Here is a 285331-nt window from a genome sequence, read left to right as displayed (position 1 = left end):
TGCTGAGAAGTGGACTCAGGCATGAATGGCTCAAGCCAGTCATTGTACTCAGTGACAAACACCTTGCAGGAGCTATCATTCACCCAGAAAGAAAGGGGAAGGCAGATCATTACATTTATTGGTCATAGTTTTTCAAGAGTCAATAAAGACCCACTAGAAAAGGCATGGTTAGTAGCAGGATTATATATATATTGTCTATCTCAAAAATACCTTTGGCTCAACAGCTATACATAACACCAGTAGAAGGTCTGTCTACTGCCTCATACGTCAGGATGAATCTTCCTCCTAGATGATGGTCCTGGTGTAGACGGTGCTCACACTGTACAGTTTTTAATGTCTTTAACCATCTTTAGCTTTGTATCCTGATAGCCCCTTCAGGCTATATGTCAATGCCATCTGGGAGGAAGAGAAGAGACTTCTGCTCAAGCAGTAACATAGATCTCTTGACTAAAATTGTGCTTCCTTCACTTGACAAACTGTCAGCACAGAACAATTATCTGCCTGCTTGTCCCTTCTTTTCCCTCCTCTCAGAAAAAAAACCAGATAAAGAAGTCTGCACATAATAAAACTCCGTGGACAGAATCCAGCTGATCTGATTGCTCCACCCAGAGATGCGCTTGCAGAGGTATCAAGATGTAAAACCGGGTCCCTTCTTTACCACCTCTTTTGCCACCTTCTCTTCCTACACTTGACTGATGACTGCTCTCGGGTCTTTTGGACAAATAACGCGTCTGGTTTTCTCTCTCTTAAGTCTTGTATAAATATGGTGGATATTAGAGAACTAGTGTATTTAGGCTGATGTGTTTAGCAGATCGAGATTATGAATTGCTCCTCAAAATAACATTTGCATTTGCTGACAAAGGTCTTTATTACAGAAGATGGGCAAGCAAAAAAGGATTATTTCAGCTAATTATTCATTGTTATTTAATATTTGCATGAAAGGTTTGCAGGACTGAGCCCTCAGGATTGCCTTGTTTGAGAAGATAATAGGGTTTCCAGGAAAGCAGCAGTGTCTGGTGGGCCATCAGAGCAGCCTCTTAGTGGATATGGAGGACAATTAGATTTGATGTAGTTAAGGGTGGTTGGCTAAAGGCTTATAATGACTTAGCCAGGACCTGATCCTGGGGTTTTCAAAGTTAGTGGTAAAACTTCCACTCAGAGCTGTGCTTTATGGGAAACCAACTGAAGCAGATCCAATTTTCAGACCACAGGCAGTTTCATGACCTGGGCAGCTCCTGGCTGAAATGGGTAGCTGTGAGCCAGCTCCATTTGCTCTCAAACACCTCTGTTGCATCAAAAGGGACTGGAGATTAAGCAGGGCTGAAACACACACTGTTGGGAGGGGTATTTGTAATTTTTTGGCCCACGCCTTAGGTTTGTCCCAATATATTAAGAGTCCCTAGAGAGTTCCCCTGAAGTCTACCAGCTACCTTTTGCTTGGTCCTCATACTTCCTTGCTTAGACCATAATAGGCTGTATTGTTACAGAAATTCCTTGCTAAGCAAATGGGATTTCTCATTCCATAAGGATATAATTAGGCAATAAGAATACAGGCATGGGTGCCTGAAGGTGGGGTCCACATTTAAACAGCTAAATACAAGGCCCAACTTTTGTGGCCCCCGTGTATTCATATTTTCTTTAGCTTCAAGAGAACTGGAAGCTTTCCTCCTTTTTGAGGCTCAGATGTATTTGGTGGTACCCAAATATGGACCACGCTTCTTTAAGGAGAAACCATTTTCATTTACATTCCATGGTTTTGTTCAGATTGCGATGCCTCCAGCTTCCCCATTTGACATTTTTAGTAACTTAATTATTATTACCAAGGAAAAATCTTTATAATGGTGTTGTTTACATTGGATGCAGCCCTGGGGAATGAGAAAGAATAACCCAGATTGCAGGAGCAGGAGGGAGGAGTGTGGTATTTTGGAAACCCGGGCCACAGCCTGCTGGAAGCATCTGTTCCTATTCAACCCTTTCCTCTAGAGTCCCGATATCATTCACAGCCCAGACTGCCAGCCATTAGGGACTTGTGCTGAGGATTCCCCTTCCCTTGTGCTTTCATCCCCATCCTTTCTTGTTTGTGAATCTTGGGACTGACAGAGACAGCGTTAAGGTGATGTTTGCTCAGCAACTGCTACTCACGCAGTCATTCCTGTCTCAGCGGATGCCTTCGCTTGATGCTTCCGAGATGGAAATTAGGAGGCGGGACTGGGTAGTGCTCGGAAACCAGCAAATGGCAAAGCAAATAATTGGCTGAGGAAGACAACGTGTCAAGATGTGACTTGCAGCTACAGAGGTGGTGGCCACTTGGCTGTTTTGCCAAGGGCAGAGCTGTGCTGTGTGGCTGCAGCTAGAAAGCCACGAGCGTCCTTATTACCCATGGCTGCAAACTGGCTCTGTGCTGATGTGGGGATTTGTTGGAGGTGCTCGTTCTCCTCTGTTTGCAGGAACAAATATTAGCAAATGCATATTGAAAAGGCTAGAGTCTCTTCTATTAGGTCAAAGCCCTTTTGGAGGCATTGTTGGGTGTTTGGAAAGATGTTCCATTTGGGAAAAATAAATAAATAAATAAAACTGTAATGTCTTTTCCAAGAAATCAGCTGGTGGCATGAAAGAAAGCATCTTTCTCCAAGAGTTCATCCATTGCTTCCCTTTTTTTCATTTTCAATAAAAATAAAGCAGGAAATATTTCTGGTCAGTTCTGATACAACCGCTTCTCCTTGCTGGTGTATTTACACTTCAGTACTGATGAACCGCAGAAAGGGAAGAAAATAACAGAACAACTCAGTACCTACATCTTCCCGGCAGCTCCCTGGAAACGTCTCTGTCATCACTGTTGTACAGATCTGGGCTCTAGCAAAAGGGGGTTTCACCACAGAAGATGGACTCGCTGTGTGGCAGCTATAGAGGCACTAGTCACATGTAGTGAAGTTTTGACGTCCTAGCAGTCTTTTCAGTATGAGAATTGATCACTGCATCCCGAAAGAGAGAGCTGGAGACCCGAGCTCTCAGCTCTGTGCGTGCTCTTCAGTCTGAACCTGTTCTCGGGCAGAAATACTGGGTACGTGCCTGATCTAATTGAAGTATGTGGAAAAAACCCACCCATACAAACTTCAGTAGGATTTCAGCATGGATGTTTAGGCACTGTTAAAATGCAGAAAAATGAACCAGCAGAAATGGGTAAGAACTGTTTTCCTTTTAGCTGAGGAATGTTGCTCCCGCAGTAACATTGCTCCTGATATCTTTGCCTTTTAAATACCCAGTGACATAAATATTAGATGCATGTTAAGCCTCAAATCCAGCAAATAGCTCCTAATCTTAAAGCACATGAATACTCCTGGCCCCAGTAAGAACATTTAAATGGTACCTAAAGGACCAGAGACGTGGAATCAAGTGAATCAAATTTCTGGTGTGTGAAAAGAGACAAATCTCTGCACTCTCTCATGCCTGGGGTTAACTTGGGCCAGGTGTTGTTAAGCAGTAAAGATATGAATAATCTCACATCAGACTTTTGCATCCAAATGGCTCATTATACCAGCAATATTCATAGCTTCTGATAGTCCTATAGATTTACGATGGTTAGGAAAGGATGACGCCCAGCTTACTTTCCCACCAATCATTATTACATGGGAAAGTGAGCGATTTTCTTTAAGTCCATTAGTATAACATTAGTGCTTATAAGGACCACACTGGGGTAGACACTTTACAAGTCTTTTAGGTCAAAGTCAAATGGGGGACCCTTTTTTAGGAGCATAGCTTTTATCTCCCAAACAAAAAAGCATTGTTGGCTAGCACACGCTGTGGATATTTGCAATTTGGGGCAATTAGGAAGCAGCTGGTATTCCCAACTCATTCCCACCTCTGGTAGCCCCATAACAACCCATTTCTTCACTAGAGCCTACTGAATGAGCGGCGCGTGGTACAAAACACAAGGAGAGAGCTTCAGATCAAAATCTTTATTCTTTGTTGCAGCAGATGAAACACTGAAGCAATGGGCTCCTGGGTGGGCAGGAGCAAATACATATGAAAATGGACAGCATTGCCACTTGAAATACACAGTCCTGAATTACAGCTGAGATCAATATAGGAGGACGATAGAGATTATCAATCTCGAGTGGTCTCCGTTAGGCAGAATTGACTGGCAACCACATAATGACTCAGGCTCAGCCCACCAGTTTAGAGCCCGAGTGATAGACCTGCAGATGCCAGTCATCAAAATTTCCTTATCGGCAGCATTCACATGGCCATTTGTCTTCTGCTACCTGAGTTGCCTTGGTCCGGTTCAAGTGTTTTATCCTCCAAGGTACATCTGAGAGATCAATGCACAGCTACAGCTGGTTGAAGGGGACCAAATCCATTGAACAGTTGATTTGGTTCCATTTTACCAGCTTTAGCAAAGCATTTGGCCTCATGGGCTCTGGCCAGCAAAGAGGGGAATTCCTCGGAGTTTTTTCTTTTCCAGCTGTCTGGACCTCTTCTGAACTTGCTGCCTGACATTGCACTAGTTCAAATAGCTTCACTTTCAGGCAGTCAGGATTTATTTAAGCTTCTTAGCAGCTACAGCTGAAGAGTGGGTCTGAATTAAGAGGCAGGTTTAATAGCAGTGGAATAGTCTGCAGCAGTGGCCACCAGCCTGGAGCATTTTCAAACCCGATATTTGCCTCCGTCTGTTTTGGGAGCCACGTTGTTATTACAGTGGGACACAAGTAAAGACTACTGTTTCAATTCAGATACCTTCATTGTCACCTCCTGCCTTCTTCCTTTCAGTGTTTTATGGTCTGACGTCCTCCTCCATGCCCTGTGTTTCAGTGCCTGAATTGCCATCTAGCACACAGCAGCAGGTAAAGCGAGAGATGTCCCTTGCTACGACCAGCCCAACCCGCAGCCAAGCAACCCAGGGCTGCAGAGCTCTTCTCCCCCTGGGGTTCTCCTTGGCAAATCAGAAGGAAAAGGCTGAAATATCTGAATTCTTTTTTAGAAGTTAACAGATTCTGCCTCCCTACCCTGCGGCTCCCCATCTTTTCTCACCTGGCATTAAAATCAGTGGTTTCAGCGGTGTTAAGATCTGCTTGAGACAAGCGATGATTGTATTTGCCGTCACCAGAAACCAAAGGGAAGAGGTGGAAAGGAAAAGAAAGAGGTGAAATGGGAAAAAAACATGGCTTTTCTTTCTTGCAATCTCATAATCAGGCAATTTGCCCCCTCCGAACGGTGAAAGCAGGCACCTGCCAGGCAGCCCTGCCACACCGCCACCGCCACCCAAGCCACTCGTGCAATGGTTCATGTTGCAGCACTGGGGAGCTGATTTCTCCTGGAGAGCCCTGCAGCATGACCACCCCACTGCCAAAAATAACTCGGTAAATCAAATTTTAAAATCACAGCAGCTCCGATCATTTCTGCAGTGGGAGCCAATAAAGTCAGGCCTTTCCTTCTTAACCTAGAGCCACACGCAGATATTGCACATTGCCATGTGCATAACCTATTTAAAGAATTTATATGCGTCATAAGGCAAAGGTGACTTTTCCCCCCTCTTCCTCACAGCCCACCACGCTGCAAAATGATACTAGGAAAAAGCACCTGTGCTTATAACTACAGCACGCAGAAATATTGCAAGTGGGCCAGCATTATAGCTCCCCAAGAAATACAGGCTTTGCATTGTAACGGTAAGTACTGCAGATCATTTAACTGCCCAAACCCATTACTCCCAGCTGCCTATAAATAAATGGAGAGAGAGACAGAGAGAGAGAAGGAGAGAGAGAATAGCTTTTTAAAAAGAGCTCTACAATTAATTTAATCGAGTTATCTCTAGGTACCTTTTCAAGAGACAATCAAGCCAAGGAACTAAATGGAAACTTAGACAGTGAAGACCTGGAAGTATTAAATTCATCCTTTGGTGAGTTACAGGAGGCAAAGGAAAGTAATTATTTACCGGTGACCGGGGGAGGTGGAAGTGCCATTGGTGACCGATGCTGCACTGAGCCTGCAAGCTAAACCCTGATGGGCACACAGATTTTGGATTAGTGTGCACCAAGCTGTCTGAGCATCACCACTACCATTAAAACACTCGCTGCTCCCCAGGTACGCTTGCTCTGTCCCAGTCCCGTTGGTCTGAGGAGAGTCCTGCCGATATGAGAGGTGCTGTAGGAGAGCGGGGTGGGGGCTATTCTGAGTGCCTTCTGCTGGGACAAGTGCTGCCCTTACTCCCCTCAGCTTTGCTTCGGGGAGTGCCCAGGAACACATTTGAAATCAATGCAAGCCGGCGTGGCTGCTCTATAACGTTTTGTTTAAATTTTCTACAGTGAGTTATGGGTGAGGTTTTCCTTTTTAGAAAATTAGTTTTTCTCTTCTGGATGCCATTAATCAAAAGTAATGATGTCTCTCTGGTGGTGAGGCTTTCCCAGCAGCCAAGAAAGAGCAGCCCACATTATCAGCTGGGTAGGGCTGCAACACACAGGGGCTTGTAGCCCCCCATCAGGGAGAGCACAGCTCTGCCAGCCCCCGCGGGTACCACCAGGCTGGGCTCTGAGGCTGTAAAAGCCAGCCAAGCAAGATAAGTTACAGAGGCTTTGCTCAGCCGTGCTCAAAGGTCTGAGCTCTGCTGAAGCTCCTGATCTCTCCTGTGAGGCAGCGCTCGTCCCCTGAACACCTGTGGCCCCCCACCCCTGTGAAACGTGGGGCTTTGGGGTTCACCTCTGCCTGCTCAGCACTGCCAGTTTCAGCAGGCAGGATCTGGCAGAAGAGCTTTGCCTAGTCCTAACAGCCAGGCAGAGGTTTGGTGTCACTCTCCCTTCCTGCCTATGCTGATGTTGCAAGTACAGTCTGCAACAGAACCACGTCCCAGGTTCAAAACCGCAATCACCCGGCACCACCAGATTTAGGTTTGCTGTCCAAAGTGGACCCAGGACCAGTCATTTCTTCATGAAATTGGGTCTCACACTGGAAAGGTCCTTTCTGGGTGCTTTCCTTTCTGTCCCCCAGGGCCAGGATCGGGTGCTGGTGCCACCCTTCGCAGGTCCCCGCTCCAAGCCCCGCCTGCCCATCACACTGACACATCCCCGTGCTGGGCAAAGTCCGCACATGCTGCAGGGTGGCATTGGAGAGCCACAGGCACACTGAGCAAGCAGCACTTCATAGAGACAAATCAACGCCAGAGTAACAAAATAAACGTGTGCATCGCTTTTCTCTCTCTGCCCATCGTTGCATAGTGCCTCTGTTTTGCTTTTGGCCTGGTTGTCAGCTCTGCTGTTAACAATTACAGGCATGAGAACAGACAAAACCCCTGCATTACCAAACCACTGCCATGGCATGTAGGATCAGTAGTAGGCAACGTAAAAGAACCTGATCTATTGAAGGCCTTTCCACTTTAGCCTCAATATTCTAATAAAGTCGTGTTATAGACAGTACAGAAAAGCCAAAGAATTTATCAGGATTTGTCGATATTCCTAATGAAGCAGAAGATTCAACATGCAATAGAATTAGCCTACAACAAACCCTTGCATAGGGCCCATCCTTCTGAGTCCAGAAATCTCCTGCCTATTCCAGTCCGATACCCTTTTGAGAAATGAGCATCCCTTGAAGCCATTATCATTATAAGCTAAAAGGCCAAACGAGACAAAGTACTGTTGCTCTTCATCTGAATAAACAAATCATTTTTAGATCAAATGCATTAACAATTTATCATCCCAAAATCCAATCAAAAGGAAAAAACAACAATACAGAACATTGATTTCCTACAGCTTTATCTTAATGAAGTGCACATTCCCTTCGTAATTAGCTTTGGAAGGTTTTTTTCCCCCTTTCCTCAAGCTAATGTGTTATTTGATTTCCATCCAAATGCTACTAAATTGGCGGAAATTTCCCCAAAATGAAGTGGCTTTTGATAATACAGGGAAGTGTCTGCTCTCTCACATTGCTATTTTTTTCCACCAAACAGCCATACTTGTACTGCAGATGATTCAACTTTATGGCATGGTGTCTCTGCGTGGATGCTTAAATCAATGCCACAGTTGCTGTATTCTGCACAATGTGCCATTTGTAAACCAGAAAATACAACCTCACCGCTTTTGTCCTTTTCCTTACAGATAGCAAATATTAATTTAACTTACATTATTACAGGCAAGAAGTGGACTGTGTTTTATTAACATTTCTAAAAGTATAGATATTCAATCCAAAATGTAGACTCCAGACAAGGCTCGGGAGTCTTCCGCTTGGATTTTATTTGACTTAATTAAAAAGCACTCAGTTCCTTTGTGCACTAAAGTAGTTGCTGACATTGCAGTAGCCACTCAGTCTTTCAAACCAAAACTATTACCTGAACTTAATAAAGTGTCTATTTAATTTATACACCCCCATGAACTCACCTGTCTCCCACAGACACAACGCGGTCCTTGCTAATGGCTAGCGAAGGCAGGACACTGATGGCAAACTCACCAGCAGCCCAGGGTAACTCAGCTGCCCCATAACATAATTTCCATCACCTTTTATCTGTGTCCTCTGCCGTTAATACCATTAGCCAACATCCCTGATCCAATGATCCACTGCGCATTGCTGGAAACGCTTTTTGCCAGGCCACCTCTCTGTTCCTTCCCTAAATCTCTCATTTAAACCTTTTCTCCTTTAAATGACGCTGAACCGAGGACTACTGCTTTCATCCGGCTTCACTGAGCGTTTGCTAAAATGCAATAACTAATTCGATAGTCCGGTTTTATTTGGATGTATCGCCGAGGTGCACAGCAATATCTGTGTCAAAGAATAAAGCCCCAAACCTTGCGATTATCACCTTGTTCCTCAGTTACACAAAAAGACAAAAGTGACCTTATCAAAACACTGGCTTTCAACATGAAAATCCCTGTCTTAATCCAAATTGTGGTCCTAGGTCTCTTGTAAAAATAAAGGTCCTAGTCCAAGCACAGGCCTGATCTGTTCTGGCAATGCAAAGCATCGATACCTGGAGGGAGCTGCAAATGCTCTGGCTCCACACGGTACCGAGACGGACCCTCCAAAGTTGTTTGCCTGAAACACAAGGCTCTGAGCAGGGCGCTGGGAGCTGCATCTCCTGAAACCGGCAGTGGAAATAGTTGCGGGGTTGGATTCTGTTTTTTCCAACTCACACACTCAAAAGAGAACAAAGCCATCCGCTAATACAGTTTGTGCATTTTATGGACCAAACAATTAAATAGGTTTTAAAACATCTGCTGACTGCATAATTCCATACAGGGGAGTGTACTCAGCGTTTTTAAACAGCAACTGATACAAGATACCACTTAATAGTACAAAACACCAGCAGTCCCGTTAAAATCAATAGAAAATTAGATGCAATGAAAATGCAATATGTCTCCAATTAGTTATAATTGGAGCAAATGGTGATGCAGATAAACTCCTGGAGAAAGATGTATTTGTCCAGACCGCTCCCTGCCTGCGTTCAGCATGGCACAGTATCGGCAGCGGCGGACTCTGCTGTATCCTATAGCATGAATGATGATCCATCTAATACACGTATGTTAACTGTTATCTAATTATGGAGTTGCTCAGAGCCTGCAGGACTGCTTTGGTGCACCACTGTGTGTGGTGAAAAATGATCCTCTGTCACACGGAAACCTCCCTGTTGGACTTGACAAATTATGCCAGCAAACCTGTTTAAGAACTAAAAAATCCTTGGACACGGTGACAGGCAGAGAAAGATGCTGTTTGGGAACAGTTATTTATTTATTTACCTGGCAGAGTTTAAGAATTGCAGCTCAGTCCTACAGATACTCACTTTTTTCCCTGCCTGTCTGTTGTTATATCTGTTCAAACTCCTTCTCACCGATTATTTTTCAGGCTTCTTTCAACTCCTAAAAACCTCAGCTGCACGGCGAAATGGGAACTGGGTTATGTGATTCTAACGCTTTATTTTTAACATCTTTGGTGCAACATATTGGCCTCCTCTTTGTTTCATCTTATGACTAAAGGAAAAGAGCAAAAATCCCATATCCCAGCGACACAAAAGGTACATTCTCCAAGCAAGCATTGCTCCAGCTTCTTCATGGCCTCGCAGCAGTTGGAAACACATCACTTGCGGTGCAACAAACATTAATCTGGGGGCATTTTTTCATATAAACACTATAAAGTATCAGTTATTTTACCAAAATTATTGGGCCAGAGCTAAGAAGCAATAACTTTCTCCATGGTTCATATTTTATTTCCATTTTAAGTTAATAATTCAAATTATTAAAGACCTATGGCCACACACACACACAAAAAAAGCTCATGTTTACCCACACTCAAAACGTTTTTGCACTATTGGACACTCTGTTACTTACACTGTTAAGGGAACTGTCTCTCGAGAAAGGGAAAAAAAAATGAAGTGGCAGCTTTTATTTGTTACGCTGACTCAGCCGAATGGTGGAACAAGAAACGTTAAAACCCAATCCATAACTTTTGTGGCCGCTCAAAGGACATATTCTTCCTCGACACTGATAAAAGTTTAATATGTAGTTGCCCAGGTTTTTAATAAACTTGTCAACAAAAGAGCAAGGCAAATTGATGGGGACCTTCCCAGGAATAAATTCAGCTTCAAATAGGCCAAATGAGCGTGGAGGACAGGGAGGGGACAGCACATGAGCAACTTCTGCTGGTCTTTGCAAAAATGGCACAATAGATTTTAGCGGGTGCGTGTGCGTCTTATTGTCTCAAAGACAAGGCTTTAGGACAAAGGTGGCTTAATTTAAAGAAGGCAAGGTGGTGCCCCTCCACGGACATCACAGCCCTGACACCGGTGAGGAGGGGAAGGGATGAAGCCCAGATATAAATACCCCTCTCGTCCTGCCTGCGTGCACATCCCAGTCCCCGTCCCACAGCAGACCTGCTCAGTGACAAGCTGCAGCGTCACTCCCTGCTCTTACCCCCAACCCCCTGTTGCACGTATTTCAGGACATCCCCTCCAGACATCGCCTGCACAGCCCTATACCCTGCTCGGCCAAACCATCCCTGTTGCCTGCTCCATTTTTTCCCTTCAAATACCTAAGGTTGAGCTTAATTCAAGCAAAGCGCAGTCCTTTTCCACTGCTGTTACAGGAGCTGAGTCAGGCTCTGCAGCCTTCAGCTACACATACCCCTCGTGTATAGGGACCAGTTATATTGCATGCACGTGGACAGGAGCTATGCACACTGTCCACCAAGGCAAGGTTAGGAGTGAAATTATTGCACGAGATTCATTGTTTTTCTACTACTCTCAATCAAGTTGGTGCCTTAAATTATTGAGACTTGGGGATTTTTTTGTTAATCTGTTTACCAGAAGTAAACACAAATATTAAATCAGAGCTCCCAATAATCTCACTGCCAGCAAATTAACCCAGGGTATCCCAAAAGGGGACACCAGTCTTCATCTCAGCAACTCCTTGCAATACTTTGCTTCCCGTGTCTCAGGCTCCCTCCTGATGCCTTCCTTTCCTTGCACCGAACAGCTTCAGCAGCCAAAGGCCAACTCCTGCCTCTGACACTACTGGGTCACTTCCCAGATTGGAAGTGCTTCCCCGGCCTTCATGGTGAACTTTATTCTTGATTGCTCTTAGGTCACTGGATTCTTGCTCCTGTAGCTTTATCCAATGCCCCAAATGCCAGGGTTGACTTGCCTATGTAAGGCCTTTGCAGGGATGGCTCCTGCCCTTACAGCTGCCGGGTGACTTCTGCGGTCGGTGGTCACGAGTCCACCGCCTCTTGGCTGCCCAGATGCCACCTAATCCGGTCCCACCAGAAGGGCAGCTGAGAATGAGCACTATTTATAGCAGCTGTTCCCGGGTCCCCCTGGGCTCATCAGTCTGCCCAGGGCTTTTTTAGATAGCGGCACAGGTCCCGGCGCAGGCCATATCTGGGCATGGCAAGGCGTTTACAGGCACGGCCCTGTGCATCATGAAAAAAAAAAAAGAAAAGAAAGAAAAGAAGAACAAAAAAAAGGAAAAGAAAAGGAAAACCCTGCCTCTGTTTCAGATGTCACTCACCCTGCTTTCTCTGAGCCCCAGTGCATAGCTTGCCTCCTGAGCACCACCAGCAACTGCTCCAACTGCTAAAACCTTTGGCTATTAAGTTCTGCCTTTTCCAAGACATATCTGTGTCTAAAAGCCTTCCACTTTTACACAAGGATATCTACCATCGGCCTCTGCTCCTCCATACAGACCGCCTGGCAAAAATACAAACTAAACCAGGGATGCCCGCTGATACTGGTTAAACTGTGTAAGCAGAAAAGCCTTCAGAGCATCACAGGGCACAGCAGTCGGTCAGGAGGAGGCAGCCCACGGGGACACTGCTCTGCCTGCACATGCAGGTACCCACCGATGCACTCACGGCCGGGCAAGCCTAGGGGCCGCGGTGGCATTGCACAACCTCCCCGGCACTGGCAGAGCCACCTGGCAGCGCGGCACTGTGCAGTATTGTGCCCAGGCCGGCCACCAGCACCCGCGAGGTGGTGAGCAGCCCTGCGGTGCCGGAGCATCTCATAGACTGCATCGCCCAGCTCCTCGGTGAGGTGGCGGGGCCCCTTCTCACTCCCACTCAGACACCCTGCAGGCAGCCGCAGCCCTGCGGGGTCCCTGTTGAGGTTTTGTGTCGGTACCTCACACCCTGCCACTGCTCAGAGATGTTGGGGAGTCCAGACAGGTCGTTGCATCTTGGCGTGAGGGCAGAGGGGTCACAGTCCAGCCAAGCTGTGCTGTATCCCCAAAACACATGCTGGGCATCACTGTGCAAGCCAACACCAGAGCGGGGAAGGCCTTACAAACCCAGAACAAGCTCATCCTTTGGCTTCTCCAGCCTGAGCCCCATGGTGCAAGCAACAGCTTCAACAACTCTGTGGTGAGCACTTACTCTGCCTCTGTGGGAAATTGAGGCAGGGGAGCTACACAACTTGTCTGCAAGCCCAGCGAGCTGGCAGCGGAGACCGTGCCCGTGGCTCCCATCCTTGAAGCGCTGGGATGCTCTCACCATGACCCCCCACATCCCAGCGGGAAAGTATCTCACGGCATTGCTGCCTGCTTGGCTGAGGTCAAGAGCAACTTCAGAGTCAAGCATCAAACATTAAGCCTAGCGTCTTCTCTGGGAGGGAATTGCAACTGCGGTACTTAAATCAGCCCTGGGCTTTCAGGGGAGGGATCCGAGCTGAGGAGCGAGGATATTTCTCTTGCGAGGAACACGCCACCCCCTCGCCCACAGTCACTGCTAAGTGCAAGATGTGGTGAAAGTCTTTAAAAATAGATATATTCCTAAGCAATTCATGCCGCTTGCATCTGGCAGGGCAAACCTAGTGTGGAAGCTCTTGCTTACTGACTAAAAAGGATCGTTAACAGCTTGAGGCTCGTGCAACCTTGACTCTCTTCTCCTCTCTTCAGGGCCTTCTCTTGTTCTTGGCCTAAACCAGTCCTGGGAAACACAAGGGAAGCCCTGCCCAGCTAGGCTGGTGTCAAAGGCAGGGAAAGATACTGCAGTGCAGTGCTGATCTCTTCTGCAATCGGACGTGCAGACTAGCCCGAATGCTGAGTCAGCACAATTTCTTTTTTGATTGGTTGATCTGAGTAACATACTTTCAATGTATGCTAAAGGGGCAGCAATTAATACATTTTCCCCCTTTCCCCACCTTTCCAAACCGCTTCGAATTGAGCGCACAAATCTCACCCCCAAAGTCACTCTCTGGTCCTAAATATTCTGAGGCTCTTTCATTTTTAATTTAGGGCATTAAAAAAAAAAATTTGCAATCTAAGCGATGCTCACTTTGATCGACTTGTGCTGCTGCAGCTAAAATATCTGTCCTGCAGGTCAATCTAATCATGCTTAATAGCAGTTTATTCTTCAACGCAACATTTTTCACGTTGGGTCGACAGTTTTAAATGAGATTGCTGATGCACCCCTTTACTAATGCTTTTACCAGGGCCAGCACATCCCTTGAAATACTTGTGCAATAAAATGCTTTATTGGTCTTGATGAATGCACTATTAAACTTGAATTGCAAACATGCCCCCCCTTTTCTTTTTTTTTTTTCCAAAAAGTGTGTTAGAATTTATGGGACCACCTGTTTTCCAATATTAAGTAATAGTAACAACGGTAATAATAGATCGTCGACATAACAAACACACAAAACCAAAAAGAAAAAAAACCCGCTGGGGAAGCCTGCATGGCACAAATTTGTCCCTGTGCTCTCGTGTGCATGTGCAAAATATCCATCTTATACCTGCCGGCAGTTCCGCTTATATGCGGAGAATTCATCTCAAGAACGTCTGGATTTTGTGAGGCATAGAATAGAAAAATTTAACTAATTTGGTCCACTGGATTTATGGCTTTTACAATCCTCAAAGCTGCTGTTTCCGCGCCCAGCACTGCACAGTCCTCGGTTTGCAGGATGGATGGGTGCACCTGAGCATCCCGGCGCTGCTGCACACAGCGGGTCCAGCAATGACGTTCCTCGCAGCGCGCCCGCAACGGCGCTCTAGGATGGGAGGTGCTCACCAGTTTATAAAGAACAAAAGAGAACTGGCTTAATTTTACCTACCAAATAGAGTAAACTTAGTGCAATGTAACAGTCACAGTTTTAATCCAATTAGGTAAAAAAGGGAAGAAGAACTGTCACAACGCAAAAGAACGGCGCAGACTGGTTGCTGAAGGCCTGCAACCATCATCTGCTTCCGTCGACACCAACAGCAAGGGGCTGCCGTGGCTCTGGGCGGGCCACACACAAACTCCCCATTTCATTTTTAACATCATGCAAGCCTGGGTGCCTCGGGACATGTGCCACAGAGAAGCTTCCCCTGCTACCTCCGCTCCCATGCTGCGAGACAGCGCTCAGAATTATAGCTTTGACAATATTTACATAAAAAATAAATCTGAGCACTTAGTGACTTCCTAAAGTTAGCAATTCCATGTGATTAACAAGCGTATTAATTCAGAGATGGGGGGAAGGAAATAAAAATTGCATTAGGAATGCTGGTATCAACTGTAAATCAGACCACAAGCACCTTCGCGAGACCAACGCATAGTAGCACAGGAGAAAAACCTGTGCTGAGGGAAGAAAGGGAAAAAAAAGAAAGAGAAAAGCAAGTAAAAGAAAATGAAAAGCAAGTAAGCGAGAAAAAGACAAAGGAAAGAAGGAAGGAGAAGGAAAGGGAAATGTGGTGCGGCAAAGGGTCATCAGGGGAAGGACAGAATTCTGCGTTATATCCAGAATGGTGACAACAGTCCTTATTTTTCATCCAGAGACCCAGGCTAGCGTCAGTGATTTACAAGGGAGCGAAACTGCAACCCCACTTGGGCACCAGAGCTTTCCCGCTTGGGCTCAGCCCATTTCCCAGCATCCAACAGCTTTTTATTTAAATCTCACCCCAAAATGAGGCTGGACCCCAGCAGCAGCCAGGGCCCATCTTCGTGAGGACCCAGGGGTTGGGGACCATCCCCACGCAGGGTGGCTGCTGGCGGGGCTGAGCCCAGGGGACGCTGCATCCCTGCAGCAAGGCCCCGAGAGATCCCTCCACAGCCAGCCAGGAAAGCCTCAACTTTCCAGGGCCTGGCATAACCAGAGTGTCCTAATATGCTAATGGGATGATGTGCAGATCAGCCATCCTCCAGCGCAAAGCAAGCCTTCCCAAAGCCATCTGGCACAGAAAAGGCTCCTTTTCTGCTAGGAAGAGGCTCAGTGCTTCCCATTCCTCCACCAGCCACTTTTAAAAAACCCAAAATTCTTAATAAAACTCACTGAATCCTATACATAGGAAATCTCCCTGATAGCCCAGCCTGCCTTTTCTGACCTGCTATTCATGAGCACCTGCTTATGGTTAAATCCCCCTTGGCATACGTGTAACAAGTGACAGTGGCGCTCACCATGAGTAGGGCTGGATAAAGACTCCGCAAAATCCAAATTCCGAGTCTCACCTGCTCCCCGTGCCTGTGAGAGGATGCTGCAAGGGGTAAGACTTGATGATCCTCTGTGCAGGGTGCTGAGGCACCACACCTACCAAGCGATGCTTTAGGAGCCCGTTAGCCAAGTGAAGAGGGGTGTTGCGATTGCAGGGAAATCACTCAAAAGAAACACGTTGCCAAGATCTCAGCTGCCCCACGGAGATGGGAACATAAGTTTGGGTAGCTGGGAAGTGGCTTTCCGAGGAGTTTGGCTTTGCCCATCATCAAAGGCATCGCAGAAGCATGAGGGTGTTTGGGGCTGAAAGTTTTACACCCCCAGATGCGACTCCCACCTAGGCAGAATGTTAAACTTGTATTTAAACCACGTTCCTTTCATCTTGCTCATTATTGTAGGATCCTGGAAAAACAGCCAACTATTTTACATTGGAAAAGGTTAAAAAGGAAAAGCAAAAGCCAGTGAAGGCTTCCAGAAATAAAGGAGCTAATTTTCTTATTTTCCTTTGGGAAAATAAGGCCCCTATATTCAGAGCACTGCTCTGGCTTTAGCTGAGATCTGCTGACTCGATGGCTCATCATGCCGACAAGGAAGATCTCCTTCTCTCCAATTTTAAGCACAAAAAAGTTTAAATGTGGGAAAAAGTCAAAAAAGTGGAGTTTGTCCATCAATTTAAAGCTAAAACACTGCACGCCCAGGTCACAAGTGCTGTGTCCTTTTTCCCTCTCTTCTCCCTGCCTCCACCTCCTTTTGTTTTTCCTAGATTTAAAGATCAGCCAGCTCTATTTGCCTTATTTTGGGGGAAAAAAGGGTTGATGGGGAAGCAGGAAAAAGGAGCACTTGGCCTGCATCCCCATTAAAACCCAGGAGTGGACAGCCAGCTTTCCTCCGGCATCGCCTTTCAAAGCCCATGCCGCAGTCAGCATATTGAATATTTAATGTCCTGATGAGCATTTCCACCTGCTGACACAGGCAAAGTGACAGAACAATACACGCGCTGGAACAAGATCATCAATTGACTCCCCAGTCGGTCTGCCAGGTCAGGCAGTTAAAAAAAATAATAATATAAAATAATCTGTCTGTCTTTCTCCCCTGCTTTGCCCGGGGTCACACACTGCTCCTCTGAGAAGGGTTCCCACCTGAAATACATACTTCTTTACATTCCATAGCTTGCCAGGTTCATATGGGCATATAAAGAAGTATGTCTCTCAAGCAGGTAGTTTCAATATGCGCATTTATATGGTCACAGGAGGAAAAATAACGCTGATTTACAATTTACATCGCGAGAATGAGTTACGGCTCAGTTTAAACCAGCAGACTTTCCTCCTGCCCAGCCCATGTGCAGAGACACACACACCCCCCTTGGCTCCCACTCCTGCCGGTAATCCCAGGCTTTGCCCTCAGCAGGTGATGGATTTTGGTCCCTGGGAAGAGGAACTGGGTAATTCACCAGGCACAAAGCAGCAGCGGTCCAGTGGCTGTCCTGACAGGGGCTCTTTGTCACGTAGACAGCACAGAGTAAAAGCCAACCTTCCACTCCACCTAAAAAGTAGGTGTTTCATTTGAAATCATAAACTTTCAGCAATTAAAAAGACCAAAATGTAGTCTGGTGGAAGGGATTTTCTTTATATGCGTATAAATATGATTTTAGACAAAGCCATGTGGGGGAAAGTTAAATATATATTATTTCCCAATTGCCTCCATCCTGCGTTTTGGAAACAAAAATCCAATTTGTTTTCAGAAAGCCAAAAATCAAATGGCCAGCTACTGATTTACACACCGACACAGGGAAGAACGGCTCCATTTGCCAGAGTAAGAAAACTCATCAGCTCCAGACAAGCAATTGCTTTCATCAGTAAGTAGAGATTAAAGCATAGGAAGAAGAAAGCATCTTACCTAGTGAATCCAAAGATTTTTCCTCTGCTGGTCACTGTGAGTGAGACACTACCTTGCAGATAAGCAAACCCCAAAAGATAGCACACGCCTTTTGGGGAGTTCAGAGTATTTTAAAATAAAAAATTAAAAATTAAAAATTCCTTCTAATAAGTCATCCAGTTGAGCTCCACATCAGCTAAAGGTTTTTGGGGAGACACCTGCAGATATGCAACATAAAAGGCAGCCAAAGCCAGGTGCCAGGAGCTCAGGCCAAAGTCTTTTTGAGTTATTCCTGCAGCCCCCATGGGATGCGTGCCCGTGCACGCCGCTGTGCGCTTGTGCACCCGTGGGGCTCGGTCCCGCGTGCCGCCGCTGGCTCTCTCCCTCGCCTCCTCGCAGCCGCGCTGAGCTTTAAAGCTCCCCGAACAATGTGGGCCGAGTGGCAGGGCTGCAAAAGCTGCCCGGGTTGAATAGGAGACTATTATAGGCAGGATTTAGGCAGGGAGCAACGGCGGAGGTCACACCAGGCGCTGCCTGCTTGCTGCCTGCACGCTCAGCAGGGCGGGCAGGGCACGCTCACCTGCGCCTGCTGCCCCTCGCCCCGCTGCTGCCGATCGATACCAATTTACAGGCAAATGCAGAATGGCTGCCTTCGTGTTAATGAATTTTACCGTTTCTCACAGTCTTCTAATGAACCCCTTAAAGAGGGTTTAAGTAAACTTAGCAAGTGGCAAACTAAGCACTTTGGACTACCTAATTGCATCGATGCTTTTCCACTGCTTTTTAAAATCTCACTGCCAGCCTGGGAGTAGATATTTCCCTGCTTCCCATCGACTTGTAGCACCACAGAAAAGCAAAGGCCACGCGGAGCCAGGGTGTAAATCTGCTGTGCTCAGCCCCAGCCCCCAAAATGCCTTTACACCCCTCATGAAACACCAGCAAATGCCTCGGTCCTGGCCCTGTGCAGCTCCCTTCCTTGCCCCCCTAGGTTTCTTGGTCCTTTTAACCATCGTTACTTGTCTCATTTCAAGGCAAATTTCAACCTTTAGTTTGGATTAAGGGGAAGAGAGATGGAGCTGTGGCACCATTGTAATGCATGACTGCAGTGAAATTAAAGCAAAGGGAGAGCCGAGGAGTGTGAGGAAAAGTCTGAGTGCTTAAGATGCAAAAAAAACCCCAACAAAAATCAAAGTGCTGGTGGGGGGTTTTGCACAGCCAAGACACTCCATGGTATTGAATTTCCTTCAGACTGACAGCAGTAGGACAGCTACTGGACTTCTTGGGCCGTTAAGCATCTACAACTCATACCCAATTTGCTTTCTTCAAATGCATTTGACATAGGCTGTCCTGAATGGTCCCCAACTTCTGCAGCTGAGTAGGACAACAGCAGCTGGCCACTAAAGAGAGCACTATGTCAGAGCTAAAAAAAAGACATTTTAAATCCTTAATAAAACTGAAGACAATGACACAACCACAGCGGCAAAGTTCATCCCGGAGATTTAAATTTGCTTTGAGGCTCTGTGGAAGTTCACTCTTCCCAGGGTTGTACTTTTTGGTGGAGGAGCAGATAAATGGCGTGACGGTGCTTTTAACGGTGACGCCAGAGGCACCCTGTGGTTCCCAACCTGCAGCTATCACCAAGAGTAAGTGGTGGAGGGTGAGCGTCATCCAACATCCTCGACCCACCCAGGCTTGCTGAGCTCCTGGGCTTGCTCTTAGCAGAAAAACATGTGCAATAAAATAGTGGCTGTTCTGGGGAGAAAAATGGATGGAAAGCTGGATGGTGCAGAGGCCAAGGGGCAAATAAAAGGGAGAAGGATGGTGGGAGGGATGGAAAGCAAGATGCTGTATATAACATCCCTGCTCTGCCCCAGGCTCAAGGTGCTGCTCAGGTCCAGGTGGCAAAGTCGAGCTGGAGCTGTGCAGCACAAAACTTTGGGGACTTTGGAGACAGCCCATATTTAGGGCTGGGTGCTGGAGAAAGGAGGCGCAAGCAGGGCCAAGGCAGACGCAAGCGCTCACCCCAGCGCAGCCCACAGCAGAGGGGCTGGGCTGGGCGCGGGGCTCAGTCCTTGGGAGACACAGACACAACCGTCCTCTCGAGAAAAACCCAGCAATTAAACTGACAGCACAAATCACAGATTTCTGCCTATACAATTACACCCGACTGCTGAGTGTACACTCTTTCCGGCACAGACATATACATATATCCATACTCTAAACACAGCCTGGAGATGCGTTGTGTTTGGATGATATGTTACACCTGCTTATATATAGCATTTATATAGATATATATAAAGATGTGTAAAATATACATATGCATGCTATAAAACGTGCCTAAATTTGTGCGCGCGTGTGTATGTAGCACAGCATCCATCTCACAATACTGATGTCTATATATTTATGAGACGAGGTATCACCACTATCGTATAAAATATAATGACCATAGTCAACTCTGAGCTGCAGAAGCAATAACAGTCAATTGATGTATGAAGTGTAACCTGAATTCCAAACCCTTGCAGAGAAAACCTAACTTCTCCTCCTCCGCCTCCTATTTCCTTCGTGATGGTCCACAAACCATGCGCCTGTAATTAATGCTCCCTTCTCGGCATTTTAACAGTTAATCACCGCAGCATTGAGATCATTGCAAGTTAGGCTAAGTTTAACCACATTTCACCCTTTTGCTCTGGCTGGTATTAGCTCACAGCACTAGTTTGTTGAAAATAAATAAATAAAGCCCCAATCCCCCCAGGTGTCATTAGCCAGCCTGTGTCTGAATTAGGCATTTAAAGGCCGGTTTAACCTTGCAGAACGGTTGCGTGTCAAAGTTCTAACATTTCAGTTCCGATTATTCTAGTGCACTGTTTGCTCTGCAGTTTGTTAGGGCTTTTTTTTTCAAATGCGGAGTATGCCACAGCAGAAGAAAAAATAAAAAAGAATGGGGGGGGTGGGAACTCTCTTAACCCATCCACAGATTAAACACACACCCAGCACATCCCTGCACAGACACACACACGAGGAACACACACACGCACACGTACATTTGCCGGATGCAAAAGCCCACATTTAAGTCCCTGGGTAAGTTGGATAGGCACTCAGTCCTGCATTGGCCAGAAAAAGTGTTTAAAAACAAGCTGAGCTGGTAGCGGTTAAAGGCAAGGCAGGGAGCAGAAAGGGGGGGGGGAGAAAAAAAAAAAGACATACCAGTTAGGAGCTTCTGTTGCAGCAGAGGACTCACCAGAGCACTAGCTGAAAGCTGAATCAGCTTTCGAGAGTTAGGGATGCATAGAGGAGGGTCATGGAATCACAAGGTAATAATGCGCTTCATGCTGCAGCCGTCAGCCTTCTCCTTATAGCCAATCTCTAATGCAGGAAGGGAAAAAGAGAGCAGGCCCAGGAATGGTATTAGTCCTCACTTGGAGGAAAAAAAAAAAAAAATTAAAAAAAAAAATCATCAGGCAAACCCTCCCTTCCCCAGCCACCCTTACCTCACCCCCTCCACCCAGCACCACTACAACTCCATCCCCGCTGCTGCATCGCGGCTCGGTGGGTGGGGGGAGGAAGGCGGGAGGCAGCGCGGAACAGCGGGGGCTGCGCGGCGGAGCCTGGGCGGGGGCAGCGGGGCTCCGGGCAGCGGGGCTCCGGGCAGCCCTGCCGCCGGCCGGCGGCGCAGGAGTTAAGGAGAAGCAACCTTGCCCGCCCGGATTGCAGCACACCTTGATGCGAAAGGGCTGCGCCTGCAGAAGTGCCCGCGCCCCCCCCCTTCCAACCCCCCCCCACCCCCCCCCACCCCGCTTCTCCTCCGCGCCCCCCCCTCCCGCCCCGGGGGTCAGCCCGGGCTGGGGGTCAGGCTGCCAGGAGGGATGCACACACGCACGCCCCGGGGGGGGGCCGGCGGAGGGGAGGGGGGGAGCGCTGGTCAGAAAGCCAGTCCACCTTTCCAGTGCTTATATACCCAGCGAAGCATCCGAAACACGCACTCCCGGGCAAGTGGCCTCTTCTCGTGCTCTTCCCTCCCTGACCATATTTAGTCAACCACGGCAAAAAATAGCCTGTCAGCTGGAGGCTGCTGAGCAGTATTTGGAGTTCAATCGCTCCTCGCAGCCCATTGACTACTGGTCCTGCAGGGTCCTGACTCTGCCTTTTTTTTCCCCTCCGCTATTTTTAGCTAGGCCAAATAAAGAGGGAGCTCATCTTACTACTCTCCGCTGGCCCCAGGTTTTGCGGGGCCCTGGCTATGTTTGGTAAGCGCCGGCACTGGGAGACGTGGAGCAGAGACCTTGTCCGTGCCGGAAGACCTTTTGCTCCCTCCCGTATTTACTCTTTTCCTCTCCTTTCTTTCATTTGTATTTCTTACTCCAAGGTAGAAAGGTATACAAGCGAGAAGGTGTGGAAGAAGCTCGAGGGATCCTGATTTTCACCTTACAGAGGGAAGAACTGGGATTCAAAGACCTCATGCTGGGGCCAAGTCCCTCACTGCGAGGTCCTGGGCACCTCGTTGACCAGCCACGTCTGTCCTCCTGTGTCTCCAAAGGTGATGAAGGCTGGGAAGGTGCTGAACATTCTGCCCTACGTGGGGAGCACTGGGGAGCCCCATCATCAGCCAGAGAAGCCCTCTCTGCCACGGTGGGTTAATGCGGGTCACCGACACAGCAGTGTCTCCTGGGCTTTGAGGTCATGGGAGCTTTCCAGCCTCCAAAGCCTCACCCAGCGGTACGCCAAGCAGGGGTGATTTTTACAGCACAGGCACTGCCCTTGGCTTGCACCTGGAGAAGAAGGTGAATGCCTCTAGAAACTCAAGTTAGACCCAGCTTCAAAGTAAAGCCGTCCAGGAGAGCAGAGCCCTCAGGAGGTCACCTTGGGAGAGTAGATAAATCATGGCAGATGTGGCACTGGCTGTATTCAGCCAATGTGTCCTGCTTGTTCATCCTGGAGCACCTCCTGAATCCAATGCCCCCCTGTCCTGCCCACACCAGGTCTCTACACCATGCCACCTCATCCACGCTCACCCAGAAGGATCATGACAGCTCATCACACCCCAAGGGCATCTCATGCTGCTGATGGATCACCGCCGTGGGCAGGCTTTGGGGGATCGGGGCTGGAGGGGCTGGTGTCTGCCAGTGCATGCTTGGGTGGTGGTAGCTGGATGTGGAACCGGGGTGGGAAGCTTGCATGAACCCCAGTTTGGTACCCAACACCCTCTGCTCCCATCAGCAATCAATGAACATGGAGTGACATGTGATGGAGATGCACGCCCATGGGGTCTGCGCACTGCTGTGCAGAGAACCGGCAGTGCCGATCCCAACGGATACCTCCACTTAGGACATCTGTGTGAGGCTGTCAGACAGCACTCGTCTGAGATTGTTGTACTTGTTGGGAGCTGATAGCAAGTCATCTAAGGATGGGAAATGCCTGCAGGAACCACCCCATAGTGCCATGAGGTGGGAAGGGCTCCCAGGAGGTCCCAGCGGTGCTTCCCCATGCCCTGATGTCTGAGGTCCCCAGCTCCGAGGACAATGCCAGAAATAGCTGCTACAGATGACGTGTTTGCTCTCTATCGTGGGCTGCTTTGGCTCTTCCTCTGTCTGCTGAGACAGATCTGAGATGCAACAGGTCTCCCGAACCTACGCTGGGAACCCATGCTGGGAACTGCCTCCCCGGTCCCAAGGACAGGCTGTTCCACACTCTCACTGTTTGGATAGCCAACATGGTCCTGTGACCTCCAATGTCCCCTTCACGCCTTCAGCTCATTTACCTGCAGAGCAGCTGGGAATTTCCTGCAGTGGCGTAAGCACCTTCCATTGGCTTTTGCTCCTCTCTTTTCCATCATTGCAAGGATGTCCAAGCTGCTCCCTCTCGGGCATCAGCCGGGACTTTCAATGCTTTCCCAGCCTGTGCCCTTTCAACAGCTGAAGCAGTGGAAGCCCTTCTCCACACTGGTTCACGCCAGGGCCACCCCAAATTCATCCAGGAAGGCCTTAACCCAAAATACCAGCCCAGCCAGCACATGGGAACTTCATTGCCTATTACTCGCTTGGGAGTATCCCGGGTTTTTTGAGAAGCCGAGGGCCAAAAGTGACAGGTTCTCACGCTATTTTCAGCCCCGTCTGAAATCACAAAGTCCCCGGGAGGAGCATCTCCCTGTGCCCCGGCGGGACCCTGCACCGGCGGCAGGGGAGCTGTTAAGAGCCACTTGCTATCGCAGGCGCAGTCGTGCCCTTCTTTGGATTGAGTGAGTTGTTATCACATCCGTGACAGGTTCCCCGGGGTTGAGAATCCATCCCAACACCAAGATATGTTGGGAACAGGAGCAAACTATAAACGGAGATGAACCAAAAGCAAATCTCTGAGATGTGAATTAAGAGATTGTTTAAAACCCGAACCTGCTTTTTGCACACAGTTTTCTTCCCTTCACTAATTGATTTACACCACACTCACCCTTGAGCTCGCAGAGACTAAAATATCTGCGTTCCTCTCCAAAATGCATGACATCTTTTTATCAGGACTTGGTCTGGAGCTTGCTCCATGCACCGATAACGCTGGAAGTTTGGCATGCAGAGTGCCAGGAGAGATGGGTCCTGAATGTGCAACCACTACAGCCTGCTAGACTTTATATATACATATATTTGCATACAGCCATAAATATACACATATATACATACATATGTGTGTATGTAATAATAATGTAAGTATGTGTGCATGTAATAATTTTGCATTAAAGCTCCTTTAACCGAAGAAACCTGGGAAGATGCACAGCAGACTGTAAAAGTGAACCAGTTCAAAATGTTATGTGAGAGATTGCAACACTCCAAACAAAATGCAAGATGTTACTTTAAAAGAAGCAGGCTTGGGCTCTTGAATTTATGTAACCTAAACTGATTTTGTCTGTTTGAAATTGTTGTTGCGTGTTGGGAATCTCAAAGAGGCGAGGAGCAAAGCTGCAGACATTTCCTTTGGAGTCCAAGATTACAAACCCCTTTACTTCTCCTCGCAGCTCCAAAGCTGTTAATGGTTTGCTTCATTTTATTAACAGCAGACAAGAAAAAAAAAAGTTCCTCTTCGAAGCATGTGTGAGGTGACAAGTTGGATAATAACAGCTCCTTTGGAAGCTTTTATAGTACATTAGGCAAACATAGTGGATGTTTATAGACTTTTAAAAATGCTGATTATATAAAAATGCATTTATTGCCTTCTAAAATACCAGGCTACTGTAATATAAATATTTCTAATAATAAAAAGCTACAAAAGCAGATTATTGACCCAATTGGAGCATTTTTGTATTGATTTCTGGTTTTCTTTGGGCCAAAATCTGATCTCAGACCAAAAGACAGGACATTGCCCCGTGACAGGAGTCAGGACACTCGGGTTTTTGCACCCTGCAGAGGATGCTGCACTTTCCTGGGATGAAACGAAACTGATGGAACCATCCACGCCATCCCCTCTCCCAGTGCCCCCAAACACCTCCAGCTGGAGAGAGCTCCTGGAAAAGCTGGGCATCTCCCAGCACCCTGCCAGCCCAGCCACCCTCCCACCTCGCTGGTGGTGAGGAAGCTCTTGGTCACCCAGTGGTCGGCCTTCCCCTGTTTGCCATAAGAACTTGTAAGAATAATTAATTTTTTTATTGGCACAGAAGCTTGACTGTGGCTCTGTCCTTTTCCTAGCTGATAAGGTTGCTGGGGATGGGTCTTCTCTCTTTTTTGCATCTTTTTCTTACTTTGACCCAAAATATTCCATCAGTAGGTGGAATTAACTTTTGCCAATGGCAGTTGTCTCAACACAGACAAGTTTTTTCCAAAAATTAAGGTCTTGACAAATTGGCACATCCCTACCAGAAAGCAAATACTATGAACACCTAGTAAAAAAATGAGTTATTCTTTATTTTATAAAAGCAAAGCTTTTCTTGGCTTTGTCTTTTATTAATGACTGGGAAGACCAACTCTGGGCTTTGAAGCTGCCTGCAAAGTCCCCTAAGTCAGCATGAGAACTGGCTCTTACATCAGGACTATAATACCTGATATGTATTTTGACCCAAAATAAGAGTGTTTATTTCAATTTCATCTTCCCGAAGCTAATTTTCTTCCTTTCGGTAATGTAAGTTCATTATTTTAATTAAAAACACCTCTTTTTTGGTGCAGGGTTCCACCTCACTATTCACTTAACCCATTGTAAAATTTCACATTACTTGAGCAAATCTCAGCCCCACCAGCGAAGACAGACCGAGGGAAGCAGCTGCCTGTGACTCTCCCACCAGATGAAAGCAGCGATTGCATCACCATTTTGCAACGTAATGGTGCTTAAAAACACATGTCTGCTAACTTCTCCCAGAGGCCAGCTCCAGCGTTTTTCAGTGTACATGGATATAACATGCCTGTGTGACATACAATTCATGTGGATAGGATGCAAAAGGTGCTTCCCCCCCTCCCCCAGGCTTTTTCCTTTTGTTTGGTGTTTCTGGCAAGACAAAGGAAAGAATGTTGTTTTCAAAACTAATGACAAACAGAAGCGGTGTTCGTTGATAAGCACACTGCTAACACCCTTCCCTCTGAAAATCCTAATGTGGGAGACAGCAGTGTGATGCTCTCCCTTTTTTAATGGGGAAACTGAGGCAGGAGAAGGGGTTGCTTTGCCTGGGGAGCAAGGGCACAGCTCGGCGAGTGCCGGGGCAGCCCAGGCTGCTTCCCCGCATCCTCCTGGTGAGCTCAGCCACCTCTGGGGCTTATCAGCACCACCCTGTTGCCAGATGAAACAGTGACATTAGAGATAATTTAGCCAATTACCCACCAGCTGACTTGAGTTCATTCACATGTTGTGGGCTTTTTCGTTCAGCAAGATGTAAGGGTTGGGTTTTTCTTCGACTTTTCAAAAGTTATGAAATACAGCCATCGGATGCTATCATAATGATGAAATACGGCTGTTTCACTGGCTGTCTGGGAGGTTTTCGGTATCTCTGTATGCACATATATGCAAAACCAGCACGTTGTTTCTGCAGTTTGCGTGTGTAATATAATACTTTTTGTTTTGGAAGATATTTCTCCAAAGACACTAACCACCACACCTCTGAACACAAATGTTTTTCAATTATTAGAGGGTTTTTTTTCCCTGCATTGTTGAAGCAATGTTAACAATGGGCAAAAATGCAGCAGAATAAAAGATTTTCATAGCGGTCTATCTGTTTAAGTATTTATGAAGCACCGATCTCTCAGGTAACTGGCTCTTACTGTGGTTTTAAAAGATTATTATGCTATCATACTGTAAAGGAAAGAACAAAGGACCACTCATAAATTTAACCAAAAACTTTGTATTTTCCAATCTGTGTGATCTCTCTGAAACCTGGGATCTTCTTTTGTGTCAGGGACATTTATGTCTTCTCCAATGTCCTTCCAACAGTAAGCATTCCAGAAACAGAGATCACATTATATACTGTGGTTTTGTTTGTGGCAGAACAAAATTAAATGAATACATAAATTACTCTGCTCCTGGAATAAAGAAACAAGCAAGAAAGCATTTTTTTAAAGTGGCTTTTTTTTTTTTTCCTGATAGGATGAGTTAGATTTCCTGAAACCATGTGCAAATTAAAAAGTTCACAGTTCAGGCTTATTGTGAAAGCTAAATCTCAGCCTCATTTTGAGAGGCGGCGTATTTAGGAAGACACATTTGGATTTCTATAAGAACTTGTAATTGGTTTCCCACATCTTCCTTGAGCGAGCACGCCTCCCGCTCCCTCCCAGATTAACACTGGTGCTGCTTAACAGCAAAAAGGATGCTCGTGGCTTGGTGCATGCTACAGAAATATCTCCTGATGTTAATGGAGCACTGCAGCATTCCTCCGCAAAGACCCGCTACCTCGAATAGCTCATACCCAAAATGCAGCGGTGCCCTTTGCACCCCCAAATGGAGCCTGCTGCAGGGTACCACCCTCAGCAAGGTTCTGAGGAGCAAGACGAGCACCTTTGGAGGGATGAGGGCTGGGGCAGGGACAACAGTGGAGGTGGTCCAAGTCCCCTTGAGCACTTCCCCACCACTCCACTGAGCATGAACCTGCTCTCAGATTTCTTATCAGGCTCCTCCATGGCAAATCTCAGGTCAGGAACGCCTGGGGTCACGCTGATGGCTGGCCAGAGCCAGGGTTGGACCAGACTAGTGTGGGAGCAGAGAAACGGGGGGAGGATGGGAGAGAAACGAGACCAGGAACTGCCACAAGAGAGGCACAGGCTGGTGGGACAACCAAAGTGCTGGAGGGGCCCCGCGGTTTTTTGCTCAAACACATCTTTTCCGTGCGTACAGGGTAAGGTAACAAGGTGCATGATTTATTTAGCACAGAGAAAGCAGCTGTTCGGAAGAAGTGTAGGAGTTTTTAGGCAATCATGTTCAGTTCCTGAGGAGTCCCATTTACAAACGATCACTGCTCCACTTTATTCCCTCCCTTACTCTCGTTTCCCTGCGGTTATCTCCCCTTCAGGCTGTGCTGCACAGACGCTTTAGGCTCTCACTCAGTCTTTCCTTCTGGCTTCACTTCAATTCCCTGAAGTCATCGGGACTGCCTGGCTTTGAGGGTCACCCCACCACCTTTATCTAATCTTTGAGACTGTTCCTGAGTTTCTGACAACCTCTAAGCCAAGGAAACCCTGCAGCACTGTGCTGAGGGTGTTAAAAATGAGCAACCCACTGCAGCCAGGGGGATCGGTGAGGCTCTGCTGCCTGCCCAGGATCAGGCAAGACATGCCCTGAATGACTGATGCTAGTGGCTTTGTGCCCAATGCTCTGCTGAGCCAAGCTCTGGATCAGATCAACCACCCTCTACAAGTTCACCTTTCCTATGGGGTCTGTGTTGCCCTCTCAAAATGCATTACACAGGACTTGGGCTACTGGATGGGATCAACCTCACCCGTAAGGTTAATACCTCCTCCTTTTCTGTCCAGGGCTGGGAATGAAACCACATCACTTCTAGATATGGTGTTGGTGATGCAGAGATCACTGGCTCACCAGGGCTCTAAGCTCAGGAGTCGCCCTGGGAAGCATGGCACGTACCCACAGTGCTTCTGCAGAATGTCTAAGCGGTCTGGAATTAACTGTTCTCCTGCAAGTAACTCACTAATAGATGTGATTAGCAATTAAGAAAAACATTATTATCTGTCACATGGGATTGAGGAAATATTCATTGCAAGCATGTGCGTGACAGCAGTAGGAAAAGGGTCCAGGAAGGCTAAGAAAATATCAGTAAGACAATGTCAAGGAGGTTATCATAGGCAAAGAAATAATGATGGGAGAGGAAGCCAACAAGATGATCCATGAAAGATGGTAATGAACATCAGTGCCAGCCAGCAGAGTATGCCCTGTGTTACATTTACAGGAGAAGGTAATTTATCATCAGATATGGGCAAAAGTTCTTCTGAAAGATCCAAGAATCCTTTGATAAGTCAGGAAAAAACCAACAAAAAATCATAGTCAAAGTTGTGAGCAAAAATAATTTAGTGAAACAATGTGCTCTGTGTCATCATGATAGGCAGTTCAAAAATTTGCTGTTATTCTTCATCTCTGCCTTGTGCAAAGCCTTCCACACTGGTCTAAAATGTCTGAGGAGCTTTTAATGCAGTCCCTGCCCCTGCCAGACCTTCAACGACAATTAGGCACCAAACCACGCAGACAGATAGGTGCTCGGTAACATTTCCAACAGCACAAGCAGGGAATTAGATGCTTACTTCTGGCAAAGCACTTCTGAAATCCAACTGAGCTTCCTCCCACCTCTTAAGAGACCCAAGTACCTTTGGAAATCCTTCCAGGCACACTGCTGTGCCTCCAGCTAAGCATGATGTACCTGAACTAGTTGTGGCCCAGCCAGTTCTGGAAGAGCCATGCCAGAGATGCCATGTTGAGAGATGGTCAGATGGCATCTGGGCCACTCCTAGCCCCTGGTCAGATACCTCCAACTGGAGCTTCCCCAGATTACTGGGACACAAGATCTTGATGGGAGCAATTTTGTGCTTGCTCCATTTCAGACTTATAGCTATAACCTTAGTTCCTTTTCCCTAAAAAATATGAGCCAATATAAGGGAAAGTAAATGGTATTTTTTTCCTCAAGCTGCAAAAGTTAGGCTAGTTTTTCATTCTCAGACTGCATCAGGATGCAATATAGTCAAGAATAACTAATTTCCTCTTGGGATTGTTGGAATAATTGGAGAAAAGGCTGCTCTTTAGGAAGGAATCCTTAACCGTGTTCCGAGTGAAAAGGATCATCCAATCTAAAATCACAAAGAAATTCCCTTCTGGAACACATCTGGAAATGAAGGCTTTAATGCAAATCTTGTTGAACCGACTGGTGTTGGAGCCAAACCTGAGTAGGCTGGTTTTTGTTAGGATGTACCCCTTGTGAATCACAAGCTTATGGTGACACCGACAGGCTTTTGCCCATTCCTTTCGGTCATGCTTCTCTATTTATTTAACATTAGCCAATTTATTCAAGTGTAAGTTAAGAACCAGTGGATTATAATAAATATTTATTGAAGTTTAACAAATCTGTAGGACCTGTATGTATATTAATCCTCATTATAAGTGCTGTCAGTTGCCACTTAACCTACAGTAGCTGTCTTCCAAATTTATTATATTAGATACATATTTGAGATGACTAATTTACAGCATTAGCAGAATACATTTATGTCACATCCCATATTCCCTGCCTTTGCAGGCTCCTTACGAAGGATCTCCCAGGAACCAGCCAGCATGCCCCAAACCTGACAGTGAGATGCCATTGTGAAAAGTCAACCAACCACCTTATAAACCAGGAGTCCCGAGAGAATCAAACAAAAAAGCTGTGGAGGACACTGCTAAAGCCAAAGGTCTCCCAGGGAGTTGAAGCAGGGAACAGATGTTGCAGCATTGCCTTCCATGGGACCATCAGTCCCATGGTTTTCCATCAGTCACATGTTTTGCTGCAGCCTCCTAGAAGTCAGTGACCTTCTGTCTGCTGCTCCTCCCATGAATGCGGATGAATTTGGCTTTCAGGTTCAAAACGTACTTAAATGCTCACAGATCGTGAATGCCTAATCTAACTTTCCTTAGGAATCCCTGTTAAGAAACCTGAGGGTCCTGATCCAAAAGTCACTGTAGTCAATAAAAGGCTCATTTTGATGCCATTGCCACAGACACAGATTTTTGAACAAGTCCAGCCACTAACAGCACCTGTGGTTTTTGCACACATCTGACTTGGGGATGTGATTTTCCAGGCAAGCACTGGATCTCTTCTTGTTTTTTGTTCTTGAATTGAGTGTGCCCCACAGTGCATGTGCAATGAGGTGTGTGCCCATTCGAAGGCAGAGGTGAGGTGTGTTGTTCTGCAGTAATGGCATGGTAAGTCCATTAGAAATAATGGTAATTATATTGTGACTCACCTTAACGCTACCACATTATATCCTAATGACTGTTCAGTTAATTCATTTTTACTGGCTGTGTCTTGGAATGGAGCTTTGGAGTGTGTTGTTAATGCATTGGAAATTAAGAGTGTACACGGGCCTGTGGGATGATCTGTACCCAGCTGCGTATGGGTGCTTCTGCCTACAGCAAAGAGAGTTTGCAATCAAAAGGGATTTATGCAAGGAATAGGAAATGCAGCCCTACCATGGCCCGTAATGTCACCCTTGTTGAGAGGCAGTGAGAAAAGCAAACAAGGCTGCTGCTGCAAAGAGCTCCCTGGAAAACTCGAGTAGGTGTCATTGGATGCAGGAAAAGTAGAGCAGCAAATGAATCGTTGCCTGTTCTCTAGGTGAAGGTGACTGTGGGAGATATGCTGGCAGCATGCACCAAGAGAAACTGCCTGGGTCTGCCCAAGTTGCAGCCCGGTCTGCCTGCTACAACCTTCTTCATTAACCTTTGCAGTAATAAAAGATAACGACCAGGCTCTTGGTTGAAGCTGGAGCTGGAGCCTTCCCTTCTGCTCCTTTGTTTACAAGGAAAGGGCCTTCGTGGTTCATTATGATCATAATTTATCTGGGGACAGTGTTTTTGCAAGGTGCAAATTACCTCTCTCCAGGGAGGACCTGGCTTCAGAGCGGAGTCTCCACTGTTCCGGTTTGCAGCTTTCCAGCCATGCAGACTGATCGCCACAGGTATTTTTAGAAGGTCATTCTGAAGCAGTAATTTCATCTACTGATTTTATCTTCTGCCTTTTAGCAAATATTGTTATTTTTCCCCCTGCTGGTTCAGATGGTAGCAGGTTTTAATGTCAACACCAAATTACCCCATATTTCTCAGCCCAGTTCCTGAGCCAGGACCTCTGCTGACACATGGAGTCACGCTGGTTGTCATTCTCAGCAGAGGGACCAAGACCGTATAAGCCTGGGCAAATAAATTTCTCTCTTCCCTGTAGAGGTGGTCCCTTGAGACCATTTTTTCAAGCAGAGGGATTTTCCACTCTGCAGGACAAACAGTGCCATTCATAGAAAAAATATGTTAATGGAAGGGAGCTTCACGCCAGAATATCTCTGCATGTGTATCAGCCTCAGCAGCAATGACAGTGCAGCTCCAGCTACCGGGTGCTTCAGCTAGCCAGGCTTGGAAGCAACGAAAGGACAAATGACTGTGTTTCTATAAACCCTAACAGAATAAAGAGCACTTTTCTTTCTCTTTTGATCTGGATCTTTTGTTTTCATTTTGATTTAATTGCAGGCATCAAATTTACAAGGGCAGAGCATCATTTTCCTCTTTAAAAAAAGAAAATAAAAAAAAGGAGAAGTGGATTTCAGATAACTATCCCATTTAATAACAGCTATTTTAAGGTAGGTCAAACTTGTGGCCCGAAAACCCTTGACAGTGCCCCTTTGATATATTCCATTAGCCAACAAAGGGTTTGATGTAAACTGACATACATCCTTTAAAAGAGCAAACTGGATTGTGACAGCTGATAATCTCATTTTGTTGAAGGACTTCTATCACGTTACCTTTAGCTCAAGGCTGAGGTCTTCGGCAGGAGTTGGAGATAGCGGAAGGTTGGCAAGGAGCCTTGCTCTGAGATGAGTCGGAACGTGGGGACCACGCCAAGCCCAGCAGCCACATCTCACAGGGCAGTAGCAAAGCGTAGCAATGCTTTTGAAATCCCTGAAAAGAGAGTCAACAAGTCACCCAGCTAGAAGCTCATTCAACCCAACATTGCTTAATTCTCCTCTTATTCTCATATTGGTGAGAACAGCACCTGGAGGCAGTCGTAGGTCATGCAAGAAAGACTGAGTTGGCTTTCAATGCAAGGTCAAAGAGAGCCAGGCAGGTGAGACACTGTTTCCCTATGCCACAGCTCCATCCAGGCAGCATGAGATGTGAACCAGGTCTGATGGGATGGTGCAGACACTGTAGGTGGCCAAGTGGTGATGAGCTTCTGATGGCAAGCTCAGCCACTCTTGCCCAACCCTGCCCAGCCCTGCCACCCATCCCTCTTCCTGGTACCGCTGTAAGCAATGTGTCTTGGTGTTGCTTTCCCTGTGCAGGAAGGTTCCCTGATGGAGGCAAGGGGGAGGAGGACATTGTTAGTCCTTCCAGAAGTCTTGAAGTCAACAGGTACCACTGTTGGCAGTGGCACCTCCTTAATCCATGAGGGGCCTTGTACCACCATCAAGTGGTTTTCCTGCCACTAATGAGACACGTACCTTGGTCCTGGAGGCTTTTTCCAGTCCTTGGAGCACTATTAACAAATAATTTTGTCCAACATGTCCTAAAGGTATTAGTTACATTTACTCTTCTGCCAAATAGCTGTTTCTTTCTGGTTTGGCACGCAGCATCTCATTCAAGAGAGAAGATAATTGTCTGGCTCAATAGCTGATCTATTTTCTACCCAATGATGGTCTCCCTTTTTGAAAATTGATGATCGATCAGTTACATTAAGGATCACCAGGTGTAATATGTTTACCACATATTATATTTATTCCAGTGTGGGAGGAATGCATTAGGCTTCATATCATTCAAAGGGGATATTTCTGATGCAAAATTGTGCTGTATTAATGAGACTACCCATCAAAATGGATGGGTCAAATTAAAATAGAACAAATTGCAGACTCCTGCTTAAAAGTTACACTGGAAAGTCCAGCCTACATTATCTCCGCAATTCAAACAGAGCTCATTTTTGGCTCAGACATGTTTACATTTTTTTATTGGAAAATATATTAAAGAGTATTTAATGATAGTAATGTAAAAGGTCGTATAATCTTTTTGCTTGATGTCACCCAAGACAACTGAACCTTGAGCTCAGAGCTTTAAGATACTACTGTAATGCAAATCCTATATTATCTCTGCAAGATAGGTCTGGGCATGGAAGCAAAGCCTTTCCTCTTTTCCAAAAGAATCACAGTGATTTAGGAATCATTTCACCTCCTTTTGTTACATTTGAAGTTTTACATTATATTTTAATAAGTCTGTCATACTGTACAGACAAAAGGATGTTCAGCTTCTGTTGTGATTAAAGAAAATCACTGCAATGGATAACACCAACTCAGCAGATTTCAATGATCTTTCACTGCTCCAAACTCCGCCACTCCTTGCATACTGAACTAAAACAAAGCCAGTCTCCAGGCTGTTGCTCTCAGGAGGATTCGTCTCCCCCAACTTCAGCTTCTAAAGACGGGCACTAACTCTATCTTTCAGAGTCTCACTGTGGGGTAATTTGTCCCGTGCTAGCTTAGACACCTGTGTTAAGCCTATTAATTTCTTCTGCACTTGCTCTGGGAGCAAACTGGGCAGAAGGCAGGCAACATGTCTCCGGCAATGGAAGAACTATCACTTTGATATATCCCAAGAAAACCCCACAGGAGAATTATGCTTTTGGTGCTCCCATTAGCATCCCTGGCCAGTATCCAGAATTTCTCCTGGAATTTTGAGCTGCAATCAGCTTGTTAGACCAGGCCACTCCTGTCTACAACCACCATCACTCGGTCAGAGCATCTCACTGCAGATGTGGAGGAAATCTTTCCAGGGCTATATTTCATAGATTGCAGATTTAAAGTGCTGGCAGAGCTCTCCTTTAAGATTTTATTTCTTCCTCTCCCTTAGATGAGTTAGCCATGGAAAAAATCACCTACAGTTAAAGTTAGTCCATTGCAAACCGTGAATATTATATTGTCCTTTGTGCAAGAAAGGAATTAAAGAAATGGATTTGGCCTTGATTTTTTCATTTGAACTTCTCTGCTTGAGCTGCACTTTTCTATTACCTCTGCAACTCTGCCTTAGTTATGTTATTAAAAGAAAAATAATTTATGATTGCCAGTCTCGCAGTCTCTAATTATTTCTGGCTGTGCATCACAATTATTAACTTGAGTATCCACCCTTTTTCTAACAGGATTAAAGACATTCAACCTCTTTTAGGTAAGCTGTTTGTAGGTAGCCATGCATCCATCTTTGCAAGCCAATGTGTCCAGTTAATAACAACACTTTCCCATTTTGATATGTTGTTTATACTTAGTGCAAGCGAAACATTGGATTTACAGTGAAGATGAGCCCCAGTCACTGGTTACTTGAGGCTTGGGTTTAGTACCTGGGTGTACTAAAGCAGCTTACACTGTTCATAGTCTCATTCAAGACCAGGCAATAAAGTATCACTCAGCAAGAACAAGAATATCAACATATCACTGCTGTTCTTTTTTTTTTCCCCTGGATTGCACTGGTTTTCCATTTACTTCTGGCGGGTAATGAAGACATCTGTTCTCATCCCAACAGCTCCCTGCAACTTTCTTTCTGAGAAATAGAATAGCACTGTTTCAGCAATTTTGGTCAACGGAAAAAATACTGCCCTGTATTTATGGAGGTCAGGACAGTCATTATATTCAGGACATTTCTATGAAAAGTCCCAAGGAAAGGAAAATGAATGGGAAAATCAGATTTCTGAAGCAAGTTCAGATAACCCAGAGATGTTTCACAGGTGGCTTTTGAGTAAGAACATCTCAAGCAGAAATGTCCTGGCCAGATGCAGTGCTTGTGAAAACCAGCAAAATTCAAAAAAGGCTGGGGAAACCCCCACCTTTCAGAGCAGAAGCCCCAGAGCCCCTGCGGAAACTCATTTTGCGTTGGTGAGTGTGCTTTCCCCAGCCCCTGTGGCCCCCCAGCCCCTCCTCTGACTCATACTGGAGAAAAAGCCTGGGATGTGCTCTGCTGAATTATAGATTTCATCTGTATCAATCATTTCCCCATGTACCAACACGGAAATATGCTACCTGGCCCAAATACAGCAATCAAAGTGCTCAATGCCAAAAAACACATCTCCGTGAGAGAAGCCAGGCTGGGCTGCTTTTTTGGGTCCAACCTCTCACTTTTCTGTAACAAGACAATTTGTCTATAAAGCACACCTCTTTCTTATCATCTTTAAGACAGCCTTTATGGGAGGTGTAACTACATGCAAAGGAAGGAAAGGGGGAAATCTTTAAGTATTTTGCATTTATAGTTACGTGTAGCTTTATTGCATAGTCAGTAAAAATCCCTGCTGATTATGTCATTGCTGAGGCAATCAGGTGCCAAAAATATTTTTTTTTATTTCATCTGAGCAATAATCATTTTCTGCCTGAACAGTAGACCCAGTTATTGTTTCTTCCCTTATGTTTTCATTAATTAGAAGGAAGTGGAGAGGTAACAAACGACTCCCTGGATGCTGAAGTGTACATTTTTCACTGTCAGGTTATAAGAGGCAATGGGCAAAGACAATATATCCTGTCAGATGTGAGAGTACTTATTGTCAGCATGGTTTGTAAAAATAGAAAGTGAGGTAGTTTTTCTGGATGGAGTTGAAGCTATCTATGGATGGAGTTTAATCTGACTAATTATAACTAAAGGCTTTGGCAAACAGCATCATGTAGCTGCGAGAATACTGGATAGTGCTTTTTTTCATATCAAGCCTGTGTGAATGTTAATGTGTGTAAGTGTAAAATCGACTTCTATTAAATCTTCTAAATTGCCGTGCACTTCTTCACCCGCAATGCCTCACTTCTTCATAAGTGCGCTGTGGAGTTACTGGTAAAAGTATTAAAACTCTTTGAAAGAGTCATATATCTTCTCGTTTACAGGAAGTGCTTCAAGTGAAGAAAAAAATAAAAAAGAATAATTTCCGAGGAACACTTCTCTCTTGCAGCAGAGCAGAGAGAAGGAGGGAGTTTCATCTATAGCTGAATGGCTGGCCAGGCTCCATTTTATTGAGCAGCTCCCTAAATCCCACTGCAATGAAGACAGCCTTTCTGGAAGAGATGTTTCCTACTGGAGAGGCACCAAGGAGGAAACCCTGGCACTGATGCTTTGGAGTGGAAATTCAGGGAACTCAAGGAGCTCTGACGCTCTCTCGCCAAGATGCAACCCCTAATACCAATACGGGGGGTGCAGGAGCCCAAGACAGCCAAGGGTCCCCAGCCTGACCCCAGCCATGGCAACCAGAGACTGATCAGGAGCTTTTGCTTCTGGTCCTGGGCACCTGGTGAGATGTGGAGATGGACACTGCCCTTTGCATGCTGAGCATTGCCCCAGCCCCTGCGCCAGCTGCGCCGCCTTCCCCAGGGTCCTCTCTAATAGCTGGCAAGCTAATGTGGAATATGAAAACAGACAAGAAAAACCAAGCTGAAGTTTTTCTGGCATGCGAATCATGAGTTGAGCTCTGCTTTTTTTCTGCACTGGCGAATCTTGTCTTAATTGCATCAGGCTGTTTGAGATTCCCAGATGCAGAGCACTCTGTAGCCCGGCGATCTCTGTAGCCATAACCATTCCCACCTTCCTTAGCCCGAATACTTTGTTACAGCCACCAGTCACCCCTTGCTTTGGCAAGGTCTGGGCAACCTGTATGAGCCAGGGACTTCTACCTGGTGTGAGCTGTCTCATGCACTTTTCAGAGCACGCTGACAATGTTCAACACCCTGCAGTGCAGCCTGCTTTCACAGAGGACTTCTTCTCTCGTGTACAGGCACAGTAGTGCAGGCATCTGGGAATCCAAGGAGCAGCGCATCGGCAATGCAAAGCACCATGCCACAAACCCAGCTCCAGGCCTGGGCGAAGGAGGCAAGAGAGGAAATCTGCCATGCGTGACAGATGTGAGCTGCACCACTCAGTGCACATCTGGTGCGGTGCGCTTTCGAGGGTAGTGAAAAAGAGGTGAGGCAAGGCGAGGCAAGGCGAGGCGAGGCAAGGCGAGGCGAGGCGAGGCGAGGCGAGGCGAGGCGAGGCGAGGCGAGGCGAGGCGAGGCGAGGCGAGGCGAGGAGAGGAAAGGAAAGGAAAGGAAAGGAAAGGAAAGGAAAGGAAAGGAAAGGAAAGGAAAGGAAAGGAAAGGAAAGGAAAGGAAAGGAAAGGAAAGGAAAGGAAAGGAAAGGAAAGGAAAGGAAAGGAAAGGAAAGGAAAGGAAAGGAAAGGAAAGGAAAGGAAAGGAAAGGAAAGGAAAGGAAAGGAAAGGAAAGGAAAGGAAAGGAAAGGAAAGGAAAGGAAAGGAAAGGAAAGGAAAGGAAAGGAAAGGAAAGGAAAGGAAAGGAAAGGAAAGGAAAGGAAAGGAAAGGAAAGGAAAGGAAAGGAAAGGAAAGGAAAGGAAAGGAAAGGAAAGGAAAGGAAAGGAAAGGAAAGGAAAGGAAAGGAAAGGAAAGGAAAGGAAAGGAAAGGGAAAATATGTTATTATATGTAGTTATTGTGTATCAATCTGTGCTTTGCAGGTTAACAGCTTTACAGATATGTCTCCCAGATATCCATTTTTAAGACATGCTACTTCTTGTTCTAAGAACTCCAGCCATGAAATGCATTCTGGATGTCCTGGGAAGAACATGATGTTCAGGCAACTGAAAAAAAGTTAGTTCATTTTATTCTGATGATTCACTTTGTCTGAGATGGGTCTGAGACATTTTCTTAGTTTCCTAATTAACAGATAGTTACTGACTTAGCAGCAATGTTACTGTGCACGAAACAGCAACCAACTTACAGCTCTGTTCCTCACTGGTTTAATTTGAGTTTTCTTCACTGGCTTCAGTCAGGTTAGAGATTAACCCAGCCAAAATCTGGCCCAGCTGTCTTGGCAGTGTCTCTCCATAAATGCTATGGTAATATTTCCAGTGTAAAGCTGTAGGTATTTCACAATTTCACATCCCAGAACAACTGTGATGACTGCTGAGAGCATTTGCTTGATGGCATTGTTGCTGCTTGGATGGCTTTTGGCGATATGTGTATTTTAAAAAAAAAAAAAAAAAGAAAAAGGAAAAGGAAGAAAAGAGAGAGGATGTAGTAAAATTAATATTAAAATTTATCTGAGTTGATTGAAGATTTTATCTTCCATTCTGCCCAATCCTAAATGTGAAAGGTCAGTAATGACAGCATGCTATAAAAAAGAAAAGGCTGTGGGGTTGATATAAGGGACACTACCAGTAAATTGCAGCAGTTTTACATAAGACTATGGCTCCAGCGTGGGGAATTAGATGACGCCAACCTGAGGGGCAGAGTCGCCACCCGCAATGTCTGGGGGAAGCCCCCGGAGCATCCTGCAGCTGGGGACAGAGGCCGTCCCGTGGGTCCTCCTGCGTGGGGCCCTGCTTCCCCCTTCGACCGTCTCTTTGCCGGCATGAGGGAAGCCCAGTATGATCAGAAATACCTCTTGATTCCCAATACTGTGCTAAAATTGGTGAAAGAGGCCTGTTCTTGTTGTTATATTGTAAAATACATCTATAAAATGAAGAAGGAAGAAGATAATTAAAAGAGGAAAGTGGCATTGTGTGCAATCAAGCCTTTTGCCCACTTGAGAAATAGTCTTTGGAGTTGCCTTTTCACCATATGTGATGGGTTTTGAAATGAAAGGTGAAGACTGAGCAAACCATGTGGCCATCAGAGCGCTCTTCGCCCAAGGACATCCCTCCTCAAACCCACACACGCCGCTGGCAGCTGCCAATCACTGAGGAGAAGATATTTTACGGTGACGAAAATATGAGTCCCTTGTGATGTTCTGTAGTTTTTATTTCCCCTCCCTGGTTCTTGGTGGCTGTTAAACACGGTGGATATTGGAGGCCTTTTTCCAGTGCATGCTCAGCATTATGGCTCCCAGAGCCAGAAGTACCTGCAGTAATAGAAGATGGTTGTTTCCAAAACTGAATATTCTCCTGGTTTGGGTCATTCTTTTAATTGACTTCATTAACAAAGGAAAGGTCCTATTTAAACATAACTTCATCTTTCTGGCAGAATATAAGCAGATGTCATAAAGAAAACAACATGCACTGTTTTTAACTCAAAACTTTAATACTAAATTGCATTAACTAATAACATAAAAACACCAACCATCTGGCTTTTTGGTGGGAGGACTCTAATTCCATTAGGACTTTAATAAATGTACTCCACTGTAGAGACATTTTACTTTGATAGCCTGGGCAAAAATGAGTAGCGTTTACAAGATTAGTATACGCAGCAGCCCCAGGATCTCTCCCTTGGAATGTCTCTAGCTGGAGCCAAGGGGACATCGCTGAAGGACAGAGATGATGTAAAAAGCACCGGCACAGGGCAATGTATCTGGTGCTTTCACACGCCCTTGGGTGTGATGTCCTGGCCTGCGGATGTGCTGCTGCCCAGGGAAGGGGAAGTAGCCGGTGGCTCTTGCGCTGGTGGAGAGGCCAGGCTTTCAGTGGAGTCAGCAGAAATGATGCAGGAAAGGAGTGGATTGCTCCAAACCCTGACATCTTTGTCTCCCTGCAGCGACCGTTGTTATTCCCAGCACGAGACCTCGGCCATGCTGTGGTGGCTTTCTTGTGCCTCGCTCTGCCTCCTGGCAGCCTTGAGTGCCTGCCCTCCTGAGACATCCCTTGAACCCGCCTGTCCTGAGTGGATCCCACCTTCTCATTTGAGGCAGTCTGTGCCAGCTGTCTGTCTGTCTGTCTGTCCAAGCCCTTCTGTTCACATTAGTCACTCCTTCACCTTCTGTCTTAGGAATGCACAGCATAAACATTGTGCCATTGACTGCTACATGCATATAAACGGCACATTGACAGCATGAAAGGTGGAGCCTGAAATGTACCCAGATGCAAGTAAACTGAATTTTTTAACTGATTAATCACTAGTAAGCATTAATTTCCCCAGTACCCTGGCAGGATGAAGGATGCAGAGCCCCATTTTGCTTTGAGGATGTTAAAGTGAATTAATCTGCATATGCTGTGAGACATAAGGGCAGTTCTGTGTCCTTCAGTAGGGTTGATCAACAAACTCTGACTAATGCAACGGGCTGATTTCTGGCATGCCAAGCTTCCCTGATGAGTAACAAATAGAAATCAGTGAGGGGAAAACCTGCTGGCATTATTTTTCACTGAGAATTAACATGCAACTCAGAATTGTAGGTCTCTCTTTACGTCAGTTTTGTTTTCCCTGGCTCTATTTTCTTGCGACACACTCGGAGCAGATCCCCACCTTCCTGTGCACCCTGGCTCATCCCACGGTGAGAAAGAGTAAGCGAACAAGGCAAAGAACATCCATTCGTCTTATCGTTAATATTTTTAACAGAATTTAATAATGATGGGCATGTTTAAGTTATTTTGAACAATATGCATTCCAAATGGGTCTTAATGCCTCGTCACCATAATTACTGGAGCTTCTTTAAAAGGCATCCTGTACCCAGAAATATTTGTGAGTGAAAGTGCATTTCCATGCAGGTATCTTTGGAACACAAAGTCGATTTACAAGGAGCTGCAGTGTCAGATGAAGCTTTTAAAAGGTTGGATGTCTTCCAGATTTTAATTTACATGATCATTAATACTGACTTACTCCAAATATATCAATCAGTTTAAAAAACACCATGTCTCATTCCCTGTTCAGGAAAGAATCCTTAACCAGGTGAATGCTTAAGCACTCGCTTAGCTTATTGAATGGCTCAGTGTTAAGCACATTTGCCACTGAGAGAGGGTTGGAATTAAGTTTTCAAAATGCAACATCCAGACCTGATTTGAGAACAGACTCCCTGGGAAACCCCTGCATGGGGCACAGGTGATGCTCTGCACCCCACAGCCCCCAAAATCTGAGCCTGAGCCACCCTGGCACCAACATGAGGATTTCCAACAGCCTGTTTGCGCTTGTGTCTAGACACACTGTTACAACTGAGCAGATGTAGCTCCTTTCATTAGTGCTCCTTATTATCAGCTGAAATAATATTTCCGTCTGCTGCCAGCATTCGCACAGCACGGTGTTACCGTCAGCCGGGAAACCCCGCAATCCCGTTAACCTGGCGAAGGATGAACCTGTTTTTTTTCAGTCATGGAAAGCTGTAATAAAGCCATCCAGAAAATGACAGGTTACAGGGCTCTGTGATTTGGAAACCGTTTCTATTAAGTTGCCTTCTTGTCTAGTGGCAGTGGGAGGGATGCTGATATGCTGGGACCCAGCCGAGCCCTCGAGCATGCTGCTGCGAGAGCGGCTAATGCCCAGTCTCTCGTGATCCTTGCACTCCTGGCTGTTAATGCTGTTTCTCTGTAATACATTGTAAAATAAACACCCTTTGGGTTTTCTACCTAAATCCACAACACAAAAGGGGAGTTGACTTGAATTGCCTGACTGAATCATTAGAAAATGAATGCTTTGGGGGAAAGAAAAAAAAGAATTACATTAGTGATCCCCCAGCTTGCCTTTGTGTCTCTTCTCTTTCAGAAATCTCTCGTGTTGCTGCTCTCTGCATTTTTCTCATAGTATTGATACATGAAATAAAGCATAAATAACCTCCCTTTCTATTCTTAAGCCTTCGATCCCAGATCACTCTGAGCCTTTTTCCGGTAAGACCATTTTCAGCGTCCGCTGGCCTGGAAGTAGCCAGCAATGGTCAATCAGCTTAGGAAAAGGTCTGAATATTTGCCCTGTCGCCCTCTGGGATGTGCTGTCATCCCATCAGGCACTTATTTGGTCTTCTTCCAGGTGGGCAGTGGGAATCTTTTTATCCATAGATGAGCAGTCATGGGATGTGCTCAACACTTTGTGGGGTTTCAGGGGCCATGCTGACATGCTGCCAATGGGGGCTGCCTTGCTATTGCTGCTTGTGCTCTGGTGATGGGCACGTTTTGGTGAACAGATGTAAATCAGTACATCCCAGAACTGCCCACATAAATAGCTAGTTTTACATTAATTGCGCTTTCTTCTGCTTTTACATACAAAGGTTTCCATTTGCAGTAAGGTTGCTGGTAAGGGTGTAAAACTGATGATATATAAAAGGGGAAAAGGGGGTTACTTGGTCCAAACCTATCCCAATTTTACTGCTGTCGACCCTTTCTGGTGTTTATGTGGAGCTCCCAGAGATGTTGTTAGCCCTTCCAATGAGGTGATTGCAGAATGATTGTTTTTCAAGGTCAACAGTTTAAGTTTTACCACTCTTTCTCCAAAAGGACAAAAGAGCAGCGGGCAGGTAGGCAGAGATGCATAGATTAAGCAACATGATCAGTTGTTAATTAAAGTCGTTTAGTAGGAGGAAGAAATTACTTAACCCTTCCCATCACCAGGTGAAGCCCCTTATTAGGGACAGAGTGAATTTTTCTTTCCTTTCCTCTTATTCCTGTGTATCAAAACCTTTTATTCCCATGCAGTCTTCATCAAAGTGTCTCATGTGCTCTGCTCCTCAGTTTTCATTAGAAGTTATCAGACAGAAACTTCATTTTTAGTCAACATTTCCTGACCAGTTCTGTGTCTAATTGGCTCTCCTCTTCCCTTTTGAGAGTTGAACAGCAAACATTACAGATTTTATGTGTGTGTATATATATATATATATAAAAAACCTGAATACAACTGGAGGAACAAAAAGACACAGGCCCACTCAGAATTCCTTCCAGCAACCCCCTTAATCAGATATAGCATTTCTGTCATATTTTTATCTCCCCACTGCTCCCAACATGACACTGGAGGCTGCTTTTCAGTCCCACTGAGACCTGGATTTTCAGCTCAGGAAGAAGAAATCCAGAGACCTGTAGCTGGGAGAAAACCTTACAGCTTGCTTGAGTGAAGTATTGCAGGCTTACAGCAGCTGCCCAGTTGCCCTGACTCTGGCAGACTGAATTCACTCCCTTCGGTCTGGATGGACCGGTCACAGCTTCATTTTTGCATGGCTCTTGGGGCTTTTTTCTGTTTTCCTTGCTGCTTTCTTTGGGTTGTTTTTTTGATTGGCAAAACAAGCCAGATCTCTTGCTGGGTGTTGGTGGTGGCCTGGAAACCAACCAAGAGGGAACAGTCCTAGACCCAATGGAGAGGACAGAGGAGGTTCAGGGTCTTGTTGGAATTAGGGCAGGTGAGTTATGGAGCACAGAAGAACAGGGAGAGGGCTGGGCTGCTTTTCTCCCACTCAAAGTCAATGAGAGAGATGCTGTGGCTGTTGGGAGCAGGTGGTTTTCCCTTCTCACTTCTGTTCTGCCTTTCATCCCCTGCACCTGGGGTCCTTCCATGAAAGGCACCTGTCCCTCTGCAAAAGGGCAGCTTTCACGTGACGGACCTGCAGGATCAAACAGCAGAGCAGGATGCGCTTTATTCTCTTTATAAATCCTGCAGGAAACTCATAGCATGGGCTGTGTACAATGGTGCTGAGAAATCATTTCAAACCACTGTGATTTATATTCTTGAGAAGACCACTGTGCTCTGGTTCAACTAGCATCAGGGCAGTAAATTAATTCTGCAAGGGTCCTGTCCAAACTTACATTGATTCTGATTTTGTTGAAAATCATCCATTAGCCAAGAATTACTACCAGTGTTAGTGGAAATGCTGTAGTGTCATTAATTGGAATTAATGGATGGGTAGTTTTTATAGGAGATTTGAATGAAGGCAATATTCCTTTCAAAAACCATTTTATTAGAAATTTGCTTGCCAGCTGTAAAAGGCAATGCCACAACAAGCCATTCCACAATGCTTTATCCATGGCTTGATGTGTTTTTAATTAAGGAAAAGCAAAGCACTTCGAAGTGTTTTTATTAAAAAAAAAAGCACCATATAACAGATAGCTATTTATTTACAGCATAATGGGGAACTCAGACCAAGAGAGGCTGGGAAGGGTCACAGCAACACCATCCCTGTTTATTTACCGGACTCTGAATATTCTCTTTCTTCTGGGTATTTGAAAGGACTGCAGGTTATTTTTGATGCCTTATAAAATGTTCCATTCCCACACTTCTCGGGTGAAAAAGAAGAGGATAATCTGCTTTAGCTCTTTTCTAAGGACAGGTTATAACCCTGGAGGTTTAACTGTGGAACTGCTGGAATAGCCCCAGCCCTGGCTGGACTGGTTCACTAGCTGAGAATGAGCCATTTCCTGCCCTTTCCAAGGGGGCATAAAACAAGAGGAGAGAAAAACTGATGATGCTCCACTGAAGTCAGAGGAGCTCTTCTGATCCATGATGTGTGAAGATCTTCTGTCCTGCCCTTCTCATCTCATGGGGGTACAAAATGCCGGTTTTTATACCTCTTCCATGGCATTTGGAGCACTTTACTAAGGCAGGTTAAGACTGGTGTTCTTCCTTTATGCTTGAGAAGGCAGAGGTAGAGGAGGTTAAAGGTCTTGCTCGAGACCACAGAGCAGGAGCTCACCAAGCTTACTGCAAAATATCACACACACCCCCACCAAGAGAATATGTGAAGGTTCCCTATAGCATTTACTTTAGCTTTTAAACAAAGCCAGATTTTTGTTTTAACTGTTCCAATGCTACCACAGCTACTTGCTGTCTTCCCTTGCCTCTCTTTTCATCTGGGGCTTATTGATCTGCTTGCATTTCCCATGAAAAATCCTCCACTTGCACAGCGTCAGCATCCTGTACCTGATGCTGGCTGCAGGAATGCACATGTGCTTTGTATGACCTGTGCAAGGATGCTTCTTCTGCATTTCTTTTAAATGTGGGGGATTGTGTGTTTGAAATAGCGAAGGCTGAAGTGAGTGCATCAGGGTCTTGCAGAAGTCATAGTAGCAGGGTTTAGATAGAGGTAAGGACAGCCTCTATTAAACCACGTGTATATAAATGGGGAAATTGCCCTTTAAAGCAACTAAAGATAGTAGTTTGCTCATCATTTAGGTGGATGGCTCACACAGACAGTGCTCACACCTCAGGTCCCTGACCTACCCACTCCCAGAGCTCACCTGGAGCAGCGGTCCCCCGGCACGTGCCTGCAGGGAGCGGCTGCCGCACATCAGCACGCTGTCAGGAACCCTTCGCAGTCACGGTCAAGGACACTCCACACAGCCGAGCCTACTTGGAAATCATCTCGTTCCCTTCCTCTTCCTACATCAGTCTAGTATTGCTCTCCAAACCATCTCATTTCCCCCTAAACCTATACACAAATGTACATTTTAGTAAACGGCAAGGAGCAAACAACAGCATGCCCCTTCAGCTGGGGGAAATCTCCCATTCAGTTGCTTGTTGTTAGAAAGAGGGGTTGGGGCCAGTTTCTGCAAACACAGAGCTGTGTATGGTCTTCACATGAAGAAGGGGTGCGAAGGACGCGCTGTCCGTCCTTGGGTGATGTGGTGGACGCAGGGTGTGCAGGGCTTGGGCAGGCACCCGTGGGCAGGGTGACCCTGCCTGCTCCTCCACTGTGCTGCCAGCCGTGTCCCTTTGCACAAGAGTTGGGCAGGTTTCAGAAAGCCAAGGGGAAGCACAACAGGAATGAAATGGGGTTGTATGATCAGAATTCTAATTAAGGAGAAAATATTGGAAATATGCCATATTAGAAACGCTATTACGATTAATAGTGACAATACCACTCTTGGGAAACAGGCAAATTTACACAGTAGCTATACATAAAATTTACTTTAGCATATTCCCCTCTCTACCTTGTTTGCACACTGTGATAACAAATTGCTTGTATACTGTATGATGGTATTCTTTTTGTATTTAAATATTTGAGCCAGCAATTCATTTTGTGAGGAGAGAAAGGCATGCAGGGGTCTTGGAGATACAGAGCAAAGTAAATGATATGCTGTGATATATTTAGCAAGTGATAATGTGAAAAACACAAAAAACAACCCAAGTATATGTGGACAGGAAGGTAATACAAAGCAAGGAAGAACTTAGTTTGGGATTTCCCTAGCAAGAAAGAAGAGTGATCCTGCATGTAAGATGAGAATATGTCAATCATGGTACCACATTTGAAAAGTTATTTTATCCTTCAATTCTTCAGTTTTCTTATGAAAAAAAAAAAAGTGGAGGAGGGTCAGTGAAGTCTTTGGATGGTGTTTCCACATCTAGCAATGAAAAGTATTTTTTGGTGGCAAAAATGACAATATTATTTACTGTTGCTAGTTCATTGTGCCGTTTGACTGGATTGTCATTAGTATGGGATAGGAGATCTCTCCTTCCGTGGGTAATTAAAAGCTGCTCTCTGCCCTGAGCTGTAGGAGGCAGCAGGGGCTCTCATTTGCACGCAGTCCTGCAGCACCCAGCAAGCCGGTGGGCGGTGGGGATCCCTGCTACATCCCACCCTGCGTGGGGCTGCCGGGGTCGCAGCAGGCTGAGCTGCCAGGCTGGACACGGTGCTGTGCTGCACCAGCAGGGAAGTGGGTGAGCATCCTCAGCTCCAAGGGTCCTGCTCCACACTGGTGCTGGGTAACCAAATTTCTTCCAATTAGCAATATTGATTGAAAAAAGAAAGAGAAAGCAAGCTTTCTCTCTGCATGGAGAACAGCTTTTTTTTAAAGCCCTTTAGAAAAAAAATTCAAAGGAGCAAACACACACTGGAAGTTACATCACGGTGCAGGCAACAAGCAAACGGACCGCCAGGGCTTGCCCTCAGGATTAGCCCCAGGATGAGGCTTTGTCCCATGTAACCAACACCATGGATGGAGCTGCTCTTACCTGGGAAGGAGACAAGATGGACTGTAGACCCTTTGAAAAGATGAAAAATTTACCTATTCCATCCCGAGCTCCTAGGGCAGAGGTGGCTCACTGCTGGCACATGCCGGGGCTATTGCCCACGAGCCCTTTCCCAGCCCCACATGAGGAGCAGCCCCAGCAGACACAGGGGTCATGATGCTGCACTCACACAGCAAGTAATTAGTCACACAAAAATTGATTTTCCCTCTCTCTTGGGTTGTTAGGGGACATCCCCTTACCAAAATACTGCCAAAACTGTAGCACCATATTAATCCTCGCTGGAAGTGCAGGACAGATCCCCAGCTGGTGTAAGCTGTCAGAGCTCCCTGAAGCCTACAAAGGTTTTATCATTTGAATCAAGTATAGATTGCCCCAAAGGCTTTAAAACCAACAATTCGCAACACCAGTACAATACATATAACTGATCATTCTCAAGACACCCACCTTCTTATTTAATAAGGCCTTTCAAGTCTCTTTGTATTTTATTCATAGGAGCTGTAAAAAATCCAAGAACCCAGTATAAAGAATCATTTATCCTCTTCTACATAGCACTATAAATTTACACTGCATTTGCAAACTAAGAGCCCATATCTTAGGGCAAACCAGAGCTCCAACGTGAGAGCAAGAATGGCTTTCAAAAGGCCAATATGTCCCAACTAGAGATCGTGTTGAGCGCTAAATTTACAGCCACAAACCCTGAAAATGAGGAGAAATTAGATATAGAGTTTAGTTTCACCGTTAGAGCTGGTCTGGCTTTTTTTTTTTTTTAAAAAAAAAGCACCTTTTACCAGTTTGCAAATGCAGAGCTGATTCTGCATTCATTCCTCTTATGCATAAATATACAGTGAGGGGAAAAGGGGCTGGAAATGCACTGTGTGGGAGAGAGACACTGAATGCCCAGGGCCATGGGGGTGAAGATCATTGCATGCTGCCTTGCATCCATGCATAACAGCAACGCATCGGTGTAGCCGGAGAAGTTATGCTCTCCATGCTGTAAATACATAGGGGTGGCTTAAAACACTATTCACCCCTCTTCCTCGTCTCCTCATCTTCCCTCTCTTTAAGTCACCAGAGATCATGACCCAGGAGCCACATGCACCAGCAGTGGGATCTCCAGAGAAAGGCACCTTCAGCACCCAGCCCTGCTCCACTCCCTGTCGTCTTCAGCTCCCTAATGGGCAACGGGGTTGTTTCCAGCTGACCTGACCGACAGAGCCACCAATTCCTCATGCAGGTCCTGGCTGACCTTTCTCTCCATTGACAGCCCCACTGTAGCCATGAAATTCTGCCAGTCTGCTGCTCCTGGCTCCCCCCTTCAGCTCATTCAAGTAAGCTGCAAAATGGCACAAATCCAATGTGATCAAATGCTTTCTTAGTGTCAGTCTTTTCTTTCAAAGGACAGAAAGGAAAGGGTACGTGGTGTGATATTTATGAGCCTGTCAAGCTTGCTGCTCTCACCAGAAAGTGCTCTCAGGTTTCCTTCCTCACTGGGGGAGGGACAGAGCAAGTGCCAGGGAAGGGCAGCTGCGTTCGTGGCAGCTGAGCTCTCGTCTGTGAGGTGTCTTCCCATTCGTAACGGGCATGGTGGTGTCACACAGAGTCACCTCCAGCTGCCAGCCTGACCCCAGCACTAGCAGGTTGCAAATGGGTGGGTTATTTGAGCAGAAAGAGATTGGGGATGCAGCAAATACCACTCCTACCCTGCATTCAACCATGGCATCCAAGCAGTTTTCTGCAGGGCAGGAGAAGGTGGGTACGAATTTTGTCCTGGCAGCTTCTTTTTCCCATTTCCCCAGAGGACAAATGCACCATGAAACATTTCCTATTTACTTTCTTTTTTAAGTAACATGCCACATATACTTGAGATAACATGAGCAGGGGACTGTGGTTCATGCTGCAGTGGGAAGGTGGTACAGTTTGTGTTGGGCTGTATCTCCTAACTTGGTAAGTATACGTGCCCTCGCTATAAGCCAACATGCTTAAATGTGTTCAGAAATGGGGAAAATACTGTTTGCTGCTTCTCATCTGCATGCTGGTAGTTTGCCATGTTGCTTCCCTGCAGGAAAATGATTGAAGCAAATTATAAGTGGTGCCTTTAAAACTGAAGGCCAGATCCTCATCGGCTGCACATCAGCGCGATTCCTTTGACTTAAATGTACATTTACAACATTGAGAAGCCTCCAAAATGAAAGGACCATAATTACTGCTGTGTTATAATGCCTCTTGCCACGTCAAACGGAGGGCTATTGACAGCGAGCAAAGACCTGAGAAACAGTGATAAGAATGAACTGCAAGTCCAGTCCTCTGGTGTGATTCCCCACAATCCATGATTTACGAGCACAAATCAGCTGCCTCATCTTCAGGAGCAATTGGCTTTTCTTGGAGCGCCATGCCAGGAAGGTGCCAATATCATATGTGTTTCTGAGTGCTATCTGACCTGCCATTGAGCTTTTGGGGTCACAGATGTCCTCTGAAAGATTTCCTTTAGGCTCAAGGAGAGTGGTGTAATTTGCTGTCATGATGGTTGTCCTGCTTGCTCCTCATTCAAGGGAAAACAGCCACTCCTTTAGGGCCAGGAGATGTCAGAGCCTTCCCCTGACTGTTCTGACCCATCATCTACTTTTCATATCCTCAGAGAAAGTGGAAGGAGTGGTTTTTTGAGCAGTTCTGTTAGGTTTTTTGCCAAATACCTTGTAAGTGTGCTGGGTCTCCTGGCTGGCTATGGTCTCAGGCACATTGATCTGACATTTCGCAAGGAGGAGGCCAGAAGACCACTCCTCTGGTCCATGATGGGAGCTCACAGTTCCTTCTCTCAGGTTGCCAGCAATGGTGAATATCCTCAGTCAATTATAGGCACAGATGAGATCTTCTGAGACAATCAAGTTAACAGTTCTCTAGTTTGAATGAAGAGGATGATGTCAAGAAAATTGTGATGAGTGGTGACCTTGGACACAGAAATTCTCTTTTCATTCAAAACCATCTGAAATACTTGGCTTTGGTTGGGGAAAAACCCCTCAAGGTTTTTCTTTTTCCACCCATTTTTAAGAAAAAGGGCAGCTAAGCCTTAGTTCTTACAGGCTGAGGAAGTAATAGCTTGTCATTTGGTAGAGGTTTATGAGCTAAGATTAGTACATATTAGTACTATATTGTACATGTGCTTAGGGGGAAAGGCAGGACTTCATGCAATGGCAGCAAAAACGTTCACATTCATTTCAACAGAGCTGGCACTGTGCTGTTAAGAGGGAAAACCCCAAAACAAGCAGAAAGACTCTAATCAGTTATTCAGCATGTGACCATGCTAAGACAGTCTCTCAGAAACACAAAGAGCAAAATTCCAAGATTTAGTAATGCTGTCGTGCTTTCCCTAAAAGGATAATCAATGTACCCAAAGTCTCTGTTTTGTCCTTCTCAAGCAGGGTATGGTAAAGAACTATTCCCGAAAGCACTCACTTCTGAGATTTTGTTTTGTCACATAACACTTCAGTCAACTGCAGAATGTCTCTGATAATGATGACAAGTATAAAGCCTACAGTGGTCTATCATATAGAGGAAGTAAAATAGATACCCGATGTGCTTGGTAAAAAAAGCTCAGCCCCAAGTAGACTTGACATCGTGATTTTTTAAATGTATGGCAAAGATTTTATCCACTAGATTTAGGTTAACAGCTTTGGGAATTTGCAGGTGTTAAATTAACCACAAAAGACAGTTCCCTAAATGTAGCAGAAACACACTAAGCATGATAAGAAATAATAATTAAAATTTGAATTAAAGGGCTGTAGAGTTTAAGGAAAAGTCTGTGGCTTTGCTCATATAAAAGTGGCACATACTCAGGAAATAGGTCCAATGTTTTGTGACACCCTGGGGCAGGGGTTCAGGTACAACTAATTCAGCCTCAGGAAAAAAACCTGGCCATGGCCCATCTGCCAAGGCAAAGACGTACTTCACCCAATGAGTATGAATTCTGGACACCTCATAAACCCCAGGGTCCCCCAGCCACTGCCCTGGCGGTGGGAAACTCCCTCGGGAAGAGGAGTGGGCTCTCTAAGCAATATGGGCTCCATCCCACAGTACAATTTTGCTGTGGTTCAGGCAGATCCAAAGCTTTATCTCCTGCCTCCTTCCTCAGAGTCCTCTTGCCGAGCAGGACCTATGCCCTGACACCTCTTAGCTATTTACTTGCTGACCCATTGACCTGGTTTCTAGGTTTCCTAAACATACAAGTAAGCAAATGCCGTTTCAGTCCAAGAACAAAACCTAAAGTATATGAAACACCCCAGATCATTACTCATTTCTTTTTCTTACCCACACAGCCTTCTCATTTTCCAGGTGTGCCACTTCTTGCAAGCATGCTCAGCATGAGAGATTAGACATTTATGCAAGTTTGGCCAAGATGTAGGCTTACAGATAGTGCCCAGTGCTATCAGCTGAGCTGTAGCTCTACATATGTAATTATTGCTTTAGCGGGGTGCTGAGTAAGGCTGGACAGAGGCTTCCTTGCTCTTGGCTCCCTGCTTAGTTCCTTCAAAGTCATCAGACTAAGGCACTCTCAGGAGGCTGAAGCCAGGGGCCAGGGTGGTTGTTAGCAACCTGTGCTGTTGAGGAGTATGGGCATAAATATGGCCAGGGCTACAGGGGTGACGTTCAGCATTTCTTACCTGATGGGCAGAACCACCTCCCAGGGTTGGTTATGGCAGCCATCCTCTGAGGTGCTTGAAACTACACTGGACAAAAGTAGAAAATGAGCTGGTGGGAATGTGGCTTGGAGCTGCCAGGTCAGTCTCCAGTGTCCATGTTTCACGTAGCCCCAGCACGTGACAGTCTCCTGTTCCTGGTAATCACTCGGTAACGATATTGGAAGTTGCCTGGTTATTGAAGCTATAATTACTACATAATTTGCAGCCATAAGATCTCATGATAACCCTCTCCTTTGTAGAGGGGAAAAAATAACCTGGTATTTTATTTACCCTGTCAACATATGGAACTTGCCTTACAGTGTAATTACATGGTCAGTAGTTACATGGCTCTCTGGTTGATGGTGTCCTGTCAATGAATAAAGACCCACAAATTCCACCCGTGGGGATTCAGGCGCTACATAAAACCAATAAGGTTTTTAAAACCTCCTCAGTGTGTACAGCACTGCACCCATGAAATGGCGTGGCCAATTCTTGCCCTTTGCTCCTAGATGTGCATGGAGCGTTTGTGCCATGCAAATAGCTTCTCCTTGCAACACCACCTAATCTACATGGTCTATACCTCAGGTATTCAGTTAGCATTGCAGCATCACCTTCAGGGTCCAAATTTAGCTCAGCATCCCTCTTTCTTACATATCTATACCTGTATTATAGAATCATAGAACCATTTAGGTTGGAAAAGACCCTTAATATCATCAGGCGCAAAATTTTGTGTGCATTACACAGATAATTCATTTGCAGCCTCTGCCCCAGCAAGCCAACAGCCTACCTAGTTTATCCAATTTACTGAGGGAGAACAGAGTAGCTCCCTCATAGCCCCCAGGAAGCTCATAGTAGAACCGGGATGAGGACTTGAGTTTTTAGCAGCCCAGCCTACCATCCTGACCCCCAAACCCAATCTTTTTCTCTGCTGGGATATTGCTTGTGGCAACTTTACTCCCTGCTTTTGAAAACTGCTTTGTTACACACCCTGGCAATGGGCAGCAGGTAGCAGGGGGAGGGCCTAGATAAACATGAAGAGCTTTCTTGCTTTGTTTATTTATATGACCTTAAAGATGATGTCCGTGCATAATGTTGAACATGACGGAGAGAAGCTGACAGGGCAGTAAGTTCTGGCTACCGCAGAGTAAAAACAAAATTACATAAAAATATCAATTGTAAAATTACTCAAATCCATTAGCTTAATTAGCATCGTTAATCAAGGCAAAATATTTGATACGTCATGTACTTTCACAAGAGATAAATGAGCCTTTGATGAAAACCCAGCAGGTTGTCCTGCTTTTGGATCTGCCCGTGGCTGCCTGGACATGGAGGTGAGGCTCAGCGGGGCCAGGGCATGCTGGCAGCTTCGTGTGAACGCCGTCCTCCAAGCAGCTTTCCAGCTTAGCAAGGGATTGGCACTGTATTTGGCTAATTCTGGATAGGGTTTAATATTGTCAGGTCCATCTGCAGGAGTGTAAAACTACCTAATGGGCTACACTCATGCAATATTACCCCCTGGTCTTGACTGGTTTTGAGACAAGGTTAGCAAGGATATAGTAAGGATATTAGTAATTCTTGTACTAATTACAATAATAAATTCAAAGACTGTGCTACATTGTCTTATTGAGGAAGGGAGGTTCACTGAGCTCTTGCTTTTGTTTCCTAGGGGAATCCCTGGGGAGAGCAATATTCCTCTACCTGTAAACCCTTCCAAGAAGAAACACTAGAGAGATGTTGATAGCATGCGGCGGCACATCCGCAGGCAACCCATTTGCAAGATCATGTCTGTCTTGGAGGGTACTCTAGGCTCTCATCTTTCTTTTTCTCTCTAGATTCCCATTGCTGCGGTCAATCAGGTCTCCAGTGTGCAGTTCAGGGAATCGGTGATTACTGCATGACTTTCTTCCCCTTACATCAGACTCAGTTGTTGCGCGTTCCCTCTCCCCGTGCCATGGCACATAATTGAATCTTCTCTTAGGCTTCTTGTAACAAGAGCCAGCTACAAAGGCTAAATGCTTTATTCCCAAGAAAAGCCTTAGAGATAAGATTCACCAGCTGTGGCAGCACAGTGTGGATCTTAGTAAGAGAAATAAATGTCCCTTCACCCCACGACTATCTTTCCAGCACTTTATCTGCAATGAGCCCAAACACAATCCTCAGCTATTTGTATTGCTAAATATAATAAAAGAGAAGTCAGCAGTTTCTGAGGGATACACTTCCATAAAAAACAGTTCGATGGCATTTTCTGCATTAAACACATTATTCAAGGGCTTTTCTCCCTTCTAATATCCAGTTTCTGCTGGGTATACATGTGGCTGCTGAATCTTCCTTCAACACATAAGACACCCAGGCTGTCAATGAACTGCAAAAAACTTATGCCAGTGGAAGAGCTGGAGTTGGATTTATTAATCCAATTTGAGGATATCCTGGACAGTAATTGTCTGCATAGCGATTGGGAAAGGAGGAACTGACTGAGAACATTTCTGGCTCGTTGCTTGTTTGCCTTTTTATTTTCCTGACCAGTAGATGGTTCAGATGGGCATGGCTGGAACCAGCAAGAAAAGCCAGACTGGAAAAAGCCAGGTGGATTAAAGAACTCTGCTTCAGCCTTGCAGGCAAAAAACCCACACGGAGCCTGTTCCTCCAAGAAGAGCTTTTCTGACCACCCTTTACTCTTTCCTAAGGCTCAAAGGCTATTCAGCTTTTCTCCCTTGCTTGTACCTGCGCTGCCCAGTTTAATGGTGAGTAACGTGGGAAAGACAGAGCTTTGGGAATGGTGAGGTTCAGTTCTGTTTTGGGTGCAGAGACGAGGTCTGGATCTCACCACGGAGATCCAAGAGTGCTCTGAGAGCTGGAGGCCGCAGGTACATGCACCTCTGCAAGGGGCTTCCCATCGCTGACATGTTTGAACCTGGATCTGCAAACCATTTCTGGCTTGCAGACTGCAGTACTCAGAGACAGGTCAGTTTTGGCCTGTGCTTTGCACATTGATGTAAACACTGCGATGATAAAGTAATCAAAAATGCGTATACTTGATTGTAAGCCTTAATTAACTATTAATTAAATTTTATTAACCCACTACTAAAACTGATTGTACCAAGCTATGAATAAAAGGGTTGCAATCAAAGCAGTTAATGTATCACTCATTTTTATGTGGAAAGAAGGCTCATCATTTTCTTGAGATGGCCAATATGTAAGGATTCCTCCTTGCTAAATCAGTCTGGCCATTTTCCTACATGCCACTGATACGGAAGTATTTACGAATTTATTCCTAAATTCAAAGTACACTTCGGGCCTTAATTTACTGTTGTAATTATACCACTGGCTCAATTAGTCCTCAATAAAAACGTTATGCTATTGTATCAAAAAATGTAGTACCTTTGAAGTAAATGGATTCACTTGCAGAGTAAGAAATCTTTCTTTTTATTGTGTTTTCTCATCTGCTACTTATAGCCACCCTTGTCTTAAATTGCCCTTTTTATTCTGTTCCTTGCAAGCGCAGTTTGTGCCTGAGCTCCGGATGCTACCGTAGAGTGAAATACTCTTCTCTAGCCTTGGGGCTGCATCAGGAAGCTTGGTGGTAACTTTATCTCATTAAAGCTTTGCCAGTCTCATTTGCATGGCTATTTACATGTGCTGCCTTCAATGTTTGCTCTGTCACACAAAGGCTGGTGGGTCTGTAGGCTTTTTTCTCAACTTCCCTGTTTTGTTTCCTTCTTCCAGCGATGGGATCATGTTATGAGCTTTCAGGAAATAGAGCTGTACCTCTTGTCCTATAGATTTTCTCCTATTGCACTTGACAAACACGGGCAATGCTCCCTGCCTCTCTCTACCTACCTCAAACCAGCTGAGACCAACACAGAAAAACAGTCCCCGGGGTCCCTGCAGAGAAATTGCTGCAGGACCTCAGGTTCACCCATCCACGCAGTGTTTGGGCTGGCCAAGGGGACAACGCGGAGCTGCAACGGATGCAAAGTCCTTGTCTTGGAGAGTTCATCCTCCAGACAGGGCAGGAAAAATGGTCAAATTGGACAAGCGTTGTGTTGGAGGGATGAGGTAATAGCACAGCAAGGAGAATTTGGCAGGAAATCTATGAGCTGGCTAGACAGCACAGGACAGAGACCCGTCTAAGAAATGGGAACGCGTTGCCGTGAGCAGGATTCTTGTGGACATGGAGCTCTTTCAGACATCATTTGGCATCACTGCCTGTCCTCACTTCAGCAAGCCTCCAGAGGCCTCTGGGTTTGATTTTCAGACTCAGAAACTAAAGAACCATCCAACTATTCATCCAAAAAGTTGTTTGATGTATCTTTGATTGACTTCTGAATGTGCAATACCAAGACCCCCTCCAGACCAGATTCAGGCTCAAAAAACAACACTAAAATTAGCACTTTCTGAGAAACCACTCCAAATCCAGAGCTCTGAGCTGGGTGACCTTGGAGGGACATGTGTCTGGGGCAGCCACTAGCCTGAGGTTTGCTACTTTCCACTTATAGCATAAAGAAGGAAGGTTTTGCATTGAGCCCATTAAAAGGTGATCCTCCCCCACAGAAATGCATCTTAATTCTGTCCAGTGCTGGCTGTCGAGCTGACTGATTGCACAGCTGCAAAATGCGACAAGTACCAAATAGTGTCTTATCTGCGTCTTCTTTCTAGCCAACGCATCTGCCTGTGGTTCAACACGTTGCAGCTGCTGGTTGAATGACCAATGTCAGTGTCACCTGTTTCCCCCAGCTCTCAGCAGGGAATGCAACAGGAATGCCAAGCCGTGCACCAAACCCAAATTCCTCATGCTCTCTGTAGAGTCAATCCAGTCATATTCCCAGGCTTGGCTGGGTTTCCATTTTATCTGTCTCTGGAGCTGACATGCCAATAGGCCTGTTCTCCCAGCCATATTAGTGGAGATCTTCAGCCAGCTTCTGCTGTTCAACAGAAAGTTACCCTGAACTCCTGCAGAAAACAATGCTCAAGCCCCAATTATCCCTGTTTATCCCTAAGAAAGTCCAGTAAAAATGGTCCACAGGTTCGTCCACTGGCAGTAGAGCTATAATAAGGGAATAGCTCCACGTGCAGGTGCACGGTACATGAGATTAATACTTCCTTTATTCTATTTATCAAAACCAACATATTTGACATTAAACATTAAAAACACTAAATATTTTAAACACAGAGAATAATCTTCATCTCCTTTCCATGTCTTTAAGGAAGACGAGATTATTGGAGCCTACTATTTATCCTCACCACACATAAAATTTTCTAAAATCCAAAGTCAAAAGAAAGTGAAGTTTCTCTGCATATACTCTATTCTTAATGTCTGACGTATTTATTTTAGCTAACAGTCTCTGTGCCCGGGTCCGTGGCTGCTCTCTGTGTGCAACCTGTATTTATCCAGGTGGCTTTGTGCCTATTAAAGACGGGAATGTATCAAAATTAATGTATATTTTACAGCAGGAGAGCTGAATTTATTGGTCTCACCACGGAAATTAATTTAGCACTCCCAGCTCTCCCTCGCTGGACAATAAAGACACGAAATGAAACTGCCACACAAAGTTTTGACAAAATTCACAGTCATATAAAAAATAAAAAAAAAGGCCACGGGTAATTTACCACCAAAACTGAATCAGCCTTTTATGCCAGTGATGCACCAGCGATACCATGGAGGGAATTTCCACCCAGTGACCAAAAAACCTACCCGGGTGAATAAATAGAAATGCAGGATGGAAAACAAACAAGCTCCTAAACATTTGTCTTCATTTTCTTGAGTTTGAAAAATAAATCTGGGTAATAAAGTAGACACTGGGACTTTTGCAAGGCAGCATCTTTTGGCCTCACGCACTTGCTGGCACGCAAACCGCGTGAGGGCAAAGGATGCTGCGTGGGAGGTCCAGCAGTGGGGGAAACCACATCTCAGAGGAAGCAGAGGTTCTTCTGCCTCTCATCTGGTCCCACACCAGGAAGAATTAAGCCAGCACATCCTCCAGATCGATACATAATTTACATGTCAGTCCTCACCTATCTGTCTGCACCCTTGTTTTAATGTTTCCTAAATATAAAAAATCAAATATCTACTGGAAAAAAAAAAAAAAAAACAACCAAAAAACAAGCAAACAACAAAAACTTTTTTGTATTGGGGTTGATTGGGCAGCAGGTGGTGAAAGATTTATCTTGGCAGTAAAGCTGGAAAAGGGCTATAAACCTTAGCGGAGTGCCTCTGCGCCTGGGTCCGAGGGAGGCTAATTGTTTGTTTGTTCTTCGTGTTTATGGTTTATCTGCAGCTCAGCTGACAGGAAACCTAAACCTGAAGGAAAAAGCACATCAATCGCCATTATCTGCCTTCTGTGCACGCACTAAAAATAAAGCCAGGCAAAGGGGCAACTTGCACACCCAAGCCGTCGCGATGCCAGCCCGAGCGTGCCTTGCTCTGGGATGCACAAGGGATGCAGGGGAAGGAGGGAGGGAAGAACACGGGCTCACCACCACTGAGTTCATCTCCCTGCTGAGCCCACCGCTGCGGTGAGGACACCAGTGCTGGCTGGACAAGAAAACAGGCAATGGGTTTCCCTGCAGTACTGCCCCCACAATAGAGAAGATTGATCTGAAAGCAGTGCACGAGTGTCACAAGCTTTGAAATTCCCTTGAGATTTTGCTCCAGTGGTTTCTTTCACCCAAAAGGTGCTTGGGTGGCTGAGTGAGATCCATAGATCAGTGTTTTTAGAGCACAGTAAGTATTAGTGCCGTCAGAGCAGCTCTGATTGCTGTCCTAGGCGCATCCCAGCCCGTCTCACCTTCCCTCCTTGCCCACTGATGGGATCTGTTGTCCACCTGTTGGGAGGTTTTGTACCAACAAAAAACCATCTCGATGAATCCAACCCGAACTACTGCTGTGGGGCTTTGACCTCACCAAGGAAGAGGCATCCTGCGAGAAGGACCGGGATGCCCCACCTGCCTTTCCTCACCCTGCGGGTGCTCCCAGGCTGCGGATGAGTGCAGAAAGCAGGGAAGGGGGCTCCTGGGGAGGGGAATGCCCTGGCAGGGGAACCAAACCTGGGGGCATGGCACAAAAACTTGCCCTGAAATCGTCCGGGGTACAGTCCCATCATCTGAGTAAGTTTATATCACTGCCAGAAACGCCCCCCAAAACATCAGCCCTGTGGTGCTTTGCAGAGGCCTCTGCCTCTTTCTCTGCTCTCGAGATGCTCCTGTTGGGCTGGGACACCCTCGTTCCCTGACACAGGACTTGGGCGGTGAGGATGGAGGTTTTTTGCTGTGCCATAAAATTTCTTTAGAAATAGTTCTCTGCCTCAGTTTCCCTGTTGCTTCCTTTCCTTTCCATGCCACATCGCTGCTGGCATAGCTGTAAATGCTCTGAGCAGGGGACAGACCCTGGAGTGGGGATGTACAGTGCCCCTCACACCGGAGACCTGGAGACACTGTAATAGTAATAATAATAATTATTGATTTTCCAGTTTACTTTATGTTTCGTAGGGTGTTTTGCTGGAAATGATATAAATAGCTGTCTCTGTCCCTATCCCAGGGCAGGATACAGCAATGTATTTTTTCACAGTCCAAGGAAATAAAATGCAAAGTTCATTTCATAATGATTTAAAAGTTATATTAAGGCCCAGCATTGGATGAAGCAGGAGCAACGTGCTTGTAACTGGATAACTCTAAAGCTGAAGTGACCGTTTGGATAAGTCACAGCTGTTACATTTGATTTATTCAAGCTCATGGGCTCGAACGCTGCACCCCGGGTTTCAGTTTACAGTAATTCCGTGCCCACCATGAGCATCCTGCAGCAGGAGCAACCCCAATAACACACCCAGGGCCATCAAACGGCTCTGCAACCTCTGCCGGCAGCCCACTGTCGAGACGCTCAAAAAGTGATCTTTGGGGAGAGCTGTTTCCATATAGGAATGCATTTACTGTATCTGTGCTAAATATAGTAACAGAGCACGCGGGGAGTGTGGTCTCTCGCCCCTGCAAATTGCAGGAGAGATTATTCATTTGCAATTTGTTGTACCTTCACGCTGACAGGAATTACTTTAGCCAAACAGGATTTAATAAATGATCTGTGCATAAACAACTGATCATTTATCTGGCCCCAGTGCCGCTCACATTCTGAATTTCTAGAGGAAAAGGGCATGAAAGCCCACTTGCTAGCAGGAGGGGCAAGAAGTGCCTACAAGCCCGGAGAGCCAAGGTTGGCACAACCTTGCTCATTATACTTCCAAAGTATTAAAAAGTCCGGGTGTGATAAGGAAAGGGAAGCTGTAAAACTTCATCCTTATCTTCCAGATAGTGGACCTGATCTTGCTTTTATTTATGCTGGTGTAAAGCAAAAGTAATTCCATCAGTGCTGCTGGTGCAAAACGCGAGCGGGTGATCACAGAAGCGTGCCTGGACTCTCGGCTGGTGTTTTCTGCTTTTAAATCTATTAATTTGACAAAGATTTTCTTGAGCTGCTGGAACTGCAGATCCAGCCTGCAGGGCTTGGAGTGAAGGGAGGTGAAAACGAAGCCACGTGTGCATCTTTTCTGCATCTTTCATCATCTCCACCTGCATTGTTCTGCTTGGTACGATTTTAAAGACAGATGACCGGGTTTCATGGGGATGAAATGCAGAAGGAGTGGACATGCACGGCCCCCAGCGTCCTGTGTGGAAACCTGAGTGTGTGCCAGGGGCCACCTCTGCCAGCCAGCAGTAGGCAAGGGTCTGGGGTGTAACTAGAGCCTCTGCATATGCACAGGCATGTGCGTTTTGCCTGGTTCTGGACTTATTCTCCTCTCATACTTTTTTCCCCCCAGTGGCAGGAGGAAAATGAGTCCAGATTTGCATGTGCGCAAAGGAAAACAAAATTATGTCCTTAACTTAATGCAGGTAATTCTGATTATTAGTCATTGTTGTTATGTTAATTATTATTACCCTTGCACAAAAGGATTGTAAATAGATAACATCATCTCTTCTTTTGCACTGTGTAGTGTGTTTTCCCCAGCATTTCTTTGATGGCACCAATTAAGAAACCGCAAGACAAATATTCAGGAATCAGATTGCGGGTGGTAATTTTCTTGACAATGAAGAAGGCAGAGCAGAGCCCGCAGCCTGCTGCTCTGCAGGTACCGCCACGCTGCAGTGCTGACAGCAGTAAAAACTTGTCTCTGACAGTAAACTAAGCATGTATGACCCGGAAGACACAGAGAGCAGATAAGGGCAGTAACAGAGACTCCATTTAGTGCTATTAAAATGGTTAAGCAGACTTACAATCAGAGATGCCCGGCTGAAATTTGAGAAGCTCTGAAAGTGAGGAGTGGGAGATGGATGGCCTGTGAGCCAGGCTGGTACTCGGGTTCCTGCAGCACAGCTGACTTGTCCCATGTTTCCAGGCTGGGACATCTTTAAAATTAAGAATATTTCACTATGAGAAACATGGTTTTTTGCAAAGCAGCATTTCTGAGTATATTACACAGAAGAGAGAAGTGGCTTCAGCATCACTTTGTGGGACTCTGCCAGATATTGCAGTGAGAAAAAAGGCTTTTTCTTGTTAAAATACACAGGGACACCCACAGGTACTGACCCACACCTTACATACCATTGCTTAGGGCAGGACACCCCAGTATTTCAAATATTTCAGTATGGATCTGGGTTGTTTGTCAGCTGACACAGGGCTCAGTCCTCACCCCTGGTGCCAGGACGTGGCTGTGGCCCTTGTGACACCAGTGATGCTTGGGAGAGTCCTTGACTCTTCCCCCCTTACCCTCCGGTGCCACCCAGCCGTGCTGCCCTCCTGGGACCCTCAGGGCAGGGGCCACCAAGTCTGATGCCCGAACATGGCTATAACGATGCTGCAAAAGCCACTTGGATGTGGTGTTTAAGAGAACAAACACCTCTTGTTTTATTACCATCTATGTGACAAATTGATTTATGGTAGATAGTGACAGAAGGCACCTGACACAGAAAAAATATTTTTTTTAATCAAGGAATGATCACCATAAAGAATGTACTATATCAGTGAAATATATCCAGCTTCAAATACCCTATATGGTAGCATTAAGAAGATGTAAACTCTCAGATCTATTATAAACAACTTTTTAAGGTAGCTGAGGCTTGGAGGAGTTTGACATAGGAAAGGATGAGGAGTATCATAATTCCATATGTGTCCAGGCATTGTGGACTTCTTAATGAAATTTCCAGCGTTTGTAGGAGCTTTTGATATACGCCTGTTACAGCTGTCATGAGTAGTACAGGTCCTGAAATATTTATTGTTGCTTTTTTTTGCCCATCTCCCTATTACTTCCCCTGTGCTCCATAACACTGAGGTTCCCTGATGCCTGTCATCCTGTGCACAACCGCTGTGTCCCCATCTGATGTCTTCTGTCCCTTCTCCCATTCTCAGCCTTCCTTCTCCCCAGGAAACTCCAAGGTGCTTTCAGAAGAAACCTCCTGTTCCACAACTCAGCAGCCTCCTCTCCTTGCTCCTTGGGTCTTCAGTCCCATTTTCCCATCCCTTCCCTCCGTTACTTTCCATCCCACTCTGTGGATGCTGAGAACCTCAGCTACTCCAGCAAATGAGACAGGAAAAAATGAAGGAATAACATTCTCCAAAGGGTAACCCAGCGGGTGGATCTTCATGTCTCCACCAGCATCTCCCTCCTACTACTTCCAGCCACGGGACCCTGTCTCCCTGCCCACCATCCTTCACCCTCCATCCTATTACAAACACAGCAGTTGATCATTTGTTTCTTGTCCTTGAGGCATTGCCAGTGTGCGACCCGCCGAGATGGCTCCGATTCTTCATACTATTCCTTGCCGCTGGTTGTCTCCCCAGCTCGCTGCAGTAGAAAACATACATCGTCCACGACTTCACTTCTTGTTTTTTATCTTCCTCTCCATCTTCTGAAGGTGTGTTCATCTTTTAAATTCCTGTTTATGCAGGTTTTGAAGATGTTCTGTAGACAAAAGCTGGGGCTAGTTTATGTCAGAGAGGTTTGCTCAGTAAAAGTATAGGAATAAATGAAGCCACCAGGTATCAGCAAGAATCAAGACTAAGGTAAGGAAAGGGGAGAAGGAAAACCAGCTTCTTGCATGGAAATTTTGATCCAATAAGTTCTTTTTGACCTTTCACCCCTTCTAATTTTGGGGAATTTGTCCAAAACAAAAATATCCTAAATCGTGGGAACAATTCACATGCATAAAGGAGACAGTAAGGCTGCTGTGCCCCCACTTACAATGGCCTGTGTCTCTTTTTTATCCTCTGTTTTATATTGAAAACAGTGGGAGTGATAAATAAGCAAGACAAGAGAGAAAGAAAACTGCTTTACGCCTTGTTTTGCACTTTTCCAAAGTTTTTTTAAGAGTTTTGGATCAGTGTGTTCCTAGCGGTGCATTTCCCTGTGCCCAGCTGAATTAGTGCTATCTCCCTAAAAAGCAAAGCAGGAATGGCCCCAGGAGGGAGGAGAGGTGACTCTCCCCAGACATTACCTGGCAAAAGCAATAGATGTTTTGGGGATAAACAATGACGAATTGGCCCCAGCTTCTTGCCAAAGCATTAGGTAAGCAATGTAGGAGAGTGCAAATCAGTCCTGCCTGTTCCTGGTTGGATTCGTGCCCCTGCACCTCCTAAACGTGATGGTGCCCGAGGTGCCCTTTGCTGGATGCTTGCTTATGGATGGCGCGGGCTTAAAATGGACGCAGCCAAAGGGAGACAGGCAGAATAGTGAAAGCAGCGCTGGGCTGGGCTCAGATCCTCCCCTCCAGCCTCCGGACCTGGTTCTGCAGTGTCTGTATGTCCTTCATTTTCTGCAACCTGCACTCAGCCCTGCATTGCAGCAGCAGAGGAGTCCCCTCGGCTGCTTGGCTCCTGGAGCTCAGCGTGGGGATGCACCAACCTGCAGATTGCTCAGAGGCAGAGGAAAGGCCCTGGGGACCCCCACAGCCCCCTCCCACTGGTGGAGGTTTCCCCAATCCAGCTCCAAAGGCTACCCAAGGGGGTTGGGAATCCCCCCCATACCACAGCAACCTCCTCAAGCAAAGCAACCTGTATTTTCTACTAGCCCTAGAGTGAAACAGCCTCTGTTAATGCTTTAGGATAGATCGTCTGTATTCCTGAATGCTGCAAAATTCCCCTGGACAGACAGACAGACAGTCATTTGTCAGAGTCATGCCAGCAATGCGATCCTGGGCTGACATGATTAAAATCTGTCATCCCAGATTTTGGGGGGGGGTGTTCTTTCTGATGTCTTTCTTCCATGCATGCATTCACCCCCCAGATGGAAGAGGGAAACGAGCACAGTCAAACCTTTGGCACAGCCTCTCCATTGTGGCTCAAAGTAGAAAATATTGGGTGCCAAATTTTTTACTGCAGTGTAAATTAAAATGCCTGGACTAAGATGATAGACACATCGCATGGAGATTGGCGCAGCCTTCTGCCTGTTAAGAGACATATTAGAATAAAGAGCAAATGAATCCTGAGAGCAGGGTTTGCTTGAGAGAGAAAAAAATAAAATAAAGCACAACCAAGGGGGAATCAGCAGACTTGTGCCAAGGTCTCTCAAAGCCTTCGGATGGCTCAAAGGGGATGGAGGAGGCTGGTGGCTCTCGGGCATGAATCTGGCCCATGCAGACACGCTGCAGATATTTGTCTCTCCAAGTGTGATTACACTCTGAAAAGTGACTTGCCATTACTACCCTTGTGGGATTCTGGGCTTATAGGCTCCAGTTCATTTTCCAGGTTAAAAGAAAAATAAAAACAACCCAGAAAAGAAGGGGGTTAGTGTTTTTCTTTTTGTTTGCTTGGGATTTTTTTTCCTTTGCTTGCTTGCTTTCTGGCTGGCAGCTCAGCAAGCTCACCCTGGGCTCTGGGGGTGAAGAGGAGCCGTAGCTCATCCTGTCAGTGGGGCACAGTGATAAAGAAGGGAGTCAAATCCTGCCCTGAAATCACTGCTGTGGTGGCACTGCTGTGCTAACAGGGGCAAAACAGAGTAAGGGACATATTTTATCCCCGAAGTCAGCAGATCTGAGGATGAACATGCAGATCTGTGGGGTAGGAAGCTGTTGGGTTTTGCAGGCACATCTGATGTGTGACCACGCATTAACCTGATGGGATTTAATAGCGGGACCACCTCGCCTCGTGGTCCAGGGGATGGTAATGGCACACACAGGCAGCATGGGCTTGCTCCTGAGCCTTGCAGCTGTTAAACCTACATTAACACTTAACCAGATCAAACATGTACCTGCTCAGCAGGGAAAGGGCCTTTTCTTCAGACAGGAGAGGAATTAAGTGGAGCCTCCAGGGTTTTTGCATAAGTGTATTGTGGAGTTTGTGCCATTTGGGTCATTTCTTTGATTTGGCAGTTAGGTTGCTCATGGATGGTGCTTAACTCCTCTGGGCTTTCCATGGCCTCGGCTCAGGTCCTTGAACTCTGACTGGTCCCTGCAGCGTCCAGCATCCCCCTGAGCCCCCGAGCTGGTCTGAGAGCAGGTGCTGCCCCCACCAGCAATGAGGACCAGCCTCCCCGCTGCACTCCAGCACAGCAGCTCAGCATCTCTTAATCACTGGGCATGGTTTCTGCCTGGCACTCTTGGAAGTCCCATCTTGCAGCACTGCATGCAAGTGAAATACAGGCAATGGGAGCAAAGAATTTAGCAGGAGTAATTTTCGGCAACAAAGTTGCATGCACTTGTGTATTTTTTCATGATTGCATACAGCATGGTCTTTGCTCACAGTATATATGTATTTATTAACTCACACCTGACTTGGTCCCTGCTCCTTGCTGCCAGACCCAGTCATGGGGGTCAGCAGCAGAGACCGGTTTCTGCCATTATTTCCTCCGGTCGTGTGCAAGCGGCACTTGCTATTGAGGCTGCAGCCTCACACTTCCAGTGAACTGTAAAACCAATTTAAAAATGACATTTCACAAATTAATGCAATGCCCATTGCAATCACACATTTTTGGGCTGCTGAGGAGGCATATTCCAGCCTGGAATTTGTTACCTGGCCAGGCCATTCGTCACTGCACAAACTTCCTTGCCTTGTAGTCCCGCTGTGCAAGGACAAGTTAGAAATACAGACAGCCAAAAGGCAGCTCCTGCCATCCTTTGCTGGGATGTGTTTTTAACCCTGCTCCCAATTCTTTGGAGTCGGCACCGTGTTGTGCTCTAAGTTTGCAGGTAAAGTGTTGGGGTTTTTTTTATCAATAACTGCAATAATCAGCCCTTCGGTACCACCTCTCTCTCAGTCACGGCTCGTCGGTGGGAGATCACAAAGGACTTCCCAAAGGCATGTGAATAATGCAGGAAACTGAGGCAGGGAGAAGCCTGCCGGGCACCAGGGTGCAGGAGCGGGGCTGAGGGCCACAGTGTCCCACGGGAGCTGTGCCGCGGTGCAGCCGGCTTGGCACAACGCTCGGCGCCAGGGTGCCGCTGGCAGAAGCGGCCCTGCTCCCAGGAGCCGGGTTTCAGAGGCAATTAGGTGCCTAATGATGCAGGCAGACACCTGGTGGCATTTGCACTGGGAATGAGGTGCTTTACATGCCTAGGCACTTCTGAAAATCTCACTAGGCATCCACCTGCAGCTGTAAGTGCCTGCAAAAGCCGGAATATTTTCAAACTGCTGCCTGGAAGCCTGCTCTGGGCTGTATAAAAGGTTGTTTCAGCTGCAGATATGGGCCTTCAGCACGTGGAAGAAGGGCTGGAGGGCACTGCTTACTCAACCAGCCCCTTATGAGAAACACCCTTCTCCCTGGGCTTCCTCCTGGCCACCATCCATGGGGTCCCAAACCTCTGCCACTGCACACGAGGTCTGTCACTGTGTCTAACCTGCTCTTCCAGCATTGCCTTTAGGTGAGTTTATATAGTTTTTACAGAGGGGTTTAGCACAGTCTCTGTGCCTTTTGCACAGCCACTCCATACCTACACCCTGATGCGCTTACACCTGCAGGCACCAGATCCACTTCACTTTGCAGGGCAGAAGCAGGCAATAATGCCTGCTGATGTGAGGGTGCAGGGGTGAGTTGGCTGGGTGCCATGTCTGTACATCCTTCACGTGTTTATAAGCACCTCATTGCGTTTATAAACATTGTGACCAGCAGTTTTGCCATAAGCTCTCAGGAGACTTCGGCTGGAGTTTGGTTTGGATAATGAATGCTTGTAGCTTGGGGAATCAAATGGCTCAGGAAGGTCATACATGGGGGTGTTTAATAAATGCTCTGGTGCTTCTCCACTTCCCATTTGCTCCCATATTCAAGCAACACCTGGACCCCCCACCCAGGCTTTGCAAAGGCTCTTACAGCTTTGTACCAACACCCTGCCCCTGCTCTGAGCCCCCCATCAGACCTCAGCCAAAACCTGCCTTGCTAGAGCTTCCCCCAGCCCCAGAGAGTGCTGCTTGCACCGTCAGGCTGGAAAGCCAATAATCCAGTAATTTATTATTAAACCCAATATTTCTAGGTGACTCCCTTAATAGGGAATTTATTTCAATGCTGTTTGGCAAAAAATAGAAGTCACGCCTCCTGGTATATGGTTTATTTTCCACGTTTGTGAAAAGCAGGCAGAGAAAACAAATGGCTTCAGTAACTGTAAAATAATCTATAAGGCAGAGTGCGTCTCCTCATCTTCTTTCAGAAGGTTTTATTCAGCTCAGGCTTTCTATATGATACTGTGATGAATGAAATACCTGGGAACAGTACAAAGTAATGTTATTTATGGAGAATAGTAAAAGAGCATCCTGTTTCTTAGCATGCAATTTTGGTTACAGCAGAATTTTGAGAATAAAATGAGATTCCCCTCAGATCATTTCAGTTCATCCCAAACATAAAAAAAGGTCTTGTGCAGAAGCGGTGTTGACTTGGTCTTCCCAATGTTCCTTGTGTCTTTCTAACATGCATCCCTTAGTAAAGTCAAGGACTGGAAGACCATGAACACAGACTGAGCACCCCAGTCTTCCTCTCCACTACATAAATTTTCTCATCAATGAGCATTAATCATCCATAAAGTCATACTCCACCATCACCTGGGACATTTAAAACTAAACTGAACAAAGAACTGGCCTTTATCACAGCTCAGTAATTTGGCGAGCAGAGGTACCTTGATCTCTGCAAATGAATGCCATAGTTTCAAATATAATTTGACCCATCGCTGCAAGGATGTTGTGCCTTTCAAAACTGCTCCTCCTGGCTCCAAACTCAATAACCCCACTCAAACATGCTAAAAGTTTGAGCTGGGTGGTGCCAACTGACTTTGGTAGCGCCTGCCTTGGTATCTCGCTGAATCGGGCCCCCACTTGGCAGGGCTTTATTTCGAAAACGCCTGATATTTGCTAAGCTTGGGATGAAAAACTTTTTTTTTCTTTTTTTTGTTTAAAATGGTTTGTTTGCTAGTAAATTCACAGTATGGCTGAGATAGCACATTTGTGTTGTTAGGTACAAAGATAATGGAGGATTAAAACGCTGACAAGTGTGCAGAGAGGAAAATGATTTGGTTACCTCTTAGCAGTGCAGCAGCAGCTGGAATGAGCCCTGCATCTGTGGCTGCTTCCAGGCAATTACTGCTTCCCTCCCAGCGCTTCTGACAAATGCTTCTGCTCTCCTGCTTTGAATTGTCAGATGCAAAAGTTGCCATGAGAAGTGGTTTCCCTCCTTTGGCCTTTCTTTTAGCTTTCCTGTGATCACTCTGGAGTGTTTCTACAAGGAAAAATCCAAGTATTTTTGTGTTGCGAAATCCCCCTGTTGTCCAGGCAGGAGGGTGAGATGAGTGTCTGCACTCGGTGCATTTGTGCGCTTTACAATTTTTCTCATAAAATACCCCGAATGACTTTAACAATATCTTTAATTCAAGAGTTTCACACATTTGGGGTCAGGTCTGGTTTAGTGTGGTTTTACCGGTATTCCCCCCGGCTGTGCCAAGAGCCCATTACGCGGGGTGAATGAGCTCCCCTTTGGGCCGACCACCGCCTTCCTTCTGCCACCTCCAGCTCTTGTAAAAACAAACACGGACTCCCTAAGTGCAATTAGCATCTGAGGAATGCCGAGAGAGGGAGATTAATCATTCATAAACTAAACAAATACTGTTCTGATCCCATTAGCCAACAGACAGCGTCTCCCGTTAATTTACTTCTGTTTGAGGTGTATCTATTAACCCCTTTTAATCAGCTATTATTCTAGTTAAACTCTTAGCTGGGCTTGGTTATCAGAGCAAGGTACCCTTTTGACATGAGATCAAATTAAGATTATGGAAAACTTGTCAGGAATGAAGAGCCTTGCATTCGTAATTGAGTTATAACCTAAGTATGCTTCTGAGGAGGGCCCCGCCAGCACTGCTTCTTCCGAGCATCCTCTTCCCCACACTGAGGTCTCTCTGCTGAATTTTGTCAGCCTAAACTCAACCAGACAGGTGTCATCATCGTCTGCCTTAATGTGCTCACCCCCTGACACACACAACTTTTCTCTATGTCTTCCTTTGTACCCACGACAGAGTTGGAAATCTAATTTTTTAAAAAATGTCAGAGAGGCACATAAAGTTAATATACTTACCAGTTTGCAGCCCTCCACTTAAAGTCAATTACTGGCGGTGGATATGTATGCCCCAGCAGTGTGGCTGCCTGCTGCGGGACGGGCTCGCCTTGCCTCCTCATTTAGGGAGCATGCTGTCTAGGGAAAATTTAATATTTTAGACTACTGGTAGCAGTGTATTAGATCTCCAGGTTTCTGAGGTCATCTTCAGTGAGTAGCTCGTTTCTGCCCACATCCATGAGCAGGAGGCAGCTGGGGAGCTGGGAGGAGAAGTGCGCGCCCTAAAGATGCTACCAGCATCCAGCATCATGCCACCTGATCATAGCACTGATATCGGGTCAGATGGAGCAAGCCAGGCTGAGCAGGGCAGGAGAAGATGCTCTCCTGCCTTGTGATCACTGCTCTGTATTTAATGCTGTAAGGGAATGCCAGCGGAGCAAGGGTCCCTCCCTGGGAGCAGGCAGCGGCCGGCTGCTGAGAGGACCCTGGGCGTGCTGCCTTTGCTCCAGAGTTTGCATCAGTTATTCAGCCTAAAAGCAAGAGGTGAGGGGAAAAGGCCGTCCCCTGTGTCACTGCAGGCATTGCACACCCAGCACCCGAATTTTCAACTTTTCTCTCTATAGCTACTGCCAAAGCAGTCGGCTTTGCCTCTGCTGACAGGGCCAGACCCTGACCCAGGGGCACCCCCAAAAGGGGCTTCGTGCTGGGGCTGAGCCCCCTTGGAGAGGGCAGCCCTGCACCAGTGAGGGCAGGAGACCTGCTGTGGAAATAAGCATTTTGACAAAAGTGCTCACTTCCTATCTTAAAAACCAGAACAGCTCAAATGGGTTTCGTTTACCTCCAATTCAGACCAGATTTTTAAGAAAAGTTTGTAATTTAAGCCTGAAAACCTTGGTGCCAATCATACCCATTTGCATCTCAGTTTTTCCACACCAGGGATTGTTTCCATGATGGCTCCACGCAATAATGAAAATAAAGGAAAAGGAGGAAAGTCTCACCTGAGCTGCCCAGCTCCCAGCTAGCAATAGGTAAATAACTCTTATTTTCTCACTCTTGTTTCTTGGGCTGTGACGGCTGATGAGACTTGTGAGATGTGAACCCTCCCTTCTTGCTTCGGTGCATAAATACTGCATCTTCAGGGATTTGCTTTGGTTAATTTAGGAGCTGCTTGAATTTTGCTTAAAGGCGCCTGCGTGTTGCTATCCCTTGGAGTCGCCCAATGTATTTGTCATAGCTGAACCTGCAGTTCATTAGAGGTACAGAGTCAGCTAATTATTCCCAGAAAATGTAGTATAATTTTATGAATTATGCATAAAATATTAACTAATTGTGAAGTTCCCAGATATATATGTAGGCTGCAGGGCAAATGCTTTCCCACTTGAGGGCTATATACAAACATGAAACAAGTAGTACATATATTTAATCTAGCGTTGCAGGCAGGGTGGCTGCACACTGAGGACACGAGCATCTGTGGGAGAGTGTCATGGAGATGTGGGGTCCCCTTTCGGTGCTCAGCCCATGAGGGGGGCTGCCAGGCATAGCACTGCCACAGGCTGGAGTTTGCAATGAAGACCCTTTTGATGGAGCCTTGATCTCTAAGCCAAGCTAGTTTGAGAAGGTCCATGCTGAATTTCATGGCTATTGGCCAAAACACTGCCTTTTTCCAGCAGAGAGGTTGCAGAGCAGCCCTCCCCGTCAGATCTGTAGGTAGGTACATCCTTCTCTCAGCCCAGGTGCAGAGCCAGAAGCAGGGCACAGGGAGGACAAACCTCCACCACCCTCTTAGCCCCCAGCCCCCGCAGATCCCCTGGGGAGGTGCTGGGGAAGCCCTCCCCTCCCAGAGACACGGTAGCGATGGCGCTCCAGGACTTGATCCATGGACATTCACTTCAAGGATGCAGATCAGCAGCAGCGGTCCTCCTACTCTGACAGATATTCATTTCAGAGTTCGCCAGCATGCTTTGGAGACATAAAAATCAATAGAACAGAGGGAACAATAAAGTTTCATTGTTCGGTAATGAGGTAGACAGCATCTATCACAAACTCCCAAAGTGCTGCTCACTGCAGGATTCTTCTCCGCTGTCTCCTCACGGCTGGAGATAAAGAGCCTCCGGTGCTGGAGCTGGACCTCAGCTAAATAAGAGATGGGTTTAGCTGGGATAAATCTGAATTCTGGAAGATGAGTGTCCCTCCATGGCCAGACTTCATTGCTTCTTCCTCTGTGTGCAATATCATAGCAGCATCCCAATACTTTCAGCTCAGGCTCTTAAGATGGTAGCTGAGTCCCAGTTCTTGACCTTCAAAGGCTCCAGGAGTTCATGCAATCATTTAGTCTATTCACACCACACGGATGTCCCCATTGTCGGTGCAGCGGGTGGCACAGCAGCATGGCAGTCAGCCTCTGCGCACGCCTGGTCCCAAGGAACCGGCAGTGGTGGGAAGCTGTGGCTCTCTGGAGAGGCAGGAGGACACCAGAGGAGCTACCTCAAACCCTTCAGCTCCAAGGATGCTGATGCAAGTTATTACACTTTTTTGAACTTTTAAGAAACGAGAGATGGGAGAAAGGGGATGGCTGGAGATGGGGAGGCTCGGAAAGGAAGGAAAGACTCAGAGAGGTCAGCAGCAGGGCCAGACCAGCTGCCTGCAAAGGGACGGTGGAGGGAACGCAGAGGTAATGAAGAGACCCAAGACTGACAGCAGGAAATTAGATTGTCCAGAGGTGCAAAACCCTGGGTGCTGATACAGAGGACTCCACTATATAGTATTTGGGGACCCGTGAGATGCCTGGGTGGTTTTTCAGAGCACAGTGGTGGGCTGGGGACAGCAGTGCAGGCTTGGGCTCTCAGCACCAACCCCTGTGGGTCCCCACCTGCCCTCCCATCTTCACCAGAACCATCACCCCGACAAGCATTTCTTCCCTACATCTGCAGCAGCTTTAAAAAAGACAAGTTGTTCTTCATTTAGTATTATTTTAACATAACTTTAAATCACCTGCTTTTTTCTTTTTTCTATCCTACTTTTTCTGCTGAAGAAGGGGAAACGAGCTGCTGGCTGCATGGAATCATTTATGCTTTATCCAGAAAAGCCTTTAAAACCTGAGACAAGGCACATGCTGCAGTGTCCGGGGAGCACAGGCTTGTCTCTTCCTGGTGCCCAACTCCCTTGTACTGTCACGCTAGCAGGAAGAAATATGCAGTCACCCTTGCTGCATATTCTGGCAGGGTTATTGTCAACTTATTATTTTTTGACTCAAAGCCAGAAATGAAGGGCATTTGCATCTTGCAATTTTGCTGTTTGCTTGTCTTGCTTATGTTGCTTGAAATGACCTACAAGGAGTCAAAAGCAGGCAGCTAGGACAATACAGGAGTGGAAAAGAAATGAAGCTGGGAAGTTCACATCTCACCCTAAAACATCCCACAATATTTAGTTAGTGGGAAGGGAGCAATTAAAAAACACATGGATGCTTCATCTATAGATTTTTTCCACATTTGCAGGGGTTTGTGTCATAAGAAAGCACAAATGGGATTTGGATTTCTCCCTGGGAAAAAAAAATCTACAATTAAAATAAATATAGCAACCAGATGCTAGACCTGTACACGGAGATGACTTTCATTAACATCCATGCAGTCAATGCAGAGAAAGGAACCACCTTGCTTGCCTTTCCTTTATCTTACACCCTATCTTAACAACATCATTTTGCATCTTAAAGTCTAAGGATTCTTTACTGGAGGGCAGCAGACTTTACATAGATGTGATAATGAAACTGCACAAATATAATTTACTGTAAGTGACACCGAATTATATAACAAAGAAAAGGTGAGGATCTTTGTGAAATACTGCCTCTCGCAAATAAAAAAAAAAAGTCCTGAGAATAATATCTTCTTAAAGACAGTTTTGCATAATTGCTCTGTACATCTGACAGGGCTGGAATATACTTTTTCTTTTAGGTGTCAAAGACTCAGCATTGACTGAAAGAGTGGTGCACTCTGCAGTCTGGTGCAATGCCTGGTGCATTACGCTCACGTTGCGAGACACCTCCTCTGTGCTTATGAAATGGTTAATTTTCAAAGATAAGAAGAGTTGCTGTACAGCAATCAAATGGAAGCTAATGCACACCTAAGACTGCAGGCAGCAGCTCTCTGAGCTGCAGGCGTTGCATGAAGAGTGGGGAAAAAAAAAACCATCCTCAATTTTACCTATATGAAGAAAATATTCTCCATCCACACACCCCTCTGCTCTGATGACAATAAAACTTTAAAAACACCTCTGTGCTGGGACGCGCTCTTCCAGCCTTATCATTGGCACTGGAGCACCTACAAAGTAAGAGGGGAAAAAGCACTGGCTTTGCAAGAGGGGGGTCCCATCTTACCTGCCTCCTTCACAGGAATAATCTTAAAAGTCCCTGGAGTTATTTTCCTGCATGCAGGCAGCGGGACTTGATGGAGGAGACAAGCAATAGGGACAGGCAGTCTGCAAATAATGTGGGTGCAGGACATATCAAGACCCAGCCTGGGTTCACTGCACAATTTGGATGCAACGAGCCACCGATACAGATGCAGAACACCTATAACTTCGTTTACTTCATTGGCTTTAGGTGCTGTGGTGAAAGTAAAAACAGAATCCAAGTGTTGCAAACACCCAAACTGCCTGTTACCAGCAAACCGCTCTTTGAAATATCTTATCTCATCAAAGGTTCATTTCCAAGTCGCTATGGTTGTCCCCTCATGCCATGACCCTATAGCCAAAGCCAGTGATGTCTTGGTGACCTCTGCCTCAAGGTCACAGTTATGAACTGTGTTTCTTATTCCTCTTCTTTAAAACACGTTTCTAGGTGAAAGCCCTGGAAGAAAGCCTTACACTGCAGCTGTCTTTTGGGCTTATTCTGGAGGATTTTTGAGGCTGGATCACTTTTCTCAGGGTACAGTGTGCTTGCTGGGTGGCATCTGACTGGGTCGCATCATTTCAAGGCAGGTCCCATCCTCTGTTCCAGGTACAAAACAACTGGGAGCAGCATGGAGTAAGAGGCTGCTAAGCAAAGCTCTCACATTTAATTATCATCAGGCAAAATAAAATAAGAGAGAAATGTCCACGTAGTTAGTAATTACTAAGCATAACTTTCAGAGAGCTGCTTGGGCAGATCCCTCAAGCCAACGTGGAGGTTCCGTGGGACACACAAAGTGCTCTTAGTTCCCTTCTTCTGCAAACGTCTCTCTGTATCCTCCGCTTCGTGATTATTTATTTCTGAGGTGAGTAATTGTCAACCGTAGAGAGAAAGCTGCTGCAGTGTGAAGCGCAGCGAAGCTCTGATGGGCGGGAGGGGTGCCTTTCACCGGCTGCATGCATGATCGTACCCTGCCAATGTCAACCAATGCCACCTGCAGCTAAAATGGTTCTTCGAAAGACAGACGAGCCCCAAAAAGGGACAACAGTGAGGGAGCACAGTGTGTTTCTCTCTTTTAGAGTCAACGGGAGGCTAAAATGGCTGCTCCAGTCAAGGGGCAGGGAAAGTCCTTTGGGATGCTGAAGCCCCTTGAGTGGAGCAGGAAAGCTGAAGCTGGTTTACACTCGGTGCACACAGCCACAACTACCCCCAAAGGGTGTCCCACCCCCTGGCTGATGGCAGTGTGGTGACACAGGTCATTTTAAAACACAGCCTCTGTGAGTGCCCATCCAAAAATAGCAAACCGGAGGAACAGTGCAAGGTGCCTTATCCACCGGCCGTTCTGCACGGGAGAGAAGTCCCTGGGTGGCTCCTTGGGGAAGTGGGACCGGGACCGGCTTTGCAGGCAGCCCCCAGACACCCATCACTGACTCAGCAACTTCAGGCAGCAGAAAAAATTATACCAGTAGGTCAAATTGATTGCCAAGGAGGTCCTACAAACTTGACAGCCGCCAAGCAGCTCAACTTCATTTAAGTTATTTCAAGGCAATTCCAGGAGGGCAAAGAGGAAAGCAGCGCAGGGAGCCACCGACCGCCAGGCTGCTCTTAAAGAGCACAGTTGCATTTTCCCATGTTGTTTTCACTTCTACTTCTTCTTCAAGGGATAAAATTTCTTGCAGACAAAAAAACTTTCCTCTTTTCTTTTCTTTTTTAATGCACATGTGGATGTAGAGCAGCGCAGAGGCTGGCCCACAGTCTGAGCTCTGGTCTGGCGAAGCAGGAGCATCACTGGATGACTGTGTTTCAGGACGCTACAGCAGAGCCCCACACGCTCTACACCAGCACTACAATTAACTATTGCACTGTTGGATACCAAACAAATTACCTGAGTGGCTGCTCTGAGGCACTTGGGCTATGGAGGAAGCAGATGATGTACTATTTGCCAGATATTTTCATAAGTAGGAGATAAGAGGGGCTGGAGGAGAGTGAATCAATGCCTTTTTTAGATCTATGGTACTTGAAGCATCTGTCAATGCTGGAGAGTAAATATTTACTTTTCAACATAAAGTCCATATAATCACTTTTCTATCAGTCACTTACTGCTTCTGAATGTTTCTTACTACAGTGTTGATATTTGCATTAGCTACTTACATTGGCTATAAGATTCATACAGTTGACAACTGCATTTAGGCTTCAGCTGAAAATCCCTGGGTCCTACACCACAGCTGCTGCAATTGCTAATGGCAATTGAAAAGAGAAAGCTGAGATATTTCCCACAGCAAATAGCAGACAGAGATAAAGACGGAGCTACGGCATGAAGGTTATAATAATAGCCTCTCTTATGCTCATTAAATTAATATTCCCATCGGATCCACAGTGTGCAGATGTGGGCAAGAGACAGAAAACTAGAGATACTGAGGAAAATTTAAATTTGGAGAAAGAAAGTGTTATAAGCCCATTTTGTTGCTGGAGGAACTGAGGCATAGAGGTAGAAAGTGACCTTGATCAAGGTCAGATGAGGAATTTTCTTAGAGGATGAGGAGCTGAACCCGGATCTAGAAACTGGGGGCTCAGTAAAATGCCGCAGGATCACTTCTGCTCCTTGTGCACTCAAAACTGGCAGTGCATCACTCGTGCAAATGCATTCGAGGATGGAGAGAAGAAACAATATTGTTTGACTTGAGCTCAGTGCAGCTCTGGTATGGATGGAGAGGAGGGAGCCGTAGCCATCATCAGGCACAGCTGATCGCTGGGAGCGGACACTGCCTCAGCCCCATGTCCCTACGCAAAGATACCAGATGAGGCAAATTAAAACTTTCAAAAATGTCCCCAAATATCATGCAAAAAGTCTTTAACAGCAGCTACCATCTCAACCATCAGAAATGATTCTCAAGTCTTTGCAAGCGGAGGGCGGCCCAAGAACCAGAGGGGCAGCTGGGGGCAGCTGGAGCGGTGCGATGGCACGAGTGCCCAGGTAGGCACCCTGTCTGTGTGACGCCGACTTTGCACTCCTGAGGGGTTTATTCCCAGCATTTGGAATAAACCAAGTGAACTGCAGAGTCTGTTGTTTTTTCAGGACAGTGTTGCTCTGGCAGAGCGACGGCGTTTGTGCCAGCTGTGTAAGTCTCTGGCGCAAGATGCATGAGGCCTCGGTGCCACAAGGCTTTTCTTCTCACTTTTTACAGCGCAGAGGGGAGGTGGAGGCTGGTGCTGAAGGGTGGGTGCCGGTGGGGAAGCCCCGGCACAGCTCTGCCTTGCCCATTGCCACCCTGCAGTGCTCGGCGCCCAGGGAGCTCCCCCAGCACTGCCCAAACAGTGGTGCTGGGACCCGGGAGAGGCAAACCCTGCCCATGCTAACGGGCAAGATTAATTCTCAAACTTGTGAAAAAAAGACCCCAAAAATCCAGCCAAATAAACAAACCTCATTTACGGCTTAAGGAGGCCCCAACAATAAGCTTTGCCGGGACATCAACCTCAGCTTGCATCTTTCCTGGCCGTGCTCCTGAGTACGAAACTCTATGGGCCAGATTCTGGCAGAGTTATTCCTGCTCGCCCCCTCCTTGCTTTGCAAGCACTAATTCAAATTGATGGAGCTCTTCCTACAAAAAGCTGCTGCTCGGTGTGCGGGTGGCAGGACATCGCCAGCAGATCAGCGTTTCGTGCCTGCCTGCTGCTTTCCCCCCTTCTCTTCCCTCTCTCCCCCCATCCTTCCCACAGCGAGTGGTCAGTGTTCTCAGCGCCCCGGCGTGTTGACATGCCTGAAATATCTCTGCTTCGCTGCCTGTGCTCTTGGAAGTATTTTGCTGCTCTCTCACCTCTCCATGAGAGAGACACATTCATCTGTCAGCTTATCGGAGGAATTTCCAACAATCTGTGGCAACGCTACAAGTCTCAATCTTGCTGTAAGTACCTAAAGCCAATTAGCATACAAGATGTTTCCCTCTCACATAGTGCACCAGTGGCCTAAGGGCTTTTTTTCCCTGTACATCATCTCTTTTTTTCCCTTTTTTTCTTTCTTTCTTTTTCTTCTTCTTTTTTTTTTTTTTCTTTTTTTTTTAGGACTGCTGGCAAATAGAATCACACAGCAGCATCCGCCCGGCATAGACGGGGCATGAGAGAGGATCCATATGGATCCGCGAGGATTCATCTTCTCCTAATGAATTCCTCAGTCGCAGCCGGCCCCGCACAGCCGGTGGCAGGGGGATGCGGGGCCGGGCGGGGGGGAGGGGGAGGGGGAGAAAGCTGCTGGAGCTGCTGTTTCCCACGAGTGCCCTCTCCTGGAAACGGCCTCCTCTCCACGCGTGTCCCCCTGCCTTTTGCCGGACGAGGATATTAACCACCCGGTTTTAATAGCAATGATGTTTCACCCATCGCCCCCCTCCCCTGTTTCTTCCGACCCATGAGCACACAGCTCGGTGCCAGAAATCCTCCCGGTGGTACTTTTCTCCAGCCGTACCCTTACATTTATTTTGGGCATAATTAATCCTTTTGGCATGCCGGCTTTCTCGTGCCAACAGAGCCCAAGCACTGCTTTGGCAGAGTTGCGATTTGCCCGCGTCCCTGTCTGTGTGCTGTCAGCTGCGTGATGGCTGCGGGCTCCACCGACAGCCCTGTCCTCGCTATCACACATCCTAGCGTGCTCTATCCTAAAGGAGAAGGGACGCTTACCTTCTACATTCCTGCGCATTTTATCTGGGGTAGATCCCTGTATTTTCCAAAGGTTGGATTTAAAGGCTCAAAGCTGCTGCAGTGAAGCTGGCCTGCAGCCCTGCCGGGGCGTCTCTCACCCCCCTCAGGATGTTTCTCATTCTCATCTGAAAATTAAGCTCTGACAGCCAGCGTTGCTCCTAGAGTTGGTTTCATATGGATGGGGATTACTCTAACCACAGATTTACAGGGGCAGATTGGGATACACCTCTGCACCTCTTCCCTGCAGGAACCTCTCCCTTCCTACCTGCGCCACTGGTCAGAGCACTCCAAGACAATGAATCCTTAAAAAACAACCACTTTTCTTTGAAACTGGGGCATAAGCAGCTTTACCATCTTTCCAGCAATAGTTGTTCTTACAAGCAATTAAAACACCCAGCAAACTGATGGCTGGTCGGTAGTCAAAGGTCCTTCCCATCGCAAGATCCCGGCAGATGAACCAATTACGAGGAATTCAGGCCAATTTATTTCTTGATAGATAATGATGGGAGTTCTCACCAGGGATCTGTAATTTTCTATTGATGAAAACCTGCCTTTTCTGATTTGCAGGGTTATCTGTCTTTCTCAACTTCAGGGCTCCTGCCAAATTCGCAGGCAGCCCTGTGGACGTGCCGTGTCCCACAAGAGCCATGTATTTTAATATGAAGTAGTTTTCTTTGCCCTGGAATCAGGAGTGGTTCTCCATGCTGACAATCCATAAAGACCTAATGACCCATCTGAGGAACGTTAACTGGCACGGTGGCCCTTCCAGGCGGAGTATTTGTTTGGGTTTTTGCCCCCTCCTGCTTGGGAGCCTAATTTCTGGAGAGGATCTTTGGGGGCAAGTTGGACCTTCAAAGATCTTTTAGCATTGAATAATTAAAAGTAAGGTTGAAGGGTGGCTTAGCCTTTAAATTTAAAAGCTCAATTTGTCAAGCCAAGGTTTTTTAAAGAATTGCTGTGTGCTCTGGCAGGGCCATCAGCCTGTGACAGACTCCCTGTACCCCCAAAAGTGGATTTTTCAGGCAAAACCCATTATTGTTTTTTAAAAACAACATTATTGCTTGCAAAAGTGACTGCTAATTTGAAGGAACTTTTGCCTTCTAACTTAATTGGCTCTGCTTATAATTTAGTGCCGTATAAAAGAAAACTATTTACGCCCCGCTGTATTTTCATGATCTATAGTTAACATTTGTGTTTAGCTGGGAATTATGATCTGGCTTCATTCAATCCCTGGGAAACGGTTGAAAATATTTAAATGCAAATATAATCTTTTGAGGTCAGAGCCTTTCTGTGCTGCTGGGGATGCAAACGGTACAGGAAGGGTCTTTACCACCATCACCACTGCAGGGGCAGGATAGGATTTGCACATGGAGGTCTGATCCTGGCCACCCCACACACAGCCAGGGTTGTTTCTGGGCACATATTTCCTCCCAAACCATCTCTCCTGGCTGCCAAGGGGGTTTGCCATCAAAACGATTTCCCACCAGCAGCCAAAAGCAAACAGGCCGGTGGCGGTCAGGGTGCTGAAGCGCCGGCTGTCCCAGCTGAGAACCGAGGAGGTCGCCTCATGTGTGACCAGCATCCCAGAGCTCTCAGCGTTTGGCAGCCAGCACCAAGATAAAAGGTTTTCAGTCCCCAAGATCTTCCTTCCCTGCATCTGAAATGGACTTAAAATGTGTTTGTTCAGGGGCTTGTGAGTTCTCCAGCCTTCAAGAGTCCTGCTATATGTTGAAGATCTTATCTTTTTTTTTTTTCCTTTTTGTTCCTTCTCTTTTTTCCCCCTTCTTTTTTTTTTTACCTTTTTTTTTTTTTTTACCCTTGGAGTGCCCTAATTATACAGAGCATTGATTTTACAATGCATTCATGGATTGATTGTACTGCCACGCTCCTCCCACAGGAAACAGCTTGCACATGAGCACTTTTTGATCTCTCCAAAGTATTCCCTAAGGTGAATCAATGGCTCTTGCATCTTGTCTCTTGCTTTAGTCTAAGGGAAGCTGAAGATGTCTCGCTACTGAAATGAGCTTCAAGAAAAATATCTGAACAGAGGAAGAGAGAAAATGATTCAGTTCTTTGCCCCCAAAAAAGATTGTCTCAGGTACAGCAAAATATGTTCTTGTTAACATAATGTCCTCAGCCAATTGCAATCTTGGAGAAAGCACGTGAACTTCCATATAATTATCTTTAATAAACTGGCCAAGGTAAAAGTAATGATATCTTAAGAAACAGAGTGCATAATAAAATATATCTATATAAAAGCAAGAAATGACATGCTAAAATGAGGAGAAAGAGGCAATTTATGTATTTTATGGCTTTGGCACCTCTGTAAGAGGAGTCTTGAATACAGCGCTGTTAACCAGACCAAACTGTTTAAAACAGACCATCTCTTTTAGTCTAAATGGAGGGTATTAGCTCCAGTTCCTAGCGATACCCTGTGAAGGGGGTAATGGATTAGACTCAGATTCAGGCTGAAGGCTCTAATCCCTGTGTCTTAATGACTGTACATGCCGCCAGCCCCAGCCGCAGCCCTGCTCCGCAAGGGCCTGAGCCAGACCCCCCTCCCCCGATGCCACGGAGACCCCCAGTAACGTCCAGCCTTTGTTGCATCGAATGCAACCAGATTTAGCAAAAAAGCCTTTGACCTTAAGGAAATCTTCCCAAATTATGGATTAATTCAGAGTTAGCACCGAGACCCTTGCTGGGTATTAAAGGGGTGATTCCTGCTGCCAAAAGCTTTCTATAAAGGGTTTGATTTCCTCTTAGGTTAATACTGGCAAGTGCACTTCTGCCCATTAGGTTGCTCGGTATTAATTTCGATCTGAACAGGGTTCATTTCAGCGTGCTCTGCTGAGAGCTCTGCTGATTGCAGTGGTTAATTACCAGCCAAGCATCACCTCTTTAGAATGTGGTAGCAGCGTGCCAGCCTCCAAGGGGTCCCGAGCCCTCGGGGGTCTGCACGCTGCCCGCTGGCCCAGCACTACGGTCCCTGCCAAAGCCGAGCAGAAGTTTTGCGCATCCCTTTACTCAGCCGTTTCCAGAGGAAAAGCTGGTAGGATGGAGCGGGGAAGGCGGAACTCTCTCGTTCAGCAGCTCACCGGGACTCAGCCCGGAGTCGAGGGCTGCCAAATAGCAATTTTTAATCTGAGTCTGCCCAAGGTTACGATGCTCCATCCTCCCCTCCCTGCCATGCTGCCTCTAAACTCTGCATTGCAGCACGATGTTGGGTTTCTCTATCAGTTTTCAGGCGCACGAACACCCACCCTTGGAGCACTGCTGTGCAGGTGTGTAGGTGCATGCAGAATGTGCTGTTATTTGTAATATATATATGCATATGAAATTTTAAAATAGCTTATTTCTTACCTGGTGAGCTGAAGGCTCTGATTGCTGGTTTATATGAAATATTTAGATCATGCACAAGAGATAACTCATAAGATATAATGTCAATGTACGATGGGAAGCTAGTCCTTATTATCACAGGTGTAAATTTTCACACCTCTGTTATCAATTTTGCAATTATAACTGGGTTTCCTGGTAAAGTAATTTACTACTCACTACCATATAGGATGAAGAAAATGATCATTTATCCGCCTTCAACTCAATTAAATATTCATCGTTCCCAAAAAAAGGGGGAGAGAGGATTTAAATCACTCCCAAACTGTTCTCCAGCATTTTTTTAAAGAGGAAGAAGTCTACCTTGTAAAAAGCATAGATTTGATGAAAAAAAAAAAAGACAATAGGAACAGAATACATTCAGGGATGCGGCACAGATTTAGCTCATCAGTCATTTGTGTTGTGGGAGTCCAAACCAGTAATAAAATCAACACAAATCCAGCTTTAGCACAAGAAGAGAGGGCTGATTCTCAAGTCAGATGAAAGCAGCATCATTCCAGCTTTGATTAAAGCAAGCAGGTTGTGCCTGGAGAGAGGGGAGCATAACAAAGTTCGTTCTGGTTCATGGTTTTCAACACGGATGCAGCTATTTTGCTGAGCAAGCGCTGACCTTTCCTCGTTTTCGCCTCCTTTTGGAATTTAATATTTTGTGCAAGAAATTTGGGATTTCATTTTTGCAAGCAGGGAATTTTGGTGTTTGTTTGGGTTTGGGGGTGTTTCACTTATTTTTCTTAATGTGAGCCCATGCTGGACCTGGGGAGAGCTGCCTCCTCCTTCCCATGGGAGCTGGATCTGTCCATGGGAGCTTGAAGCTGAACTGCAAGCACGGTGGCATCTCATCTCCACTCCAGCACTGGCAGACAACTCATTTTTAAGGCTAAAGATAAATACCAGATATTTTCCCAGGGCTGAAGCTGAATTCTATGGAAGAAGTGAAGTTCACAATTGCAAAATACCCCTCATCATCCCAATCAGCATTAATTACTCTGGACCTTAACTCTCAGCACCTTTCTTTTTCTCTCCCGTTTTTCTCCTGTCCTGCCTCTGCTCTGTCAAACCCTCCATCATTAAATCTGCGATGTCTCGTGGCTCTGAGCACACTCTGGTTGTTGGCTAACTCTCAGCGAGACTTTTATTCCAAAGGCTTCTCCAACAGCCTGATTATATAATAACAGCTTGCTCATTACCCCGAATATAAATAGTTGAAGTATCCCTCGAGAATGGACACAGCTGGTGGAACTTCCCATATTAGCACCACATTAATATTTATGGCAGCACTGCGTAAGTATGCAAAATATTGGCATCCCTCCATGCAAAAGTTTACACATCTGTCATTACTGACTCTGCCCCAACATCACAGGCAGGTTAGGGAGAGAGAGAGGGGAGCCTGCATCCCAGCTGAAATCGCAACGGGATAGCTCCAGAGCTCATCCAGCACCATTTTCTCCATAGCTGAGTCACCCGTTAGTATCAGTGAGGGATGGCAGTCCCCTCGCCCCGCCGGTGCCCCCACGCGCCGTAAGGCTGCCGGCATCCAGCTGATTTATGGGGGTTTGTTTTGGCTTATGAAGGGAAATATTAAAGGGCGTGATGAGAACCAGCTAATTGTACATATAACCTTTAAGATGTCTCGGACAGGATTCCAGCCTTCACCTCAGGTTATAAAGAGAAAGTAATGGGGCCATAAAAACACATTTAAGTATGTCTTTAAAGTTTAAGGAGAGTTTAATTGCGGGCACTGGGGTGCTGGGAGGAGAGCCTCTCACAGGTAGCATTTCCCCAGGAGAGGTGCAGCAAGGGCCAGGCTCAGCATCGAGGTCCCGGGCTTTGCCTGCCCCGGGGGGAATTGGTTTGTGCTAATAAATGTGCCAGCTGTAGGTCAGATTGTAAATGAAAGTGATATTTAATGGCCCAGATCTTCCGCCGGTGTAAACCAGCCCCCTCCGCTGCTCATGCTGGGCTCTGGCTTGGTTTAAATCCAGGTGTTACTGACCTGTGTACATGACTTTGGGAAGGTTTTGCTGCCTTACAAGCCTGACACCAGTTTATAATGCTCCCAAGGATGGAGCAGCTGCAATGAGACAGCCCCTGGCAGGTTTGCAGCAGCCTGAGCAGATGCACAAGAGCCCCCTGGCATCAATGTGCTCCCACCAAGGCAGGACTCGCTGCCCTGCAGCACCCAGCACCCTGCGCCGCTGGGAAAAGGAAAATAGAAGATGGGGAAGGGGAGGGTTGGGTTTTTTTAACTCACGGTGTGACTTTTAGTCCTGCAGGTCAAGATGCACATTAATCTGTGGCTGCCTGCAGAGCCGGTTCAGTGCCCCAGGAGGGCCGTGCCGGGCAGCCGGGGGCCACTGCCGGGATGCAGGAGGCAGCACCGTGCCCAGAACAGGCAGGAGAGCTGGCCCCAGCCCCCTTAAAGGCAGGGCAAGATTCAGCAAAGCATCGGGAGGCAGGAGCTGGGAAGGCTCAGTGATAGCTGCACACATGTGAAGGTGCAGAGAAGAGGTCAGACAAGCTGCTGATTTAATATATATTTTTTTTATCTAGAAAAAAATCTTTTATTGAGGGGAGGTAGAGGTAGGAAATCCAGAGCATTTCTAACGACTACACATCCGTGGACACCTTCAGGCTCCAGTATAACTTTCACAGCCTGCGTTTGCAGGCTTGTGCACAAGAAACTCCCACGTGACAACTGTCCAATGGACCTCAAGGGACTGATAACTCTGAACGATGCCTAAATGGGGACACGCAGACCTTAACAACATGCCTAATAGAGCTGCTGCAGGGACACCACTGTCTGAATTACCCTCTCAGAGGCAGTGGTGCGGTTGCAGAATGGCAGTGCTCCAGGGGTTGTCCCTCCGAGCTGCTACGACACCAGGGGTGCAGCTTCAAGCTCAGCATTGTTGTGCTGCTATTGCTTGGGTGCTGCTGGGCAGTTGCTCTGCAGCAGAAAGCACCAAAGTCTTCGGTATTTGTACTTTTCAGAAGAATTGGTATCAACTACATGGCAAGCGAAGGCCAACCTGCAGTCAGCTCCTCGCAGGTCTGCCCGCTGGCCTGGGTCTGCCAAGTGTCAAGGGAAGAGACGTGCAACCGCTGCTTTGCTTCTCCATCAATCATCCCCCTTGGAGCCAACATTGACTGGGCAGTATAAAGTCTGCTGGCAATGGTGTAGATAGCGCAGGGGTTCTCCACCTCGGAAATGTGGCTGGTGAGACACTGCTTGAACAGCAAATAGTTTGGGAGGACCACTTGCAGGGAAGCAGAGGTTTAGTCTGTGTATGCACAAACTTTCCCAAGGTGCTTCAAAGCTGGGATTTATGCAGAAATGCAGGAAAAAGAGCAGCGATGTGACCTGCTGCCTGCTCCCGGGCAGCCCCTGTGTGCGCCGGGGAGGGGAAGGTCAGCAGGCACCCAGCTTCATGAACCTCTGTCCTCTCCAGTGCTTTGGGTAAAATTGATTGATAAAACATAATTGCTGTATCAATGCCTTTTTAGAAAAGATAAAGTACGTTTCAAAGCTAATTTAGGCCTGCAGACAAATGGCTTAAAGAAGAGCTACTGTACTGAAAAATGTCCATGTCATTTTTTCCCCAAATCATAGTTTCAATGCACACAGCCTCAGCCTGACATTCTGAATTATGGCTTTTATTAAACATTAGTAATAGAGTGCACTTAAATCATGGTTTCCCTGTAAAAGAGAGATGTGTTCAACTCAGATCTGCACATTTTAATGCCATATTTCTTCCTTTTACTCTCCCCGCAAGATAAATTTACCTACTCCACAAAAATGTTTTGCTGAAAAGAATAATTCATCCTTCAGTGTCCATCTAATGTACCTTGTGACTAATGTGAAACGATGCAAAAATTACAATGCACCAGCCATGTCTGGAATGCTTAGATGCCTCCAAGTTAGAGGTTATGCACACACAGTATTGAAATTAGATTTAACAACTATCATCTTTTACAATGTTGCCTTGATGATTTTTTTTTTCCCCTTTTATAGCTTTGATCAGATGCCTCCTGAATACATTGCCGGTTGCAAACCTCAGAATCTGCTGCTCTGCAAGCCCCTCTCAGCTATGAGCCAGGTTGCCAATAGCTGCCTTTTTTCTAAGTGGGAATATTTGTAGCCACAATTTGCTCTAGCATGCAAAATTCACATCTTCTGGTTTTTTTTATTCCTCCGCAAGTAGATCAAAAAATATGTTGTGGGGTAACCAGGCAGCTATGGAAATAGCATCCTCTAGGTACCAGCTTCTGCTCTGCTGAGCCCCCAGGTTCTTGGAGAGTGAGGGCATACCTGTGCTCTATGGTTGGTTACCCTGGGAGAGCTCTGCATCCTCAGCACGGGGTGAACAGACCAAGGGCTCCATCCCACTGCGCATCCCCACCCCTGGCACTAACATGGGGCACAGCAGCTCGCTCTTACCCAAACTCCCGGTCCAGCCTTCCCCTCCAGGTACACGCACGCGAGCAGAGCCAGCCCCTGCAACGTGACCTTTATTTAAAGGACGGCAACCGTACCATTGAATCAATGTCCCTCTGCCGGGAGCTCTGCATCGGAGCTGCATTGCAGTGTCAGCACTGGGACTGATCCAGCTACAGCTCTTACCTGAATCCGCCACGACCTACTGACCCGCGGGTGAGCGTGGTGCCAGCAAACCTGCACTGCTCCTTGGGAGGGATGATGGGTTTTGAGATTATAAAGCACCTATAGATTTTGGGGCTGGTGGATTTGCTGAAAGTCCTGATGCTGTTAACTCAGCATGGAGTTTGATTTACAAGGAAAAGAACGGTATTTAGTAAGCACTGCAATCTTTTGCTTTCTCTGTTGGTAGCATGGTATGGACATTAACTAATTGGTCCCCCAAGACTGCTCCAATGCTGATAAAAGAAGCGGCATCCCTCTCTTTTGCCAGCTCCAGGTCCCTGCGGGGTAGGAGCAAACACTGTCAGCAGTGCTCCTCTGGGACTCCCCCAGCCCTGGAACTCACACTAAAGCACCACAGGAATATTTATGATTTATAAGAGTTTTTTGCACTGGCACCTGGGATTCCCAGCAGGGTTATGATCCCATTACACGAAGCCTATAGGAAAACCAGTCTTGTAGATTGTTTGCAAGAGAGCTATAAAAATGTGACTAAGAAAAGCAACTTCATATACACCACACAGCGGTTTAGCAATGTAAAATTTCTAATGGTGTTTCTATCAGCTCTGGTAACAATTCAGAGTCTCACAGAAAAAGGTTGTCTGAGTTAGCTGCCGTACAAAGTGTCCCCAAAGAGCATGTAAAAGGCTCCTCGATTTGACCTGCTGAACTGAAGTCTGGTGGGTTGTTATTAAGACCTAAAATTATTGCTGTGCTATTGCTGCTTGGTGGCTGACAACAGGAAAATCACTGGACAATGGACGCTGGCAGTGACTTTATCAATAACGTGGTGGCTTTGGCTGTCTTCACTACGGTCCGTTCCAGTGAACTTCAGTTCCATTCAAATGTCCTCTCGAAGAGCATAAATGCTTCCAAAATGAGGTGGAAAAACCTTCAGCACATTAGCTAATAGCACATCGCAGGAAGTGCCTGGCTGTGACTGTAACCTCAGTAGGCATCTTTACATGGGAGGACGTAAACTCTCTCTGAATTATTTATTGAACCAAAGACATCAAATTGGACAATTAACCTTGAAAACTTAATTGAAGCACCATAAAAGAAACATCTCCTGAAAAATGTGTCCTTAATAAAAGTCAGAAGAACAAACTGTAGCAGGTTCTGCCATGGTCGGTTGCAGGAACTGGGAACTTCTGCAGGTTTGTCCCTGTGGAGAGATTAGCACTGGAGGTGATCTGGCAGTAACGCAGTGATTTGGAGAGCAGGGCAGAAGCATCCCTGGAGCCCTCTGCGTGCCCCTCCGAAGGACGCTCCTTCGCCCCGGCTGCAGAGGGAGCCTGGACAGCCTCAGGCTCTGTCTGCCCTGCACAGCCCCAAACCCCACTGCTGTTTCCAGGTGCCTCAGTTTCCCTGTAGGGGTGGAAGGAGATGACACAGGCATGCTGGAAAGGTAACAGAGCTGGAGGCTGTGAGATATCTTCACACCCTTTTAGAGAAAAAACATCGAGTCAATGGAGTTGTTCAGAAGGGTTTTACCAACACAGGATTTGACTCAGCCTGGAAACTCCTCGTGTTTCAGTTTGGCAGCAAAAGGCAGATTTTTCCCTCACTTCGCTCCGCTGTGGATGAGCTCCCGCTCCCCCTTGGTGTCTGCCACGCTGCGCTTTTCCGACGCCACTAAATGATGGAAGCTGTAGAAGGCTTCAGCAATTTATTCTACTTAATTCCCTCCACAAAGGTGTTTTATCCTCACTAATAAAAAGAGTGGAACTTGATCATTTCTAAAATATTGTCCCTTCTAAATCTTTATGGCTCAAAGTGGACTGAGATCATTAGAAGTTACTTTATGTGCAGCTCAATCAGCTCCAAAGGGCTATCTCAGTCACTCCATGCTTGCTGAGAGCAGATCCCATTTCCCAGAGGCAAAAGGACAATACTTAATCACTTCCTCGCTTGTTAGGTGTTTTAACAAGTTGTATTAAGCTTCATCAGTTGGAGCTTTCATGCCAGATTAAAAATGATAGTTCACTTCTCCGTTATTATAGGACATCATTTGTTTTCTTTTATTTTGCTGGGCACTTGCATGCCACTGTAATTTCGCATGAAAATATATGACTGATGTCACCCAGAAGTAATTAGGTTTTAAAAGCCTTGATTGCAATAGACACGAACGTTACGGCTTTATGGTGCCAGTGCATTGCCATCCATTTTATAGCTGTTGATTCTGCAAGTATTTCATAGATCTGTCAATAGGAATAAGTTAGCTGATGTTGACTGGAACTATTAATCAGAAGGAAGGAGAATATACATTCTTATTTCTGTGCTCAGACTTGATAGCGCAGTAAAAGCCTCTCTACCCAACTTTGCAACATTCCAGGGTTGTTTCACGTCTGAAACCAAAGATCTGTGGGGAAACCCCAGGCTCTTTCACGGTTATAAACAAATTGCTTTAACGCACTGTATTAAAGGGATCTGTTCCTTGCCACTTGTTTGAATATCTGCCATTGTATATGGATATTGTATATCAATGCATGGGGAAGAACACATTAGATTGTTTCAGCCTTCAAATAATATGTTTACAGGGATCCACCAGATTCCAATAAGGAAGGGGTGTAGCTGTTGACTTCCCAGCGTGCTCTTTAGGCAGAAAACAGCTCAGAGTACAAGCTCACAGGTTTGCAGCTATTCATTATAACTGTGCTGCATTTACATCTCAAATCTCAATTCTAGTTGCGTGGAAAAGAGACCACTCATGTCAAAAGGCATTTCTGCAGTTGTGAGAACTAAGGAAACCTTCTGAGGTGGTGACCAGCAAGGAAACAGAAACACAGGGAGATGAGATCCTGGTCCCGCTGCAGGTGAGTGCAAAGCATCCATTGATCTCCGTGGGACCGGGAATTTGCCCAGCCAGCTAAATGCTGATTTAGGTCTCAGAAAGACTGCAGAGCTTGGGAAACAAGGTAGGATTATTTAGGAGAGTTTGTGTGCAGCCCAGCAGTCTGAACCATTTCATAGAGTGATCAAATCCCCTTAGGCTTTGTCACAAGAACTGCAATAAAGAGAAGTTCAGGTGCTTGTTTCTCTTGTGACTTCAAGTTCCTCATTTTAAAAAAGTTGGTCCCTTTCCACAAAAGCAGAAATGCTAGATATTTGCTTTTAAAGAGCATTTCTCCTACCTCACCCTTTCTTCTGATGTCACCTCAACTGTTAAGGTGCTCCCCTCACCCCAGCGAAGGTGCCCCTGGATGAGGCAGACGCAGACGGTTGCCATTGCTTGCTCTGCAAGCCACCCCCGTGAAATGGATGTGCTGGGACCTATCCCAGTACATAAGAACCCCATTTCTCCCTGGTTACAACAACCTTTTAATCAAATCTTGGGCGAATGTCCCAGGTAGCAAGAGTGGACTTTGCTGTGCCAAGAACAGAGAGTCCGTTCCAGAGCTGGGGTCCTCCTCCCACCCAGTTCACTCCAAAACACATTGGCTACAGCTACAAAAACCTTTGAGTCCAGCAAATTGTGGAAGAGTGGAGCTCTCCTCTGGAGCACTGCGCTGTCATTGCCTTCCCAACGCAGAAGTTGTACCCAGAGGGCTCTCACCATGCCATTCTCGGGAGGTCCAGCCATCCAGGAGGCACCAGGAAAAAATTCACAGGCTCAGGTGTCAACTTCTGTGCATTAAAGAAAGTAGCGAGGAGACATCTGGCTCATTATTTAGTGGGAAAAGGACTTTTTCTGCACTATTGCTTTCATGAAGGGAGCTCTGACTTTCCTGTAATTTGGTGGTCCCAAGGGTTTCATCATGCAATGAAGGCATCCCCTGGCTTTTCCACCCAAAGTGCTGTGTCTGTCTTTCATCCGCCAATAGCCCCTGGAGAACCTTTCACTTGACTCCTGATTAAAATAGAGCTGGTTTACACTTTCCTTTTTCTTTTTTTTTTTTTTTTCCCTCTCCCAGAAGAACATTCTAGACAGCAAACACAGGAAGAAAAAAAGTTGAATTGCTAGCAGATAAGCACAATTTCACTTGACCCCTGAGCTCTATCGGTCATTCCTAACAATGGGATGTACTCTTATCTCAGCACACCACTTAACACCCATTAATGCTTTGGGGAGTTAGTTCAGCTCTTTAAAATATCCATGTAAGGATTTATTTCAAACACTGAGATGAGGGGGATGACTGGCTCTAGCAGCTGCAATCTGAAGTGCTGGACTGTCCTGCTCTGCACTCTGTTCACTGTAAAGCTTTAACTCAGTGGATTAAGGACCTGTAAAAAAAAAATCACTTTAGAGCAGATTTGCAGCTGATTTGAGTTGGTAAAGCTCCTGCAGTACACACAGGTGCCCACTGGTACCAGTTGCCTTACCGGGGGGCATCAACGTTGCTTCCCAAAGGTAGAGAGGTGAAGGTTTCAGCTCCTCAGTGAACAGTAACTAATCCAGGTTCATTGGCTGATGGTTACACTGACTTGCGTGAGAGGAGGGTCTGGCTCCTTGCTGAGCCTGGAGGCAGATCCTGACTTTGGATGCAAATTCTGGAAGTTTTATTGGGAATTTGGAGCTTCTCTGAATTGTCTCTGTTTGTTTCATTCTGCTGGGATGGCGTCAAAATACAGGATACACTAAAAAGAAAAACTTCTAAAATATAATTATCCTGGAATATCTTAAAATTGGATGAAATTAAATGTTGCTTCAAAAGTCCTCTATTCAAGAAGCTCCAGGGAAAAACTCTGGGATAGCTGAGATGGATGTACAGATTTTTCAAGCCCTTATCAATTTTTTTGTCACCACCAAGCAGAATTTCAGAATTTCAGTGCAAGTTTGAAATTTTGAATTTGTAATAAAATAAATACTTAAATAAAAAGATAAAATGGAGTAGCCTTCCCATAACCCTGGCTACAGTGATTCCCACCACCATTGGGGCCAACACAACTACCTTCAACAGACCTTTCTCAGGGAAGACTGGCATCAGGTGAGAGCTCCAGCACTGTCAGAGAAGTGTTCCCAGACTGACAGCAAAATTTACTGCATTCTTGTGTACTTAGAGGAATGACAGAAAAGTTGGCTTATACCACTGAAAAGGAAAAACTAAACAGTGAAAATAAAAAGAATCATTTTTCTTATTGATTCTGCCAGAGTAGAAGAGGCTGAAAACTGCAGAAATGAGCTCAGCTCTGCTCCATCTCCCTCTGTCCCAGGTGACTTTCTCCCAGTCACTGGTCCCCGCCAAAATTTGGAACAACCAGCATGCCAGCGCTGTGAACACTGACCCCCGTCGTATGTTCAACCAGTCTTTTCTCATGGATTTTGACTGAATGCAACATCTGACTTCAGCAAAGTGTGTTTTCTTTCTAAAACACTTTTTGCCCTGATTCATAACTGGTAGGAAAAAATAATCTATGGAATGAAATATGCCGAATGTTTTAAGCAAATATTTAGGCAAAAAGCAGCTGGTAAATCTCTAATGAATTGCTGTATGTAAAGCTAACACATAACTCACTGCATGCCAGCCAGAAGGGTCTAATCCGCCTCCTCTGCTCCTAACTCCTCGTGACACCCAGGAGCTGGGACTGCACCGTGTACATCAGAGGCAGGCAGCAGGACAGGAGATGCATCTGTTGGCCTTCCCCTGTCTGTCCTGGGCTCTGGAACAAGATGATTGATTCTTGTGATTATTTTCTCTGGTTCAGCTTCTCCTGCCCTGGTTTTAAGGACAGGCTGTTTCACAGGGGGACTCAGGTGACATAGGTTTGAAAGGACAAACTGATCATCCTTAGCAGATGTCATCGCTTCTAGATACACCCATGCACTCCTATTCCTCTCCACACACAAGAGCTTAATAAAATCCCACACATCCTATAAAGAATCCCATTTTCCCCTTTACTTCAGTAACACTTTAAAATAATGGGACATTGATACGGCATTACAAAGCAATTCCCTTGGATGGATCCATGGCATAGCTGTTATTAATACCAAGTGAGTTCACAGTGATTTGTTATCATGGTGATTTTGCATCTTGTTTATTACCTTCCAGAGATCACTTTGCAGTGATTTTTAAGGTGGCACGGAAATTACCATGTGAACTGTGTCTTCTAAATCAATGCAGTCTTTTCCTGCCTAATAATAAAGCTCTCTTATGGTTTTCAATGAGCAGATATTAGCTAATGCTTAATTACTGTGGAGGGGCATGTACTAAACACAAGAGAGTCAGCAGCGTTAATAAAACTCTTTGAGTAAAAATAAATCAGGAGGTACAATAAGGGAGATGTTAAGGAATGAAATGTTCACCTCTGGCTTTGCCTGGAGGGGGTCACTGCAAGGTTTTAGGTGTGAGTACTCTGGAGACATCAATAGCTCCTGGCTCTGCTCTCATGGTGCAAAAGCCTCTGCTGAAGGAACCCCGTGCTGCTCTCTGGCAATGCTTGTGCTTCACACTTCAGTGTTTCACAGCCACCTCTCTCCTGTGAAGCTGTTGTTGATCCGGCCCATTGCTGCCTAAAATCCCTCACAGCTCGGAGTGCCTCCCGCACCGCAGGGCTGCTGGCTGGGATTATTTTCATTGATTCCTGACACAGTTTCCCATTGATTTGCAAGGATCGAGCTGCAGTTGGCACTAGAAGTTTTGTATCAGTGCATCAGTGGTGACAAGCGGGGCAGGTTTTGCTCTGGCGACATGGCAGCAGCTGATGCTGATGTCTGTGAGGCTTGTGAGCACCTCTGTTACAGGTCAGGTCTCGACCATCCTGAGCACGCAGCTCCCACGGCCTCGCCGGCAGCAGGAGGAGGATGTTGGGCGAGAGCCGTGCCGCTCCCTCCATCCCCTGCCCGTGCAATGACCCTTCAGCCTCCAAACCTTCTCCCCATCGTGGAGACAAGCCACCTTCTCCTCTGCTTCACTGCAGACTAGCAAATTATAGCTGCAATGACCAGCATTCAACAAGTCATAAGCTGGTCCTTTCAGGAGACTCCCACCTGCTTTGAAACCAAGACTGGCTGCTCTCATCTTTCTCCCTGCTTTCTCATGAGGAGGTTTTAAACCAGCACATTTTCCAGATTTTCCCTGCTAATGTGCTGGCTAAAAAATGCACTTTAATCTGAGAATAGGGACTTGGCTTCTTCTGCCATCATGGGACATGCAAATGGTGTTCAGTGATGGTTTGGGCACAATCAATGCTAGTGATGGTTGTGTGCAAAAAGATGCTTAGGTGTGGGAGGGCAAAACCTGCCTGCAGCTGGGTCCATCCCAGAGTCCAAACGCAGGAGCAGAAGTACAGGCTGGTTGTCTCAGAGTCAACAGCTACTTTCAGTCAGCAGAGCCAAGCCCATGTGCTGCCACCAGCCTGAGCATCCTTTTGCATATCATGCTTTGCAGTGATGCTTAACCAAAGCTGAATTGCAACAGAAGCTTTGAGAATGATTTACCAAATCATGCTGAACTCACAAAAATCCAGCACTAGCAATAAATACTCAGTGTAATCTTAAAAATGGGATGCTTAAACGTGACCAATACTCAACAGAAAGCATGCTTTAACTCTTGCCTGACACCCGTGGTACTTCCATTTCTGAGCAGGTTCATTTTCATTCCCTAGAGGAGTTGCATATAAAATAGATCATTTCAGTGTTACTTCATAATACATTCTTATAACTGATACATTGTGTAAATAAAATGAAACATTAATAAAAATGGCTGGTGTCTACCTCCAGCTCTAATTTTAGTACCTGGGGGGGAAACTCTTGGAATTGACGCTAACAAATTTCACGTACAAGGCACAAAGAAAATGTGAGCACTCTAGGAGAAGGTAGCCACAGGGCCAATAAATTGTCTTCCTTAAGCCAACTAGCTGTTGTCTATAATGCTCATAAAACTCTTCACACAGAAGACCCTTCCCAATGAAATAAACCATCAATCTCCACTGCATTACTATTCATTTTCCATGTGCGCTGAGAGCAAATGTCATCCAAGGCATTACAGTTCTCTCAAACTATATTAAAATACATAGTCTGATGTTATATCTTTTCAAGCCTCTCTGTTCATAAATTGTCACTGCTGATTGGAACATAAAACATATTTTATAACACCATAAAGCCCCAGAAGATACAAGATCACTCATGTTTGTCTTTATGGCTCAATGTGTAGGACTTTGAGACACGAAAGCATTGTGTATTTCATAACAGAAATGGCCAGAGCCCCGTGGAGAGGAAGTCTTAGACATTTCCATAAAACATTATTACCATATTCCTTGATGACTGAAGCACCGCTGCGCACAGAACCTTGAGCCTTTAACTTATGGACTGTAAACGGATGAGTTTTCCTAATAAATCGGCTTTGTTTAGAAGCTGAGTTACCCTACTCAGTGCTTGGCTTTAAAAGTTATTTCCAGGTGTCAGTGTAATGATGGCTTTTTTCCCATTTTTCTTTCCTTCCTGATATGGTTAAGAAACCATCCTTTCTAGGGATAAGTCCCCTGAGAAGTCAATGAGATGTTTCAACATACAGGGAAATTAGATCAGCATCTCAGTGATGCTCTGTGGCTCCATCAGACCTACTCTTTCTGAATCCTCTTTGGGGAGCTGTGGCTACCACCTTCCAATGCACCGAGATGCTTCTGTGTGGAAGGAAAACTGCCACCCACACCTGCAATCCCTGATCCCGCTCTGCCCTTATCTACCTCCAGTGCTTCAATGCAGAAAAGCTTTTACCCACTTCTTACCACAGTAGAGCAGTTCTGGGATGCTCCAGCACTGAGTCCTGTGCTGTCAGGGTCACAAACCAGGCTCCATATTGCACAGAAGCCCCAGGATGGGGGCAAAGGCTGGGTTTGGAGCTTTCAATGCTACAGCCAGCGCAGCCAAGACACCATAAAAGGCTCCCTAAATTGCCTCTGGCATCAACCAGCAAATGGCTCCATCATCACTGGGAGCAGAAGGGCAGCAAAGCATGGCAGTTTACTTCAAGGTGGAACAGTTCATGCTCTGTCCCCTCACCCGAGCTGGGTCTTAGCAGAAACATCAGCAGTACTGTGGGTATCTCACCATGCTGCAAAATGATGAGTCTTCAAAAAAAATCACTGCAAAGGTGCATAGCAGCACCAAACACCCGCAGCTCGCTCAGGAGAGCTGGGTTAGACGCATGGCTTTACAGCAGGAGAGTTCCAGGAACTCTCTCCATTTCATTGCTGCTGTATTGAGTACTGAGCTGACTGTCCTGCACGTCTGCAATAAGCCTGGTTTCCTTCTGTACAGGGACTGGTTAGTGCTGTGTTTTCTGCTAGGGAAAGGACTGCTCAGCTCCCAGGAATCTCTGACATAATCTAAAGCAGAACTGGCCAAAACCATATGTTTCTCTTGGGGTCCCTTAATATTTCAAATAGTTAAATGTCACCTGCATTTTCCTACACCCTCCCTGTTAGTAGCACAGGCTGCCTGTGCTGCCTCATGGTCATCAGCATCCATGTGATGCTGCGTTCCTAATGACGGCACTTGGTATTCACGTGGGCAATGCACATGCTTTACACAGACTTTCTACTCCTGTTTAGCTTTAATTATTGGACACTCAGACTAATATATTACTGGAAGAGCTCCTGCTATATTCAGCCCAGCGATTTTGTATTTTGTTGTTCCCCAGTATCCAGATGAAGGAGAAGGAGGCAACTCAGGGAAAACTGGCAATCTATAAGCTTGGCTAACCACCTGAGGAACCTGAGGTTTGCTCCAGCACCTGATGAAACCAGAAAGTACACTGCAGGAAGATGAGTGTTGCATCCCGGGGGAACTGTCTGTCCCCAGAGCATCTGTGGGGTGGCATTTTGGGAGGAAAGAAAAGAAAGACCAGCAAAAATAGGGATGGAGGATGCCCAGATAGATGAATTTGTCAATCAGGTTGACAAACCTTTAAAGTCTCCAGAAAGCCAACCTCTGGACACAAAAGCAGGGACACAATCTTGTTCTGCTCTCAAGAAAAGGCCCAGGAAGTAATACTAGCCCAAATACTCCAAAATTTCTGAACCCTGGGGCTGGCAGGGGCAGCCACAACCTGCCCTGGCTCCCGCTTCCCAGACACAGCTGCGTGAGGGTCCCAGCAGCCCCGGCGATCCAGCAGTTCAGGCAGGACACCTTCATTCCATGTGCCGTGTAGCTAATGCCTTGGTATTCGTGTGGTTTCCTCTCCGCAGAAAGCCGTGCAGTATTTCCACCCATTTAAAGGTCTATAAGAGGTCTCATCAAAGCCAGGTATAGTTTATATTGCAGATGGCTGCTGACATGATATAATCCACACTAACAGGCAGGCTTTTAAAGGTCAGAGTCTCACGTCACTTCTGTTATTAGCTTTGATGTTGGGAAGACGCTGAATTCCCTCCGTGTCTTTTTCTTTTAGAGGGAGAAAAGACACTGTTTACTGTCAGGCTCTTCATCAACATAATTGGTGGCTTCCCTGGAATCGCCCCTTTGCTTTAAAAAGCGCTGTAAATCAGCTGTAGGAAGCCTGGTCTTTGAAAAATCCTCCAGCGGAAGAGGAACATGAGCAACAGTTTGCAAGATCGGCTCCATGTCTGTGCCAGATGTGTGCAGGAGGCAGGCAAGGCTGGAGCCTTTCTCATCCTGCATCCCTACGCTGGCAAAGCTGGAGGTCATAGTTTTGAGACGTGAGTATGGCAGAGCCCCAGCAACTTTGGGGAGCCCCCCAGGAGCTGCTGGGGGTTCTGGGTCTGGATGGGACCTTTGGTTCCATTTGCCACTTCCATCCTCAGTGGAGGAGCTGCTCCCAGCATGTGCATGCCAGGTTGTAGTGTGGATGCTTCCAGCCCTGAGCAAGCAGCACCATATAACCCTTGCCTGCTCCAGAGCCTCAGCCGTCCCTGAGAGAGCAGAGATCACCCCAGCCTGGCCATATGGGCTGTACAGCGGGGTCTGCAGCTCTAATGCACACCAGTAAGTATTACTGGGACCAGTCTGATCAAAATGAGGTGCAATAAGTATTTCAGGTCTTGCAGTGCCAGGGCTGCTGTCCTTGAAGCCCATGCAGGGCTGCATCCTCCCCGTCCCCCCCTGTCCCCTGGATCCCACCCAGCAGAATGGGAGAGGCAGCAGAGTGTGAATCCCCAGCCCTTTCTGTGACCCCCCCTTTCTAAACAGGACCCAAAGGGGAGTTTTTGTACATGAATACCTTGTTCAGAAAAATACTGCAATTACCCTAGCTTCCAGCTCACTTGGCTGGAGTTTACCTGGTGGCTGCTCCAGCTCCTGGAAAAAATTCTCAGCACCTGATCTCAAGCAAGAGACTCTGTGCCCATCACCGCAGTCCTTGGAAAGTCCCTGCTGGCCTTGATCAAATCACTCACCCTTACAGACCCCAGCAAATGCCGAAGCCATTCCTGGGCCTGGACATCGCAGGACAACGAGGAGCTGGCTACCTGGCTGGTGCCACGTTCAGCTCTTTGATCCCAGCAATATTTAAGCTTTGCCTGAAGATGGCACTAAAGAATGGCTGGGGCGAGCATGTGGCGTCCTGGCCGCAGCTGCACTTGCAGTGTGATTAATACAGCACCAACCGGCCAATAATCGCAGTTCGTATTCCCCATAAAAGATGTGTGTCCATCTGCCTTCGCCTGCCGGGTTGGGGATTGCTGAGAAGACGGTAGAGGTCACTATGTGCCCAGCAGACCACAAACCCCAAATCCCTGGGCAAAGGCTGGGCTCACCCTCTCCCCTGCAAAGCTCAAGATTCCTGTGGCAAAATTGGCCTCTAGCTTTTCATGTTCATGTGTTTCACCCGTCTTGCTCCTGACTTTGTGCAACTGTAGCAGCAATTTTCATTTGTCTATGTAAATGGCACCCCAGAGGCTTACAGGATGCAGTTAAAGTGCTGAAATTATCATAAACCCACTTGTTTCAGGGCAGCATGGTAGGGTGGTTGTTCCTCCTCTCTTCTCCTTCCCCATCCCACGCTTGTAGCTCCATTAAAAACAATCCACAATGCAAACGAGTTACCAAACTGCCCGGCTTCCAAACAGCAAATTGTGTCACCCTCCCGCAATACTGGACTATGAACCACGGCTCCCAAAAAATCTAAATCCCTGGGCATTAATGCCAAAAACCCCCAGAGCCCCCAGGCTGCCTTGGGCAGAGATATTTCAAAAGCACTTTCCTGAGGGTTTGCAGTGGACTCATGGGCAGCCAGGGGAAAATTCCTGGGCCAAGGGCCAGGCTGCACAGAGGGAGAATGGGGAAAAGTCAGAGATTAATAGATCTACGCCCGCGAGGGGCCCAGGCGGAGGCAGCATGCCCGGGCACAGGGCAGCTGCCCGGCGAGTGCTGCTCGGCTGGCGGCGGGTGGGAGCAGCTCAGCGTTATCGCTCACTGGAGAGCATGAAGAATTGATCTGAATTGTCAGCTAAGTCATATGCCTGTGTCTGAATATGAACCTGAGAAGCCATCACACAAAAAGTCCATCTCGTTTTTGGTTACCAGCATTTTCCTGACCACTAAGAAGGGCTCAGGCGAATTTGGGTCCCAGCCCAGGACTGGCTGTGGCTACTGTCCATCAGTGGCTATCCCTCCATGCTGCAGGACAAGCATGGGCTCGTGTTTGGGGAGTGGGGTGCACTGCCATTCCTCCCCTCTGCAGCCTGTGCAGAAACACCCCCAGAGTTTAAACAGACATTTCTAATGCATTATATGAAAAAAGGCATTTTTATGACAAGAGTAATGGGCCGTGATGAAGTTTAGTGTCTTTTCAAGCCTTTACACATGGTCTTTCCAGTGAAAAGAGAATGTGAGGTATACCAGAGGACTTCCCAAAGAGGATAAGATATGAAAGGAAAGGATAAACTGCGATGCCAAATATCCATATGGCAGCACAGTGTTTGTGTTGGAAGCAGAGCCGAGCCACAAAGTTCAAAGCTCCAAGCAGAGCTCCTCTGGAGTTCAAGGTCCCTCCAACTTGATGGGAGGATTTTGTCTGATATAGCTGCAAACCATGACATGGCACTGGCATGTGCTCAGCAGGGCTGGTGATCGCTTTCCAGTTTGACCCACGGCCAAGCTATAAAGTCTATATTTGAGCTGCTCCATCATTTTAGCTCATCACATCTTCTAAGCCATTCCTATGCAAGATGTGGCTGAAGTTAAAGGCATTACGATGTGGACTGGGGCTGCCAGCCTGCACAGGTCTGAATTCCTGGCTTTCCCTAAATCATGTCATCTGCCTGAGCATCCTTCACCAGCTTCCTAACATTTCCCATCCATCTTGGCCATTGGAAACCCTTTGGATCTCCCTTTTGTTTACAATGAGTAATGGGCAGGAGTTAACAGAGGTTCCAGAGGAAAAGGTCAGTGTAGTTCAAGCAGCATTAGGAAGACACTCTCAGACCCGCTTTGATCTGCGGAGGGTTTAAGCGGTCAATAAGGCAGCACGGGAAGCAGCAGCATCGCCCTGATGCCCCCTCAGCAGAGCCGCTCCAAGGGCCCCGGTCCCAGTCCTGGCCTCACCAGGCTGCAATTCCTACCAGTCCCTTGGGGTTTATGGTGAGGGAGGGCGTGAGTCACCCAGCCCAGTGCCTGGCGGTGCCATGCACGACTTCTCGGGCGGCCGCCCACCACTGCAGCCTCCCCGCGTGTTTGTAATTGCTGAGGCAGACTGTTTGCTTCTGCCACGTCTATGGCAATCCAGTAAAAGTTTACAAAGGGCTAGAGCTGAATCATGAGCTTGTGAAAACACCGGTCTGGGCTCCCCGGCTCTGCGGTTCAAAGTCTGCAGTGTGCCCCATCGATTTACACATTTATTTATTTTACGCCTGCGCCATGGAGAGGAGCCATTTCAGAGATTACTGTTCCAAGAAAACCGGGTGAAGGCCCCTAAGCCAGAGGCAGTGGGTAGGACCTGGGCTTTTTAACCTTCAAACGCATTGGCCTTGTGGAGCCTGCCCAAGTATGGCCAATAATATGAGAGAGGCAGGACGATCTGCCCAGGGCGGTGCTGGATGTAAGGCAGCTCCATCGCCCGCAATCCACGCCACAGCTGCAGGGCTCAGTGTCTGCTGGTGGTGGTAACACTATGGGTCAGATACCCAGCAGCCCAGCTTGGCCCAGATTTTAAGAGCTATTTCCACCTCCCCAAGATGGAAAGACTACAGCCTACAGTCCAAGAAGGATCTTCTCTCTAACATCATACCAGCGTAAACTCTGGCGTGAATTTAAAAATGCACTTGTCATCTGAAATAACACCCCGTATAGATGCTCATTTCATATTCATGATGGCCTCCTTCTGGTTTATCCTAACCCACTTTCAAAGTAAAATCAGCTAAATTTTAAAAAGGTGCTGTCATCCTAATATAGATGTTTCTGTACGATTTCTGCAGAAAAATCTCATGAATTCACCCAGCTACAGCAATCATGTTCTCTGTGGACAGGAGACCTGGCCCCATCCACTGAAGCTCCAATGGATGTGAGGTCTCCATGGGTGCCTCCAGGCAAATCATTTTTGGGACAGGTCCAGGGCAGGAACACACAGCAGCTCTTGCATTTTCAATAGGATCCCATATGAAGGACAGCCACAGTCTGCCCAGAGCCTCGCAGAAACAGCCTCTTCACATCCTCTTTTAATCCACTCACACCCTCTAGATCTGGTTTAAATAAGTAGGTGGGTTTTTCCCAAGGCCCAAGCAGGGACACACATGCTCCTGGGTTCGAGGGAAGCTTTGGAAATGGGGTCATGAAAGGATATAGCTGGGAGAAGCTGCACAGCAGCTGAAATCCGGGGCTGCACACCCGCCTGGGGCTCACATGGGATGGCTCAGTGGCAGCAGAATGGCCACACTGCCGGCAGCTGCCTGGTGTGGCTTCTCCTCCCTCTGGGGGCCTGGAGGGGAGCGAGGGGGTCCCGTGCATGCTGCAGCCGTGGGGCCAGCAGGCAAACCCCAGTGTCACCCTGCAGGCTGAGCCAGCCCAGGGACGATGCTCTGAGCCGGCAGTGGGGACCAGACCACGCATGTCCCGTCCCGGGGCTCCCCTGCCCCAGCTACACCCCATCATCCCACCACCACCACCAAGGGATGAGGCTCATTGAGCAGGACCCAACTGGGGGTGGCTGAAAATGCAAACGCAGGAGAGGCAGGACAGTCCCCCTGCACACCCACAGCGACACTGTGCACCCTTCCCCAGCACGGGTGTGTGTACAGCGGGGCAAAGGCAGTGGGTATAAAGGCAGGAGATCAGAGATCCAAGGACGTGGAGTTGCTGGAGGAGATAAGCACTGGGAAAGGCTGTCAGCCAGAGAGGTTAGTATTTATCTGGACATAAAACACAACTATAGGGAAACTACAGTAAAGCGACAAGGTAAATATTTCAAGTGGTGTTTCCATTAACTGCAAATTCCCTTTACAGAGTTTCCTTGGTTTTGCTCTTGGACTCGAAGTCGTTGCCTTCGGTGACTTTTTGCTCCTTATCTCAATTCTAAATGTTAAACTCCTTGAGTCAACTGATTCTAATATTTTAGAGTGTTGTTTCAGTGATTTATCAGAGCTACACAAGCCAAAATGAGGTGTTATTTGTAAAAGTTTGTTTGAAGCACTTAAAGGAAAAAAACCCATTTCTGAAAACATGAATGAGATTATGTTTTGAAAAAAATACCTCTATGGTAAAGGAGCTGAAATGAAAGTGTGTAATTCTTCTGAGGGAGTTTGACAATCAAAAGCTCTGAAATGGCCCTTCATGGCCCCAAAACAGTATTCCTGCAAATCTTTCTATGTTATTAATAAGTGTTAGCATTTCTGTTATATACATTGTTGTGCAAAATGCATTTCTGCCATCAGCGCCTTCATTTATATGAACATTTTTATTGTGCTTTCATTGTTGATATATTTTCAAGTTATTTATTACTTGTTTATTTAAAATCACTTTTCTATGTTGCCTTTATATTTCTTGAATGCATTAAAAATACATATTCAAATAGTCTGTGTCTCTAGGAGGAATGATCTTAATGATAGAACACTTTGTATTCACTCGTCTCTCTCCTGGCAACTTCTTCTGCGGGTTTTATAATCTCTCTATGCTTCCTCATCCTCTTTTGCAAAGGCTTTTTTTCCCTGTTGTATTTATGCAGAGTATAAATGCCACAAAGGAGATATCGATATTATTTGTTTACAGGGTGCTCAACACATTTACAGCTAGGGTCCAGAGGTTCTCTCATAGTACAACGAAGAGAAACACAGGTTATTTTTAGTGCAAAATTCCCATATGGCTTTATAACAGAGATATTTCTGGTGTGCAATATTTGCTTCTAATGATAACGATTCCAGCTCTGATGATAAAACCCCAAATCTTGCAACAAGTGTTGTTTCTTTTTTTTTTTTTCCACTACTCCTGGAGTTGTGTTATTGTGCAATTAATTCAGCTTTCATTTATTATAATTTTTAAATGACTTATGGCTTCCAAAAGAGGTTGAAATGGCAAACCCTGGTGTTTCAGACATTCAAAGGCATTGAGAAGAAGGAGGTCCCAAGGCTGTGCTTACACGGCTGAGCCACAGCACAGGGACCCAGTCCATGACCACAGAGAGGCATTGGGGGTCTGCAATGACACTGGGGGCTCCTGCCTCCAAACTGGGGAGGAACTGGCCATTGGGGTCCAGCCTCGTGCCCTGCAGGCTGGCTTTTGTCCCAGCTGTTCACTCTCAGTGCGATGAGATATCCACTCTTACATCCAAAATCAGTAGGTTCCGGCAGGATGTCATGAAACAGATTTTTTTTTTTTTCTAAAATACCCCTCAGAGAGGGGGTGAGTGCCTGGGGGAGGTTGCAAGATGCCTATAACACAGGCACATGGGTGGAGAAGGTGCACATATCAGGAGCAGGCAGCTACAGCTTCCCAAAGCATCCCTGTGTGTTGCACAGCAAACCCATTTAAACCCCCCTGAGAGGCGTGCCCTGAGCCTAGGATGGCCTCAACGTGCTCCTGTCCCACTGTCCCCCCCAGTGCCAGTGCGCGACCCACCGTGCCCCGCCGTCTTTGCAGTGTGACCTGTCAAGAGCAGGGTCAGCCGCAGGTCAGCCCTAAAGAGAGAGAACAGCAATTGCCTCCCTGCTTATCAGTCCTTTCGGTGGGTGGAGAGACACCCGTGGGGTGGGTGCAGGGAAGGGGGCTGCGGGGACAGCCCGGGAGGGTCACCTCTGGGTTACTGCCTAATAGCTGCTCTGATGGAGGAACAAGATTTCAAGGCAGATTAATCCCATTTGGTGCCCACCTCCCGCATCGTTACAGCTTTTACGTAAAGCCAACATACACTACGCAACGGCAAGTACCTGCCCTGCTCAAAAAAGGTGCTTTTCCAGCCAGAATTATGCACATTTCCATGCCTGACCCAGGAGAGAGTGAAGTTTTGCTGATGCACAGGATGACCCTAAACAAGGCTCGGAATCCTGCTGATATTTCTTCTCATCCACCTTGCAGCCAACGTCTATTTATATATTTAAGGCTTGAAAGAACGAAGCGTTTAATCATGTGCTTAACATCAAGGCCACCAGTAGTTCCCCTGACATTGATGAAATTATTCCTGTACCGAGCACTGAGCATGTCACAACCTGCTGGGCTGGGACCCAGGCAGAGCCCTTCCCAGGCCCTGCTCAGAGACGTTTTGGGGCAAATGGGCACAATTTCAGGAGAAACAACCCCATCACACAATGCCCTCTGAGCCGCAAAGTCTATCACACCCAGGGAAATACAGAAAACTTGGTACCACCCAGAGCTGGGGTGAAGCAGCTGCCTCAAAACAATAGCCAACACTCAGCTTTTTGGGGGATTTCTCATTCTTCCTGGTTTCTGGTATAATTTTCACATCTTGGACATGCTTCTGTTAATTCTCCAAGCTGGTCGGTGAGCTGTGTCCACACCACTTGCCTCTGCAGGAGGGTATGCATTTCTAAACCTCTCTGGGTACGCGTGCCCCTCGTGCAGTGAGGGCTGTGGTGCTGGCGCTCTGGCTGTCTCTATTTTTCTTTAGCCCAACTGATCCAATCTGGGAATAAAAACAGAGGGAAACAGATGGTCCATTGTACACGCTGCTCCTGCCTGCACCCACACCGGCTTCCAAGAACCCGGCACTGGGGCCAGCTCCTGCCTCTGATTTTTCATGTTTCAGGTTAAATGTATGTGCTAAGAGGAATTTGGGCAGGACAGCTTGTGCTCCTGAGGTGGGGGGGGCACCTCCGTCACCCCCTGCGTTGGGATGGTTTTCCTGCTAGTCCTGAAGGAATTGGGTGGAGAAGATGATCCTTGGGGCAAGAACGGGTGTCCTGGAGCCCGGAGCCCCAGGTGTGCCTGCAGGTGTCCCTTTTGTCATCCCTATTAATTGCTGGGTCACATCTTGGATCCTACATCAATAGGAAAACTCTTAAGTAGGTTATGTCATTTGGTATCAGTGGGTTATGCCTATCACAAAAAAGGGAGAGTTTTTACACCTGCAAAGAAGGACACTATGAAGATGTTTCCAAACTGTGTATTACCAGCTTCCTTTTGCAATTATTATTGTACTGCATAATAATTTATTAACAAGACAGCAGCTTCAGTATCAAACTCTGTCTCCACTTCAACCAGCTCCAGGGAAGTTTCTGTTTCACTTCTGTATAGCAAGCGAAGGCACAGCAAAACACCAGACACATGCAGCTGGTAGGTCCTAACCCTGCTCCCATTTTCCAGGCTTTCTCCCTACCTTAGGAGACAAGAAAAGGCAGAAGGCTGACCCCAGGTATGATGAATTCCTGCTGAGCTTTTTCCCATTAACTTCAGTAAGGGCTTAATCCAGTGGTTTTCAGAAGCTGGGTGGCTGGTGGGGATTTTTGATGGAAGCAGGGGAGAGGAGACAGGGTGTTAACATGTATTTCTGATTAATTATAGTGTTCTCAAGAGTAAGTGAATAATAGTACTGGTCAGAGCCAGGCATCACACGGGTCTCAGCCCTGCAGGGTAAATGGTGTCTGAATTGTGAGTAATGTTGACCTGGCAGAGGCCAGATAAGATACGGATTTTTCACATCCAGGACTGGCTAGAATTCCACATATTGATAACGAAATGCACCAAAATATAGCCAGCGCTTAGCACGCAACTCTTCCTCGCTCTCTGAAATTGTATTCAGCTGGGCTAGATAGCAGAAGTGCCGAGTAGGGCAAGTAATTGCGTATGCAAATGATTAGCTGAGAGGTTAAAAGGCTTCAAGAACTTCCAGCTTTGCCCCCTATCTAGAACAAAAAGCATCTTTTCCTGTTAACCTGGGTGAGAGCCGGAGGCCAAATCCTGCCGCCTCCAGGAGGGATTTCTGCGGGGAGCCTGACAGCTACTGACCTGAATTATGCTCCAGTGCCACGAGATAAAATAACAACTAAACAAGTGTTGACGCTAAACTAACCTATTGAGAGAGATCTGGAGAGGATGGTGTTGTTCCTGCGTGTTGGGTGTATTTGGTGGCTGAGCACTTGCCATCCATGCTGAACCAGCAACTTTTATAAACAGCTCCTAAATTTACTGATAGCTCTCAAAGCCATCTCACTGTCCTAAGTTAAAGCTGCACAGAACAAATAAAAGTTCAGACAATCATTTTTCAAAGCATAATAATCTCTCTAAAATCACCTGTGCTTGTTCTTCAGCATCTTGAAAGCATGGAGATATCCCATTGCTCTGAAAATACACAGGAGAAATGCAACAAAATGAATAGTTTGACTTTCCTGGTTTTATTCTGCTGTATATTTTATAAAAATATATACATATAAATATAAAATATGTATACATATAAATATACATATATTTCAACTATTTTTCTATTACTGACCTGTTCAGATGTTTCTCAATGGAAAATGTTCACAATTTCCAGTTTATGAGCTGTTTTGGGAGGGGAGGTGACTTTTTGCCACTGATTTGGAATGAAAAATGGTTTGAATATCTCAAGTTTCCTACCGAATATAAACTCCACCTTCCAGCCAGGACTGCCAATGAGGGATAATTTTCCTCCTGCTCCAGGTTTTCTCACCTATTCAACGAAAACTTATAAACACCATGATACACACTTGAGTCTTCTGCATTTTTGCCAGGCTAAATGATAGAGAAATTGGTTCTCCCTTCTGACAGCTCTAGTGGAGATGCTGAGGAAAGACGCATGTTTAACTACATCCTTACATTAGGAATCTGCTAAAATCAGGGCCAAATGCAAGCAAGCATTTTCCTGGGAGCAACTCATATCACCAAAAACATGGTGGGAACCAGGTCCTACGCTGTCTCCAGCAATTCTCCCTAACAATGTGGCTCCAAATTACAGAATGACACACTCATGGGTGGGCAGAGTTTTACCAACCTTAAACATTTTAGCAAAGCACATTCACTTCCCTGCTTTCAAGATATCAGAGTGAGACATTTCTTATAATAAAAAGATAAAAATACAAAACCAAACAGAAACTTGGGACCACCCCTCCTGTTCAGCAGCGCCCTGCACGGAGGTTTGCAGATCCCCCAGCGCTGCTCTGGGTTTCGAGACACATTGATGTAGTGCCCATCTGCCCGAAACCTGAGTGTCATAGGAGCCTTCCTATTACGTTAACAGCTTTTGCTGCTTGGCGTTGGATGAATAGGGCAGGTCATATCTCCCATTTCTTTTTAGACTTTGCAAAGTCAGGAAGGTTGTGTCTATTTGGTATTAAACATTATCTCTTGCAAGCATGACTTAGAAGCCTGTTTAAAAAACACATGGGCTTTCCAGCCCCGTACAGCAGCGATACGTGGACCCACATCAAATGCTTCTTTTATGAATCACAAAATAGATGCCATCTTGCTTATGAGTGTGTGTAAGCTGGGAGTTATGACTAAAACCAGCATTTGACCTCCTCGCATTCCCCGTTGGACACATCCTGGCATGCCTCATTGAAGATGCCCGTATTCTGTGCTTTGCCTTGTCACTGGGAGATATGGCATACAGATGAAATTATCATATTGGCCTCTAAAGGAAAATATTTAACCCGGAGATGTCAATGGAATATAGAAATGATGGTTAAAATCCCAGAAGCCTGCCTTGTTTTTCTCTTTTTCCTTTCATCTAGCACTTTGGGTCATGCCATCACTTATACGCTTCAGCCCAAACAGGCAATTGCTGAGTTAAGAACCTAGAGTTCAAAGTGAACCATAAACCTTAGTCTATAAGATAAATCATACAAATTACTTTACAGAAATAAATAGAACATTTGGGAGAGAGGTTATCTTCTTGCCTTCAGTTTACATCTCTAATGACTGTAAGTTCACAAATGCATTCTGTCAAGAATATAAACATTGCTTTTATTATACCAAAGACAGATATTTATTACCAGCTCTTACAGTATGGCCAGCCAGCTTAGAGGAAAACCCTGGAATCTGGGCAAGAATGTAGAAACTTTGTATTGATTATTATTAAATTTGTGGGCACCTTTATAAGGGCGATGAACGCTACTCAGGACAACCTCACCGCCTGGGCTAAACTGCAGATATTAGGATTTTAAACTTGAGGACGGGGCTGAGCTTTGCTAAATTTTTCTTGTGCAAGTGGTGCTGACATGTAGAAATAGGTGTTTCCACGCAAACACACCCAGGTAGGATTTTTCTGGAACTTTGAACTCATCTTTCCCACAGTTCTCAATAATTATATTATCATAACCTTGTGCAGCACTGTGTTTCGGGGCACAATCCTTACTCTCCTGCCCTCGCTGCCAGAGGAATTTCATTCGGATTAGGCTGTCACTCAATCCTTTTTTTGATGGCACAGTGTAACAAGGTAAAAAAAAGGGTTATTCAATTAATATAAAGGGTTTTGCTGCAACTGGGTATTAGAGAGGTCAGGGAGATGTGGTGCCAACCCCAAAGGGTGCTTGACCCCAGGATCCCAGCATGGAAACTGGTCCCCATTCCTTCCTTAAAGAGCTGCCTCATCCTGTTCTGCCCAGGCCAGCATCCAGACCAGATTAGAGTTCCCAGCAAAACAAAACCTTTTTCATTGCTCCTCCTGCAGAGCAAGGGAACGGCTTGTGTAGGATGAAGCTCAGGTACCTTCGCTGAGGCTTCCAGCATGCAGGAGATGGGGATAGATAATCTTTTCGTTGCTCAAGTCTGGGAGCACTGAGGTGCCATGATGCTGTCTGAGAACCCAGCCTCTCATCCTTGCTCTGTAGGATAAGGCTGGCTGGGGGAGGTTGGGATGTCAGGGACAGGAGGCCCTGCTCATGTCTGCGGAAGTCATAACATCAAGTGTTTTCACTGCTTGATGGACTCAGGGTGCTTCTGGGGAAATGAGAGACCAGATCCAGGTCCAAAAGGATAAGAGGAAAAGCCTCCCTGAGCCCCAAAGACAGCTACGCAGAGCGGGCGGGAGCCATTTGGGCTCTGGTCCACCTCATCTCATTTACCTCTCCAAAACAAGTCCCTCTGAGCCCAAGCTAAGGTTAATTAGCAAAGCAAATGTGGGCACATTTCCATTCTCCGTGCCTGGGCTGTTTTACATAAGCCCACGGGTATTTCTCAGCTCGGCCAAATCAGCACCTCTCAGGAGCCCCCTCCTCTCCCAGCAAAAGTGCCTGTTTTGGAGCAAGAGAAGAGAAAAGACTCACACCAAAGGCATTATGCACTGCATATCGCTGGGCTACATGTGTTCTGCGATTGCAATAGTCATGAATAAGGTATGAGAAATTGGACATGATATTGCATTTCCTGCTCGTGCATCTGTCGGATAAGCTGTTCGGAGCTGGCCTCTCCAGCCAGAGATTGTTTCTTTCCTACATCATGACAGTCACAGTGTCTCTGGTCAGTTGGGCTACCTTATGTCTGCTAAGGGAAGGAAGGGAAAGAAAAGAAAATAAAGGGGCATGTTGAAGACACAAGCGTTTAAGCCTGGGCACGTCTGTGAGCATGTGTGTGACACATTCGTGAGCTGGCTCGTCAGAAGCAGGGATGTAAAGTCTGTGCCCCCGGTCGCGCTCAGCAAATCAAAGGGTGGAAGAAAGAAGGAATGCCTCAGCTCTGGCTACTCCTGCAGATCTTGCCCAAATGTTGCCGGCGTGCCGCTTCCCCTCCCGGCGGCAGGGCTCAGAGGAGCTGCAGGGAAACCTGGGGTGCAGACCAGCTCCCGCTGTGGATTGCACATCTCCCGTGCCCCCCAAATCCACACTGCGGGAACCTGGGATCGGCGCTGAGCGGTGGAAGAATGGGAGGGCTGCAAGTGGGTCCTCGAGGCTGGTGAGAGCGAATTCATCCCCGGTCAGGAGAGCTCCAGGCTTCTCCCCCCAGCGCAGCGTCCGGCCGGGCAGCAGGTGGCAGCGGAGGGGAGAGGAAGGACTGTCAGGGTTTGGGGACGGGTGAGTTTTGGGGTGACTGGGGTGCGAGGGGGGAGCAGGGCTCCATCCCCGGCAGCGGAGCCGGGGCCAGCCAGCAGTGGCAGCCCCGCTGTCCCCTGCGCCCCAGCGCCACCGCGCCCAGACCCCCGCCGGGCTCCATCGGGGTATGCCGGGGGCGGCAGCGCCGCTGCCTCCCCGCGCACCTTCTCCTCTGCATACGGGGGCTGCAATAGAGAGGAGAATCTCACCTCTGTTATATAAACCCAGGGACCATTTAAAAACCCTTCCCGACGGAGGGACGGCTCTGTTCTCTCGCGGTGATGCACCAGAGAGTGTTTTGATAAACTGATCATATCCACAGCTCAAGTGGATGGGGGTTTCTGGAGAAAGTCCAGGGATTTTCTGCTCCATTTGACGTCTCCCACACAGCACAGACTCCTCCCTTTCTTTCCAAACAGAAGTGTTCTTTTCCTTCTCTTTCCTTACTGTTTTCTTCCAGAGGGAATCAAGATACGGGATAGGAAGGAACACAAATGAACAAACAAACAAAAAGCCACATTAATTATTTTTGCATTGAATTATGCAGGAAAAGACCCACCCTTTTCAAATGCAACTGAACAGCTGAGAAAATTCTGAGAAAAAAATGGGATTTAATGGGAAAAGTGCATGGAAAAAATGTATTTTGCTTCACTCGAGATGTTTTGCAGGAACACCTGTGACTCCTCCAGCAGCCCTGCTCCTGTGCCGCCTGCCCCGAGCGCAGGGACCATTGGCATGGCCAGAGCCCAGGACTCATCTCCATCCTCAAGATTGCCCTTCATGGAGAACTAACCATGCTCTCACCATAAACAGTGCATTAACCTTATTTTAATACAGGGGTTGATTAATATTTTTATTTAAATGGTGTCTCTGGGTTCTTCATTACTTGGCTGTTCAGTTGGAAGCACCAATAAATATTTTGCAGTTTAGCAAAGAACTGAGAGCGGGAGCATATTAACTGCATCCCAGATGTAGTGTCCGTGGCTCAGTAATCCCTGTTCCTTGGGAGACCCAGACATATCCAGCTATTTTCCCCACATTCCTCTCTCTTGCACTGGAGCCACCCTCTCAAGGGCTCTTCTCTCACTATGGACTTTCCAGAATGATAAATTAATTATGACTTGCATTAAAACCAGTGCATCTTAGTATGAGGTCTGTCATAATCATAGATGAATGAGGTATCTGGATGAACACAGGGAAAACTTGTCTTCGTCAAAGCCATTTATAACACACAAGTATGCCAGGATTAGACCAGTTGTAATAAACAGGCCAGGACAACAGTGATTAGGCATGAAATTGAACGATGGTAAATGTTTTAATACAATGGTTTACACAAGTAGTAGTATATTAAAAAAAATATCTCACAAGCATGTTACCTGAATGATAAATGAAGATGGAGCCTCCAATAATAATAACAATGTAAAACAATTTGTGAAGCCTTTTCTAAGCAGCACCCTGGTTAGATTCCAAAGAAAATACATGCAAAAAATATTCAAAATCCCATGCATTACATTGACTTTGGCCAGCTCCCAGCTCTTGGGTATAAAGATTTCTCCCAAAGTTTTGCAAGTAAAACAAGTTCTTTGAATGAGGGCCCAATCCTGCCAGCTGCTGAGCATCCTCTGTTTTCTTACTGAGGTCATTGACATCCATGGTTTGTAGGAGAGATCTAATGCATAGGTCAAAAAATATAAACCAATAACAAAATCCATCATATCAAACACACACAAAAAATGAAACTTTTAGGATCCACCCCTTATTTGTGTAATGCCTTTTTTTTTTTTTTTAATGAAAAATATCAGACATTTGGATACTTAAGTTACTGCTGGAAACTGTTCCTGCATCTGAAAGACTGGACATGAGGCCTGCGTAACTGGACGACTGCTCTCAAGGTTAGGGCCAAACCCCTCTTGCTCCACTCGTGGGAGCAGCCTGATGCTTGGAAGCTGCTTCTGGAAATGCTCCTGCACATGAGCAGCCCTTTCGCCTCCGAGCATGGTGCAGGATTGGGCTCTGAGCCCTTAATCCCCACGGTAAGAAGTGGAACACTGCACACAAGATGTAGCAACAAAACAGATTTAGTTCAAGGTTAGTCTCAAGAACCCTTATCTGATCACTGACAGTAATTTATCACGCAGAACCCATCATTAGTGTCAAGCTGTTTTATTACCCACTAACTTAACACTGTTTTACCAAGAGTCAAGTGTGATGTCACTCATGTTAAAGTAATTTACAGCTAATAGATATGAGGTAGGAGTCAATGCTGGCTTGCTGAGTTCCTTTCATACTCGGTGCTAGCTCCTTTCATTTTGCCCAGTAAGCAAAGGAGAGAGCAAGGAGAGGCGGTAACAAAGGGGAAACAGCCACATGTGTGTGTGCCCATGCATGCACAGAGGAGCTTTAAAATTTCCCAGCAACTTTTCCCTTCAAATACAAGAATTCATCCCAATACATGAACGCTGATATTGCAGAGTTGAAACGGCCAGTAAGATTTAAGAGACAATAACAAATAATCTGGTTTGTGGGACAAGAAATGTGTGATGCTTTGGTCATGTGGAAGCACCAGCACATCAGCAGAGGGGGAATCCCTGCTGGAGTCGCACCATGTACCCGCAAAACCTATGAAATCTGTCTCACAGGAAAGAGTAAGCTTGGGCTGATTTGACGTTCCCTTTTCAGTGGTCTCAGTTTTCAGGGTAAGAATTCCCTTCATTTGGAACATGAAGAGAAGTTACAGAAACCTCGATAACCAGTTTTGTTACAAAAAAATGGAGTTGGTTGCATATGAACATTATTTTCCTTCCCTGCTTTCCCCATCTCTCCAGCCAATTCTGTTCAATCTTAAGGTCAACCTCAGTGCAGGCTGTGTTTATAAGAGAATACATTTCCCATTTCCAATCACTTGCCGTCTCCTTTAATGAATCCTCCTGCTGACGTCTCCAGGATCCATATTCTTAGCCCGTTAGACATTCAGAGATAATCCTGACTAATGTGTATATACTCAAAGAGGTTTATTGTGGAGAATTGTACATTTGGGATAAGCAAAAGGGCGTCCTGTATCAGTTCACCTCTCCAATTTTATACCCATTAAAAACATTTTAAAACACTGTATCTGCTTTTATTTCCCCTGGAAGTTCCTAAACTCTGGGCTGTTTGTACGGTGACTTCGGATGGTCCAGGAGGTATGACCCTTCAAGACACTGCAGAAAAGCCAGAGAAGGTCTCTAGGGATTAAATTTTAACAGTTCTTGGGATTTCAGGTAAATATCTTGCTCTGACAACACACCTGGACTGTAAATCATTGGAGCATCACTTTTGTCAGCCCTGTCAATAACTGTCCTAGTCTGTAAATTCTCTTTGATCAAACAGCTCTTGGAAACACATGATTTCAATGGTGACCTCAGCTTCAACCCACAGCGCCAATTGTATGCAGATTGGCCAACGTCCCCTGAAAGAAAGACCCCAACATTTGGCTGTGGGAAGGGGCCAGCTGACCAGATGTGGGGCTGAAGGTTTGGAAAAGCTGGACAATGGCTAAAATCTACCTCGAGATTGGCCTGGGTACAGTCAGATGGGATATACATGCTCATAATTTTCAACCCTTCCATGGGGAACTGAATAAAGGCTTGCCAGGACTTCTGCTTCTGCATATCTTTGCTCACTTAAAAATGTTCCAGTGGTTCCTTGTAACACATGGCTTTGCTCAGCTTGTTTCTGCGAAATCTCAGGAGTGAGTGGGAGATTGCAAGTGGCCCATCACCACATCCTCCCCCGGGCACTGCTTTGACCACAGAACTAGTGGGTTTCCACTGAACTGGGTTGGGAGAAAGCAGCTGGGTAGTACCAGTTATGGTCCATGCCTAAAACTCACATGGTGCAAAGCTCAGGTTCTCCTTAACTTTGTATTTGCATGTCCAAAGAAGCAGGAAAAAGCTCTCCCCTCCTTTCCCCAACTCCAGAGCATTCAACCATGAAAGCCACCCCATCTCTTGTGCAGCTGGGGTGCCCAGAGAGGGAAAGAAGTGCTTTGCTTCCCACTCTGGCCAAACAAGCTGCCTCTCCACCTCTCCCTCTCTATACCACCTTTCCAACTAATTGGAGCCATGTTTTCATGCCAAAGCAGATGAAAAATGCAGGCAGAGAGGTCTAAGAGGTTGCTGAGAAGGTGAAAAATGAGGCTGGGAGAGGTCAGAGATACAGACGAAGAGATGCAGAGAAGTGGGAAGGGGAGTTTAGTGAGGTGGAGAAGATTTGCTGACCCAAACCAAGGCAGTTCAGATGTGGCAGAGATGATGTGAAAGGAAAGCACAGCCTGCAAATACAGTGAGCTAAAGCAGGAAAAATATTGGGCATAGGGGTATTAAAATTAAGCATAACAAAGAAATGCAGGGAACATTAAATTTAGTTCTAGTAGATAGGAAAGGCTGCACCATCATTTGTCACATCCTTTCAGTACCTTGCTTATGAGAAGTCCTAGTGCCATTTCTCCCTCATGGAAGTTATTTTTAGACACATAAAACATATGAGGAGAGAGGTGCAAAATGAAAATTAGCCCATAATGCAGATACTGTCCCAAATTCATCCCTAGGGCATCTGTGTTAACTTCAGTGGAAGAATTCAACCAGAGATTAATTCAGACCTGTATTTATAAGTGCACGTCTGTGTAATGCCAGCAATATGAGTCAATAACTTCACACCAAGACTGCAACTGGTAAAAGAAGTGCTTCTAGTTACAGACACCAAAATTAAGCAGACAACGAGCATTAATATCACAGCTTATTTTGGGCAGAAATTTTATAGGATGTGAAAGTCTGTCCCTGATATTGCAGAGTTAAATAAAACTTCAGTAAGTAAATGAGGGGGAGTCCTATTTTGGGACCGTGCCGTCTTCTGGGCCTTCAGAATCAAATCTGTGCAGCCTCCTGATTAAAAAAACAGACTACTGCAACCCTTCAGACCTTGGAAGAAGAAACAATTTTCTATGCAGCCAGATTTTCAAGTGGTTGGATTTCCTAAGCACTTAACATATTACTACTTATTTTTTAAATCCAAAATTTCTTGCTTCCATCTACTCTGTACACACATAATTATGGGGGGAAAAAAAAAGGTGATATGGATTCAGAGCAGCTATATAAACCCCAGTTGGCTTATCGCACTGCAATGCAGGTTCCTCCAGTCCTGAAGCTACATGCAGAAGAAGAGGGCAGGCAGACCTGCTCACAACTAACATGCCTCCAAACCCTTCCCATGCTTCCCTCCATCCAAGCAAGCACAAAGAACCAGGAATGCCTCCAGAGGGTGAAGGGCCTACAGAAACCATGAGGATGGTAACACAGGTACAGCCTTGCTGTAGGGAGGCTTTTGTAGGGGCTAAATGCTCCCAGAAGATTCATCTCTTTTCTTTGGGTAATTTTGGAAGACATACCTCCAAAAGAGACCCATGTTCAGGAGCCATAGACCATCCCAAAGCTGTAAACCAAGTGCTAGGGTGAGTGAATGATCTCATTTTCCAGAAACGGATTTTAATGATGTATTAAAAAAAAAAAAAAAAAGTATTTCCACCAAGAAGGCTGGTTGGAAGAGTATCCAACTGGGAAGCAGGCGCAGAGCACCAGTCAGACAACAACGTCTTGGTCTGCTACATTTTTCCCAGGTTGATGAAGTCAGTAATGCTTCCTGAAAGTCATGGCACTCCTAAAGAACAATGAATCTGAGGGTTTCCATATTTGCCAACTGTATTTTTCATATTTAATCCTTCCATTCCATTTCCAGTTTCTTCTCAGCAGCCCACATGGCAAGGCGCTTTGTTTATGAGAACACTGCTGTTGATATTAGATCTTATGACTCCAGAGTCTGAAGCTTTAAGGAAAACCACCCAGTATCACGGGACTTGAAATGAAAAAATGAGCTCATACCCCAGAGATGTTCAGCTGAGAGATTCCATTTGATGGGAATGCTCTACAAAGGCCTCCAAGTGACTTGGACACCAGCATCCCATCTCCCAGCATTTAGCAGTAACATAATGGTCCCAATTTCCTTCCCTGGCACGGGAAGAGCAAGATCATTTGCACGTTTCTCCCAACCAAGCAACAACCAGGTTACATCATGACTTTGGTGGCCGAAGCTCCTCGTTTTCCTCCCTCCCCCACCTCAGGAACAATGGCTAACTGTTCTTTTTCCATCTATAAATTTGTCTGAGTTAACAGTTCCCAAGATCTGGCAGCAAGCTGGAGCTGGGAGTGAGCTGAGAGATAGGAGAGTGACAGTCTGAAATGAAACACAGAGCTGCTGGGCCTGCAGCCGTCAGACAGGAGCCTGGCTCCCTCCCTTAAAGATTAGCGAGACTCCTTCGCTGGAGCCCTCCGCATTCCCCAAAATCCTAGCAACAAAGTGCTGTCTCTCAGCCGCCAATGAATCATGTGAATTTAACCTTTCACCTGGCCACAGGGAGGTTAATATACCAAAATAGCCTTTTTTTTTTTTTCTTTCCCCATTTATTGCCCGTAATGGCAGTGGTGAAAATGGCAGTGGTGGAAACCCCACATAGCTGGAAAGGTTCTGAAAGTGGTTTCATATCAGAGCTCTTTGCTCACTGGCCTTTGCCAGGACAGGGCTGGCATAGCCAGCGTCAGCCCACCACCTCAGCGCACACAGGCTCGAGTTTATTCAGGGAAATAGTTTCCATTTCACACTATAGAAGATTTGTGCCTCTCATTGCCTGGCTGGTGGCTCACTCTACCCTCTGGCTTCAACCCCATCAGCATTTACATGCACAATAAATTGCATACACAAGGCGTCCCCCAGCACACACACACGGCCAGGGCCGGAGTCACTCGCTGCTGCCACCTGCTCCTGCCCATGGCAAAACTCCTGGACAACTTCCCAGGTGGGGCCAGATCCTCACCCCCTGCCAGAGGCTGAGCCCCTCCTGGGGCTGGATATCCTGCCTGGGCTGGACGTCCTTGTCCTTTGGGCTTGGGACTAAGTTGGAGCCCACAAATCCGCTGCACCAAACAAATCTGGAGACCACAGTTTGCCCATCTGCAAAAAAAGAGGTGGTTTATCTCTCTTGGGGTACTCCCAGCAGTGGTTGCTGCAGCCCGTGCCCACTGGCCTTGTCACCGTCAGCCTGAGGATTTAATGACTGTTCTGAAACTTGGAGCTTTCTGTTAAATCAACCTAGAAGGAAAGTTTTAAACAATTGGGGCTAAAATTGCACAAGCAAAGGTCACTTTTGGGAGACACATGCCACATTACCCATCTTAGGGGGGGGCACACATTGCAGTCTGCATTTTGTACCCTTTAAATATTGAAAGAAGTAGGACGATTTTTGTAGCCGTTGTTGGCTTATGAGTGACTGGAGGAACGGCTGAGACTGAAGCACCCCCATAAAACAGGTCCGTAGGGGACAGCAGGCAACATCAGCTCTACGGGACCTCTTTTATTTTCCATGCCAGTGAAATCCTTACGGGCTAAGTAGTAAGAAAAAAAAGATCTCAGAGCAAGATGGGGAAAGATTTTAAATACTTCCGCCCCACACATACACAACCCCCCTTCCTGATAGCCACTGCCACATGCATATAACAGGAGATAAATATTTTTTGGCAGAGCCCACTGTTTATTTAACCCTTTTGAGACACAGCCCTCTGGCATCCCCTCACTCCTCCAGGCACAAAACCCGGCTGTGCCTGCCTGGCTGGGCCGGGGCAGTTCAGTCCTTGCCCACAGCCCCTCGCTGCCTGGGGCCTCCCCCAGCCCTGGCCGTGTCCATCACTCCTCTCTTCTCTCCAGCGCTGCCCCACGAACCCGCCCGGCCTTGGCCGCAGGAGGTACCTGAGCTCGGTCCCTGGGCAGGGGCCAACCCACCCCTTGGAGACTGGGTAGGAAGGGGCTGGGGGGAGGATGGAGGGAGGGATGCGGACCAGGGGATGGGGACCACGGATGCAGACCGGGGGATGCAGACCCCGCCGGTCCCCTCCCGTCGACCCCTGCCCTTCACAGCCTACTGGGCAGGGGGAAGCAGCCCCCGAGGAGCTTGTTCTGCCCCCAGGCGGCTCGTCCTTCCCCGCCCGGGGTCGTTTGTTGGGGAGCCGGGGGCAGAGCCTGGAAGCAGCCCGGTGCCGCCCGCCGGGGCGAAATCCTCGGTGGGTTTCCCTTTGCATCGGGGTGCTCAGTGCGGGGCGGCTCAAAGCGGGCCCTGGTCAGAGCCCCGCCGCCGGGCACCGGGTCGGGCTCGGCTCTAACGCCGGAGCTCGCCCTGCCCCGAGGGCAGCGGGCTGCGAGCCGCCTCTGAGCCCCGGGGGAGGATGCTGCAGCCCGTGGGAGGCAGAGGGAGGAAAGGGGACGTGTTTAATTAATTGCCACCTCCCGATGCACCGAGGGGGAACGTGCATCAGGGCGCGCCTTGCCTCTCCCCTGCCCGGTGCTGCAGGACGGGGTACGTTTCTGCCCTCCTCCCTCCACTTTCCTTTTCTTTTTTCCCTCGGTTTTCGTTGGGGGGGGGGAAGGGGGGAGGCTAAAAGCCCCCCTCGGGGACCGCGCAGGACGCTCCCACGCGTCCGCCCCCGCGCAGGACTCACAAATCACCCGGAGCGGGATTAGGGCCGAGGGGCCGGGGCGCCGGGCAGTCTGTCCCTGCCCGGGGGAGCCTCACCTGGAGGGGTCAGGGCTCCCCCGGGAGCCGTGCCGGGCCGCCCCGGCCCCGCTCGGACCCAGCCGGAGTCAGGCCGGGGGCTGCCTGGGGGGGACTACGGGGAGCGGGGACCTCTTCCTCACCCCCTCCCTCCTGCAAAATGTGGCCGTATCCCCCAGGAAGAGCAGGGCTAGGACGGAGCCAGCCGGGTAAGGGATGTTCCACCGGTGGCAAAGCTCCCGGCGGGTACCGTCGGGGTGTCACCGGGGCTCTCCGGGGAGGCCTTCCCGCCTGACCCCGCTCCGGACGGGGTCTGGGGTCTCCTCCGGGGGGGTCCGGGAATCACCTGCCCCGGTGCTTTTGTTAGGGTCGTTGTGCCCGTCTGAGCCTCGCCGTGGGCTGGGTCCCGGGCAGAGATGTCTGGCGCCCTGTGCCCAGCTGCCACGTCGGGGGTGCCCTCGGTGGGGCAGGGAGCCCCCGCCTGTCCCCGCGGGAGGGTCCCCGCACAGCCCGGGCTCCCCGTGTCGCTCACCCCGGCGTGACTTCCCCGGGCGCAGTGCGAGGGCTGCCGACGGGGCATCGCCGCTAGCACCGGTGCCACGCTGGCACCTTCCCTCCCTCCTTCTCCTAAAGCATCGCCTACGCCGAGCCTTCCTCAAAGGAAGACCCCCGCGTCCCCCGCCTGGCCCTCGGTCACCGAACACAGCCCAAATTTCTGCAAACACACAAACCGCGGGGACAAGGAAGCACGTTGTGAGCGCCGGGTGCAGCCCCCCCCCCCCACTCCGTGGGCAGCCCCACGCAGGCCTCACGGGTGGGTGGCACCAGCCCGGCCCGGTGTCCTACTGGGACCAGCATATGGGGTCCAGTCCAACGGTGACTGCCCCTGGAAACCCCCCGGTGTCGGAGCACCTGCCCGCAGCGCTGCTCCGCGCCCGTGGGCGCTGCCTTGCGCGGCGGGCGTGGAGGACCCGCCCGTGGAACCCGCCGCCCATCGCCGCGGCCTCGGGTCTCCGCTGCCCAGTGGGCCGAAAGCCCAGCAGCCAGCCCCGGCACCGCCGGGAGAAAGTGGTTTGAAAAACTGGTAAAAAAAAAAAACAACCCAACACCCAAAACACCAAACCCAAAACAACTGGATGGGTCAGACCACAGACACACCACGCGTCCACGGGCAGGTTTTCGCGCACCGCGTTTTCCTCCGGCGTGAACGTGCTCACGGGGTAAATCCCTGCGGATTTCAGCAGCGCCTCGTTTCTTTCAACGTTCTCACATTTATTTGAACGCCAGAAGCGATCGGAGCGGGCAGATCGCACGCATTTTAAAAAAAATAGAATAGAATAAATCGCAGTTAAATAACACCTTGAAATTGTAAAGCCTGGAAACCCACGCGTCCCCACGGCTTCACCACGCTTTTAACAACAGAAACGAAACGAAGGAAGCTCCGGCGGTGGCTCAGCCACAGACACGGAGGGGTTGGGGCTGGTTTTCCGCGGGGACGTTTCTGCCCGTGCCACCGCGGGGCTCGCTGGGCAGGAGTCTCCCTGCTTGTTATTTTCTTTATCTATCGCTGTTTTCCCCCACCTTTTTTTTTCCTTTATTTTACTTTTCTTTGTTTTTGTTTTTGTTTTCTCTTTTGCTCTGCGGGCACAGGGATACCCTACGAGCCGTAAACGGCCGCATTAGCGAGCAAATAAATACATCTCCAGCCAGTTGCGTTGCATTATTCCGAGGGAAATAGCTGGCATTCCTGCACCAGTTTATTTTGGAGTTGAAATTTCCCACCCTTCCCGCAGCGCTGGTCCCTGCGGAGCCGGGGCTGGAGGGGCTCCCCCGGGCGCCGGGACCCCACCGCCGGGCCGCGCTCGGCTGGGGCACGGGAGGGCTCCCGGGGCCGAGCAGGGCCCGATCCTCTCGGCAGAGGCCTGCAGGCGGCAAAGCTCTGTCCACCCGTGGATGGAACAAGCGGCGGGGGAGACTCGCCGAGGCTTTCTTTTTTTTTTCCTCTCCGATTTTCCGAGGGGGAGAGAGCCGGCGCCCTGGGGCAAAGGCGCACAAATTCCCCCGCACGCCCCGGAGGTAAAACCCGATAACGATGAAATTATTTCCTCGCTCCGATGGCGGATGGGGACCGGCCCCTCTGCCCGGCACCGGCGGAGTGTTAAATCGGCCAAATTACCCCGGCTAGGCGGCCGGCGGGGACTGCGAGCTCCTTCCCCTCCTGCCGCCCCTTCCCGGGGTCGCGCCGACGGGTAAAAGCGGGGAGAGGGTTTTTGTCCCCGCCGCAAGGCCAGAGCCGCTCGGCCGGGGACGGGGGGGGCTGCAGGGAGAACGACCCTCTCCGCTGCTCCCCCCGGGTAACAGCAGAGTCCCTGCAAGCGGGACAGCCCGGGGCGGCCGGGGCCCGGCGGCACCGACGGGACGGTGAGGGGCCGGAGCGCCTTGAGCCGGGCCGGGCCGGCAGCCTCGGCGGGACCGTGGGCCGCTTGAGAGGGGCTGGGGGGCAGGCTGGGGAGATCCCCCCCTTTCCTCGTTAGTTCGTGGCAGAGAAGAGCTCTGGGAGCAGCACGCCACCTGGCCACGTCCCCAGCTACCCCAAACCCCGCAGGAAAATATTTCAGTGTGTTCCCCAGCATCTACCGGCGGCTCGGAGTGGGGAGCGGGGGCATTCCCTCCCGCCGGGGTGTCGGGGCGACCCCAAGAAACGCAGCGAAGCCCGCAAAGGAGGGAGACACCCCCCACCCCTCCCCGGGGGGCGGGGGGACACCTCCATCTTGCAGGGGGGCGGCCGGAGGGTCCGGGGGTGCGGGGCGCCCTGAGGGCCGCATCCTGCCCCCGCTCCGCCCGCGGCCCCGCGCCAGGGTCGAGCCGGCGGGCGCATCCCCACCCCCCCCCCACCCCTTGCCGGGAGCGGAGCCGGCGGGATTTATCCCGTTGCTCCCCCCTCGCCGGGAGGCGCCCAATCCTGGCCGGGACCGGGGCTACCCCGCCGGCCGTCACGTGGGCCGGGCCGCACCGGGGCCCGCCGTAAAGAGCCGCCGCCGTCGCCGCCGCCGCCACTTCCCCGCCGGGCGCAGCCAGGGACGCACCCACGGGAGACGGCGGCGGCGGCGGCGGGAGGGGAGGGACCGGGGGAGGGCAGCCCCTCTCTGCCTGGGGTCCCGGTTGTTTTGCTTTTCGTCATCCCTCCCCCTTAAACTTTTAAAAATACTTTTTAATTATTATTTTTATTTTCCTGGGATTTCCCTGGATGGTCTGAGCGCAGCTTCATGCCCACCCGGCCATGCCCGGCTCCGCTCCCGGCCCGCTGCCATGTGAGTACCTGTGCGGGAGGAGCGGCCCGGGAGGGGGGCCGGGGGTGGGATGCTCCGCGGCTGGAGCCCTCCGTCCGCACGGAGAGGCCTGTCTGGGGGTTATTTCGCTTTTTTCTTTCTTTTTTCTTTTTTTTTTTTTAAACAAGAAAACGGCAGCGCTGGTGGATGGGGGACACTGGGGATGCCCCCAGCCCGGGGACACTGCCCGGGGCCGCCAGGACCCCGCTCCCACCCGGGCCGGGCGCCCGAGGGGCCGCGCCGCGGCCGGCCGCCTCCCCGCCAGCACGGCTCCGGGGCGGGCTCCAGGCCCGGGGCTCGGAAAAAAAAAAGACGGGAAGGGAAATACTTTTGGGGGAAAAAAGAAAAAAAAAAGTTGGGTTTTGTCGGGCCCTTGGAAGTGTCCCGGCGGGCGGTGGGAAGGTGCCGCTGGTGCCGCTGCCCGTTGTGCGGAGGTTATTTCTCGCCGTGGCTCGGCTGCGGCTCTCGGCCCGGCGCCACGGGTTTCACCCCGCGGGACGAGCTGACGGGAGGAAAATTTGTGGGGGGGGGGGGAATATATATACATACACACACACAAATTACAGCCTCTGCATGAGACAGGGAAGAGGGAAGAGGCGCTTTCGGCGCGGGAAAGGCCCGCGGGTGCGAATGGCGGCGGGCCGGGGTCTCCCGGGGTCTCAGCCTGCGGCTCTCGGCTCTCGCCCCCCAGGTTCCTCTGAGTGAGCCCCTCGGCAACGTCGGGGCGCAGCCGGCCGGGCCCTGAGCAGCCGCCGCCGCCGCCGAGGACGGAACATGTATCAGGGTCTGGCCCTCGCCCCCAACCATGGCCAGTCGGCTTATTCCCACGACTCCAGCAACTTCCTCCACTCGTCGGCCGGCTCGCCCGTCTACGTGCCCACCACTCGGGTACCCTCCGTCCTCCAGACGCTGCCCTACCTGCAAGGCTGCGAGCCGCACCAGAGCCACCTCGGCAACCCCCCGGGCTGGGGGCAGAGCAGCAGCGAGGCCGCCGCTTTCAACGCCGGCAGCCCCCACCCGCCGTCGGGTTTCTCCTACTCCCACAGCCCCCCGGGCAGCAGCCCCCCGGGCCGCGACGGCGCCTACCAGGGGCCCCTGCTGCTGGGCGGCGGGGGCCGGGAGCAGTACGGCAACGCCTTGGTGCGCTCCGTTAACGGGTCCTACTCCAGCCCCTACCCCGCCTACGTGACCCCCGAGATACCGCCTTCGTGGACGGCCGGACACTTTGAGAGCAGCGTGCTGCACAGCCTGCAGACGAGGCAGGCGGCTTTACCCGGCCGTAGATCCACCTTCGGTAGGTCGTCGTCGCCCCTCACCGTCGCCTCCGGGCGCCGAGTCGTTTCCCCGGCTCTCGGCGCCGGGTGGGAGCCATTCCCACCCCCCCGGTGTGTTGGCGGCCCGGCCCCGGGGTGAGCTGCCCCGCCGCCATCCCCGGCGGGAAAGGAGGGGATGATTTTATCCAGGGATGGAGAGACGGTCCGGGCACGGGGTGCGTGTGGCTGACCCTGGAAGGCGGTGTGTGTGTGTGTGTGGTGGTGCGTGTGGGTGTGTGACACGAAGGGCAAAGACCACGTTTCAAAGGAGTGCAATTCCCCCGCAGGACAGCGGAGCAGAGGCCGTTCAACCCCTTCCCCTTCCCCCCCCCCCCCCCCCCGATATCTCCTTCCCACAATATCGACTTTGTGCCTGTGCTTCAATACTTACCCTTGTGTTTAAATTAGCGGGGCAGATTTATAGCTCCCTCCCTTTTAAGTAATTTATTGTGGTAAATTAGTTTATATTTGAACAGACTCTCGGTCTCCTAATTCACCTTCGCCCAAACAGGTCCGCAGCTGCATCGCGCTGCGGCCTTTGGAGGGACGCTGAAACGCGCTCAGGCGTTGAACAATAAACCCCACTTCAATTCGTTCGCATCCCCACCGGAGAGTCCTTTTAAACCAAGCCCCGAGCACATAAAGTTTGGGCATTGCTTTAAAAGGACCCTCCGTGCGCAGGGTTTATAACACCGGCGGTATTTCACCAGCCTCCCTCCGGCGGTGGTTTGCGAAGTCCTTTAAAAGCCACTTCAGGATCTCAGCTGCGTTATCATCTTTACTGCGGTGAACCGAATTATCTTATCTTTACCCCAAGAACAAAGTTAAACCAGGGAAGCAGCCCCCCTCCCCGGCTCGGCTTTTCCTCCCACGCCGGAGGTGCTCGGGAGCAGCTGCTTTCCAGGATTTTCTTCTCTTTGTCCGGGAAAGTCCGTCGCGTTCCGCGGGAAGGGATCGCCCCGGTCCTGCCGAGGGAGGTGATGGCGCAGAAATTTTATCTGCGCTTTGAATTGGATGGTTTGCGATCCGGAATAGCTGCCGCCGTCCTCTCTGCCGTTTATTTTTGCTCTTGAATAGTGTAAACTGCTCTTAAGTAGCGTAAACTATTATTTTTTCTTTGAAGGAATTATTGAAAGTTTTTTCTTTTCTTACTTTTTACCTTTTAACGTTTTATTTTTATTTTCCGTTTCCCCCTTTTTAATTTTTGTTCTTTTTCCTTTTCTTTCCGTTGGATCATTATTTATACAATGAAAGATTTTTTTTCATCTTTTTAAGATAAAAAAACCCACCGTATTTTTATTCGAAAGAAAATAACATTCCAGGCGGAGGAATTTATTTCAAAAAGAGATAGAAAAGCGGAGGGAGGAAAAAGTCCGACTCCCAGCCGAGGGGTGCCCCGGTTTTGCCGCCCGTTTGCCGCGGAGCCGCGCTCGGGGCAGGGACGGACCGGGGCCGGTGCTCGGAGCCGCGGCTTCTTCCCGGGTTTTTCGGGTGGGGGGAAGTGAGGGAGAGCCTCGCTAGCAGGAGTTTGGGGCCACGGGCTGCCGGCGCTGCTCTCCCGGGGAGCCCCGGGCACCCCGCTGCTGCCAGCCCGGCCGGCGGGGGGAGAAGGGAGCCGCAGCCCGGCGTGCCTCCACGGGCACCCCCGAGCCCGTCCCCACCAGCCAGCGACCAACGCACCTTGATGGAAATCAAGAAAATCGCCCCATTTTGCACCCCCCCCATCGTTTATTTTTGCAGCCCTGCACAGGGGTAACACCGTGTTCTCCCGCTGATGGGCTCCCTGCCCGCTCCCATGCCACGGAGACCCCAGCCATGCTCAGCTCTTTGGGGTCTTTTGGGAAAGGGATGAGGCAATATGCTGTCTTTGAGCAAAATATTAAAAGATTACAGTGTGGAGGGAATAAAGGGGTTTGTTCCACACTTCTTAGGGTGAGGTAAACTCGCACTGGGCAGGGATTGTCCCTCGGAGAGGACTAGTGGGGCGCAGAGGATTAGGGACCCTCTCCCGCAGTGTCGCCGTGGGCTGCCTGGCCCCCCATGGCCCAGTGCAGTGGGGACGGCTCCTGACCTGCATGCCTTGGGTGTCTCTTCCAGAGTACCTGGAGGAGTTCCCCGGGGACGGCCGGGAGTGCGTGAACTGCGGGGCCATGTCCACGCCACTCTGGAGGAAGGACGGCACTGGGCACTACCTGTGCAACGCCTGCGGGCTCTACCACAAAATGAATGGCATCAACCGGCCGCTCAAGCCACAGAAGAGGCTGGTAAGAGGGGGACACCCGGCAGGGATCCCCTGTTCCACGCAGGGGGTGGCTGGAGGCAGGAGCCAGGGGGGCTGCTGCTGTGTCTGTGCTGTCGGAGGCTCTGCACTTGCGTTAGGGCCTGTTTGACCCTCGGTCCTGCCATGAGTAAAACGCCATCGGTGCTGGCAGGAGCCCCTGATTGTGGTGCAGAGCCTGCTTGCGTCCGGGAGAGCGGAGCGAAGCTGGCGGGGATCGCTACGCCGGCATGGCTGGTGGGCAGCATGGAGATGGGGCAGCGGGGACCGGAGGGGTCCCGGGGCTGCACGGAGAGGCTGTGCTGCAGCTGAGCAGGGGCCGATCGGCCCTGCCTGCGGTCCGGGGCTCTGTGGGCTTCCTTCGGCTCCATTCCCGCAGCAAGCGCATTGCTTTTTATTCTGTAATAATAATTATTACTTCCTTGTTCTTCCTGCAGACACACATAGTCTAGGCAGGGTCGATGAACAGGAGACAGGGCTGATCCTGAGCAATCGCAGGCAGGTTTGCGGCTGCCCGCGGTGGGAGCAGGATGAGACCCAGTTCCCCCACTGCCTAAAGGGGAGATTTGGGGTTTGGTAGTTCCCAGTTTCTCTGCAGGTTAAAGCATTAAATACCCTCCACACACACAATGATATTGAGCTTCCTCCAACTGGGATCCCATCATGAGAGAGGAAAGGCGCCTCTTTCGGTTTTTTATTTTTTTGTAGAGTCGCTTTGGGATGTTTAAATTTGGTGGTAACAGTTTTGGTTTCAGAGCCTGTCATCAGAAGCCGTCATTACAAACAGGATGTTTGCTGGAGCCGTGCTGGGGAACAGCTGGGAGCTCCTTTAGCTTTCGCTCGGGGTGTACTCCCACAGTTATTTTTTTGCATTGCAAAACAAATTATTAACAATAACCCAACAGTGACAAGTTTCTGTGTAAGAAAGCCCTAAAATAAATTAAGCTGGGACTGAGCAAGATGTTTCATTCTGATTCCAATCCTGGAAATGTGGCTCTGGATTTGCAAAATGAAATGAACAGCAGCTCTGTGGAAAATCACCCTGTTTTGTTCATCACACCCAAATTGAGGCATTTCTGTGAAACGCTTAGCATTATCTGACAGGATTTTCCTGTCTCACCAAAACCCTCCTCGTCTCCTTTAATGTAACAACATTAAATCCACACCCCAGCAGTGGGCTTGCGTCGCTGCCGTGCTACAAATCTCAGTTACGCTGCTGATTTCTTCAGATCAAATATGACCCGTGCATAGAGAGATAGGTGCAAACCAGTTTAAATCCAACTCCGCATTTCAGACTGGCATCAAAATGTGGCGCAGGATGAATTTCCAGGGTTTTATTTCCAAAAGCTTTTCCCCAAAGGAACTGGAGAGGTCTTGCTGCTACTCAGTATTTTATTTTGGCGCATGGGAAGGGAAACAGCATGCGTTACCTGCACCCTACCCGCGTGGTGCAGGCAGTGCTCGGGAACCCCGAGCCCCCTGCCCGCTCCTCTGCCGTTGCTGGCAGAACCCCACGCATAGCACTCATCAGGCATTTTTTGGCAAGCATTTTAACAAAGTTTTCTGGTGGAGAACGGTAGTTTGCAGAATTAAGACTGTTTCCCTGGGATGAGCAAATCTTGTTGGGAATTATCAAAGCACTTCTAACCTTTTTTTATTAATATTTTAGCAATCAACACAATCATGATAAAGTCCAAATGAAAAAGCTGATTCTTATCTGGGAGAAACTTTTCAGTAAGGTTGAAATACTTGAGGGGATTTTTTTTTTTTGTGGATTAGTAAAGGGACTGCAATTTTGACTTTCCTTCCTGATTTTGGAATGAAACATTTCACACTCTTGGATTTTCCCAAGGGTTTGAAATGCCATGTTGCAACCAGTTCTGCCCTGTCGGAGGAAGGGGGATCCACTGATGATGGACAAGAGGGTGCCAGGCGTACGCTGCAAATCCACCACTGAGGGAGCGACCTGCACCCCTGTGGCTTGGGATATTCTTCCCCTGAATGATTTCCATGGCAGGGGATGTCTCCCCTGCTCATAATCTCACCAGCACGGGCTGGGTGGGAGCAGAGCAGTGAACATGGTGACACACCATTGCTCTAGGAACAATTAAATCGGCTGTTTCACAATGCGGTGAAATACAGACACGGGAAGGAAAAACGGTTGCTTTTGTCCTTTACATTACAACCTTTGTTCTGTAAGTAGACGCCACGCTGGGAGTTATTCTGACTTCTGTTTTCACAAAGCAAAGTCCTGCTGAAAGCCCTGGAGAATGCAACGTGGCCCAGATAACGCTGCGGGAATGACGTCCTGCAGCTCGGTAGCACTCAGCCTGCTTGCGCGTGGGAGAGGGCGAGCAATAGTAGTGTAGTTTCCAGTTCATTTTTTTGTTTCTTTTTTTGTGATAAGGTCAACATCCTCTACACAGCAGGGACAGCCGTTTTGCTACAGCCTGTGTCTGGATTCAAAGCACTGTGGCTTTCAGCAGAAAGGATTTATCTTATATGACGATGGGAGCAGCATTTTATTTTAGGCAGTATCTTTTCTAGGCAAAGTTTCTTGGTGCATTTCACAGGTTGATATCTTAGACCCAGTCCTAAAAGCCAGGTCACTTTTACCATCCAGGAGCAGCTGCTGGAGCATCCTTGAGCATTCGATTTCCCCGTGGTAGGAGCAGAGCTGCACTGTGCAAGGCAGCAAGGAGGGGCAGATGCAGCAGCTGTCCTGTGCTTAGCAGCCCCCACACCATCCTCAGATGAAGGACTAACCTGAGGTTGCATTTTGCTGCCTTGGTTCAGGGGGTGTTTTTTCAGCCTGTCCTTTTTTACAGTTCGCACTGCATAGTGGGTTTGGTGATGTGTTTGGGGAAAGTGGGGATGGGGCTGATCACAGCCCTGGGATGACATGATAGGACCCTAGAGCCGTGCAGTGCTCACAGTATGTGCCTTGGCTTTCTCCTGGCTGTCAGTTCCTGTGGCTCCCTTGTCCTCCAGGGTCTGGGTTTGCCCAGAGCCATGATAGCAAAGGCAAATCTCAGACAATGCTGCTGCCTTTTCGCTCTGAGTCCCGGATCTGCCCACTCTCAGGAGCTGACCTTGGGTATCTCAGCATGCTTTGCTGCAACCTCTTTCCTATCAACACCAGGTCCCCCAAGTCCTGCTGGCAATGGGGACAGAGAAGCACTGATTAAATGTGGGGGTTCAGAACCTTCTTTTTTTTTGCTGTGAAACCCCGTGGTTTCATTTCCACCTTTGAAAAGGAGGTGAAGCAAATTCTCTGATGGCTTTGGGCTCTCTCGGAGGGACATGCCCTGCTGGCTCTGAATTTTCTGGGCTCTGCTAGCAGCACTCGCACACGGTTGATTCGATAGGCACCAACTCACCATTCCTTGAGCTTATCAGCAGCACTTGGCTGTCAAGCCCGGTCCGTGAAGAGTTTTTGTTTGAGTGTGTGCTGCATTTGTATAAATAAACGCTGGAGCACAATGTTGAAGTCAACAACTTCCTAGACAAGGTCAGAACGGTACAAAGGCAGCCGGGTGGAGGCAGGCAGAAATACATTTTCTTTTAAGGGAACTGCTGGGAAACCAGCAATAACGTATTGTACCCTTGTCCTTCAGTGAGCAACAGTAGCCTTGACAGTCTCTTTCTCGCTAAGCTGGCAGGTTGTGGTGTAGGGCCAGGTTCTCGCGGGGTTTCTGGGGTTTAAATTGTTATATTTGGCTGCGGAGGATGGTTTCTGCTCTCCTGGAGGGCAGGAGGAGGCACAGAGCGATATGCAGGCGATGCAGAAGGCACGTGCTGCTGCTCCAGCAGAAGGTCTGTGAGCAGGTCGTGATGCAGTGCTGGCAGAGCGGGCAGAGTTCTGGCAGGGCTGGCATTGCCCTTAGGCCACTGGAGCCACAGGTCTCATTGCCACCTCTTCTGCAAGCCGCGGACAAAGTATTGTATGAAATAGGGACAGCGCGTCCCTCCTTCCCAGGGGCCTGCGGTGGCCCAGAAATCTTGGGGCTTTCCAAAGGGCTTTGTGTTGGCCTTCGTTCATCCGCAGGTGATGACAGATCTCACCAGCCCACGTCGGGCACAGTTACCCAGGGCTGAGTGCCTCCAAATTCCCCTCTGCACCCATTGCAGGAGCTGGACCTCAGAGCCCCTTGCACCCTTTGGGTGCTGAGCACCTCCCTCTGCTCCTATCGGGGCTAAGGTCCCTCCTGGTTGCAAGATTGAACATGGCCCTGGCAGCTGAAAGGCTTTAAGGAAGTTCTGTATCTGCTCCAGGATCTTTCTGTGACACCATCTCCCATATTAGGGACAAGGATTGCTGTCCCCTCCTCCGTGCCAGGCTTGTCAGCTCACACCTTGGTGTATTACTATTTTTGCGTGGTTATTTCTTGAAAGCTAATAATTTCCAAAGCAATACTGTTATTTGCAAATAGTTGCCGAGACCTCTTTGCTGACAAAGGAGTGAATCAAATCTTGGGCATGTCACTTGTGTCTCTTGAAACTCAAAGCTGATCTTTATTTGACTGCTAACCTTGTAAAAACATTTCATCTTTATTCCTACTCTTCCCACTTCATTCGTCATATTGCTCAGTCGTGATATCAAGCAATAATGGAAGAATAAACAAACAGGGAGTTCTTCATTGCGTGCATCACCTATCGTCTGCCTTTGAGAGGAATCAAAGTGATTTTTCTCAAGGCTAAAGAATGTATTCAAACACCTAAATGTGGAGAGCCTGCGATACTACTTATGTCACTGGTATCTTATACTTAGTGAAGTCTTTTACTAAAATAGTTTCAATACCTAGTGTTAAGAGATTTTCAGATGAAAAGCCCATTGTGCTGACAAGCCTGTACGTAGAGACTTGTGAATTTTCCAGTGGCTTGGAGTACACTTGTCAGAAATTAGTTTTCTGTTTCTGCCAGAACATTTTCCTTCTACATTTGAAAGTATTAATGTTTCAGAGCCAATAATCACAGCACTCACAAAATATGCCATTAATTAATGTTTGCGTGGTGTTTCTGCAGCGGGTAAGAGAACAGATTATCTGCAAGACGTGCAAAGGAAAACCTCCCTGGTCCTATCATGGATCAGTTCAGTTTGGTTCTGCTCAGTGCAGCCAGTTGATTCCAGTTGTCTTAAACAAGAGATTATTTGGGATGTTGCTAACTTTAGTGGTAGTTCTGAGTGCAGAAAAAGAGAGTTAAAGCATGAGGAGATTTTTCATGTGCTTAAAGCCTGGCTGTCATTTTCCATCTCTTTTTCCATCTGAGTGGATCTCCTGGAGGAAAGGTCTCTGTGATCTGAGTCCTGATTACTTCCAGCAGATTTGTTGGAAGTTTGTGAAATAAGTTGCAAGGATATTTGCCAGGTTTATCAAGCTCAATTAAAAAAAGCACTTGCAAATTAGGTTGATCTCATTTGAGTATAATTACTTTGTTCTGAATTTGGCTATTGTGTGTGTTTAACATTTTCCAGGAAATGGGTGTAATTGTAGATTTTATTTTTATATGAAAGGAAGCTTCCCAATTAATCATTTCTGTGTGTACATTCATGTGTTTGTTTGCTTGTTTTTAAGTCTTCATCTAGACGTGCTGGTCTATGTTGCACTAACTGCCACACAACCAATACCACCCTCTGGAGAAGGAACGCCGAAGGGGAGCCCGTCTGCAACGCCTGCGGGTTGTACATGAAGCTCCACGGGGTGAGGAGTGCGTCTGCACCGGGAGGGACCCTTGGGCTGGGATCACCACCCAGCAGGTCCAGGATATCACGTCTGGAGGGACCAGCCCCTAGGCTGGATACAGAAGAGCCATAACACAGTACTGTCTCCTTGAGCAGTTAAAAGCTCAGGCTACTGAGGTTCTCCAGAATAAGGCTAAGGGGGTACTGGAACACTCTCAGGAGGTACCTGCACAGAGCAGAGATTTCTGGCACTGGGTGGCTCTTAATTAGGTTGTTTGCCAAGCTATTTCCCAAAAATAAAGCATACCAGGCTCCAGTAGCTGGAGAATGGAGCTCCTCAAGCCCAGACTGGAGAAAAAGAGCGAGCATATTTCTTCTAGATTTTGTAATTAAGAATGAGTGAAGGATTCTAAGGTGTCCACATGGAGGCTGGCTGATGCCATTTATCCACAGATGATGGGAACTGTCAGTAACATGTCCATCAGCCAAAGTAACATGTCCTTCATCCCTCCATACAGGCCTCTTCAACCTTCTGCCATAAAGGTTTAAGTCTCTTTATCCCACGACCATTCCTTCTGAGCCGCGCAGGCTCTCAGTTTGTCAGCGTAATTTAATAAGGTCCTGTTATAAAGGTCACTAATAAATCAGGAAAAGGAAAATAGGAAATAAAGGAAAAAAAATTGTGGGAAAACCTTAGCTGTTAGCCTTATACATCTTCCAGCCAAGGCCTGCCGCAGAAAAAAATAGCACTTAGTGAAGGACAAGGACTTTAGGTGCTTTGCATGAGCTACAGCATGTAAATAGGAGAGCAACACGTGTGTGGGAAGGAGCTAAGCAAAATACAATATTAATGATTCCAAACTTTATGAATCTCAAGGTACCACGACCTCTGGCCATGAAAAAGGAAAGCATCCAGACGAGGAAAAGGAAACCTAAAAACATTACCAAAGGCAAAACCTCAACAGGTACAGTGCTGCTATGATCCATCACAGGGGCTGGGAGCACAATTCACCTCAACATATCTTCTGCAAGAAATTATGATACTTGGAAAACAGTATTGCAATATTTTTTCCCTGATGATCGCTTTAGATGTAAGGCCTGTATTTATACCTAACTGTCATGTGGAAGGAGGAAGCTGGGTGGGAAATCTCACTGCTCTCATATTCCCATGAGGTTCCTCTGCGCTGTGGGCACCTGGCTCCAGCCCAGCAGCGCTTGTGTTCTAGCAGGTCTGGGCTAAATTGAGTAATGGGAAAAAACAGGGCTGGGAATGGTGTATTAAAGAGTCCAGGGGACTGTGTTGTGATGCATTCAATGTTAGCCCATCTGGCCTGTACCAGGACCAGCACTGCCAGACTGTGGAAAAGTGCCCCTCCTCCTCCATCAGCATCTGGAGGCCAAATACAAAGCCTTACCCTAACAGAGATGTGGTGGAGAAAGAGAACAGTAGAGTCGTTCCATTAGATGTGATGGTAGCCATTAAAATATAAATTTCCTTAAAAGCAGATTTGCACCTCTGTTGCTTCACCATCCTGTACCAATTGCCTTCCAGGGTCTACCACTTCGGCCACTAACTCCCCTTCTTCCATTACGAACTCAGACAGCACGGTCACTTTAAAGTCAGAGCCCAGCGCGACCTCACAGTATCCCGGACAAACCATCGTGTCGGTGTCCCAGGTAAGGCACAGGGCTCCACAGCCATCTCCTTCTGGGGTGGATGCTCCACGCACCTCCATAGTTGCTGACCTGGGGGGCCTTGATGAGGCTAAGCAATTAGTTCATTGTGTTGGGGGCCACCAGCCTGGTTGGACTGCATCAGAGTGAGGAAAGCAGGGAGCGTGAGCTAAGATGTTGCACACCAGGAAGGGGTCCAGCCTGTTGGCTTCCCACCGGCTCTTCTGTCTTGCAGCGGGGAACTGGGAGGTCCAAGCTCTGCTGCCACAGAGGTGATCGCTAGTAAACCAGCTTCGGCGCAGAGCTGGGTTTAATTCCCCTCTCCTGGCATGAAATCCGGGGAGTTACAACCCTGTTGAATTGATAGGTTCAGCCCAGGGTGGAAACTTCTGTAGCTCTAAAAAAGAGGCTCCCTGGGCATATGTTATCTGTGCTTAACAGCCCTGCGGTGCTCAGCGCTCATGGGGCCATAATGCTGCCAAAGACCCCAGATTGCAAGGCTGTGCTTCTGCCCTGAGGACTTCTTTGGGACGGGTTGCTATTTATCTTGGCAGAGGAAAAAATATCTCTAAATCTACCCACACATCAAAATGTTGTGACCCAGCACTATCTTTATGTTAGGCCTAAGCCCTCCTCGAGCTGGACATGCGTGCAGGGAAGGGAAGGGAAGCTCCAGTACCCGAGCACCAGCTATGCCATATGGGAGAGGGGGTTTTTTTTTGCTGAAACAGATAAATCTGATTTATGCTGCAACTAGAGATCTCCAAACTTCACATAACTTGACTAAAATTGACATATTTAGTCAATAAATAAATGCAGACGGGCCCCAGGATGCCCCCTGCCAGCTTGTTCCTTGTGCATGCTGAGGATGGAGCACCCTTCCTGCCCCGCTTCAGGTTGCTCCAAAGGGCAGCAGAAGCGTCAGGGATAACCCACCATGTCCATAATCCATCCAAGTCCTACCTCTGCATTATGACAAAGGGGAGAGTGACCTGTTGGCTAATAACAGTCTTTCAAATGACTTTCTGCTTCCCTCCCCGGGGCAGGCACAGAGCCAGTCGGACGAGGTGCTGGCTGGCAGCCACAGCGAGTTCAAATTCGAGCCCGAGGACTACACCTTCTCCCCCACCACCATGGCCCCGCAGCCTGGGCTGAGTGTGCCGCTCCGGCAGGACTCCTGGTGTGCCCTGGCACTCGCCTAGAAACCCCCAACCTCTGGCAAAAAGCCTCGGGACCAACGTTTTTGGCTGGCCCTGCAAATGGCCGATGGGCAGGAGGACGGGCTGCCCTAGTGCTTTGGGACTGCGGGGTGTCAAGCCATGGCCAGAGGACAGGTTTCTCTTGGAGGATGCATGTGGAAAACACTGGCTGGATGGGGCCAGGATGGTCCCGCTGTGGCAGTGGCTCCCCAAAAATCTCATCCTCAGGCAGAGCGACCCAGAGTTGCCTTCCCGAGGCCGGAGCCCCAAGGCCGCCTCCGTTTTCCCAGGGAAAGCCTTCTTCCTTTGAGATGAAACCAGCAAATAAATGCATCCCAGAATCTATGTTTATTCGCAGTGATTTCTCCCTCCTATGACTCCTCTGTGTGCAATTTGTTCCACTTTCCAATAAGGACTGTAATAACATGGCACCAAATAACTTAATTTTATTAAAATGTAAACTGTGTGGCCTCCCCTATGTTTTATTGGCCACAACAGGAAGAAAAGAGGAAAAAAAAAGCAACGGTTGTTTTAAACATTTACTGTTTTATATTAAAAACAATCATCTCTATAGAGTGTTAGCTTCTGAAGCGTTTGGCGTATCAACACTGAGCTGATGAGTCATACATGAAATAAACACGCTGCTCTTCCCTTTCCAGCTCCAAAGAAAGATTTTTTTATTATTATTTTAGGCAAACCACATGACAAAAATGGTCAAAACCTCCCAATAATAAAAGAATACTGAAATGCTGTTTTTCTTTTGTATTTCCTGGTTGTTTTTCATATTGCTAACTCTGAGCATTAGAACCTCAGAAGTTAGTCCTCCAAAAGTTAAAAGAAAGGTTTGAGGGGCTGAAAAAATAATGTGTTGGAGGTATATTTGTTTGGATCCAGTTTTGGGGATGTTTTGAATGGAGGATTTCCAGCTTTCAGCCATGAAGGTCAGAGATTCCTTTTTAATTATTTTAACGAAAACCAAGTAGAAAATAATTTCTTGGAGCTGAGCTGTAGCAAAAGATCATCAGCGATGCACAACCCACATCGCACTTCCAAAAGCTAGCAACAGTGTGTTTCTACACCTTCTCAGAGCTGCCCCGGGGAGGTGGGCAGTAGGGAGATATGCTCTGCTGGGGGCATGTGAGGGGCCCCTGAAGCTCCAGAGGAGCCTGGGGGTGAGAAGACCATACCGAGGAGGGGAAACGGGTGGGAAATGAAGAGGGGGCAAGGTCATGAAGTTACTTCTATGGCCTGCTTTATTTGTTATTTCTAAATAAAATCCCCAGCCTCGCTGGACAGCTATTTATGGCCAGGAAGCCGTCAAGTAATAGTTCCTTAATATAGAAGTTGACCTGTCCAGGGCTTCCTGGAGCAACTCTTCCTCTTGTCAGAAGAGATAGATTGCTTGATTTTTATTATAAACAACAGGCTAAAGGTGATCGGGGAGAGTGAAATCTGACATCAAGTCAAGACTCAGCTGAGATGGAGGATGGTGCTTTCCACCATGCAACCCTTTCTGGAAGAAAGGAGATGCTCCAGACACTGGGGAGCATCAGTCCCCTCCAGTGCCGCCATAGCTCAGCACCTGGTCCCTCAACGTAGCCCTGTGTGGGCATGGAGCATTTTAAGTGACTCTTTATCAAAGTCCATAGATGAAAACTGCCTTTGGAGGGTTCTTCTTGTGCCTCCAGAGCTTTATTAGCAGTTTGCATCATGCCAAGCTCCAGTGCTGGGGCAGGGGGTGTCACAGAGGGGCATCCCTCCAGAGCTGGGCTCGGCAGTGGCACAGTGTTTGCATGGCCAGGCTCTCACTGCAGATCCACATCTCCACCATTTGTTTTTCCACTCTCTGGCCTGCCAACATCTGCAGCAGAGCTCGGCACAGCCGTGCAGCAGATAAGCCAGCAGCACAGGGCAGACAGGGTGACACCGTCCCCAAATCCAGCCCAAACTGTTCCTCTGGGAGTCAGGCAAACAGGTAATGTGGCCCTGCCTCGGGCAGCCTGCAGGCACCTGGGGTGACATGTTGGGACACAGGCAGGCAGGACGGAGCAGGAGCCCTGGGCGTAGCATAAGTTACACCCCCAGGCAGCTCCCCAAACCCCAAGCTTTGTAGGCAGGAAAAAAAAGCAGTGCAACACAAGCCGTGGCAAGATGATTTCTATGGACGATGGCAGGGGGTCCTTGCTTTTTTCGACTGCATGACCCTGAGAGGGAGTGTTATTTTAAAGGCAAACAAGAAGACCCAAACAATGCCAAGATGTTGACACCAGTGGCTCCAGCAGTTTTATTTATTGCCTGTTGGTAACCATCGACCGGGTGTCGGGATGCTCTGGGGGCTGGTGACTGACGAAACGAGGCAGAGGGACAAGAAGTGAGACAACTGGGACATGTGTAATTTTTCCTTCCTGCTCACTCCCTGCACTCACTGGATGGATTAATCCATAAAGCTGCTTTTTCACTTCTCAGGGATATCTTCCAACCTTTCGTTCCCGTCCCCAAGATGGGAGCCATCCCTGCAGACTTCTGTCTCCTGGTCAGCCCTAATGGGAGAGGCAGCATCCTTTGCACAGCCCAGCAGGAGAGGGGAGGCTTCCTTTCCTCCTGGTCCTTGCACCCCCGAGGGGCCAGCACCCTGGGAAGCTCACCCTGTGCAGGTCCCAGCCTCGCTGCAGCCACATCCAGGGGGACCCACACACCTTCCAGCCGTTACCTTCCCAAACTGCCATTTTTGAAGGCCTTCCTTAGGGGCCTTCCTTAGGGGTCCACGTCCCTTTGTACCTCTCATTAAATGGCAAAAAGGAGCATTTGCCCCAATAGGTGCAAATAAAATCCACAGGAACGTTTGAGTCTTCCCAGCTCATGCTACACCCCCAGTCCTGCTCCTACAGCCTCCAGGCACCTGGCTGCACAGCCCAGCTCAGTCTCCCCTTGGTGCTCTCTCCCCTTCCCAGGCATGGTGTATATTTGCTCTCCTACAGGTCTGGTGGCTTGTGGACAACTATTATCTTCACTGTTGTTGTACAGCTGCCTCAGAGCTATCAATTGCCTCTGTTCAAAGGTCACCTGCCCAGATGATTTTACAACATGACTACAATGATCTGTACCATTTTGCACTTTATACTGATGCCACGGTGATTTCTACCAAGTCAGCGAGTGAGTAATGAAGCACTCGAGCCTATAAACATATGTTGTTCTTGTTTATGATCATATTAATAGCACAATAAAATCATTGCTCACCCAAGCAGTTGCTTTAAAAAAAAAAAAGTTTGGGGTTTTTTTTTTTTTATTTCTGCATGGAAAATGGAAAGTTGTGGTTTAATCTCCACTGGGAGCCCTGAAGCCCCAGACTTTCTAATGGGGTGTCACTTTTATGTTGGAACGCAGAGAGCCGTCATTTTTTTCTGCATTGCACACAGAAGTCTTCAGCACAACTTGTGTAGCAGTTGAGCTGCTGACCAGGCTCTGCTTGAACTGCGAACAGCAGCTGATAGGTTTGACTCTTCCCTTGCACAAGCTTTAGAGGCACACAACCCCCAGGTGCAGCTGTGCACTTGTTAGGCTGATTTATGCCAGCTGAGGAAACATGCTCTCATGGCTATAAGAGGATGAGGGCACCAGGCTCTACTTTCTTGGTTCTGGTGGTTGGTAAGTCTATGAAGCATTGTGTAGAGCCAAGAGGTTTTTTCTGGGAAAAAAGATGGAAACAAGGCTGTGAGCCAGGTACAGCAGTACTCTAGTGGGTGTAGGGGCTCTGCTGCTGGTCTTTGCTCTGGATGTGCTTGGTGATTCTGCACTGTTATGTCCCAGTCCTTGTCCACTGATTCCCTACTCTTCTCTGGTGCTTTTTATTGCTAAGTTGGTTGTGAATCAGCCAGGAAAATAACTTGTGTTGCTTCCCAGGTCAATGTGCTGTAGTAATTAAGTGTCTAGGCTATTTACTTGTGCAGCAGCTAAACCAGAACTGAATATTCAATCTCACCATTGTATGCATGGAAGAAAACAAGCAGCACTATTCCTTTCATCACATCAGGTGGTCCTTCTTGGAGAAAGCTTTGTGGCCAGGGGTTGGTAGGAGGTGGTGTCTCCAAGAACCTCTCCTGTTCAGCATAGATTTACATTGAATAACCCAAATGACCCTTAATGAGGAGCAATCACACCTTTTGCAAAGTGGCTTTATTTCAAAGAAGCTCCTCCTCAAGGGGAAGCTTAGTGAGAAACAGCACATTCCAAAAAGGTTTTTTGTTAAAGGGAGTTTATCCCCATCCTGTTTTCCCTGGAAACCCCAGGTCCCATGTTTCAGTAAAATTTCTACCCAAGAGTACCACCACAGGTGACATGTCATGGATACAGTAGGTGTTGAGAGGAAAGAAGGGGAGCAGCATTGGACTGTCTTTATGGTTAAACTTGGCAAAAAGCAGCTTTATCTACAATGCTGTAACACCACTGGGACTGTTAACATTTACCAGCCTTTTTCCTATTCTTGCAGGCTGCCTTTAATGTCATTAGGAAATGCATTAGTATTGGATTTTAAAGAAAGATATTATAACAAGCATTTCCACAGCAGTGTTAAACGGGGCCGAGAGCAGTCCTTGACTATTGTGTTTGAAAATGTCGGAGCCTGAGTTGCCTCCAGGGCCAATTCCCCAGCTGGCGCAAGGTAACAGTGCTGAACTGGTCTTCCATATAAACATTTAACCTCATTAAGAGGATGCTTTTACATTTCCTGATCTAGAAGAAAATAGGAAGAAGTGGGAAAATTTTATCATTCAAGTAGAAGAATTTGTCTTGCCTTGGGTGCAAAACAAGCTGCTTTATGCCTATGAAAGCTTTGGAAGCCCTAATCTCAGGGATGAGTGCAAATAAGAGCACACATAGGGGAAAGGATGGTTAGAAAAGAATAAAGTCAGAGTGACTCTTACTATTTTTTCCTCCAAGCAAGTAAATGGCTTAAAGCAAACACTGGGAGAAACTTCCAACCCTTGTCCAAATCTCACCTATGCTTGAATTTCCCCTGTTCCAGGGCAAGGTGTGGGACTGACCCTCCTGCAGAAATGCCCGTAAGATTGAATGGGAGGAAAGGAGAGGTGGGCACAGACAGGATGTGGAGCGAGGCCCTAATGTCGCTGTTATTTCAGGTGTCGGTATCATTCTTCCCATCTGTTCACTCTTTGCTTGTAATAAAAAAGAATAGCTCCAGCTCGTGAAATGAATGGAAATGATGGGCATTTAGCTGCAGGAGCGCGCTGTAACATCTGACTGGAGGGGTGCTTAAGCTGCTTTTAGTGATACGGCCTTTGCGAGCTGGGTAGGAAAATAGTGTTGGAGACACCACCCATCTGCGTGCGAGCAGGAGGACTAAGGTGAGAGGCAAGGTGGAATCGGCAGTGTTAATCATTTACCCCGAGTGTGATGGAGGCTGTAATAGACACTCTGTGTGTATAGGGATCTGTAAGCATAAATGTTAAATGGGGAAGCCGCTGCTCAAAGGGCACCATAAAGTGGCCTTTTGGGGGGTCAGTTTATTCAGATCCACCTTTGTTTGCTTTGTGGGAGCACATTCCCGTGCCATGTTGCTCTGTCACTGGCAGGGCCATCACCATGAGACAGCACAGATGGGGACTGCAGCATGATTGTCACTCCTGGGCCTGACCTTGACATCTTTTCTCCCTGACTAATAGTACCTTAGCACCAAACAGGAGCAGGGGTCTTCCATGGGGAGGTCATGGCAAATGGTTAGTGTTCAGGAATAATAGGAACTCCCTTGGAAGGGTGGAAGCCTGATTTTCCTGCTGTTCTACAGCAGTTAAAACCTCTTATATCATCGTGGATGTAATATGTATATATTATTTCTATATTTAATAATACAGATATAATAACAAGGCAAGATTTGGGATTGACTTGGCACTCAGATGTAGTTGAAGAGGTTACCATGACATTCCTTCTGCAGGGACAAGTGATAAATGCAGACTGCCATTCCTCCATAACCAAGTTCACCCCAGTAAACAGCAACCCAGACCTTGTTGTCTTTAGCTTGGGTTGCTGGCTGCAGCGGTACTTCAGGTCATGCCCCAAAACAGGCATTCCCCAGGAGCAAACCTTTCCTGCGTGCTGAGGTGACAGAATGATCTTGCAGTTCCACGAGAGTCTGTAGAAAGCCAGTAATTAAAAACGATGGGTAAAGGGGTGGTGTTCCTGGATGTATTTCTCTTTGTACATCGCAGAGCTTGCTCCTAAATCCAGCCTTGCATCCACAGATGGTGGTCCACGAGCATGAGCCCTGTGTGCCAGCTCGGCCCTGTGCTCTGCATTCAGGGTAAATTAGCTGCAGTGTCTGTGGCTCCCAGGAAAGTCCCAACGCACGAAAGGCCACACAGCTTCTCTTGGAGGAGGCTGAGGACCCAACAAAGCTGTTCCAGAAGGTTCTTTTCCTGCAGAGAAGTTGGTCTCATCAGTATTCCTGCAGCAGGCTTTGCTACATGCCCAGGAGTGATTGGCAGTGGCTTGAGCTTTTCTTTTAAATCATGCAGCTTTGCCTCGTATTAAAATATTATTAGAAAGGATTTGGCAATTTAAAATATTAATAATGGATAACTCATTTCTAAGCAGCAAGTTTTAATAACAGTTTTCATTCTTGGACCGGCTTTGCTCTGAGGTTATTGACTTTGACATTGCTGCTTGCCCTTATCTTTAAAGATGCAGAATTGGTCCTCATGTTGCTTCTTTTCCCCTAGTGTGTGGGGTGCCCTGGGCACCCCCATTTCGGGGCTGGTTTTACCTTTGCAGAGTTAATGGCAATAAGCCTGGGGAGAGAAGAGCCTCACCTACCCCATCACCTTGAAGTTGCATGGTTGGGAGAGCATGAGCAGCACCTTGGGGTGCTCATGGGGAGGTAGTGCTTGGCCTGTCCTTATCTCCTACTCCTGGAAATTTTTACCTATGTCTAAAAGAAAGCTGCAGACAGGAAAAGCACAGCCTTGTACAGTTTTGGGGGATGACAGTGAGGGCAGATTGGAGACACCACTAGCTGGTTTGAGATGTTGACACTTTTCCTCCTCAGGAGGTCCAGGTTTCAGAAGGCCTCTGCGCTTGCACAGAGTGATTTTTCTTAAACTTTTTGAAGCCTATAGTTGCTCTGAAATGAAGACACCTCTTGACTTTTCCTTTTCTGGCTTGCTCTTCCTTTCTGGCTTGGTTTGTGCATCACTAATCATTTTAGTTACAGTGGTGTCAATGGAGCTTGTAACAAAACCGCAAAATCAGTTACATCTGGAGCGTGCTGAGCAAGGTCACCAGGGACGCAGTTTCTTTTGTTTTTTAAAGGCAGGCTGAATAAATGGCAACCGAGCCCTCTTGCAGGAGGCAAAAGCCAAAAATAAAACCACAGTAGCATCCATGTTTTCCAATTAAAATAGCTGTCTTCTACTCCTGTAATTAAATTCAGTTTTGTTTTTTTCAAAGACAAACAGGCTAGGGATCAGTCCATAATTAATAGGAAATTGGTTTGGATAGAATAAGAACCTACTTATCTCTTCATCAGAAACCAAATCTAAACGAAACTAGAAGCTGATTTGAGGTTTATAAGCTTTATTTTAGTGCTTCTGAATTTCCAACTGTGATCCAAAACTAGGAGTAAAAAAAAAGTCAGGGAGTAATCCCTGTGATTTCTCAGTCCTACTCAGAACCAGGAAATTTGGGGACTTCCTCGGGAGGTTTCTTGGAAGACCGGTATGCTTTTTTATCACTGATGCCTTTTTTTTCAGGTGCACAATTGGGCTGCAGAAAACACCACAAATGTTTAGGTTATTTTCCACACTGAGTCAGGCTGCCCAAATGTGTTAATTCATTAAGCTTCAGCGTTCCTGCTAATTGCTAGCTTGGGTCTAGGCTTCAGCCGGCTCGGAGTGTATCCTTGGAGTAGAGGCTTATCTTGTGAGCTTCCTGAGTCTGCAGAATTGAATGAAAGTCTCACCAGGAAAAGTGGTTTGTTTTGCTTTTAGTTTGTTTTGTAAGAAAGCTGAGAATTTCCCTTCCCAGCCAAGTCTGAATTGACCACAGAGAAGCTCACAAGTTTCAATGCTTCAGATCCTCAGGCTCTCCAGACTCCAGAAGTGCTAAATTCCTCTTAAAAAAAAAAAACCTACAACCCAGCTATGCATTTTCAGCCCTCCACTGAAATTGAGTATTAATTCAGTTCCAATTTGAAAAGAGGCTGTGAATATGCTGTCCTGTTGTCAGTTATTTCCTTCCCTTCCCCAGAGAGATTTTTGGTAACAGATTGCTAAAATGTTTAATTTCTACCAGACTTTCAAGCTTGGTTCCCATCTTTAACCCTGCGTTGATGAGGGTGCTTTCTGGTGTCATCTTTATGTAAGAGGTCATCTGTTGCATCCACACTTCGTCAGTGGTGGAGCTGAGAAGAATGAGGCAAGGGACTTGCTGAAGGTCCAACAGGAGGTCAGTGGCAGGAATGGCCCTGGGTTCTTGTATGTGGATTTTGTCATGGGATTGGAGTAAAAACAATCTATATAGTGAAGTTTGGATTGTGTTTGAAAAATGCCACCACTGCTGGGGTCAGCCAGTGGGCATGGGATAGTCCTGCTGATGGACCTGAATCTGCAAACCCATCTTGCAACAGAGCTGAGCTGCAGTTGAGCAGCCTTGGCCATCCCTGCCAGCTCCTCCCTGGGGCTGGAGCACGGCTCCTCCTGGGCTTCTGTGCCCCCAAAGCAACAGGGGCCTCGTTCTCTTTGTACAGATTAGCAGGATATTTATACCACTAAGGTGATGCCCAAACCAAAACCTCATCTATTTATATAAAAAACCTGTAAAGGCAGATGTGAGGTAAATGAAACTATTCTCTACTAGGTGGACTTCCAACCCTCTATGCAGTAATCTTCCTAAAAAAGATCATTTCAGGCTGAAAGGCAACAGAGGTCCTCCATTTCAGAACAAAGAGGGATTTTTGTTGGGGGGAAAAAATAGACTAAATTTGGAAAACACTTAATAACAAAGTTGCCTTAATTTAACAACAGCTTTTATTAGATTGCACTTGTCCAACGAGATTAATGGATGTTTTCCTTTGAAACTCTGGGAGTCTTTCCTAGACACTGGGAATAAGTAGGCTCCTTCAAATGTTCTGCTTCCTACAGGATTTACTGGTGAAAGATTTAATACAATTCAGCACAAACATTTTAACCTTTCCATCTAAAATGCTGAATTCAACCGTTTCCTGAATGTGTATAATTTAAAGGCTTGTGTTTTCCTGTGTCATGCTCTCTGAAGCATTTTACATCGCCTTGCTCCTATTGACTCTTTTATGAAAACACTGCATAAGTATACAGTCACTTTCAGATAACTCAGATGTTTACTTTATGAATGAAGGAGGAAATTGAATACTCAAATAAAGTTATGCATCTAAGTGCCAGAAGCTAACTGCCCTCTTAAATTTGCTTGTCTTCTTGAAAGAGTCTTTAAATACAATTTATGACGTAAAGAGCCTTTCCATAGTGCTGAATAGGATATCCACTGTCTCAGTTATAAATGGATGCTCTCAGCAGCTGCGTGTGGCTCTTGAAGTCCAGACCAGGGATGCCTGTAGGGGCAGGGACAAATGTGGAGCCTCCAGGAGCTCATGTGCATCCCATTGATCTGGAGCGGGCTGCAAATAACAGGCTGCTGCCTGTGCTGCTGTTTTGATGTAGTTATCTAGTACAGGCAGAGATACAAGTGGGTATAAAGCAAAAGGAGGGTTTCCAGTAACATCAAACCACTGTCATGCTAAACTTTATTAGGTTTAGGCCTCACAACTTGGGGAAGTGGTACGTGGCTGCCTGGGTGAGCAGTGCCATTTTCTGTCCTGCTTCTCCTGCCCCTGGTTTGGAAAAACTTAAATCTGGTTTGGGTTTAGGGGTATAACTTGGGTCAGCCCCTACTCAGACTTATGCTTGTCTCTGCCGCATGTTAGCACCTGAGGTAACTGGTTTGTCCTTAAAATAGTTGGCAAGCATGATTAAATTTGCCTTGAATTAAAAAAAAACAATTCCCCAGTGAATTAACCTTACAGACTCCCCAGCCTGTTTTTCCTCCCCTTTATTTCAAGAGGGTTTCTCCCAGGATCTCATTCCACTGCACTAATGAATTGCTACAGTAATGGGAATATGATTGACATGTTAAATGTCCTTCCTTGAGCCAGAGAGATTATAGGATGACAAATATGAAAAAGCACATGTGGCCAGTTTGGCTCTGCCAGCTGCAGGCAGGGCTTTGCAGGAGGCTCGCTGTGTGCCGGGGTGCCAGAAGGACTTGGCTGTAGCTCTCCTCATTAAATATGGCTTTAATGATCTGAAGCTCATCACTTGGCACAGAGTTTCTCAGGTTCACATCCAAGTACAATGCTTTGACGTATATCGTTTTATTCACAAAAAAGAGGAAAGGTTTCAGTCCCCTTGAGTTCTGTTGGCTGGGATTTGATTGCAGGATGAGGGAACAAGGTTTATTCTCGTGGGTCCCAATTGGATGTGAAAGCTTGCTGACCTTCAGCTCCATATTCCTCCTCAGCTCAGATACCAAAGCCATGCCATGCTCAGAGGAGAGAGTGACCATGAAAAAGTGCCTGTTTCTGTCCAGAAGCAGGGCCATGGCCCAAACTCTGTTTCATACAATAACCTTTGAGCCAAGGACTGCTATGACCTGCACCCTGAAGCCTGGGCAGTGGGTAGGGGGTACAGGTAGCATCCCTGAATGGATTATATGAGGGGAGAAAAAGCTGCCAGTGCAAATCCACTCTGATTGTTCCGGTTCAGTGGGTTCTTATTTCTTTATTAGCCTTGGAATATTTGATATTTTTCCCTAAAGGTTCAGCTTCTGGTTTCATGCTATTATATAGCCTGTGCTTTAAAAAGCAGTAGGTTACGTCCATGGGTGAGGAGGGCAGTGAGATCATGTGGGTCCAGTGACTTGAGATGGAGCCACAGGTGACTGCACTGCTGATTGAGGATGCTAGGTGTGGAGGGATGGATTCAGCTGTGGTCAGAGCTGTCCTGGAGCAGGGGGAGCTCAGGAAACTGCCTGTTGGGGACAAAGTTGCCTGGCTGCCCACACCTCCTTCTGCATCCAAAAAAGGGGGCAGTGGGGCTGACCTGTCCCCCAGAGCCACTGCCCTGTGTTGTGGGGGAAGTGAGTATTAGCAGAATAAAGTGCAGTGAATAGACCTTCCACACCTCCTGTGATTACTGCATTAAAAAGGTGAGGTACCTGAAAACGAGAGTAATGGAGAAAGTGTAAGATAAAGAGCAGGAACCCAAATGATTTTGTGGCCTCTGGGGCAGAGGAGAGGGACAGATCTGAAGAGGCACTGATTTGCACCCAACCTCCCCTTCAGCCCTGCTGCGTATCCCCAACATGGGGATCAGTTTCCCACTGTCCTTCCTGCCGTAAGCTTAGGAAGCTCTTGGGGTGTCATGGAGACCCATGGACATCTGGCTATTCCCAATGGCTGGTCCCTGCTACAGAGAAATGACACTTTGCAGAAGGGCGATGGCTGATGAGGAAAGGTCCCAGCCCTTCCTCTCCCCTCCCAAAGTCAAAAATACCCACATTGGAGCAGGGATGTTCTGGGGGTTATGCAGCAGGTGAAGGCAGACCTGTGAGCCAGGCAGAGGTCACTCGCAAGGTCCAACCTCTCCCCTGGCACGGGCTGCGCCACCAGCAGGATCCCTATCACACGCTAATATTGGATTATGATCGTGAGACTCCACAATGTCACACTGATAAGGGCGAGGTTTTTCCCTGTGCAAGCCTGTTTCATTTTAACACGTAGGTATGTCAAGTGAAGGGAATATTTTCCCTTCTGCATCAGACTCCAACTTCACCGATGTTGGTCACAGGAGCGTGCGTGCAGATGTCAGGGCTGGCAAGGAGTGTGGTTATGGGGTGCAGGGTTCTTCAGAGGCTGTGGGGAAGGGAAGGTGCTGGGTGGGCACCCCCTGATGGGAATGGAGCACTGTGGGCCAAAAGGTGGTGAAGGAAAGGCTTGTTCATGAGCTGTACTGGCAGAGCTGCCTGGCTCTGCATTTCAGAGGTTACTGCAATGTTGCAAGGGCAGTTACCAGTTTTTCCAAGCTGGTCCAACTACTGTTTCTAGAGTAGGCTAGAAGAACACTCTTTCTCTTACTTGCTCAGGTCCTTCTGACATGAGCAAGGGCTTGGCACAGCCTGGGCAGGTTTCTCACATCTCCATTTACCCTGTCCATCAATGGCCAATGTGCGGTGCTTCAAAGACAGAATTGGACCAACAGGTCGTGGTGGAAACAGCTTACTTTGCTAAATGAATGAGAAAGCCCTTTTGCAATCCTAGACAAAAATTTCCACCAGAAACTGATGTTGCTGAGACAGAAATACTCTGGGGACTGAAAAACTTAATGCTGCTTCCACCTGAACATGGCTTGCTTGCAAAGTGCACCCCCAAAACAAGTCAATTTTGATGAAGGAGAGGTGGGAGTCATTTGAAGGAGGAAAAATACAGTGGCAAAAGCAACATTGCAGCCCCATTGTCTGGGGCTTGTTCCCATGAAGGCGGTGCAATCACCTTCTCACTCCCTCCAAACCTAAGGGTCCCTGGAGGAGAAAATAAGTGGTACTTGAGGAAATGCACTGGCTTCCCTTGGGCCGAGTTCTACTTAATGAATTAAAATGCAGAAATGCATCACAGCTTGTGTTCCCTGGTCACTTCCTACAGAAAAACCCCTTCAAAACCTCTGCCAGATCCATATGCATCTAAGTCAATACTGTACACCAAAATGTCAAAGTGGACAATAGCAACTAAAAATAAGCAAAGACAGGAATTTGCCTATAATATTTTTAAACTTGGAGGATGGTAAAGCTATATATAGTTGATACAGAAAAATGGGGTTTGTTGCTTAAATGAGGAAAATAAAAGGCGTGGCTGTTTAGCTGGATAACTAGTTTGATGTAGGTTTAATTTCAAACCCAATAACCCTCTCTAGGCACTGCACCTTTCTGCTCTTACCCTGGGGTTGTGTGTGGGCTTCCTGGGGGAGCTGAGGGGCAAGTATGGATCATATCTTAAAGACACTGGGGGATTTTACCCCGTCTCCTGTTTGTATTTAGCTGAGTAGGGGAGAGGGGCGGAGGACAGGGCTCTGACTGCAGGCGCAGTTTGGAAGCAGGGTCATGCAGCAGCTGCTGCCTGGCTCTCTGGGCCATGGAGCAACATGTAAGGTCGCTCCTGACTTTACCTCTTTCTCTCCAGTTTGTGCTGGAAACCTGCTATCCACACTGCTCCTTAGAGGGACAAGGAGACCTGAGCAAGTCAAGGCTGCTGCTCCCTCTGCCGACTCCGGCTGAGAGCAAGAGGCTCAGCCCGGGGCGAGTGCCTGTTCATCCCAGTTGGTACCTGTGCCTGAGCCCACTGTGAGCATCTCCGAGAGTGGAGACCCTGTTGTCAGAAGAGCTGCTTTGGTAAGTGTTCAAAAGAGCAGTTTTGCCTTATATCAGAAGTAGATGAATAAACAGGAAATAGGGGGTTGAGCAACCGTTTTGGGTTTGTTTTTTTTTTGTATCTCTGTGACAAAGTACATAATTTTTACCAAATAATATCTTGACGATAAAACATTCAGTTAGGATCAAATCTTGAATCAAAGAAAACTCTGCCATTGAATTTAACGGGAACATGTTCAAGTCTGTAATCTGCAACTAGAGCTCTTCACTTTTTTCCCTGCAGATCCCTTTAATCCTTTAGCAACCATGTGTATTTTCTAAAGAGGTTTTCTGTATGTCCCCAGAGTATAAAACCACAATGGGAAAGAAGTGCTGCTTATAAACTGTGAGCCATTGCAATCTGCCTCCAGCTCTGTTGGTAACACCCTGTGGATATTTGCTTCTCAGAGATTAGAGGAACAAAGCAAGAAGAGAGCAGCGTTCCATTATGGTAGAGCATATAATATTGTGATTATTACTCATGCCCCTCCGTCTAATTAATCATTTTGTGTGTTATTTGAAGACAAACAGGGCCTTTGGTTCATTATCGCTTATACATACACAGAACTGGAGTCACTTCAGTGCTGTCAGACTCGGTTAATCCCTGCCTGGGTTTTGTACATGTCTGGGTATCTGAATCATGTACATGGCAAATGATCTACTAATATGTTTGCTCCACCAGTTTGTTCATATGGAGCCAAATATATGAAAGCATTCAAACTCCGGAAAGTGCAGATATGGTCCTAATGGACTTGACAAAGGCACCTAATGTTAAAGGTTGTGAAAAGAGGGGTTGCTGATGAAATGCCTTTTTCTTTTTTCTTTTAAAGTATTTTGTTTGGATTTCTTTTATTATTTATATTTTATCCTGCTCAATGTTTTGAACTGAGAGGCAGGAAAGGGGATCAGGAAAACTCTGAACTGTATGAAAATGGAATTAGGGGCAAAAATGTCAATTTAATCTAAAGCAGAGGGAAAGAGCGATTGCTGAAGATTGGTATTTTGTGGTACCCAAGAATGGGAGCCAGACTATGAGCTCAGCCAGTTACCAGAGTTACTGCGATGCTGCAGTGGTGGAATAAATCACAGCAGCCACCTGGTTATCCGGGTGACTACAATGTGCAGTTATCCTGCCTGCCTTCTCCATCAGGGCAGCTGCCCTCATTGCACGCAGCCTTTCTTACGCTGTCACTCTGACAATTTGGGCTATGAATTTTCACATTTAAAGAAGCTCCACGTACTTTTTTTCTCTGCTCATCTGTACAAGAACAGAGTCTGTTTTCACACTCTGCACTTGGAAAGCTACATTACGACTGTAACATTTTGATTACAAGTGATATAAAATGCAGTTTGCTTTATTTCCTAATTAATGACAGTCCATAAGGCAACAGTAAACTCTATTGCTTCCAACAGCTTTTTATATTAACTTGGAGGCATTTTCAGAAATATGACTCGTGTACCCAGCAAAATCTTTCCTTGACCAGATGTAGAAGGAAAGCACTTTTATTGGCTCCATGATAATATCACTAAAGAGGAAACAAGCTATAAAAATAAAAAAACTCCACACTGAATTTGAAAGTTGCTAAACTGAAAGATATAGAAACAAATACAAAGAAGATAAGGCCTTTTACTGATAGTGGTGTCCTGTGTAAATAATGCAGGCACAGTGAATAAGTCCCTCTGCAACGAGACTCATTAGAAACATGTACATCGGCCCAGAGCAATTACTTTGATTGTTCCCCAGCTGTTTTTCACAATAAATGTCTGCAGATCCACCAAGGCTGCAGCCGTTTTGCTCTCTCCATGTCCTTGCAGATATATGGCCATACTGAAAACAGGTAAGTGCAATGTATTTCCCATTCAGGATCTTAGGTTCATTGCTTTACAGACCAGCTTTCAGAAGCGCTAACCCAGGACAGTAGATTAAACAAGCCGGTTCAAACAGGTGGAGAGTTAAGCACCCACTTCCATAAGGAATGACTATGGCCAAGGAATATATTGACCCAAGGCTGTCTGGCACATAGATCTTGTCTTGGATTTGCATCTGCAAAGGGATGAGATGCTCCTGAATTGCAATGAAGCCCATGTATACCTTGCCTCCCTAAAAGTCAAACCTATTCACAAATGAGTCTGTTTAATTCATGTTTTTTTTTCTTGAAATTGAAGATAATGGACTTGCCTACCCATTGGCACTCCAAGAGCTCAATGGTAGGTTTTCAGAGGCATGGGGGCAAAGGGGGGATTGCCATATCCTGTCTTGGAGCTCCGGGTTGGAGAGTCACATGTGTCCATGGGATAACACGGGCATTGGGAGATCAGCACCAGGGCAGGAAGCACCCAATAGGTGAAATATTAAGCCTCATGCCACCCAGCCACAACAGAAGGGGAGAAAAAAATGGAGTCAGGGGAAAGCAAAGAGTTTAGATGAAAGACATACTGGTGGGTGGCTCAGATCCACCAGCTGTTGTTTATTGCTTAGCATCAAGTCATAGCCTGGGTGGTAAAGAGCTAATAAACAACCAGCATTGTTTTGAGAGGTTGCAGCAGGGACAGTTGTTAGCTGTGGGATCACCTTTGACAGCCTCTTCAACTGGTGTCAGTGCCCAAGGAGAAAAGTTGCCATCACCTAATCAGAAACACCACTGATCTCTTCCTCAAGCGATCCTACTGGAAAATATGAACTACACACTAAGTGCAGAACAACAGGACAGGCTGTGTGCCTCATTTAAATAAGAACTTTAAACTTCAGGTGTTGGTCATGCCAACAGCTTTTCTAAAAGGAAATCAAAATATTTTGAATTGTTGTCCTCAGACAAAACCCCATCACCTCGCCTTGCAGCAGTATAGCCCAAGTGCCCACAGTGCAAACCATGTTTCTCCTCTGGGAGCTGCAACAAGTCTACAGAAATGTTTGGTGGAAAGGCAGGTACAAAAGCTATATTTCCACAAGTTAATTCCTCCCGCCTCCCCCCAGTTTTAAATATTTTGCCCGGGGAATGTCCAATGAAAGGACAAAATAAATAAGCATGGGTGACTATGTCATTTGGCAGCATGATAGAAGTGTAAGGTGGTAATAAAAGGAAGCTGAAAGCCAGTCAGAGAGGAAATACATACACTGAGGATGCTTTTGCCTTTGTATTTGTACTGTACATTGGTAGTCTGAAGGTAGGGATGTGGGTAAAAGATGCCTGGCAAGCAGAAAGGCTAAAGCTGACTCGGAGCCATAGAATCTCATGGTAGCATGGGGAAAGATGGGCAGTGAGAGTCAAGACTGAGCAAGGCTGTCAAATAGATTTGTATATCGCTGTTCCTAAGTGAAAATAACCCCTATTTCCCTTTTCTTGGTGTCTCCAGTTTCTTCTTCCCTATGAAAGTTTTACAGAGATGTTGGACAAAGCCAGCCCAAAGCCTTTCTTTGGGCAGAAGCAGGGCAGTTGCTAAATGTCCAGCTTCTGAAGGCAACTTTTATTTTGTCATGATCATCCTGCTGTGGCAATGGAAAGAAGGTAATCTCCTTTGGCAAGGCTGGAAAATGGGACCCCAGGAGCAGGAAAATATAAAAATATATATGGAGAAAATTCAAGGGAAAGTAAAGAGCCTTCTAGCATTTCATGAGATCCCCTTCCTTTGCAACGGTGCAATTCTCAAAAATAAATCAGAATGCATGTTTGCTCAAAAGAGTTAATCTTTATTAACAGCCCCAGAATGCCCTTCAGCTGGTGTACAACCTGGTTCAAAGGTTTTCAAGAAAAACAACATACCATAAACCAAAGGGCAACGCTAATTGGAAGCAAGGTAATTTCTCTGAAAACAGCAATACCTTTCTGTGGGTTAATAACCGGAAATTAAATTTCATGTGTGTTAGTATAACCCATCATAAAGCACAAGGTTGAATAAGGGAGCACAGGCAATAAGGGCAAGGGTTTGGAGCACACACAGTCACTGTCCTACAGCAACCCCTATTCCCTGGTCAGTCAGTATTCCCAAAGGATTAGTCTTCAGCCTTGATCCCCCTGGTTGAAGGAAATGGTTTGCACAATGGGGATCCTGTTGCTGCTTTGGTGATGGAATAAGGGTGGTAGAATAAGGAGGGACATAAAATCAGCTGTGCCCAGAAGCAGCGTTGCTCTGCTCACGTCCTGGCACGTGGAGCTGGGGCAGCAGCAAAGCGTTGCTGTGACTTGTCTCTCCAGTTTGTTCCCCCAATCCTGTGCTCACAGGTCACTGGTGCTTCGGATGACCTTGCCTTCTGCACTGGGTACACAAATGAAAGACTAGTTTTAAAAAATGAATAGAGTTTCAATGTTAAAATGTCATGAAATCCAGTTCATGGAGTGGGTAGAAATGCATGCTGGGGTTGAGTCTGCTGATGATGGCATTGCCTGAAATGGAAACTCAGCTAATATTTGGACTACAGGGTGTGTGTCTTTTATAAGGAAACAGCTTAATCTGGAAAAGAAGGCAGAAACACAAGGTCAGATCCTCTCTCCTCTGCTTTCATTTCCTCTTCTGGCTGTCCAGACACTGCAGAGGAGTCAAGAGGCTGATGTCTCTGAGACTGCTCCCCGGGATGCCTCTCACCAGGGTGAACCCCCCAACCCAGGGTGTACTGGCAGTTGCCAGGGGTGGGCATTGGGCAGGGATGCCAGAGCACCTCTAGTTCAGTGACATCTTGCAGGTAGTATGGTCCTGAGGAGATGGATCCTGCACAGAAGTTGTCCTGCCCCTGCACAACATGATGAAGTCATCTGCTGGTCAAGCCAGGCTGAGGACAACATTTAGTTGGAGATGTCATTGTGGACCATCTGCTTTCCTGGGAGCCCGGTTATGAATAAACAGAGATGTAGCCTCAGGCATTTATTGGGTCTGTGATGACCCTCCCTCCACCTGGAAAGCCCACATCTCTGCTTCTTAACATGCTAGACAAATGTTTGCTGTTGTTTGTGTTATTTCCAGTGGTTGATGGTTAAGCTGAAGGATGTGAAAGCCTGAAAGCCAACATATGCCTGGGCAAGAGAAAAAGTTCTCCATCTATAACATGGGCTGCAGGAAGGATGGTGACAACCAAGTGGCACTGAGGAGGGATGGCTCTTTGTGGCGGCAAACCCTGAGCTCTGCTCATAGCAAGCTGCTGCTGCTGCTGCTTAGGGACTATTTTATTTTTGCCTGTCACTGTGTTCTCGAGACTTTTTGTCTGTAGGCCTCTCTCCCACTGAACCCATCCATCACTGGCGCTGACAGAGGTTCCTGCTGCCCGAAATGGCCAGGAAGACTCAGTGGAGCCAGAACCTCAGGGGTCAAGTCCAGGTTGTCGTGTCTGAGCTAATGCTGCTCAGGATACGCGCAGCCTGATGTGTTTGGAAGGCAGCAGAGGACCGAGAGGGAGGAGAAGGAAGGATAGGATGTAATCTTTCATCCTGCAAGCAAGCATGTGGGATGGGAATATTTCTTTTTGCTGCTGCCGGGGTCTGGCCCCAAGTGTGTGGAGGAAGGGAGTCCCCAGCCTGGGCAGAGAGCAGCCGCTGTCTCTGCAGCCCTGGCACCACTCTCCTGAGAATCTGCTTTCTAGTTTTTTGGCTGCAGGAAAAATATAAAGGCAGAAAATGTCAGACATTGCGCTGAACTCAGTGGTGCTTCTTATGTGGATGAAGAAATAGAACATCTAAAGCACAAATGCACCACGGTGATGGTTTAGTGTGGATGTGTGAGCTGAGGAGGAAGGCTGTATGCATGGCATCAAACTGATGGACACAGGCATGAGCTCAGGGTAACCCAGGGCAGCTGCCTCCTAACTCACCCCATAAACAAGGTAAGGGATGCACTGGGCTTCCTTCCTCTACAGGGTGCCACCACTGTCTTCCTCTTTGCTCTCACCAGCAATCCCAGCAGCACCAGTATTATAACTAAATAATAATGCAGCTGGTTTTATCCAGAACTAGTGCCCAAAGCTCCCTGTACCACATCCCCCAGTACCAGTACTCCCAGTGCCAATGCTCAGCTGGTCCCAAATTGCACTTTATTTGCTCCCATGTCCCTGGAAGGACGCTTTACCCGCCGCCGTATCGCCCTCAGCAGCCGCAGGGCTGCCTCCTGCCCTGGGAGCAGCCCCAGCCAGCACGCGCAGAGGAGCGAGCACCCAGTCACACTCACATTGTTTCAACACATTTACTTAATTAGTTTATCAAGAAATGTGTTTGGCCTCGTCTGATACTCGGGAAATGCTGTCTGTCATTTGCAGGCATCCTGCGGGGCCCTGGGGAGCTGACAGACCCTGGCTCCTTCCTATCTCTCCTTAACTCCATTTGCCAGGCCTATTTCCCATTATTTTTTTTTTCCCATGTAGCACTCCCTCACCATTTTGGGATTAAAGTAATAGCTAATGAAGTTTTGCCTGAAAGAAGACCGTGACAGGTAGAGGAACTACATGAATAAGGACTGGAAAGAATATCTGGAAAAATGTTAAATCAATGAAAGTGTAGGAACTTAAAATATTTTTTATACTCCTCCAGCTAAATTCTCTGCAGATTGGACTCACTTCATAGAAGAGACGATGAATGAAAAATTACTAATTATGCATAAAATATTAATTCCACGCTTGCCTACATAGAGTAGAGGATGCTCTGTCAATGCTGTGTGGCCCAAATGAGAGGTGAGCACTACCCACATCCACTCCCGGCTGTAGCATGTCCATCAGCCACTGCCCAAAGCTTTCCTTTGCCATCATCTCTGCCTAACAAAGCCTGTTTCAGTGAGGGTGGGCTGGATCTGGATAGCACTTTAAGAGCAGGCAAGATGTCCCCCAGCCCTGGCTGGAAGGGCTGGGCTGTGTATGGGAGGTTATTTGGGTGCTTGGGTGTTGGTGGAGAGAGGAGATGAAGGCACTTCTGGTCCCAGGTGGGCTCTGGTAAGCAGCAGCCACCCTTAATGCTGCAGTATTTACCCCCATGTGAGTACGTGCTGCTCTCCTGGCATGCAGCAAATGAGGTTCAAAGTCCAAGCAAGCCCAGGACAAGTGAGAGCCATGGACTCGCTCCTGCCCGGGGGCCCTGCAGACACCCTCTGTGTTAAATTATATGTTGTCTCAGGGGTGTGGCTTTCAGGGTCTGAAGTAATTTTGGCTTCTGCAAGAGGTGCTTCATTCATCAGTGGAGAAGCTTGAAATCTCCCTCCCTCGTGGGGTTTGCATCTGAGGCCTCTCTGTTCCCATTCCCAAACTGCCGGTGAGGACATGCCACTTACAGGATTTCTGTGCTCAACTTTGGCAGGACATGGGCCAGGGCAGCCCACCTATTCAGCTTCACCTGCAGCTGTTTATCTGTGTATGGGATTACTGGGGTAATGCAGGCAGTCCTGGATGCTTTATTAGCTAAAAACCAGCTTTGCTGTGATAACAGCTGAGCGTTTTCAAGGGATTCTTTCTATTCTAACACTTCCCATGGCTCCTGACGACAGTCTTGGGTATCTCATTTTGTTTCCTCTTGCTTCATAATCACCTTCTATTAAATTAAGTTCATGATGGGGCGGGGTGGGATTTGGTGGGTAAAACAATCACAGACATGGTTCTCTCTCAAAGCCATGTTAACAGCCAGCTAGCACACAGTGAGGAAGCACTTGTGGGTACTAACCTACTACGTCTGCTCTTCTGGTCTCTAACAGCCAGTTAATTACCTGTTGGCAAAGTCCCATGGTGTCCTAAATGCTATTTCATGGGCTTGATGTCTCTTATTCAACTCCATTCATGTCTCAGACCAAATGAGCTGGTGTCAGACTTGCAACGTTTACAGAGCAGCCAGCTTGTTATCTGGCGTTGGTACCATGAGAACAACTTACTGCTCTGGAGAAGGTTGGGGCGAAAGGGGCCTGAAGAAGGCGACTCAAAAACCAGAGTTTGATTTGGTGGGCTTGGTGCAGGTATGTCTATTCTGAAATGAAAGCCTAAAGATGAGGTTTAACTTCTGCAAGCCACAGAAATAAAAACAATACTATGGCTTTTTCCTACTGAATAGTGACCCTTTGTTAAGTTAAACAAAAATAGCACAGGTGCGGAAAAAAAACCTGTTCAGTGCCTGGAAGAGGAACACAGGAGGCATTTTCAGACTAGTCCTCTCTTCCTAAACAATATTTCCCCTAGAGGAGTCCAAGTGTACCTGTGTGGGCATGCCGTGGTATAGCATCAGAAACCTGCCAGCCATCACATAACCAGTAACGTTTTGGTCTCCATTCAGGCAGGTTGCCTGCTCTGCTGGCAGAGCCACCACCAGGGAACGGCAAGAGAGCTTGGCATACACCTACGGCTTCGACACACGTGCTCCAAAACTCCTGTGAGTACTTCTGATGATCCCAAAGGGATTTTCTTTATCTTTACACTATTACTTGGAGTTCAGGTGTGTGGCTGAACGTAAACAAGCCACTGCAGTGTCTGCTGAACAGCAGCAAAGGTCTGGGTGGGCTGTCAGCCCAAAGCCAATGGTAAATGTCTGACCATCACTGGTGGGGTGGAGAAAAAAAACCAGCTTTAACTACTGGTGTTAAATTCTTGTTCACACTGATGGGACCACTGTGTCGTAGTTCAATGTGTAATGGCAGCTCCGTTGTCTTCAGTGTGTGTAATCCCCCCTGCTCATGTTGAAACTTGGGCATCGTCATTGTGTAACCCTGCTTGCATTGGTGAGCTAGAACTGTGGTTTATCCCCTCTGTCCTAAATCAGACAGCAGATACTCTAACTCATCCACCTGGAAAGTGATGTCTTCCTCTTCCCTTAAGATTGAGGTAGTTCCACTTTTCTTTGTTGGGATTGGGAGAAGCATGCTTGCAGGCCTCCATTATCGTAGTGGAGGCAACATGGGATGGAGAGAAGGCAGGCAGTGTTGAGTGATCTTTGCCAGGTACCCAGCTGGCATTGCCAAAGCATGCGGGGCTTTCCTCCAAACGCTTCCACCGCAGTAGAAACATGTCTTCTGCTGCCAAGGGTACGGGAATGTCACTTAAGTTGGGGAAAGCACGCCATTGCACTATGACAGCCACTTCACCAGTCAGTCCAGCAACGCTCTGTAAAAACAAAAGGTTGCTCCGTGCCAGAAGGACTATCTTCACTTGCAGTGAAATACATCAGATGTCTGGCAATTCCAGGGAGCCTTTCTCAATAAAAACATGAGGAAATGGGAGTCATGAGTTACACAGCAGTGTCCTCTATAGTTCAAGGCACGTTGGCTAAATATATGTCACATTCCTATAGCTCTTCTTAAGATAAATGTTGTACAAGCTACATCCAAAGTCTGCTTTCCTCCCCCATCCAAAGCCCCTTCTAGATCCAAAGCTATCTGAGCCACTTACATCCTGGATGTCTTTTGTTTTTTGGTTTTTGGTGGTTTTTTTAGCAAATGAATAAAGGTGGGTGCTTGTTTCTCAGATGTCATTTAAAATATAACAACATCCGCTTGACCTACTTCTGTGTGCTTCTCCCCCTATCACAATATTCTTTAAAAACCATGGCATAGGACAAGGGAATCTTGTCTCTGTTCTGTCAGTAGAAAACTTGTGCATTCCTCATCCATAACTGCAGAACAAGCATATGGGGGTGAAAATGGAGAGGCACTGAAGAAACACTAGCTCTTGGTCACAGGTCTTTAGAAAAGTAAGTTAACAGCTGGAGCAAGTTGGTGCGTCCACTGTCCAAAAAAGATAGAAAGTAACATGAAAGCATCACTAAACTTTCCTGTAGATCTAAGACCAACATGTTAGCTCTCTGAGTAGCTGCACAGTTCTGAATAGAGCTCCTCTTTGTGTAGAGGGACTTAGTTCTCACTAGAAAAAAATCAGTGTATATTGTCTAACCTAACTCCCACTGCAGACTTTTCACTGATTTCAGTGAAATTTAGACTGGTCTAAGTACTATTTAAGCACTCGCTTAAATTCAGGATGCAATGTAACTCCATCCAGGGCTCTGCTGTGCTTTAAGCAATGCTTGAAAAGTAAATGCTGAGGTCCTTGAAAAGGTGACCAGAGCTCTCTGTGCACTCACGAGTCCTGAAGACCTCTGCACCCCATGTCCGTGTTGCAGATTTCTTACTGACTTGTCATGGACCCCTGTCCTAGTGGAACGGCCTTTAGGTATCTAAGCTCTTCTGGAGTGGCCGGTAATGTCATTCTTGTTCCCACAGGCTGGGAGATTGCAGCTTTCACAGATGCATCCTAACCTGTATTTGAAGGAGTCCTTTCCTTTACTGAAGGTCCATGCTGGCATCTCAGTAACAATAGTGTGGTGTCCACAAGGCCACGCTGACCTGCTAAACATCACATAAATACAATGTGAGTCCCTTGCCAGCACTAACACTCAATATAAATGTTTGTTGCTAAAGAATAAATAATGCCTCTTCTTAGAAAGGGTCCTAACCTTTGTTAGGTGTTAAGAACACAGGAAGCTGTCCCCAAGGCTATGAATATGTGCTTAGTTAAGTATGTAACTAAGTGCCAGTATGGATATAACATATGTATGACTCAGAAACATAAAGTTCTTACTTATCCCTTCCTATATTCCCCCAAATGGCTTAAAGAGACCACCTGGATAGCGTTACTTGCTGAAGCACCAGGAAGCACACAAACATATATCAACCTCATTCCCGACTCCACTGAGCAAGTACATGAAGGACAGTTAATTAAAATACTTCAGAGAATCTAGTAATACGGACTGGGATTAAGAAAGGAGCACCGGTCTGCCACCACCGCTGTGCCGGAAGGGCTGTTTGTTGCTAACTATATTCCAGATTTCCCAAGGCTGTCATACCATCAAACACTGCCGTGATCTGTGAGTCTTTATTCCTAGATAAAGATGTGAACTCCCGGCTCTTGACACAGATAACAGCACAAAGCATTACAACGACAGTACAAAGACTTAAAACTCGGCTTCAAATACGCAGCCATTTGTTACTGTCCTCAGCGCGGCTGCTGAGCCAGGCTGCTGCAGGTTGTTCACAACTGGGACAACTGAGCTGTGAGAGCTCATCTCTGTGTCCTCTGGTTTCTTACGGGTTTTTATCCCTCTGCATTGCTGAGCCAGTGCCTCTCTACATGCCGTCAGCTTCTATGGGGCTGCTAAAAGCTTGCTACAAAGTGAGGATGTATAGCCTTGCAGTTCTTCATCCCTTCCCTAAATCCCAGAAGTACCTGCCACAAAGCAGGGACGCTGCATTTCTCAGCTGTGGCCCCATGGGCATCCTTCCCAGCAGCAGGTACCTCGTCGCTGCTGTTCTGCTCTTTAGGTGCTGATACAGCAGGAGTGGGTGCACATCAGGGGCTTTGTGCTGCTGGGATCTGGCCCCATGGGTTTCTCTCATGTTGCGTTGAAGGTTGAGAGTTCAAATCTCATTTTCCTGCTCTAAGTGTCTGACCCATCTCCACTGGAAACCTGTAACTCCAGTTCACTTGCTACATCATAGGAAAGTTCTCAAAAAAAGCCTGCTTTTAAACGAAAACCTGTTTTGAAATGATAAATTGTTCACTGAAGACACATCCAGTCTTCCTCTTACAATGGCAATTGTAATATAGTATATTACAATTACAAGTATAGGGTAATTCAAAATTATATTTAGAGTGGTACACAGCAAGTGCTATGTCTTCTGCAGGTAGTGTCATTCCTTCAAGCAGAGTTACACCAACTCTGGGCTGATGTAGGTGATTTTGGGGGACTATTTGAATTACCGATGATGTATTTCATTGCCTGCTTAGAGCTAGAAAAGCCCCTTGTACTTCTGTCCCTGGTAGAAAACACTAACAAAAATAATTCTCTGCTCTACTGTGTTGCAAGTGACCCTCTCCATGGAGGTGGTGGCTGGTACTGTCGTGGTCTCCAGCATCCTCCTTTCGCTCAGCCCACCACCAGTGCCCGTGACCAGGCAGGCACCGGCAGCGCCTGCCCAAGGCAGGGCTGGAATTGGGATCCCCTGTGCGGGGCCGCGGCAGGGCTCCCATTGTTCCCGGCCTGCCAGACAAAGGGTTAAGTAAATGTTTGGAGAAGATAAGGTGCCCTGTTGACAAGCAGCAGGCTCCAGCGGTCTCAGCAGGATCTCTCCAGCGGTGATAAATGGGGAGGTTTTCAAAGTGGGATCAGCAGACGCCACGGAGAGGGCGGTTGCTGATGCCGTGATTGGCAACCGGGAAGGAATCTGAAGGTGTTTAATGATCCCACACTCTGCCGCAGCTTTTTTAAAGACTCTGTGTCTAGCCAGAGGAAAATCCTCTATCAGTCGCAGAGGCTCGCACTCCCAGCTCTTTTTTTGTTGTTGTTGCTTTTTTTTTTTTTTTCCACTAAAACATGGGAACATCCACTGAAAGGATCCTGATAAGGACCCTCTGGGATTCCTCATCCTCTCACATCAGTTTTGTCCCTTTTAATTTTCCCTTTGAAGTGTCCTGCCTATAGTAGGTGGACTGCTTTGTTTGGCTAACTTTAGTCAGGAGCTGTGTTTTGGGAGAAATAGTGTGTATTAAACTAATAAGCTGGTTTTTTCTGTTTTCATAGCTGCATTATTCCAATTACTGACTTACCAGTCTTCTGTTATAGTAAATATGTATTCAAATGACGCCAAGGGTAAAAACCTTAGAAGGATTTAAATCCCTGATGTGACATTATTTGGTTTGCAGAAGACCATTAAAGAGTTTTCCTCCTTCTGTAAATAGAGCCCAAAAGATGTTTGTTGGGCTGGATGCCAAATACTTTTTTCCAGATAGGTGAAATATTTTCTGTCCTCATCTCTGGGCACTAGGAAAAGCTGCGGTGGTGGTGTGAGAAATAGGGTAAAGCAGTCTGGTCTGCAAGTGTGAAGCTTTGCCATGTGCATTCACGGGTTGCCTCTCAAATCAAGATTTTAGACAATTGTATTCCCTGAAGAGTGAGAAATGGGTATAAAATGCTGCCTGGTCCACTCTACACCTGATTTACACCAAGAGGAGTGGGCTGGCTGGGAAAGCTGCTGAAAAACAAGGATCCAGGCACAGGGAATGAGCTCATCCTTTGGGCCAACCTCACCCTGGAAGGACTGAGATGGGTGGATGAATCTTTTCTGGGGGAGAAAGCAGCCTCCTGGTGCTGCCACTGCTGAGCCAGGCAGGCTGGAGGGAGCAAGGGATGGGAGACTGCTCCGCTGGGCAAAGATGAAAGGAGCCGGGTATAACCCAGCAAAGGGCCAAATAAGTCGGGACATGAAAAGCAGCGGAAAGTATCTGAAGAATGTAAACACCAAGGTGGAAGAGGAATTATTTAGCATGTTATGGGTTTGGAACTAGGTGTGAGGGGATGAAACAACAAGGAAAACTCACCCTTGTTAATGGGGAAGCCTTGCTAGCAGCTAAGTCTGAAGGTGAAAACGAAAGAAATGGTTTCAGCAGAGCAACTCTAGAAGTCTCCTTGTCTGGCGGTTGCTGGGGCAGGGGGCAGTTGGAGCAGCTTGCTTGCGGCACGCATCCATGCTTTCTGCTGAACCGCCTCCTCCTCCAGCCACTCTGGGGCCGAGCCCAGGCTGCGAGCCAAGGAGGGTCACGCTGAGCACAAATAGGATTTAGTGATCGTAAGAGGGGAATGTGAAATGCCCGAAGGAATTTTGATTGAAATTTTATAACTTAAAGAAAAATCTTTTGCAGATAAATCAGGAGGTGGTTTAATAAACAGTTTGAGAGATTAGTATTGAAACAAATCCCAGTTAAGTCTCAGCAGAGGAGCGGGTAAAGGAAGACGACTGCAGCTAAAGGACGTCAAGGGTATTACAGGCACTAAACAGAAGGCTTTCCAAAAATATAAACAATCTGGGGAGGGGGCAGATTGGGAAACCTGTAAAAATAAGCAGAACCACATTAAAAGGCTAAACAGTGGAGCAAAATCAAATATTGAACATGGGGTTGCAAGGGAGCTTTCAGCTCACGGTATTGGCCACAGCAGTCCTACCCAGGCAGGAGCCAAGGCTGGGTCCCCAGGGGTGCGTGGGGCTTGGGGGGCACAGCCTGTGCCTTAGTGGGGTTCTGGCCAGATGTGGCAGCCTGCAGCCACAGTGACCAGCATCCTCCTCCAGAGATCAGACATGAGATAACCAGGAATAAAGGGAAATATCCCTTTAATGAGTATCCTAAATGCATTAGACGCTAAGCAGATGTCTTTCACCCAAGATTTCTTAATATCTGAAGTAATAAAAGGGACCTGTAGCTAAAAGACTGTGTAGCAAAGCCCTGAAGATCTGCAGGATGTGGGGATCCAAGAATAGACAAAGGATCTGCCAGAGAGTGCACGCAGGTGATTTACATGGAGCAAAAGCTGGGCCAGCAGTATCTCGCTGTAAGCAACAAGTTACAAGACCAGGAATGGGTCGGCAGTGATTTACCCATCAGGACAGAAATCAAACCCATTTCCACTACAGAAATCTGTACGTTGGTTGATGATGTCGCTAAGAAAAAGCAAGGGGGTAGAGGCAGGGTTTCTTCATCTGGGAAATGAATTGAAGCCAGTGTCTAAAATGAGCATGTAATATATCTTCAGCCCTGCATCCCAGTTTCTTCAGGGCACCTATGGACGAGCAGGCACACTGTTCCCTGCCCAGGCTCTGGGTCACTTTGTTGCCTGCCTGCAACAACGCTACAGCGATTCCCAGGAGGACACACCAGGAACTTCAGATCAGAGTCCACTGGGCACATTTAACTCCCCAGATACCCGTTACCAGCATCTCTGTACCACATCACTTGCATCAGTGTGGGCAGCCCCTATAATGAGAGTTGCCATGCAAGAAGGTCCATAAAGAGCAAGAGCTCCTCAGCCAGGGTGGTGGAGGGAGCTGGGCACTGATGCCGAAGGCACAGGAAGTTTTAGGGTGTCCAGCTGGAGCCGGTGGCAACGTCAGGTATCACCATTACATCTGCCAGGACCCATCCAGACAAAGCAGTGTTGGTCTATCCAGCTCATCTTTTGGCAATCAAGTCTGCAACCGTGCCACCTGGACTGGAGCAACCAGCCCTACTCCAAAACACTCGGCCCTGAAGGAGAATCTGTGTGATCCATGGTCCTTTCAAAGCAAGATGTACTTCAGCCACCAGCAGAAGTAAAGGGACATATCCTGCCCTTGGGCGATGTGACCCCTGCTGAGGGGAAACCGAGGCACAGCCAGGAGGAGACTGCAGAGAGTGACAGAGCTGGAAGGAGGATGAGGTGGTGCCTCCATCCTGGTCCTCTGGCCGATGGTCCCCATCGGCAGCACAGTGACAGAACCCGTAGGTGTTCATTGAGGGCCTATTTTTAATCACCTTTCCACTGGCTTTTTGCAACGCCCCGTTCACACTTGCTCTGTGAAAAAGGATGTCAGAGCAGATTAACAGCTGGTTCCTGCCTGCTCCAACAGCTCTGACAATGCGTCCCTTCTTCTCAAGGTGACAGGAACATGCAGCTGCCTAATGGGTACAGAAGTGTCTATTCTTTCCCAGTGACATTTATTGTGAAATATCTGAGTGGGACTGAGAGACATGCAAGGCTTTCCCTCCCTTATCAGGCGACCCTGGTCAGTGTCCTGCTGTCAAGGACTAAAGTAATTTATGTCAGAGCTGCAAGTGTTTACTTATCTGCCCCAGCGCCCAGCTCGGCTGAAAGCAGCCAGACTGGCTCCGGTGGGGCTCACCAGCCTTTTCCTGCCGGTGGGAAAAACTGGGTGCCGGCCCCATCACAGCCAGCCGGGGCAGTGCCGCAGGGAAAGAGGGCGGAGGGACGAAGCGGGGCAGCCGAAAACCTTCCTTCAGCTCCGGCGTGGGGAGAAGGCAGCAGTGCAGATGCAAGAGGCAGGGTTGTGCCGGCAAGAAGCGATATCCCAGGGCAGAAGGCGCTAAAACGAAGCCCAAGCAGTGGCACGGGGCATCTGCACAGGCGGCACAGGCTGAGGCTTGAATTTAAAGAGGGCTTTGCTGGGCAGAGGGGAGTAGCATACAGCTGGTGGAGCCTGCAGCATGTCCCTGCCAGGGTTTCCCTGGGCACCGTACCTGAGAGCCTGCAGAAAGTGCTGGGGAAAGGTGGGAGATCTGCTTGACAGCTTTGTACCCTCCTGGTTTCTCATCTTATGGACCTCCGGGGTTTTACGGAGTGGGGGTTTGTAAGGTCAGAGCTGTTAAGGGCACAGGAACAGCCCAATACTGGGGACCCATGGCTCCGTAGCAGCTTGGCAAGAGCATTTCAAACTCCCATGAGCCTTGCGGGTGGCTTTAAAGAACTTCTCCAGTGCTTCTGTCTTGTGTCATGACAAAAACTGGAGCTTTTAGTGCATCTGGCCCTGAGACTCTACAACTTTCCCTTAGATTTGGTTCCAAAACTCTGTAGTTTTATAAAGCAGCATGATTATCCCGGCGGTCCTCCCCCCACACCAGCCACCATCTGTCATCCCAAACAGCGGGGACAACTTTCGTCTCATCTGGAATCGCACACCCTTCATGGCACGGGAGAGATGAGCACGGGCCTGATAGCTCTGCTCCCGCGGGTGTCTCCTTCCTGATGTATGTGCCAGAGATAAATATTAAGCGGTGGTAGTTTCCTCTCTGAAACTCACAAGCTCTTGCTGTTGGGCCGGGAAACCTTTAACTAGTTGGGATGTTGCAAACAATAGATTAAAGGAGATGGACTATCTCTTGCTAAATGTGCTGTTATTCTAATATAGCTTCTATTTTTTGGTTGGGTTGGGTTTTTTGGGTTGTTTTTTTTTTTCCAATCTAGGGCACTCCTCAGAAAAAAATATTTCACTGATATTGTATTTCTCTTAACAAATATTTTCCTGAGCTGTCTCCTCTCCCCACCCAGTGGGCCATGATCAAAGGGCAGGTCCTGCATCAGGGAGGGGCTGTGAGTGCCTGGGGCAGCTGCGGGCCCTGGTGCTGTGCCCCCATCCCTGCCTGGTGACACTGGCTAGAGCCCTAAGGGACCCCACATGTGACCCCATGCTCTGATATTGCAACAATGCAAAATCCTCTGGAGATGCTCTTTGGGGAGACAGTTGTGTGCCCGTCACGGAGCTGTTGGTCCCCTACCCTGCTCCTGCTTGCAGACACCTAGTGGCTTGGGAGAGAAGGGTGCAGGAGGGAGGCTGCACCCTTTGGGCCACCACCACTTCCCTTAAGTCGGGCCAGACTCATTGCATGGCTCCCCGGTGACCCATGTCCTAAGGGCAGCTCCTCAGCCCAGCTGCCTGAGTTTGCTGGCGTGGGGACTGGGCAGGGCTGCGGGACTTGCTCACCCCAGGAGCGACGCCGGAGGGACGGCGGAGTGAGGGAGGCTGCAAAAGGCTCCACAAGGTGCCTTTCACCTGGGAGAAAAAAGTGCATCTGCAGTGGGCAAAGTGGGAGCCTGATGTCCGCTTGGCTTTTTTTTTCAAATACCAGGAGATTGCTTAAGTGCAGTCTGATCCAACGAAGTGTAACGCCTCATATTTCTCGGTCAAAACCTGAAACACGGCAGACAATAACACACAGCCCCAGCGCTCGTCCCTCCGCTCTCTGACAGAGGCTCATATGCAAAAGTACAAAAGCCTTGCTTTAAAAAATCAGATATTTATTATGCCTTTGATGTTCCATAAGAACAGTTGTGGCTTCTGCTTAGTCTCCAACATCCAATTGACAATTGTTTATTAGTTTTAAAATAGCTGAAATTCATGTCAAACATTCCGCATGTTAGAAAAATGTTTATGAAGTGTTATCATAGTTTATTTAACTGTGAATGTTTAGGAAACCGGCATAAAATATAATGGACCACACAAGGCTCTGAGCAGCCTAACGACAGTAGGCACTTTTTATGGACCGTGAGGAAGAGCGATGCCACCTTCAGCCTCGTGGAGAGTCCGGTTGCATAAAACGGTCTCTGAGTATGCTGTTATGGCATCAGGAGACCAAGAGAACAGGGTTTTGGTTTATTTTCAGGGTATTCCTCCTAAAAAGTTTACTAGACTAAAGTTCGCAATTGCAATTTTTTGCACGACTGGGTTGGGCACAGGTTTTAAATCAAGGGAGAGAAAGAGCTTGTCTTGTGAGCCTGAGAGACGTTTCAGATGCAGGGCATTAATATTCACGCAACGTGAACCGTTACACAGCACAAGCATAATATAATCTGCATTAGTATTTATGGTGTCCAAGATACTGAAAATTTGGGTTTATATTTGGGGAAAAATATGTCTTTCTAACAGGTCTGGATGAAATTTTAGTCCTTCTTTCTCCAGAGGTGTAATTTCCAGCCCGGGGGTGTGCTGGCAGCTGACCACGCAGCCAAATTCTTTTTGCATGGTCCCTTGTGTTCGGCTGGGGCTGGGCAGGCAGCATCTCCAAACGTGAGATACCAAATGCAGCCTGTGCAAGCAATGCACGTCCTTTTAGGATCCTACTGCTCTGCAGCAAAATATCCTCACCTTTAAGAAACCAGAAGAGGTGCAGGAAAATACCTAGAAGACAAGTATTAAGCCAGCAAAGGATTGAAAGCTGGCCCAGCACCCCTCCGTTCAGGACCTGTGGATGTTAATGTCAGTGAAATATACAGTAGAACCATCCCTGGAAGCAGTGACCGTCAGCAGCTGCTTGCCATTGATGGTTGCATACAGGAGATCAAATTTTAGAAATTGCCCATTTTCATGAACTTTCCTTTGAAACCTGTGGTTTTAGCAGCAGGACAGGGGAAGGAAATGTCGGGTTGTTCTTCCCAGCGGCTGACAGAGTAGTGGAACAATAGGAAAGGATATTTTAGTCATTGGGTTAAAATGCTTTTTTCCCCTGATAAAAATGAACTTGTGCGTGTCTTGATTATTCCTGAGCCCAGGTGAACCCGGGAAGACCGGCCACAGGCTCAGAGGTCTCTATTCGGTGGCTTTAAGCCATCAGTTCTGCAAAGATGCAAAGATGCTGTGAGGTCTTCCTAGGACATTTCTCAAAGCCCAGAATCAGAAGGGAATGATCTGCACCCAAATCAATTGCTTTTGTCTCTAACATTTGAATTTGACAACAAGGCGTTGTTTCTTTTATTGGCTTTATTGTTGTCCATTGGCACGCCAAGTGGGTCTGGTTTAAGTAGCTTTGCTTGCCGGTTGTTTTACAATAAGAAATTACTTTGTGCCTTTATGTCTGGCCACTGGGGCCTGATTCTGCTGCCATTTAATAACAGGTCCTGCTGGTTTCTGTGGATGCAGAACGGATAGAGGGAAGGGTTGACACGCCAGGTTGGTGGGGGTCCCGGGTCAGCACGGCAAGGTCACGGCCCTCGGTCACTGCCAGCACCACCAAAGGTACGAGCGCTTTACTTCTGCACTTTTGCTGTTCCCATCACCTTCATCTGAACATTTTTTCCCCTCCAATCATAAAATTTCCACTTTTAATATTTTAAACTTTTATTCCTCATAAAACCCCCAAGTATGAAAATTTCTTTTAAAGAAATATACCATTAATGTATCTTTATGATGTGCAGCTGATGCTCACAGCATGGGCTATGACTTTTTTATGTTCCCTACTTGTCCTTGAGACATTTTATTTTGACACCATATCCTTACATTCTAAATTAAACCATATTTTTATTATCTGTTATATGCCAGTAGACAGCAGTGCCTTAAAGCTGTTGTACAGCTCCTCATGTCCATCTCAGGGCACATTCCCTTCTTCCTCCTCACTCCCCCCGTCCCTCCACCTCTCCAAAAAAACATGGATCAAGTTATCCCCGCTGACAGCAATTTACAGTCCCCATTAACGGTCATATAAATTCCAGTGGATCAAGGAAACTTGGAGTATATGATATTCAGGCACAGCTAATAGCTCTGGGCTAATTGCCATCTCGTGTTTCTGCTCCCCGAGCCCCACTGTTTACATCTTCGGTACAAGCAAGCGGTAAAACAAGTTTCCAGGTTCCCCAAATCACCCAAGGAGGGCCGGGAGCTGCTGGCTCCAGTAGCAGGCGGAGGGCTGGAGGTGGCAGTCATTTCCCATATTTAATGTGAGTTGCTTCTATGGGGCTCTCCTGCTCACATCGGGAACCAGGGTCAGTCCGATGGTCCTTCTGCAAGAGCTGTGTGGGAAAAAATAGACTCAGCTTGATGTTATTATAGTTATCATTGTGGCTTGAAGGAACAGTGAGGAGCTGGTGGCTTCGGTTCACGCTGGGGAAGTGCTGCATCGGTCTATTAAATTACCTGTATATAATCTATAATTTTATTTTTTTTTAATTGGTAGCTTGAAAGCTTGATTAATAGGGATATTTACTGTGGAACCCTTGTTGGCTTGGAAAGCTAGATTAATAGGGATATTTAGTGTGGAACCCTTGTAGGCTTGGAAAGCTAGATTAATAGGGATATTTAGTGTGAAATCTTTGCTGATAAATTAATACTCACATGTTAATGGTCAAAGGAGTCTGGAAATGGGGACATTGCTCATGCAGTGCTGGATTGGCCTCATGGTAGCAGCAAGGAAAGCTGTCCCCCTTCTTCCCTCAGCCTATGGCAGGGGGGTTGCTTGTGTAGGACCTTCACTGCAGAGAGAAAAGGAGCACGTCTACGTGCATCTCATCACCGCGGCAGCGCTGGTGCGGGAGCGGCAGGTCCTACCTAGTGAACCTGCATCAGCATCCCCAGGAGAATTGTCCAAGTGATGCTGGATCAGGATCAGCACCGCCTCTCAGACTGTGTCAGCAATTTGCAGAGGTAGAGAGTGCGACACAAGCGTATCAGGGCTCGGTTTTGTGTAGAGGGAAATGTTCATTGGGAGGATCCTGCACCGCTCCAGGGAAAATGGCCTCAGTTTGGGGGAAAATTAATGTTATTTTTCATGGGTGCTTTTTCTTTTCCCAGTGATGCCAACCAAAGCTTACTCAAGGGATGCAAAACTCGGCACCTTTATGGCTTAAATCCTGCTCATGTTTGTCATTTCACCAGGATTTTTTTTCTGATGGAGGAACCTGCTTTGCTGGAAAATTTGCAGAGGAAACTTCAAGGGGCTCTGGATTTTCCTAGGCAAGACAAATACTGCTCTAACAGCTAACTTCCAAGCAAATCTTTTTGATCCTGCTCACACAGACAGCACCACTGCAAAGTCTTCGGAGCAGGATGCAATCCCGGGAAAGGAGCCACCCCACGGTTCCCCCAGCCCTTGTGTCTGCCCATGCCACCCCACACACAGCCCGGCAGTGAATCCCCAGAGGGAATTGCCCCTTGGTGAGGGTTTGCAATGGCTTTATGGGTGGTTGTGCCTCTGCATTGGGATACATGGTTCTGGACATCCAAGGGAAGAGCATAGGCTGTAGTTAAGACCTATTATAGGCTGTAGTTAGACCGATTTGGCATCTGGCATGCTGGAGGTGATGAGGACAGCTCCTCTTCTTGGCAAAAAAGGAATCAGCTGAGCAGCTTTGTCATGTACTCCATGCCAAGAAGCAATTACTTTGTGTACTAAAGACAGGGAACTAACTGTCCCAAAAAGTACAGGTAGAGCTCTGGGCAGAGCGGGCAGGACACCGTGGCCCAAAATCAGGAGCTATTAGCAGGGGTGGGGGGGCCTGAAAAAGCCAGTGTCCCCATAACTGTCCTCAGAGAGGAGGCATTGCCCCGGCCCCCAGCAGGTCCCCCCTCCCAGCCACCCCACAAGGGGTGAAGGGGCCCCAGGGTCCTGAGCACAACACGATGCTCAGGGCTAAGCGCCTGCAGTGGAGACAGCGCAGCCTGTCCTCCTGCATCCCCACCCGCCTTTCCTCCATGATTCATTGCAGTTTAATGCCTCTCCCCACATCTCTTGTTTGCTCCCGTGCAAGCCAAGAAAACCTTTTTTTTTTTTTAGGAAATGAAAATGAATCCTCTCCATGACACATATTTTTAATAAATTATTTGTGAGCTCACGCCTTTCATGTCGGTGGGGTCTGTCAGCGGTGTTTGCCTGCGATTGATTCATCCCGCCCCGTGCTAGGGCAGGATTTGATTATGGCACAATTAAGTCTGACAGGGTTATCAGATGACCTCTGGAAAAATTGTAAAGCACTTTCCATCGTTTGCAAGATAGATAGATAAAGCTTGAGGGGCTGCTTTGGTGCAGCAGCTGAAAAATTCAGTTGGGGTGGGACAGCTGGAGGGGTGTCAAGGTGTAAGGGAAAGGGCAGAAGTGCCATCTGCATCTGGAGTGGGTCATGTTCCTGCTGCCAGAGCGTGCCAGGGGATGGCATCCCCTTCAGAGTCATTCAGTACATCTCTTGGGTACCATACCCTTAGCAAAGATGGAAGCAAACTGTGTTAAGCTTTTAAAAAGTGCAATACAAAGGCTGTTCACGCTGCGTAGCCCTAAAGGGCTGAGGGATGCAGCTTGTCACAGGATGGCAGTGTCACTTTGGGGGTAAAATGGGGGTAAAAAAATTAGCCTATCATCAGCAATGGTTTCATAGTGCTGCTCCAGCACTGTGTGTCCAAACCTCCCCATGTGTCTTCCAGCCCATGTACTCCCAAGAAGGGGATGGAGCCGCTGGTCCCTGGTTCTTGCTGTTATTTTGGGGGTGCCTGTCAGCCCTCTGGCCAGCTGGCAGTGAGACGGCAGGGCCGGACGCTGCACATGGAGCCAAGGCTGTTTACATTGCCCTATCCTCAGCTCTCCCATCAATCTGCAGTCCTGGCTAGCGCCGCTGGCTCTCTGCGGGGAGATGCCGAGGCTCACTCCAGAAGCACCTCATTTATACAAAGCCCCCAAAGATGGAGCCAAGGACCACGCTCAGGGCTGCCAACCAGCTGCCTTGGACGGTCATGCTCCCCCAACTCAAATCAGGGAACCTCTCTCTCTTTTGGGTGGCAAAAGTGGAAATGTGTGTGCACTGACTCCCAGGTCTCCTGTACCCAAAGAGAGGCTCCCCTGTGCAAAACCTGTGGTGGTTGGCAGTGCCAGCTCCAAAACCCATTATCATGGGGTGCAGGGACTCAGCTAGTGTGGCACCCCAGTACCCAGCTGGTGTGATACCCCAATCCCCAGCTGGGCTGGCACCCCAGTACCCAGCCAACATGGCACCCCAACACTCAGCCTGGCTGGCACGTGGGCTTCACATCCCCTCCTTCCTATGCACCATGTTTTCATGTATTTCTGACCGCTTTTCAGCACAGAAAGTGGGCCAAACCTATTAATATTGGGTAGGAGTTTCACCCTCCCATCCCAAAGGCACCCTCCCGGGCCGTGCCTCTCCTTCCTGGAATTTGCTGTTATCCCCAGCTATTTGCTGACTTGCTTGGTCCAGCGGCTTTCATCCTCCTCATCACTCCTGACGCGTTTGCTTTGACTATTTGTAGAGCTGACCTAATGCTCTTTCAATATTTTCTTATTTTTTTAATTTGGAAAAAAAATGTTTTTTCTGCTACATTTTTTCCAGAAATTTTCAGCGTGGCTGAAAATCTTTTTATGTGAAATATTGGCAATTATGGAGAAATGGGCATCCATGTGGGGGAATGTGTCAGACTGTGAAGGATTTGCAAAATGTTACCATCGTGGCGGCCTGGCCATGGGTTTTTTCTGAGCCACTGCTAGCGGACAGCAAGCCTGAAGCTCTTTGGCCAAACATTTTGCACTGCTTTCCACTAGCTCTGTTAAAACATACATTGATTTTTAGCCTTATAAACTCCAAAAATGAAAGTAGAGGAGTGGCTACATGGGATTCATTGGTGGGCTGGGTTGCACTGACCGATACCCAGCCACAGTAGTAAAGTGGCTTCTATGCACTGCTTTCCCATTTTTTTATTTTGACCATTTGAATCATTAGTACAATATCCTAATATTATTTTGAATGTGCAGATTTGCACTTTCCAGCAAATAATCCAGTTCCACTACGATGACGGTCACGTGAGGGTTTTCACACTCAGGCCGCTTTTAGCACTGCCTTTTTTTGGCCACATCCTGCATCCCCATCCCAAACCACAGCTGAAAATCCTGGCGGAAAAAAATGGGCCATTTCCTCTTTTTTACAGGGTTTGTTTTTTCAGGTTGGACTCTTGGGCTCCTTCTTGGAGAGGTCCAGCAGGAGGGAGCCCAGGGAGGCTGTCAGCCACAGAGGGTGGCTTTGCTGTCACCAGGAGGGAGCTGTGGTGGGGACGAGGCAGAGAGCAGGGCCGTGCGGGGGACAGTTCTCCTGGGCATGGGAAGGGAGAAGCAGCAAAGCCTCAGATGCCGAATGAATTCAGGTTTTCACTTTTGTGATTTTGCAGTAAACCCAAGTTCAGTAAATTGATTTTCATAGTAATAAAAGCTGAACACTCATAACCCCCAAAGCGATAAACATTTTACTGCTGTTTAGAATTTATATTTTATTTCTAGTCTTTTCCTTGGATATGCCCTGAGGGGGAGCATTTTATGTGCAGCTCTAGAAATGAACTGAGTGCAAATATTTTCATTTTCCTCTAAACATCAAAATTTTGATGCATTCTCATGAGGCCAAATGCACTTCTTAAAAGTACAGTGAGCCAGCAGAGCAACTTGCCTAGTTTTTTTTCTGAAGAAAAAGCAATATCCATAAAAAAGCTGGGCACCAGGCACTGGGCAAAACAGACTGCACACAATAAGTACCAATCTCTGATCTTGACCCCTTCAGTTCTTGATGCTTAGATAGAATTAATCAGGATATTTTCTGTGTTTATGAGTCCCTGTAATTCCTCCTCTAAGAGCCAGAGGAGACGATACTGAAGTGCCTCAAGAAGGCTCATTCATGTCCCTCTGGTCTTGGATCAGCATTTTCTAGCCTAAAGCTGCATAGGGCAAGGTCCTCTGCTGGTGTACAATGGCAAGGCTTGGTGGCTTGGACTGGTGCTGGGCTGATTTCCACCCATGGAGAAGCCAGTCCACCTTCTTAATTGTAGTTATTGACTTCTAGGAAGGTGTGGGGAGAGGACGTACAACGATCTCTTGAAAGCTTGGGAAGTCCCAAGATCTTGAAGCTTAAAACAACAGCATGGTGATGGACGAAGAAAGTATTGCAGGTGCATTTTAGAGATTTCTGAAATGTTTGAGCTATAATTCTTCTCTCCTTACAAGTCCCGGGTGGCCAGATTCAAAATATATACACCTGGCTTTTTATGCAAAGGGATAAAAGAAGCAATACATATAAATGATGTTAATGCTCTCTAAAACATCCTAGAAATATTCCTTCTGTAAAATATATATGACAAGTATAGATGGCATCTCATAACGTGACCCAGATGATTCAGCACTTGGCTGCACATGAGTAATATGGTCTTCCCTATCTCTGTCGAAGTAACCTCTTTATGCCGTGTAATGCCATCCAGGAGAAAACGTACAGCATTTTATGTATATATACATGAAGGCTGGGGGATCCAGATGCTGGATTTCAGCAAGCTCTCTTAACCATTGCAGTGTCCCAGAAAATTTGATGTGGATAGGGAGCCTTGTTTGTGCATTTGCTCCAGCCAGTCGATGGGCCGTCTGGGCCCTCAGGTATGCTCCATTTGGGCTCTCTTTTTATTTGCATTTAAGATTAGGAGCCACTTCTGTCCTACACCAGCAAAAAAAGGGCAGGATGGGACCTGGAAAAACTTCCTTCTGCTTGGCACCAGCTCCAAAATTGCCTTCTCATCAATTAAGCCATAAAATGAGCCATGCTTAATGAATCAAAATGTTAATTAACACACAAATTCAGCAGCCCTTCCTGGATGATGGCTGGCCCCCTCTGATGCTATGAATTCCTCCCTCTCATCATCATCACATCTTCTGGCTCTCTCCTTCATTAGTTTTTATTTGATGATTTAAAACCACTGTTAGGCAAAAAATTATCGGTGCTAGCATGCACGCACAGCAGACTGCGAGTGAGTGTTGTAAAACATGAGGCAATTCATGCTGCAAAGATGTCACACAGCTAAAGAAATATGTCCCTCATTTCCACTGAGGACTGAATGGACATAGAGACATGAAAAGCTGGGCAGCACCAGTGAATAGCACTTTACTATTGTAGGAAGAAAAGCATATAAAAGCCAGGTAAAATGAAAGAAAAAGTAGCTTCTTTGCAATAAAACTGGGTATCCTGGCCAGAAGAAAAGGAGCGTCACCTCCTGGGACTGGCATTCTGGAGGATGTTTTCTTCTCGTTGCATTTGGGATGAGGTGCAGCAAGTCCTGTACAAGCCGTGTTACATTTGAAGCATGAAAAGTGTAAATATGGCTCCAGACAGTCTGTGACCAGCCCTGCTGGCTTGCCCCTTAAGGTCTGCCTCTGAGAACAGCCTGTTTGCCCATGCAGACAGCAGGTATCAGGTTTTCCTCATCGGCGTGGGTTTCAGGAAAGCCATGTTCTTTTACGCTCTGGTCCAATGGTTTCCATCCATCCTACCACAGACACCTCGGTTCAATGGTCTGAGTCAAACGCAGCGGTAAGAGAAGAGGTAGGAGCCCTGAATGCCAAAACTTGTGGGGACCTTTGCCTGAGCTCTGCCAGAAGAGCTGCCGGCACCGCAAGAGGAGCAACGCTCTGCTGGTTGGTGCAGGAAGGGGATGTTTGCTGGTGGTTTGGCTGTTCCGCAGCAGGGCTGGGGTGGTGTTAGGAGGAGTTTTGCAGAAGCGGAGCCACATCCAGCCCTTCCAGATACCTTGAGTGCATCTTAGGCATCTCTCTGCCCCATAACCCAGCCAAAAGGGATCATTAATTCCTAATTAGTTAACTCTTTGTGGTGGTCCTTTGCATTCTTTATACTGCATTGTAAGAGCAGCTGTTGATGTGGTCACATAACCTGTGCCTTTGCTGTAGCGGGATGTCCAGCCAGGCAGAGCATCCTGTGGGTGCTGCTGGACTTGGGGAAAAGGCCAGCATGCCTTAGGGATGCCCCTAGCCCCTTCCCCCAAAGCTGTACCCAAAAGCAGTCCACCCACAGCCACAGACGGTCTTGGTTTTTTGTGCAAAAATGTTAGGGGTGGTATTTTAACGTATTTTCTTCTTGTGAGTGGAGAGTCCCAGCAAGTGTGATTGACTGCCCTAGTAGAAACCACTCACAGCCATGGGTCAAGGAGCTCTGGGCTGAAGATAAAGCCCTGGGTTGGGGTGTACCTCCAGGGTGCCTTCTCCTGCCTATCAGCATTCACTCAACATGCTCCTATCAGTTTGAATTTTGGGGAACCAGCATCAATCACGATGGGGAGAAGTGTTTGACACCGGAGCCTCTGGGTGGGCTCAAACTAGTTGCTTTTCTTTGGTAATTAGGAAAGATTACACAAATGATTAAGACTTTATTTACCATTAGTGACTTGGGTTAACCAAGCTGCAGTGCTGATCTGCCATCCCCACATGCTGGGAACACATCCTGAGCATCAGGAGCCAGAGGAGCCCTTGGGCAAGTGCAGAATTTGGCTTCAAAAGGGTCTTTTGGAGAAGGATGGGGGCTTACTACCTTGGCTCTCTAAAGGTCTCGAGCTGCTCATGGTGCTGCTGCAGCCATTGCCTTTGCTTGGCTTGCCTTCGGATACTGAGCAGGAGGGAATATGTTAAGTGTCCCAAGCACTGACAGCTAAACATACACACAGCCTAGATAGCTTGCGTGCTAGATAAAGGAGAGAAAACATCTCCTTGAGAGAAAACACAGGATTTCTCCCTCTGCCATTCTTCATCTTTGTTGACTCTTGATTTCAATCTCCCAGCCCACCATGCAGGCGGCTCCCAGCTGCCTTCCCCAGCCACAGGGCTTGCAAAGCCGCTTTCTGCAGGCTAGTGTTGCCTTCCCTGCAAACTGAATCATCATCGATGTTCCCTATAGACTCTGTAGGTTTTATGAAGGAAAACTGATTCCCTGTGGTCTTTGCTGGGGTTGTTGCGTGCTGGCGGTGGCTCCAATAAGAAAAGGTCCTGACAACATGGCACTCCCTGCACCACCCCTTGCACCTCTTTCTCTAAACATCTTTCTGCACTGTGTGGTACCAAAAAATTGAAAATGCCTTTTCTTTTGTTTATAGAGAGGGAAACGTTTCTGGACCTAAACCAAATATTCAAACTCTTGCTTTCTGGCATCCAAAGAAACCCAGAGGGTTTTGTTTTGGGAGAAAGAAAGAGCTAGAGATTGAAAAGTGGTCTGCACAGGTTAAATGCAGAGAAAGGTGCATGTGGGGGTTTAAAGAAGAAAGGACCTTAAGAATAATGTTAATTATTTAAAACTGAGTGCACTGAACAATATGCCAGGATTTTATTGTTCATCAGACAAGAGTTTGGATCAATTTGTGCTGCCTTTGCACCACCATCGATTTCCACTCCTGGACCATTAGTGCTGCCAGGGGGACCTGCCTGTGGGTGGGGGCTGCAAGCTCTGCCGGAAAATTTCTGTCCTCATCTCTGCACTCTGCTCTTCATGTAGGGAAAAACTCAGAGGCTATGCAGCCCCTCAGAGACCAGTCCCTTTGCCTGGCTTATATGTGTCATCTCTCACTGGTGGTGGACCTTGGGACCCCCGGCCAGACTCCCCATACTGAACCTTGGGAAAGCTGCTGAGTGTAAGTCAAGGATGGATTTGGGGAGTAGGCACAAAATCTTCCACTAACGGCCAAATCCTGCTCCCATCCCAGGCTGTTGGAGGGCTGCACTTACACCAGAGTGGGCAGATTTGCTTCCTAAAATAGATTTTTGGGGTTGGTGCTCACAAGGTTTAACATTTCCAAAGGTGTTGGCATGATGCTTTGTTACGATCTGCCACATCGGCCTGTTAAACAGCGTGCCATCTTCCCTGATAAGCATCAGAGGGATTAAACAAGCTGCAGGGAAATTAATTGGAAAGCTGCATCGGCCTCCCCCCAAACTCACAACCCTGTGTAAGCACATACCCGCCATAAGGACACCACCTGCCCGGAGTGACAGCAGAGCAGAGCTCTCCTGCAGAAAAGCAGAGATTTCAGGGATTTCCTTCACTCCTGCTCCAGGCAGGGGAAAGTCTCTCTGGACTTGTGTTAGTGTGAGTCATTTTCATTTGAACGGAGTGCTGTGAAGCATTCAAATTCAAGAATTTGCACAGACTGCTTCAGTCCTGCCTTTTTTTGGTTTTCTCTATTTCTTTAATACCCACAAAAGACAAAACTGAAATGGGGTATTTGTACTCCAGAGCTCTGCAAATCTCAGATGCCACAAATATCTCCTAGCATTTTTATAATGCTGAAATATGGCCACTGCAGTCCACCCTTTGGGACAGAGAGACATCACGGTCCTGATCCACTAATGGCAGAGGAAAAAGGGATCAACCACTTCCAAACCAATTGGACCAGCATCACCAATTAAGTAAGAATTGGCTTTAATTATTCCTCTGCAACCTTGCTTTTCAGTTAATCTTCAGGAGCAGGACGAAGCTGCAGGGACAGGGTCCCTGCATCAAACCGGAGCCCATGCAGCCACCACGCTCCTGCTGGGGTTTGCACCCGCACCCGGGTCCTGCCAGGATGGCAAAGCAGCCAGCACACAGAGATGGGGGAAAAAAAGATTATTGAGAAAGGAAAGGGCTCCACTGTATCCAGATATAGATTAATAAGTGAACCATTCATCTGATAGGGACACGAGGGAAGTTTGCAGGTATTCGGCCCCACTACAATTCAGTAATACCACTTGGCTTTATCTCTTGCCCGAGTAACACAAACATTTATGGAATTACATTTTAAGGCTTTTAAAGGTGTATTTAGAACATGTTTTCTTTGAAGTGTTATCTTTGCAAGCTCTCATACACTGATAAAACCCGTGTTTAGCTGCCTCGCAAGTAGTGCTTGAAAACTGTTGGTTCGGCGATATTTCATTCTCTTTGGCCAGGGACGGGGCAGCCTCCGCGGGGGCCGCGCTTCACCTCATGCCGCCGGCGCTTGCCATGACCCTGTCCCAGCAGAGCTGTGGCGTTTGCAGGAAAGCAGCTGTAGGAGGTCTGCCATGGTGGGACTGATGTGGCGGGTTGATCTTTGGAGGTGGGTAACAGCCGTGGGGACTGAGCAGCTCTTCTAGGGCTGAGGATGACTGTGGAGCTTTAACACAATGAAACAAGATCCCTGGGTTTTTGCAGACATCACTGCCTGCGAGCTTTGCTTCCTTCCCTGAGAGCCTTCAGGAGAAGGGAAACAGTGCGGCGAAACAAATGACTTCACTCCAGGCTGGTTCCAGTTAGCACCCCCGTCCCTCCTCCCAGCCCTGCCCAGAGATGAAGACATTGTTCAACAGCTCATCACTCACCAGCAGGCTCTGAGCAGGCAGCCAACGTGCATACCCCAAGCCTCATCCCGCAGGCAGAAGACTTGACCCAAAGCTCCCCGAGATCCATGGAAAGGCTCCAGTGGGTTTCTATAGGTCTTGGATCTCAGCAAATGTTGGCAAACTCTGCCGAAGCTAATGGGAACGTTGCTGGCAGTGCAGGCTGATGGGTCAAGCAAAGGGAGAAAATTAATTCATCAACCAAGAGGATTTGTCTTCCCTTGAAGTTTCCAAAGAGTTTCTTAACGGGGTACTCATCAACATACCTTCAAGGGAGGAGAGATGCCTCTCTACGTGCCATTTTAAATACCAACAGCTCCAGATTGGCAGCATTGGTATTGCAAAGAGCTTGAGGGGGTGTAAATATCTCTCCCCACCCCCTTTGCCCCTTTTCTGGTCCTCCCCAGCTCCGCACAGGCTGTCTCGCTCCTGACCTCCACCCTTCCCTGGAGCCGAAATCTCGGTGCTGGACACTGGCCATGCTCACTCCAGCCCCGCTCAGCTGCCCTTGTGGAGTTGCTTTCATTCATTTTCTTCCCCTCAAACATACCCCCTCCCCCCCACCCCCCAAAATCACCAGGCACAACTTGTCTGAACGTATGCCGAATCTGATAAGCCTTTGGCAACCACAAGAATAAATTGCTTTAATAAAAATGAAAACCATTTCGGGGGGGGGGGTGGGGGGGTGGGGAGGGAAGGGAAGCAAAAGCAAATGTGAAAATAATGTGCAGGCGAGGACCCATGTGATCACCTGGCAGGAAGAGGCATTTGCAAATCAAAGCATAAATCATGGGGCTGGGAGCAGCCGGGCCAGGCGTGGAGGCAGGCGGTGAAGCCCTTCACCTTTGGGTTTTATTTGCATGATCGTTTCTGCAAAGAGCACAGCGCGGGTGTTGCTTTTACCAGGCAATGGAGAGGAACTTGCTAAAATGCCTCCTAAAAGGAGTTGCATGAGGACTGGACCCCCGTGGGGCACCCCACAGTGGTTTTGCTGGGGTGAGTGTGCTTGGACCCCCCCAGGCAGGGCAGGCAGATGTAGGGGAGAGGGAGGGTTTGCAGGAGCTGTCCCCCCGGCCACCCTGGTGTGCCAAGCGCACTTGCTCAACATCTTCCTGCACCAAGGCAAGGGAGCAAGCCAGGAGAGGGGACCCTGCAAAGACCACAGCTGGAAAGTTGTGATTTGGATACAGCCCTTGGCGTGCGTCAGGGAGAAGTTGGCCCAAATAAACCATGTTCCCCAAAGGAGCTTTCACACTTGGAGAAGGAAATTTTGCAGTGATCCCTGCAAATTCATCAGGCAAGGTTGTCTTTTATTTGTGCTCATGAGGAAGGGACATAAATCATGGGCTCACACAGCTCAGGCTGTGGCATTGCACAACGGCCTACGCCACTCTGCGAGTGTTACACCACACAAAAGGCTGATCAGCAATGAGGCCCTAGGGCAAGTCTTACTTTCCAAAGGTTTTGGCCCCAGAAGGAGAACATAACATCAGTAGCACCAGCTTAGCAATTTGTCCATGCAGCTGCAGTGCTCTTTCTGTCCTTTTATTCACCTTCTGGGTTTGGCGGTTATGGGAAACATCTTGCAGGGGTTTTTGCAGCCTAACTTGGTGATCTATTTTTTGTTGTCTAAGAGCTGATCAGCGACCAATGCAAACCAAAGAATTGGGTTTTCTCTGATTTTCCTAAAGCAAATCATTAGATTCCAGGAGATTGGTGAGAAACCAGCGGTGGGTTAGTGGCACTGGATGCTCCACAGCTGGCTTGACATTCACTCTTTCTACTCAAACAGGACTGAGGCAAATAATATCTTCCTGCCTTCTGTTGTGGTGTGATCACTTTGTTGCTGGTTCTCCATTATAGGGAAGAGCAGATGGAAACAGAATGAGAAAAAAAATCCACAACTTTGGCATTTTTAGGGTTCCTATGCTGAGTATTCAGGTGCTGTCCCGCTGGAGATAACACATCAAGGAGAGCCAAGGAACAATGAAGCATCTTTCTTTCCAAGGATCTGTGCCAGAAATAAAGTTCAAAATAAGTTTTCTTGTCTTTAAGACTGAGATATTATTGATTAATTAATTACAGAGGGATAAATGACACAGTTGTGTGTTATGGGTAAGCCATTTAAAGCCTACCAAAATAAAGAGCTGTCATCCTTTCCCAGCTCTCCAGGGCAGGAGCCTTTCCAATGAAAAGATCTGCTAATGAAGCAGTTGTGAAAAATATTTACTGCCAGAGTTTCTTCGATTGACATTTGCATCTTCTGTAATTTGCCAAACTCTCTGTGCTATTGGAGCCATTTTCATGGGACTATAATTTACGGGAAGGGTTTTTCCTTCACTTCTCGGTGTCTGCTTAAAAAAAACCCAAAAGCATCTTTGGCTCTGAAATTCACACTTAATTTTTTATTTCTTTTTGGCCAGAGGAGGAGGGAGGAGCAAGGGAAAATGGATATTGTAGGAGACAGAGCTGAGATGGAGGAGTAAGAGATAGCAAGGACTGCTAAGTGCAGAGTTTCTCAAACTGTGGGTCATGACCGCTTAAAAGACAGCCAAGACGTGTCAGAGGACAGCGGGGTCCTCCCCAGTTCAGCTGAGCGGGAGCCAGCTGAAAACGGACCTGGCTGCTCTCTCCCCATGGAAGAAAAGACGATTTTTGGGCAGAACCAGCATCCTGGTCCAGCTCGGATGGGAGCGCAGGCTGGAAGAGGGGCTGCCCAGCCATCCTCCATCCCTGGGAGGTGGGAGCCAGCTGCGATCACTGCTTACACGCTTTCGTATTAGTGAGGAAATGGTTAAAAAAAACTAATTGCTTTACTCTCCTCCATGCAGAAGGAGGGAAAGGCAAAGGTGGAGGGGAGGTGAAGCCCAGCACGTGCAGCCCATTCTCCTTTCCAAGCGACCAAGCGACCAAGCCGCTGCCAGCCAAGGGGGTCCCATAAAGATGGATGAGCCAAAAAGAGGGCATTTTTGTAAAGTTTAAGAAATGCTCATTTCAAGAGGCTGGTTTGCTGGGAAAGAGGAGGATAACTTCTAGCACAGCCCAGTCCTTGGCATCAGGCACCAGTGCACCCTGCAAACCACCCATCCACAAGGCCAGACTATATTTTTTAGGGTATTAAATATCCATATATTGAGCTATTAGGAAAATCTGAGTAACAGTGATAGGAACAGGTGAATTTAGGTGGGATCATGAAAACTTACAACGTGTTTCCTGACTAGACAAGTTGTGCCAAAGCCTGACATCGACAGCTACGTTTCTATCATCCTTTTGCGCTTCATTGAGAACAGCTGCCAACCAGTTTGCTGATGTCTTTGTACTCTCCTGCACGTTTGCAGCACCTTGAAAGGCAAGAGCTGCTCACCTAGGGTGTTTGCAGCCCAGATGGTGCAAGTTCAAGAAGGTGAAGGAAAACTGAGCCAGAGTGAAAAGGTCTCATCTGCTTCTCCTTCAAATCAAGAGGAAAATTACAGCTAAAGGGCAAAGCAGCACCAGTGGGAGGAGGTCTGGGGCATGGGCACAGCTCGCTGGTGTCTGTCCCAGGGCTGGAGCTGGCAGCACTGGTGCAAAGAGAAAGGAAAGAGGGGGTTATGCAGGAAATTTCCATGCTTCATATAGGAGTCTGGAAAATATATTGCCATTTTGAGAGGCAAAGGATAAAAGCTGGCCAGCTGCTTGATTTCTCAGTGACTCAAAGTTGTTCTGCTGGTTTTGTATAGCATGCTTGCCAGTGCTGGCATCACTGAGGCAACACCAGCCACGGGTTGAATCTGTCCCTGCTGCACAGAGGACCCTGCAGCACAACAGCTGCCCTCCCGTGGGGCATCAGGTATGGTTTCTAGGGCCATGAGCGAGCTCCGTTCCTTTGGACAAATTGCTCTGATATCTCAAACTGGCAGCTTCTGCATCTGCAAGGGGGAATAATGATATTAACCCACCCCAGAGCAAAGAGGCAGGTGATCTGCCAGTGAGCGAGGCTGTGTAGTTGGAGTCTCCATGGCCACATCTCATGCAGGCAGGTCCTTTGATTCAGGAAAGACCTGCCCCAAAAGCACTGATACTCTTACACCAAACATCCCTTCGAGAAATAGCCTTTCCCTGCCCGCAGTGCTGCCACGTCAGCGTGAAGCTCTTAGGTCTGGCAAGTGATACCCTTTGCTGTGGGTCTAAATGTTTAGAGGTTTCCCAAAGTTCATCCTCTGCTTTGATATGCATTTTGCTCCAGTTTGCTAATTATGACAGGAGGCTTGCAAGCAGGTAGCTCCTGGCTTTGTAATCAGTGAGATGACTCAGAGAAGCTGAGTTACACTCTCCAGAAGCAGATGGCAGGAGGAAAACCCACGTAAAAATTGTATTTGTTCTGTCCGTGCCATCAGTACATTTGCAGTGTCCACCCTTCTCTCAGCTAATCTGATTTTAATATCTTTTAGTAATGGAAATTTAAGGTAGGTAACACCTTAAAACAAGTTTTTTTCAAGCAGATTTCTGAGGAGATCTGTGGGTGTCCCCCAGGGTTAAAGCAGCTCCCTCTCTCCTGCACTGTGTCGCCCAATGCCACCCCATGCAAACCCAGGGTGAAAGGGTGTGACCACAGTACACAAAAGCGAGATGCCTTTGTTATTTAGTGCTACTTAAATGCTTATAGCACCTGCATACAACTGATTTAGCTTGATGTCTCCTTATCCCACTTTTGCAGGGTCTTTCTGCCTTTGCAAGGCAAGAAAAGCAACCGGCAAGCTCTTCGCCCCGGTTTTCCAGGGGATGATACATCCATCCCTCAGGTCCAGCATCCAGCGCTGCTTGGTGTTCTGGGACGCCCTCCAGGCCTGCGGGCACACGGATCCTGCCCCAGGCGCGGCCCGGAGCCGGGTCCTGTGCAGGCAGCGGCAGGCAGCCGCAGGCAGCGGCAGGCAGCGGCAGGCAGCGGCAGGCAGCGGCAGGCAGCGGCGGCAGCGGCAGGCAGCGGCAGGCAGCGGCAGCAGCGGCAGGCAGCGGCAGGCAGCGGCAGGCAGCGGCAGGCAGCGGCAGGCAGCGGCAGCAGCGGCAGGCAGCGGCAGGCAGCGGCAGGCAGCGGCAGGCAGCGGCAGGCAGCGGCAGCAGCGGCAGGCAGCGGCAGGCAGCGGCAGCAGCGGCAGGCAGCGGCAGGCAGCGGCAGCAGCGGCAGGCAGCGGCAGGCAGCGGCAGGCAGCGGCAGGCAGCGGCAGGCAGCGGCAGCAGCGGCAGGCAGCGGCAGGCAGCCGCAGGCAGCGGCAGGCAGCGGCAGGCAGCGGCAGGCAGCGGCAGCAGCGGCAGGCAGCGGCAGGCAGCGGCAGGCAGCCGCAGGCAGCGGCAGGCAGCGGCAGGCAGCGGCAGGCAGCGGCAGCAGCGGCAGCAGCGGCAGGCAGCCGCAGGCAGCGGCAGGCAGCGGCAGGCAGCGGCAGGCAGCGGCAGCAGCGGCAGGCACCGGCAGGCAGCCGCAGGCAGCGGCAGGCAGCGGCAGGCAGCGGCAGGCAGCGGCAGGCAGCGGCAGGCAGCGGCAGCAGCGGCAGCAGCGGCAGGCAGCCGCAGGCAGCGGCAGGCAGCGGCAGGCAGCGGCAGGCAGCGGCAGGCAGCCGCAGGCAGCGGCAGGCAGCGGCAGGCAGCGGCAGGCAGCGGCAGGCAGCGGCAGGCAGCGGCGGCGCTTCCGAAGCCGGCGAGCAGCCTCTGGTGGATGCTGCCTGCTCTGCGCGCTGCTCGGCCACCGCCTGCAGGCTGCCGGCTGGCGGGGCGGCAGGGAAGTCACGATGGAGTGGCTTTAACCAGGGGAAATTTCGTCATCTCATCGCAACATCTGCCTGGTTGGATTTATATAGCTCCACTTTATATTTTTTGCCTTCGTTTCTGCATGTCTGCTGCAGAGCTGTGCCCTCCTGAAATAAGCCTAGTGATGCTGCTCCCGTCTGCTTATTCCTGCCAGGAAGAGCTCTGGGCATCAGCAGGTGGGTTTGCTCTTATGGGGCTTTATGAAAAGCCCAGGAGGGTCAGACCCTGAAGTGTCTTCAGGCTTACATCGAATGTCCGGTAGCAACACCAGTCAGTCAGGGCCAGAAATGGGGAGGCATTAACCTCAGTCGTAGTGGGTCAGGCTCGTACTCGTCACCACAATCCCTGCTGAAGCCCTGAGCAAGGGGGATGTTTCATGCCTCAACTGCACACCTGGCTTATCAGCAGGGACCCACGGGTGGGGGTCTGCTGTTGGACCAAGTTGAAAAGTCCTGCATAGTTCCTGGGAAGATTTTATTGCCTTGTTAGTATGGACTTGTACGTGGCACAGACAACTACATTCAACTCACTTTGCTTCCCAGGAAACCTGTCCCGATGGAGCAGTCACTTCCCAGCAAGGTTTCTGCATGCAGAGCCTACGTCACTTGCCTTCAAATGAGGGAGAGGATGTATTTCCAAAAATTTCCTGTTCACATGACACGTGCCAATGTTTCTTCAGAGAAACTGTGCTCAGAGTGGCTGCAAAAATGCCAAAGCCCTGCTGACAAGGCAATGAGGATTGCAAGCCTGGAAAAAATGTTTCTTAAATCTGCACTGAGATGACTGTTAACAAGAATGAAACAGAGGAGGCGGCAGGAAACCCTACACAGACTTTTTTATGCTCGATCTCCAACCTGAGATCTCCAAAGACATCTGGAGCTCTCTGCCTGCCCTGCTGAAGCTGCACTGGTAGGTCCTGATTTCAGCCTAATCCCACTTTATTATTTGCTTACACTGTAACAGAGATAAGGACCATGGTTGCAAAAAGGCAGCCCAAGGCAGGTAGAGGATAGAGTCTATAACCTCGCCTAGTATCTGAATAGAAGTAAGGATGGGTGGCAGGAAGGCTTTGTGCTGCATGGCCTTACCATCAAGTGGGAAGGTCAGGGCAATGCAAGCAAGGAATGGAGCGGGTGCTCCTGCTGCTCACCCTGCCCTGGAGCTGGCAGACACTTCTGGCTCCTCAGCCTGGGTTTCTATTTCATTTTATTTGGCCTTGAAATACTCATCAGCATGGCAATGGGGTCCCTTGAAGTTACATTAGCAGGTGGGGAGCTGTATACCACCAGCTCCCAAACTGATACAGATGAAGTTGGCTCCAGTATCACTGACACATGCTGCAGTTGGCACTTATGGATGGCCCCTAAAATTAGGCATTGGGGTCTGCTCCTGAATTGCCTGATTCCTCACGTCCATAAGTGATTGCTAATGACATGGGGATACTTTTGTCAGGTCCCTGAGGGCACTAACAGGCTTTAACAGCCCTGAGAAGCCTCACCTGGGGCCTCCACCCACAGCCCTGGCCCAGGAGTCCATATTAGCCCAGCATGGGGCTGTTAGTCACTGTTCCAGTGATGCTGCAGGATGCTGGTCTACAGCTCTGGCCATGTCACCATGAATTCACCTGGTTACCTGAGCTTTTGGGTGAACCTGCTTGTGATCTCCAGCTCCGCCCTGTTCCTTGCTCAGGTACTGTAGCCCAGCCCATGGGGACTATGGGTGTGTGAAAGTATGTGCTTTCATGGAGTTTTTCCATTAAATAGGAACTTTTCCAGTTCTTTTGAAATCTGTGGGTTGAAGGATAACCTACAGTCATAATAAATGTTATTTGTGGCACCCATTTTTCCCTGAAAACCTAACTCACATTTCTCCTCTGATTTTGGGTGGGAGTCAGTAGGAATCAACTCAGGGAATGGGTTTTCTCACCATTAAAACAGTTTTTCTGTTACATATATCGAGCTGATGCTCTCAGGCCAATTACTTTGCTCTTCTTTAATGTGTTATCAAGCACTCTGGTACAAAAAGGTGGTGGGAAAACTATGAGGGTTGCTTTCTTTGATAGCAGGAGAGGAGGTCCCCCCTATTCCTTCAGCTCCTATTTAGATAGTCTTCAAAGCTATGGGAAAAGAACAACCAGCTTTGGGAACAGGGGCTGTTTGGGCCCTGGCTTGGGTGGGAGACGATGGGAATGGCTCCCACAGCATGGGACTCAGACCTCCCAGACCTGCAGCCAGGCTGCCTGTCTTAGGACAGGGCTCCATCTGTGATTTCAGCCTCATCCTTTCCATCCAGCAAATAGGTTGAAATCTATTGAAAGTCCTTCTTGTCTTGCATAGTAAAGGTAACAGCTGGAATTTGGCAGGATGAGAAGTGTGCTTACAAAGGGAAAAACATGCCTGAACTTATGGAAGGAACCAATTCAGGGGAGGGCCTATATTATTTTTTAAAATATGCTTTCAGTCTAATGTCTGGAGTCTGCTCTGGACATCCACCCTGGCAAATAGCCTCCTCCAGGTTTAGCAGAGATTCACGGCACTTTCCCGGCAGCACATGCCCATGGTGACTATGGAAGGATTTCTGCCCTGAGCCCAGCTAGTGATCATCCTCTTCAACAGCTGATACATTTTGGCAGCTACCTCTGACAGCTCTGGCTCTGATCTGGATGGCTTTTTCCCAGATGCAATTATCCGATGACCCTTTCTTCCACACTGCCCATAGCAGCCCCAGTGCTGCAGAGCCTCCGTGCCTGCCTGTGCAGGGATGCTTTCCTGTCTCACCGATTTTCCAGTTGCAGTCATCTGTCTGTCTTGATCAAATGCCTCCAGGTTGCATTAGTGGTTTCATGCTTCTTTGCTTAGAAGATTTTTTTTTCTTCTAGAAAAAGGGCTTAAGGTGTATGTTTTTTATTTAAGTTCCCAGTTGTAAAGAAACTGATATCCTGTCCAGATCTTCTGGCTCCTCAGCCTGGAAGCAGAGCAATCTTTGGTGTAATCATGGTTTCTGTGAGCAGTCTGTGTCATCTCCAATAGACACCTGCAAGACAAGGTGGAGATTATTTCAAAGTGTATCACTTTCTAACTCCCAGAAATGTCATTATGCCTTCTTGTGTACCAGCACAACCCTTCCAGGCAGCTACTCCTGCCTTGAGTCTCCTCACTCCCCACAAGCAGTCACTGTGATTAAGCCCTCCTTTTAGTGTTTCCCTTCCCAATGCCCCTGCGGAAGATGCTGCAGATAGAGCAGTTGCTGAACCATTGGAGGCAGGCATGAGACGGTGGTGGTGCCCCCATGGCTCGTCCCACATGTCCCACCAGTGCTGCTTGGAGGTCTGGCTGCTGCAGGTTATCTCCCCAAGCTCCATGCCTCCCTGTTACCCCACTGCTTCTCCCATGATATCACTGGGCTGGTCCAAGCAAGGATCTCTTCCATGTGGTTGCCATTAATTCCACCACCGCAAACATCAGCCTGAGGTACCAGACCATATCAAGCAATCAATCTCTAATTGACATTTCCCTCACTAAAACAAAAAGCATAAAAGGAAAGAGAAAGGGAATAAAGAGGCCAAAACTTCTCTCTGCCCATTGCAGATAGCTCATAAGAAGCCTCAAATGGAAAATAACCCCCTTAGCCCCATGCTGTGTCCCTCTTGCAGAGGAAGCAGCCAGGAATTTCATGCATGTAGAGCAACCACCAAACAGTCCCTACAGGTCTGCCGAGGACCACTGCTCACCAAGTGGCTGCTTGTTTACCTGCCGCCCATTTCCATAGCGTGGGCGTGCAGCTGCATTCCTGAGAGCCCCAGCTGCTCCCTGCCTGCCCGACTTGTCCGTCCGCAGGTAACAAAGCTCAAAGCCACCGTTTGGCAGCAAAGCTGCAGATGGGCAATGTGATTGCTGCAGGGAAACATTGCCAAGGATGCTCAGCGCTGTGCTAGGCTTAAGGAGCCAGCTCAGCAGCTGGGGTGTAAATCGGTATGGTGATATCAGGTCCTGGTGGATGGTTGTGACTTTACACCAGCTGGGGGTCTCAGCTGTTTTCTGGGGACCAAGCCCCACGATGCACAGCATGGCAGAGCTGCCTTCCTCGCACAGGATGACTCGAAGGAGGAGCTCAGCCTCAGTGCTCCAAATCCCCTTCCACAGGAGCTCTCCCCATCCACCAGCCCTGAAAATATCACAGGGAAATCACCCTCCCCAGCTTACGTGTCCTGTTAAGCAACACAGACGCGTCCCTCCCGAGCGCGAAGCCATGCTCACAGGTGGCTGTGCCAGCACAGCAGGTCCCTGCGCTCACCAGGCAGCTCTCGGCCAAGCAGGACATGCTGCCTGTTCTCAGATATGTAGGCAACAACTTATTGCTTTTTATTTGTGCCATGCCAATGATGAGCAAATGCATCTCTTGCTTTCGCAGTCCCTGTGTGCTGCTGCTGTCCGCAGTGATGCGGGGGAAGGCTCTCCCTGCCCAGCTTTGGCAGAGTCAGGCAGGGGAGCCTGTGCCAGCTTTTTCCCCCAGGATGCTGAAATAGCTGCACTTCAAAGACTCAGAGCCTTCGGCTGTGACGGCCCACGGTTCGGGGTGAAAGCTGCTTGTGTCAGCAGCTGGAGCCGGAAGGCGACTTGGGCTGAGCCGGGGCTGCTGGCCAGGATCAGTACCCAAGTCATCCAGCCTTTTCCTGCTGGTCCCCAAAGCATCCCTGGCCACTGCAAAGTGCCCCCAAGAGACAGTCCAGGACCATGGGCTTTCACCCTGCGCTTGCAAGTAGCCATTTATGTCAATTTGGGCATATTCCTTCCCCTTTCGTGACCTGTTTGGGCTGGGGGCTGTTTGCTGCACAGCCCTAGTACATGCCCTGGGCTGTGCCACTCTACAGCAGCATCCCAAGCCCAAATGCAGCCTCTTGCCCAAGCTGCACCGCTGGGAAATGACCTTCCTAGGAAGGCCACGGCAGAGCACTCCATGGAGGCAACATCCCTCCAAGCGAGGCAAACGAGTGCACAAGGGTTTAGTAGGAGGATGCTGCTGTCACATTTGATATTTCTTTTTTTTTGTCTTTCCTCTCTGAAAGTTATGTAAAACAAAAATTTCCCATATTAATGGTGGATGAATTATTTAAATAGGCCTGTTTGCTAATGTGATTGACTTCAACCAACAGCACAGGTTGAACTGTAATTATGGGAAAACAATCAAATCTCTATCTGGGTTCAAACCATACTGGTCTTGCCACTTTTTTGTATTATAGCAGAACCTGTTGGGTGGCTTTAGTTAAGCTGAGCCTCCTTTCTGCTGCTGGGGCAAAGAAACGCAAACCAGTAGAGCCAGTCAGACTGCAAAGAAAAATTATGGCTTATTGTCTGTGCAAGTTCACCCACACTGCTCAGTCCTGTCTCTCGTGTCCCAGATGACCGTCTCTTGATCACAACTTAACTGAGCCAGAGGAGTTGAGGGAGAGATACGCAGACAGCCCCCCAATGTGAGTATTGTACCTGAACTGATTTTTTTTTTTTTTTTATCTGTCCCTGGCATCCTTGGCTGGGAAGGGAGCTGGCTTGAGCTGCGCGTGGAGAATTGCCCAAAAACCATACAACAGTGTGCTGGGGAGAGCTGTCACTTGGTGCTGGCAGTTGGAGGCTGCTCCAGCTCCCATCTGATGGGCAGAGGCTGTCGTGTCATGGGTTTGCTTGCTTTTCTGTCCCCTCTCAGAGTTCATGGAGGAAATCTGGGGTTTTCTAGCAGCAGGGTTGTTAATCGTTTGTTGCAAAGCGGCGGCTCTGCCTCTGCGGGCATGCGGGGTCGGCAGGGAGAGGAGCTGAGCCAGCCTGGGCTGCACGGCAGCTGCCCAGCCGGGACCCCGGGGCTCTCCCTTCCTCTAACAAAAATTTCTCCTCTGGCGTTTTCCACTTGAGCATGAAAGGTAATGAGATATCACTGGAATTTGAAATGCAAAGGAATGGCATCCAGCTCTAGCTCAGGCAAAGTAAAATAGTTGTGCGAGGGTCAGAGCGGTTTGTGGGTGTCAGGGTCTACGTGAGTACAGGGAGTCTGGTCACGTTTGCATCTAGAGAGCAGGGACCAAAAGCAGCAAACCTCAAAGCTTTCCCTGAGCAAACACCCAGGGTGCACAACAGCCGTGGTGTGAGGAGAGCCGGGCTCGCAGCCGCGTCGGGATGCATCGGGGGAGCGTGTGGGCTGGCTGCGGTGCCCGTCCCAGGCAGGCAGCACCATCACCAGGGCGTTACTGCCCGGCACCGGGGGGCATCGCCTCCTTCCACGCCTGATCCACCTCCTATGCAGCATCTCGTGCAGTGCTGGCCTGCGCCAAACCACACGCACGCTGGGCAGTAAATGGCTTACAATGGGGTCGTGGGGCTCCTTTTCCATCCCTGTTTTCCCAGCCTAAATCAACCACAACTCTATTGCCAGCACTAAGAACAACCCTTTTTCCTCAGTGGCAGCTGGAAGCCAGGTTGCAGTGACTCCCACTAGCTGGGCAAGGTGGCCCTCTGTCCCCACCACCTTCAGACCCTCTGTCCCCATCGCATTCCCCATGGGACATCCTGCCAGTGCCTTCCCACGGCAGGTGGATACACTCCGGCAGGCAGTGCAAATGTTCAGCAATGCTGGAGCTTGCCAGAGCTCCAGGGGCAGCCCTAGGCATGAGGCATGAGGTTGATGGGGTCTGTCATCCCCCTCCCTGCTCTCCCCTACCTTAAATCCAGGTCAAAGGAAGCAATGGCGTGATTGCTGCAGGGAAAAGGCTGTGTCCACACACGCTGCCTCCCTGCACAGGGAATTTGGTGCTGTGGGTTGGACTGTCCCCATTGCTGGGATGGTCCCATGATGGGGAATGCCCTGAAAGCACTGACAGGGCAGATGACCATGGATCCTTCCATAGCTTCAGTGGTGGGCACAGGACACTGATGCGTGGTATTGATTCAAAACCCAACCTGGGCAGCAAACTGTTCCCAACACCAGTGTGTCACCAAGCATTTGGGACAAGCAGAGATGCCTCAGCCCATAAAAATGCCTGGCTGTGGCCGTCCCACCTGTTTTACGGCAGCGTGGTGCTGAGCTGGTAAGAGAGGACCTGTCCATGATGCCACAGTGGGGCTAAACCCAGGTGGAGTAGGGCTGCCCTGGACAGGATCAGATCACCACTTGATCTGGATCAGATACAGGATGAAGCTTGTAGATCTGCTGAGCAAGGTGCGGAAGCATGGAGCCATGCAAGTCATTCAAAGAAGCAGACATTTCCCACATACAGCATCTCCCACTGGACTTTGCCCTCGATTGGCTCAGTAGCGGTGAGAGCTATGAGCGGTGCACATATCCCGGCTAGGCTGCAAATATGCGGTGTGTTAGGGACTGTGCTCTGCTTGGCAAACACGCCTGCAGCTGGGTGGACTGACATATGGCTGCAAGGAAGGCAAAGCCATGCTAGATGGGTTTTTCTTCCAAATTAGAGGCGCTGGGCACTTTCCTTCCCCCAAAGCAGGGAGGTAAGCAGGACCTCCCACCTGTTTCAACATGAGCTTCAGGAATTCCCAAAGGATGGAGATTTGGTGGAACTAGCCCTTGGCTTCTTTCATCAAAGTTTCTCCATAGCTTTCGGAGGCAGCTCATTTGTTCCAGCTGCCCAACACCATGAGTGCGTTCCCATACCACCTTGGCGGTGGGAACTGGCTCCCAAACCTCACCAGGAGCAGGTGCCAAGGCTGGGAAGAGAAAGCGCCCACCCTTCCCACCCTGCTTGTGCTCAACCTGGGGATGCCCCAGCTGAATGACGCCTGAAACCCTGTCATGGCTCAAATTGCCCAAAAGGAGCCTTGAAAGCAGAGAAGCAGCATCCGGAGATTTGCTGTCACTGCCTTAGAAGAGCCACGTGGGATGTGCAGGAAAACCCAAGGCACGAGGTCTTGCCCAAGCCTGGAGCAGTGAGCATGTGAATGAAAGGTCCCCTCACAGACCCCCAACCTCCCCTCGCCCCAAACCAGGCACCACCATGGTCCTGGCAGCTCGCAGCAACAAATGGCCAAGGGGACTGTGTCCCATGCAAGTGTCCTGTGGGTGGGAGCTCCTTTGGCAGAATAACAGCAAACACAGCAATGTTGCTCTGGGTCTTCAAAGCAAGGGGAGTCTTTCCTGCAGCTCCTGCTATTATAAAAGAGAAATATTTGCTAACCACTGAGACTTCAGCCTTGTATCAGTGGATAAAACCTCCATGTGGACTCCCAGCACCCTGAAAGCTGGGGCATCCCCATTGGCAGGGGGTCTCAGCCATCTGGTTCAGCTTTTGGACCTACACCACCAGTGGCTTTAAACTGCCCTGGCCATGGCGATAGGGCCAGATCCAGCACCCTGAGGCCCTTGGAGCTCCCTTGGAGGTGAAGTGCTGCAGGCTGTCCCACCCCCATGCCACCGGTTCAACCAGTGGGGCCAAAGTACTCGGGATTGTTTTGCAGGACGGAACCTTCCTAGCACACAACCCCTTTTTTAAATAGTGCTGAAGAAAAAAGCTGATTCAGTGAAAGACTTCATTACCTGCACTATATCCAGGGGAGAGAGATTTATTCTTTTCATTTGCATGCCTCTTAGCTCGACTCAGGATGCCCACGCACGCCCTAACACAGCAGGAGCAGAGGTGCCAGTTTATGTGAGCATGGTTACGATGGATCTTCAAGCCCCCTACCCCACACAAGACCTGCTTGCCCATGCAGGACTATGAATAATGGATTGTCCATCTATCAGGAGCAGGATGGGCTCCAACGCATGCTGCTGTCAAGGCCTTCTGCCATGGAGGAGGAGAAAATGAGGCTGAGATGCTCTCTAGGCACTGTGCACGGCGTAACGGGATCACAAGCAGAGTGTGGGGTGATACCACCATCTATCAGAGCTTCCCAGGGTATTTACCACCCACTTTCCCCAGCCAAGGGCTCTGGGGATGGGGGAGGCAGCGGAAGCGCGTCGGTTGGGTTGGGAGGAGGCATCAGCCGCTGTGTGCCTCCACTCCCAATGGGGCTTTGAGCTATTCCCTGAGCCTCACCGCTTCTCAATTAAAACACCTGAAAAATGCGATAATGCTTCATTATCCACTTCCCAGAGCATTTGAGGTGTTAATTAAGTAATGTTTATAGAAGCTGTGGTTACCCAAGATGCACAGGCAGATAAGCGGCTACTTTTAATCATCTTCTGAATCCTCGTGCTGGCACACAGACATGCCCGCAGATCTGGCCAAAGCCCACCGCGGTCTGGGGAGCATCATGGCATGGCTGGCAGGTCCAAATGCCATTTGTGCTCGAGTGAGGAGCAGGACAACTATTTACTGCTAAACCTCAGCAAAGCAGCAGGTAGCTGGAGAGCCAGAGGACAAAGCCTCCCTCGCAGCTGGGGACAGTGCAAGAAGAGACCCCTTAACTGCTCAGCCTGCTATATAAAAGCCAAAGTCCGGTTCCTGGGTATATTCAGGTATTGTGACTTCTCTTGCCTTAGTGATCCTGCAAACCCAGGGCAGCAAAGACTCTATGCCAGGGGGAACAGGGACACCCCACAGCTAGGGGCTGTCAAGCAGAAATAATGTAATAGAAATAAAACCCCATTGCTTTGGTAATTGCCACAGCAGTTGGAGAAGCAGAAGCTGCCTCCATAGGGCTGGGGTAGTAGGGAAGAAATTGAGCTGCTGGTTTTGTCATAGCTGGATCTGTGCTCTATTGTGGCAACACAGACTTTATAGGGTTGAAGTAAATAGGTGTGTGGGTTGGGACCTGAGGCTTCTCTTGGAGGATTTGGTCTTTTTCTCCTCTCCCTGAAACGGGGCTTGTCTGCACACACGTGAGCAGGGGCAGCATCTCCCTGGCGCTGCCGGTGCTGTTCAGCGTGTTCAGGGGGCTGCGACCAGTGCTGGTCCCCAGCAAATGCAAACAGCCAGCGAGGCAGATCATAGCTCCGCACCGCCCAGGTGGGATCCCCATCCTAAGTCAGTGGAGGCGACCCTGGGGGAGGGTGTCTTCAGCAAGGGCTTGCTGCAAACCAGCCCCAGGGCTGGCAGAGCAGCACAGAGCGGCTGTCCTGCTTTGGGGAGGCTTTTCGGGTTGTGCGAGGCAGAGGAAGGCACTGAATCCTCCTCCCTGGTGAGGTGAGAGCCAAAGCTGCTCCTCCTGTCTCACCTGTCGGGGGGTAATTTTGCAATCTGCCAGCCCCTATCCAACACCCGCGCACAGAACCAGCGCGGTGGAGAGCGAGCATTGGGCTCCATTTTAGGACAGGCTGTGCCATGTTAGGTCATACAAATAAATAAGTACCCAGCAAAAAAAAAAAACGCAAAAATCCCCAACACATAAAAAAAACCCCTCTCCAATCTGCCAAGTGCACAGTACAACAGCAAAGCGGATCAGCTTCATGCTGGCCCGTGAAATACTCCTGGCACTGCAGATTTTCCATGAGTGATCAGGCAGCTTTTCTGAGTACAAATTCAATTTGTAATTCTAAAATTAGACCAAGAACATAGTAGGGTAGCCAAGAAAAGAAAATTTGGCTGGTGAAAGCAGCCCTGCACAGCAGTCACCCAGTGAAAGGTATATTACATAAAACCAGCCTGAAGCTTGAACAACTCCAGCGCTGCTGATGGGGAAATATCTGGTGGTAAATCCATTAAGCTTCACTGATCTGACAGTGTCAGAACTTCAGAGTCCTGCCATTTTTTTTTAGCATCTTAAGCTTATTTAACTAATGAGCTGTTTTATTCTTCTGAAAAGAAACAGTGCTGAGGGTGAGGATGTGCTGTGGCTAAATGCAAGCGTGGCTGGCAGCGCTAGGGATGGTAACAAGAGGCCAGAAACCCCCCAAGGACCAGGGAATGGGGGATGGCTGTGCTGTCAGAGCCAGCTGTCCAAGTCTGTCCCTTCCCAAGCCCCCTGGCACGGGCTAGGAAATAACCTCCCTGCCACTTTTCCTTACCCCAGCTGCAGTCAGGAGCATCCTGCCCCAAGGAGCAATGCCATTGGTACCCAGGCGATGCCGGGGGCTGCCCCAGCCCCATCTGTGAAAGCCGATGTGCCAGGGACCCTGTTCCCCGACCTGGACCCTGTGTTCCACCCTGAGCTGAGCATCGGGGGACGCAGAGAGCAGGTGAGCAAAGCCCCAGCCATCAGCAACAGTCCTGCACCAGGGGCTTGGGCTTTCCAAACTCACCAGATTTAGGGACTGGATGAGGAGTTTGCTTTTGGTTGCCGACACTGGGGCTCTATTTGCAGAGGGCACCCGTCACTTTGAAATACACCCGGCCCCTCTGGCATGCCAAAGGGCTGCTCCCAGCCCTGCCACGGGGCTGCGTCCGGCCCCACCGGGTGTATATTACAGTGACAGCTCTGGAAAGGGCTCAGGGCTGTAAAAGAAATCCCTGTTTCAGGGAGTGAGCTCCACACTGAGAGACTCTGTGGTCTGGTCTTCATCAATGAATGTCCCTAAATAAATCCTCTTGAGCAGGGCGGGGGAGTGGGGAGCTGTGGCTTCATGCCTTGGCCAGTCCACACTGGGTGAGAAGGGAGCAAAGCCGAAGCCCTCAGAGAGCCTGAGCTGTCTGCAGGGTTGCTCTGCTGCAGCAAAAGGCCAAATCCTGGGTACAGATATGTGGGTGGTGATGCTCATGCAGCATGTCTATAACCATTCGTGTTCTCAAACCAGAGACCCCAAGTTCTCTCCAGGTTTGCCACAGAGTGGCAGTCCCATCTGCAGGCAGGGATGGACGCTGGCATCTCAAAAAGCACCAAAAATGGCACTAGCGGGGAGCTGATCAGATCCCCAGCAGGTCACAGACCCCTGTTAACCTGGGAACTCTGAGGAAAAGAAAATCAGGACCCCCAGCCGTGGTAGCACTGCGGCTGCAGCCATGCATGGAAGGCAAAGCAGCTGCCCACACCGCAGCCCCAAATCCTGATTTGCCAGGCTCTGCCCGCAGCCCTGAGTCACAGCAGCAGGGATCCGGATCCAGCACTGAGCACCTGGGCTGCCCCCACACCCTCTGCTTCCCACCACATCTAAGCCCAGCCCTGCCTCCCCGAACCGCAGGCTGGCACAAGCCCCAGCCTGGACGTCACCTTCCTGGGATGTCCCACCTAGAGCCCTATGGCCCAAAATGCCGGGTGTTGTTCAGCCCTCCGAGACACCAGCCTTGAGGAGAGGGCAGCACCGAGGAGGGCAGGGACTGACCGCGCACCAGCAAGCGTTGTAGGGAGTCCACACAGCTGCTGCCGGCTCTGCTCCCGGTTGCAATCCCTTCCCAGTTTACAGCAATGGGAATTAGTGCCTAAGCACTTCAAAGCCTCCCCAGCCAGCACTTGGGGTTTCAGCCCCATGACAGCAGCGTTGGGTCTCACAACCTCCATTCAGCCCTGGGGAGGTACTTTGCCCAGGGCAGAGCTGAATTTAGGACTCAGCACGCCTGGGAAGTGCTTCCCATTAACATCTTTTCATCAGGTGTTTGGGGTTTTTTTTGAGTAGGACTGGGTATTGTTTCACCTGACTCATTATTCAGCTATGGCTCTTCGGGTTGAGCAGCAGAGATGGCTTCCCAGTTCCCTCTCATGGCAGCTGATCCCGAGCTGCGCGAGCCACGACAAGCCACGCCGTGCCTCGCGTGGCTTTTACTTGCTGGGAGAGATCACCCATCCCTGGGAAAGGGTGAGTTACGTGCAGGGAAGTGGGAGCAATGAATATTTTTTTAATTGCTTCTCCACACAGTAAGATCTCTGCTTTTTTGCTCAAAAGGCAACGCAGCTGTTTCACTGATCCAAGCATGGTAAGAGCACGCAAGCCGGCCTCCCTGCTTCTGCCTGTCGGCGCGTGCCTCATTTCTTTTGAAAATCAGACGCTTTAGGGGAAAGTTTCTTCTCCCAGCTCCGCGTGCCCACATCTTGCATATGCAGGTAATCAGGCACACCTCTGCTCTGCATGCAGATAAAGGCACAGGGCTGCCGGGAGGGAGCTGGGCTGGGAGTGTGCCGGAGCCCGGCGGTAACTTCCCCATGCCGCTGTGGGGCTGCAAAACCCAGGCCCCAGCCTGGCCTTTCACTTTTGAACAACAGAGGGGAGGGTTTCTCCCTGGTCATCTCTGCATGGTTGAAGGCTGAGTGCCCTGGTGCTTTGTGGGGAACAGGATCCCTGGCCGTGACTCAGTAACCTGGCGTGACTTTTAGGGGAGAAGCTCCCATGTGGCTGAATGCCCTCGTGTGGAAGTCCCTTTTCTCCCAGCATGGTTTTGGTGGTCCTGGAGGACACGCCAGGGAGAGCAGAGCTTTGCTGACCCCTCGGGGGACTGGGAGGTTGCACAGCCCTCCTGCCCGAACCCTGGGGGACCCTCCGCAATGCTCTGCGGGGATGCTTGGACACACACCCCTCCCCAGTACCATCGTGGTCCAGGAGGGACCTGGGCCCACAGCTATTTCTGGGGGTCTGAGACTCCCTGAGGCTTTCGCTGATGAAAAGGAAAGACTTCATCCCAACAGCGGCATCCCAGGGAGGAATGAGGTCATCACTGATGTAATGAGCTTTCGCATCTCCAGAGGTTCTGCTTTCCATCCCTCCTAGTAATTTCAAAATTTATGACCACTGGGATTAGGGCAAAATTCTTAAAATCAAGGCAAAATTCTTAAAAAAACAACTTTACTTTCAGGCTCTTTGTTTACCTCCTGCCTCTCCTAGCTTACTGAGCTGGGGGTGTCATGTGCTGTTCTCTACCTCTCCTGCTTTTTGGGGGAGTTTTCAACTAAAAAAGGAAAGAGCAAGTTTTTTTAGAAAGCAGAGCACTTTTACCATTCTCAGAGATAATAGAATGCTACTGCTGGCACAAAGTGAAGGCATTCAGCATGATGGAGTATTAATAACCCATAACATCAATGGGAAAACTGAGGCAGGGGCAGGAGCTGGGACACCCCGGCACAGAGGGGCTGGGGACAGCTGGCACGCCCCAGGTGTCCCAGCTCACGTTCAGCCTCATGGGTACTGTGCCCTCACCAGCTCAGCACCCACCAGCCTTCCTGCGGGGCTCGATCCTGCGCATCACCTCTCCAGATTCCTCTGTAAAATGGGGTGAATAACACTCAGTTTGGTGTCTCGCAAAGCTTTGAAGAGGCTGCAGCCTGTGAGGCCATGCAGGGAGCCTGGGCGATGACAGCAGGGGGGCTGAGTGGTACATGTTGCCTCCGTAGAAGCTGTGCATGGTGCCAGACAGAGAAGGGATGCACAGGAACATCTCAGGACTCAGTGGGAGACAGGTCCATCAGGCCCGAGCACCAAAACTGCGTCAAGTTTTCCCATTATCAGTCCCCAGCAATGTGGTCCTGACACAAGTCCTGCAAGCCCTTCCTCAAGAAGATGCCCTGCCCTGCCTTATCCCAGAGAACTGTTATATAAACAGTTCAAAAAGTAGAGGAAAATCCTGATTTTTCAGCTGGGCTTTCAGTTCTTCTGTTTTCCAAGCCATCGCTCTCTGCTTTGCCTGTGTCCCCAGCCCAGGGCTGAGGCAGGGTGGGCAGGTCTGAAAATGCCTCCCCGGATGAGCCTGCCTCTTTGTGCATGTCTGTGGTTTAGCAAATGATTTAACTTTCTAGGCTTGGGCTTTGTCCTGTTTTCAAGACTTTCCAGAACACTACAAACACACGACACTTCTCTTTTACTGGACTTCTCGTTTCTATTTTAGGTTGAAACCTGAATAATTTGAAACGAAAGGACGTCCTTGCACTGGAAGCAGTCCGGCGTGTGGCACAGCCCTGAACATGACCACAGAGAGTTTTGCAGAATTCCTGAATAAGCTCAAGGAAATCCATGAGAAAGAGGTCCAAGGTAAGGAGACATGAGAATTCTTATTAAAAAGTAGCAGAAGTCCATTTCTTTGTGATGCCACCTAGATCTGTTTGGTTTGAAATAACCCGGAGGGAGGAAGAGCAGATGTGGATGGGTAGGCAACTTTGGGCATTAGGGCTCAGCAAGCATCATCCATGGGGATGGAGGGTCACAGCCTGGCCCTCAGGGGACCACACTATCCAGTGGCACCTTTGTATGGTTTATCCATCTTAGCCGGTGGAGAAAAAGGTTTACTGAGAAAATCAGTAACTTTTTGGACAATGAGGAGGAGCAGAAGAGAGAGGGTGTTGCTGCACCCAGTATCCCTGGAGATATCCCACCTGCGGGAATCCCACTTACTCCAGGCTTTAATCAAGGGGAATTTGGCTCCTTTCCTGCTCCTGCTGTTGTGGTCTGTGACAAAGGTGAATTGGAAGGTTTGCAGAAGTGACACGTGCTCCTGCTGGGCATCTTCTCCGAGCAACATGGATTGGAGTATATTTGGATACTGAGGGATCAAAGGGAAAGTGGAAAGATGCAATAATCTATAAGACTGAAGCAGCAGGAGTTTAAGACTGTTAAAGAAAACCTTAAAGTCAGGTTAGATAGTTTATTCCTCTGGGGAATAAATTATTCCTCGGGTCATACATTATTAAAATAAGAACCATTAGGTTAAGCAACCAAATGCTAAATCCAATTGTTTTCCTATTAGAATAATTCCCAGTATCAATATTAGGAACAAAACAACAGCACTTTTGGAGGATTCTGGCTTATGAATTCATTCTTCTCTTGTGTAATTTCAAGCCATGTGAGAGTTAGAGGAAACAGTTGAGCAATTTAAACCACATGTTTACATCTACTTTGCATAAAATGGATTTGACAAGATGTAATGTCTGCAGATCCATCAACAAAAGCCATTCTTGTTGAACTGTAAATATCCTCCAAGATGCTTTGCAGCCCTGAGAGTTATAAAATACTGCCCATCTGGGAAATGGTGGCTGTAATAAGAAATAAGTAGAAACAAAACTGAAACAGACTTTTTGGGGATGGGGAGGAAATGCAGACTCATTGAATAGTGGAAATACAAATAGTGGAAGTACAAAATGTGCTCTCATTTTGTACAATTTTTCCAGCTGTATTAAACTGTAGTATCATTTAACACAGGCAATGTGTCATTCCTTCTCAGAAATAAGGTTTGTAAATTGATGAGATTTCTGCAAAGCCAGGCACCCTCCTGAAGTTCCATTGTCACTTTTTGTTTCCAAAGTGCCAGGGAATTGGCAATAAATACCCACCTCTCCATCTCTGTTAATTATTCCAGGTCTGCAAAGCAAGCTGACAGAGCTGACGACGGAGAAGTGCCGGTGAGTAACACCATGTCGGCTCTACCCACGCCATGGCAGGGCAGGGGGCGGAGGAGAGGTTACACCACTAATTTTCAGACCTCCCGGGCACTCCTCCGGGGCTGCCTGGTTTAGAGAGAGCATTTTGACTTTCTGGTTCTGCCAAATATAAACCTTTTGGTGGCTTTTGCCATGCAAGTCCCCAGCACAGGCAGGGTTTGGGGTGATCCCAGCCCACCTCCAGTTTACCCTCCCACTAGCAAGTGATGCTTATGCTGGCAGGCACTCGCTCTCTTAGGAAGCAATAAAATGGGATGAAGCAAGCTGCTAACTCCAAGGGTGGGGGTCACAGGGCAGTGTCTGGGCTCTAGCGCATTTGTTTCCTCTTCTGCCACACAAGCAAAAGCAATTCGGCCATACTGGTGTGAGCAGCACAGTGGGCTCAGGGCAGAAATCCTTCCCCTTGACAGGGTGCTGTAGATAAAGGCACAGATTTTGGGGAGAAATCTAATAAACCTCTTTTCTTTGTTCTGTTTCTTCAATTAGTGATGCTCAGAGAATTGAAGAGTTGTTTACTAAAAATCACCAATTAAGGGAACAACAGAAGGTCCTTAAAGAAAATGTAAAGGTGTTAGAAAACAGGTAAGATTTGTTTTTCAATAGGGTCCTGTTCTGTGGCAGCAAGTACAGCCTTCTAGGGTTTGCTGTCTTCCCAGAAGTGGGTTATAGCACATGAACCTTTCTTTCACTCATACTTGGCTGCTGGGAGAGCTGGGGGAGCCCAGGCACACGCAGAGGAGCTTTCTTAAGCTGATGGTGGTGGGACTGGATCCTGGGGGGTAGAAGGGCCAGGGCTTCGCTGCACGGGTGATAACCCCTCTCAACAATGCTGGGTGATGTGCTGAGTGTTTACACTTCTCTGTGGGGAGGGCAGGAGCTTATTTCCCCCATGGGAACTGTGTCGTAACAAGCTGCTGGCCATGGGTTTTCCTCCAGGCTGCGAGCAGGTCTCTGCGACAGATGCATGGTCACCCAGGAGCTGGCAAAAAAGAAGCAGAATGAGTATGAGACCTCCCATTTCCAGAGCCTGCAGCACATCTTCATCCTCAGTATGTACCATCGCCTGCTGTAAGCTTGGCTTTGGCTGAGTATTTGCTCAGTTAATGCCTCTCCCAGACATTTGCATGTGAGCCCTCCTGGTGACTGGGCACCCAGGAGTTGTCGGGGATGGGGAGAAGGGAGGCAGCCAATGTGAGCGTGGGGACCTTGAAAGATTAGATCTGACCAGGACTGTGGATGACAGCCCACATCCCCACCAAGCAGAGGTAACCACTCACACAAAGTGGCAGAGCTGGGGGGGCTGCAGCCCTCCATGCCTCCAGAAAAATGAGAGATGCTCTTGCCAAGACCAGCCCCAAGCTGGCCAGGCCATGTCAGCTGCCTGGAAAAAAGATGCATTTGGCACCACAGAAGTAACACTCTAGCGAAGACAGGAAAGTCACAGCAGCAGCTCAGCACGGGTAAATGGAAATCAAGCAACACGTGTGACGGATCTTCTCCAGAGCCTTTGGCAGAGCTCCCAGCACCGCTCAGGCTCGGGGCGTTTTTCCCTGGGGATCTGGCTGGCTCAGGGAGGGTCGTGGGGGTAAAGGAGATAAGGCATTAGGAGGGACGAAGAGGTGCCAGCAGCCCTTGGTTTATCTCCCCTGTTATGCCGTTGTTCCCCGAGTGTTGCTTTTGAGCATGAGCAAGCCGACATGGCAGCCCACCCTGCCCAGGAGACTGCTCGCTCACGCTAGCTCCTCACTGCGGCGCCCGGCTGCTGGGTGCTCACAGCTCCCTCTGGCCTTCATCCGATCCCGCTCGAGGCCCACAGCCCTTCCCCTAACACAGCACCCGCTCGTCGGAGGTGGCAGTGGTGCTCACGGGCTGGACGCCGACTGTCCGTCCCACTGTGCTGCAGCCACTGCCCCGTCTGCCTCATGCTCTGCCCCCAAGCTGGATGGGCTGCAAGCAGACCCAAATCCTGACCAAACCCGAGTTGGAAAGTTGCTCCCGTTCATCCTGTATCCCTGAGCATGTTTTCAGAGAAGGAAGGAAATTCGGCATCCCTCCAAACGCTGGTGCCATTCCCTCGTCCTTCCTCATGCACCCCAGCAAGAGCACCAGCTCTCTCCTTGCGACACCTGAATCGATGGCACAACTTGTGTCCCTGCAGCTAATGAGACAAACCGCCTGAGGGAGGAGAACAAAACTCTCAAGGAAGAACTGAAGAGGCTCCGGAGCCCAGAGTAAGTGCTCTCCTGGGTTTCATTCATTATGAGGGGTGTTGGCTACATCCAGACCACAGCATCCTCAGGGGTATTTTAGCATCTAATTCCTACAGATTCCTGCAGATGTTAGACACCAAAACACCTGCAATGGTCTCTCAGTTCTTGTTGACCTTTGCTCACTCCCCTGTTCAACTGAATCCAAGGATTCAGTTTTTAGGGAACAAGGGTATTCAACACCCTGCCATGGGGGACTGCTCATGGGAAGCAAAGCCCTGGGCTGCTCGCCTGGGCCACAGACCTCAGCCTGGGCTTCTATGGCTTTTCCATGGCACCAGATCCCCTCCTACAGCAGCCAGAGAGGGTCTGCAGGAAGCCGGTTGAGTTTTGGGGGAAGGAGAGTGACACACAAGGGACTGAGACGGGGTAAGAGGGGGAAGCGATCTGCACCAACAGGTTCATATCCCAGCAGAGCGCTGTGCTGAAAGCCAAGTAACCTGCCAGGCTGGCTAATATATACAAATCAGCTCATTCTTCAAAGACTTAAAGTCCAGAGGAATTAGCACTGAGGGATTTGTTTAGAAATGTGTTTTCTTTGGAGCATAGAAGCACCATCCGCTTAAAGAGAAACTTGCTTTTACTCCCTGATGCTTCCCAAGGCCTGAGGAGTTTCAGAGATGTGGGTCAGGCTGGGTTTGCTGAACACCAAGCCCTCCTGCTCTGTTCTGCTTTGCTCTTCCCCTGGGCTGCTGGATAGGAAGATTTCCATCCAAACACCTATGTCTCAGCATCAGGGTCCAGCCAGGACTTTGCCCATCACATAAGCATGAGTCTCTGAGACTCAGTGACTCTCTCACAGTAACCAAAAGCATCAGCCCCACCAGCTCGATATAGTGACAGCTGCCATATCCCTGTGCTGAATCCACCCCTCCATCAGGCTGAAAGTCCAGCCGGGGATGTACAGGTTCTCACAGAGCTTTTGCAATAGCCGCAGTTGGGTTTTGGCTTACCCAACGTCATGGCTTCCTGTGACATTACCCACAGGCAAATGGGGAAATCAGGCCTTGAGCTGTCATGCTGGCTCTGTCCAATGCTCCAAACTGCAGCTGAGCTTGCGATAAGCTGCAATTGGAAGGAGGTGAGTCTGAGGATCCGGTATATCCACATACATATATGTATAAATGTATATATTTATATATCGGACTCTATAATTCAGAACTCTCAGTACAATGGCTCTCAAACTGGTGATTTCCTTCTCCTGCCCCTTCTCATTCATTCATGTCCTTCTCCTTTCAACAGGGACAGGCCAAAGCCCCCAGGAGTCACCTCCAGAGAAAGCAGCTCCACCCCCAGCTCCCCCTTGGCTTTACTGTCCCCAGTGAGCAGGAACGCCAGCTGCGAGAAGGCAGCTCACAGGGGAGGAGAGGAAGCCCACCACGATGTGCCAGGCCTCGAGATGGGAGAAGGTGGGTGCTGCTGGCTCCCACTGCCCTCAAGGGACCCAGGGATGGGAAGAGTGACTGAGCTGTGGTGCAAAGCTGCTCTGGGAAAGGGTCTGGAGAGTAAAGATCTGTTGGCAGCTCAGATGGCCATTGCTATGGCCAGAATAGCTTCTGGGGGGAGAAACTGCATGTCAAGGGAGAAACACGCTGCTCTGTGTTAGAGCAAAGGAGTGCTTGGGTACCCTTATTGTAAGGCGAGTGCCATGAAGGTGTGCATCTGCCACCCATTTCATGCAGAGACCATGGCATTGCCTTGCTGCCACCCACACATGCAAGGCAAGGGTACGTTCGTTCAGGTGGTGGCTAGAGCCAGATGGACATTTTGGCTCAAAATCCTCAACAGGAGGTGGTTGGTGCTAGCCAGCAGTGTCCTCGGGAGGCTGCAAGGCTCTGGCACACAGCAGGCCAGGGCAGGGCAGCCTGCAACAGCTCTGGAGGACCGTCACAGTGGCTGATTCTCTCTCTCTCTTTTTTTTTTTTTTCCTTTTCAGAAAAGCCTGCAGGACAGAGAAGCTCTCCAAGCAGTAGGACTTCTCCGAGCACTGTTCTCCAAGAAGTCAGCCTTGCAGAAATTGTGAGTTGCCAGAGGTAGCCTGATGTCCTCAGGCCTTCTTCCCACCAATGTTGTCATCTGAATTGGACTAAGGGGAGTAGACTAGGATAAAGGATTGGTAGGAGGCACTTAGGGAGTAAGATAATTAGCTGGGCTTGGGGTGGTTTGCTATTGCCAGAGCCCAGGAGGACACCTACCGAATGCCAGATGCATCCTCTCTGCAGAAATCTCTACTCACTGCAAGCAAAGCATTCGGAGTTTGGCACAGGCTCCTGTCCCCCCGTCAGATTGCACATCTTTCTTTGCTCCTATATTCATCCTCCATGACAACACATCTACATCCTTGAGTCCTCTGCCCATCACTCCGATTCCTCTCTCAGATGTCTTGCTGGGGAAAGCTCTGAGGAGCAAAGGACCTGGGGAGATTGTGCTGAGCCACATTTCAGTGAGACTTACCCTGAGTTACAGAGTCTGTTCTCCATTATCTGGGTGAGCAAGAAGCAGGAGCATTGTGAGTGTTGGAAAAGCCTGGAGAACATGTAAACTGTGGGAGTTGTGGGTACCGAGAACAAATACACCGCAGCAGTCCTTCCCAACAGCATCACAGATGTCTCTCCATCTGCAGCATAATGAATATTGGTATTTTCAGAGGGCCTGGCATTCAGTGGTTGCCATTTTGTGCATTGATGCAAGCCTGCCACTTCTTTAAAACACAGAGGGTATGTGTCAGCCAAGGGATGCTGAGTGATATGGTGATATTGGGCACTGGGAGATGAGACTGCAGGACCTGGAGTCCTGTTCTTGGTCGTGGGAATTCAAGCCTACATACACACCCACACAGATGCTTCTGTTTTGGCACAGGCTTTGCTTACCTGAACTCCACAGAAAACTTGAAAGAGCAGGTGAAAAAGGGTTTTGGTAAGGCTGCAGGCAGGTTGTGAGGATAATTAATAGGGATCGCAGGGAGGGTTGGTGACATCTCCAGGTGGGCAGGGGAAAGACAAGTCAGAACATGTGGTAAGCCTTTCATGACAGCAGATGGAGATGATGAAGTCCTGGCCTCACAGCCAGGTACTCCACTAGAAATACACCCATCAAATCAGTGCGTGTCAGAAGCTTGCATGAATGAAGGCCAATGGACTGACATGGGGTCAGGGAATTTGCAGGGTCTTATCTTGGTTAAGCCACTGAAACATGGCTTGGCTTGACTTGGAAGGAGGCATAAGACTTCCTGGGCTACAAATCAGTGCAGCCAGAAAATAGAGTACTGTAGATCCTGCTAGAAAATATGAAGGGGAAATTTCCTGGGAAAACCAATAAAAGTATGGTTGAGCTGTTGACCAGAATTGTATCAAACAGAGCACTTACAAGCTGTCTATCTTGTTCACACTGATGAAGAGCTGCATCTCTGCTCGATGGGGCTCCCCTCAGCCATGAGCTGCCTGGGGTGCACAGCAGAACAGCTCACCTGGACTTTCTCCCCTCTGCTGCAGGCATCCCAGAGGATCGCCAACCAGCTGCATGGAACCATTGCGCTGGTGAGACCCGGCTCCAGACCCTGCCTCCTGGAAAAAAGTCCTTTGAGGGCAGCAGTGTCCCCACCGGCAAGGAAGGCTCCTCTCCTGCCAGAGCATGAGCACAGCCCCATCCTTGAGGCGTGAGTTACCTGCTCCTGGGTTGTGGTGTGGGCCTCATCCATGGGCCGTTGCAGCTGTCCCACTTGCAGACTGCGATAAGATGGCCGGTATTTGCTGTATCTGCCCACCTTCTCTAGACTTCTCCCACAGCCTTGGGGAAGGGGGTCTCCCAGTTTACACCAGCAAAAAATGACTGGAATCCAGTCCGACGAGATCAGCCTCTAGTTACTCCAGCTTTGTCAGACAGACCCATAAAGCGAACTGTGTGCCCCCACCTCCAGCTGGGAGGAAAAGGACTTGCCTCAATCCCTGGTCCTCCTTATCTATTCTAATGGGCTTTTCTGCAGGGCTCAGCACTTCCCCGGGGTTATCCTCCCCATTGATTTCAGAAGCACAGAGTCCTGAGCAAAGCCAGTAAGTTCACCTGTAGAGACAGCGAGTTTCCCAGAGTGGGAGTAGATCTGCCAAGCATTCCCGGGAAGCTTGCATACACAGAAGCTGCCAAATAACCAGCAATAACAGGGACTTGGTTTGCAGGGCAGGTTCATGCACCATACCGACCTCCTCAGCATAGCTGTAAAAATCTCTCATTGAGTGACTTTAGGAGATGGTGGGTTGTTTTTCTGTCCTGGAGGTCTTCCAGCCCACCAAGGCACTAAGAAAGCCCAGTGTGAGGTAGTTAAGGATGCTTCTGGCTGTAAGGCATGGATTGACAAGTGACTTCTCAGCAGCAGTGCTGACAGAGGGGGTCACTGCATCCCCCTCGCTCAACCCCCTGCCTGGAGCTGCCGTGGCCCAGGGACAGGACAGTGCTGTTGGATGGTGGGATGGTGATGGCTTCCTGTGGTGTGTGCAGTGCGGAGACCCGCTGCCAGCTGCCTGACCCCCGTGGCCACCGGGACACTCCTCCCCAACACAGCACCTGAAGGCAAGTGTGATGCATGTGTCAAGAGCTGCAACAGGCAACAGGGCACAGAAAGAGCAGGAGAGACCACCACATCACCTGCAGGAGCTGGGAAATAACATGAAAATTCTCTAATTAATGTGACCTTTTCTTCCTGCTTCTTTTAGTTATTTAACAGCAAGTAAACCGGACTCCCCCAAGGCTGTTACATCCTATGAAAACCTAAAACTGACTGCCCGGAGAGAGCAGCTCTGCCTCCTCCACAAGCATCTTTCCCTGCACCAGCGGGGGCTGGCAAACAGCTGTGCTTTGGCTGACCAGGACGGTGGCAGCTTCTCCAGCCATTTGCTCAGGGCCAAAGACGCCGATGGCAGGACACGGTTGCGTGACGGCTGGGAAGAACACGCAGCCTTGCTGAAGCTCCCTGCTGCCATGGTGTACGTGAGGGACCAGCACCTGGAGGAGAAGCTGCACCTCCTCAAGCACAGGGAGCGGCTGCAGCACATCCTCATGCAGCAGCGCCAGCCAGGCCAGCGGGCAGATGGAGAGCCAAACCTTTCATCCGAGGAGCGGCCCCTCTCCCCGTGGCCGAACATCACACCAGGATGCAAGGAGGAAAGATCCTTCCTGGAGGACACGGCAGATAGGAAGGAAGAGAAGGAGTTTTGGCTGAGCCGGGAAAGCTCCGAGCTCCGAGAAAAGGTGAAGGCGGCAAGGGATGATGGTGCAGACATGCCACTGGATCTGTCGGACTCTGGCCGTGGCAGGGAAACAGGCTGGCACAGCCACCGGGAGCTGCAGGCTGCCGGCAGCCCACGGCTGAGCCCCGGGGAGAGCCCTGCTGTGCCAGCAGCCTGCGGTCCCTGCGGGAGACACAGGGCAGAGCAGGACGACTTGCACTTCCCCTACTGCTGGCCCAATGCCACCCGGGCACTGCCTGCTGCTGTCAAGGAGGAGGAGGAAGAAGAGGAGGAGGAGGAGGAAGCAGCTGTGGTGAGTACAGCTCATGTTGGCATCAACCATGGCCCCTTCCCCTCCCCAAGGTGTCCAGCACTGGTGCTGGCACCCTTATGACCACCATTAATGTCCTGAGGGAGGACAGCTTTGCTGTGTGTGAAGCCAATGGGGATATATTTGCACAAGGCAAAGCCACAGCCGCTCAGCTCTGGCTCTCATTCCCCACCTCCCCTCCCCTCCAGTGCCCACGGGGTTTCCGTCCAGGTCCAAGGACAGGCAGTGCCTGTGCACCATCCCGCAGGTTGGTGCAGGAGGGGTGCTGGGCTCCCCTGGAACACACCACCAGTGCATAGAACCACTTCTGCGATGCTTGTCCCCACGGGTGTCACAGTCATCACAGAGGGGCTGGGGACAGCCTTTTCCTCCTGCCTGGCAAAGGCAGCATTTGTGCTCCCTGTATCCTACAGCTCACGCTCTCATGGGCACATCCAACAAACAACTCCACGCCGAGCAACCCAGAGGCCCTTCCAGAGACCGGGGTGAGACTGGCTGTCAGTGCACAGAAGGGAGAAGCAGGTAAAAAGCCCCAGGCAAATGTGACATTTGAGAAGACAAGAGCAAAGGTGCATTTTGGTGAAGGTATCTTACAGCTGGGAGCTCTCTGTGCTGGGCTCTGCATGCACCTGCAATCCCTGCCAACTGAAGCAGTAGCTAACTAGCATGGGACCCCCTTCCAGGGACCCAGGTGCTCCTGGTTCCCAGCTCTTTTGGGCCATCAGGGGAACTTCAGGTTTCACATTTCCATTCTTGAGGGCTCAGTTTTCAACCCTAGGGATGCCAAAAATTCAGGCTCAGTATCTATAGGGAGAAAATAACCCCAGCTGTTCTGGAGAAAAGCCCAGTATCTCTGCCCAGCACAGACCAGGAGTCACATATGGGGTACCACTGCACACCCTGCAAAGCACCCTGCACTCAGCTGCTGGGTGGCATGGAGTTGTCCAGGAGCTAAAAAGGTCAGTTTAGCACTGACCCATTGACAAAACCCACTCCACAGTGAGCCATGACAAGACAATATTGCTGCTTCAGCATTACCCATCCCTCTCAGGGAAGCAGGAGCTCAGAAGTTGCCCCAGCAGAGATGGGGAAAATGCAGGAGGTTTGCAAGGCTGGCACTAGAAGAAGCATCCCTGCCAGTGCCCCCTTGCTCCAAAGTGTGCCCTGTGCTGGCACAGCACGTAGGGTTGAGCATGGAGTGAGGGATGGTGGTACCTGCAGCAGGTAGGACAGGATGTTCTCCTCCCTTTCCCTGCTCCATCCCCCGTAAGAGCCCTTTCCATTCCCAAAATCAGCAGTGTCCTTAGTCTGGGGACACGCAGTGCTTTCTCCCTGCCTGACCACCATGGGATGTGGGCGCCAGGTTTGCCCAGCGGGTGGGAGGCAGCAGCCATGGGGAGCGGAGCAGGAAGCACGTCTGCCGGGAGCTGCTCGGTACCAGCCTTACTGGCTCTGCCAGAAAGTTGAGCTCGCCTGGATTAGTTGGTCTGGGCGTGTCGGAGCGGTTTGGGAACACTCTCCGGAGCAGGATTTTGCAGAGTGGAAAGAAAAAAAAAAAAGGGAGTCCTCTGTGATTTACATGCTAAGGAGATATCATCATAACAGAAGAATTTCAGCTGATTACATTCTGGGTGTGGGAATACAGGACTTTCTTCAGTTCTCACCTTAAGGTTGACACAAAGCCCAGGAAACAATACACAAATACTCCTGCACTTTCTAGTGACCCTTAACTCATGGAAGGATAAAATGAGGATGGGATCAGACTACAGGGGCTCTAGGAGTGCCTGAAATCAGCACCATCTGCTCTCCCACTTGGGCAGAGGCAGCAAGGGAGGCTGCCCTACTGACAGTCCCACCCCAGCTATACCTGAGTGTCAGGAGCAAGAAGTATTGAGGTCCTGGAATGCCCCTGCCCCTCAGAAGAGGGCACAGCTCCATCCCCAGCCCTTTCTGCCCCTCTACGGCCAGCATGGGTGTGCTGCTGTGGGTGCAGACAGGGTGATGCAACCACCAGCAAGGCTCAGCCCCTGGCCCCGGCAGTTTTGCTCTGTGCAAAGGTCGGGTTCGTGTCTGGTGTGTGCAGGTACGTGTCTGGGGTTGTGTAGCCTTGGGGCCTGCATGCAGCAAAATCTTTTTGCAGGGCAGGGAAACAGCTCCCCCAACTTTCTTTCCTCTGATCCTCAGCACATGTTCTCTGCCAAGAGCCACCAGCAGCAAATGCAGATTGTCCATTTCGTCCTCTTTACCCAGGCATGCTTCTCCCTACCTGGGTGTCAAATGGGATGGTGCAGTCTGGGGCTTTAAATACCCATCAACTTCCCAACCTGCATGTGACCACAGACTTCAGGGCAGCGCTTGCAACCTTGGGATAGCAAAGTCCTACAGATGCAGCTTTACGGGGACCTGGTTCCCAACACAGTCCTGTTGGATCTCCCATAAACATTAATTTCAAGCCACGTGGCTCACAGTACCTCTGCTTTGCAACACAGTATATTGCTGAATCAGTTTTCTGCCTCGATGGCTCTCAGACTTGGCTCTCAGACCTGAGATGGCTCTCAGGTTGGTGGTTCTGCATCTGCTTGTGAGTTTGTCAGGTCCCCTGCCAGCCAAAAAACCGTTCCTTTTGTGTTTCCTTAGATGACAATGATGCTGAGTCTGGGAAGCAGGAATCCGATGAGTCAGACTCGACGGACAGTGAGGTTGGTTTGCTCTCCTCAGCCCATTAGCTTAGGCTGTTGGGTCCAAGAGGCGTAAGATGGGTTGTCCTCACCCGAGCTCACTCCAGAAGGTCATGGCTCTTCCTGTACGAGGTGCCAAACCCCATTCCCACACTGTTAGCCAATTTGTTGCTGAGGGATCGAGATATCACTCTTTTCAGCTAGTCAAGAGGGTTTTTGAACTACAGCATTTGTCACCAGTCCATATCAATGGTCACAAAGGTTGCCAGCAATGCAGCCAGGCCATCAGCAACCTGGGAAAGCCAGGGCAGTTTGTAGACTGACTTCTCTTCTCATTGGTGTAGGTGGCTGCCCCATATGAAGACGATATCCTACAAGAAGTCCAGGTTGATGGGAAATATTTTTGCAACAAAGACAAAGCTCATGTGCTACAGAAGAAGAGAAAAAGAGGACAGGATCCCTGGACAAAAGGTAGGGCGGACAAGTTCCGTGTGGCACCAGCTCAGGGCACAAGTTCTGCTGCTTCCCAAGGGTCTCCTGTGAGAAACACCCAAGGGCACCGGCCACCATCCCTGCAGGGGAGAGGAGGGTGCTCCTCTGCCGAGTGCGTGCCGCACTGCAAAGAAATATTTGCCCAAGGTGATACAGTGGAGTCTTTCGTTTCCCTGCGATAAGGCACACTGTGCCGTGTTTTGGCAATGGTTGTGTCTCCAGTGAGAGGAGTCCCTGCTAATGTTTAGCCAGGGGAGCCTGGGCAGGGTGGCCAGGAGAGCACTCCCAAGCACCTAAGCTAACAGGGCTAAGTCCTTCGTGTTTGCTTAGCCAGTCAGGGAGGTGGTGATTGGAGAAGGCCAGATTCCAAAGGGTGAGTTATTGACATTCAGAGAAAGGTTTCTGCCAGCACTGTTGATCTTCTAGGGCAGCTGTGGAGGTTTTCCCTGCTGACAGAGGAATGCGTTGTACCTGTATTTCCTACAGATGATTAAGCAGAAAACTGCTCCTGATAAGGGCAAGGATAAGACAGTGTGTCTGTCAAATCTTAAAAAGTGCTCTGTCAGAAACACCCCGCTACTACAACACCCTTTGTACCATTGCTAAAGACAGGGAGATGTTGACCCAGTTATAAATGTAGAGAGGGCTGTTGCTTAAGCATGAAGGGAGCTTGTTTAACAGGCAAGCACTGCCCCCTGCTCTGTGCCCAGCCTTTGGAGGTGTCTGCTCGCTCTGGGGACAGCACCGCAGCTGAATGAGAAGAGGATTTGCTCTACAAAACCAGCTGCTCAGAGCAATGGGGAGGAAGCTGCCTGAGCTCCCTGGGGCGAACACCATCTGACCCTCTGGGATGGATGGGGATGTGCCGAGTGAGGGCTGGATGCAGTCATGGCAGGAATGGGGTGATGGAGAGGCATAACCCCTCTCTCAGCACATGCTGCGTGCCATGTACCACACTGGAAAGGGGAGAAATCTGAGATATGCATCCCACTGGTCTGGGTACTCTCTCAGGTACACTCCTGCACCAGGTCAGTTCTCTGCCTACTTCTGCTTCACATATTCTTTCTGTTTCCAGGGTCACAACAGCCTCCCCTGCGCACCTGTGCATCTCACGTGTAAGAGGGGTTTCTCTTCATCTTTCCTTTGCTGAGCTTTGCCTCCTCCTGTGCTGTCCCTATTTTGGGACCAGCCCACGCTGACCTCATACATGTAAATCCATTGCTCTGTGGTTAACTCCTGTGGTCATCTTGCTGTTTACAGGAGCTAAGAAGTCAATAAGAGGAAGAAAGAAAGTCAAAGTGGAAGAGTGCTCAGCAGGGATCATGAAGGAACCAGAGAACTGCTCCGCTTCCCACAACACCACCTCCGAGGAGAGCTAACAGCAGGGTAGGATGAGAAGCAACACAGATGCTGCAGACCAAAGGAGAGGGCTTGGAGACCTCAGCATCCCACCCACGCTGGGAGAACGACTCCTCCTGCCATGCTGGGCCAGGGAGTGGGGAATTCATAAGGACTCATTAATGACCAGAGCACCCTGAAACTCCTCACTTGGTGCTCTGGGAGAGGCTAGGCAAGGAAGAGCCATGCAGGTGATACCTGGAGCAGCCATGTCACTGCTGGTGGAGCAGTGCATCCAGTGACCCTCAGCCCTGCACCGGAGCAGACCCTCAGCCTGGTGCGAGGAAGAAAAGACACCCCCTTTGCAGCACTCAGCCTGGATCAGGACCACGTTCTTCCCTGGGATTTCATGCAAGAACAGACTCTCCAGACCCCACTCCCCATGTACGATGTCCTGGTGGCTGGTCGAAGAGTGGTGACCAAGCTGAACACTGCAGGGCCCCATGCACAAACCTGCATGGATTAAATCCCTAGCCAGGTTTCATACATGTGTGGATCTTGTTTGACCTGGACAAAGCCCCTGGTTTTTCTTTTCTAGTTAAGTGAGGAGCAAGCACATGGGCGGGCAGGTGGGACATGTCCCTGGAGAGGGCAAGAAGAAGAGCATGGGAAGGGAGGGCTTGTGTGTTCCCCCTCCCCAAGGTGTCCTGCATGCCTGGAAATGGCAGGTGTGTGAGACCCAGCTGTGGCTCACAGCAGAGCACCAGCTCAGCAGTTTCACACTGATCTTGGCAGGATTGCTGGGAGCTTGTTTTCACATGGATAAACTGTTCTTAAACAATTTTTTCTGATGTGTTAAACATGGGCAAGCTTTCCTTCGGCATCAAGTGACAGGGCTCTCTAGCCGGGAATGGGATGAGGAGAGCTGCAGTGAGCATCCCTGCAGCCACGATATTGCACCAGGAGCCAGGCTGGATTGTTCCTAGCACACATGCAGAGAACAGGGCTGAAACGGGGAGAGACCAGAGGAGAATTGTCACAGAGAGTACCTGCCCTGTCTGGTGCACCACCATTTCCTTTACCCACAGTTATTTCTATTTAAAGGTGATTTTGTTTGCTCATTCACGAGAATGAAGGGCAAGGCGCAGCAAGCCAAGTGCCCAGCCTGTTCAGAGCATCCTTTCTGCACACCCATGGTGCGTTCCCACCTCCCCAGAGCAAGCAGGCAGCAAAAAACCCCCCACACCAAAAAGCCCCAGCAGCGAGCAAGCAGGGGGAGGGAGCTGGGCTCAGCCTTGCCTGGGGCAGCTGCAGGGCTCGGGGGATCTCAGTCCCACACCCAGCCAGGGAGGAAGGTATCTTTCCAAGGGAGGTGGGCTCAGCCACGTGGGAGCCATGGCAGGGGGATGTGGTTCAGCCCCCGGGCTGGGCAGCTGATGGCTGTGGAGCTAAAGAAGGGGGACCAGAGGGGCCCTGCCAGCTCCAGCATCAGGGAAGGAACAGGGACGATGCAGGGGTGTCCAGGGAAGGGGCGGGGGGATCCCATAGGGGTGCTTGCTGCCAGAATATTTCAAAGCAGCTGAACTTCCCAAGCCAAAAAATTATTTAGATGGCTCTCATCTTCCTCCTATCTCCACAGTTTTGCAGAGCTCATTGGATGCCACGGGGCATCTTCAGCAGCAGCAGGCTGGCTGTGGAAGCACAGCCTCCAAATAATCTCGGCAGAGCAGCGGGGCCAGACGGGGTGTTATATGTTGTGCAGAGCATGTGGGTTAACGCACTCCTGCCTTCACTGTGTCCCAGGTGGAGTGTAGCCCTTTGCCAGAGATCACATCCCTTGCCGATGGGTTTTCCTCCTCACATTCAATCACATCTCTCAGCAGCTTCTAATTAACATTGGGCCAGACCCTGACAAGCAGAGCGAGGGTTGACAGGTTGGAGTTGCAGCAGGAGCTTGTATCACACTCGCAGTGCTGTGGCAACCACTTCCCCCTGAAAAAAAAATGCCATAGAGGCTGCACTCAGCAGCAGGAGAAGCTCCTTTGGGCTCAACTCTTTAGTCGTGCTCTGCACCGAGGAGCAAAGTCCCAGCTTGTGAGTTATCCACTGGCAGAGGATATTCTGGGAATCAATGCCTTGGAGGTTTGTGTGCAGAAATGCTTGAGACGTCCAGGTTGTAAAGTGTAATGGGTCTAACGGAGAAAGCAGCACCTCCATCCCCAGCTGCACGGGCGACGCCTCAGTCCGGGTGAAGCAGAGGGAGGCGGGTGGGCAGCGCAGGAGGCAGCCCGGCGCTCTGATGCCACGACCACCCCATGGGCAGACCCCAGCTTACACAGGACCTTCTCCTGGGGACCAGCTCAGCCCAGGTAACATCCATCTCTCACTTTGCACCTCAGTGCAGTGGTGTGGACACAGCACACAGGGGCTGGCACAAGGAGGGGATGGGCAGGCAGAGGGTGCAGGGTTGATTCATCCCAGCTCAAAGTGTTCATCGGATCGTGGCCATGGAAAGAGGATCAGGCCCACAACGGATGCCTTCCCCCTTCAGTCCCAGGCAGCCAGCTCTGCATCTGTCCCTTGCTCGGACTGACTTGCAGGAGGCAGCAATACCCAGAGCAGCGCTGAACATGCGTGGTGAACTGGATAAATCTGTCTTTTAAAAATACTCCATCCAGAAAAAATGAAGAAGTGGAACTGTAACCCTGTAAAGAGGCCCCTCAGACTGCAGGGAGGCAGCCTGGGACCAGGCAAATTGAAGGAGGGAGGGAACTTTTATGTGACTATAAAATGATCCCCTCCCTGTGATGAACCCTTGATAAGCAAAATGTGCAGAAGTCCTGCCAAAAATAATGAATTCCTCAATTTAATATTTTTCCACAGAGATTTTTTTTCCTCCCATTGCACAAGACCACCACAGAATTCACCTTCATTTATTGGACTTTTATTTTCTTTTATGTTGCTTCTTGCCTTTTTCAAGGAGGCGTTTTCAGCTGATGCCCCATATCTCCGTGCAGGATGCATTTGAGGGGCTGGAAGGGACACACGTTTCATAGTTAAGGCAATCCCATAACTATAAAAACAAAGAATAATTTTGTCAGCTCTGAGCAGAACGCCTCTTGAGCAAGTTGCTGGAGTGAAATAAAGTTTATACACTGCACTTCATCCAGCCCTGGAAACTCTGCTCCCACCCAGCCCCTGGCTTGCTGTTACCACCCACCACGTTGCAGAAACATGGATAGTTGCTGAAGTCCATTAATTCTCATAATTACGCTTGTCTGTCTTTTTTTCAAGTCATTCTTGACAGATAATGTATGTATTGATTTGGTGATATGCAGGCAGCCTCAGACCTGAACTATTCTGCTGTAAGGAAGAAATCTGAGACCTGCAAGAAACCCCAGAGCTTCCCAGAGGTTTTCTGCAAACAGGGTCAGTTCTGCTCAAGGTAATGTGTTCGCAGGAGCACACCGGGCAGTGTTCGGCCCAATGGGCTGATCCTGCCTCCCTTGAGAGCACAGCGGTTGTTTAATAACTTCACTGGAGTTTGGCTGATGACTCCGAGGGGCGTATGTGTACCAGACCCAGCCATCTATGACTTTTGTGGAGTTAAACCATTTTTGTTGGCACATTTCCATTCGGCACAAGGAGACTGCTTTACAAAATGATCTCCAAAAAGCCACCGAAATTACTTTTAGAGTTACAACCCACAAAGCAATAAAGTAGAAGAGAAGCTATCCCATGAAGAGATCGGTCCTTCTGGGAGACTGGCAGCTCATGTTTGTTTTGTTCAGACAAATTACAGCTCTGATGTCATCAGTGACGCGATGTAGGTAGGACATCTGGGCCGGTGAACTGGTTTCCCAGAGGAACGGGTTCAGAGCACAGCTTGGGTTGGCTCAGGTCAGGGGCTGGATTTGAAATTGCACCAATATGAAAGAGCAACGGTGTAAGCATTTCTGTTCACTTTTAGTCCATCCAGAATAGCAACGTCTGGCTCCCTTATTTGCCCATCATGCAAAACAATTCCAATAACAGACCATTGCAACTCTTTTGCTTCCTGATCCTTAACGATCCGTACATGCTGAATCACTCTCACAGCGCAGATCGTGGCTCTCAGCTTGCAGACCCGCCCCGGTCCTCCCTGTGCATCAGCCTCCCACTAAACTCAGCAGTAAGCTGACATTTTCAGCAACTGTCTAGACTTGATTTGTAAAATTTTGAAGGAAATAAGTTTGTGCAAGTCTAGCCATGAGTATAAATCTCCACCTTGGAAAAAAAAATTGCCACCACACAAAGGTTCCTCTCTTGTACATGTAACAGAGGCAGTGCTGTGCAGGAAAGTAGAGAGTCCAACGAGCTCAAAGCAAAAGGGAACTGTGCTGGGGACACAGCTGGCTCCAATGCAGGAACCGAGAGCACCAAAAATAGAGAAATGCACATCAGATTCTTCCCCCTTACGTTCTTCTACGTTGGTATTGCCCCTACGGCAATAAATATTTTGAAGGTGGCTTAATTCATGCCGTTTTCATGAGACTGAGCATCACCTTCTCTTTAGCGAAATACTTTTAACGAGCTCTGATCAGTAAGTAATGCCCATTTATAGTGCTGGCTTCAGAAACACAGCCTCTCTTTTCAGTTCACCCTAGGAAAACTCATTCCAGGCATTACTGAGGTCTTGCTTAAGTCCTGTTTTGAGGATTTGAGTGGGCTGGGCATTTTGTGTAGGTCCTCGTCAAGGCCAGATGCACCGTGCACATGTGAAGGAGGCAGCACACACCCAGGCAGCCTCGCGTGCAGCAATGCGGTGCACAGCCGGGAGCTCGGAGCCGGGACAGGGACAACTGGGGTGTTCAGAACAGAGCACAAGGGCAAGGCTTTACACTTTTGAAAGGAGGCTGTGAAGTCGTGCATAGGTTTAGCAAGTCCAGCAGGCAGTGGTGGTTCTTGGAAGGGAGAGATTTGGGGAGTTCCTTTGCTCCTTCATCTTGAGCAAAGCTTATTGTAGGAATTTTTGAGCCAAAGTGCACGTTCCTCCCACATCCCTTGGGCATCGCGGCTTTCTGCTCTTCTTTCTCTGGTCGGGTTATGCTGCACACCCTGCTCTTACCAAACTCACTGCTAGATGTGCTGATCTCCAGTGGGACCTCTCCAGAAAACACATTTTACAAGATACTCCCATGGAATTTATTGATCTATTAATAACGGCATGTAGTGTAGTGCCACATGGTTCAGGGGAGAGGGTTTGATTCATTCATTCACAAATCCTCACGTAAATACCACATACATTTTTCATGAAGCGAGAACGTGGTCCTCCCGAGTGCAGAGCTATATGATTAAATCAATCAGCTCCATGTTTTTTAAATACTTTGTGTCACGCAGGAGAGCCTGAATCATTTTCCAAGGTACACAGTTTTCAGCACAGAGGTCTGTTGGCAGCATTTGCCTCCTGGGGCTCGGCAGCTTATTTTGCTGTAACTGGAAATCTGCAGCGAGAGCAGAGGATTGCGTCACCCACCGTGGGTGAGCACTCAGGAATCCAGGAATCGAGGGGACATGGCCACTCCGCTCCAGCAGTGGCCAAGGGAAGCCAGGACTCCCAACTGGAACTGGCTGGAGGCGGATTAAAACCACTGCAGGTCACACGGCTAAAGTACTGGTGAGGCCGACAGCTTGAGTCAAACCCAGCTCATGGGTGTGGGATGGTGGGGAGCTGAGGAGATGGATGTGCCACCAGAGAGCACGAGTGGCCCAACATGTGAGTGTAGTTAGGAAGGGTTTCATCATTTCTTACACATGTAGCGAAAGGTATCTCTGGGCATTTTCTGACTAAACGGGGGGGAGGACATGCGTAGGAGAATGCATAGTCCCAAAAACATGGTGGGTGCTCTTTAGATGGATGTGGTAAGTGCGAAGCTTAGCTCCAAAGAGGACTGGTCCCCCTGTATGTGCTGATTTAAGGACAGGATTTAACAGGGGTGAACTGTGATAGGGTCCTTGGGACAAGGACCTTGGATTAGAGCCTGTTCAACAGAGAGGGGACGGTAAGCTCTGGATGCACGTTGCACTTACTCGTCATCCTCCCAGGCTTCCAGAGGCCACCCTGGTCCCCCATGAGGCCTCTTGGATCCCCATCCACACCCCACTTAGGCTGGAAAAACATGTACAGAAATTTCTAGTGTCTTATCTTAATACTAGCAGTTCCTCCAACTGGAAAGCTGTTGTTCTGGATCCCCGCCTAAATATATTCATGACCTGTTTATCTTTGCTTGATTTTGGGCCATGATTTTGAAAAAAAAATATAACACCCAGCCCACATATGTACTTTAAAATGCTGTCTCATATCAGATGCTTAGACCAAATCCTGCAGTTCTTGCACATAGGAAAATCCTGGTGACTTTGGTGATTCTATTCCCCACATAATATTGGGAAAAGGCCTCGCAGGCTTCGTCCACTCAAGACCAGCCCCTTATTCTAGCAACCCCTGACTGCAGACACAGCCCAGGGCTTCCTTTAAGGCAGAGCAGGAGCTCCAGGAGCAAAATGAGTGTGAGTTTAGTATTGGAGATTCAGAGTAACACTTTACATTTGTGCAATAGCACCGTTGTAAATGCAAATCTACCTTGCCCTCCCGTTTGTCCAGGGGTTTTGTACTGGTTGAGGTTGGAGCGTGTTTCAGCCCAGAACTTGAAGCTGCTGTGCAGCAGCACCGTGATGAGTCCAGCCTTTCTCCATAACAGCATCCCTGTGTATGAATTAGGAGCATCTCCAGTCAGAACAGAGCTCAGGCTCCCTCCATCCCTCGGCTGCGTCAATTCTGTCATTGCAAGAAATGGGGAGGAAAGGTGGCTCAGTGTTGTACCCCATTGCTGCCATTTCTGGAAATTATGCTGATGTGCCACCCATCTGTTTTAGCAGCAGATTCCTTGAAACACAGCAACATGCCCGATGTACTCATACACTGTGAGCTAGTTCGCTTGTCAGATGTAGATGAAAGCTCCCCAGCATTAACAGCAGCAACAAACAGCTAAATTCAGCTTTGAAGTTAGTAACCCACTAAGCTATGGAGGCTGGCTTCTTTCTGTTTCATCCTGCACTGACTCAGTGGGACGATTTACATCCTACAGCTGTTTTTACAAGGAAAGAATGAAAAAAACCATTCCTTTTTTAAAATCCAATCTTGGGTTTTAGAGAATTGTTTGCAGCAAGCCTAGCTAGGTTTCCATGCCCATTTATCCCTTGGCTTATTTGATGATCTTGCCAGCAGGAAGGGTTTTAATTCCTTTTTATCCCAAATTATTTTTTCTGCAGCCGTGATATGAGTTGATTATGCCAAATAATTTAGGCTCAATATCTGACCTATATTGAATAGCATAAGATACTGAGGAAGTTCTTGGGATTTTAAAGGGGGATTTTATGTTTCAGTGTAACCTTTTAAACGGAAGCCTACAAGAAAACATTGTCTTATGTTTCCTATCCTAATCCTATTATTAATATTAAATACTATTAATACTGTGAAAAATGTTGGTGTCCCACTTGCAACAGTATACAAAAAAGGATCTCATGAAACAGGCATATGAAAAAATGTAGAACCTGTATTTGTTTTATAGGACAATTTCAAAATCTATCTGTTATTAGCCACCCATATTTCGATCATATCATCAGGCACTGGTTTGATTGCTGGTGTAAATTGTAAGCAATATTAAGAGTTGACATGTAGCTTCTTTAAATATATTTGGCAAAAGCATTTACCGCTCTAAGGGTCCAGTGTTGCAAATACATCAATGCCTGCTTAATTGTAAACATCTCAGTAGTCCCTCATTAATGGCAAATTTGGTCCAATATGTCTGTGTTTATGGGCAAAATCCCACTTGGGAGCACAAGCTTCTTGGGAGCCTGTGAGGTGGGAAGCATGGGAGCCTGCAGGGGCCCTTTGGGTTTCAGAGGAACACAGAGGCCACCAGCACCCACACCCTGCTGTTCACAGCACCAGAGGCTTCATCACACCCAGCAAAGCTCCCACGCCTCCTCTGCCAGCCCGGTGGCATAGACATCGTCAGTGCACATCAACGTCCTCTGAGGATGGCAGAACGGGCAGAGTTTTCTTAGTTGGCAAGGCATCAGAGCATCATCCTGGGATGTGGCAGACATCGGTTCAAGTGTCTAAGGGGTATGTTTATTCCATGCAGTATAAACACACCAATCCAGGAAGTGTCGTGCTGCGCAGAAATGCCTTGAGTCACTTTGTGGAGATAAATACTAAGTTTATGCTTTCCCAGATCCAGGTCTGCCTTGCCCATATACGGCCCATGATCAGCGCTGCCTCGGCTTTGCTTCAGGGGCTGGGAGAAGCAGGGATTCATCCCTCTGCACAGGTTTCGGGCTCTGCTGGTGGGTCTCAGGGCCATGCATGGGTATCCATGCCATGCACGGGGATCCATGCCAAGCATGGGGATCTGCGCTTCTGGGGCTGGTGGGGTGGGGTTCCTGCAAGCCTGGGGGATGGCTCTTAAGCTGCCAGACTGGAGCAAGAGGAGCAACCACCTTCATCTGCTTTTATAGGAGCAGTCTGATGCGTACAGCCACATGCTGATGGTTTTAGCAGATGTGGCCTACAGGAAGGCCAGGAGACCCTGGGAACGGGCGACTGCTGGAGTCACTGGGGGTTTGGGTGGGGAGAGGGAGGGAGGGGAAGTTTTAAAAAAATCATACAAAGGGACATGGCAGATGTTTGCGTGGGGACATGGTGGGTGGTTGGGTGAGGACACAGCGGGTGGTTGTGTGGGGACACGGTGGGTGGTTGCGTGGGGACACGGCGGGCTTGTGGCCGCGGTAGGGGAGTACTTGGGGGATGAAGGGGCTGCCTGCGTGACGGCCCCGGGGAGTGGGTCGGGGGGACGGCGTGTCGGGCCGCGGCGAGCCCGGCTGCCGGGGCAGTCCCTGCCCACCTGGCGGGAGCAGCACCGAGCAGCACCGGGCCGACGGAGCCGTTGAGCGCCGGCGCTAGGACCCGGCAGAGCCGCACCGGCCGGCGAGGGGAGGGGCGGGGCTATCCGTGATGAGCAGCCGAACCAATGACCGCGACGCCGCGGCCGGATTCATTTACATTCCGGCGCGACGCAGCCAATGAGCGCGCGAGGTGCGGGCCGCGCCGCGCTGCCAGCCGCCCCGCCCGGGGCGGTCGCGGCTCATTCGGAGAATGGCCGCGGCCACGGCGTGCGGCTCCCCGCCTCCCCGCCCGCCCCGCGAGCAGCCGCCGCCGCCGCGGAAGCGGGGCGACTCCCGGCGGCGGCAGGCCGCCCTCTTCTTCCTCAACAACATCTCTCTGGACGGCCGCCCGCCCTGCCCGCCCGCCGAGAAACCGCCGCCCGCCGGCCCGGGCGAGGGGGATGAGGCGGCGGCGGCGGCGGCGGAGCCGGCCGGAGCCCCACCGCGCCTGCTGCCCCCGCCGCCCGCCAGCCAGCCGACGCCCGCCCTGCTGCTGCCCGGCGCCCCCCCCCTCGCCGCCGGAGCCAAGGGGGAGGCGGATCCCCCCCGCGGGGGCATCTTCCTGCCGCAGCTGCTGCTGGGCGGCCCGCTCTGCCCGCCGCCCCCGGCGCCGCCCGCCCTCCCGGGGATGCTGGCGGCCGCCAAACCGGGCGCCCCGGGGCTGCTGAGCCCCACGCAGAGCGCGGCGGGCGGCGGCTTCGCGCTGGAGGCGCAGCGGCAGAGGTGAGTGAGGGGACGGGACACGCCGGGCCACCCCCGCCCCCATCCGCCAGCGGCGGGGCCGCCCTGACCCCGCGGGGCGTGGGAAGCGGCGGGACCCCCCGGGGCCCCTGGGAAGAGCCGGACTTTCCCAGGGCCCTCGGCCGGCCGGCGGCCCCGGGGGGTGCGGAGCAGAGCATGGGAAACGGCCGCCTCCGGGGAGAGCGGCCGTGGGAGGAGGTGCCGGCCCCGCTGCTGCCTGGCCCCGGGAGGGAGCCCCTGCCCCGGGGCAGCCCTTCGGAGGTGTCCCTGGGCGTGGGGGTTCAGCCTCGCAGGCAGCCCGAGAGCGCTGGCTCTGCAAGCGCTGGGTGTGCGGCTCAGCCCCGGGGATGCGCGGCTGCCGGCGCGGAGGGTGCCCCGGCTTGCGGGAGTGTGTGGTATGGGGGGATCTGCAGAGGGTTCCCCTCGCTGAGGCTCTGGCTGCAGTTCTGCGGTATCCTGAACCCTGCCTCCTGCTTTTCTCTAGCCCAGTCTTTGCATTTTTCTGTTTCCAGATGAAGCCGGCAGAGTCATTGCTAGGTAGGACTCTTCCTCCGTGCAACGGCCACCCTGCTGATGTGGTGCCTTCTCCTAATCTCTGCTGCTTCTCTATGCAGTAACTCTGTGTATTAATAAATGCTTGTATGCTGGGAGCTTTGAGTCAGCCTCCGGGGAGGATGTTCTGGCCTTCAGTGCAGGATTACCATTGCATTTCCAAGGGACTTCTGTCAGCCTGAAAGTGTTGGGTTTCTAATCTACTGGAAGGCGGGCTCTTGCTCAGATCTTGGGGATTTGAGCTCTGAAGGAACTCTTTTTCTGTTTCTTGCATAAACAGCTTTGTAAAGTGAGCTGGTCCTCCGAGCCTGCAGACAGGCAAAGCAGTATCAAAGGCTTTAAGTCTCTGTGGTCTTTATAGTGGCTTCCAGAGCTTTGTTAGTGAGCTGAAATAGAGAAGTTGTCTCTATTTTAAAGCTGGGGAGCTTTGCGAAAGCCGTTGATGGGTGCTCCCTTTCAGTGTAGGGCTCACAATGGAGGTGTCCTCTTGATCACCAGAAAATGACTACTTGGAGGTTTGAGTGAATATAAGGAAAAGTAGCTGCTTGTGAGGTGTGGGGGTCCTCTTGTGTGTCCTCCCTCCTGTTTTTTTTCCTCCTTGAAGTGTCATTTACCCCTCATTACTTTCCTTTTTTGTAATGGAAGGGATGTTTCTTTCCTCACTTCTTGGAGAAATTGAAGGGGGGCCTGCTAGGTGGATGTCCTGCATGCACAGGTTGCACTGTTGTGTTCAGCTTGTTGTGCAGGAAAGCCTGAAGTAGGGGTGTTGCTGTGGCTCCTGGTCCAGAACGGCCAGCAACTAGGTGCTCCACTCTTGATTTCATTGCTTTAATATTGTAGCAAAAGCTCTTGAGGGCAAGTTTTGCATGGAGAGCTTTACAAGCACAGTTACCTCTGTGGGTGTGACATTTGGTGTGCATGTGTGTACTGAGCTCTGGACTGCTGGAGTCTGTGTGCAATCCTTCCCCTTCCCGAGCCAAGTCAGGAGGACACTAGGAAAGCACTCTTTAATACATATTCCTGGGATCTTCTCTTTGATGTCCATCCTGCTTCTTTACTTGGCCTCCGATTTCAGATGTTCTTACGTTCCACTATTGTAATTCTTATCAGTCCACCTGAAAACAATGATAAATCAGAAATAAAAGGTAGAAGTGCGAGGGGGATACTTGAAGGAATGAAAGGGCTTCTGTGTGAGTAATGACAAAAGAGGCTGTGATTTTTCAGCTTGGAAGAGATAGCTGAAAGGGCATGTTGTATTGCATTAGTCACTTTGTATGCTACTTATGAGGGTGATTTGGAGTGAGAATTGATGGATGTTTTTGTCTTTAAAGAAGAAAAGAGTGAAGAACATCCACTGAAACTATCGGGCAGAAGACCCACATTTTTACACGGCGATACATGCATCTTCTGACAAAAGGACAGTTTTATGCTGCCTACGGGGATGTGCGAGACCCAACGTATCTAACCCCAGACACATTGCGTACAGGAGCGTGTGGGATGGACCATCCCTCTGTAATTACAATTTCACCTGCAACTTGTAGGGTGAGGGACTTGGAGCACTATTTTTTCACTGGATGGGTCCATGGTTTGCTTTGTAACAGAGCATCCCTTCTCCCCTACAGAACAGCGGCGTCTCCTCTTGTTGCAAATACACGAGGAGTGATTTGGGGACTTTGTTTCCTGCAGGATAGTGGTGATTATGCAGCTTCCCCTTCTGTGTGGGGCATGCTGCTTGCAAAACAAGATGTAGAAATCAACAAACAATCGCAAAATGGGTTTCCTTTTACTGGGGCTCGGGAATCTGGGTATTGTTTTGCCAAACAGTAACATTGTGGCTCTAGGTGTGTTAATTGAGTGCATCATGCAAATATACAGGGGTATGAAGTCATCAGAGGGAAGGGGGAGGTGGAATTTGTGCTGTGACTCTGGACACCTAATCTTTGGTACCCACTTAAGGCAGCTGCTCTCCTCGGAGTCCTTTTTTAGTCACTGTCAAAAGCTGCTTTGAATTGCCCTCATGGAGCCTCTGTTAAATGCACCAGGAGCACAGGTTGAAAGGTCTCCAGATTTGTGCTGTCCATGTTGGGTGACCAGTGCTGCTGCAGTCCGGTGCTGTGCCCGGGGATTCCATCGCGCTGGGGCGTGTGATCTGTGGAGATCGCTTTATCTGGATCTGGCAGTTTCATTGGGCAGAGTTTTATTACAAAACTTGATCTTGTTTGACAAGTTGCAAGGAGTTGATGAGACCAGCCAGCATAGCTCAGGGCAGGTTGCGATGGCACCTCTGCTGGAGTTGGTGGTTATTTCTTAGCAGCGGGCAGGATCCTTGGTGCAGCCCAAGGGATAAGTGATCCTCTCAGCAGATGTAGCTTGGAGTTGCTCAGTAGCTGTCAGGTCCTTCAGGATGGAAACTTCGAACAGTGCCTCCGACTGAGCGTGCACCACCGATCTGGATTGCGCTGCTGGCTGAACATTATAAAGTTAATGACTTTAACCTTCCACATTTGTTTTCCTAAGGCATCTTCTGTTTACAGGATCTTAAATTACAATGCTGTGTTGTACTGGCTTGCTTAATCTGCTTGCCATCCCTCCTCCCTTCTCCTTTTCCATCTTGCTCTGTTCTTTTGTTCTCTCAAAGAACAAGCCTCACAAAAAGCAGTGGAGAGAGGCAGCAAACGGCAAACAAATCGGCATTCACACATGTTTAATGAATTTCTGCAGCTGGGTCTGAAACTGGCAGAGCTTTCTGGGGAAACACAGATAACAGGGGGCCCTGAAAATAGCCAGGTTATGAAAGCATGAAGAATGGGAACAACAGCCCTGAATGTCAACGCTTGTTGTGCTTCTGAGGTTTCAGTATAGTGTAATGTAAAGCAGCCGATTTTGCCATATATTTGCTGCATTTTGCTGGGCCTAAGAATAAATACAGAAACTAAATTATTTGCAACTGATGCTTTAATGCCGTTGGTGTTCAGTGGTCAGGAAGCTGATCTGAATGTTCATGGTTGCTGATAAATCACAAATGACTGAGCTAATTTAGGTCATTTTAAGGGTGGGAGTTTAAACAGTAGTTGATAACAGCAGCACTTTGGACCAACTCTGCTTTTAAGTGTTAATTGGATGCCGGATAGCTGATGTAGGTGTGATTAAATTAGTTCCTTGGGTGGAATGGCAGAAATGCTTGGTCAGGCTTTTATGCTTGTGATAGTTAATGAGTTGTTTTGTGCTACTGGCAGCTTAGCTTTCAGAAATAGAATTATTAAAAAAGAAAACCACTCTCTGCTAATAAACAGATTTTTTTTTTTGCAATGAACGAAATGTTTAAAAGTTGTAGTTTTAATTTCTAAGCCTTATTTGGAATAACCTGAGCACATGGTGCTTTTCAGGAAGCAGCAAGATCTGTCAGAGCCTGTAAGCTTTGACCTTTCAGAGGTGAATAGTAGGCTGGGGTGTGCTGCTCAGTGCTGAAAAAGAGCATATTCTAAACCTGAACTTTACTTAAAAGTCAGCTGAAAAGTTAAGGCTGCAGTCTCCTCCTCGGCAAAGCACAGTTTGCTTCGGCGGCTTTCTCTCATATTTGTAACTGCAGGTGAATTGCATGTGTCTAATATTAAATGCTTATAGCTGCCTGTATTTATTATCTGGCATCCCTGGCCAGGTATATTAATCAGAAGTAATAGGTCGTATGCCTAGTAGGGAACTTGGGGATCAGAAAATCCACATCCTTCTATCTTGCGCACCTCTACGAATGGGTCTGGGTCAAACAATCCTGAACGCTGCTAACACCAAGGTTATTTGACCTCTCCATTTAAAAGAGTCCAGAGGCTTTTAAAGTAACTTTGATCTCCAGGCAGGAGGAGTCTGGACAGAGTTAACTATACTTGCAGTTGATTTCACCAGCTTTTGAAAGCCATTGTGCAGGAGCCCCAGAAGCAGGTTTTGGGATGCTGTGGGAAAGGTGATGCTCCTGAAGCGCTGTTGGGTATGGTTTGTTTGGTTTAGAAGGGGAAACAAATGGTGGAGAGGGGAAATGACTCTCACAAAACATTACATTTTTTCCTACAGTATGTGGTTTTTAGTTATATTAAATCTTGAAGACTTAACTTCAGCTGTCCTGTGTTCCTCCTCTTTTCCATCTGTCAAACAGTTAAAGCTGTGAGGCTGACAGGCTGCACGAGGTTGAAGATGCTTTTGAGCCTGGTTTTGAAGATTGTTCTGAAGTCTTGGCTCTGTGGTTTCAGTTTAAAAATGCAGAGTATGACATGCACAGAAGCATAATGAAATTTGGAGTCTTTAACGAGCACAAGGTATTGTTGATAAAGCAGGTGACTGCAGATGGAGGGTGCTCAGCTAAAGCCACTCTGTCATCCCACATCTTCAAATGCAGAGCTTTAAACTCCTAACCTTTGGTTTACAGCTTTTGTGTATGTACTTTACTGTAAATTATTATAGTCTAACCTCCGAAAAAGCTGTTAGATGAAGAACCTTCAACTGGTCTCATAAGTGCAAGCGAAGCAAAAGTGTTTCATAAGATAGCCCTCTGAAAACTAAAAAACTAAAAGCTTGCTGCCAGCTGATCCTGCTGCCAGAGGCTGTGGTCCCAGCAGCTCTGAATGCCCCGACTCTGTGCAGCCACCTTCTCTGGGGAGCCTTCCTCTTGTGCCGGCTCTCGCTCAGCGTGGTGATACCTGGGCTCAGCGTAGCCTGCAGACCTGCCCCAGAGCTGGCTGACCGTGTCGTTTGTTAGCCAGCCCCAGCACGGGCTGAACTGCTGCCAGTCAAAGCTGCTTGCTCTACGGCATGGACAGACTTGCACTTGCTCTGTTGTGGTCGCTGCAGTTTAGGCATAAAATTTTGCCCTGGTGAGGCCACAACCTCTTGATTGTGGGTTGGAGTGGATGACAGTTGTTGTGGTGGGAAGAACCAAGTGCCCATAAACACTGGGAGACCTCGCTAAACTTTCTTTGACTAGGTTCCTTCCAGCCGCCTGTTTTCAATTTTCTTCTCCTTCCCAGTTAAAAGGGTCGGGGTTTTTTTTTAAGCTTGGGAGTTTTATTGTGCTGAAGGCTTTTATTTTAACAAGGCAGATGATGAAATGACAGCATCATCTCTCAGGGAAGTGCATGAATACTTCTAGCATAATGCCCACAGCGATATCAAGGAAACACTTTGCATTTCATTTGCCCGTTTTGGTCAGCAGTTCAGTGCTTAGTGAGCAGAATGCAAAGCACAGAGGGAACCAGGTTGGTGAGCTAGGAATGCTTCCAGAAAGTGGTAGAAATTTGGTAGAAAAAGCACATCCAGTTTGCTTTGTGAGAAGCAGCAGGGATCTTAGGAGTGGTCTTCAGAGGCAGGCTCTGGGCATGGCAAACCCTGCATCTGGTTTGGCAGTTCTGTTGCAACAGATGGATTTCATAATACTTACTGGAAGGCATTATTTTATCCTTTGTTTTGGTGCTAAGAGTGTTTAGACAATCCATGTGATTTATGAAAGCAATGAATACAAAGCTTATTTCTTAGTAGCATTAGGTCTTAATCATATGTGGTTGTGAAGCAGCAGCCGCTGTGAAAAGCATCTAATTTCTTTCTTTGTCAGTATTTAAAACTCTCCAAGCTTAGTGAGCTTCCCACTTACTCTGCCTCTACCTTAATTTAAATTACACTTCATTTTTGTTCCTTCTTGCCTGTCCTGTAGGCTGCACAACATTCTTTTCCTTCTGGGTGGCTTTGCTGGTATTTGAGGAGTGCAGGATTTTCTCATGGCTGTTGGGAACCAGCAGGAAAGCCCCTGGTGCCCCTTCAGTTTTGCAAACCTTTTCAGTATAAGAACACAAAGGTGAAGGAATTCGCCTCTCCCCTCATCCTGAGGTCTCAGAGGGACTTGCTCTGAAGCATAGAAGTACTTTCCATGCTCATGTGGCTAATTTGGGTTTACTCATTAAAATGAAGATTACCGGAGGAATAACTTAAACTAGCCTCACAGTGAGACTTCTGTTTATTCTCTGGAAGTCTGATACTTAAACAAATGACAGAATGAGCTCCTGGGATGGTGGCCTGCAATCCAAACTGCATGTTTGTGGTGCCATAAACCGGTGAGTGGCTGACTTTGTAAAGACGGAGCACTTAGCCGTATGCTTACTATCGGTTATGCAGGGTGTCTTCTGTGCTGCTGCCTCTCACTGAACATCGGAGCTGAAACCGTCTATCCATGAAAATGGCTTGCTCAGTGCTGGGCACTTCGTGGTGTAGATTCTTCATTAGTCATTTATTTCACCAAATATGTGGGTTTGAAGGTGATTCATTATAAATGTGGTCTCTGACTTCGTTTGGCTTTAATTACTGAGAACTTGTTGCTACTAATGAGCTGTACTTAATCTGCTTCTGAGCAGGAAACTTGTTAATATAAGCGCTGAGGGTGGTAAGGCACAGGGCACTGGTGCGAGGATAGGGATGCTCGCACCTGTACGCTCTGAAATAAAGCCTGAAAACAGTAAATATCTCCTGGGCTGCATAGGTAATGGCAGTTGCGAAAATTAAGCTTAAAAATTGGAACTGGTCGTCTTAATCCCTTGATCCTGGTATTTTACCTAGTCAAACCAAGCAGTTCATATCAGGTTGTTGGCTCGCCCCTAAGGAAGGAAAATGATACAGCTTAATCTTTAAAATATGTCTTGGCGAAACGAATCTGACAGGTGTGTCTTCCTATTGTAAACAGGATTTAGGATCTGGATTATTGTGCAAATTACCTTTGACACTTGTTACTAAGCTAGTGCTTCCAAAAACCAATAAATTATTTTTGTCCTTGTTATATTAATAACTCAGTCCCTTGACAGCTGTGATCATACCGAGGCCTGTAAAAGACCTTACAAAGGGACATCCATATTAAAATAAAACTCTCTTTCAAGTGAGAAATAGGAAACCAAATTCTATTAGCCCCCAATTTGACACAGTTATTAAAAATCCTTGACCTCCCCCATTCCACCCATCTATTAGCAGTACGTGTGGCTAAAGAGCAGCAGAGGATATAAGCCTTGCTGCTAATTTTAGCCCAGTGCCTGGGGGGTGCGTGCCTGCATGGGTACATGCAGTGTGGCATCCTCCCCCCAGCAGGAGAGCGATGGATGTGACTCCATCTGAAACAAATCCGCCCTGCCAGTCCATTTGGCTGGAGGAGGTCTCAAGGCATGTTACTGTCTGGCTTTTGCAGCACCTTTGTTGCTGCAAAATGCCTGTGTTGCAGGGCTTGGTGATCCTGGAAGTGAAGAGGGTAAGAAGTCACAGCAGAAGATGAACTCACGATGCTGCGTTGGTAAAAATAGCTGAACTCTGGCTGTGTGGTTGGCTCAGAGTGCAAACCTGAGAGAGGTGGGGGTCAGCTGGGATGGGAGGACAATCCCCGTAAGATTTCCTTTTAACAGTAGGAACTTCTGACGTAACCCTTCAGGAAGGAGTGAGACAAGTCAGGCCATTCACCTGCTGTAGCAGAAATGGAGCAACCAGAAGAGCAAAACAGAAAAACTGCAAAAACTTTTCAAAACAGAAGAGCTTCAAAATGGCCAAATGGCAGCTGGACCCAGCGGCTTAAGTAAGATTATTGGCCACTGCAATTTAAAGGCCAATATTGGAAGTTAAAATGAAGTTCATGGGAGCTGTTGCAGAGCCGGCGAGTGATGAGCAGGGACACAGGCACCCAAAGGGCTGCTCCACTCTTCCTTAGAGGACACAGTGGCCCAGGAACAGGTGTGGAAGAGGCTTGCCTGTGCCTGAAGCCACATCTGAGAGCACAGGGTTATATCTATTTTGCATTCAACTATAATATCTGCTAAAGAATGGTCAGTGTGGATACTTCCAACTACAGCAACATCCTGAAACTTCACCCTTGTCCTCTTGGGTGCCTGCAGGTTGCCCAGCCCGTGGGTGGGAAAGGGGAGAATACTCTTTGCAAGCTATTGGAAAGGTCAGCGTTCTTTAATCCAGAGATGTGAATTAACCAGCTTTCTCCTTTCATTTCATAAGATGGGACATGTAGGGATTACCGGTGCTATACATAGATTGCTCTTAGCTGTGTCCTGTTGTGCTGGGAACACTTAAGAGCTGTGTCAACCTCAGGGCCAGGGATCCTGCATGCTGTGAGTCCGTTGCTTTTCATTCTCAGCAGAGTTTCTCTGCCAGTGCTCCATGGAACACTGGCAGGACCAGAAGAGGACAACTGTGAGGCTGGAAGCACTCAGAAGTTGGGTTTCCTCAGTGGGAAATCCATCAGAAAGGATGTATGTGTGGGCTGGCTACTGCTTCCCAGGGTGGGAGTCAAAATGCAATTCTGAACGTAATTTGTTGGGGTTTTATCTGAGAACAAGATTATTTTTGTGGGCTTTTTTAAAGTGCGTGTTTAGCTCATCAGGGATTTGGCAGCGGTGTTGGATTGTGTGCGTCCGTGTGTGCACAGGGAGATAAGAAGCCAAGGTGTAATCCAGAATACCTCTGCTTGATAGCCCCTTTTCTTCGAGCATGTGCTGTGTGTGATTCTCTCTAGGTGGGTCCCCTCAGAGGTGCTGCCTGTGTAAATACAGTTGCTGGTTTTTCATGTTGAAATTCTGGGAAGGTCCTGCTTTATTGGCTCCTGAAATATTGGGGGGGAAGGACCCAAAAGTGGGCTCCTGGCCAAGGACATAGAAACAAACAAAGCCTCTCTAGCTTGTCAAGGAAGTAGCTGGTATCGGCGAACAGGCATGTTTGTACTTCAGGATACTGTTGAAATTACAGCCTCTGCAGAACTCATTAACATTTTAATATTGGGTACTTTGATTTCTAATTGTCAGGTAGTGTGTCAGTAAGGGTGTGTGTAAGGTAACGTGCAGTGCATGTATAGAGGCTGGCATTCTGTTTTAGTATTTCGGTTGCATTTGGCAGCAAATGGTCTGTGTAAACTACTTAAAGTCCTTTGCTCTGTGGTGGATCAGACCACAAGCAAGAAGTTGACCCTGGGTGAAGCTGCTTAGCCCAGGACACGTGACTCGACGTTTTTTCATCAAAGCTAGCAGCCACCGAAGCGGTCCTGTGCTGCCTGTTGTTGAACTGTGGACTGGCTGCATGAGAAGAGCACTCAAACTGAAGAAAAAATGTGTGTATATAACAATAAGTTCAGACTACTCAAAGTATTAAATTGTGCAGCATACTCCAAGTACTGCACTCCCTGATAAAGAAGTTCTGCACGTTAGCTGTACTGAGGAATCTAGCACGTCTGTCCTGGACTGCAGTGAGGGAACTGCATTGCTATAAAACATCAGCTTATGATACAAACTGTTTTGGTCACTAACTGGGTTAGTGACACCTCTTTATGTGCACCTTGATTTGAGGGAAAGTGACCTAACACCTGGGATTACTCCAAGGTGACAGCTTCACTTGAGGACAGAAAATATTATATACAAGCGTAGCTAAAAATGAAGTTTCCTGTTGGCAGAGTGGGGATGAGTCATTGTGGTTTTGAGTCAAGGACAGGATCTTTCCTTCACTGCAGCAGGTTTTTACTTCCAGATACACTCTTACAGAGCAGCAGGTTCAGGTGTTTGTCACTTTTGTCCCTGTTAGTGAGAAAACAAGGCGGTGTTCGGGAGGTGTAACGCTCTGGGTGGGTCTTCACCATGGTGGTGAGTGCACCATCATTGACCCTGAGGGCAGTTGCACCTACAGTACTGTGGAGTTACTAGTGAGGGTCTGGCCGTGGCTCTCCCAATCCATCCAGTTACATCAGCATCCTTTTACAGAACGACACGCTGCTTTCTGTACCAGTGCCTGTTGTCACTGGCGTTGGCTGTTTCCTCTTTGCTCACCACACATGGTGACTATGTCTGCATCCAGCCAGGTCTCCCCCAGGAGGGGAGGAAGACTGGGGATGTTACCAACTGCATTCGTGGCAGGAGGTTTAGGGTTGACCTCCACATTTCATAAAGAGTTTTTTATTGCAGGTTCGATGCCAAAGCAGACTGGAGAACCATGTGTAGGTGGAAGTGTTAAACGTCCCTGTGGAGTTCTCTTTGAAAAGAAAATAAAATTTTAAACTGCAGTGCTGGTGAAGGGCATTGAAGCTGTGCCAGGAATGTTCTTCAGTAGCACCCTTAATAGCTGTTGATTTGTAGGAGGCAGTCTCTAGCAATAGTGAAGGTGTTAGTCGTGTGGGAGGATTTACCTCTCTTGTTTTTACAGAAAGGGACACTAATTTTTAATCCTCCTACCTGTTTGAGTTGTGGTCTGTTTTTCTTTTAAGAATGCCTGAACAGCACTGCTGAGAATCTGAAGGCAATTTCCTTCTGGGGGGGAAAAAAAGTAAAGTTTTATATGGGAGTATTATTACAAATTCACAGAGAAAGGGCACAAATAATTTTAAGGAGATTGTAAGCAGACTTTGGGAAGAAGAAAAATGTTTTAGTTTGGTGTTCATTCTCTTTATGTACTTGAAATACAGAAAAAATGGTGAATTGTTTCTCATGAATTTGTAGTGAGGAATGAGGAACTAACCTGGTTTCAAGAATACTCAGAGTGAAGGGTCATTTTTGCAAAACCACTAGATAATCATTGGTATGTACAACTACAGCAGTAACTTCAGAGACCTTATTGCAGAGGCTTGCCTGCAGAGCACCAGTTTTAAGTAACATTTATGTCATTGTATACGGAAGAATATCAGAACACCATCTCTGCTCTAGTGCTGGCGGTTGTGTTCCTGGTGTAGTTTGAAGCAAGAGGGGCAAATGCTTCTGTTGCTGGTAATCTGCTTGTTGTGGAAATCCATAATTTTGTAATAAGTCCTCTGCGTCAGCACCACTGTCTGTAATGGTGATGCACCTTGTAGAGGGAAACTGCCAGGTCTCGCTGGCACAGTTTTTGGCAAGCAGTTTTGGCAATAGCTCCAAGGAGCTCAGAAGAGAAGAGAACTTGTGAGAAGGGGGACAAGAGGTGAAAGCACCTCTTTCGTCACTCAGGCAATTTGCATTTCTAGATGTCATGCTTAAGAAAAAGCATTGTTCATGTCCAGAACTCTGGTGCATCTCTTCTGTAGCAACAGAACAGTTTCTTACCCAGCCCAGGCTGGAGCAAAGGTAAAGTCACTAGGGTTAGCAGATTGTCCGGCGTGTCAAGATCTTGAAACAGCTGGGCTTCAAAACCATATTTAATCCCAAGTAGCTTTTTTTGATCTTTAACTTGAATCAACTGAAGCTACAAATGGCTTTGCTGTGTAAAAAAATTTTCCATAGATGTTAATAATCCCATTTATCTTTACCTCTTCCACCCGCATACCCCTTGCACCCACCCAAGGTGCCATGCTTTTGCTTTGGTGTCTGAGCAGTTTGGCTGCTCGTGGGTGCCAGAGCTCTGATGCAGTTTAAAGCTTTCAATTTTTCCAAACATAGATGTCAAATCAGAGTCCTGCAGCTTTTGTATCATATGCTGCTTCTACGTTGACTTCCTTGGCAGTGTTGTCCATTAGTTGAGTTACTGTGTCACTTTGGAAAAAAACCTTGGACTTGAATGCATGTGGCTTGTGCTAAAAACGTAACACAGCATATGCTTAAACAAAAGCAGAAAATATGGAATCTGATAGCTGTAGTGTCAGCATTTTGCTGGTGGCAGTCCAATCTGAATGCATTGTTTCTATGGAAATTGCAGTTATAGCTTCACAATTCATTTGTACATCTCTACCAACAAAGAACGTCTTGACTTTGACAATAGTAATATATCTTACTTGGCAAGGTCTATTTTTTTTTTTGCTTAAATGTAATAACCTATTACTGTTACACTAACTCACACAATTCCCACTATTATTCTCCTTGCATCTTCCATTCTGGGATTTCAGATGGGTTCTGAATACTCTTTGCTTCCTCTAATAGCCCCCTCTATTGTTTTCCAGGGAAATCTGTCAATTTTATTGAGCTACTGTCATAGACTGTGACTCCTGCAGCTGGAGACAGCTGTGTTCTGAATGCACACAGATGTCTGGTCATCGTACAGACATACATGTATCTGTCCACAGGTTGATGTAAAATGACTTATTCCTATGTCTTGATGAGGAGGGGCTTTTTGCAGTATTTCTTGTGAGATTTTAAAGGAGTGTTTGGAAGCTTCTTCAGTGTTTGACTTATAGGAAGGTGTTCTTACGGGTTGCAGATAGTGAATGCTCTTGTTAATGAAGTTGGTTTAAATATGTACTTCAGGGGTCCTGGAGGGGGAGATGAGTTCTTGGCCTTTTTAGGAACTTGAAACTCTTAGTTAAGTATTCTTCCAACAAAAGAGAGTCCAAAACACCTGCCATTTGTCCTAAGAGCTCATAGATCTGTTGCAGTTCATAAACTCAGAGGCCATGAACTAATATTGTTCACTCTTCGTGGTGTTGTACATTTTACAGAAGGCGTTTTATCTCCCAGCGCTGCTCTCTAGACTTTTTAGAAGACATAGTGGAATATGCCAGTGTACGAAGGTACTTTTTTCAAAAGCAGCATTAATCTCAACTCGTTGCATGCAGTCCTCTCCTCCCTCCACCCTCTTCCACGCCAATATCTGAGGTCCTGCATGCTAGTGCTGCCATCTGATCATACAACTGGCATGACTCTCCTTCAGAGCACTTAACAGGTGGTGGTGTTTTTCTTATAATTGCAGAACCAAGCATATATCTGGGTCTCCAAGACACAAAAGTTTGAAGAAGATGCACTTCATCAAGAACATGAGGCAGTATGACACCAAGAACAGCAGGTAACTTTTGGAGATCAAGGCACCTCTGGTACTCGGGTGAAATAAGATGTGCTCAGCAGTAGACTCTAGCTCAACGCCATTAGCCGTTTAATGTCAGTGGGAATAAGACGATGGCCTTGGCGTCTTGCTAATTTTATACATACTTCTAGCAAAAGCTGTAGCTGCTCTTATCTGCAACATCTGCAGCAATGTTCTGATGGTTCTGCCATCCTGCTTTGAGGGGGTTAAATCATCCTCTTCTAACACCTTTCTTATCTCCAGTATGCAGAGAGGTCAGAGCTGAGGAGGATTTGAGGAGAATGGCTTGGTTTAGCCAAATTCTTGGCTCGTAGCTGCTAGGCAGAAGAGAAAGGGGAGGGGGAGTGGCATGTTCATATTTATTATTAATAGAGGTGTGAGACTTCATCTAAATTTAAATTGTCTACATAATTTCACAAGGTTTATGTAAAAATTAAACGTATACACTTAAAGACTAGGCTCTCCTTTGAGGAGCTCCCAAGGTGATGGCAGTTACTGAATGCTGGCTGGGGTGTGATTACAGAGCTTGGCTCTAAGGACCTACAGGGTCAAAATGAAACCTCTGCTTTTGTGCTGCTTTCTGAAAACATAAAATCCATAGGAGTATCTATGGTAACCTACAGAGCAATTTAAGAGGGGTTCTGTCTTCATGTTCTGTAAAAAGCTGCTTTGTAACTTCAGAATCTTAATTCTTACCCCGATCTCTGCCCACCTGCTTACAGGATAGTGTTAATCTGTGCTAAACGAACGCTGTGTGTGGCTTTTTCTATCCTACCTTATGGGGAGAGTTTACGGATCAGGTGAGTCATCTTTACCTGCTTTGTGAAATGTCTGGCCTATTGTTTGCAAATGATCTTTTTAAATGGTTGATGTAGGTCTCCTGTTTTGAAGCAGGTGAACTTACTTAAATTACCATTTATGTGTAAGGACAAGAGCTTGCTATCAGAAGTAAAATCAGACATTGCCATGGTGTCAAAGTGTTAATTCAAATGCCAAGAGAAAAATAGTGGAAAAGGTAAACTCTTCCTCAGGTGTTTATTCACATTTTAAAGCACTCCAGACCTGTGAAACTCCTGAAACCAACTTGGAACAGTTGATGTGACTTGTTTTTGTGTAAGATCTCCTATGCTCCTAAAGTCGTCAGAAATCAACTGTCTTTAGTACAACAAACTGTGTCAGCAAAAAGACATACAGGGCATCAGGGAAGGATGCTGCCACCTGTACTGGAAACCTTCAAGATTTTATAGCTAAGTTACATCTAAAGTTTAAAATGCTCTTCTGTTTTTTCAGCTCTAAGCCATGAATGTCACTATTTGCAGTCTAAGAAAAACAGAGTTTAGAAAGATAAACCGCTTTTAGTGTTTGTAGTACACTTTCGTATAGAACTGTCAATAAGATCACTTATGAGAAACCAGACCTGCTAACTGGATTTCCCTGCACCTTTGCTCCGTCCCTTGTGAGGTCTGAGTTGATTCTGTGAAGGTCTGTGATCTACAGCTATACCATAGAAAATACTAATTTTAATCTAATCCACTTGTGGCAAAACAATTGTGTTGTCACTTGTGTCCTGTACATAACTTATGGACAAAGGAAACGGATGTTTAGTGGTGGGAATTGTATTGTATGCAAATACACTTGCCATAAAAATAGTTGATGGGGAAAATATTATCTCACTGCATAGAAAAGCAGCAAGGTCACTGGAGCTATTTTAGAGCAGTTCTGAGCACTGTGTCGTTCTGCTTGTGTGTAAACTGGCAATGCAGTTCGTTAACTGAAAACTGCTTTTTCGCACTGGGATCTAGGTGACAAAGCTGCATGCTGCCATCACTGAAGCAGAGTTCTGCTAGCAGCCTTAATTCTTAATTTGAGCTTGTGTGCGCAGTGGTTGGAAAACTGCGGTTGAAAGGCAAGTTTCTAATCCTGGAAAACCAGTAATATAAATCATGTTTGCTGTTAAGTGTTTGAGCATTAGTGTGTTAACAAATGGTATGGCCTTATGCAGAAAGACCATATTAAAGTTTACATTTACTAGGTATATTGTTACAGATTTAAGTTAAAATGATGTGAAATCTGATTCTTCAGTTAATGAACATCTCTACCTTTTGAAAGGAGTACTTAAATTAATGTGTTCTTGGAGATAGGATTGAGGGGTTGCACTCTTCTCACATAGAGCTCTGGGACTGAGGGACTGCACTCTTCTCACACAGAACTCTGACCTGGTGGTGTTGGCTGTAGCTAGTGAATGGACCTGGTGTTTACCTTAGAGGAAGCTGGACTTATGCTGCATTTTTCAATAATGCCTTTTCTTACCTGCATTTAGTGATCTAAAAATGGAAGGACAGAAGCAACGGCATCCTTCTGGGGGAGTTTCAGTCTCCACCGAGATGGTGCTTGGACTGGAAGGCGTAGAGCTGGGTGCTGATGGCAAGGTAAGGAATCTGTCTTTTTCTTTTTTTCTGGTCTCTATCTGTAAGGCCAGTGACAAAACCACTAACCGGAGCTGGGGACAGGGGGTAGGTAAGATGGCTGCTTTCACCCTGGGACCATCTCATGCTGGGGCAAGTCACTTTATGGATGGCAGAGCACTGCATAAGTTAGGTGAGAGTTGTAACTTTTCAGAGCAGTGGAAGCTTGTTTTGAGCCTTAAAGTTTGAAAGGTTTGGCTTATGATAAAGCTGCTTCTGAACAGGCTGTTGAAGCCTGTGATCACTTCTGCCTGTTTCTGGAGAATTGATTTAACTCTAGTATCTCACACAACAGGAGTGATGTTTTGATAGAAATATGGGCAAAATTTGTGCCTCTTTTAGATAAATTTATATACTGCCAGAATTTTACTGATGTGATTTCCCCCCCTTTTCTTTGCCACCCCACCAAATCTTCTAGAACACTTCCATACTGAAGTCACGAAGCAAAGCATTCCTCATCCAACTTTTCCCTTTCTTCCTGTCCCACAATTTCAAGGTTCCCACTCTCAAATACAAACTCCAGGGGACTCTGAGTTGGAAGATCCTAGATGTCTGGAAAAAAGCTTTTCCATAAATTTTCCCTGATAACTACAACAACTTTCTCTTCTTTAAGGTTGTGTCCTATGCAAAGTTCTTGTATCCAACCAATGCCCTAGTTGTTCGTAAAGCCGACAGCCACAGTGCTGTTCCCTCGTGTCGAGCTAATGCTTCAAGAAGTCTTCCTGGATCAAGATACAAACCTGTGACAACAAAAACAATACCAGCAGGAACAGACATCGGTAAGGACAGCTGTCAGCTTTGTCACCACTTGTGCACACAGCAGAAGAACACAAAACAAATATCTTTGTCCGAAACAATTGCAGATGGTGAAGTACATTATTAGGAAGGATGTGCGGCAGCGGGAAGGAGACTGGTTTTAGCACAGTCTGGCAAACAGGGTTCATTAATGAGGTATAAATGATGAGCCTTAAGACTGAGACTTGCACACATTCCTTACATCCTCTGTATATCTGAGCTAGTTCTATTTATGCAATTCAAGGAGTGCAAAACTGTTTCCTTGGAAGTTTGATTTTACTCAAGAAGAAACACTGATTTACATAGGTACAGGTGGTCTTCCTTGCCTTCCAGCACAGTAACAATACATAAGCCAAAGAGTTTGTGATAAGAATCCCTTCTCTTGCGTAAAAGGGCAAACCTGACAGTTCTGCTAGATTACAGGCAAAAGAATTGTCTTGTGCAGTTGTTTTCTGTGCGTATTTGTGGATTACAAATTAGCTTGCACTGATTCTAAAATGGTGCGTCAGGCACATGCTGGAGAAAGAGCTCGTGTGGGTTTTATACTAATTCTAGTACCTGACTGATGTGTTCATGGCATGCAGATAGGAGACTGCAGCTGAAGTTTGCCTGTGCTATGGGGCCTGCCAACACTTCTAATATTTGCTGTTTAAAAACATTTTAAAGAGGAAGCAGGGAATTTAAAGCTCTGTATCTTGGGACCCAGTGTTGTGCTTTCCTCATTCCACTCAGGAAGTGAAGCTGGGGAAGCTGCAGAGTATGATCCAAATCTTCTGGATGATCCTCAATGGCCCTGTGGAAAACACAAACGTGTTCTCATCTTTGCCTCTTACATGGTGAGTGACTGGCATATCTGAACAGAGAATTGATTGAGTACCTGGAAGATCCTCCTATAAAGAACTTCCTTGTGGAAGAAAACTTCCACGAGGAAGAAAAGATTGTGGCTTTTTGAGAATTGATGAGGAAAAAGACAAATAGTCAGGTTTGTACACTCAGCTTGTTGAGGACCACCTGACGTGTGTATCCATGTTATTTGCTTCTTGTAACCATTTGCTTACTAGTGTTTTTAGGATTTTGTTTGTGGTTGAGATTCATCATGGCCTGTTACACAGGACATTTCTGTAATGTTAAACTGTGAATAATAAAACTTGGGTTTGCCTTTTGCATTAGTGTCTTTGGAAAACTTGTTTGGCTGTCAGTACTGTTCCCAAGAGAAATGATAAAATTTGCCTCTTGTGTTTCAGACTACAGTCATAGAATATGTGAAACCCTCGGACCTTAAAAAAGATATGAATGAAACCTTTAGAGAGAAGTTTCCTCATATCAAGTTGACACTGAGCAAAATTAGGAGGTAAGAAGCAAGCATTGAATAATGAGAACATCATCTCCCCTGTACAAGGCTGCTTTTATCTTCTGCTATGGAGCAAATACTAGATCTATTAATAGTATTTATGATTAAACAGTAATCTGTTGCCAGTTGAGCTGACTGTAGGATGACAACCCTGTACAGGAATGTTTAGGATGCTGAGAAAGGGTAACAGTTGCTTTTCATAGTTCAGTCTAAGAGGGTTTTGTTTCACCGACTGTGGTGTACCAACGCTTACAGCCAATTAACAGTGAAGCAGCATTAGCCTTGAAACAAATACTTGTAACCTGATTGTTTGGCTGTAGTGCAGTCCTGCTCTAACTGGATTGTCTTTCTGGACCCTCTGGCTATTTTCACCTCTCAGTTGCCAGACTCACTGATGATCGTGGACTCCAACAAGGTTCTAGGATAAAAAAGAGTTGTTAGGTTTTGTGAAGGCAAGACTATGCCACACAGAATTCCTCATCTCCCAGGAAATGCATCTGGCCGCTTCTCAGCAAGACGCACTGTTGCGCCCTCCGAGAGCTGTAATCTTGCTGGTATTACATAGTGGTTAGTGCAGTTGGTGCTTTCTGAACTAGCCAGCTTAAACATGATTCTGCTGCATCACCAGGGCTATGGGTAACTCTTTATTCTGAGTGGAAGGCTTGCTCAGAGTGTGCTCTGCCTGCCAGTGTCCTGCATCATCCTCTTTGTAGCTGGTTTGAGTCGTGTCCTTGCACAGGTATCTTCTTGCACGTGTAGCATGGATAGCAGCCACGAGAGGTAGCATCCACCATAAGTCTCTCTGTAAGCTGAAGTGAAGGGACAGCTATTATGGGAAGTGTGTAAACCAGTCTGCTTTCCCCCTCAGACTTGATTCTTCCACAAGGTGTGTAGTAGACCGGTCTGTATGCAGCCACTGCTGTGATCCACGCAGCTTTGATGTGGTATTCTGTAGGTCAGGGTGGTTCAGTCTTCTGAATCATGAACCAGTTTGGGAGCCCAGAGGGACCTGTGCAGCAATAGCCTGTGTGTCAGTTGGGGCAGCTGAGCCCCTGGTGTTCCGTTCTTCCACAGCAGATGTTGACAGCCAGGTTAAATCAGTTTGTGCATCAGCTCCAGCTTGCTGCCAGCTGGGCTTCTTCAGTCCAGGAGAGTACTCATCACGGTTTTCCAAATAGGAGTCTTGCCCATATGCTCTTCTAAGTTCCTGCTGCAGTGTTTCTAGGGCATTTCATAAAAGCTGTCGTGTTTGAGACGGTGTCTTTTTTTCCTATTCTCAGTTTAAAGAGGGAGATGCGGAACCTGAGTGAAGAGTGCAATCTGGAGCCGGTTACTGTCTCCATGGCTTATGTTTACTTTGAGAAGCTCGTCCTCCAAGGCAAACTCAACAAACAGAACCGCAAACTGTGTGCTGGCGCTTGTGTTTTGCTTGCAGCCAAGATCAGCAGTGATCTCAGGAAACATGAAGTTAAACACCTTATAGACGTAAGTACTATGAGACAAAGATTAAAGCCAAGACTTTCAGCAGTGCGTGCTTGCATTTAAGACCAGCTCTTTCCGTCAGTTTTATGTCTCATTAGGGCCCTTCCTTGATATTTTTTAATTCATAAAAACTACATGACTGGTGCAGTCTAATGTCCTCCTGATCCTACAGTGAGATTATTTTTGCACTTACTGTTTCTCAGGCAAACGTGTAACTTGTGTGGGTGTCACAGCTGAGCTGATAAGCTGGCTTATTTGTCTGATCCCTGGCAACACTTCTGATTCTGTAGGTACAGCTCTGGCCATGCATCAACTCCTGTTTTATGCTGACTTAATCTAACAGTACATTGGTATCTTGTGGATTAACGGAGTCTTTCTCCCCTTCTCTTTTTTTATTACTATCATAGAAACTAGAAGAGAGATTCAGATTCAACAGAAGAGATCTCATTGGTTTTGAATTCACAGTCCTTGTAGCTCTGGAACTGGCTCTCTATCTTCCTGAAAACCAAGTTTTACCTCATTACAGACGGCTCACACAACAGTCTTAACCAAAGCTACGTGCCAGTGGCGCTGGGGATCGCAGCACTGAACGTTGCTGGTGAAGTTGCCGCTGGCCTTCCTGTGCCGCTGTGTGCATCCTGGCACAGCTACAGCTAGTTTTGAAGTCTGCAGTGTGTTATTAAACTGTCGAGGTGTGCATTATGGACACGTATGCCAAGTCTGGGGGATGGTACGAGAAGAGCTATTGAACTTTATTTTCTTTTGGACATTTAAAGCACAAATGTTCACCAGTCAGCTGTCATGGCTGCTTATTATTCCTTATTTATCCTTTCAGTTGTACTAAAACTGTTCTTCCCTGTGAAGAATACTATGGTATTATTTCTTTTCGTTTGTTTTTTTTAAGCCTTTATTGTATTCCTTGAAACTAAAGGAAGCATCGCTTCCATTCCAGTGCACCATAAAGTTCAGATGTTTCCAAGAATCTCCTTGCATTTTTACATTAATGAAATGCATACTTTATTTTTTTAAAGATGTGCCTGAAACTGGCTGGTCTGGTACCAGTGCTTTTTAAGTTAGTTATGTTATTTAGTGGGGAATCCTGAATTTGTATAGGCATTTATTCTTTACCTGCATTGGCCTTGCATATAAGGAAAACAATTCCAGTATATCTGCACTAATGATACACAGGGCATCTATTCTCTACTATACTATAGATCTGTAAGTAGCAAGATTGAAATTACTCCGTTCCAATTTAGTTAACCATTAATACCTTAGAAATATATGTTTTATTTAAAAAGGAAAGATTGTTTCAAAATCTGTCATGAAATACTACGTGTTGAACCAGGTAGCTGCAGCAAAGCAATTGCAATCCTAATTCACTCTTCAATGGAAGGTGAGCACTTGACTAAGAGCAATTTGCTGTCAAATGTATCATTTATGATTTTTAGTTGGTTTGGTGTTCCATAGTCTGAAATAAGCACCTTTTTAGTATGACTGTATTATATATGGTCTTACGTGCTCTGAGCAGATACTTAAGTCAGTAGAGCTTCTGCTGCCCAACTAAGCCAATGAAACAAAACATGCTCAATATTTAAAATGCTACTTTTTTACTCAGTTCTTCCAAGCATTGCATCACTGTGATGGTCCTCATAAAACTGGTATCTGTTGCACACCTGAACAGCCACTTAATGGCTGGTGCCCAGCAGCACTCCCAGGCTTATGCAGAGGTCAAGTAACTTTCTGACCACTGGCTATTCCTTAACTTATTTTTAAAACATCTGGGTTGGGAATGAACTCTGATTATATGTGGAACCTTTTGTGATATTGGCTCTTGGGTTTATTTTCTGAAGCAATATTATGATACAAGTAACTGTGTCCGCTTGCAAGGAACAAAACTGACGCTTGGCTATTATGACTGAGAAATTTGTAATTTAAGTTTGACTCCTAAATGAAATACTGGGCCTCGTACTGAGGTAAGGGACCTGCTATCTAATATGTAAAGTAATGTAAATTCCTGTTCCTTGTCTTAAATGTTGGTTGTAGGCAAAACCAAAGCTGAGTGTTTGTTCTTCAGCTGTGTTTTGTCTGAAGCTAATCTGGCTTCATTAGAATTGCAGCAAACTTTACTGGAGCCCCTTCCTCTTTAAGTAGGGCTCAAAATGTATTTTTCATATATAATAATTACAGTGACTATCAAATCTTTTGTAACTGTGTTCAACGGTATGTAGCTTCAAGTTATGTGTGTAAAATTTAATCTGCTTGTGACTTCTCCCTAACACAGAAGGACTTTCCAGTCTCCATAAGTGAGATGGGTAGCTAGTAAGTTAGACGATAAGCTTGCCAGTTATCTTCCAAACGATTTTAAAAAATTGCCTACTAGTTAAACTTTCTACTGAATATATGCATGCAAGAAATAGTGATGTACTAAACATCTAGTGTATAACGAGCCTTCAAATTAGCAAACAGTGGTCGAAGACAACTGAAGTACTCTGCTACTTCCCAAAGTTATTGGAGGAAAGAGGTAGAACTGAGCAAAGAGATGTCTTAGTATCTCCAGAAATGGTAGAACACTTCAGTTAGTATGAATGAAGACAGAAAATGTCTTTCTCTGGAAACTTCTTTCTGTTTAGTGTATAAAGTTTTCTGTAACAAAATTAACTTTCCTTTCTCACCATCTAAGAAAAAACGGCACTTCAGTTTGCAACACTTTGCGTTCTCTATTCAGTGGAAGTTTGTCTAGTTGCAGTGGGCATTTGAGCTGGAGTTACACTCCCAGAAGCTATGGTTTCACGTCATAAAAAGGCAAGCTTTTGGTTTTTCTTTCAGAAGAACAAATTAGGGTAAGGAGCATTAAATTACAGAATGCTGAATGTTGTCTAAAGGTTACTCTAAACGTTGGCTTGGGCACACATGCAGTGTTCCTGAGCTCAAAAGCTGTTTGGAGCACATGCTAAAAATGATGCGGTGGAGCAAATGCTGCTCTGATGTCTCTGGTAGAGCATGGGTTTGGGGCTGATGCCATCCAGAGGGGGTAGCCTGCAGCTTGTCCATCGCTACCTCTGTCATGGTATCTGTGCAGAAACAGTCCTTCTGCAGAGATATGGTAACTTGTGTCTGTATCTGTGATTTTTTTTTTTTCTCCTGTTTCTAGTGTAGCTTGCAGTCCTGTGTGGGAATATTTATCTTTTCATCTAAAAGCTGCCACCATGTGGCAAAGGACTATTACTACATTACCGAGTAATAAACTGAAAGTGGGACCTGAAATAATACATGGATCTGCAGCTTTACGTTTTTACAGCCCAACTCCTCTTGCTTTGCAGGGAAGCACTGGTTTATGCTGAGGGGTGGCCTAGTGCTGTGTGCTGTGTAAAGACGCTGCTGGGTTGACTCAGCAGGGAGAACTCTTCTTGATAAGAGGCTGTACATTTTTATGTAAAAAATGTTATGGTTTTGTCTTACTCCATTATTTAAAAGTCTGAGTTGTAGCTTGTTCTGTATTTCTTTCCCCCATGACCTTGTGACATTAAGATGCTGTGAAATAAACCAGTTTTTGATACACGTTTTGTAACCAAACCTCTTGTTGCGGAATGGTCTTTCGCCTCCCGTCAGGGCCGCGCGTGACGCCATGACCCCCCCCTTCCACCAAGGGCAGCCGGGAGGGTGGGGGGGACGCGGCGGCGCTGCTGCCCCTCCCGGGGCCGCCTCAGCGTTTGGCGGGGGACAGAGAAGGGCGGCTCCCCACGGCGACCATTTAACTGACGTTTAACTGCCGCGCGCCGGTGACGCGCTGGCGCCATGCCGGAAGTATCCCCCCTCTCTCTGGCGTCTTTCCGCTTCCGCCGCGCTGCCTCCCTTTCCGCCGCGGCGCGCGCGAGGTAGGAGCGGGCTGGAGTCGCTGCTCCGGGGGGGGCGGCCGGGGGGCGTCGTCCGCGGGTCCCGGGCTAACGGGGGGCGGCGGGACGGGCCCGGAGGGTGGCGGGGGGCTGCGGGACGGGCCCGGAGGCGGTGGGGGGGGGCCTCGTGGGGGCGGCCGCTGAGCCCCGCCTCGCTCCCTGCAGGTGTTACCGCCCGGTGCCTGTGCCTCAGCCGCGACCCCAGCGAGATGCAGAACGACGCCGGGGAGTTCGTGGACCTCTACGTCCCTCGGAAATGGTGAGCGGGGGCCGCCCCGGGGGCCGGGGGCTGGCGGCCCTGCGCCCTGAGGGGCTGGGCCCCTGGCAGCCGGCCGCGCCGCCCCGCCTCAGCAGGAGCGGGGGTTTTGTAGTAGCGAACATCCGGAGGGGAAAAACCCTGTTTTTTATCCGTTTCCATATATTTAAATATCTTACATGAAGTAAAGGCTAAAGTTGAAGAGAATATTGTGCACCTTCTGATACGTAGCTGTCAGCCCTGCAGCCACAGCTCACGTGTGCTCCATTTCAGAAGTAAACGTGTGTTTGTAGTATTAACCCGTTAAGCAATTGCTTGCTGCCTGGATAGCACATCTCAAGTACAATTTTGAGATTACGGTGAATAGACAAGGAGGAGCTTTTGGTAAATGTGTGTGTTAAAAAAAATCACTAAAAATAAACCATAGGTATGCATTTTATTAGGTTCAACTCAAAGGGTTTTTACAACTAGTGATTTCTGAGGGTTTGCAGCCTGAGTGTCTTTTGACAGCTGTAATGGCACCCAATGAAAAAGGCATAGAAGCTGCATTCTTATGAATTACCTTGACTGCTGTATATTTTGCACTTCAGAAAAGAAAAACGTAATATTCTATGTGTTTTGAAGGCCTGTGCTGCTGTGTGCCCTGTACAGGGGTGAACTGGGCATATAAAAACCACAGTGAAGGGATAGCTGGCAATTTAGCATGACGCTACCAAGGGAAAGTCTCCTTTAAATGTACTTAAAACTGCCTTTACATTTTCTGAGTACAGAGGGCTGAAACTGTTACTGTCCAAACTTTTTGTGCAGCTTTAATTTGCGTGCAAGTTTGGCTTTAATAGGTTTCTTTCATTGTCACTGTCCGTTTCCTTTTAATATATCTTGTTATTTTATTCCTTAGCTCTGCCAGCAACCGAATAATTGGTGCGAAGGATCATGCTTCTATTCAAATAAATATTTCTGAGGTAAGTTTCATAACAGAACTGATGAGAGAGCTACGCCTTTAAACATCCAATAGAGGTTAAGAAATATAACAGCTGTGATGCATCTCCAAATAATTAATTAGAGACCATAGAAGTGTAGAGCTTTGGAGCTTTCAAACATACAAGTACATTACTACATCACCTCTTGTTATTTTTCAGCCTATTGGAAAATATTCATTAGAGGGAATTTCATAAAGCTCTGAGGAGTCTGTTCCAGTGCTTAACTGTTTGACTAAATACAACTTCTTAACTCTAGATATTTAGAGTTATAAATTAGGGAATTCCGTGCCCTGAAGGAAAGGAGAAGAAATGCTTGTTTCTGGCAGATTCTTATCCCTTCTACCTTCACCTGCCTGTAAGAAAGTACCATTCTTCAGTCTGTCCTTGTGCACCCTGGTTTTTTAATTTTTTTTCTTGTTGGTCTTCTCTGTTATTTTTCTAGTTTGTCCAAACTTCATGAAAGATACAGGCTCTGGAGCAGAACTGTTTCTGTTCTACTTTCCTTAATTAAAATGCCATCTTCCGTGTTTTGCTTGAATCATTTTTGTTAATACTTGACACTGCTGCTCTTGATAAGTGACGAATGAGATTGCTCCTGTGTTCTGTGTGCAGCATTATCATTTCATTAACTCAGTGCTTGGGGTATTGTATGCATAGAATTTTTCCTGAGGCATGCTGGTTATTTGTGTTGCCTTGGTAATGTACATTTAGTTTTCTTTCTGTAACATAAGGAATGTATTCTTGTCTAAGTTCAATTTCATCTCTCAAGGTAGCATTATTGCGAATCTCTCCAAGCTTAACATACCTGCTGAGAAAGCCACAGTAGACCTTGACTCCTGCAGGATCACAGCTAATGCACTTGGGCTTCAGTTAATTTAAACTCCTTTTAGCATGCTTTTTTTTCCACCCCATTTGTTTATAGTTATTTACCTTGCAGGAATTCTGTGGTTCCTATAGCTTATGAACTATACAGCTTGATTTATTTCTTCTTGAATGGCAGACCACAAGAACACATTCCTATATTTCTAAACAACTGAGTCTCTTGTGTTGTCTGACTTAAGAAATAATTTTTAAAAATGCTTTGTTTGTGATTTCCTGTAAATGGTAAGGCAAATACTCTTCTTGTTCACTGCGTTTCATTCCTTCAGTGATCCAGATTCCTTGCTTTCAAAGGATCAGAGCTTAGCAGAACGGGAAAACAAACTCACATGGTATTACAGCATTCACTACACTGTTTAATTTCATGATTTATATTGTTTAGACTTTTTTCCTGTAAAAGTTCTCAGCAGCTGGAGGAAGTGAGACGTTTTGTGTGTCTCAACTTGGGCGTTTTTCTACTTGTGTAACAAGACTCTCCCCATCCCCCCTTCACTTCAATTTTCCATAATAGTGACCTTAAAAGAAATATGAACAAATAACAGGCAGTAAAATCCCCAAGTAAATGTCACATTGGACTTTTCAACTTTTTTTAGAACTCAAGCATTTTCTTCTTATAGCGACCGTTTTGTATTGTGTTGTTGTTATGCTGTGTGATCCTTTAAATTACGTAGCTGCACTATGTAACTAACTATAAATTTGCTGAGAAAAGTATTTTCCTTGGGTTTTTGTAGTTTGCAGAAAATATTTGCAAAATATAACAAGTGGTTTTTATTTTTTAGTTCTTAGCAAGTGTGGTGTAAGAGCATAAAATTTTGTAAGAATCCGTATGGAGTAACTTACTTGTAATCACAGGTGGACAAGGTAACAGGCAGAGTAAATGGCCAGTTCAAAACGTATGCCATTTGTGGAGCAATTCGCAGAATGGTAAGTGTTTTCTTGAGCTACAAAATGGTTGTGCTTTTTATATTGGTTAGTAATTTTTTAGATTTATATTTGGCCCTGAAAACACAATGTGCCTTCAGTTCATCCTAGAGGAAGAGCTTTTGTGGGGATAACAAAGACAGAGTGAAGATGTGAACAAATTCACTTGCAAGCATTAGTTTCTTCTGGTTTTTTTTCTCAGTCCTTTGGTTTGTAGAATTATGTATGTGTTGGGGGGTTTTTTTTTGAGTCACTGAAGGATGCATGTGGGGTTTTTTTCTTTCAAGAATGTACCAAGCTATTAATATCTGGCTTGTATCTGTTGTTCATGATTATTAGAGATTATACTAACATGGCTTAAATCTGTTAAACGCGATGTGAAGCTTCCTAGAGTTCAAAGTCTGTTTACCCAGAAATAAATCTTGTTAATGCAAGTGTATATTTTATCAAGTTAAAGCTGTTTTTTTTTCTAAAGGATGACAAATAATTTAACAGCTTGTTTTGAAAATGCTAGTCTGTGCATATAAAATGCAGTGATCTGTGCAAGGCATTGTGCATTTCGTTACCAGCATTAAATGCTGCAGCTGCCTCTCTTTTTAATGTGCATCAGCAATTAGTTGCTCACTCAGATTCATCTTTTATTTTTTTAAAGGGTGAATCAGATGACTCCATTCTGCGTCTGGCAAAAAATGATGGAATTGTTTCCAAGTACGTATGTTTTATCTTACCTTCTTAACTCTTGCAGGGGTAACTTCCATACCCAAATCCAGCGTTTTGGGATGAAAATGTATATGCTGTATTTATAGGATGATTACACAGTTGGTCAAAAATATTTACTTGAGCTGTTGAATCAAACTGGTTTGTAACAATGTTTGTTTCATTTTCTTCTAGGAACTTCTGACTGAAGAAACTCTGGTATGGAACATCTGATATAAAATAAACAGTTGAAACCTATATTGTGCTGTGTCTTTTGTTCAAGCCATAAACATCGGTGGATTTATTACAGCTAGACTTAAAAGTTAGAAATGTGTGTCTTCAAAAGATACACACATTCTGGTTATGAGTTCTTAAAACAAATCGGCTTGTAAAGCAGTGCCAGAGTTGACAAGTCAAGAATTTCCACTTCACTCTTTGGTTCATTCTCATCTTTGTTTTCCAGATTTAATAAGTTCTGCAGCTGTAGCTTAACTCCTTTTCTGGTCCGTACTGGAACATTTTGCAATGTAACAGCCTAATTCAGCTTGCTGCTTTTTCACTGGAAAAGCTAAGGGGATTCTTTTGGGTATGAAATCAAAGTTCATCGGTTGTTCTGCTGGTAGAGGCTTACAATATTTATTCTGCCATTGACACACATTCTTTAAGTGAATTATTGATACTGGAATTCATGGAAAACTGTCTTATCAGAAATGCTTCTTGCCATGCCAGCAGATTGCTGTGAGAGAGAGGGAGTTAAAATTTTACCTTTTTACTCTTACATTAAGACCTTGATGCCGAAAAACAGGGTAACTAAGGATAAAGAACTCTGAATATTTGGCAGTATTTTAATAAATTACTTAATAGCCCTTTAAGGGCTAGATAGACTTTCTGCCTGCTGATGTGTTGTTTGGGAGTTTTTTAGCTGTCTTACAGGCAGAATCGAGGGAGGTTGCAGGAGGTTTGAATGGCAGTGTGTCTGCTGACATTGCCTTGTTTACCTGTCAGTTCCCTGCCTCTGGCTAATTTCCATCACCTCTACATGTCACACAAGTTGTTATAATATAGTTGGAAAGAGTTGCTTCAAGGTTTTACCTGTCATACTTTAGGTGTTTAGATTTCGTTTGAACTGGTTGGTTTTCTGTTAATATAAAGCTTCTGAAGCAGTTATTGTGAAAGGAAAATATTTGTTCGCTCAGACCAGACCACGCTGATAGTCAAACCACAAGCTTTGCTGAGTTACTGTCAGAGATTAACTTCAGATACTGGATTAGAAACAAGGCTGGTTATCCTGCAGGGCTGAGATCGTAGATGCATTGTCAAACTGAAGTGTTAAAGATCTACGATCATCCTGACCTTGCAGCACTGTGTTCAGACACCTCTGACCTTGCTCCTGCTTTTTGTGCCAAAACACGCCAGAAATTGTTTCATGGCATATTTTTTTTTCTTTGATCAGCTCTGCGCATTCAGCTTTGGCATTGCGTTTGCAAAGTGCTCTGCTCAAGGTGCTATAGCTGTACTAAGGAACGTTCGGGATCTCGTGTGTCGTTCTAGTGGCCCACCGTGCTTTCAGCAGTGCTCCAACTTTGTTACTTCTTAACAACATTAAGCGCTGTATTAAATTGCAAAATCTCTCCACGATCTTTATTTTCCTATGCTGTCAGCAGAAATTGAGAAAGAGAATTGCACTAAGTGCTAAGCTAGAAGCAACTGCTGGTACTAAGATACGGGGATGAGAAAGGGGAAAGAATAGGTGTTCAGAGAAGCAGACGCTTCATGCTGTTGAGTCTTAAAGTGTCTAATTAAAATCATTGGCACTTCTGTCGGGGAAAAGAGATTTCTGATTTACTTTGGTGGTCATTCCACAAGGACTTAAAAGCATGGTGTCTTTTCTAGTCATATAATATGTCTCTGATTTGTGTTTTGCTGGAGGGATACAAGAAAAGGCTGTATCCTTTCTTCCAGGTGCTGCTTTTGTGTTCATAGATTTTGTTTGTGCACAGCAGGTTCATTTGTCGTTGGTGCTTATCACTTAACTAGGGCGTCATCTATGTTTTTGGTAGTTTTAAAGTATACCAAAGTGATGTGAATAATATTGAAAGCTTCCGTTGCCAGTCACGTTTTACCAGTTTTGTAATATCTACAACTACACAGGGGCTGTCCTTCAGGTCGTGTGTTCTGATCCGCACATTCTCAAGAATTACTGAGAGAGTTTATATCCAGATCACACTGTGTTCGCTCCTGTGTGATCGTCGCTAGGACAACGTTTGCAGTAGTCCTTACTCGAATCTCTGCACAGGCCCTCTCTTAAAGTTTTCTCAAGTGATAGAAAGTGTTTTGGTGATGCTTTCCTGTTTATGCTGCAGGCTGTCTCCATGTAGAGCTGTTACCATGTGGCTTCTTTCTGACTTGTTTGCTGTGGATGCTTGTGGGTGTGGGAAACAAGCCTCAGACTTCTCTCAGGAGAGCCTGGAATAGGGATGCTATCGCCTCCGAACTAAGGAAGAGGATGAACTCCACAAGTGTCGTATCTTTCCCCTTATCTGTATTTTTCTTACTTCTCAGACATGTCGAAATGGAGGATATTTCTTTGGAAGATCCTCTCTTGACAGCATGGATATCTATTGAATCTAAGCATAGCACATCAGGCCATGTTAATGTGTAGTTGCAGTGTGGTGTGGTTTTTTTAATTGGAATAAGTTTTTTTTTTTCAAATCATAAAGTGAATTAGGATTTCAGGTGTAAGCTGCTGTATAGATGTAATGAAGTACGTAACTAAACCTTCGTTTCAGGAGCAATTTCAGCAGAGCAGACCGAAATGGACAGGCTGTTAGCCCTTCTTGGCATAGCTGCAAACTGAAACACCTTTGATTGCACATTCTGCCTTCCCACTGACAGCACTTGAATTCACCAGTCCCCCTCGAAGCTGATAGAATTTTTTAACTCCTGCATGTTTCAAGTAAGGGGGAACTCAGCTAAAAAGACCAAAAAAAGGCTTCATGTTGAACTTAATAAAACAGAAAGCACATGAGACATACCTTTTAAATACCACAAGCAGGAGAAAAAAAACCCCACACCTTATTTTTGAGCTATTTTCTTCCAAGTCAACCATGACAGATGCATTAAAAAAGGGGGGGGTGGGGGGTGAGGGGAGGAGGGTGGGACTGTTAGTTTTGACTCTCCTGGAAATAATTCATTTTTCCAGCAGATAAATCTCTGAAAACATTTTCTGGAAAGACAAACGCAGTCGCCAGACCGGAGAGATTTCGCCTTGGCTTACATCCAATCCTCATTACTTTGTACACAGTAAAAGGAGATAAGTTTTAATTGGACTTGATGTTTCTCTCTGACATATCTTAAATTAGCTGCTTCTGCCTCGGCATTAGGGTAGAACTTTAAATAAAACCAGTAACTGTTTACTGTTGATAAATGCCTAGTTTACCAAAGAGTTTAAATAATGTTGACTTGCTTCTAATCCCCTGGGACTCTGTGCATCCATGTGGATTTCAGTGGAATTCCTCCATAAGGCAAAGTGAACTGACAGCTTTAAAGTTCAAGATGAGCTTGAGGTCTCTCAGATGGCTTTTTAAGCAATAAAACTCCATTAGCATACAGCTGTACCAAATTTACACGTCGGTATTGACTGAGTATTTAAGAATTGGTGTAATTTAAAGCTTTCTTTGCTTTGTAATACTGATTGTTGCTGGGGTTTTTTTCAGAATTTTAAAAAATTTAAACAAATTACTTTTTCATTAATTTCCTGTCAAAATAAGCTTATGAAATGTTATGGTGCTGTATCCTAAAACCTAGTTTGTTTGGAAATGGATTAGTTCTGTGCTAAAGGCTCACACCATCCTCACCAGCAGGACTGCATAGCACATGAGGTCTTATAAAAATTTCTGCAAAATCCGAACAAGGGAGGACATGTGTCCCATTAAATATCAATTTTGAGTTGCATTTTCTACTATTGTGGTGTAAAATGTTCTTTGTTTTCCTGGGACAGGAATAGTTCAGATCTTCTAGAGCCATGAAAGGGAATGAACTGTACTTGTACTGTACAAGATGGACAGAGTTGCCCTTACATGGTTACATTGCACCAAGTCATGAAATTCTTTTCTGTTACTTACGAGGACTTGGCAGTGGCATCCTAAAGACATCTGATTTTACTGGGGCTATTTTAGTGTCTTTGGCCAAAATTTTGCTGCTCAGACAAGAGCCTATCTACTCCTTAAAACACCTGTTTTTTCTGTAGGAGCTTGTAGATGTCTCTACAGAGACATCTATAGATTTACATTAAGCCTTGACACTCTTTAATGAACTACATGGTGTTGAAAAGCTGCTTTCGTCAATCTCAGCTGAAGTGTGTTGTGATCAGAGGTCCAGGGTTAGGAGGCCACTGCATCCTCTGTTGCTGGGGGCACAGGATTAGCAGCTTCGATAACATCACCCTTGCTTGCATGTTGCCAAACAGGCAAAACGCTGCCAAGGCTGGGAGAGGACAAGGGGCAACGTGCTTCCCGGGCATCACTTGTGCTTCACGGCAGAAAGGAGCGCTGTGACTCAGGAGAGGAGTGAAAAAGGCCAAGAGCGTCTTTTGCCTTCACATATATCCATTAGTGCCGCTCTCTGCGTCCCGGCTCAAGCTCCTGAGCAGTGTGTGGAGCAGAGGCTGTCCCACTAGTGCTCCCTACAGACAGGAGGCTGGGACAGCTTGCGAGGGATAGAGTTTATTTTTCTAAAGCATGCAGCGATGCTGGAGGCTGCGGAAAGCCTACCTAGAGGAATGAGCTGTTACACTAGATTTGGCAGCAGTTTGGGTTTTGAGTCGGACGTTAGGGAGAGCTGCCTATTCCCACCTCCTGTTTTGTTCAGTTGCTGTCACTCCTGGTGATACACAGATGTAAAAACACCTCTGCTGCAAAGATTACTTTGAGCAAGTTAAGGGAGGTTTTGATTTTAGTTAATTCATTGATGACTGTTTGCACTGAGGCATCCCAGGGGAGGCAGCTTCCCCATGTGTATGTTGGACTAATCTGCCATGGGAAAAACATAGAAAACTAATTAGTTTCCTGCTGGCAAATACACTATTGTTTAATATCAGACAGGAGTTCTTCTTGACTAAATCTCAGTAGGAGCTGCAGGTACTGAGATTTTAAGAATTAAGAACAATTAATAAGGTCAATGTGGGAAATTTTTTTTACGTATTATGATGAAAAAGGTATTTTAACATCTATTCTCAGATAGCCGATGGCGAATAAAACAAATATGGCCAGGCTGAATCAAGCATATTATTCTGCATTGTACGTACCCAAGCTTTAGTTTCTTAATAAATCCTGTTCTGTGGTTTCTTTCTACCAGACTGGGACTGTGAAGAAAAGCAGACACATGTCTCTTCTGCTGAGGATTCGGCACCCCCAGTTTGGGAGCAGAGCATTAGCCAACTTTTGCAGTGCTGTGGTGGGTTGACCATGGCTGGCTGCCAGGTGCCCACCCAGCCGCTCCCTTGCTCCCCCTCCTCAACAGGACAGAAAATAAGATGGAAGAGCTCATGGGTGAAGGCAGGGTTATCACTTACCAATTACTATCATATGCAAAACAGGAAAAATAATTTATTGCTTATTTAAATGGAGTTGGATGGTGAGAAACTCCTACCACCCCCTTTTCCTTTCCTAGGCTCAGCTTCAGGGGAACACCCTCTCTGGGGGCCAGAGCTGCCCGTCCTCCCCCAGCCCCAGCACTCGTAGGGCTGTCTCTCACAATTTTACTTTTTTTTTTTTTTTTTTTTTTACCCATTTTGCCTGTTCTTACACCATTTTCCCAGCCATGCCCCAGCATTGCCGAGGAGCTCAGCTGTGCCCTGTGGTGGGGTGGCTGTGCCCAGCATGAGGTGGCCCTGCTTCTCTCCCCCGAGGCCCTCCTGCTGACACCTGGGCACCCAAACCCGGCACAACCCTTGTCCCGGTTAAAAGGTAGTTAAAATAAAAACCTTGGGTGCTACAACTGGTGATGGGCTTCAGCAATGCCTCGTTTTTGTGTTGTGCTTCTCCTGCGGCAGATGTCCACCAGCTTTATAGGTATATACATATACGTATCCATGTTTCGCACCTGGGGAAGCGATGGCGTGCTGAAAGTGAGGTATAGCCATCTGTCGGACATCTGACAGCACCAGGATTAAAATGCAGATCTTGGGAGCCCCAGAGCTGTACGTATTTTGCCTGTTAACCCACGGCAGATGTTCTTCTGAGAGGATGGAGGGTGATCCCGGTGTCAACTGGGGTTTATTGCAGGGTTGGAAGTAAAAACCACACTTCTCATTTTGATGAGCTGATGGTAAGCTGTGCACCAGGGCATGCCACCTACACCAAAATTAAGCTGTTGTGTATCTGGCTGTAAATGCAATAATCTTTTCACTGCTTTCATATGGCACCAGAGTCCTGAGAAGCACCTGGATCCATGTCTTAACACATGCCAAAAGGCAATGCACAGGCCTCCTGATGTGAAGTTAATCAAGCTGTCGCCCTCTCTCATGGGTTGCAGTGCCTGTCAGGCAAGTAAGGTTGAGCAAAAATGCTAGGATATTGTGTGTTTTATTTCACAAAACAGCGCTTTCATAAAGTGTTTAGCACAACTCTACATGGGTTAGTCATTGAGCCGGGAAATGTAATATCTCATGCTCTAGGCAAAGTGTTTGAAATGTCTGAGGCTGAATAAAAATAGCACTTCAAAATAAATTGGGTAGTGCACTGGGGAGGTGGCAGAGATCATTACTTGCAGCTTGTCCCTGGCTCATTCAGTTCTTTCCTCTACAAGGGCTAGAAAGGCTGGGGATTTAATTCTCCCTTTGGCTAGTTTGAGGCTAAAAGAAAGGGATTTGCACGCCTGATTTCTGTCCTGGCCAATGGAGCCATGCTCGCAGCAAACTCCCTCTGCATTCCTGGGAAAATGGGGTTATTTGTGCTGGATCACTCAGCCAAGCCCACAAGCCAGCTGTGCTGAGGAAATAACGACCTTAAAAAGCCAACACTGCAGCTACATTCAGTGTCTGCTGATGGGTCACTTTTGCTGCTGTCTCATGTCTGCTCTCAGGTGCCTGGAACCATCATCCCAGAGTTCAGTACGTTAGCTGGTAATCTCAAACTTGGAAGATTTTCCAGGCAGGTTGACCAAAATCTGAGGATCTAAGACTGCCTGTACCCAAAAATAAGTAAATAAAAGGAAGTTAATCCCAGATGGTGCTGATTAAAATGCGAACTACAAAAGACAGATTAAGGAAACAGCTTTCAGGCTGCAAAGTATATTACCTGAGAGGGAGCTTGATCATTGTAGCACAGAGCTCATATTTCTGGAAACCCAGCACATCTTGACACAGCCCTGCCTTTGGAGAGCCTGCATCCTCCTGCAGAAGATAATGGCGCCAAGCTTTGGGTCTTTTGATCGCAGAGGGATTTGATGTCTCAGCAGTCACCTTGTCAAGTGATACAAGCGTGACCGCGCTGGGCACAAACCCTCTCAGGGTGAAGGGAGGCAATTTTGTAAGATTTTTCTGACCTTCTCCCAAATGCTGCACTTGTCCAGAGAGCGGGAGGCTTTGCAGGTGCGGGACAGGCGGCACTGTGCCTGCCTGCCAGCGACACTGCGGCCAGTGTTCGCTTCTGATCTTGGCTACGGAGTGGTTGATATCAGACCCGGTTTGGTCTTAAGGCCCCAGATGCAGATTTTTTTATTTTCCAAAATGTATTGTTTGTCACACACCTCTGTGGGTTTTCTTTTTCAAGCTGGTTTGAGACTATCCTGACAGCAGAGTTAATCCTTGCCTCAGCTGGAACCAGTGCTGCCTCACTGCCATAAGTCTTAATTCCCTGAAAAATAATACTTAGGAAAGTCTCATACACATATATGTATAACAGCTTTCCATGCGGTTATGTAAAAATCTCAAACGATGTCACTTTGTCAGATATCCTGTGGCTCATGCCTGTTCTGTTTCTCAACCCTCAGTGACCTCAGTGCCTTTAAAAAAAAGAGACAAAAAAAAAAAGAGAAAAAAAAAGTGCTGTTCGTTTCTGCTGAGCAGGGAGCTGTTCCTGGCGTGCTTCCCATCAAGTGTGCATCACAGGCATTGAGAAAAACGAGAGCACTGGGGCCAAGGCTGAGGAGACCTAGTTTCTTCTTCTGACAATCACATTTGTTTTGAGCAAGGCCTGTCGACTGCTACATCCTATACTAGAATTTACCCTTCTCTAAAATGAATGTGATGAGAATTTGAGGAGTGCTCAGAAAATGCTATATGGGGTGGCACAGTTCTTTAAATAACTGTTACACAAGGAATATATTCTTTAAAGATGATTTGCAGTAAACTCAGTAGAGTTGAGCCAGAGGAGAGTGTCCTAATTTGCTGTTTTATCCCCTGGTTTTATCCTCTATTCAGCAGGGAAATTTTACACCACAAGTTTTTTGGACATGCAATTTTTTGCAGGTATCTTTTTTCTCTCTTTGAATCCAGTACCATTTATGGGGGTAGGACTTTTCGAGCATTTTTATTTCCCTTAGGGGGTGGGTAATGAGAGGGAGGGTTATATCAAAGCTGACTGCTGGAAAGAGTGGCTCTGGTTTACAGTGCTTTGCAGCTTGAGATAATGCCTCTGGTATCTGCAGACTCCGGAATGGAAAAAGCGATGCTCAAGGGGGGCCTGTTCTCAGTCACCCATTTCTTATATCGGTAGCTGGGACCCAGGAGTCATGAATGGCACAAAGTGCTGATCGTTGTGCAACCCACTGCTACGCCAAGGCACGCAGTTGTACTGCCATGTTTGCTCCTACTGCCCTGGCCTTGTCTAAAGTTTTCTTGGATCTCTGAGGTCAATGGAGCCTTTAATGCAAATTCACAGAATACCATTAGACTTAGATTCCCATCCTCATGAATTTGCAAAAGACAAAGCTACACCAAACACTCTCCAGAAGTGCTCGGAGCTGGGAACAGAACAAACCAAGAGAAATTCCAGCCAAGGGGGCAGTAACTGATTCTAGCTCCAGATAACAGTTGTTATCAGAGAAGCTCATAAATCCACCCAATTTAAACAGAGTGTCAGGCAGCATCCCGCTCTGCATTGTGTGTCGCCTCAAGGGATCCTCAGTTGCTTGTTCTGATCAATGATTTCCATTCTGTCTTTTGGGTTCCCAAAAGTCACTACTTCCTGGAAAATGTTTGTGGGAGTGCTAGTTCTGAGTGTCTGTGTGGCCTTACGGAGCAGCAGCAGAACACGTTACTGTTCCAACAAACAGCCCCAAATTACTGGTTGGCTGTCACTCCCTCACGTGGTTGGAAAATGCACTGAGTAAAACAACATATATTGGCAAAAACAATGCCAGAAGTACGGAGGTTGTTTAAATGTGACTTTGGGATCTGACTTTTCTAATCCAAAGTGTCTGTTGGAATACAAACAGTCTTCATTAACACGCAGTGCCAGTGTCTCTCCTGGGACTTGTAATTACCCACCTAATAGCCCCGTGCTTCTTGAAGCATAAACACACTGATAGCAATGCCTTCCCTGCATCACTGTCACCCTTTTGGTGTCATCACTGCAGTTGCAGAGCTCCCCTGCATCTTGGCAGATGAAGATTACTTGAGGAGAAGGACGTAATAATACCATGGTAATCTCTGTATCTTCACTCTTGTTTTGCCTCAAGCATTTGTTTTAAGGCACTGTGGCTTAATAAAAATGAGGCAGACCTTTGGGAGAAAATTTATGTTTACTGTTTGGAAAAAAAACCCACAGCTTTATTATGGAAAGCCATGGATTTGCTGTTAAAGAATTATGTAGATGTGAGAAGACAAGCATCCCTGGTAAGTGGTTGGTCCCAAGTACAGTGTTAGGCTGACTTTTGTGTCTTCCAAGTGATTCTCAACAACATATTCCTGCTGCATGAAAAAAAATGTATTTGTATTGTGGTTAGACGTCCCTTCTAGGGATGTGCCACAACAGTTATTAGGAGAAAGAGGGAGTCATGGCCTTGCTATTATTCTAGCAACTCTGTTAGCAGAAAATCTGTGGATTTATTTCAGCCACATTTTGTCTCTTCCAGCAAACAGGTCTGTAGTTTCCAATATGCCAAAAAGAGCATAAGGGGATTTTGCCTCCACTATCACGACTTCTGAATGACCTTGCAGAACAAGGGCTAGATGATGAAGTGACGTCATAAAACACTGTTTTAGGAAAATACCATGTCATACACTGCTGGGATGAATTGTCCAGAACAGGATGCTGGGAATAACTCTGACATTTTGGATGAACCTATAAAACAAGACTCTGGACTCACTCCACAAAGTGGAGAAAGAGGTATGAACCTGCGGGACGTGGTGTCAATCAAGAAGATGCATCAAATCTCTATGGCAGCCTGCAGTGTAAGTGGGGGTGTGGAGAGGGGAAGGCTGTGTCTTCTGCCATACGAAAAAGTTCAGCATCTTGGCTACCTTCACTAGTGTGTAATATCGCCTCCCTGACTTCTGTGGTGAGGACACTCAGGTCACAAAAGCTGTGTCCTTCTATACATCCAGGTAACCTCTAAATAGGCTGTTTGTGCCAAAGTAGAATAGTAGCAGTATTCTGGGATCCAGTGCCCCAACAGCTCTGGCACCAGGGGCGACACAGTGCAAAGTGGTATTCCCAAAGAACAGCTCTGGGGAGCAGTATTTAGGGAAAGAAACTGATAAAATGGGAAAATAGTGACACAATAATTTTATTTTTCTTTTACTATTGTAAAAAGTCATTAAAAGAAAGGAGCAGATGGAAGTGTTTTGTGTTTAGTGATAAGTGAATACAGGTTTGGCAGCAAGCTGCTCTTACTGTCCTGAAACAAGCCTCTTACCTAAGTGCTGAGCCTGTGGTCTTGCTTTAGAAACCATCCCAATACAGCGTCACACAGTATGGAAGAGACAGTACGGAGATATGCATTTCTTCCTGCACTGTTTTGAGATGCATTGCGCTAGGTGAACGAGACGTTTTACAGCTGGATGCAGCCCTCTCTCGTGGCCAAGAAGGGAGGGCAAATGGACCATAACAGAAAACAAGAGGTGAGATGTGAAGAGAGACAGACTGGCTCAGTGGTTAGATAAAGAGCAGGGAAGCCACGAAACCGGAGTTGATGCCACCGGAACAGGAGATGTGCTGAGCATCTGGAGTGGGTCTGTTGATTCCCCTTGCCTGGCCTGGCCTGCTTGTAAGGAGGGATAAAGCAGGATAAATGCAGGAGCAATGGACACATTTGGGCAGGAGGGGTGGGTGAGGAGGGAGTGAGCAGCTGACAAGACTGAGAGGTGCTCAGTGGTCGTGACTTGGGGGAAGTTTCAAGAAAAGCTGCGCTGAGATCTGGAGAGAGGTACTGCTGCCTTCTGGAAGAGACTGGGAAGGGAGAGTTTTTGTGTATTTATGTGCTATGCGGGGCCCAGACGTTCAGATCACTGTGCAAGCACTGCACTGCCACGTGTTCTTTGTAAATGCGTGGGCAATCACAGCTGAATGTGGGCTTTCTAACCAGCAGTGCCGCATTCTTCCAGTGGTGGCTGATCTTGAAAAGAAGTAGTACTTCCCTGCCTGCTCATTAGAAATGACCTGAGCAGCAACAGCGTAATCATTTGCACTAAACACATGGCTGGAATCCTTTTGATAAAAGTCCAAGACACAGGACAGCTTCCTATGCACGCTTCCCTAACGGCCTGGCTGCCCCAAGGGCAGACCTGACCATCTGATTCCCCTTGTAGTGACATTTCAGAAGCAATTTTATTTGTTCCGGCTGGCTTTAATTGAACATCTGGGTTAATAACAGGGAGATACCCAAGGTTGGCATCAGAGTCGGGAAGGAAAAGGAGTCATTTTGGAGTCCTTCCTTAATCCCAGCTTCTTTGTTAGAAGTGTCGGTGTTATTTAATTGACTGTTAAATCCTCATCACATGAGCACCCTCCCTGAGTGTAATCTCCTGTGATAAATTGCCCAGAACTTGTGTCAGAGCCACTTTCTGGTCTCCAGCATTTGTGAGACTGAGAGTGCCCTGTGATTACAGCTGATTTTTGGAGGGGGAACAAGGGAGGAATGGCTCTTATTACAGTTTAAATTGATTTAAAAAGACAATTGACGCCAGATTTGGATAAAGATCCTGTTCTCTAGTCTGCTTGAGGTCTTTGTATATGTAGCTTTTTTTTCCATGCTTTTCAGCAAATGTTTAGAGGGTGCAGGTCTTATCAGACAAAGGCAAGGTGGTACCGCCAGCCCTTAGGGGGGAGCAGCCAGACAATAATTGCACAAGGTCTCATCTCACAGGCAGGAGGAAGGAAATGAGCTACGCTAGGGTTAGACAGGAGCTAGTTATCTGTTGGAAGCAGCCTGCACACAGTCAGATCTCGAAGATCAGGGAAGAGAACTTGAAGGTGGAAATGGTAACTAGATATGAAGAAGAAACAGAAAGGAGAAGAGGAGGATGGGAAGAAAGACCTGTAAGTCTTCAAGAAAACCTCTCTTGTCCTATAATCCTCTAATATTTCCCATTTGATTCTGGTCATTTTCCCCTGTCGGGGATTTCACGCTACGTCTTGGGTGACCAGAAAGATAGGCCAGAGTCAGAGCAAGGTGCTGGCATGCCTGAGGAGCACAGGTGCTTGCTCAGGGTGAGCGGGACAGTAAGTGACTTCTGGGATGCTCATGACCCCACTGGCACTGAGTTCCCCAAACCCTGGGAATTAGGAAGGTGGCGGCATCTGTGAGCTGTGCACTAGAGAGGCCTCTGATCTCAGACCTCCACACTTGGAAGGGCAGAATTGGCTGGCTCTCAGATGCAGATTTTCATCCCATTGTGAAGCCACTTACATTCATACCTAGCTGACAGGGCAGGTTTCGCTTAGCTCAGAGAGTCTCAATTTAGAGATCCCTCACCTCATGTTTTCTTAACTCTCAGGGCAGCAGCAAAACAGCAAAGGGCTCTGTGCCTGCCTCTGGGAAGGTGGTGGTGTGCAGCAGCACCCTAGAGGTTTGCTGGGAGCAAAGCCAAGAAACCAGCATTTTACGGAGGAAGAGGAGCACCCCTGTGGGAAGCAGCTGGCAGCATGGACACCTCTAGGTAGGACAAGACGACTGGCCCAGACTGGCTGCACATGTGTGCCTGATGCAGGAACTACATCTGGCAGAGGCATGGTCCGGAGTGACTGTCCCTGGTGTCAGGCATCTGTCTCCCCTCTGGAATGCAAGACATGTGCTAAGACCAGCTTGCTGGGTGCTATTTTCCCTGTAAGTTTAAAGCTATGGCAGTAAGGGGAATGGTGGTGTGCATTGTGGTGGGCTCAGGAAGCACAGCCCTGTCTGAGTCACTGGGCTGCGATGCACTGTCTCGGATGCCTGTTCCCAGGCGTGCTGCCTGCGGCCAGCCCAGCAGCAGCTGTGACAGGGCTCGATGTCCCACCACACTCGCAGCACGTCCTTTGGCATGGCCCTGCTGATAACAGTCTGTTCCCTCAGCCCATTGCAGGCACATCACGGGCCATCTCATTTTATCCAAATACCATTTCCCTCCCCAGTCCTGAATCATCACCAGGCTAATATCAGTGCCTGCGTGTCAGTACCAAAGGAATGCTCGATAATAACTCTCTTTCTCCTCAGCTTTCTCCCAGCTCCCTTTAAATCCAAAATAATTTGTACTTCCTTATGACCCCAAAGGCAGTACAAAGCAAATGTATCAACATGAAAGTAAGCGCTTTAATCAGTAAAAGCCAGGATTTTTTTTTTTTTTTTTAATAACAGGACCCTGAAGGGAGAGACACTGAGAAAGGAAGAGCCAATAAAAAGAAATGCTATGTATGTTCTGGCTAGGAGCCAAAGGCCCTCTGGGCCAGGTGTGGATAAAATAGGGCTTAATTTCTGGTGTGAGAAACCGCTAGAGTGAATCTGTAGCAAACAAAGGACAATTCAGAAAGGGACATAGGCCATGGACGGAGGAGGAGAGCGCAGCCTGCCAGTTCTCCCAGCTCCTGTGATTTCATCATGTCTTGCAATATCAGATGTTTTACTTGCGGCTATCTTTTCTGCTTGAATTTTTTAAAAAACTGCATTTCTACTCATGAATTTTGTAAGGAAAAACTTGAAGTACACCCCAAAGATGGTCCAGAAACAAAAAAAGCAAACGAAAAACACCAGAGTTCATTAACTTAATGAAAATTAAATTGAGATTCTTAAACGAGACTCAGGGAGAGGAGGGGTATTTTTTAAATGTTTGGGCTGGGCAGCGTGAAATGCTTCCTTGGACCATGAACAACTGTTTACATTTGAAAAGCAATGCTGTGTCAGCAGTTCTAGTGGGCTCATCGCTCAGTGACAGCATTATCTCCCTGGAGAGCTTCCAGTGCCAGAGGAGTGTGAGATCCCTCAGAAACGGTAGGGCTCAGCACTGCCCTCTTCCAGACCACTAAAAACTCTCCTCTGCAGATCAGGGGGGTCAAGGAGATGACATAAAGCCAACTATGGTAATAGGGTTGTACAAACCTACCAAGGGAATTCTCTCCGTAATGGGAACCTTGCCCAATTCTTAAAAGGAGTTCAGTCCACTTTTTCCCTTGGGTGCACACGAAAGAGCATGTACCCAGACCTGTGGCATTTCCATCGCAGCCCACAGTATGGGCGGTACCGATGGGAATGAATCGTGCTTACGTCCTGTTATGTAGTCTGATTCTTTCCAACAAACAGAGCAGAGAGAATAGCTTGTTCTGAACATCTAAAGCTTTTCCATTAGTTGGAAAAACTAGTTTTGGAAAACTTTGGTTTTCCAGAAAAAAGTTGCACACTGTGCTTAGTACCCTTGATTTTTAAACAGCTGGCTGGTAGAATATATATGTTATTTTTTTAATTGCTCAGATCTAGGTAGTGTGTTTGGTAGTCAGCTCTCAAACCACTAGACATTTACTGCAGTGGCTTTATGTGCAATGAAGACAGCTTTAGAGTCGTTCTCAAGAAGGCTGGTGGGGATAGAGGATTGCTTCTCCCAGGGGTCATCCCTGTTTTTTCCCATGGTATTATCTGGTTTTTGAGGCCAGTTGGGTACTCAGGAATTCTGCCCACACACATTTCTTCTGGCTGTTGTAGGTCCTGGGATGACAGTATGTCAGCCTGCGTAGGGCAGCTTGTGGCCATTTACCAGCCTAAGCCAACGTAAGCTCATTCCTAATTTTTGATTTTGAAGACACCACAATGGGAGCATAGGGAACAGAACTTCTGGGTCACCATGTCCACCTTGGGCTCACCTCAAGAAGTCATGACCTGGGCTTTCCCCATAAGCTTTGTTGTTGAACACAAGTGGGTGTGAGGTGCATCTGTGGAATGGTTTTGACTGTTTTGAGGTTCAGTCCCAACAGAGGCACCTCTAGAATCTGCTGCTTGAGCTGCTGCCACTCTCGCAGACCAAACCTATTAAGTTTTCAAGCAGAGACTGAGCTAAGGAGCTGACATGTCATGATGTAGCTGGTTGAGAGGAGGTTGGTGGAATTTACATCAAACCCCACTTTATGTTACTGAAACATTCAAGCCCCATCCCAAAAGCAGGGAGGCCATATATACAGTGGGAAGGCAAGGGATGAAATAACTTACTGCAGTTTGTCTGACAGCTTGTGGCAGGAATCCAGATTGCTCCATCTCCCCTGCGCTGGAAGGATGCTGCCTCGCACAGGAGTATACAGACTTTTGTACACCTGAGGCACCACCTTCAGTGACAGCCTGTCTCAGAGCACTGGTGACAAATGCATTAAGTTACTTTCCAAGACAAATGTAGTGGAAGTGACTGATGGGCCAGTAGCCCCCTCCCAGCCTCCTGGTGCTACGTGTGGGTGCCCTTTGCTGGGGAAGGGAGCCATAACCACTGTGTGCTCAGCCACATGCCACTGCTTCCAGCCTGCCCGTGTCTGGAGACCAGCCCCAGCATCGTTAGGGACCCCTTTATGGGCACTGGCCTGCTCAGCGCCTGGAGGTGGGCAGATGCAGGGCAGGTGCAGATGCCCTGTCTTACACAGGCTTAATATGACTAATGGATGGGAAACAAGGAGTGTTTGACCCTTGTTAGTGTCATAATTTCAAGTGATGCCCACCCATTGCCTGAATAATCCTTTACGCTTGCAGGGCTCTGACAAAGAGGACTGTGTTCTTGCTGTATATGATTAACTAAATCCTGTGTTAGATGTAGCAAGCTGAATGGGGAGCTGAGGACTGTTTGCAAAGATAAAGGATGTGCAACTGTACTGGCACAGGCAGTGCCTCTGCAGTAGTGGTTTTTTGAGTGGAGAAAGAGGCTAGCTCCTGTTTTAATCCTGTTTGTATCTGTGGTACTAACAGTACATACTTGAAATTTGAAAAATCCCTTTGTTTGGCCTCCCTCAGGCTTCCCACATGGAAAAAGGGTGTGTGGGGATGAGAGTGTGTATGGCTGTGAACACAGTGTGTTCTCTGCTGCTTGCATCACCCAGGCTAATCAGGGCAATGGTGGGGGAAGAAAAAGTCACTCGCCTGCGTAACAGGAATTGCTCAGCTACGACAGCCATGGAGGAGAGGCTCTGCACATGACCCACCAGGGAAGACCCCAGGGATCATGTTCTCCTGTACAAAAACTGTTTTCTTCCCTGCCTCCACCTCAGGGTTTCCCACTGTTTAGACGTAGACTTGCTCAGACACCATTTTTTCCCTACTGTTTCCACTCGCCTCTGTTTTGAACACTTATATCAAAATATTACAAGGATCAGCTTCTTGCAGGATGAGGAGATACATATGAGTCCCCAAGACTTTACATGCTAATTCATTTCAGCACCACCTGTCTCGTCTGATCATCATCTAGCACTATTTTTATTACTCACAATTTTTCAAATAGAGTAAAGTAGTTTGGGCAGCTCAATTTGACTGCAAATGCTTTTGAAGATTGACAGGAACAGCACTTAAATTGTCACATTCCAGCATGAGCATACCTTTCACATCAGTGATTGGTATAAAAATGATATGTTGCTGTGGTGTTCCAGGTTTAATTTCACCTACAGCATCTGTATATTATATGGCAGCAGCCATTTGAAATGAATGATGCTAAAACCAGACAGAGCCTGTGCTTTTAAGGGTACGGGCCATTTGCTCTGCTGATGACAGACAGTGGCTGCCTGTGTACGCTGACTTCACCCCATTCATGTCTTTCTATGTTTTTCCTGCAGTGTTTGATACGGAGGCAAGTGAGAATATCCTTTTTTCACCATCTGTGATGGGTTTTTTTTTCCAGGTGTTCTGAAATATTAACTTGTGCTCAGACAAGTGCGATGTGTTTGAACTGAATGGCGAGATGCCCGCAGGAATTCATGCCAGCTTCAGGAACTGGTCTAGGAGACACCATTCAGAAATATTAGAGTCTGAAAGCTTCTCCACCTCATGCTAGTATGGCTGTGTCTTAGCTGAGACTGCTGCCCACACCACTGCCCCTTCCAAGCACACCCTCTCAAGGGAGGAGCAAGTGTAGAGGAGACATGGCACAGCTGCCTATGCAGTTTATTGCCCAAATATGAGTCCTTTGCATGGAGAAGTAGCTCATCACATCATAGTATGGTGTTCATTAACACACAGGGCATCATTTTGAATGAGTTTATGTTGGTGTAAATATTCAGCATGAGTTATGGTAGCTGCTGGGATTGAGACAAGCGTGAGATCTATAGTAGATGCTTTCTGAAAGTGTCATTAGGACAGTATATTTTGTGAGGTTTTTTTCTGGTTGCAAATATGTGCATTTCTATGTATGCACATGGTGAGTGTCTTTTGTAATGAGTCTTCACTTGTTTGCTAATTTCTGCGATGCAAAACACTGTTGTGTTTGGCGTCGGGTTTCCTATGAACACCTTCACTTCTGGATATCGCTTTGGTAATCCTAACAAAAGCCATCCTGCCAGCCCTGACTGATTAGCTCAATTTATAAAAACGCATCTTAATACCTAGTCCTCACCACCACTGCCAGCCAGGCAGTATCATTGTTAAAAAGATTAAACTATTATCGCATGCAAATACCAACTTTTAATTTTTAAATGTTAGGCTAGAGTCTTCCAATGATGGAAAATGCCAGGACGCATTGTATTCCCTGGACTTTTGGGAAATACAACCCACTGTCTCACTTGTTACTTCTGTAGGTGAGTTAGTGTTCCCTCCCCCAAACCAAACTCAGCTGGTTTGTGACTCAGAAATGAAAGTTCTTTTGTTTTGCTTTTAAAATATTTTCTTAATTCTGTTTGAGTCACAGGCTAAAATTATAGTTGATTTTGGACTACTTACAGCACAAGGATTTTAATAGCAGGCATTCACTGAAAACTCAAAGAACAGTCCCCAGACATGGACAATTTAAACTCTCTGCTACTGTGTCTTGTACTAATACCAACTTTTTCCCATGGATCAGTATCAGACAGAGACATGATCTAACCGAGGTGCATTTTGAGTCAGATTCCTGCTCTCTCGGAAGAGCAGACTACTTGGCTTACATATTTAGGAGCCTTTCATGAAAAGTCATTTGTACTGCATTGGGTTTTCAAGCATCTTTGGGTTTTATCGAGTCTGCTTTGAAAGGTGCAATTACACCCCAACATAAGTTTTAAATTAAGCCATTTTGGCTGACGGGAGTCTAATGTAGAACAGATTTAAGTAGCTTGAGTTACAGTCAAAGATCCCCATGAGATTGAGTTTGGCCAGCTGAACACTTGCTAAAGGATGACTCATTTAATCTTTGTCAGCATGGTAGATGGTGCATGTTAAACCGCACAAGCGGACATATCTAACAGTAAACCTTTGTCCAGGCCACCTCAGGGGGGGCACTGCTGTGAAACAGCCCTACCGAAGCTCACGGGGTGGTTGCAGATGCCTGTTCTTGCGCGTGAGCGAAGGCAGCAGCAGCCCGAGCTGCGGGGGTGGTAGATGGGGCCGGCGCGTTCGTTCATGTCACTTGCTGGAACTGCTGAGCTATTGCATGCAAGATCTGGAAAGTCAGCATGGTCTAGAGAAAGTGATTAAACAAAGATACGGGGGCCTAAGGAAATGCCCTGGTTAGCTGAGATTTATGAGCCATGGTCGGATATGTCACTTGAAACTGCCAAAACAGAGGGGGATGGGCCTCGGCCCTTCCCGGGTGTGGGAGAGAGCTGCAGGCTGTACTTACCCACCCGACTGCTGTCCATGCTACAATACAGCCATGTGAGTGACGACTGTAGCTTCACATGTCTAGGCTCTTCCTTGGTGTTTCTTGCCCTGTCTACTTTCCGTTAGTAAAAAGAATTCTGCAGTCTCCCTTATTTTACATCTTCAGTTTAAGAAAAAAATATAAAGATTTTTTTTTTTTACATGCACTCAGCTTTTTCCACAAATTTTTACTGAGCAGGGCAGCTTAGGTGAGGAACTGTGAGGCTGCCTGGTGGTGCTGTGCAGTACTTGTGATGGCACTGCACTACACTCAGGGCAGGATCTGACACTCTCAGAGCTGCAGTACAGGCTGAAGAGCTAAAGACAAGATCTCTGGGTTTGATCCGTAGCTGCTGATGTGGCTGGGGAGTCTCCTGCCGACATTAGAAGTCCTCTCTCTATAGCAGAAAAGTATTCTGAAGGGGTACATTTTAATAATGCAGCATCTCTCTGCATTGCCTGAAGTAAGAGAGTGGCTGGAGTTAATGGCTTGTGCTTCGGTGATTTCTGTTCCCACTGGTCCTGGAAACAAAAGATAGTCACCAGCCTCCAGAACAGCTCCTGAGGCTTCATTTCAGAGCTAAAAAGAGCCAGTGTCCAAGCTGGGAAGAAGACAAAGCATATACCCACTAACTACAGTGCTCTGAAGGACCAAGAGTGACCTGTGGGATGAGGATTTGTCCTATCCCTCCACCTTGCACAGCTGTGAAAGGGGTGAGAAGATGGTGCCAGGCCCCCTGTGGCAGTTGTCCCCTTTGCCACAGCCACCTCATCATGCCAGGAGGTGACTGGGGAAACCACCAGCCATGAAGCATGGAGATCCCTGGAGTGCTGACTGCCTTCATCTCAAGGAGGGAATCTTCTTGTGGTATCTTTTGTCTTCAAAATAGTTTATTAGGGAAAAAAATGAGCTACAGGGGCTAGAAATGGCAGGCAGGCAGCGGAATGATTTCAGAGGAGAAAAATGCTCATGAACCTCTCTGCTCCTCCCAGGCAAAGAAGCTGCCAGCCTTGATGTGGCATATCATTCATCAAGCTGTCACCCCGGGGCCTGGAGATCCTTTTGCCGACTTCGGTTCACCCAGGAGGGAGCGCAGGCACACCTGTAACCTTTGCCTCGCCGAGCTGTCTGCGGTTGTCCCCAAGGCTTGCTTTTGACTGCAAAGGCAACAACAGGCTGTGGGGGAGGTGGGGAGGGGCTGTGGGTTTCGGTGGGTGCTCGTACCTGCAGGGGTGGGAGCGGGGAGCGTGCGGAGGGTGCCCTGGAAAGCCTCTGCTCCTCGGTTGCAGGCGTGTGCTGTAGCCGAAGGGGCACTGCCCTGTTACAGCGAGCAGCAGCGCAGCCCACCTCTGCCCCGGGGGTCCCGGCATTAGCTGAACTCAAACCCACAGAAAATTCGTTTTTGGGGGTGGGGGGGTCCCTAGTGCTGGATTTGCTCATGCTGAGGGTGGTTGAAAGCTGCTTCAGAAGATTGCTGGTCGCCTTTCTGGGATGCAGAGCACCTCCCAGACCTGACTTACTGCAAGCAGACAGCTCCTGTCTGAAGGTTGGGGCTGCCAGGTTTTGTTCTGAAGCACCTCTTCCTCTCCCCATCAACAAAAGACCTGGGCATGCATGTTTCTTTTTAATGCTAGTTTCCAGACACTATAGCAGCTTAGTCTGTGTGGCTTTTCTTACAGCAAAGCACAAAAGAAGAGTCCCGTGCCCATTCCCCAGCTGTGCACAGGCAGGACAGCTGCTATCCAGCCCATCGGAGTGACGGGCTGTACAGGCTTTGTGCTTGCAGAGGATATTGAGCTGCAATATGCTAGCAGAGACAATAGCTAGGCAGGAGATGAAAAACACACCTGGGAGGAAAAATGAGTGGATGCCAGCTTTTTTTGAAGTAATATGTGAGTATCTGTAGAGAGGGAGTGGTCATTAAACGAGGGTAAAGGCCTATCAGGCCAGTAAGCCCCACTCTTCTTCGTTATTGTATAATTTATATAGTACTTCAAAGGTATCAGGGCACTCTGCAAGCAAATACCAAGGGAGAATCCACTCCCCAGAAAGTCCGCAATATGACCTTACAAGCATTAAGTCCCTGACTCTCCCTGGAACACCTTCCTGCTCCAAAGAGTCTCCTGAGGTCCCTTTTCCTTCCCTTCATCAGTTGCTTTGTTCTTATCACATATAAGATTCTGGATTAGAGCAGACGCTGTTCTTCCTGATGTTCAAGATGCTGCTGTCATGCATCAAGGATTCAGTTTCATTTCTTAGTCACTGAATGGTTACAGATCTTTTTATTTTTTAAGGTCTTGCTCCTTTTCTTTGTTTTGTTTTGTTTTAATTTTTATTTTTAACCTTCCAGCTCAAAGGGAAGTGGAAGCCGAGTGATACCACTTATTGCTTCAAAACAAAAGCTACAGTATTTCTGATATCAAGGCTGTAATATTTGCTGAGGATCAAAGGAACCCATTCAAACATCATTGTTTGTTACCGTTAAGAGGTGGCAGCCACATCTTAAATAACCAGCCTTTTCATGCAAGGGAGTAGGCATTGGTGATTGAGATGTACTAAATCCAGCAGCGTGGGCTGGACTTCAGTTACTTTCTGGTCAGTTTGGGCAGCCCCATTCTTGTAGCTGAGCTTTGGCCCCAGTGAGCCCCCAGGGGATGATTTGACCTTTAGTATGAATTTAGATCAGTGCTGTGACTTTTCTAAATCATGCCTGCCAGAGGTCTCTGGGTCACAGTGCTCTATCGTCAGAGTACTTCCAGCTCCCAGCGCACTCCAGGCTGTGTGGGAGAAGGGATGTAATTATTGATATTAATTTCAAACAAAGCTGGATGTAAACTGGGTGAAAAAAATTACAGTTCTCTTGGGGTGTGTGCTTGTTATTTGTGACTGCTATGTATTTAGAGATGCTTCTGCTGATATAGATGGCACCATCTAAATTACTGGTGTAGGACAGCTTTGCACATGTCCCAGGCTGTAATGTTTCTGCCACCATATAAATGGTTAAAGTAGAAAAGCTGTTCTCTTTGCTTAGATAAACAGGGTCCCTGTGTGAATAGTTTGCAGCCCCCGGTCATAATCTCTTTCTGATCTCTGGTTATAAAAATGATAAATGGAATGTAAACTCCATAAAGATTAGTAATCACTGAGAGAGTAGAAAAAATATTGGGAAGAGTTGTAAGGTTTTTCTGCATTCCTGAGGAATTCTGCAGGGATTCCTTTTCTTTGGTGGAGCTTGTGCTATTCCCCAGCTCATCTCCTTTCAAACTTGCTGTCTGGAGAGAGTGGAGATGTTCATGGAGGATTTTCAACTATTTTTAAAGAATTCTGGCATGGACTCGCTGTGACCTTGTGTAAATGACATGACTGTTGTTTGCCTTAATTTCTGCAGTTGTAAAGCAGAGTAACAGGATGTATGTACTTGTCAAAGAATTTGGGGATTTACTGCTGGCTCGGATGGTGCTGTGATGTTCTCAGGGAGGGAGTCTGACAGTGAAGCGTCGATGTTATATGGCAGAACAGCAACCTTCTGTCATTCTACACATTTCAGCGTATTCATGTGGGATGCTATTCTTCTAATATTTTGCATGCAGGGCAGCACTTCTGAACACAGCTATTGATCTTGAGTGTCTGGTGTAGTGTGTCTGATTTTCAGAAGTTCATAGAACCATTTTACAGTGTACAAATTTGGATTGCAAGTCATGTATCTCTCAAAAAAAGTCTTGCTCCTTTAGTACACCTTGTTAACTACTCTGGGGTTAAAAAGTGTGAAGGTGGATCTTCCCAAAAACTGAATATTTGGGAACTGGGTTATGACAGCTGCAGCCTTTGAGAAAAATCAAGCCCATTGCACATATGGGGGATTTGCTGTATTTGAGATAACATTTTTGCTAACTGCTGATAGTCATGTAATTTGGAGGAGAGGAAACTGCATTCAAATTAGTCTTTACCCACACCTGTGAGTTAGGATATTGTTGGTCTTGAGATCCACCTGTAATAGGGTATTCGGAGGTTCATGATAGATTGGAGGAGGTTAATGATTGATTGCTAATGCACAGCAGGCGGTAAAACAGAAGAGCTAAACTTCTGGCTGGCTCCTGCTTCCTGCTCCCTGGGTGTAAACCGCTGAGCTCGATGGGGGTCCTGGGCGAACCGCCAGCAGCCGTTCACCAAGCTTGTCGTTTCACAGAGCTCTGCTTTGGGGAGGCTTTGGATGCAGTTCAACATGAGAGATGTTCCCATCCTCTGGGATGGGATGGGGCGGGGGGGGCGAAGGTCCAGCTGGTGCAGGCGGTTCTGTGGGGCAGGGAACAAACTCATGGAGCGATTGTGGTGTGGTTAAACCACCGATGCAGAAGCTGTGCCTGGGCTGTAAACTGAGGGTTTTGGGGGGAAACGAGGAGGTTGTTTCACCTACACTTATGCAGGGTTTTCCCATGTACCTCCCCCCCTCTGCAGGGCCTTTGGACTGTGTTCAGAGCAGCTGTGTCAGGTTGAACAATATGCTCCAGGGACAAAGTTGGGCTTTCATTTAGTAGGAAGGTGTTTGTGGTATGTTGCCAAGATGGTGTTTTATTGCAAATTACCAGCACAAGCTGCATTGGAGACCACCCAGATCTCTCCTTGAGAACATGGCTGTGTTGCGAAACTCCTGCCAGGAGATCCCATTGCCACCTTGTCCCTGCAGTGGGTACAAGCTGCCTGTCCCCTGCTGATGCCACGTGCTGTTATGCGAGTCTTCTTTTTCAGTTATCCTAGGAGAGTGTTTTACCTCCGTGTCTAGCATCTTGTCTGCTGCGTCCGCAGTGCTATTGTATCTGTCTTACAGCTGGGAAACTGGGGTGTGGGCAAGCAATTCTTCCAAGACCATGTAGGAAGCTCATGAAAATCAAGGACTCAATCCAGCACCCAGATAAGCAGTTCAAATATTTTTGTTTTTATTCTTTTGCTGCTGATTACTGCAGCTGATTTGTCTTCCCTGACTAACTCTGCTATCCCTATAGCAAATCTGGATCTGGCTGGAGACTACTTCAGCAAAACATTTGGGATTTTCCCCTAACAAGATCTGTGAGGCTAGCTGAAACAGCACAACTTATGCGTGCTCCAAGAATTAAAAACTCTGCTATAAGTGCATTGACCTGTCTTCCTTTCCCGCGAAATGGTTGGATCACTTTCAGTTCTGGCCTAGTGACATTCCACTTTGCTATACATCACTGGTCTTAATATTAGAAATTGCTGTCTTAAAACAGCAAGAGCTGGATGTCCCTTTCAACAACCTCTAGTGCTTACCTGTGTTAACAGTCTCATACAGAAATAGTTGTGCTTCCAGATGTCTGACTTGTACAGTCTCACAGGGAGGGCTATTTCTTAAATGGCTTAAGATAGCTTAAAAAAATAAACTGTAAAAAAAATTGTTTACACCCCTTTTTATAGTTGGGTCAGTTCCCTATTCTGGATCACAGCCTGGTTCCACAAACGGTCTGTTGGCACAACCAGAAGGGGAAGAGGGCAGAAACAGATGGGGTTAATGCTGCTGCCAAAGACAACATGTGGTCAAACCACGGCCTCGGTCCCTCCTGTGTGGGTAGCAGGTCTCCTCCGTTCTCTTCAGCCCTAAACACTTATCAACAAATAGCAAAAGAGAATCTGACGCTTCCTCTCCCAAAGCCAGTGAGTGCCTGTAATAATAAGGATTTGATAAACATCCCAAAGCACTTAATCTGCTTTTTCAGTGAGCTGCAGGCCAGGGGACAGCCAGAGAGACATTAAACAGCAAAAGCAGACTAGATTGTAGTTAACTTTAAAACTTTGTGAAACTCGCGCTGCTATGTGTGGCAGGCTCACTTTGGAACAAAGTTGGGTTTAGTGCAAGTTCTAATCTTGGTATCAAGTCAAGGCTTGTCCAGAGAAAGTGCCTTTCTTAGCATGCAAATCACATACCCTCTTTATTACACTGTCTCTGCATCCCTCCCTCTAGAGCGGTTTAATAGAAGCAGGCAAGAACTAATTAAATTCCTTTTTTCATACCTCATGCTTGAAGTGCAGAGCTCAAGGCAAGAATGCCAATGGGCACACGCCCATACCCTCTCTGTTTCCAGAACGAGCGTGGCATGCCTGACCTTCACCTCATTAGGGAAGGAATAAATCCCCTAGCATGAAGATGAGGATGTCAGGCACTATATGCATAAATCACATAAGGAGGCTCCAAACGGCTTTCATCTTGGGAGTCCTTAAAAGTTCAGAGCTATGGATCAGTCCAGAGTGGATACCTTTCAGCAGTAATTCCACATCTGAAGCTCTTTAATAATGTGGCTCCTTTAAATAAAATTCTAAAAGCTCGGGCCAGCTGAAATGGCAGTATACAATCATGTTAACGACTTTAATTACTATAAAATTACCAGACAGTGTATTTGTAATTTTAATCTCCTAATCTGCAAAGTACCTTTTTCGCTTTAGTGTTCCTGAAGAAAGTAAAACAGCTTTTGGTTTCCCTGCCAGTTTTTCAATGATCTTTGAAAACTGAGGAGAAGACTCCCACAAATAGCCCAGCTGTGGTTATGAGGTTTCTTTTTTCTTTATTTAAAATATTATCCTTGATATTAATGCAAAGTATTTAAAAGCAGTAACAGGATCTATCCCAGCAAAGCAGCCATTCTGAGTTTAAGAAGATTTCTTGTGTTGCCTGGATGACTGTGCAAAAGCTATGTACAATACAAACCTTCCTTAAAGTGCTGAGGAAGTTGGAGGTTATTGCAAGGGAGGAAAATCTCATGCTGAAAACCAGTAGTCAAAGAATGAACCCAGGACTACGGACTGTTATGTTTCCAGCTACCTCACTTGAAGTGTTATGGCTGGAAAACCGCACTCAGAATTTTGCGCTGAAGGATCCCAAAGTGTTTCCCCTTGCATACAAACAAGGGTTTCTGACCTCCAGGGATGCAGCCATTTCACACACCAGCTTGTCCTCTGGGATGAACCAAAATTCTCCAGCTTAGCAGAGTAGTTTGTAGAGAGGCTGCTGTAGCATCGTGCCGCAACTTCCTGAGCTCATAGCCTTGGAGAATCCCTTGGGCTGCCTGGTGTACGAGAGCTGGAGATGGCTTTTCCATTCACCAGCCCCTGGAGCTGAGTTCAGGGACCGTTTGGTTTCTGAATTGTGCAAATCCTGACAAACCTGCCGGGTTTTGTGCTTGCTGTTTAATCTCCTGGAAGGCAAACTGGAGAGGCTGTGTAGAATGTGAGGGATTTTCGCTGAAGTTTATTGGACCTACAAAATCAAGCAGGGCTTAGCTGTTAAATCCATTTTTACAAACTTAAAAATGCACCTACCTTTGATGGTTGAGTATCTCACAGCTTTTATTCTCATCATACCCCATGGCTGCTACTTCTTTTCATTTTGAGTTAATGAAAAAAGAGTTAAGTGATGTGTCCAATGTCATGCAGGAAACTAGCAGAGAGAGGATTTCACCTTCAGCCATGGCCTAGGCTCTTAGCTGTGGCACCATCTTTCTCTGTGATGTTAGAAACAGGCTCATAGTTCTATTTCGGAGAAAGCACCTATTTTCCTATTTGCTGTCTTTTCCTACTGGGGGCAATTATTTTTAAGCACAAAATAGCTAGCTGTTCCTATTAAGCTACTGTAGGAATAATCTGCATGGAAAAAACTCAGATGCTTTCCCAAATAGGAAGTAATTTAGATTTCAGATTAATGCCTGTGACAATGGAAATATGTAAAATCTTTTCCTGATATGGAGCCCAGACCATGGCTGGTTCTTATCTATGGTGGACACAGGTGTGAAAACTCACTTGTGCTGCATGCAAGGGACAAACACTAATGAAAGCCATAAATATCCCCATTGCCGCAGCACACCCAGGCTGCGTGTGTAATTAGAGGGTGAGTCGGCTGGTACTGGTGAATACCTTAAGAGTGGGCAGTTATAGGTTTTCCTGTATCCCCTAAGAATTGACTCTTAAAAGATGGTTTGTATGCAGCTTAGTGCAGCACAAAACCAAACCGTGAGACCCTAGTGCCAGGAGAGATTGTGCTGCTATTTTTTTTTCCTTATTGTTAAGGAAGCCTTTTTTCAGGAACAGGCTATGTTATGAGTCCAGGGCAGGCACCAGGAAGTTCGTGTGCCCCATGCAGTGCAGCTGTCCTAGTTTTTACCAGCTGGTCAGGCAATATTGCAGCCCGAAAGGAGCTCTGCCCTGCAGCAGCTGTTCTGTTAGCAAATCTGGTGCCACTTGTTTCAGAGCTAAGCCAGGTACATCTGCAGGAACCACAGCTGCAGACCTGCAGCAGCCCTTGGTTGTGCACCTTAAGCTGTAGGAAGGAGATCCAAAACTTCTGTGACCTTTTGCTTTCACCAGGAAAGCAAGGCCTTAGCTGGCTGAGACTATCCCCTGCAGAGGCTATGGTTATGGCTCATCGAGATGAAAGCCCGCAGGCCATTGTGGAGAATCAAGTCATCGATCCTGTAGCCACAATAAGATATAGCTCAGTGGTCACCCAAACCTTCTCTTCTCTGATATTGCAATTCTGTCTCTGATATTGCAATTGCCCTCTCTCACATCTAAAGCAGGAGTCTTGGGAGCTTGGTGTGCTGGACAGAAATAGGGGGGTCTGAGTTCTGAGATTATCTTGTCAAAGGAAATTATTTTTTTGATTTCCAAAAAGTAATCTATTAAAACTCTTGATCTTGCCAGTCTTCCTCCCTCTCTTGCAGGCACTCTGTTCCAATCCCACTCAGGGAAATTAATCGTATTCCTAGAAATAAGACAAAGAGTGAGAAGCAGGGAGGATCAGGACACCTAGTCGTTCTCTCTGGGACCTATAAATCCTCAGTCCTGGCAGTGAAAGGAACATTACAAAAGGAAAATCAAGGGTTGGGTGGACAGCTGGGATGGAGGGAGCCAGCACAAGGAGTAAGCCCAAGTTTGGAGCAATGATAGTACTCTGCTGCTGTCAGCTGCATCTTACAAAGGAACCCCTTGAGTTTCCACTGCTGTCACAGTCCTGTGGGTGGGATGGTGCCAGCCTCCCTGGGGACAGCAGGACTGCAGTCTAGGGCTTTGTTTTTTCAGGCCCCTGCTCAAGCAGAAGAAAAGCTGTCTTCTGTGCAAGCCTTAAGCTGTGCACGGTCAAGGGCATGTACCTGAGCAATTCAGATTCCACCCAGAGAAGGGGAAGAGTGTGCATGCAGTGCCGGGGAGCTTGTGGGGAGGGGAGTGATGGGGGGAGAAGGCTTGTTCAGGACAGGTGAAGATCTCTGTCATGCCTTTCCCTGTGTCCCATGGTTCTGCTGGTTTTTCTCTCACACCAACAGTTTTAAGTTGCTGAAAATTGTGATCTGGACTTTGCGGCAGAGGGGCTGGCGAGGCCTGTACAGGGAGTGCTTCTTGCTTTGCATTGCATGAAGGCCCTCCACATTCCCCATGTGTTACGCTCACTGATAAGGTTAACAGGATAAAGAAAATGTTACCAAATGCATTTTAACAGATGACTACAGTTTGCACTCAGCTGTTAGGCTGCTGTTTTTTCTGTCTTAGGAGACACAGAATGGGAAATCCTAGCTTGAATTAGCAAGAGGGGCAAGATGAAAGTGAGGACCTAATGACTGCAGAGTGAAGCTCTGCAAATTTCTCTTGCACTTGGTCAAACTACAAAATAATCAGATTAAGCCATAACTGTATAAATGGGGCTTGAGTGTGTTTGCTCTGCTGACTTGGTCATGCATTCAGGACGTTCAGAGTAGTGTAACTACAGCCCAGGAGGTATTAGTCACGCTGGGAGAGCTTCAGTGAATATAAGAGGCCTTCATCTGGGCAGTTACCAAGGCAACTCTTGCTAATATTTCATTACAATGCTTTTGCCCTCTGCAAGTCCCACGGATTAGGACTGGGATTCTCAGAAAGAAGAGTTTATTGTCAATATTGTGTTTGGATTGAGTGTATCCCAGAGAAAAAAAAAAAAAAAAAGAGTAAAGCATTCCCTATAGGCAGAGCCCACAATGCACAGCTGGAGCTAAACTGCCTGTCATCCAGCACTGCCTCGTGCCCTGTGGAGAGTCTCAGGTAGTAACTAATCTCTGTCTTTCCAGCTCTGAAATAAGTGGGAAATGCAGGTATTAACTCATCCTCATATGTGCTGAGATGGTGCTAAGTCACCCTGCAGCAGTGCTGAGGCGGGTTCCATTCAGGGTGGCTGCAGCCAGCCCGCACCGGTACAGGCCGGTGCCCTCAGAAAGGGGGGCCAGCGTGCTCCAGATGGGCCAGCTTCACACCGAGCTGCTGTGGTCGGTGTGTTTGCTGGAATCGCGTCCCGCCTGCCAGCGTGTGGGCGTACGGCAGGCAGAGGATGTTTGACCTTCCCCAGGCCTGGGGGCCGAGGCACTGCACGCAAATGTCTGTTGACTTTTTTCTTTGCGTTGCAGCTTCTGCCCCGGTATAGGATGGGGATTACTGGGCCGAGTTAGTGGTATCACATTTATGTCTCCTAATGTGCTTAAATCAAATCATGCAAACACAAGGGTGTTTAATGTCGATGGTACCTGGGATACCTTCCGTTTGGCTCCACTGATCTTTGTTACTCCAGAGGAATTATCCTCTCCCTCACCTTTTGTTGCCCATATCCTGTCTGAAGTGAGAAGAAAACACAAAACCTGTGTGTTGAAACTGGTTTTTGCCTTGACAGCTTGTACACAGAATGTTCTAGTAATGGTCTTAGTTTATAATTCTGACAAGTAACGCGCAAGTCACCTTCCTGGACGTGGGGAATGAGGTTATTTCCCACGTTCAAAAACGGCTTTGAAAGGGATGAGGGGAGAAATCCTTCATTTTTAACTTTTTTGTTTTTTCAAACTTTGCATCTAACCTCTTTACCAGCTGGCACTCTTTATAAGACCCACAGTTCTCATTTCATCTGGGAAAACATGTGCAGCACAATTAGAAAAGCTGCTGGAGAGCAGCAAAAACTGGAGCTTTATGGCAGGAATGTGTCTCTGCTGTTTTATTCAGTTTTGTGCATTTTTAAATACCAAGCTAATCTGCAGATCATAGAATCATAGAATGTCCTGAGTTGGAAGGGACCCACAAGGATCATCGAGACCGACTCCTGTCCCTGCTCAGGACAACCCCAAGATTGGAGGTAACAGGGAAACTCCAAATTTAAACGTTTGTTCTGCCAAGTCCAACAAGTCCCTTGGGTTGCTGGGTCTGCACACCTTCCTCTAACTGTATTCCTCGTGACTGACACAAGAGCTGCTGCTGATTCCTTTGGGGAGCCACAGCCACTGTGTGTTGGACTGGACATCCCCTTCAGCTGGCAAAACACAAGTGAAAACCAGAGGACATCTGCTGGTGTGGGATATTTGTCAGGATGCTCCTTCCTCTGGGGCCATCTTGGCACTTGTAACGTTGCTGAGTTCTGTTGCTTGTTCCTAATTACACTTTTCATTAACTCTGCATTACTGCTCATTAAAGAAACAGTACTCAATAGGAAAATGCCAGTACTACTATCCTGTATGGCAGAGAAGATAGTGTCTCCATGAAGTCCATGTACCAGAAATTGATAGTGGAGGGGGTTAAGGCATGATTTAGGTCTCATCAGTCCTGGGGAAATTCGGTCTATATGATATGATAGTGTAATTAGCCCTAATAGGAGCCATTTGTGTTCGTACCAGGTACTCCAGTGTGTGCTCCACCATTTTATGACTTCAGGTAAATCTAGGTTATAAGTAGAAAGATTTCCCCTGCAAAACCAGGAGAGTAGGTTTCCATCAATCTGATTATAGGAAAAAAGTCTGACCTTAAAGTCCCTAAGCTTAAGTGACAAAAGTTACTGACAAAGACCAGTTTGAAGGTAGAAGTTGTTTTCACAGTAGGAGCTCTGTGCTTGCCTGGGGCAGGTATATCTGTAACAGCGCTGTGTCCCCTGCAGACAGCCGTCTTACCTACCAAAACCAGCACACAAGCTCAGTTTTGTGCTGGTTTAGTAGCGCTAATGAAATCAGAGCATTTCCCTGACCTAAGCAAACCCATAGCTTTCCAGCTGAACAGATGCACAGTTAGTGAAAGCGGAGTCACAGGGGCAGGACAGGCAGAGGCAAACTGTGCCGTGGCCAGCTGGTGCCTTGCCTTTCTGATCTGGATGAGATCTTCCTTTTGCCATGTTAGCTACTAACTTTTTCCAGGACCTATTGTTTTCAGAGTTATTTTGACATTAGCAACAGCTCTCAAGAACAGCAAGGAGAAAAGGAACCCCTTGAATGGAAACCCAGTGGATGCTTTAACCTGAGCAATCCTTATTGGCATGAATCATTCCTTCCCTTCCTTTAAAGAAATGTGTGTATTTGCATTAAAAGTGCTAACTGTTTTTTCTGAATTCCCTGAAGTTCCTTGCCACTAATTAGTTCCACCTAGATTTCTAAAAATAGGGAGTGCTGTGATGTTTGCAGAAGCCAGCAAGAATCTGTCATGACCCCGTGCCTGAAGAATATTTGTGCACATAGCCACAGGGTAGAGAAACAAACCCTGGTGAAGTGATCTGTGGGAGAATGAATTTCCCGGTATTCAAAGACATTAAAATGACATAGTAGGAAAAATCCTATCCTCTGAGTCAGGTTTGAGTCAGTCTCCCATTTGCAGTGCTGGATGTGTCCCACCTTTCAGACAAGAAGTGAAAGCACGCTCTGTCTCTAGCTTGACCCCACTGCTCTTTCACACTCGAGCGGGTGCATTAGCTCCCATCATTGCACTGGTTTTCATCCTGAGCACATTCGCTCATCCCCCTGCTTCCTCTGTGGCTTCAACTCGACACAGCAGTCTTCCTTCTCCCGCAGTGCTAAACAGCTACCATGTCTCACCCTAGAAGTAGCTGCACTTTTCTGGTGGGTGAACTGATCTCTGTTGACATGTCAGCTCGTTAAATCTGCAGGGCCCTTCTGGCTGAAGGGAGAGCTCTGTGGCATGAATTTAAAGCATGATTTAGTTATTAACATAAAAGCAGCTGTGTTCCTGTTTGATTTGTGCAAAGAAAAGACACGTAACTAATGATGACCGGGCCTGAAGCACGCCTAAGAGACAGCACATATGCATGTTTTCAGTGTGCCCCAGAATAATACGGAGTTTAGGCTTTAAAAGAAAGTATTTGGGTCCTTGCCAGGTAGACAGACAGTATGAATGAAACACCTGTTCTGGCTTTGGGAGGGTTTTGGAACCATTTGATTACAGGGAAGGTACAGGCTGACCTTAAAGTGAATTGAATTTTCTGGTGTAGAGTAACATGTCCTGCTACATTATGAAACTTCTTGATCTCTTCCTGAAAATGTCCACAGCAGACAAAACACAGATGCATGCCTGCTTTTGTTTTTAACTAAAAGGTGCTGCCCAGGCATGGCAAATTGACCAGCTGTGTATCAAAACAGTCTTTTTCAAATTTGAATAAATATTAAAGGGGAAGCACTGTAAAGGAAGCGAAGATAAAAGACACATTGAAGTAATTTTACAGAGGGAGGAAAAGTAACTGTTAATTCCAGATGTGCCCTGATTCAGCTCTTGCTAATGCTCATTTGGCGCTTGCCAGTTGTAGGGGTTTGCAATTCCACATAACGTAATTCAATTCTGAAAAGATACAAAGGATGCTGTCTTTCCTAGAGTTGCTGCCTGTTGCGTCACCTTATCAGTCTGGTCTGGTTTGTCCAGTTTTAACTATTTCTGTTAAGATTGCAAAACCAGCATCAGGAATATTTTCATAAAAGCAGAGCTCTGCTGGGTATAACACTGTGGGGTAGAAGTTTATGGCTGGTAGTAGATAGCACATGAGGCAGTGTGGTGGGTCCCATTATCCCATCTGGCCTTTGGCTTTATGCGCCTGAGAATAGAACCGGTCTGAGAAAGCGAGGCAGACCCTGGTCAAATTCCACATGTCTTCAACAAAACTCTTCAGTCATTTCCCACTGTAGATTCAAACTGTGCCTTAGCTCCTCTGTGCAGGAGGGTTTAAAAAGCTGTAATTGAGCTGCCAGTTTGAAGAACAAACAGGGGAAATGTACTTGGGGTCTCTGTGGGCTGTTTGCAGAACTGTCTGTATGTGCATGTCTGCGGGGGTCTGTGTGAGCAGGCGGGGAACCCCTTTCCGTGCCTCTGGGAACTCAGCAAACTCAATGCAAGCCTCGCTTGAAACCTGCTTACGTCTTTTTTAAAAAAAATTTTGTTTCACAGTCTTCTCGGGTACAGCCTGTGAGGCTTGTAAAATTATAAAGCTGGAGATGTGCTTGAAGGATATTGATAGCTCTTTTGGCTTGTGTTGGTTCAAATCCAGCTCACGTGGAATTAGTTCTTAGCTTCTAGTAGCTCTTCTTGACACACTCGTGTCAAGACACGACATGCTTATGAAAATGGTGATCTTGGTATAATGTTCTTAGGTCACCACAGAGCAAAGCTCAGGAAACACGTTCCTTCACACTGCTTGCAGTGGGGTAGTAGAAAAGTAATTAAATCTTCTGTAAGATAACATGTTCCTGACCCTATACACTACATGGTACAGGAACCATATGCTCACTTATTTCTCTTGGCTCAGGCACTGCTTTTGCTGACGGCTCTGACTGTGGTTGTACCTTGCTAGGAAATACTGCATGTGAAGGCAGTAGTTCTTTTTCCACTGGCCATATGTTTGTTTTCCCAGAGTGAGGAGCGCTTCTTTCATTTCTCTATATATTAGACAATACAAAACCACAGACTTCATTCACAGCAAGCAGAATGTGTTTTCTTTGCCACTGAATTACTCAACAGGCCTTGTTTCTCTGTGTGGGACACTTCCCTGCACTTCTGCAGTAGGTTAAAAGGGTCTGTGCAGATAGGAAAACTCTTGCCTGTGATTTGCTGAATTTTTGTGCAGATTTAGGAACCAGGTTCCCTTGTTAAGGTAAGCCGTTGGGAGCCTGAACATTGAATTTGTTCTCAGATCTCTTTTAAGCTCTTCCTGTCTCTCCACACTCCCCAGACCCTGCTGTCGTTCTACAGCTTCCTTGAAGAAAGAGCTTGTCGTTTCTGATGGCAGCTTCTGGCAAGCTCCCAATGGCAAAAGTAAAAACTTCAGTGGAACTCAGATGCCTTTAACAGTTGTAGATGGATAGCAGCATGGCTGAAGTGTGTTGCTACATGTAGTTTCAGAGAAGATTGGAGTAAGATTGCTACAGGCTGGATTTTTTTCCCCCAGTTCTTCTGCATTCCCTGGTAGTGGATTGGTTTTAAATGGAAAAGTCACTTCTGCTTCAACACCTCCCATCTGAGAGCATGTCACTATGACCAGTAGCTTTGTGAAGCCAAGCCAAGAAGCACCATTGCTAGGCTCAAGAAACTAGTAAAATTCCAAGAGGGATCAGAGCAGATAATAACATGAGTGGTAACTGTCCAGGGCTGTTGAAGTTAATGCTTAGAAAACCTTCTTAAATGGGAGAAAGGCTTCAGTATTCAAGCTAAATTCTAGCTGTTACAGATCAGGGCACACCTCTTCTGGGAGCAGAGTATTCCTTGCCCACCCATGGGGGGTTTCACGTGGAATGTTTGCTGCTGGTGACTCTCAGAGGAGATGTTGGACTAGATGGGACTTGTGTCCAGTCCAGATTAGCAAATATGTCGTGTTTTCCTGAGTGTGTCTGACCAGAGATGGCATCAGGATAGGAGCTCAAGCTGTTAACCTCAACTTTTTGGTTAACCTCTAAATCGGATGTTCAGCTATGTTGTAAACCCGTGGCCCCTTTCTTTCTGTGCTGGAAAAAAAACCCACCTCAGAATCCTCTTTCTTTAACCCATTTCCATTGCTTCTTGGAAAACTTGAGATCCCCTCAGTGTAGGTAGCCCAAGTACGTCTTCAGTCTTCAAACTGTTTTTGCAAAGTAGCTCTGCAGTTGACTAGAGGCTGGTCTGCCTGCAGAAGGGTCATTTTTTCTGCATGGTGCTCCTGAGTCTGTGCCACAAAACCCACGTGCTAACTGTGATTTCACTCTGGATGGATTGTTCACTTTCAGTAATTGCATGTTGGAAGGTGATTAATTACGTGCCACAACGTTACCACTAGAGGGATTATGGATATTAGACCGGCCCAAGTGTTTTGCCTTGTAACTCTCTTGCAGGGGTGGGAGAAAGTTGGTTTTTCTAATCAGCGCCCTGCTTTCCTTGTTAACTCTTTTTACATATTCACAGGTGCCATGGGGTGTAAGTAGCTAATTAAATAGGGCATTTGATAAAGTTTAAGGAAGTTTTAATTCCTGTCCTGTGGAGTATTGGTCTCCCATACATAAACATGCTAGTTAACAATTACTGCAGAGCACAAGTATTTTCAAAGGTGACTATTCCACTTTCCCCAGAGCAAGCTACCCATTTTCAAGCACAGATTAAAGGGCATAGACTGCCTGTTCTCTTTATAGGAATTTGTTTTAAAAGGTTCTATTTAGCTTTTAAAGGATACATTCGTCTGCTGAGTGACAAGATCTTGCACGAAGTGGGAAAACCAGGGCAAAGGTCTCCAAAGAGATGGACAAGCAGGAAGGGGTTAAAAGCTGTCTGAAAGCCCTTTAGGAAGCCTTTCTAACCCAACGGGCTTGGTGGCTGTGCTTCCTGTGCTTCAGCGCTTCCTCGCCATGTGGAACCAGGCACCTCTCACCACCCTGCCTTCACAAGCCCTGATGTCATGCTAATGCGATCTTGCACTGTGCGTGGTGCCAGGAGGGAAACAGCTGGCACTGGATGGCTCCCTGGCTCGTGATGGCATGTGTGGCTGCAGTCCTCCACCTCCTGATGTTTGAACTGACCAGCTTTCCCAAGCAGCACCTGGCCAAGGTCTGCAAGTATCCAACTGCCTGCAGCACAGGGCACTGCGGTGACCAGGGCTCCATACAGTAATCTTACAATATATCACCTCACGATAGACCACATAGAGTGCTTTGGATACAGTAAAATGGATCTTTCAAAGGCCCTTGAAAGCGATAAAACGAGTGTAATTGCATAGCCTGCCAGGTACATGCCATATGCAAATGCAGTCTGTGGAATTACGTATTTGAACCACACGCATCCCAACCTTTTTTTTTTTTTTAAAAGAGCTTTTCGTATT

The 285331-nt window shown here is 47.5% G+C and overlaps 4 protein-coding genes and 2 long non-coding RNA genes across 16 annotated transcripts; all 6 read left to right on the top strand.

Annotated features, from left to right (window-relative positions):
- The first annotated feature begins 101917 nt into the window (after positions 1-101917).
- On the top strand, positions 101918-102711 carry LOC135315659 (uncharacterized). Its single transcript, XR_010375145.1, has 2 exons — positions 101918-102038; positions 102145-102711. It is a non-coding gene; the product is annotated as an uncharacterized LOC135315659 (long non-coding RNA).
- Positions 102712-121868: 19157 nt separating this feature from the next.
- On the top strand, positions 121869-134994 carry GATA5 (GATA binding protein 5). Its single transcript, XM_064465377.1, has 7 exons — positions 121869-122075; positions 122785-123387; positions 125504-125670; positions 131261-131386; positions 132245-132332; positions 132920-133044; positions 134088-134994. The coding sequence occupies exons 2-7, from the start codon at positions 122868-122870 to the stop codon at positions 134241-134243; spliced, it is 1182 nt and encodes a 393-aa protein (XP_064321447.1). The 5' UTR covers positions 121869-122075; positions 122785-122867; the 3' UTR covers positions 134244-134994.
- Positions 134995-137789: 2795 nt separating this feature from the next.
- LOC135315708 (uncharacterized) lies at positions 137790-180954 on the top strand. Of its 10 annotated transcripts, none has more exons than XR_010375208.1 (6): positions 137790-137885; positions 147511-147719; positions 155963-156058; positions 166889-167009; positions 176066-178920; positions 179788-180954. It is a non-coding gene; the product is annotated as an uncharacterized LOC135315708 (long non-coding RNA). The 10 variants fall into 10 exon arrangements; XR_010375209.1 differs by having other exon boundaries at positions 176066-176201; positions 177496-180953; XR_010375207.1 differs by having other exon boundaries at positions 176066-176201; positions 177021-180953.
- Positions 180955-183676: 2722 nt separating this feature from the next.
- RBBP8NL (RBBP8 N-terminal like) lies at positions 183677-213388 on the top strand. The gene is made up of 16 exons (XM_064465375.1): positions 183677-183881; positions 184248-184614; positions 189104-189175; positions 198395-198537; positions 199859-199901; positions 200427-200522; positions 200877-200989; positions 202099-202171; positions 203450-203616; positions 204144-204226; positions 205699-205862; positions 206914-207739; positions 208171-208279; positions 210395-210456; positions 210780-210906; positions 212188-213388. The coding sequence occupies exons 4-16, from the start codon at positions 198471-198473 to the stop codon at positions 212304-212306; spliced, it is 2049 nt and encodes a 682-aa protein (XP_064321445.1). The 5' UTR covers positions 183677-183881; positions 184248-184614; positions 189104-189175; positions 198395-198470; the 3' UTR covers positions 212307-213388.
- Positions 213389-221400: 8012 nt separating this feature from the next.
- Positions 221401-244953, top strand: CABLES2 (Cdk5 and Abl enzyme substrate 2). Of its 2 annotated transcripts, XM_064465373.1 has the most exons (10): positions 221401-221973; positions 234941-235012; positions 235192-235284; positions 236025-236102; positions 237623-237731; positions 238381-238546; positions 239295-239398; positions 239807-239913; positions 241194-241398; positions 241803-244953. In XM_064465373.1, exons 1-10 carry the CDS (start codon positions 221462-221464, stop codon positions 241941-241943), a joined length of 1587 nt encoding a protein of 528 aa, XP_064321443.1. In that variant the 5' UTR covers positions 221401-221461; the 3' UTR covers positions 241944-244953. The 2 variants fall into 2 exon arrangements, with proteins under 2 accessions (XP_064321443.1, XP_064321444.1); XM_064465374.1 differs by lacking the exon at positions 234941-235012 and having other exon boundaries at positions 221403-221973.
- Positions 244954-245116: 163 nt separating this feature from the next.
- RPS21 (ribosomal protein S21) lies at positions 245117-249278 on the top strand. The gene is made up of 6 exons (XM_064465372.1): positions 245117-245270; positions 245454-245547; positions 246443-246506; positions 248256-248327; positions 248977-249032; positions 249216-249278. Exons 2-6 carry the CDS (start codon positions 245498-245500, stop codon positions 249223-249225), a joined length of 252 nt encoding a protein of 83 aa, XP_064321442.1. The 5' UTR covers positions 245117-245270; positions 245454-245497; the 3' UTR covers positions 249226-249278.
- The last annotated feature ends 36053 nt before the right edge of the window (positions 249279-285331 follow it).

This window comes from Phalacrocorax carbo, chromosome 14 (assembly GCF_963921805.1).
Source record: "Phalacrocorax carbo chromosome 14, bPhaCar2.1, whole genome shotgun sequence".
NCBI lineage: Eukaryota > Metazoa > Chordata > Aves > Suliformes > Phalacrocoracidae > Phalacrocorax > Phalacrocorax carbo.
The sequence above is the reverse complement of the archived record's forward strand: the minus strand, read 5'-3'. Positions and strand labels throughout refer to the sequence as shown.

What these genes read in the sequence shown, in the direction of transcription:
- RPS21 (XM_064465372.1), top strand. Translation starts at nt 245,498, where the DNA reads ATGCAGAACGACGCCGGGGAGTTCGTGGACCTCTACGTCCCTCGGAAA. An exon ending in CTCTACGTCCCTCGGAAATG is followed by an intron (nt 245,548 to 246,442) that starts GTGAGCGGGGGC and finishes TTTATTCCTTAG; the next exon opens with CTCTGCCAGCAACCGAATAA. An exon ending in GTGGAGCAATTCGCAGAATG is followed by an intron (nt 248,328 to 248,976) that starts GTAAGTGTTTTC and finishes ATTTTTTTAAAG; the next exon opens with GGTGAATCAGATGACTCCAT.
- CABLES2 (XM_064465373.1), top strand. Translation starts at nt 221,462, where the DNA reads ATGGCCGCGGCCACGGCGTGCGGCTCCCCGCCTCCCCGCCCGCCCCGC. An exon ending in TATGACACCAAGAACAGCAG is followed by an intron (nt 235,285 to 236,024) that starts GTAACTTTTGGA and finishes ACCTGCTTACAG; the next exon opens with GATAGTGTTAATCTGTGCTA. An exon ending in TCATCTTTGCCTCTTACATG is followed by an intron (nt 239,399 to 239,806) that starts GTGAGTGACTGG and finishes CTTGTGTTTCAG; the next exon opens with ACTACAGTCATAGAATATGT.
- GATA5 (XM_064465377.1), top strand. Translation starts at nt 122,868, where the DNA reads ATGTATCAGGGTCTGGCCCTCGCCCCCAACCATGGCCAGTCGGCTTAT. An exon ending in TCAAGCCACAGAAGAGGCTG is followed by an intron (nt 125,671 to 131,260) that starts GTAAGAGGGGGA and finishes CTTGTTTTTAAG; the next exon opens with TCTTCATCTAGACGTGCTGG. An exon ending in CAAAGGCAAAACCTCAACAG is followed by an intron (nt 132,333 to 132,919) that starts GTACAGTGCTGC and finishes ATTGCCTTCCAG; the next exon opens with GGTCTACCACTTCGGCCACT.
- RBBP8NL (XM_064465375.1), top strand. Translation starts at nt 198,471, where the DNA reads ATGACCACAGAGAGTTTTGCAGAATTCCTGAATAAGCTCAAGGAAATC. An exon ending in AAGTCAGCCTTGCAGAAATT is followed by an intron (nt 204,227 to 205,698) that starts GTGAGTTGCCAG and finishes CCTCTGCTGCAG; the next exon opens with GCATCCCAGAGGATCGCCAA. An exon ending in AGGAGGAGGAAGCAGCTGTG is followed by an intron (nt 207,740 to 208,170) that starts GTGAGTACAGCT and finishes TGTATCCTACAG; the next exon opens with CTCACGCTCTCATGGGCACA.